Source organism: Cupressus sempervirens, chromosome 5 (genome assembly GCF_028749045.1).
Source record: "Cupressus sempervirens isolate cs-2001-9-10 chromosome 5, ASM2874904v1, whole genome shotgun sequence".
In the NCBI taxonomy this organism is placed as follows: domain Eukaryota; kingdom Viridiplantae; phylum Streptophyta; class Pinopsida; order Cupressales; family Cupressaceae; genus Cupressus; species Cupressus sempervirens.
In genome coordinates, this window is record NC_143122.1 from 732,404,430 (window position 1) to 732,692,787 (window position 288,358).

Here is a 288,358-nt window from a genome sequence, read left to right on the forward strand (position 1 = left end):
TGTGCATTCTACTAGTTTACCAATTTTTGGGTCTGCAAAAAGGTTAACTATATCATCTTTAGTTTTATATAGAGCCACAACCTCATCAAAGTCCAACCCATCATCAAACATGACATTCATTTGGTCAAAGAAGAGCGACATTTTGTTCATTAGTAAGTGTTTGAATATTACCCACTATGGTGTTTAACATGAATAACATAGGAGCCAATGTAGGTATATTGTTATATGTGGCTTGCAAAACCCCCAGTTTGATAAGATTTTCAAATATCAAATCTCTAATTCAAGCAGAGTTTTGAGGGGGTAGGGGATCATTTGGTGGATAGTATTTAGGAGTTACTAGATAGTTTGGTGGAGTGAACATTGTTTCCTTGCTCAGTGTCATCATTTGTGTCAGCCATACTTACTAAATGGTAAATAATAATTTCTATTAAAAAAATATAAATTTCAACAATTTCTATTTAGAAAACCCTAATTTTTAAAAAATTCTATTTAAAGTAACTAATTTTTATTAAAATTCATTCTAATAAAAAAAAATATTAAAAAAAAGATTACCTGTATCTGATACCTGTTCCTATACCCAATACCGAAAATGGAGCAGCTCAAACAAATAAACAAACCCAGAACTGAAGTGCCAAAAATTGCTCTTGGTTTTTTTTGTTTTAAATTCTATGTTGCAGGTGTTGGTTATCCAATTTCATATCGGATACCCAATAAATGACGAGATACCCAAAAAGGGTTGGCCCAAATTTTTTTGCCTTGTTATAAGGATGGGTGGAAAAAAGTCAGAGCGAATTTTGAAATTGTTTTAAATGTTTTCAAAATCCACTTTTTTTATGTCTCAAATTTTTGGCACACCATGATCCTACACATACATATTTGAGTATTTGTAAGAATGGACAACCTTTCAAGTAGGTAGAGAAATTGGGGTAAGTCCCTTTAATTCTTTGTATAGTATAGGACCTCGGATTTCAGGCAAGATTGGAGGTTTTATTTCTCCATTCTTTAATTTTATAATCTACAGGGCTTCGGCCTTTTACTAATCAAAAAAATAGATTGCTAAAAAATGAGTAACCATTTTTTTTTCTATCCATACGTATAGAGAAGTGAACTTACCTTTATGTATTCTTACCTAAATTTTAATTTCAAATCATCAAAATTGTTCTTTAAAATTTACTATTCAAGTTTCACAATTTTTATATTATATATATTCATTTTACTTTTCATATGTCAAATTTTAAAATAATTAAAAATGTTGATGTGTAAATATCAAATAAATATCTTTTTAAGAATGAGATAGGTGGTGCAATCATGCACCAAAAGTTATTACATTTAGTAGAACAAATAGGTAACTTCTAATTTTATTTAATAACACAAAAGTTTATCAAATTCTTTTCTATATATTTAGTTTTATAGTGGATTTATATTAATATATTTAGCTAAACATTGAAAATTTTAAAGCATCATCAACCTATTCTTAATTATACCAAAATAACCATCAAATAAATCAAATCAAAAAATCTTTATTATTTCATCTCTTACAAAAATAACCAAAGCTGAATACAATTTCAAATTATAGTTCTTTAAATCCAAATTCAATACCAATACATTTAATTATTTTTTTAGTCTTTTAAATTGAATATTAGAATTTTTATGTTATAGTTTCATCTAAAATAGAATTCATCAAATTATGATAAATATTACCATTACTACCAAATCAATTAGATCTCTTATCAATTATATTTTAATATTATAAAGAGTATCTTTTCCCAAATATAAATTATGTATTTTTGTACAAAATGAAGTAAAAAAGCTAAATTATACTTTTCCTTAATTGACCAATATAGTTTCATCCAATCACTTTTTTGACCTTGGCCATGAGGTTAGCGGAAATTAATAAAAACCATTAGATCACAATGTTACCAAATCTTTGATAATTGAAGCTTTTGATTTATTTGGAGCAAATATTTTTATAATATTGAATTTCATGTTTCTAAAAAGGCATAGATTAAGTAGAAAATTATTAAAAAAACTCTTGAAACTATTGGTTTGTCTAAAAGTTAAAGTAACATTTCTCTTATCTACTTTCCTTAAGCATGGGATCACTTATTTGATCTAAGGCTTATGTTTACCAATTGAAAAATCTTCACTATCACCTATGTAAAACATTGAATCTTGAGATATTTGACAACTCTTATAAAATTTAAACTAACAATTTCTTACCTTTGTTTCCTATGAGATACCTTATTGGAGAGTTTATGTCTAGTGCAAGATTATAGAAACAACATGGAAATCTTAACTATCATGTATATGTAAACAACATTAGAGGGTGAGATATAATCAAGTCCTTTAGAATTGAGACTAAAAATCTCTTATTTGATTGAAGAGTTGTATTTAGTGAGAGATTATAGAAATAAAATGAAAATTATAACTATCATGTATGTAAACATTGGGACTTCTCAAGTCATAAGTTTAGTAAAAGTTATGTAACATTGGATAATGAAATATGGCAAGTCAATAACAAAAATATTTCTCTTATCTATCATTTTGAACTATTAAAGTTACTCACCTACCCACTATCTATACTGATGATTTTCATTTATGGGGCACCTTAGAAAAAGTAAGTCAACTTTGACTATTTTACACTTTTGAGGAATCAAACTGTTAACCTAGGAATCAATCATCGCACCTGGGAATAAAACTTATAAATATGCAATGTTTAAGCTATTCACATTCGACTATTTATTTTATTCCATCCCTACATTTTTCCTATCATCTATCCCTTATCTTATCGTACTTTTATTTCCTTTCATGACATAGGTGCAGGTTAACCAACCAAAGAGAAGCTGCTCATAAGCCTTATATTGCAAAATTGGAAGTTCTCAGTAGGAGCGAAGAATACATGTGAGTGAAAAAGTCATAATTTTAGATTCATCTTTTTCTTTCTTTCTTTTCCATATCAGGATAGTATTTTGTATTTTGTGCTCTTTTGTTTCTTCCCTATAGTGCCTAAGTTAGGTCATTCTTTATGTGCAACATAATACATGTGACTGAAGAATACTTAATTTTACATTAATTAATTTCGTTCTTTTGACGTGATATTTTTCACTTTTTTTTTTTTGGTATAGTACCGAGGTTGGTTCATTCTTTGTGCGTATGGGAGGGCATCAGCAACAAGGTGGTAAAGTGGTATGCAGGAAAAAAAGATGAGTAAGATGTTGCAAGATGACTCTAATGAGGTACCTCCTTGCTAGAGGTAGTGCATGAAAATGAATGAAAAGGGTACTATAGTTGTTTAATGGAGGAAACTGTCCGAACTAGGATCTCAATAGAGCAAAGATGTCAGAGGCTCAGGAAGCAAGAAGCTGCGCAGTGATGAAAAAGATTGATGTCATTCATTGGACCAATGCATGTGATTCTGACAATGAGAAAGAATCTCGTGGGTTTAAAATAAAAATGAGACATAATAAATAGGACACATCTGAGTGCCTTATTGTCCAGCGAATAAGCATTATTAAGGTTTATTGTAGACAAAGAAGATCCTTTGAATTATTCATTTTTGTCATGCCAATCAAAGACTCACTTTATTATGATGGTTGGAAAAGTTTGATTAACCTAAGTAGAAAATATTTTTATTTCTAATGGAGCGTGAAACAAAAACATCCACCATTTTTAAAATTGTCTTTGAGTTCTGCTTATGAATTAATTTTATTTAAGATAAGAGTTTCACACTTTTGTTTCGTTTGATGGAAAGTCTGACTTTACTGTGATCAATGGTCTATATTGATATTTATGTATTCTTTTGATAAAATGAAATTAAAGGTTTTGACATACACAAACTTTATTAGTTTTTGTTTTTATTTATTTATTTATACAGAACGATAATATCAATGATTCAGTGATAAAGATTTATGGGAGGGAAGAGAGTTATTTGAGAGAAGAAAATGATTTAACATCAACCAAAGCTATTAGGTTTTCAAAATTTATGTAAATATTTATTAGATTGTGTGAATATATATATAAATATGATTAGACTACATGATCTATCATCTATCTATTTGTAGGTAGTAATTTGTCATAGAACAAATTCTCAATAAAACCTTCCAAGCTTTTCCATTCCACACTGTCCTTACACTGACATAGAACTTTACCCTAACAAGTTTTGGAGGAGTCTTTGGCCTTCTATAAAAAAGAAAATTGATTTGGTTCTTGGACAACAAATATCAGAGTTCAGGCTGAGGATATCCTGATCAACATTGCATCACTGGACGGAGGAAGATCATTTTTTCTGCTGTAGCATTGCCTCCAAATGTGATTGACCCAAGCACAAATAAAGGGACATTCTTACTGCTAGGAATGAGCTATTAAGCCAAAAATTTGAATTCCCTCGACACTACTTAGAATGAATGAGTTAATTAATTACCAGTAGGAGTCATCATTTTATATCTAGGTAAAAGTGAAGAAATCTTTTGAATAAATAAATATACATAAAATTATTAATTATTGTTTTGAATAAATAAATATACATAAAACTCTTAATTATTGTTAGTTGGACAGTTGTTATTTCTGACTCAAAAATAGCAGTAGTATTTATGGATAGCTTGGACATCTGTTCATCCTTATCTATGTATAGCAACATTAGTTATGGGTAGTTTGGACAACTATTTGTCCACTTGCCAAGAATTAGTAAATGGTTATTGCAAGGATAATTATTTACTAATTTTAGTGATTATCTTTTGGAAACCTTGCAACCAATTCTATTATTGGCTATCGAGTTGTCTTAATCTCAGTCGTTAGTTTTTCCAATAGGGTAGTATAAAAAGGGGTCATTGGGTCATTTGGAGATACAAGTTTTGGAGAAGCATTTTGCAGTGATAGCAAATTGGCTTGTAGTGTTAGCAAGGGCGTAGTGTTAGCATGGAGATAGCAGTGGGGAATATCAATGAGAGAAATTAGGAGGTTGTCGAAGTTCTACCAGTTAGAGGCAAGGAATTTTGTATCTCTTGATTTGCTGAAGTTTAATATAATTCTTCATCTGTAGAACTAGTTTTCCCTTACGAGTTTTTCCATGGACAACTTGTTCGAAAATATTGTGTTCATTGTATTGTTCATTTTTTTCCATATTACATAAGTGAAGTTGTAGTTGTGTTATTTTTTGATATTAGTTGGGAATTTGTTTTCAATAGTTTAATAATCATTTACGATAGGAGATTAATAATCAGTGACTGCAATAGTTGATTTTTCACATGATATCAGAGAATTGTTAAGGGTAGAAGAGTTTTTCCCTAGGAAGGAAATTTTGATCTCTTTAGATTTATTATTGCTTTAAACCCTTGAGATGGCTTCAGCTAGTTTGAGAGATTAGGATAGATTGGATGGTGCATCAAATTTTGGTGTCTAAAAGGCCAGAATTTCTTTATTGTTGGAAGAGAATGGTATCAAGGATTATGCTACCAGTGTTGTACCTATACCAATGGATGCAAAATAGCTTGCAACATATAGGAAGGATGATGCCAAGGCGAGGATAATATTCCTTGATGGTGTCAAGGATCATATTGTTCCGCATATCTTAGAGCTAGATACAAGAAAGAAGATGTGGGATGCCATTCTAAATCTGTACCAGAATGCTACCACCAACAGGAAGTTGATTCTCAGAGAGAAACTAAAGAATACTTGGATGAATCAGGGAGAAGACATCACAAGTTACCTCACCAGGCTCAAACTTGTCAAGGATGAGTTAGCTGTTGTTGGAGATAGCCCTAGTGATGACAAGCTAGTGAGAATAGCCCTAAATGGGTTTACTAAATAATGGAGTGTCTTTGTTCAAGTTGTCAGTGGACGAGATACTTTACCGATTTGGGATTGACTATGGACTGATTTCATTCCAGAGGAGTTTAGACTAAGTCTTGTCAATGGGGCCAACAAGAGTTAGAAAACTAAGGTGGAACAAGAGAACGTTGCCCTAGCGGGTAAAGGGAAACAATAGAAGGGATCTAGCAAAGGATCAAATTCACAAAGTGAGAAGAAGAAGAAGGACCTTTCTAAGGTCAAGGGCTTTGGATGTCACAAGTTTGGACACTATGTTAGTGATTTCCCAGAGAGGAAGAAGGGTAAGAAGTAGGTGGTAGCTTCAGCAAGTGCGAAAGAACTCTCCATTAGAATGGAAGATGTGTTTGCACTCATAGCTTGTATGGTTAGCTCAACCTCATAGTGTGTTCGGTATATAGATAGTGGGGCGTCATTTCATATGACAGGAGTTAGAGAGTAATTCTCTAATTACAAGGAGGAAGACACTAGCATCCAAATTTCTATGGGAAACTTGTCCAAACTCAACCTTGTTGGGAAAGGGACTATTCAATTTTAGAGGGAGAATGGAAAGATAATCCCACTTCATGATGTGTTATATGTGCTAGGCTTAGGTATGAATTTGATTTTTGTATTTGTTCTTCAGGACAGGAGGTATAATGTACTCTTTAGAGGGAAAAATGTGTTGATTAAGCACAAGGATTGGAAATCACCCATAACTATTTGAGTTAGGAGTGATCTCCTTTATAGATTAGAATTTGATACTCCTATGGCACTTTTGAGAAACAATAATCCTAGAGATCTTGGAGAGCTATGGCATAGGAGGATGGGCCATATTCATCATGGAGCACTTAGATTGCTTCGTGAGACGGTGATAGGTGTTCCAGAGGTGAGCACAAAGCATGCCAATGTATGTAAGGGATGTGTGTTGGGGAAGTTTGTGAAAGCATCTTTTCCAAGGAGCGACACCAAATCTAAGGGTGTTCTTGATCTAGTACATTCAGATGTTTGTGCACCGATGTCAATGAAATCTCTCAAAGGATATGAGTACTATGTTACTTTTATTGATGATTTCTCTAGAAAGACCTAGATATACTTCTTGAAGACTAAGAATGAGGTTTTTAGTTGATTCCAAGAGTTCAAGGCTCTTGTGGAGAACTCGACAGGAAAGAAGATAAAGGTTCTTTGGTCAGACAATGGAGGCGAGTACAAAGGAAATGTCTTTCAAGAGTTCTGCACCAAAGAAGGAATCAAGAGAGAATGGACTATTCCTTACAATCCATAGTAGAATGGAGTTTCTAAGAGGAAGAATCGTTCTATATCGGAGGTAGCAAGAGCTATGCTACATGAACAGGACATGCCCCATTACTTATGGGCAGAGGTGTGTAATACAACAGTCTACATTCAGAATAGAGTTCCACACAAGGTGTTAGGGAAGATGACACCAGAGGAGGCTTTCACAGGGAAGAAGCCAGATGTTAGTCACTTCAAGATATTTCAAAGTTTGGAATATTTCCATCTTCCTGGTGATACACATACAAAGTTAGATCAGATTGTAGAGAGGGGGTACTTTGTTGGGTATAGTGAGACCTCAAAGGCATACACAATTTTCATTCCAAGGACTAAAAAAATTATTGTCTGAGGGGATGTCAAGTTCATGGAGGACAAGGCATTCAAGAGATCCAAAGATTTTCCAGTAGATGATTAGAGTGAGCAACTAAGTGAAGCTCCAAGACCAAGTCAAGAGCAACAAAGCTCAAGTATAGTTACCAGTATGAGTGTAGACTCAGTTAGTGAAGATTCATAGAGTATGAAGTGATAGGTGCAACAGGAAATGCATCTAGAAGACTTAGAGGTTGATATTTCATCCTCTACAATTGGTAGTGGGAACCATGTGGTTCCAAATACACAAAGGGATACTCAAGAGTTTGTGGGAGCTCCTAGGAAGAGTACTAGACAACGAAGACAACCAGCCAAGTTCAATGACTATGTGGCATTAGATAGTCAGTTGGTAGATAGTGAGCCTTCTAGCAATCATGAAGCTACAGAACATCAGGTATGGCGAGATGCTATGGTTGAGGAATATTCTTCAATAATGCAGAATGATGTGTGGGAGGTAGTACCTAGACCAACAAATAGGGCTATAGTTGGATCACATTGGATCTATAAGTTAAAGCATGGTGCAGATGGTAGCATCAAGAAATAAAAGGCGAGGTTCATGGCAAAGGGGTTCTCTTAGAAGGGGGGAATAGACTATGAGGAGACATTTTCTCCAGTTGCTAGGTATACTTCTATACGAGCTATAATCTCACTTGCATCACAAATGGGGTGGCAAATCCATCAAATGGATGTCAAGACAGCATTCCTTAATGGTGAGTTGAAGGAGGAGGTATACATAGAACAACCAGAAGGCTTTGTAGCACACAAAAAAGAGATCCACATGTGCAGATTGAAGAAAGCATTGTACAGACTCAAGTAGGCTCCGAGAGCGTGGTATGAGCACATTGATACATACTTGCAGAAAATGGGCTTTGTAAAGAGTGAAGCAGATGCTAACCTCTACTACTTGATGGTTGGGGGTGAGATTCTCATTCTTGTTCTTTATGTGGATGATCTATTTCTTACAGGTTCACTAGGGCTCATACTGGATTGCAAGAGGAACCTTGCAGAAGAGTTCGAGATGAAGGATTTAGGACTTATGCACTACTTTCTAGGCATGGAAGTGTGGTAGATAGATGGGGAGATTTTCCTTGGTCAAGGGAAATATTGAATTGAAATCTTAAAAAATTTAGGATGGAGGATTGCAAAGCCATGTTTACACCCATGATCACAAATTGGAGGAAGGTAGATACAACTAAGGAGAAAGATGTAGATCCCACTTTATATAGATAGTTGATTGGTTCGCTTATGTATTTGGTCAACACTAGACCAGATATAGCATTTGTAGTAAACTCTCTTAGTCAATTCATGGTTGAACCAAAGAGAATGCATTGGATAGCGGCTAAGCATGTGCTTCGTTACTTGCATGGTACAGTCGAGTATGGGATTAGATATGTTCGAGGTGAAGGTATCAAGTTGATAGGCTATACTGACGCAAATTGGGCAGGAAGTACAACAGACAAAAGGAGCACTTCAAGGTGTTGTTTCAGCTTGGGATCAGGAGTTGTATCTTGGTTCAGCAAGAAGCAGAAGTCTATGGCTCTAAGTTCCACAGAAGCAGAATACATAGTAGCTAGCATGGTAACATGTGAAGCTATATGGCTTTGGAAGTTGTTAGTAGCCTTGTTTGGTCAGAAGGTTGAGACTACTGTGATACATTGTGACAATCAGAGTTGCATCAAGTTGTCTGAGAATCCAATGTTTCATGATAGGTCTAAACATATAGATATTAGATATCGCTTCATCAAAGATTGTGTACAAAGGGGAGTTGTTCAGCTACAGTACATACCTACAGAGGAGCAGGTAACAGACATTCTGACTAAGGCATTGGGGAAGGAAAATTTTATCTTCTTCAGAGATAAGTTAGGTGTCTTGCAGAACAGCTTCCTTGCTAAGAGGGAATGTTAATTATTATTAGTTGGACAGTTGTTATTTCTGACCCGAAAATAGTAGTAGTATTTATGGGTAGCTTGGATAGTTGTTCATCCTTATCTATATATAGCAACATTAGTTATGGGTAGTTTGGACAGCTATTTGTCCACTTGCCAAGAATTAGTAAATGGTTATTGCAAGGATAATTATTTACTAATTTTAGCGATTCCCTTTTGGAAACCTTGCAACCAATTCTATTATTGGCTGTCGAGTTGTCTTAATCTCAGCCGTTGGTTTGATTTAATCTTGGTCGTTGGTTTTTCCAATAGGGTAGTATAAAAAGGGGTCATTGGATCATTTGGAGATACAAGTTTTGGAGAAGCATTTTGCAGTGATTGCAAATTGTCTTGCAGTGTTAGCAAGGGTGCAGTGTTAGCATGGGGATAGCAGTGGGGAATATCAGCGAGAGAAATTAGGAGGTTGTTATTTCTGACTCGAAAATAGTAGTAGTATTTATGGATAGCTTGGACATTTGTTCATCCTTATCTATGTATAGCAACATTAGTTATGGGTAGTTTGGACAACTGTTTGTACACTTGCCAAGAATTAGTAAATGGTTATTGCAAGGATAATTATTTACTAACTTTAGTGATTATCTTTTGGACACCTTGCAACCAATTCTATTATTGGCTGTCGAGTTGTCTTAATCTCAGTCGTTAGTTTTTCCAATAGGGTAGTATAAAAAGGGGTCATTGGGTCATTTGGAGATACAAGTTTTGGAGAAGCATTTTTTAGTGATAGCAAATTGTCTTGTAGTGTTAGCAAGGGCGTAGTGTTAGCATGGAGATAGCAGTGGGGAATATCAACGAGAGAAATTAGGAGGTTGTCGGAGTTCTACCAGTGAGAGGCAAGGAATTTTGTATCTCTTGATTTGCTGAAGTTTAATATAATTCTTCATCTGTAGAACTAGTTTTCCCTTAGGGGTTTTTCCATGGACAACTTGTCCGAAAATATTGTGTTCATTGTGTTGTTCATTTCTTTTCGTATTACATAAGTGAAGTTGCAATTGTGTTATTTTTCAATATTAGTTGGGAATTTGTTTTCAGCAGTTTAATAATCATTTACGATAGAAGATTAATAATCAGTGACTACAATAGTTGATTTTTCACAAAAAAAAGTCTTTGAGAATTATTTTGTAAGTGTAATGTTTGATAAGAAAGCATTTCTGGTAAGAATGGATTGATGATTTTGTTATGAGGAATGCTTTCTAGCCACTTGGAATGCTAAACTAAAACCCCTACAAGATAGATGGGCTTTCTCCTCTTTCCTAGGTGATTATGGTCAAAGAGCTGTGCTAAACGAAGGAGGCTTCAAAATTCTTTAAATGGTCTAAGGTCACTCTCTTCTTGCAGCCAACCTCCATGATCTTTCTCTTCAACAATTTGTATAGGTAAACGGGCACAGATCCATAAACACAAAAAAGATCAAACTACTGTTATCGAATCTGCTCATGGAACTCCACTTTCTAATCAATTGGGCATCATGCAAACCTTTTTCAATTATTATAAACAACTTTTTATAGATGAATCAGAAAATGATCCTTTAATTATCTTTGTTGACGAAAGTGTGGCAGGTTGTATTCTTTGCAAAATTGATGAAGAGTATGGTAACTTTCTTGATAGGTCTCTTTCTATTAAAGAAATTGATGAAGCCCTTTTTAGTATGGCTGTTGACAAGAGCATCAGGATGGATGGCCTTCTTGTTGAATTCTATTGTCCTTTGTGGTCCTACATTTCTAAAGATTTTTATTATGTTTATCTCCAAAGAGTTGAAACCAGAACTTTAAGTCCAATTATTAATTACCAAAGGAAAAGAGCAAGATTCAATAGCTTGTTGGAGACCCATTACCTTGCTTAATACCTCTTACAAAATTATAGTCAAAGCCTTGGCTAGAAGAATTAAACCTATTGCCCAAATGATAGTTGCACCAGAGAAAACATGATTTTTAGGTGGAAAGTTTATCTGTGACGATCTTGTGCCAACTTAGGAAATTATTGAGTCATCCCAACAAACTACTCAAGCTACACCTATTGTTCAGTTGGACTTTGACAAAGCATATGATCATATTTGTTGACCTTTCATCCTCAACATGATGCAATGGCTGGGATTTGGTCCTAAAATCCTCCACTCATATCAAAATGCTTTTCTTTGATGCTAATGCTAGATTAACTGTCAATGGTTCTCTTTCTCCTCAAATCCTTCCTCAAAGATGTATCTGCGAATGCTTTCCTATTGCTACATTCCTAAATGTCATGTTGGCATATGCTCTTTGCTATTTTCTCCACCATGCTAAGGCTAATGAACTTAGCCATGCCATCTCTTTATCTAATAATGCCAATGCCCTCAACTCCCACTTCACTAATGATAGTATGTTTTTTTATTCAAAATACGGTTGAAAAGGTGGCTAATACTTTAGATACCTTAGATGTTTTCTATACCAATTATGGATCTAAATTATCTTTTCATAAAAAAGAATATTTTATGTCTCATCTAAACTCCCATTTAAATTGGATTCCTAGAGACCAGGAAAAAATTAAACATGGCATGACTACCATATATCCCTCAAAGATATGTGGAACTAGTTTTGAAATAAAATCAAGGGAAAACTTCTCAATTGGACAAATAGATTCTTATCTATGGATGATCACATACAAGTGTCTAACAAAATCTTGCTAGCTAGTCATGTATATATATCTTCATGTTGGCTACCTTCTAAAGGTTGCTACAACCATCTTACCCAACTCATTAGCAGTTTCCTATGGGCTAAATGGGAAAATCAAAAGGGAATGCCCGCTACTTCTTAGGAGCATTGCATTCAACCTAAGCACAAAGGAGGATTGGAAATCAATGATCTATACACACAAGGTGTTTTTCTATCATCTAAATAGATAATTAGAGACTTGGAGGATGATGCCCCTTGGAAGGAATTAATTAGATTTCACATTCAAACAACTTGTGTCAGTAGTTCTTGGGGAACAAATGGAAAGATAAGATCCTCTTAGATCCCTTTTTAAAACTCAAGGATCTGCACCCTTACTCCATCTAGCTCTACAAACTTAATTTAGTTTGACAATTCCCATAGCCATGGGATAAGTTTCCTATATTCTTCTATAAGGTGGGACAAGTTAGTTCAAGAAGATCACAAACTGTTAGGGAATAATGGGAGGTTCAGAGGAAAATGAATTCATAAAAAAAAAATTAAATCCTTCTACAATTTATGGGACCATTCCACCTTTAACTAGAAATGATGGCCTCTCTTGAATTCACACTTCTAGCTTATAGCATCAAAAAATCAACTAATTCTTGATATTTGGAGCTCATGATGCATGAACTTTACAACTTGCTATCTTTTAATTGTCATGCTAACTTTTTAAATGAATAGGGATGGACTAATGCACATGGCATCCACTACTTCGCTCATTGAACCATTTACAAACAACTCCTTCCTCCTATTTTCATCTCATCTCAATCTTAAGAACAAGAGGAGGTGCTCCTTCTTGCAATCCAAATGGAATAAACTTATCCTCCAAATTTGGAACTCTAAAGTTGATGCAAAGTATCAACTCCTAACATGGAAATTTCTTTATGTTAAAATGCCTAGTTGTAACTACCCTAAGATTGTTTATCCTTTTCCCACTTGTCTCTTTTATGCTAAAATAGAAACCAAAAAGACATGTTTTTTGGTTTTGTATCCATGTTTGTAGTTCATGGCACTCTTTTTTCACTGTCCCATCTATTGGAGTTAATGTTCCAATGGTAGTCAATAGTAATTGTTGCACATGTGGCAAGCCTTGTTGAGTTGCTGACAACACAAATTTAATTTAGGATTGAGTCAAAAAAATTTAGTTTGAATGAAGTTCTTGTTGTAGATGTGTTGAGTTAGGTGTCCATAAGTTTCAGTTAGTGTCAAGTTTATGTGTGTGTTGTCAATCATGAATTAGTTTTTTGTCAATCTAATTTGTAGTCATTTAAGAATGTTGTTGAGTCAACCTATTGCATAAATTGACATTTATAATTCAATAAAAAACAAGTTAGAAGTTCCTTCTCTCTATTTAAAATCTATTGTTCTATTTTTGCAATACCATCTATACTGTTCCCTCAACCTTGGTCTTAGAAATCAGATCTTCTTAGTGCTTCTTTAACTATGTATCCCATACTTATAGATAGGTTATTATCAAATGAATTTGAAAACTTTATTGCAATGTTGTGTTTTCTAACACCATTCTTTCACTACAAATAGAAGTCACACAGTCAAACTTCAAAAATTAAAAAAGATGCATCAATTTTTTAATATTTCTGATAGCTACACTTTTAACATACATCTAGATTGTTTTCTATTGTGTCATGGAAGTTACGTTGCAAGAGTCTTCTATGGCCAAAAACAAGCCCTGGATGCTATATGCATGCACAATCAAGGCATAACTCTTCATATGCAAGATTGCCTTGACTATTTTGGCATTTCCTATTCAAGAAACAACAGTCCCTGCAATTGACATAGCTAATAAGAATTTTCATATGTTAATATTGTTCAAAGAGGACAACATGGTGTTCGCTACCAGCCCTACCTAGAAGTTGAGAAATGTTAAGGCCATTGTGTACAAATTTGAGTATAGTGTACTTGATTACAAAGGCCAGTGGAATTGTATGTTTGAGCACAACACTGTCTCCTTCAGGAAAGTTGTGATGACGGAAGGTTTCCTTTAGAGCTAAGTCGATTGTTAAGGTCTGACAAGGATGTAGGTATTGATGTTTGGGATCTCCTCGCCAAAATGGGCAATGGATTCAATCAAGTTGATGTTTTTGTATTGGGAATGGCTAAGAGCATTGAACTTTTAGGTGTTCGTATTATAATTGCATGGAATGGGAGCACAGGACAATGGGACCTTGTGAGCAGTGTTGGAGAAACATGTCTGCAATCTCCAAAAAATAACATTTATGATAATATGCTGATGGGACTACATTTATCGATCTGATTTGGAGAAGACTCGTTAAGAGTGTGCTAGAATAGAGTCTGACAAAGTTGAGGTCTTCTCAAGGTCTCATTGTTTTCTGAATTTAGGAATAGGAAGCATGGGATGTCACAAGTTGTGTTTGTTGGACTTCATGTGGTAGATGTTGGGATATAAAGTCTAATGGTCATATGATATTTTGATTCAACTCAAATTCCTTTATATTCAAAGAGTAAGTTGTATAAATGATTGTGTGTAATCATGTGTTGTATTAAATATTGTTTAATATAGTAGTTTCCCACTTTGGAAATAGTGCCACGAACTATGGTGAAGTACAATAAATACCTTTTGTACTTGTATTTTATTTTCTTCAAAATGTTTATGAAATTGAATCTGCACATTTAATAAGTTTCTTGTCCACACTATTGCTACTCCATCCCTAAGCTCTCTAAGAAATTTTATGGTACTCAGTGTGATAAGGATGTTAAGGAGAGTTTCCTCCTACCTATGTGTTAGATATCCTTGTTTCTAACTCTATTATTAATAATTGAGAAACTTGGTTGGGAAAATCTCTTTTAGAAGATTTTGTGGATATCATTACAATATCCATAATGTGCCTAAATTGAATCTTCAAACTTGGGCAGTAGTGGAAATCTTGGGGAAAAATTGATGTTATATGGTTTCTTTGTCAGTTTACTTTTCAATCGGAAGCACTCCACTAAAGGTGCCATAACTGAGTAGAAAAAGAGTAATGGAAGAACAGATAGGAGATAGACTCCTCCACATTACCACATAAAACACAAAATGAGGGGCTCTGAAATCCATGTTTACAAAGATTATCCCACATAAGACAGCTGTTGTGAGCCACTAACTACATGAAAAAATTGCACTTAGACCAAGAAAATTTACTCCAAACTTGTTTCCACCAAAGGACCTCAGCATCCCCTAACAGTTTTCTAGTTATCTCTTGATACCCAGCAGAGACAGAATATTTACCAGACAATGTACCTCCCCAAGCGAAAATATCTGGTCCTAGCAGAGAGTAACACCACCTTGAAAAAGCTCTGGACAGTCCACCTCTCTGCTTCTAAGAGGTCAATATGAAGAGCGCTTCCATCTATAATGAACAAGAGGTAAATATGAAGAGCGCTTCCATATATAATGAACAACAGATTTCCATCTATACATAGATGCATTTCATATTTTTGAACTTGATGGGCATGCTAAATATTTTTCTGCCAATCTAAAGCTTTGACTGGGTATGGAATAGCTTTTGGATATCAGAATATGGAAGAACTGCCAATTATAAATGAAAGAGAGAAACAGTCGGCTACTTTGATGAAGAGCCACGAAGGCAAGACGGAAGGAGACATTGCGAGAGATACCCGTGAGGAAAGTAGTCAATTTTCTTACCAGGAGGAAATGGCAAAGACAAACTCGCCAAGCGCCAGGACAACTATTATTGTTAAAATACTCCGAATTGATTTTGCGGCTGTGAAGGCTTATTTTTGGAAATTTTAATAAAATGTAATTAGTAAATATGTAATAAGTACAGTTACGTTGCCATTTAATCTAGTGTGATTCTGCTATATATGTCCTCCAGTCGAGAAGTTCTTCTTGAATTCTTAGACAGACATTGCAAGGAATGTAATGAGAAGAGATGAGATGCAGAAGACCCACAATCGGCATATGACTTTATTTAACTACCAATGGATTTTAAGTACGATATTGAACATCTGTCAATGTACTGATGTCTCATACATTTAATTAGGATTTCCATGAAATTATCGTTGTTATAAATCTTCAATCAGTCTGTACTTAACAGTCGGTTTAGGCTTTGGAGATTTAGAGGTGTGTTTGCAAATTATGCGATGTGATTTTTCATTATAAATATCTATCGACCTTCTTGCCAGATTGACAATTGCAGACTTGGAGAGAATTCTGAGCACAACTTAGAAGTATGGTTTTCCTATCTATGTCCAAAAAACAAGCATTGCTCTTGTATTCTAAATACATAACTCATTGATCTTAAAAGTATACCGGTAACCACAAAGTTTATTACAGACTATTTAAAGTACTGGTAGAGGTGATTTGGAGTAGAGAAAGAAAATAAAATTTGAATCCGCTTCTTCTAGTTCTTTATGCACTCTGGGTTTGATTATTATTTTAATTTTATTATTATTATGGAAGGAAAATTAAAATTGTCTATTTATCAAAAAAAAAATGTGCTGGAAGGGTTAACTATTTTTAACTTCTATCTATAACAGAGAAAATAAGTTTTAGATACAGTTTTCTAAATACTTTTTATTGTTTTGGAAAATGGGAAAAATATAGATTAGGAATCTAAGAGTGTGCTCGCCTCTTCTATTTCTGCTCTTGCCTATTCATCAAAAAAAGAAAAAAGAAAATTGAGTTTTTTTTAAAACATGAAATACTATGAAAGATTTTTTTAGGAGATGATAACATTAATATTTTAAGTTTCTGTTAATGTTAATGCATAACTATTATAGTGAGAATTATTGTTTTAAAGTATCCTATTTTAGAAAAAAGTTTCAAAATTTTATTTTAAATGATAAATTATGTTTAGTGATTTTTTCATGTGCTTTTGAAATAAGTGTCATTGATCAAGTTTATTTTTAGAATATAGGAAAAAATATCATTCATCTATTAATTTATTGATAAAGCCTTTCAAAAGAAAAATAAATAAAATATAGTTTTTGTTCATACACAAACTAGCTAGATTATAAAGGTGGAGGAATTTATAATAGAAACAATCACCTTATCATATGAAATAACACAATTCTTCTTATAACAAGATGTTTTTCTTTTCCTCATATTTTTCTCCCTATTTTAGTAATCTCAGAAGTTTGAATGAATTTTATTAAAATCAAAACAAAAATGCAAAAAAGAATTAAAAATTATCATCGTAAACAAAGATAATTTCAAAAAGAAATGAGGCACTTAACATTATTTATGTAAGAATTTGGTATAGCTCTGATACCATGTAAGAATTTGTCGTAGGGAAATATTCACCCAGGAACTAAGAATTCAAACACAACCACAACTGTAGACCAAAAAATGGATATGATCAATTAATTAGAGTATTTCCCAATACATTGTTCTATTCAGTATATGATGAATGTACACACTAGGAGTGTTTGTATATAAAAGCCTCTCAGGAAGCACCTCGAATGTCTCTAGAAAGAACTAAGAGATAATATAATTATCATGAAAACTAAGCACATGCCTTATCCATCATTCTAGATGAGTGGATAAGAATGATAAGGTTGTAGACACCATGTGCATAAAAAAGGTGTAGAATCATGTGTTGTCAACATGACAACTCACAAGAGTATGCATAGTCCTAGGTGGCTAATAAATAAATAATAAAAAATATGTATTAACCTAAGTAAACTTAAATAAGTATAAATAGTAAATACTTATTTACACCAACAACCCCCCTTATGTGCAACTTAGGGGAATATCTTTACGCTTATGAAAACTAAGATGAAATGGACAATGGGTTCCAGCTACTAGGTCATGTTAGGTACCCATGTACATAATGAAGATGCAATCTCTCATAAAGCAGAGAAAGAGGGAAAACCTCATGGGAAAAAGTCTCCCTCAAAAAGAGAGATGAATAGAGATGCATGGATGGATGGAGTAATCAAGACCCCACATTATGACATACATTCAATATATACAAGAGAAAAATGGAGAAGGACAAAACCCCATAAGAGGAAGAAGTCCCCCCCAAAAAAGAGAAGAAGCAGATGAGGTAGTCCCCCCCCTAGGTAGTTTGCCGATTAGTGAGAAATTATCTAACATAGAAGTTGATCAATGACCTTTGAATGATGTTCCTTCCCTTTGAATGAAACAAATGCAAGGGTACAAAGGAGATGCATCCCCTATATGGAGAAGGAATCTCTAAGATGAATGGTGTCTCTAAAACCCATTCAAGTGTCCCTGATTCAATGCTGATGATGGCTTCATCCGAAACTATTGAGAAGAAGTGCAGATGGAACATGGAGTGATGTAAAACTTGTTTCAAAAAACTAACAGTCTTCTCAAATGACAAAGAGACCTCATGTAGATATTGTACATTAGTATCCACAATCACATCAACCTAAAAAGACTAATCATGTAGAGAATGGACATGAGGGTCAGAGTGGGCCCTCGTAACAACTGTAGAAGGATCATCCTCAACAAAGAGATGTGGTAGATCATCAAAGATGTCTTGCAAATTGGCTATGTGTGACTCTATGATCAAACCTAAAATGTTAGTCAAGAAGTCATCACCTGAGGCTAGAAGACAAAGTGTACCCTATTGTGCTAAAGTACATGAATTTGTCACTATGGTAAAGGATGAAGTATTCACCTCAAAGAAAAGATGAATATCATCAATAGTGTCTCCCACCTCTTCAATGTGAGACTCCATGAATAGGCCTGCAAAGATAAGAACGAAGGCATCGCATGAAGTTCGAGTAGGAAGATATAAATGGTCCTGCTGCAATGAATCAGAAGCATTTGTGTCTAGAATAGGATTAGTAGGAGCAATAGCAGTATCTATAGGAGTAATCTCATTTGAAGAGGAGTCGGCTACAACTAAAGGTATGAGATCTTTTGGGAATGGAGGAATGTGTAGGTCTCTGATGCAGGAGCATCCTGGGTTGCCTTGATATCCTACTCAATTTTGTTCATTTTGCAGTTGGTGTCGAGTTACTGTAGCACTCTTCAAGTGCCAAGCTCCTATCGCACTCTTCAAGTGTCGAATTACTCTTCAGGTGCCGAGCTCCTATCACACTCTTCAAGTGTTGAGTCCCTCTTCAGGTGTTGAGCTCCTATTGCACTCTTTAGGTGCCGAGTTACTATAGCACTCTTCAGGTGCCGAGCTCCTACCACACTCTTCAAGTGTCGAGTTGCTCTGCAGGTGCCGAGCTCCTATCATACTCTTCAGGTGTCGAGTTAGTGTAGCACTCTTCAGATGCCGAGTTCCTGTCACACTCTTCAAGTGTCGAGTTACTCTTTAGGTGCCGAGCTCCTATAGCACTCTTCAAATGCTGAGCTCTCATTACTCTCTTTAGGTGCTGAGTTACCCAGTATATGCCGAGTGCCAGTATTTGGACGTGATTTCTGTGAGCCAAATTGCAGAAATTATTTCATTTGCAACATTTAATTTAAGATCTTTTCTTGGGATGAGTCGAGACCATTGTCGGGTCGGCCCTTTCCTTATGTAATGTTCTAGAATGTTCTGTAAGCCATTTTGGCAAGTATAAATGGAGAGTTTAAGCTTAGAGCTAGGTAAGTTTTACAAGAAGAAATTTTTTAGAAAAAGAAAGTTTTGAGGGAGCAGAACTGAAAGTGCGAATTTGCTGTTGGATCTTTGAATGTGAATGTATTGTAATTGGCCATAACCCAGAAGGTCTCACAATTGGGGATGTATGAAGATATTTTGATGAATCAATAAAAGTATTTCCCTCTTCTCCTCCTTTGGTTGCTGTCCACTTGTGTTTTCTTCTATTGTGTTAACTCTTGCAGGGTGGTTTGGATAGCTAGGTGAGCCTTTGGCCCTAGTTATTCACCTTTGCCTACGTCAGATGGTATCAGAGCTTGAGGTTCATCCTTGTGGAGACTGGATCATGTAGAAAGCTGATTTGGATTTGGTTGTAGGGTAGAAAATATGTGGATTTGACCTATAACTTGCAGAGGGTTACGATCTTGTAGGAACCTAATTTGTAAAGATGGTTTGTGGTAGAGGAAATAATGTTGATAATGCTATATTGGAATAGTTGAGACAAATTGCAGCTAGATTAGATGCTATGGAGATAGCTCAGAGGAGAGGAGCACATCTTGATGATGTAAGTGATGATGAAGTAGTAGCACCAAACCATAATCCAAAACCTAAAGAAGACCAAGATGAAGCAAGATTATTGAGAGTATTGTCTAGAGCGAATTCAAAGCCTGTTGTAGAAGTTGTTCCTTATGATGGAAAATTGCACACCAATGCTGTGCTAGATTGGATCTCTGATATGGAGAAGTTCTTTGAGTATGAAAACACTCCTGATAATAGAAAGGTGAAGATTACAGTCACTAGGTTGAAAGGTCATGCATCATTATGGTGGGAACACTTGCAAACTGATAGACAAAGGAGAGGAATGGAGAAGATTAGAACTTGGCCAAAGATGGTGAACAAGGTAAAGAACAAATTCCTTCCTACTGATTACCAAGTTAGCTTGTTGAGAAAGATGCAAAATTTGAAACAAAAAGACATGACTGTGAAAGAGTATACTGAAGAATTCTATAGACTGGACATCAGATCTGGACATGTGGATGATGATGTTGAGAAAATTGCAAGGTACATTAATGGATTAAGATCTAGAATACAAGATGAAATAAGTTTTGTGAAGCTGAAAAGTGTAGAAGAAGCATATCAATATGCCTTGAAAGCTGAGGAGATCTTGACAAAGAAGCATGAACAAAGACAGAGAGGTAGAGGTGGTAGATTTCAGAGAGGCAGAGGTAGATCTTATGGAGAAAGTGACAGATCTAAAAGTTCTGTGCAGGATAAAGCCAGATCTAAATGGAAGAATGATGACAAAGGCAAGACTAAATGGAAAAGTGGTAATTCTTACCAAGGAGGCACTAATTTTTATCGAGGAAGAGGTAATTCTTATTCTAGAGGTGGATTTCATGGTAATTTTTTTAGATGTCGCAAAGAAGGGCATCGATCCTTTGAATGTAGATCTTTTGAAGGTGGGCAAAATGATAGAAATGTTGTGATTCAAGAAGATAATGAGGGTTCACCAAGTGAACCTGAGGCTAGAGAAAATTTGATGGTGAGAAGAACCTTATACAATAAGAGAAGTGATGAGGAACTTATTTTAAGGAGAAGTCTTTTAAGACAAGATGTAAGATGGCTGGAAAATGCTGTAAAGTGATCATTGATAGTGGAAGCTCTATAAATATAGAATTGGAAGAGCTGGTTAGAAAGTTGCAGTTAGAGAGGCTGAAACATCCCAAACTTTATCATGTTTGATGGATCAAAGATGAGCATAAGATATTGGTAAGTGAGCAATGCCTTGTGAAATTCAAAATTGGACATTACTTTGATGAAGTTTTGTGTGATATTATGCCCATGGATTGTTGTCATATTTTGTTGGGTAGACCTTTGAAATATGCTAGATATGTTGTACATGATGAAAGATTGAATCAATATACTTTTTGGGTAAATGGGAAGAAACAAACATTGTTGCCTTTGATTGAAGTTCCAGATGAGGTTAATTGTACTGCTATAAAAATTTGCATGGTTAATGAGAAACAATTTGAAAAGAAAGTAAAGAAGAATCAGGTTTGTTTTGCTATAATTCCAAGAAAACCAAGTTTTGTCAATGGAGACCAAGTGCCAGAAAATAATGTTAACTGAGTGTCAGTCAGTAGTGACCAAGTGATAGATGGTAGTATTGACCAAGTGCCAAGAGAAATTGTAGAGTTTATGAATGAGTATAAAGACATTATTGCTAAAGATATTCTTGATGGTTTACCTCTAGTAAGAAGTATAAGTCATTGTGTGAATTTGATTCCTGGAGCTAGTTTGCCAAACAAAGCACCATATAGATTGACACCTGCAGAGAATGAAGAACTTAACAGACAAGTGCACGAACTATTACAGAAAGGTTTGATCAGAGAAAGCTTGAGTCCATGTGTTGTACCTACTATATTAGCACCTAAAAAGAATGGAGAATGGAGAATGTGTGCAGATTCTAGAGCCATTAACAAGATAACAGTGAAATATAGGTTTCCTAAGCCAAGAATGGATGACATAATGGATTGTTTGAGTGGAGCAAAGTATTTTACCAAGATTGATTTGAAGAGTGGCTATCATCAGATTAGAATCAGAGAAGGCGATGAATGGAAGACTACTTTCAAGACAAAAGATGGTTTGTATGAGTGGTTGGTTATGCCTTTTCGTCTGACTAATGCACCTAGTACTTTCATGAGGTTGATGAATGAAGTTCTGAAAAGATTTTTGGGTAAGTTTGTGATTGTTTATTTGGATGATATTCTAATATTTAGCAAGACTAAGGAAGAACATATTGAGCACATTAGGCAAGTATTGCAGAGGTTGAAAGAGGAAAAGTTATTGATTAATATGAAAAAGTGTTCTTTTATGCAAGAAGAGATTGTGTATTTGGGGTTTGTGATTTCAGCTGATGGTTTGAAGATGGATCCTAAAAAGGTTAAAGCAATTTTGGAATGGCCTACACTTGAGAATGTGAGTGAGGTAAGATCATTTCATGGTTTGGCTAGTTTTTACAAGAAGTTTATAAAAAAAATTCAGTGCTCTTTGTAATTCTATGACTGAAACAATGACGGGAGACAAAAAGGAATTCAAGTGGACGCATGGAGCTGATAAGAGTTTTGAGACTTTGAAACAAAAGGTTGCTGAATTACCTTTATTGGCTTTACCTAATTTCAAAAATGTATTTCAAGTTGAATGTCATGCAAGCGGTAATGCAATAGGAGATGTATTAAGTCAAGAAGGTAAGCCTTTTGCTTTCTTTAGTGAAAAGTTGAATGATGCTAAAAGTAAATATTCTGTGTATGATCAAGAATTCTATGCCATTGTTCAAGCATTGAAGAAATGGAGACATTATTTGATGCTTAAGGAGTTTGTGTTGTACACTGATCATAAAGCTTTACAATACTTGGGAAGTCAACATAAACTGAATCAAAGACATATGAAGTGGGTTGAGTATTTGCAGAGTTTTACATTTGTGATCAAGCATAAGACTGGAGTTACTAACAAAGTTGCTGAAGCATTGAGTAGAAGACGTTCTTTTTTGACTGAAATGAAGGTTGAAGTTCTTGGTTTTGATGAGATGAAAGAGTTATATGATGTTGATCCTAATTTTTCTGAGGCGTAGAGAGTGCAGAGCACCAAATCTGATAGATCACATAAGTAAGTATGATGAGTATTTCATTCAAGAAGGTATGTTGTTAAAGGTATTTAGTTGTGTATTCCTAGAAGTCCTATGATGTTGAATTTTATTAAGGAAAAGCATAGTGGTGGATTAGCTGAACATTTAGGAATTGATAAGATATTGAGTTTGCTAAAAGAGAAATATTATTGGCCACAAATGTATAAGGATGTTCAGAAATTTGTAAAGAGCTATTGAGTTTGTCAAGTTGCAAATGGAGTGAGTCAAAATACGGGTTTGTATACACCTATTACTATTCTTGAGAAACCATGGACTGATATAAGTATGGATTTTGTTCTTGGATTGCCTAAAACAGTGAAAGGGTATGATTCCATATTTGTTGTAGTGGATAGATTTTCTAAGATCGCTCATTTCATACCATGTAAGAAGACATCATATGCAGAGCATGTTGCTGAACTTTTCTTTAAAGAGATTGTGAGATTGCATGGATTACCAAGAAGCATTATTTTAGATAGAGACATTAACTTTGTTGGTTATTTCTAGAAGACTTTGTGGAAGAAGATGGGTACTAAGTTGAAGTTTAGTTCTACATTCCATCCACAAACAGATGGACAGACAGAGGTTGTGAATAGAAGCTTAGGTAATTTGCTGAGATGTTTAGTTGGGAATAAGACAAGTAACTGGGAGATGGTATTGGCACAAGCTGAATTTGCATATAATAATTTTGTGAATAGGAGTATAGGGAAGACACCTTTTGAGATTGTTACTGGAATCCATCCTAGAGGTATATCAGATTTGAGAGATGTTGTTTGTGAAGAAATGAAAAGCTCTGCAAGAGAAGAATTTGCTAACTTTATGGAGTCCTTGTATAAAGAATTGAAGTTGAGGTTGGAACAAAGTAATCAAAAGTATAAGGATAATGTTGATCAGTCTAGAAGACACTATGATTTTCAGGTTGGTGATGAGGTGATGGTTCATCTAAAGAAAGGAAGATTCCCAGTTGGAACATATAGCAAGCTAAAGATGAAGAAATTTGGACCTTGTAAGATTGTGAAGAAGTTTAACAGTGGTAATGCTTATGAAGTTGAGTTACCTGATGACATGGATATATCTCCTATATTTAATATTGCTGATTTGTATAAGTATCATGATTTAGAGGATGAATTTGTTATACTAGATGATTATTATAAGAAATAGATTGAGGAAGTTGAATAGATGTTGGATCAAAGAGTTGGCAAGAGTACAAGAGGAAAAGATTACTATGAATATTTGGTGAAGTGGAAGGACAGACCTATTGAAGATGCTTCATGGATCTCTCAATTTGAGTTAGATTCAGCTCAGGTTGGGACACCTCAATGATTTAGGAGAATCATTTCTTCCAACCCCAGTTGTCTGATGTAGGAGCATCCTAGGTTGCCTTGATATCCTGCTCAATTTTGTTCATTTTGCAGTTGGTGTTGAGTTACTGTAGCACTCTTCAAGTGCCGAGCTCCTATCACACTCTTCAAGTGCCAAATTACTCTTTAGGTGCCAAGCTCCTGTCACACTCTTCAAGTGCCAAGTCACTCTTTAGGTGCCAAGCTCCTGTCACCCTCTTTAGGTGCCGAGTTACTATAGCACTCTTCAGGTGTCGAGCTCCTGTCGCACTCTTCAAGTGTCAAGTTACTCTTTAGGTGTTGAGCTCCTGTCGTACTCTTCAGGTGTCGAGTTATTGTAGCACTCTTCAAATGTTGAGTTCCTGTCACACTCTTCAGGTGCCAAGTTACTCTTTAGGTGTTGAGCTCCTATAGCACTCTTCAGGTGTCGAGCTCTTATCGCACTCTTCAGGTGCTAAGTTACTGTAGCATTCCTTCAGGTGCCGAGTTACCCAACGTATGCCGAGTGCTAGTATTTGGACGTGATTTCTATGAGCCAACTTGCAAGAATTATTTTATTTGTGACATTTAATTTAAGATCTTTTCCTGGGTTGAGTCCAGACCATTGTTGGGTTAGCCCTTTCCTTATCTAATGTTCTAGAATGTTCTGTAAGACGTTTTGGCAAGTATAAATGGAGAGTTTAAGCTTAGAGATAGGTAAGTTTTAGAAGAAAGAAGTTTTTAGAAAAAGAAAGTTTTGAGGGAGCAAAACTGAAAATGTTAATTTGTTGTTGGATCTTTGAATGTGAATGTATTGTAATTGGCCGTAACCTAGAAGGTCTTACAGCTGGGCATGTATGAAGATATTTTGATGAATCAATAGAAGTATTTCCCTCTTCTCCTCCTTTGGTTGTTGTCCACTTGTGTTTGCTTTCGTTGTGTTAACTCTTGCAGGGTGGTTTGGATAGCTGGGTGAGCCTTTGGCCCTAGTTATTCACCTTTGCCTGTGTTAGTCTCCATACATCTCCCAAAGATAGATCCAAATATCACATGGATACCATAACTTGGCAACCACCTTATAAAAATTAGATGAAGAGAGACTATAATAAATGACTTTCAAAATTCTATTAACAGATGGTTGTTCTTCAATGTCAGTGATCAATTCATTGGAACATAAATAAGGAAATACTTCCTTATGCTCTCTCCTTAGATGATCAAGGAGTGTATCACTTTATTTGTGATAGTTTCTTTTTTGTCAACCTGGGTCTAACTCCATGCTAACATGTGAAAATAAAACTTCATAAGATCAATAAATCTACCTCCAAAGAATCAAAGAACCCCCCCAATGTATGATTTAGGCACTTGGTAGCCACTTGCCAATTTAGAACCTATTTTTGGAACTAGTATTTCCATCCATAGAACCTATAATATGATTGCAGATCTAGAATGTAGACAAAAAAAATGCACTTTAAAAAAATGGAACCTAATTTGGAGTCTAGATGAGCTCTTACTAAGAATTTTAAGTGGCCAAAATTGGGATTTGGGAGTTGTATAAAAATTCAATTGCAGAGATCTCAAACCACTTACACCGATATGTAGATCACGATATCCTACCCCAAGATTAAAAAAATTACTTGCTAAAAGGAGTTCGTATGAAGGAGATATCGCTATTTGAAAATTGTTGTTGCTATTATTTTTTCTGAATCACCGCTGCGCCTCCAAATATCAAATGGCTTTAGGTTTTGCCTCAAATGTTTGATTTGGATGAAACAAAATTTGATTTGGGCATTTTTAGACCTTTTGAATGTGATGCAAATATCTAAGTTGCACCAAAAAGCTTCAATATTCACTTGAAATAGTTCTCTCCTATGGCTTGATGACCAAAAAAATTTCAAAAAATAATGTAGATCCAAAAAAAATAGTAGAGATGCAAATGAAAAAAATGCAAATCTAAAAATTAAATGTACAGATTTGAAATGATCATACCAATTTTGAAAATTGGTCCTTTGGGTACTAGTTTGCAAAAAAAAAATTGCCTCACAATTGACTTTGGCCTAGGGTAGGCAACTTTATAGCCGATTTTCACCGAATCAACATTTTAGATGCAAAGGCAAGGTTAGATCTAGTTCTAGACACTCCCAATTTCTGTGATACTCTAAATTTAAGTCAAGGTACTTAAGCAAGAAGATGGTCTCAAATGGCTATGTGAAGAGAAAATCTTCAAGAGCTCTGATGCCATGTAAGAATTTGGTATAGCTCTGATACCATGTAAGAATTTGCCTAGGGAAATATTCACCCAGGAACTAAGAACTCAAACACAAGTACAATTGTAGACCAAAAATAGATATGATCAATTAATTAGAGTATGTCCTAATACATTGCTTTGTTTAGTATATGATGAATGTACAAACTAGGAGTGCCTGTATATAAAGGCCTTTCAAAAAGCACCTAGAATGTCTCTAGAAAGAACTAGAGGATAAGATAAGCATCATGACAACTAAGCACATGCCTTATTCATCATTCTTGATAAGTGGATAAAAATGAAAAGTTTGTAGACACCATGGGCTTAATTAGTGTGCCAACTCTTGTGTTGTAGGCACCATGTACATAAAAGAGGTACGGACTCTTGTGTTGTCAACATGACAACTCACAAGAGTACACATACTCCTAGGTGGCTAATAAATAAATAATAATAAATATGCATTAACCTAAGTAAACTTAAGTGTTAATAGTAAATACTTATTTACACCAACAATTTGTAAAAGTCATCTTACTAATAATTTTATGGAGCCTCTTGCTATTTTATATGCTTCTTGTGATCTTGGACACACCAAGATCATTTGTGACTCAAATTTGCAAACAATGGTGCATCTGAGGCTACAAAACAATAGAGAATATTTTTCATTAAAAATAAAGCGAGTAGAATCTTCTAAAACCTTTTATAGTTAGAATATCCCTAGTACAAAAAGACATCAAACAAATAAACTTATCTAAGGAGAAAAGCCCCCAAAGTCAATTCCATAATTTTTTTGAAAGGAACCCAAAATCTTGTAGAGTTTAAAGAAAGAACTCTAACCTTCAAGGATTTTCCTATGTATCCTAAACCTTCAAAGCCTAGAAAAACCACTTTGTCTTCTAATCAATCACAAGTATGGTCTATAAGTATCCTTTACAATTGATAAAAATGCCTTACTAATACTAGGAAAAAAAAAAAAAACTCACCCAAAAACTAAAGACATGATGTCTTGCAAAGGGAGATACAAGCCCCTAAATAGAACAACCATAAGAGAACAATAAATATTAAAAGTATTTATTGATTCAGTGTTGAGAGCCACTAACCCTATCACCACAAGTTTTTCAAAAATAAAAGAAATTTGTAATCCCTCAAAAGACAACCCCAAAGTAGAGGCACCCATCCCAAATTTGGATGTGAAGAAATAGATGGCTCTCATTGAGAAACACTAACACTAAAATTGTTCTTCACTTGGAATCTTCACAAATAGTAACAAGCATCCTTAGTTTGAAACATAGATAAAAAACAATATTAGGGTTTTGTTTCAACAAATCTATCCCATTAGAGATCCTAAAGAGAAAATTCCCCTTATCAACCTCAATTCTTTGACTATAAAAAATTCTACATCATTTTCCAAAGGTGCATTTTGCAAAAGGGAATGGTCCCCATGCAAAAACTATGTCCAACCATAAATTGAAAAACACGTCTTAGATTTTTTATCAACATCAAATATAAAATGGGTGAAAATGAGAGGATTAGATAATTGTTAGAGTAATAAAGTATTTTCTTATTAATTAAATCATATTGATTTAATTATTAAGTCAATTATTATCTCTAGTTTAATTAAGCTAAACATTGGGCATATAATAATAAATTATTTTATTAATTAGTACCATGGCACTAGTGAATTTTCACATATTTTTTGATGAGGGTTGGTCGATATTTCAATGGACAATGGTCAAAAAAATTTGTTGAAATTTTGGTGAAATCCAGGGCTATCTATATATCAATGGAAAATTGCATAATATATTATCCCAATCTTTGTCATGCTGTGCCATGAGACAATTACTAGGAAACGTCAAAACTTTGATGATTAGGAGATTGGTATTGAAAAGCTTGTAAAGGCATTGATGATAGGCCTCATCAACACATTGACAAAATGTCATCAGAATCTTATGAGATTCTGACAACATTTTTCATCTCATCAATGATAATGATCATTGATAGATCGACTAATGGTCATCGAAACTTTGATGACAACCCTAGTTTAAAATAAATAAATTATAAGAATCCTATTTTTTTGGTCCCCTTTCTCCTTATAGTATCCCCTTTCTCCTTATAGAACTCACCACAAACTTGAAACACTCAACTATGTTCCTCAATCCAATTATGCACTCATGGACTCAACTTAACCACTATGCTCCCAAACTGATCTTGGGACTATAAATAGGTGTCTTAGCTATCCCATGTTTAGTCTAAATCCATTTTGATCCACTTTTATAGTTTCTTCTTTTGATTTTCCGTCAAGTTCTTACTTTTCAAGTTTTAGGCTTTGTATCCCTTTTAGCCCAATTATGCTGCCTAAAATCAGTGTTCTTGGAATAACTCCTAACTTCTTAAAAAAAATCCCCAAATAATTTAGGAACTATTTCTAAGGACTTCATAGGCTTCAAAATTTCCTAGGTTTTAGATCTCCAAGGTGTTCGTACATAGGTTTGTCACCAAATTCCTATCTTCTTAGGTTTTATTAGGGCACGTGAACCAGTCCAGGTTATTGTCTTCCATTAGGTGCTTTATTCAACTTGACCAATCCTCTCCTTTTAGTAACTTATCAAGGAAACATGCCCTTACTTAATCCAACCATTGTGTTGCACAAACCAATCAATCTTGTAAGCTTTCTTTTTACTGTTCTATGCAAACTCTTAGCCAACATGCCTCTGCACTCACATAGGGCTTGATGGAAGAAATAGATCCTAGAGAAACAAGAACATCAAAAAAAATATTTGCACTCTTTATAGTGTCCCTTACTTAATTCCAAGTGTCCATTGAATTTCAACCATGGGAATTATAGTAAGGCTTATATTTAGATAACTAGCACTATTCAAGACAATGAACAAGAGGAAATTAAATATTTTGTAAAATGACAAAGACCAATTAAAAATCTTCAAATTAACTCCATAAAAATTAACTACATAACAAGAATCAACACCTCAATGCCTCACATTAATCAATTCAATCCATTTAGAGTGTGGATGAAATTAAAAGTCTCTCTATCATATAAAATTCAGTGTCTATTCCAATGCAAAGCATAGAAATCCAAAAAATAACTCCTAGATTAGTGTTAATCTAACCTTAAATATTTCAACCCTTCATATTTAGACCCTAGGGCTAGGGTTAAAACTCGTTTAGAGATATTTTTTAGATTTTAGGAAATGTTTTCATGAGCAACTTTACATCTTTTTGCAATTTTACATTTCTAATATCCTCCCATGCACAATTCAAACAAAATCACATCATATGGTCATAAAAAGCTTAAAAACATCAAATGTATGATTTCCACTCCATTTTGGATACTTGGTCAACCTTTGACCAATCTTGACTTTTCCAGGACTTAGCATTAGACTTGTTGTAAATAGACCACAAGGATGAATCTAAGAACACCTATCTACAAATACACATCACACCTCACTTAGGACCATATCAATAGTCCTTATTACCTTAGTGGTTGGCTAGAACCACCTACAAGCCAAACTGAACTAGAATCTAAATAGGACCCTAGGGTGCTCCTGCACCACATTAGTAAGGGTAGATGTGTAAGAAAGAAAAAGGTGTGTGGAATCACTTCCTACGCTAATCTTTGATAGGACGATTATGCAAATCAAAGTAACTATTGCAAAGATCTCAAAAAATGCATAATAACATAATCAAAATAAAAAAGAACACACAACGTAGTGATTACCATGGGGAAACCCTTCTGGGAGAAAAACTCCACCCTCCAAAACTCGCACAATGTATTATCAAACCAAGATGATTACAATACACTTGCAATGCAAGTTCTTACAAGAGCGCATCACCACAACTCGAACTTGGAGAGACTCCTTCTAGCACCAGTCTTGCAAACTAAACTCAATTACACAAACACCTCCCCAAGCCCTCCTTTTATAGTGATTTTACAACCTAGAAACCACTTATGGTTTTAGAAAACCATGAGAAAAACTACCATGCCACATGTTACCCATTTTTGACATTTACATTTCCAATATGGAAAAATAACTAGGTTAAAAATAGTAATCCCGTCCACAATTTTGTCTCTTAGTCTAGACCCCCATAAAAGTCACAAAATGAGTCATCAAGGCTCTAAAAATAGCCTACCTATATTCTACTAAGGACAAGACTCATTTAACAACTCACTAACCACTTTCCAATGCATAAACAAGTGGAAAACTTCCACAAACAAATTCTAGAGTTTTCCAAGAAAGGATTGCAAGGTTGAGACACATGTTTCTCAACATTCTCCCACTTTTTGAACACCTTTCAAGAGTCAGGGGATCTGAAATATCATGGATTAAATTGCTAGGGGCTGAGAGGCCCATAGACTCTGAACACCATCTGAATTTCTTTGTGCTCACGGGCTTAGTTAATGCATCAACAACATTCGCCAAAGTCTCTACCTTTTCCAGCTTCACCTTGCCATCCTTGACCATATCTCTCACAAAATGATATTGTACATCAATGTGCTTGGTCCTCGCATGAAAAGTTAGGTTCTTCGCTAGGCAAATTGCACTCTTGCTGTTACTATGAATTGTAACTGCACCCTGTTTGAACTCTATATCTAAACACAATCTCCTTAGCAAGATGGCTTCTTTGCAAGCATGAGTAGCTGCCATATACTCTTCCTCAGTAGTGGACAAAGTGACCACAACTTGTCACTTACTCATCCAATTGATTGCACCACCATATAATGTAAACACATATGCACTAATGGATCTTCTTCTATCAACATCACTAGCCTAGTCTAAATCCACATAGCCTTGAATATCCAAGGACTGCTCACTTCCTGTTCCATGAAAACATATTGAGTACTCTGAGGTACCCCACAAGTATCTAAAAACTCTTTTTACTACATCTCAATGTGCTCTTCCTAGATTAGACATATAACGGGAAAGTACACCCACTGCTTGTGCAATGTCTGGTCTTGTACAAACCATAGCATACATCAAAATTTCAATAGCACTCTGATATGGTACTCGAATCATCTCTTCCATCTCTAATGGGGATGTAGGACATAATGAGCTAGAAAGATTTGTTCCCATAGTAACCGAAATACTCAATGGTCTTGAATCCTGCATATTGAATCATTTCAAAATAGTACCAACATACTTACTTTGGCCTAGCCAAAGCTTTCTGTTCCATCTATCTCTTATAATCTCCATTCCCAGAACGTGCCTAGCTACACCAAGATCTTTCATTTCAAACTTTATTGAGAGTTGATATTTTAACTCTACAATCAAACCTTTTCCTTTGCCAATAAACAACATGCCATCGACATATAAGGCAATAACTAGAAAACCATCACCATCAGATTTAAAATATATACAATGATCAAATTTAGATCGCACAAATCCCAAACTCAACACATATGTATCAAACTTTTGGTACCACATCCTAGGACTTTGTTTTAAACCATACAAGGATTTCTTCAATTTACAGACCAAATGACTTTTACCTTTCACCACATAGTGCTCTGGCTGTGACATGTAAATTTCTTCCTCCAAATCTCCATGAAGGAAAGCAGTTTTCACATCCATTTGCTCAGTCTCTAGATCATAAGCTATTGCAATAGAAAGCAAAAATCTAATGGATGTCATTTTGGGTACTGGAGAAAAAATCTCACCATAATCTACTCCCTCAACCTAAGAGTAACTTTTTGCAACCAAACATGCTTTATACTTCTCAATGCTTCCATCTAAACCCATCTTCTTTTTGAACACCCATTTACAACCAATAGGCTTTCATCCTTTAGGCAATGGTACAAGGTCCCACATTTGAATCCTCTTAAAAGCTTCCATTTCTTCATCCATGGTTATTTTCCAAGACTCTAAATCATTCATACCAAGATCCTCTTCTACAGATCTAGGTTCATCAATGTTAGCATTCAGTGCAAATATGCACCTCCAATCATTAGGAGAATACCCATACCTTTCAAGTGGTTTCCTTTGTCTAGTAGATCTTCAAATAAGATTTGGTTCAAGTTCAGGAGGTTTAGGTTCATGATTAGGTTCTCCCTCTTCCTCTAATGATTTGAAACTCGTAGAGCTCTCTTCAACATCTTGTCTTTCTAAAGACCTTGATTCAACTTTCTCAGGTGTAGCAGGAATTTGAATCACATCTTTCTTTTCTTTAATTTGTTCTGGCTGCACTGTAACAAAAGAAGGCTTAGTTTCTCTAAAAATAAAACTTCTGGAATAAAATACCTTTTGTGCAACAGGATCCCAAAGCTTGTATCCTTTTACACCATAACTATATCTGATGAAGATACATTTGACAACTTTGTTGTCTAATTTTGTTCGCTTCTCCTTTCGCACATGAGAATATGCCTCACAAACAAACACTCTTAGATGTCTAAGTGAAGGGTTGTGGCTCGACCATGCTTCCATTGGCATCCTATCAACAAGACCTGATGTAGGAGACCTGTTTATCAAGTAGCAGGCAGTGGCTATAGCTTCAGCCCATAACTTTTGTTCTAGTCCAACACCACTCAGCATACTCCTAGGCTTCTCAATCAAGGTCCTATTCATTCTTTCTGCAACTCCATTCTTCTATGGAGAATATGGATTTTTCTTCTCTCTTTTAATACCTCAATCTTTAAAAAATGTGTCAAAAATATTGGAGCAAAATTCACCACCATTATCAGTTCTCAAGCATTTTATTTTCTTTCCAGTCTGCAATTCAACCATTGCTTTAAATTCTTTGAAATGACTGAAAACTTCAGCTTTACTCCTAAGGAAATATACCCATGTTCTTCTACTAAAATCATCAATGAAAGAAACATAATAAACTGATGTACCAATAGAAGGAACATCAACTGGACCAAATACATCTGAATGAATTAGATCCAAAATACATGAAGACCTATGAGAACTCAAGTAAAACTGAATGCAGTTTTGTTTACCATAGATACAATGGTCACAAAAATCAAACTCAATATTGCAGTCATTTAACCCATTAACAAGGTTCTTATTTTTCAAGGTTCGTAGACCCTTCTCACCTATGTGGCTGTGTGTCTGGTGCCATAACATAGTCTTCTCTATAGGAAACTTTGATTCAGTAGACAGAGTACCCTTGGGTACCCAAAAACCATGACCACCTGTTGAAAGAGAAACTCTCTCCTTCTCCAACTGAGTAGTCTTTTTCACAATCTTATTAGAAGTACTATTGCACTTGACTGTGCATGCATCAAGTTGGTACAATGTACCCAATCTACTTCCTCTTTCTATTACCATAGTGCCCCTCACCATTTTTACACTTGCTTTAGAAAATTGTACATGCACACTCGCATCTATTAGCTTACTAATAGATAACAAATTCCTTGCTAGTCCAGGGATATGCAAGACACCATCAAATCTTCTAATTCTACCATCAGAAAATTTCACAAAAATACTTCCACGACCAACAATATGAAGTACTGAATTATCACCCAAATAAACCTTACCACCATCAAAATTTTCATAGTTACTAAACCAGTTCCTATTAGGAGTCATGTGGAAAGATGCACCTGAATCTATTAACCATGGAAAGATCCACCATCTCCACCAAAAGTAGTCATAGATGTACTTCAAGTGCTGAGTGTAGCAGTAGGGGAAGACAAAGAAAAATTAGTATAGTTAGTAGGTACACCTCCATCCATTGATAGTGAAAAAGTGAGACAAACATAAGAGGAGGAACAAAAAAGACATTAGGAGGAATCTATAATAAAAACTTTGGTTCAACTACCCAAAATAGGTACTCCCACTCAAGCTCTTCTGAAGCCGAGCACTGACATGCTAGCATTACAAGTTAGAACACTAGCCTTAAGCTCAACAAGGGTATCCAGGACACTTCATTATGGAATTCCTGAGCTAGATGAAGAAATTAAAATATGCTACTATGAATCTAGAACCCTCACTAAGGTAAATATTAATGAGATACAGAGTGCATTGGATAGAAGAAGGAGACAAGAGGTATTGAGAAAAGAATATAAATATAGGCAAGCATTGAATGAGATAAAGGACATCTTTATGGATGCCTTTAGCTTGCAGACACCTAATGAGTCAAGGCCAATAGTAGAGTAACTATCTAACATAGTTCACCAGGTGAAAAATGAAGACCATGCCAAATTAACGGAATGATCAGAGAGGAAGTTCCAAGGTAAAGTTAATGAGAAAATATTTGATGATATAGCACTATCTCAAGTTGAGCTGGCTAAGAAATTGGAAAGATTTAAGATTGTACTTGGGAATATATTCTCCCTATACAACAAGTTGTGTGATTTTTCCAATTTCACACAGGAGACTAGCTAGAGAATAATGAGCTTGGAATGAAATCTAAAGATTTCTAGTATGAAACTCCCCACCAATCTAGCTCAAAGTGAGAAGCATTTTTGTCAAATGCTTCACACTCAAAGAGAATTAGTTGTATTAATAGTAGAGGAGGCTAATAGAACAGCTAATTTGATGAAAATTCAGTCCTTTATAACCCCTCACTTGGAGGTACTCCATAAGGAGAAAATGTATGCAGAAATAGTCCTCAAGAAAGATTCAAATCTTTCTACCTCAGATAGACTTGTACATCTAGCAGCAAAGATTCCCATCTAGCATAAGTCATTGGACATTGCACTAGCAAATTGGGATGCAACTCTGAAGATACTCCAGGAGGTAAATAACACATTTTTGGCTAAACATGGTATTAATCTATAGAAACCTTTGACATCAATGTCAAAAAGCGGGAGAAATATGTATAGGGGAAGAAATAAGGAGATATGTATATAGAAATATAGGAGAATACCAAATTTTTGAAAATTCTTCTCATTTTTAATTAAATTCTTTAATTCATTTTGAGAATGGAGTGGAAAGTTTTTAAATAGCCAAAAAGGGGGAGTCAAGTAACAAGGAGAAAGGGGGAGATGCAAAATTTTGAACTACACATAGATCAGATACAACATATAGGATCAAAATGTAGAAACTAGACAAAGGATAGAGAGGATCAGGCACTTCAGCACAAAATTTCAGTTTCAAGATTGGAGAAGGCATAACCAACTCAAGGGGAGTCATAAGGTATATTGTTACTTACAATATTTTTGAAATGTTGCATGAATTCCAAGAAAATAAAGAATGTACTCAATAAGGTTAAGTTCATAAATGCTTAGTTATGTTTTTTTGACACTTATGTGAAAGGGGAAGATTATTGGTCAAAAGAATAGTCTTGATAATTAAGTGTCAACACACTTAACCATTTTCACTATATATGCCAAGTACATAATGTATGCTAAGTGATCCTGAATTGTTCAGATGCTGAGTGATCTAGGAACACTCATGTGCTAAGCAATATAGATATAATAGTTGCAGAGAAAACTAGGATATAATAGGTGCCAAGCAAACCTGAATATAACAGGTGCCGAGCAAACTAGGAATATAGTAGATGTCAAGAAATCCAGAAACAATATGTACCAAGCATTAGGAATACAATATGTGTTGAGTAACTCAGGATCAAGATAAGAGTTTGTGCCATCACAAACTAAGATATAAAACAATTTTTTCATGACTCAAAAAAGGATAAGAAGATAAGATCGAATCCTTGCAATTACCTATGAAATCAACATGCAACCAATCAAAAAATTGGAGATAACATGCAACCAATAGGTGAAAACAAAGGATTTGAGTAGGAATTTCAAGTTCATGAATGCATAGAAAACCCTATGCCTACAATATCTTATTAAGGAGACCACAACAACATATTGAAGTTGTTGAAGAAGTTGTTGAGAACGCTAAGATAAGAGTTGAGAAGGTTATTGATGGAGTTATCAAATTACATAATAGAGCAATCAACAAAGGTTTCAAGGACTTAGTAAAATTGATTACAAATATACATCTAGTTGATCAGAATAGAGCAAGGGATACATTCAGAGATAAGATCAAGCAGGGATCAAAACAAGAAGAGCAGATCTAGTACCTAAATCCAGAAATTTGAGATTGCATTCAATTAGGTCAAATGTTCTAATACTCTCTCACAATTGTATTAGAGGTTGAAATCTTATGTTGATAGGTTAGCTTAACAGCTACATAGGAGAACCTTTGGAGAAGGTCATGAAAGTCCTATTAAATTAGGTGGATTTAACAAACTATTGTAAATCATTTAATAGGGTGGCACTTCATGTAAGTGTTTTTAAATCCTATAACCAAGTCACTATTGACAGTGTAAAGCCTTTAACAGGGTAGGCTTTTCACAAGGTAGAGCATCAGAAGTGGTTGAACATTGATTATTGTAGTGATTTTTGTGGGTATCATCCCCACCCCACTTTTACCTTCTTATTCATTGACGGTTTTTGGGTTATCAATTTTGGTGTTATGTGTTATTTCATGTGATTGATTTTATGTTCTTTTATATCTTTACATGCAGGAAATTTTTTTGGTTTTTTTTAGTTATATGATTAAAGGATAAAAAAAGGTTAGAAAGGTGTGGTACTTCAGATTAACCCCCCATTTGAATATTCAAACATTTTTAACCTTTAAAAGGGTTGACTCCTAATAGGGCTCACTTTAGAAAAGTGAAAAGTTGTACAACTTGTTGCATTGGTGGTTTTCTCAAATTTGGTTGACATGTAAAATCTTGGTGTGTCATGTGTTCATGTTATTTTACTACTGCTTTATCTTTTTGAAACTAAGTTACTAAAGGTTAATATCCATTAATATCTCAAAATATCTTTGTTAATTGTGTTGCAATGAATTTCTAGTCCTAACCGGGCTATGCAAGGATTTTACCAAGAAGTTTGTATTGACATTTAAGGGATTTGGAATTATTTCAGTGGTAAATTATTCACCCTCCCCTCTCAGTTACTCCTATTATATTTTCAACATAAACAACAAGAAGGAAATTAATTTTATGGAGATATGGTAGGTGGGATTAATTTTAACACTCCCCCTCAATGAAAACTATTTCTGTGATTCCCAATCGATCTCTTTGATGCATAGAACATTCCTTTCCCACTAGTTTGGTTAAAGTTTCAGTATATTGATCCTTTGATTTGCAATGTTCAAAAATAATTTTTCTATTTGTGATGAGCTCCCTGATGAAATGATACCTTTTGGCTACTATGTAATTTGCTTCAACTAATGAAAGAGTGACAATTGATTGTTTCTTTGAAGCCCATGATACTACACCTGATCCAAAATGGAAGACATAATTTGAAGTTCTCTTCCTATCATCAATGCATTGTACACAATCTCTATAAGTGTATTATATTAGCTTGAAATCCTTTCACCTTGAATAGAGTATTCCATAATTTCGTATTTGAATAATATATTTAAAAATTATTTTTCTTTCTTGCCAATGAGAAAATTTTGGAGAACTCATGAATCTTGAAATGAGACTAACTCTAAACATTATATCTAGTCTTATGGTTGTCAGATACATGAGACTCCCAACAAGTTTCTTATACAAAGTTAAATTTACATTAGATCCCTTGTCATCTTGTCTTAGCTTCAAACCTATGATAGTTGGTGTTGGTGTTGATTCGTATTTTAACTTATTAAACCTCTTCAAAATATAATTAGCATACTTTTTTTGAGAGATGAATATGCCATTTTTATTTTGATTCACTTTAATAACAAGAACATACTTCATCAAACCCAAATTTGTCATCTCAAATTCATTTTTCATAGTTGATTCAGACATATAACTTGATAAATCACTCGTGAAAATCAAGTCATCAACATATAAAAAAAAATTAAGATCTCATCTTTTTCATTCAACTTAGTATATAAGGTAGGTTCACTATTGTACCTATTGAAGTTATTTTGTAAAAGATAAGAATCAATTCTTCTATACCATGCTCTTGGGGCTTTTTGGAGTCCATAGAATGCCTTCTTGAGCTTATAAACCTTATTTTGATTACCAATAATCTCATACCTAGGTGGTTGTTCTACATTAACCTCTTCTTCCAAGAAGCCAAATAAAATTGTTCATTTTACATCCATTTGGTAAGATCTTCCCACTTATTTTGAGAAGTAGAAGAGTGGACTTTGAGAAGTGCCAGTAGTCAAGGCTTAGGAAATAAGGATATTGCTTGGTGGGATTGCAAGCACAAGTTAAATCTTCCTCAAACATTTCTACTAGAGTGTGTGATTTTGGACTAGCTAAGGGATTTTGAGTTGGATCTTGAGGGATCTATCAAAACACTAATTGTAATTGCTATTGTATTTGGTAATAACCCAAAAGGTTTTATAGTCAAGCATATTGTATGTACAATTATTTTATGAATAAAGTGTTGTGAATTGGTATCATATCCTGCACTATTATTGTGTTCTTTCTATGTGGTTGTTTGCCAGGGGCTAGGACATCTCCTCTAGGGATTCTCTTGCTTTGCATTGCATCACATATATCCCTCCCCCTCCAACCATCTCTCCCCCACTAGTTACTATCGATTGCTAACTCTTTTCTTTCACCGTCTCCCCCTTCTCACCCATCCTAATTAATCATGTCCAATCAATCATATCGATAATCCACCATACCTCCTAGGCCTTAATTATCTCCTTTTTGAAGCTCTATACCATCAATCTTCTCCCCCCCTTCTCTCCTTACTTCATCTCCCCACTTTGCTTATCTCTTTCTCGATTTCTCCTCCCTCTCACCATCATTCTCCCATCATTAATATCTATATATACCTCATTCCTCTCTCCCTCTCCCTTTTCTCTCACTCTTTCCTATATGTGATCCCCCCATTACTAAATCCTCTGCTTCTTACTTTCTCTCATTGTCCCCTTCTCACGATCTCTTCCACTCTCTTTCACTCCTCCTAAATACCTCTCTCTCATTTTCCTTTCTCAATCACCATAAAAATACATTGCATTCCATAAGAATCATCTTTCTCTCTCTATGCCATATATATCTTACTTATCCTCTATCATTATACATAACCTCTTCCCTCGCCCTCAAATCATCTCTTCTCTCTAGTTTTTATATATTAATATCTCTCTCTCTCTCTCTCTCTCTCTCTCTCTCTCTCTCTCTCTCTCTCTCTCTCTCTCTCTCTCTCTCTCTCTCTCTCTCTCTCTCTCTCTAAACATATCGATATATTTTATGCCCTAGCTATGGTCTTTCTTTGCACCTCATATATTTCTCCATCATTCCTCTCACTCTCTACTTCATCTCTCCCCTTTCCCTTCTTGTATATCCCCCCCTCCAATCATATCTTCCCACTAATTACTAGTCTATCACTACCTCTTTTCTTTCCCCTTCTCCCCCTTTATCACTCTCACCTCCTTATTATTCTCTTTCACTCTATCTCATCACTCCTCCACCATACCTTTGAGGCTTTAATTATCCCCTTTCTCAAGCTATATATCAACTATGTTCCCCTTTTCCTTTACTCCTTGCCTCATATCCTGACTCCCCCTTCTCTCTTTCACCATTTATCCCCCCTCTAACCATTATTATTCCCATTTCACTATTTAACTCTACCTCATGCCTATATCCCTATGTATTTTCTCTCACTCTCTCTTTTTGTGTTCCCTCCAATTACACAATCGCCTTTCTTACCATCTCTTGCCCCTATGTACTATCTCTGCTAATAAATGAACCTAATGATTTAGTTATATATATATATATATATATATATATATGATTGATGTATAAAATTTTAATTTAAATGTAAAGATAAATATAATTATATAAACTTTTGATTACATAATTCTTCAAAATAAAATTTCGCAAATAAAACACATAACCTTTTACAAAGTTTCATTAATTTTCTAAGAGATATATTTATTATATAAATAAACATTTTTGCATTTTGTAAGGTCATGTAAGATAAGTTGTAATGAGCTTACTAAAGTAAATGTAGATTGTAATATTTCTAATAACTATAAGCATAATTCTAACTATAACCCTTATTAAGCATTATCACAATTATAATTCAACTATGATATAAAGCATAACCCCTTAATATTAAAAATATCTCAGTATTAGTTTTAAAATTTTAAGATTTGTTAGATCAATTAGCAAATAAGGGTGTTGATGGTAAAAATATCTTAATCTATAATTATAAATTAATTAGTCCAAAATTGAATAGCCATCTTAATCAAAATTGGATAATGTAACTCTTACTCTTATTAGCTAAATTAGCCCTAATGGATAATTTAGATAATAAGGATATAAACAAAAATAATATCTTCAAATTTTTAAATATATATGATATATGTATATAATACATAAAATGCTAATATATATAGGTATATCAACATGTATAAACTTGAAAGCATTTGCTTCTCATAACAAACAAAGCAGCTAGATGGAGGAAATTTGTAGGGGTGAATGAAGACTTTGACAGATTTAAAATATAATTTTAAAAAATAATAATAATATAAGGTTTTTGAGTTTGAAATTAAAAGAGTTAAGACAATGGTACTTTAAAAAATGAAAGGAATTTAGTAAGGCTATATGGGATCAAATTTTTGAATCCTATAAGTTTTTGTTTACCTAGATCTAGTCCTTGAAAATTTATTCTTTTAGTTTTTGCAATATCTTTATGATGATTTTAGGCTCTGCAACCTGGTCTTATTATAAATATATGAATAATGTTAGAATCTTGGTAGTAACTTTAGACATTGGTAATATCAATTTGCAAGTTTACATTCTATGCACTAAAATTCATTAAGAACACTCAAATTTAAATTAAGTTCAAAATGTGATGGAAACATATAAAGAAATAAATCAACCATCTATAGTAAGCAATAGTAAAAAAGCAAAAAAATAATTTAATGGAAAATATATGTTACTCCTAATCTTTCCCAATATAGTACATTATAACATGCATGGATTATTCACTAATCTGGACACTACAAGCATGTATAAACATTATAAGGATACAGACATTAAAATTTTGATAAATCAGATGGTAGTCTACCAATTCATAATAAACTACATATAGCTAAGGAGAAAAGTGTTAAATTTGTTATAGAAAATGTTCTATCAGATCTTGTTGAATATCTTCATTTATTCTTCTTGGTCTAATACTACTAATACTTGTGAAAAGAAAGGCATCTTTCATATGCAGGTTAGTAGAAAGATTATCTAAGGAGGTATAAGCAGTTGCCAATAGCATTATAAGTTTGAATTTGGAAGACAAGCTAAATAATGCAAAGGAAATTATTACTATAATTATTAGATCTAATAATTGGTCACTGTAGGATCTCATTAATTAGGAATATACTTGGAAATGTCCCTTTTAAACTATGTATAATTTAAGATCTCGGTCCTAGGAAAGACTGGAGGTTTTCTTACTTTGTTCTTTCCTACTAGTGCCTATTTGAACCGAGAACATTATAACTGTCCTTTTAAAATCTAAATTAATGATTATATATATATTTTTTAAAATTCTTTAAACATTTTAATATACAATTATATTTTAAAATTAAATTAAACATTGCCAGAAAGTTAATTGCACTTTTTAAATTGGATATTATAAGAATAAAATCTATTAATACAATATCCAAGATAGATAAAAGAAATTTTCATTTTAGCACAATTAATACATGGTTGTTTGAATAATATGACCTTTGTTAAAGTTAATTCCAATGTCTAAACTGAACAATATATGATTAAAATATATCACCCAAATGTCCAATTCAAATAAAAGAATAAACTTTTAATATGATACGTTCGATAGAGTTAGATATGTATTTTAAATTAATACCACTACATCTAATTTGAAAAATATCTCATTTTTCACTTAATAGTTTTTTTGTTAAAATAAATAATTAACTTTAGTAGAGGCAATATAATATAATAATATAATTTTAATATATTTTTATTAAAAGAATATAAACAAAATACAATATAATTTTTTTAATCTAAATATCTTTACCATATAAATTTGAACACTTCAATGGAAAAGTGTTAATTTTAAGACAAAATAATGACAAACTATCAAAAGTGATAGTTTATGCAAGTTAGACTTAGAAACGACCCTTTACACATAATGCAATATTTTTGTATTATAATAAAAATTTCTATTATGTCTAGAAACAAAGCATCTTTTTAAAATGAAAATCCTATAGCTTCATTGGTGACAAATAGTTGACCTACCTTCCTTCAAAAAAAAAAATAGTTTCGTTGATGACAAATAGTTGACCAACTTCCTCAATCAAATTCTAAAATCTTGCACATAGAAAACTGTTAAGTTCAAATAGTATTTATTAACTAAAAAATTTACAAAAAGTAAATAAATCTTACACAATTGAATTGAGAAATTAATAATATGAATCCCGCAAAATAATTGTTTATTTGAGTATGAGATGAAAATTGTATATGACAATGCTACCATATTTAGGACATTGCAGATGGCCTCTGATTCCATAATGATTGCTAGACAAATAGCTAATGAAGTTAGGAACTATTGGAATCTCATCTCATTAAAAGTAAGAAGCTTCCACAGAAGGGACCTCCTTAGAAGTTCCATTCAAAATTATAATTGATTTTTTACCAAAACCATTGTACACCTGGAGTGAGAGAAAGGATTGAACTAACAAAAATATAAATATTGGTAATGGTGCTAATCAAGAACAAACTATGAACAACTCTAATTCATGGGGGAGCTACTAGAGAAGACTTTATACTTGAATACATTTGTTCCTCTATTATGTGATATAATCCTCTATGCATCTGATTATTCAAGAGATTTCAAAATGGAAGTTATTGTGGATATGCAGAGTGCTAATTATGGACAAGGAAATAATGAAGTCTCTCAACATTACATTTAAACTAAAAGAGGGGTAAAAAATTTATTGAATACCAAAGATAACTACAGAGCTTTATCCTAGTCCACAAGTTGAACCAACATCTAAGATAAATCAAGAGGAACTATTCTATTTAAATTTAAATATAAATATTAAATTATATAAGAATAATATAGCATGTAAAATGTGAATATAGAATAAAAATTAAAAAAAATGTAAAATTCAAGTACACATTTTAAAAAAATATAGATAACATAAATACTAATATTAAAAAACAATTAACTACTTTTATTGTTTAGACTAAAAATATGTTTACATCAAATGAATGGTTCAATAAACATAGTTGCTTAGTACATGCATTTAGTTTGATAAAAATATAGTTTTAATCTAATAAATTTATTATAGTCTATAAAATATTTTAATTAATAAAAATATTAGATAATTATAGTTTTCTATAATGATATTAATTATAAATATAATTTTATTTATAAATATAATTATTAATATATATGTTTGTTTGTATATATAATATTATATTAGAAATATATTAAAATATGAAAATAATAATATTTTTATAATAATAATATATAATAGTATTTCTGTATTTTTAATAGAATGAAAAATATTATATTATAAAAAAATATAAACCAAATCATTTACATTAAACATTAATGAATCATATTCACCTTAATAAAAAATAACTCTTTAAAAAATAAATTCAACCAATCAAATCTTAGAAAAATAATTTCTTAAAATTATAATGTTAACAATCAGGTTCATCTTTGGTTTTTTTGGTCTCTTAGGTTTCTTTCTTTTGTTTTTTTGCCTATTTTTCATTCTAGCCTTTCTATTGGCCATAGTACTATTGTTGAGCTTGTTTTGATTATTTTGCAGCCCTTTGTTACGTAAGATTTTTGAGTTTCATATCCCTGTAAAAAGTATCACAATAGTACTAATAACGAATTCTATAAATGTGGCATGTTGACATTAGAATTTCATTGGAAAAATTTAGATAATAGAATTATTGCAATTGTAATTGATGGATGTAATATTTTTTAATAACAAATTAAAAAGAAAATTGCTAACATTAGCCTATGGGAAAATACTAAAATTTATTGAGGCTGAAATCAAAATTCATTATTATTATCATGTATTGTAATTAATAATAGCTTCCAATCTAAGACCTTCCAAATAAACTCACAATTTACTCTTGTATTATAGACTCTATGAAAATGTGAGTGCAAGTCATTAACATAATAAATATTATCAATAAATACAATAAAATAGAAAATAAAATAAGAAAATTTCATTAAATAAATGATAGAAATATTTCAAATTTGTACGTTTAAACTTATTCATAGTCATCATTAATTAATTATAACATATTTTCTTTTAATGATAAGAGTACTGAAATAAAATCTATTTTTATTATTTGTGAGAGGAAGATATACATTTATATCAACAAAATAACTTTAAATTCAAAGGTGAATTAATAAGAGTCTTTTATGATTCATTTTTGCCCTCTTTCATTCACCAAAATTCCAACCATCCAGTAAACTGCAAAATGTACAGTAATAAATAGTTAAGATCTTGTGTTAAAATATACAGAGGAAGATGGCTTTTGTAACAGCAGAAAATTCAAATTATTCTAAAAAAATCCATATACTACCTCTCTGGGATTCTAGTTATCTATTTCGCTCGTATCTCTTTGGCATTCTAAATGAGGGAAAGAGTTGGAGTTATGAAATCGTTGTGTCATATCATGAAGACACTCCAATTCAACTTCATCTTCTACTTCATGAGAAACTCTCTGATTTTCGGTTTGATGCCAACCTTCAACTTCTCCTTCGTTTTTACACCAAATTCCATTTTCAATGTATGAGATTATATGAACCCTCCCATTGCAATTCCTCTTTTTTATCTCTGATATTTATGCCATTATAATAACAAAGATAGGCGGAGGAAGCAAGAAAAATCATCCCACTATGCACACAAACAACAACAGAACACTAAGAAATGGTAAGCATGAAGTTAACATCTCCTGCAACAAACTTGTCCTCACAAATTTGTCCAGCCAAACTCTCACATACATTTGAAATGTTTTGGCAGACAACAAGATATCAAAGAAATGTGGGTTCATGTTACTCCTGCACCATGTAAGAGGACACACGATGACACTATACATACTCATATCACGTGAGATGACATTGGGTATATATGACATGCCATGTTGGTATTAGGCTTCAAAATTGTTTCGATATCCGCCAAGCCTCTTTATTGAGCTATACAAGGTAAAGAACGACTATTGAAATACAAATTGAGCATTGGACTGAGAAGACAAGGTTAAGCTATGATTCATTATTTCTATTTTAAATACATCTACATTAATTTATCAATAAAATTACTTTAAATTATGTCAAATCTTTTAAAAGCTATTCGTTAAGAGATATTAAGCTTGTGTAGCAAAGGAAACATTTTAACAAATAAATAATATTTTCATTTTGATATGTGGGTAAACTTTGAGATTTTTTGAAACACGAAACAAATATTGTCTATACCTTAATAATGGATATTCTAGGACTGTAAGTGAGACTCTATTAAGGGCCATTACAAGTGGTACATATAAGTGGATGTTGGGATAAGGTGACTTAGCCTTCCCATAATTTATTATTTTATTTATGCTTTCATGGAAAGTTGCTAAATAAAATTGGATTCTTCAACAAGAAAAGTGGAGTAGAAAAACATAAATTTTCTGTTTTTTAGTGTTTTATTCTATTATGCTTTGTTTTTATGCAAGGGTGTGCATAAGGAAGTTTCTAAAATAAGTTATAGATGCATTGAATGTAGATGCTTTAGAAATTGTTTCCTCTTGTATGAAAACTCTATAAGTACAAGGCATTGTTGTAGGAAATGAAGGGAGTGTGAGCATTGTTTGAAGAGCATTATTATGTTGCCAGAATTGTTTTGGATTTGATATCATAGCTGAATACTCTTGGAGAGTTGTGGCTCTGTAGATTGTATTGTAACTATTGTTTCTCTTAATACAATTGAGTTTGGCTTTGGAGTGGTGGGTTTTTTTTCTGAGAAGGGTTTCCCATGTATATCTTGTGTTCTGTGTTTATGAGTTGAATCTTTCCATATGTGTTTATTTAGCTTGCAGTAGTTTAAGGTTTTGTGAGAGAAATTTTAGCATCATCTCTCCTATTAGATTTAGCATTTGGAAGCATTTCTACACTTAAACTTCCTTTCAATTGGTATCAGAGCCTGGCCACTTTGTTATTGTTGTTGGGTAGATAGGTTTTTTATGCTGATCTAGTTTCACTGGGAGTTTTCTAGAGGTTTTTCATAATCTTATTGCATGTTAAATATGGCAAGAATGTCCAATAGAGTAGAGATGGATAAGTTCAATTGCAGCAATTTTAAGTTGTGGAAACTGAAAATGGAGGACATGCTTGTAGATAGAGATCTATGGGATATGGTTTCTTCAAAAAAACCTCAAACTAAATTGCAGGAAGAGTGGGATAAGGCAGATCAAAAAGCCAAGGGTTTGATAAGACTTTGTTTGGTTGATTTTTTGCTTCTAAATATTCATGAAGAGAAGACTATAGCTAATCTTTGGAAAAAGCTTGGTGATATTTATCAAGAAAAATCCTTGGTAAATAAGTTATTTCTAAGAAAGTAGTTGGTAACTTTGAGAATGGATGAAGGAGGTTCTATTGCTAATCACTTGAATGCATTTAATATGCTAATTGCTCAGTTGAATTTTGTTGGTTATAAGATTGATGATCAAGATAATTGCATTCTTATGTTATGTTCTTTGCTAGATTCATGGAATCACCTTGTTATGGCTATTGGAAGCACAACAACCACTTTCAAATTGGAGGATGTGGTTGGTTAACTGTTATCTGAAGAGATGTGAAGAAATTCTTCTGAGATGGCTAAGGAGGCCCTTGTTACTCATGGTATAACAACAGAGAAAGGCAAGAAAAAAGACAAGAAGGGAAAATCCAAGTCTCCTGGTAAAAAATCCAAGGCAAAATGTTGGAACTGTGGAAAAATTGGTCATTTTTGAAGAGACTACAAAGAGGAGAAGAAAAAGAAAGGCAAAAGGGATTTCTCTAATTCTAATATTGATAAAATCTTCTCAAGATGATGTAGATGCTTTTGTTGCAACCTTGGCAACACATACATCAAAAGATGTTTAGTTGATAGATTCAGATGCTTCTTTCCACATGAAATCTCACAAAGATTGGTTCTCAAAGTATAAAGAGTTTGATGGTGGAAAGGTGTATCTAGGTGATGACTCTCACTTGAATATTGTTGGTTGTGGTAGAGTCAAGATCAGATTCCCTGATGGTAGAATGAAAGGGATTGATGGTGTACTACATATCCCTGGTTTAGCAAGAGACCTACTTTCAGTCAGCAAGCTTGGTGATGTGGGTGTGCAGATTGTTTTCTCAAGTGATGGATGCAAGATAACAAGAGGTTGTATGGTCCTTGCTAAGGGTGTTAGCATTGGCACCTTGTATAGGTTGGATGAATGCACGATTTAGTGCAATAACGCTTCTGTGAAGTCCAAGAAAAGGGCTTTAGATTCTTCATCATCACCAGCAAATCAAGAAGAGAAGAAGACCATTGTTTCTAAATCTAATGGTCATGCTTTTTGGGTACCTAAGGGTGCTAATATTTTGGAGATGAAGTTCCCTACTGAGAAGACAATGTTATGAAAAACAAAAGCCTTGTTGAAGGCCTTGATGATTGTAATATGGAGTTTAACTTCTATGAACATTGTATTTATGGTGAACAACATTGTGTTTCCTTTTATTCTAGTTCTCACAAGTCTTCTTGGGTTTTGGATTATATTCATTTAGAGGTGTTTGGTCCAGCTAATGTTCCTTCGATATCTAGATCTTTGTATTTTGTCTCATTCATAGATGATTATAGTAGAAGGACATTTGTGTATTTCCTCAAAAGTAAATCTAAATTTTTTAGTAAGTTTAAGGAACTTAAATCCTTAGTTGAAAATTAGATTGGTAGAAAAATTAAGCATTTGAGGACTGATAATGGTGGTGATTTTTGTTTAACAGAATTTTACAGGTTCTATAAGCATCATGGAATTGAGAGACATAAGACAACTCCATACACTCCACAACAAAATGGAGTTGTAGAGAAGATGAATAGAACATTGATGGAGAGGGCTAGTAGTATGTTGAGTGGTGCTGGTCTTAAGAAAATGTTTTGGGCTGAAGCAGTAGCTAGTACATGTTATTTAATCAGTAGGTCTCCTACTTCAGCACTTGTTGAGAAGACACCTATGGAAGCGTGGTCTAATAAGAAGCCCTTTTTGAGACATCTCAGAGTCTTTGGTTGTGAGGCATATGCTCATGTGCCAAGTGTAAAAAGATCAAAGTTGAAGAACAAGGAAGTTAAGAGATCTTCATTGGCTATGGTGTCAGTGTGAAAGGTTACAAGCTTTGGGATCCAGTTGTAGAGAAGGTGCCCTATAGTAGAAGTGTTCTATTTTTTGAGCTGAAACCTTCCATAGTTCTTTTGCAGCCAGAGAAGGAAGAGATGCAAAATAAGGAAGTAGTTCATTTTCCTACTACCTCTAAGGGAGAAGAACTGCGAGCTCCTAATAGACTTGAGAATGAGGAGAGCTTAAGCATCTCTAGAAGTTTTGAAGAAGAGCAAAAACCTGAACCTCAAAATTTGTGGAGAGCTACTCATGATAGACAATGACCTAATAGATTTGGTTATTGACGGCAGAGGTTTGGATATTCTTTGTTGGATTTTAGTTGTATATTTGATTTGATTTCCAACACTAACAAGCCTAGGACTGTTAGAGCGGCTATGGGTATGAATGATGTAGATTCCTAGATAGAAGGCATGAATGAAGAGATGGCAGCATTGAAGAAGAATGCTACATGGGATTTGCTACCTTTTCCTAAAGAACAAAAAAACTTATTGGATGTAAATGGGTGTTCAAGAAGAAATTGGGTCTAGATGGTTGTGTTGAGAAGTATAAGGCATGGTTGGTTGCGAAGGGCTTTTCATAGGTGGAAGGAATTGATAATGGTGAAATATTCTCTCTTGTAGCAAAGCTGACATCCATTTGAATATTGTTATCACTTGCAGCAACTTATGATTTTGAAGTTGAGCAAATGGATGTGTAGAAAACTTTTCTTCATGGTGATTTGAAGGAGGAAATTTATATGTCACAACTAGAGCATTTTGTTGAAAAAGGTAAATAAAATCTTCTTTATAAGTTGAAGAAATCTCTATATGGTTTTAAATAGTCTCCTAGAATGTGTTATCTAAAATTTAACACCTATGTGTTGTCTTTGGGATTTTTGAGATCTAAATCTTACCCTTGCATGTATTATAAACCTAAAAATGGTCACATTCTTATCATAGTCTTGTATGTGGATGATATGTTATTTATTGGGAATGGTAAAAGAATGATTTCAGATTTGAAGTCTTAGTTAGCAGCATAGTTTGAGATTAAAGATCTAGGTGTAGCTAGATATATTCTTGGGATTGAGATCATTAGAGATAGAGCTAGCAGAAAGCTTTGGATGAGCCAAATGAAGTATGTAAACTTTGTATTGGAGAAATCCAGCATGACAACTTACAAGCAGTTAGTTGTTCCAATATTACGTGGAACAAAGTTATCTAAGGAGGATTGTCCAAAATCTCCTACAAAGATCAAGGACTTGTCTTGAGTAAATTATGCGAGTGTTGTTGGTAGTTTGATGTATGCTATGGTCTGTACAAGACCAGACATTACCTAAGCAGTGGGAGTCCTTAGTTGATATATGGCTAATCCTAGAAGGGTGCGCTAGGATGAAGTTAAGAGAGTGTTCAGATATTTGAGAGGCACAATTGAGTATTGCTTATGTTTTCAAGGTAACTCTTCTCTATCTCATCATTCTATTTTAATTTGTGGATATGTGGATTCATATTGGGTAGGGGACATTGATAGCAGAAGATCCACCAGTGGATATGCTTTTATTATGTCTGGTGGTTCTATTAATTGGATGAGTAAGCGACAAGCTATAGCTACTTTGTCTACTATAGAAGCTGAGTACATGGTAGCTACTCATGCTTCTAAAGAGGCCATTTGGCTTAAGAGATTGTGTTCTAATATTGGTTTTGATGCAAGATAGATTACTATCTATTGTGATAGCCAAAGGGATATCTGTTTAGTAAAGAACGCTATTTTCTATGCCAAAACAAAGCATATTGATGTATAGTATCATTTTGTTCATGATATGGTGGAAGATGGAAAGGTGATGTTAGAAAAGGTTGCAACTTTGGAGAATATTGTGGATGCACTGAAAAAGCCAGTGAACACTAAGAAGTTCAGATCGTGTGTTGGTTCTATGAGCCTTGCGGCCTATGTTGTGATACAGTAACTCCTGTAAGGTCTTCATCAAGTGGGAGATTGTTGGGATAAGGTGACTCAGTTATTCTTTTATTTATGCTTTCATGGAAAGATGCTAAATAAAATTGGATTCTTACACAAGAAAAAACTTGAAGTAGAAAAATAGAAATCTTCTATTTTTTGGTGATTTATTCTATTATGCTTTGTTTTTATACAAGGGTGTGCATAAGGAAGTTTCTAAAATAAGTTATAGATGGGTTGCATGTAGATGCCTTAGAAACTATTTCCTCTGTACAAAAACTCTATAAGTACAAGGCATTGTTGTAGAAAATGGAGTGTGAGCATTGTTTGAAGAGTGTTGTTATGCTGCCGGAATTGTTCTGGATTTGATATCATAGCTGAATACTCTTGGAGATTTGTGGCTCTATAGATTATATTGTAACTATTGTTGTTGATAATACAATTGAGTCTGGCTTTGGAGTGGTGGGTTTTTTTTCGAGAAGGTTTTCCGCGTATATCTTGTGTTCTATGTTTATGAGTTGAATCTTTCTATATATATTTATTTAGCTTACAGTAGTTTAAGGTTTTGTGAGATAAAATTCAGCATCATCTCTCCTATTAGATTTAGCATTTGGAAGCATTTCCACACTTAGGCTTCCTTTCAGTAGATTTAAATTAATAAAAGTTATTATTGATAGGCATATTCCAAACTCTAATTAAGAATTTCGGAGGAGAATAAACAAGATCTCAAATAAGATCATTAACTTATAATTCTAATACATATGTTTTGAAAATATTATAACTGGTAATATGAAATTTCAAACGTGATCTCCTGCAACCCATAATGCTATGAAACAATGGCTTTTGTATTCCTTATATGATTCTGTTTTGGTATTCTGGTGAATTAAAAAGGAGAGCTGCTCTCTCTTATAAATTTCAAAATTGGCAACATCAAGGACACTGGTTTGGAGGTGCAACAGCTAAATTAGAGGTGCGGCTGATGATTTCATGGTTTAATATTTTGACTGCTAATTTGAATTTTGAATCTGAACGGTTTGGAGCTTTTGGCAACATCTTTGCATTCGTCACAGTAAACCTCATTTTCTCTGACTATTTTTGCCATATTTGGATGACGGGGTTCTAAATTTTGTTCAGACATAATTTTAGTTCTCACCTTGAAAGCTGGAAAATGAGTAGTCTACGGCAACGTTTCTAAATTAGGTTTAATTTTGGAGCGTAACGTAGGGCGCAACGTCAGCTTCTATTCACCTACCCATTAATACCGCCAAAATTTCCCTCAACTTAGCTTCCATCATGAATGAATCAGTTCAACAATACGAATATGTTTCCAAATCGGAAATAGTTAATATATACTTCCACGCGTTCAATTCCAACTTCCATAAGGTGCATGATGAATTTTATTTATTTATTCTTTTTAATGCATTTTGGTGATATATTGGCTACCAGCAATCATAACTCTAGCCGCTTTAATTAATTAATTTGACTAACATTAGTATTTTGTATTATAATTTATATCATTAGAGTTAGTATTAAGATTAGATTTTGGTTTCTATTTATTGTTATAATTAAAGTTAGGTTTCCGTGTTAAGGTTGAATTTAAGTCATTGTTACCAAGGTAAATATAGAGAAAGAAGGTTAGGGTTGATGTTAAGGTAAGGGTTTCAAATATAATTATAATAAGTTTTAGGTTAGGAATATTAAGATATTGGTTTGGGTTAAGGGAAGTTATTGAATTGCTATTCTAGGTTCAAGTGATTAGAATTATAGATTTTAAGTGCACATGGCGAAGGCTATGTTTTGGGTAAAGATTAAGGTTAATATATGCATTACAATTAGAATATGGTTTAGGTTTGTAATTATTGTTAGGGTTCATATTAGAAATATGATTTAGTTCTAAGGTGTAGTATTATAAGTTAAATAAATTAATATAATTATGGTTAGACATAGTATTTATATCACAATAGTTATTACACTTATGGCTTACCATTTACAATTATATTTCATTCATGACTAAGGTCTTGCTATAATGAGTATGATTATGGCTAGGGTAAGGGATAATGACTTATGGCTATGGTAATATTTTCTATTTTGATTCTCCAAGTTCAATATAGAATAAGGATTAAGATTTAAAATTATGATTAACGAAAAAATATGATCACATTTTTTATTATTAGGGTTGGAATTAGGATATAAAATATTATGCCCACTATTATGGATTAGGTTTAGAGTTCTTGTTTGGATCAAGGTTTAGTATTTGGATTTGAGTTTTAGCTTAGATATATTGTCATGGGTAAGATTAGCGTTTATAGTTTAAAATTAGGATTATGGTTATGGTAATGGTTTACATTATCATTGGTTTATAGTGTTTCTTTTAGTCAAGGTTTAGAGTTAGGGATAAGGATTAGGGTTAGGTTTTAAGATAATAGCTAGGGTAAGGGTTCATATCATTGTTATCATTATGGTGAGTGCTTCAGATTTGATTAATGTTAGGATTAGTTCTTTAGGTTTAAGATTATGATTCTCATTAGTGTCAAAATACACATCAAGAAGTACCATAGTTTGACCTTGTATTTTGATTTTTACTAGAGTGAGAAAAATAATTGAAGTTCATATCAATGTCATGGCATGGATTAACACTATGATTAGGATTAGGATTTTCTTAGGGTTGGGACTATGGTTAGCCTTAAGGGTTACATCATGATTGATATTATGGCTATTGTTAAGGTTTGCATTAGAGATATGATATATGGTAAGGTTTAGCATTGGGATATGAATTAGATTTTTGTCATTAGGATTATGGTTAGGGAAAGAGTTTACATTGTGATTACTTTTATGGTTAGGTTTCAAATTTTGATTTAGGATTTGATTGGGGTCTAGGGAATGTTATAATGATAATTGTTTAGCTAGAGACTTAATATTTTGTTTATGGTATTATTTTATAGTGTTAATCATAGCTAGGATAATGTTTAAGCATTTATATTACAGTTAAATATTAGGGTTTTTTATTTAGCACTATGCTTTTGGTGAGGATGATGATTAGAATTTGGTTTTTGGATGGAGGTAAAGTTATGATTATGGTTTAGGGTAATGATTGTAATTTGGGTTAGTGTTAAGAATATGGTGAAAAAAATAAGTTAGACTTTGGATTAAAGTTATGGTTAGGATTACTGCTAGAAATAATGTTTAAATAGATTTAGGATTATGGGTAGGGACATAATTTATAATTATGGCTCAAATTTTGGTCTTGGATTAACATCATGGTTAGTATAGATATTAGGGTAATAGTAAAGGTTAGGATTACAATTAGACTTTTTTATTATGGTTATGGCTAGATTTCAAACATGAGTATGATTACGATTTTTCTTATACACTAGGTTAGAGTAAAAATGATCATTAGGTTTAGGGATTTGAAATAGGTTTATTTTTGAAATTAGGGTTGACAAATGGTTAGGACTAAATTGAGTATTTAGTTTAGAATTAGGATTTAGGTTCACATTAAGATTAAAATACAAATTATAGGGAACACATAATGTTCAAGGTCAGGGGTTGTGGTATGAATTCTTCAATACTTTAATTTATTAATAGATATATATTAGGTAAAATTTAGAAATAGAAGTAGAATTATAATTATGATATAGTTAGGGTTTAGGGTTATTATTTGTTTATGAAAAACCTAGGTTTTTTTTTATTTCAGGAAAGCTCAACTTCAAGGTCCCAAAAATCACTTGTATACAAACACCTATCATAGAAAGAGATAAGAAAAGTTATGGAAACTTGAATTCAAAGATCCATAAAAGATGATAGACACATTCTTGATGTGAAAGAGATAAATTTTAGTGTATTGAATGAATGTTTCACAAATAGAGATAAATCCTTATAAAAGGAGATCAAAATGCTAAAGGTAACTAACCTAGATTATGTTGTAATGATTAATAAAAGAATTAATTATTATATGCCTAAATTTTAGCTTGATTAAAATAGAGTTAATAAGTGACTTAATCATTAAATCAAAATGACTTAATCAACAATAAAATACCTTATTAATTTAACACCCCCCTTAAGATAAACTTAAGGAGTAGGTAAAAACCTAAAAACTACTACTAAAAGTAAATTTGGTTCCCATCAATAAGGCCTGATAAGGTAACCAGTCACAAAAAAATCTTTGTAAAGAGGAGAAATAGAGAAAATTACTTGGAAAAAATACTACTCCAAGAAGAGATAAAAAGCATGATGAAAAAATAGTGAAGGAATATAGAATCTTCAAAACTAGAGAATGTCCTAGAAAATAGGAACAAAATGATGACCAAGAAGAATACAAGTAAAGAATAAGTTACAAACACTATTGAATTGCTGATCTGAAGAACCTCCATAGAATAGAACATGGATAAGTAGAGAATATTGAGTCTAAAGAGTTTATAGATTAAATATGGGAGATATATTAATGGCCTCCAAAAATATGAATGAAATAGTGTCCATATGGTAAATTATCCATCTCACAAAAATGTATACATATGCAATCAATGTAATTGCCCAATGCAAAGGAATAAGTTTTAAATACATAGCTCACTCTATCAAACTAATAAATAATTATAACCATCACAACCCATCTATAATGTTAAGACATAAGACATGTAGGCTAAAATTAAAGGGATAAACTCCTATAGAATAAAGAACTAGGAACATTGAGAGTGGGAAAGAAGTACAAATACCAATAAAGGAACATGTCATTGATAAATCATGATGATAATGTCATAGAAGGAGAATTCACTTGATAAAGGAAGATGCAAAGAATGGTAGATATGAAACCCTACATGGAACTTTAAATGTACTACAAGTACAAGAAGACACAAATATGTTGAAAATCTAAAATGCAATAGAGTGGCACTTTTTCTCAGTAAATTTGCAAACAATTGCTATAATAACTATTGAAAAATACAAGAAGATAGATAAGGTTGGTAAAAAACACTTCAACCCAAGACAAGTCATCCCTTGTAACAATAATGATCCCCAGACATGAAACGACACAGATATCCATTAGAGTTCAAGAAAGAAAAAAGAAATAGAATATGCATAACTAAGAATGTAGAATAAAAATTAGAATCACTAGAAAGAGCACATAATAATATTTCTAACAATATATTTTTTCTTTCTTCCAAAAAATAGAGTCCATATGCTCAAGACATGTCTCCTAGAGTGCTAAAATAGAACTCCTAGCTTTGACTACATAAACTAGAAAAAAATATTTATACCAAAGTGTAAAATAACTACCCCATCATAATATGTTTAGAAATATCTTCCAAACAATATATTATTTATCAACAAATAGCTTGGTATGCCCAAGATTTGGCCGAAGAAACATCAACTATTTTTTAGGACAAAACAAATCAAATACATTGCAGTTTAGCAACCATTAATGGTTTGCTCAAATATGATGATGCCATGGCCTATATAGATTTACCTTCCTATGTACCACCGATGTAAGAAATTGTACTACTAATCCAAGATCTTTAGAGAACTTTTTGACTTTACTTGCATTCCCTTTTTAATAAAATTTTATAGAAAGAAAATATGCATGCTTCTTTATACAAAACAAATGCAATTTATAGGCAAGAGGCTATAACACAATAGTAACTTGTGCCTCTCATATGGGAGGTCTTGGGTTGAATCTACTCAAAATTAACACATTCTAATAATTAATTTAAATAAATGATAATAAGGCTTATATTCTTCAACCCATTATCAATAAAAAAAACATGTGATTTAAATATTAAAAAGAAAATTGTTTAATTTTTTTTTATAAATGTTTTAAAATCATGTTGCCTCATTTTTTGTGCCTAGGTGTTGTGGCCTTTAGCCAATTTTTTTTTCCATAGGTTGCAAATGCATCCAAATTGAATGTATTTTCTATGAAAATGGGAGTTTTTAGGTTCTATGAGCTCAACAATAATATTTTTTGGGTTCAAATTGATCTAAAATAAGGGTCTCCTCTAGGTCCAATACAAAATCTTATGTATAAAACATAGATCTATAAACTAATCTAGAAATTCTCATGAAGAGAATAGGTGCATGAAACCTAAAAGCTTGGATACCATATTAAAGTAAAGAGAAGTGTAAGGAAACTTGGCAACAAAGAATATAACCACCATTTCCACATAACCCATAATAGATCTGAAATAAATACAGAATTAAAATCCACATGCAAGAGAATAGAAAACATACCCACAAAATTGTGACACAAGATATACCATGGGAAACCCTCATTGAGGGAAAAAAAACCCAGCCTCCAAAAGCATCCATCGTCATGTATTATTCAGCAAAAAAATACTATTGCCATACAACCATGGAAGCCTTCATGGCCATAGCCACAACCGAGCAAACTATGTGAACAAGCATGAATCCACACATCCCATGCCATGCTTTCAACCTTCACAAATGCTCCCTTGGCTAACCTGTCAAGCCTTGTCCCGCTCGACTCTTGCCTTTTGTCTTCTCCTTGTCACTCTCTATCACTCTACAACAACTACCCTTGTGGCTGCTTATATAGTAGCAAGTCCCACAAAACCACCAAGTGGTATTACATAAACCATGTGCTAAAACCATGTGCTACCTAACCCACTGACCCCACATTTAATATTGGGCATTTAATTCTTTTCCCCAATATTAAATAATTACATAAAATATTTTCACAATGTTACAATACAACTCATCAAGAATATTCCATGGGAATCTTTACATGTTGCACGTCCATCTAGGTACAACATTACATAATAAAAATAAAATAATAAAATAACAATACTATGCAATGTGTGCAACACCCATTATCTCAACAATCTCCCACTTGTTGTATACATTGCATAGGGTCAATCTGTAGCCACATAAATGAACAAGGGAAAAATCCCTCCTAGCACATCCACCATCATGGATCAAAATACACCAAGTGCTCCATCCTGGTACCTGCAACAAAATCAAAGTATCCAGCATCTCAAACATGAATGATCTCACCTCCTATTATGCCACTCCCACTGGACATACATAGAAGCCATCCAAAGAGAAAACCACCTAACCTGTTGCATTAGAAGATCATAAAATCCTATACCAACTGAAATTCCAAGCACAAAAACCTAATCCAAAGGTAATCACATGTATCCGTAGTTGTCAAAATATCCATAGCTGAAATAGCACCCACAGCAAAGTGCCAAACCCATCCAACTATCCATACCTCAAAGGTATAACAAGTGAATCTCATATCACTGACATATCCAATCTATAACCTGCAATCACAAGCCTCAAGAGCAATACCTGCCACATATATACCAAGAAGCTCCCACTGCAAAAGATAATGTCAAATCTATAACCAATCCACTCAACACATCTCAAAGAAGTGAATCCATGTAGTATCAAGGACATCCACAATACATAAACTAATATCCTGCAAGAACAACTCTCATAACAAGTCTCCAATAGTCTCTCAATTTCTCCACAACCAACAAAGGAAAGAGATAAAGAAATAACCATGTCATCTCTCACATGACATACATGAGCACAAACCAGTGATCACAATCTCTAACTAATCTCAAATCCAATGTAAGCAAAACTGAACATCCAAGAAGATAACCAAGACCAGAGAAACCATGCAAATCATAACCTGTATCATGTCCTTCTACACACACCTCTAGATGTAAACTGTGCAAGTATGATCTCCTCCATAAAACCCCAACAAGAAGCTTCAACAACACCCAAACCATACCATATAACTAATCATGGATGTAAGCCTCTCACAAGAAGATCAAACTCAATAAAACCATTCCTAAACCAAGGAATAACCATTCCTAATCCAAGGAAAATGCCCAATATAAAACCATCTCCCAAACTCAACCAGCATAACAATATATGCACATGGAGATAACCAATGCTAAACCATCTCTCAAATGAACCCTCCAGAACTAACTCATGTACCATAGCTCAAGATCCATATCCATGAAAGACAAGCATAAATATAATGTACTTGAGAAAAAAACAATGGGCTATACCTCTCAAGTAGCAAACTGCCGAGTAGACCAAGAGTGGGGAATGAGAATGCTCATCAAGATACCCAAGTCTCCAACCAAGACTCATCTAAGAACAATCTCCTCTCAAGTCCATATCAGGTGACTGCCCCTCGGACTTCCTGTTGAAACTATCAACTGTCCCAACAAATACTTCTCTAATCCAAGTGAAATCAGCATCACCACCGTCTCTAAGTATCCATGAGCACCTGTAACCAATCAATCTATGCCAACTCCAAATGCAACATAGCAATATCATGAAGTATCCAGCTTATGATCAGTGTACTCAATACCAAGAAACTAAACAAAGATCAATGTCAAAGTTCCAACCATGGCCTCAGGAACATAAACATGACAACATGATCTTACCATCTCAACTAAAAGAGATAACATGCTCCATATGAACACACCATAACATGTCACAACTCTAAACGCGTATCAAGAGTATACCATGACATAATAATGAAACCATCCTCATACCAAGGATAACATGTCAAATAAAAGCATAAACCACACCTTTGCCAAGAACCTTGTGAGTCCTCAAGATGCAACCATCTCCACACACCATGAAGAAAACCATCTCCACATACCAAGAAGAACCATCTCCACATACCATGAAGATAACCAAGAACTCCATGAGTCCTCAAGATCTAACCATCTTCAAACACCATGAAGATAACAAGTGCACCATGCAAATGTCAAAGACGCTTCTGCAGCAACAGGATCTAAGACAAACCTCCAACATCTGCAAACACTCAATAAATATATCAATGCCAACAAAACTCCCACTCAACCGTGGTACCAAGTCACCTATGGCATCATAAAATCCATCCTCTCCAAACCAAGAAGATATAAACCAAACCAGGAACTAATCCTGCACTGTCACCCCATCACTGTCACAAGCTCCCACTAAACCATGTATCCAAGCTATCCATGACATATGATGAACAAATCATCTTCTAACCATGAGAATCAACCAAGGCATTAAACCATCAAAGAACTCAAAGGGCACATCATGAGCTCCTCAAAAGAAACCAAATAACCATGATCCTCAACCAAGAAGATATACCACCATAACTGAATTAGAAATCCAAGCTAATGAACATCAAGGATGTACCTGTATATCCAATCATGTCATGCCAAAATCCATGGCACCATGATCACATCCATGAATCAAGCATCTGGCTCTCAATATGTCCAACCTGTCAGCATAGTCAACCACAATCCTCTGCCATGACTGTACCTGGTAACAACATCTCATCCCTTCTACATGAAGAAAATAGTAAATCATGTGACTTAGGGCATAGACAACCCAAATCCAAGTCACCAATTTAAATATGCATCAATAATGAAAGATCAATGGGCAAAGACAACCCATAACCAAGCTATAAATGCACCCTGTAAGTATAGACCGCTTACAACACTGCACAACTTGTAGATCCAACAAGTCATCATGCATATCCAAATCAAACACTGATAACCATATCATCATGAGACCAATCTGAAATATGAACTGAGTATACAATGACATCAAATCTTAAATCTCCAATGCCATAAACTCACAATGTTACCATAGTCAAAATATATCTATAAACTGTTCAGATCAATATATCAATAAATAAATCATGCCAAACCTGCACCAAATCTGAACCAATGTGTAGAGCTCTCCAAGAGCTTTCCGTTGACTACTCGAAGTCCAAAATCCGACTCCGTATGCCCAAGTTATGCCCTAATCCGTGCTCAAAATAAATAACATCTGACTTTAGGGCTCTCAAAACCTGACAAAATTTTAGAATCATAGAACCAAACCTATACCATCTTGTAGTGCTCTAAATTAGCTTTCCAACGCTTGTAAGAACTCTGAAATTTGATATTCTGAGAGAAAGTTATGGCCGTTTTACTAAGACAGTCTTTTTACCATTTTCAGTACGATTTTTCATTTTTAATTTTTTTTTTTTTCAGTGACGAAAATTCCGACGGGATTAAATTTGACGGCCATCATGGGCTGAAACCAAAAAACTCTTTCATTTTCTCTGAACATGGCCAAACTAGGGCATATTATATATCAAAATTTATGGAAATGTCAACCCGGATCCAATGGTGAGGTCTGTTTTTACCCAGGAGGTCATTTCTGCAAGCTACCCCCCAAAACTCTCATTTAAATGAAGACATCCGAAAAACCTTTTTATCCAACAATTTCCCATGCCCAAATCTTTAACATCCCATCATAACAGCAAATCCAAAGTCTTCAGATCTGCAATAAATTATTCATATATCTTGCCCTTTCTTTTATCCTCTCATGCATTCCCATGGATTCAATCTAGGGTTACAATAATAAAACCATAGCTCTGATACCACTTGTAAGGAAACTTGGCAACAAAGAATATAACCACCGTTTCCACATAACCCATAATAGATCTGAAATAAATACAGAATTAAAATCCACATGCAAGAGAATAGAAAACATACCCACAAAATTGTGACACAAGATATACCCTGGGAAACCCTCATTGAGGGAAAAAAAACCCAGCCTCCAAAAGCATCCATCATCATGTATTATTCAGCAAAAAAATACTATTACCATACAACCATGGAAGCCTTCATGGCCATAGCCACAACCGAGCAAACTATGTGAACAAGCATGAATCCACACATCCCATGCCATGCTTTCAACCTTCACAAATGCTCCCTTGGCTAACCTGTCAAGCCTTGTCCCGCTCGACTCTTGCCTTTTGTCTTCTCCTTGTCACTCTCTATCACTCTACAACAACTACCCTTGTGGCTGCTTATATAGTAGCAAGTCCCACAAAACCACCAAGTGGTATTACATAAACCATGTGCTAAAACCATGTGCTACCTAACCCACTGACCCCACATTTAATATTGGGCATTTAATTCTTTTCCCCAATATTAAATAATTACATAAAATATTTTCACAATGTTACAATACAACTCATCAAGAATATTCCATGGGAATCTTTACATGTTGCACGTCCATCTAGGTACAACATTACATAATAAAAATAAAATAATAAAATAACAATATTATGCAATGTGTGCAACACCCATTATCTCAACAAGAAGCTCATCCCATAGCTCTCAAGAATCACTTGCATGCAAACACCTATCATAGAAAGGGAGAAGAAAAGATATGGAGACTTTCATTTAGAGATCCATAAAAAATGACACATTCTTGATGTGCAAAAGATAATTTGTAATTGTATTGAATGAATATTTGATAAAGATAGATCCATCCTTATAAAATTAGATCAAAACCCTAAAGGAAACTAACCTAAGTTGCATTACCTATTTATTTTATCAAAAACTAACCTAAGTTGCATTGTAGTAATTAATAAAAGAATTAATTATTACATTTCTAATGTTAAGCTTAAGTAAAAAAGAGTTAGAAAGTAACTTAATAATTAAATAAAAATGATTTATCTAGTAAGAAACAACCTTATTAGTCTAATAGTTTTAAGGTCTAGGTTTGAGTTAGGGTTAGAGTTAGGATGATGAAAAGGGTTTAAACTTATAGTTTTTAGATAATTGGGCCAACACAGGGTGAATCAATTATCTACTGGCCTCTTCAAACAATTTATTAGACGTATTTCAACATTAACATATTAATTAATGAAATTCTCATGCATCAAAATTTTTTGCCTCCTATATCGAATATTAGTTTTATCAACTAACTAACATAAATGGTAAAAATTTGAACATCAAAAAGAAAATAACATAGAAAAATACTATAGACATATATGAGCACCATGATTTTTGACATAAAAACATGATTAGGTTAAAAACTATCTAGGACTATTCAACCAAAATAATTTTAGTTTTCTCAAGGTATCTCAATTAAGAGCCACCCCTTTTAAAGGTTACAAACACACTTGTTAGGAGTGACCTTGTCGTGGATTTTTACCAAAGATCATCTAGACCTTTTCACCCTTCAATGGGTGGCCTCACTATAGGAATTAAAAACATTCAATGGAATGTTACCTTATAATAAGGATTCAAAAACAAAAAGGCAGTTAAGTCCACTTGGTTAAGATATTTTTAACTACAATAGTTAGAGAGTAACAATTAAATGATTGGATAAAATAGAACTTAGTTTACTTATTTAGATCTTCATTCTACTCAATACATTTTATAGAGGAAGAAAGCATTGAGCCCTCCCAAAATCTCAATAGGCTAGGAAAAGAGATCATCACCAAGGTTAATTTCCAAAGAAGTAGGGATTTCCAAGCCTAGTTACAGTGCAATCAAGGCTCTAGAATTCATGTGGGAACCAACCTTGTCATGTCGTCCATTCTAATGAGATTTCTTAATGGTTCAAGGAGATGGGGTAGGAATCTCCAAAGAAAGGGAGGGACATTTTTAACAATAATCTAGCCAAGGATTGAAAGAGAAAGAATTTCATCATGAATGTCTTCCAGAGTCCTAGCTAGGGCACAAAAGGAAGAAGAACCAACCCTCAAAAATTACTTCTTAAGAACAACTTTCTGAGCCTTAGAATTATTGAAAAATATGACAAATAAACTAGATTAAATTTTTCTACAAAAAGAAATGTGATAGCCAAGTTTCATGTTCCAATAGTTATAAAACTAGTCATCCAAAAATTTGCAAGGATGGCATTTCTCAATGTCAACAACTACAAAGAAAGTGGTAGAATTCTTTAGCCTATTCTTTTCCCTAACTATTTCATTAACCATATTTGATTTAAGAAAGATGGAAAGGGGCATCAAAGCTTCCCTAGAAGCCTTACCAGGTTTTTGCGCTCCATTTCTGATGTGGAATTTAGCACCAACATCTATGGACAAAGCAGTGATGGCCTCTAAAAATGTCTTTGGTTTGAAGGTCCAAGCCAAAGAGTTAGGATCATGAAGTATGCTGGGATCTAGCTCCAAATGAGTCCTAGTAGCCTGTGAGGCCATCAAATGGCCTCTACCAAGGGGTAGGGATTAAGCATGAACATTAAAAGAAAGAAAAAGGAGATATTGCACTTACACAAAAACTACAAGTGGAAATCAAGAGAGGAAAAAGTCACATTAATGCCAAAAAAATAGACTATTGAAAAAGTGTAGAACAAGTAGACTGTTGAAAACACCAATCTAATATTTTTGGGACATTTATTTCAATATCATTAAAAAAAGAAATTGGATTTTGGAAAGCAAAAATAAAAAATGAAATTTCAAAATAAAAATATTGATATCTAATTGGTTGAAATGTGGAAGTTTAATAGCTAGTTAAGTTGAAGTGATTGAGTATATTGCCTAGTACAAATATAATAAGTGCCACATAGTGGCATGTACTTGTCGTTATAGTAAATTGTAATCCAAATAGAGATGAAAGATTCGTAATAGAAATTAATTAACTATCATGCCTAATTATTTCAAGCAATAGTAATAAGAAATGAATAGAAACTTTATATTAGAAGAGGCACAACTAAGTTTATAAGTGTATAAATAAAAGTATATAGTAATATAATTTCTTTTAACTAAATAATTAACAAAAAAAAAAAAAAAATTACACTCCACTTTTACTTATAATAATTTTGATACACTTCCAATTTTAATAACTTCAATGTAAACAACATTAAAATAAATATATTAATTAAAAAATTATAAATTTTCAAATAAAGTCTAGATGTTGAAATTTGTATTTAATTTTGTATATTTATATTTATATTATAAGCATTCAAATTTTACATAGCAAAACTTTTCTAAAATTCTTTTAATCATGTTAAATTAATAAAAAATAGAGAAAAAATTTGAAGTACACAATTTATGTGAGTTGTTTAAATGTCATAAATATTTTCAACAAACCAAAGCAATCATTAAAATATAAATAATTATAAATCTTAAAATGCACTAATATTCAAGTGAGAAAAATGCATTATGGAGAAAAGTGTCCCGATAACAAAAATTTGTGTGAACCAATCACATTTGAAACAAATAATATTTTTATATAATAAAATTAAAATAATATAAATTATAACTTATAAAGAACTACGCTCATTTTTAAAATGAAAAAATAATGCATTTTGATTGGTTCACCTTTAATTGAATAGTTCACACAACTGAATGCAATAACATTTGCCTATGAAAAGTACAATAAAGTTATAAAACTAGAGACAAGATTCTAACCTTAGGCACTTTAATATTTCACAATTATAGAATATTGTATTGAACCTAGTTTTCATTTGGGCGAAGAAATAGTAAAAGAACTTGTTATTCTCTTTCCTTGTAATTTTCTCTTAGATAGTTATAATTAAAATATAAAATCTTTAACAAAGAGCTTAAATATTATGTAAAGACTTAATATTTTTTTAATTTATTTTTTAATGAATAGTTCTTTTCTATTAATAATTAATATACTAAGATTAAAAATCACAAAAAAGGGTTGGGGATACAAGATCACCCTGCAAAAGTTCACACGGTTGAAGCCAGAATCAAACAATATTTATAAAAAAAAACATAAATAGCAACCTCAAGCAGCCAATCCAGTGCCTTCTGAGGGAGGTTGCTTGACATGGTCATGGAAACCTCAATCATCTTTGGGATTGTGGGGTAAGTTGAGGACAGTCCAACCATCATCGTCAACAATAGTAGTAGGTTAAGTGGTAGCATCTACATCTTTTATCTCTTGCCACAGAGGACAAATGGCCAGATCTAGGCGAGGCCATTTTCCAAAAAGTGCATGCCAAGCCCCAAAGGGAGGAGTTGGGGACCAGCTAGTACCCCTATGGGGTAGGGAAGTTGATCAGTACCTCAATCCACCATTGCCACCACTGGGAGAGTAGTGGTGAGAAGCCTGGGAGCATGGGGTGTGCAAGTGGCAACTTGAGCAGTAGCATCATGGACGGTGGCCTCGAGGCATTGAGGTATTAGCCGAGGCATCTAGAAGAACTCTAGAAATAGTGCAAGGGGCATTGCCCTAGTGGTTTAGTAGCTCCTATAGGTGAGCCAACTCCAAGGCCACTTTGTTAGCTTGAACTTAAATTTGCATAGTTACATTATTACAAATGCACGCCTTAGTGTACATAGCAATATTAATATCAAGAAAAATGTGAGTGAAAAGGACAATATTTCTATCTTTCAACAAAGTGAACAAAATCTTCATCCTAAAGATATGCCAAATATAGGTAAATTTTGAGGAATTTTGGGGGAATCACCCAAGATAACCATGTGCCAAGAAAAGGATTTGGGACTGAACAACTTAAAGAAGTCATGAATCTAATGCTAGTAATTTTGAGCACATCTATAAAAAAAAAAAAAAAATGCAAGAAAGACTCTGGTTGTCCACAAAAAGAGCATCTAGGACCTGGAACCCTAATATGCTTGAGCTAAGGCCCAAGGAGAAGACCTTGAAAAGCTAAACACCAAGAAAAATGGGCAATCTTGGGCTCTGTAATAGCACTCCAAATAGTGCCAAAGCACTTTCTTCATTAAGAAAGAGAAGATTGCAAATTCCATATTTGATTGAGCATATCCACCATCAAAAGATGGGGAGAAATCCATCTATAACCCAGACTTGGTCTGTAATTGGTAAAAGGAGTGGAAAGATACCACTTCCAATCATGCCACCAAGGTCTAATAGACTAAATACCCACTTTATGAGTTAAGTGTACTAGAATTGAAGAGAGTAATAAGTCAAAAGTTTTTCAATCTAAATGGAAAAGACAGTATTGGACCTGGATATCTTTACAGGATCTAAAACTCATGAAAATCGTAGAGAAAATATCTTTAGAACTTCTAATGCCTCATTTGAAAAAATACAAAATGCTAACATCTTGAGTCCTGGCAAGGGGAGTACCCTGAATGGCAAATAGGGGAGACCACCAAATATTTTGATGATTTAAAGAGAGGCCATTACGGAACTCATCACCAAACTAGTAAAGCGAAGGCTTGATAGCTTCCCAAGCTTTCCATATGCTCTTGATAACAAAAGAGCCCTATATGATCATTGGCTCTCACATGATTAGAAGGGTGTGGAAACCACTCGCTTTCCAAGCTGGTCTATTGATGGGAGAGCCAAAAATGATGCAACACCAAACCAAAATCTTCTAGGATTCATCTCTAGTGATGGCACAAATAATCCATTTAGCACATAGAGCAAGGTCTTTTTCTATGTGGCAAGAAGGCCAAGGCCACCAAATTCTTTTGGGAGACAAAAAAAACCCAAGCAACTCTATGAAAGCCATGATGATCGGAACTAAAAGCCCAGAGAAATCCTTGAGTATTTTTTACAATTTCTGATAGGTGGCTTTAGAGGGAGCCGAACGAGAAGAATAATAGACATGAGTGGCCACAAGAACTTTTGAACAAATTCAGAATTTTCTCTCAAGGGAGAGCAGTTTTGTAAGCTAATAATCTAGTTTCTTAGTGATCTTGGAAAGCACAACATTCCATAGTTCAACAGATGGAGCCTAGAAAGTGAATGGAATGCCAAGAAAGCTGAATATATCCCCATGAGTGGCCCATTTCCATTCAAATTAGCTAAGCCAAGGTGGTTTTGGCAAGAATTACTATTGGTAGTAGAGCATTTTATGCCATTAAATAGAAAATCTAGAGGCTTGACAAAAAGTGTCTAGGAAATTTAAGGCATTTTTGATATTTTCTTCATCCTCCAAAAGAGTGAGGAAGGAATCACCAGAAAAATGACCATTAACCAACTGGGAAGATGATTCTAGAAAAGAAATGACACAAACTAGTCCTAAGGACATAGAGTGAGCTAGCAAATAGCCAAACCCTTCAGTAGTAAGGACATAAAGTACCGATGCTAGAAGGCAACCTTGCCTAATGGAACAAAAAACACCAAAGGCATCAAATTCAGAATTATTGATGGTAATGCAAGCATTAGCATCGTGAAAGAGCATTTCCATAGACTATAGGAAATTGGGACTAAAACCAAGAGCCTAGAGCATAGCCAAGATAAAAGGTCATTCAATGTGATCATAGGCTTTAGCAAAACCAATCTTCAAAAAAATAGTCAGTTGTTTCGATTTGCAAGCCCACTCCATTCCTTCCCAAACATCAATAATGTTGTCAAGAATATATCTAGACTTAGTAAAGCTAGTTTACTCAAGTCGCACAATTAAAAGTAGAAGGTGTTGGATTTTGAGCCTTGTCAATAGTCTTATAAGACATATTCAGAAGGGTAATAGGCCTCCAGTTGAAAATATTGATGGAATCTCCAACTCAGGGATAACTTTAAGAAACCCCTCCTAAGAAAAATATTAAAAATGTTGGCGAATTCAACATTTTATATGCATGCAAAATATCTGATTGATGGTGATTTTTTCATTCAAGGCAAGGGAGAAATTTATTTTCTATTGGCGAAATTTTCCTTTCCATATCAAAATTTAATAATAACTGTGGCGAATTAACTTTTATTTTTTTGGTATGCAAATAAATGTAGGTGAAAATTTTTGTTGGTCATAAATATTTTAATAATTTAAGAGGCAAATTAATTATTTCATATAACACAAAATATTAATATAATTGGATAATATGTCAGTTTCCAAAGAGAGAATTTTTTTTTTGGTGAATTTATAGTCACAAGTGGTCCATGGCCCACATGGCAAGTGTACATTATATAGTGTACCTGTAGTATGCTAATCCATTAAGATTCAACTAATAATGTGCCCTTTTGTATTGCCAACTTGGTATTTATCACTTTTAATGTTGTCATTTTATGGTGAAAGGAATTAATTTGGACCATTGATGCAATATCGATCAATGGCTTTAGCTCTATTTCGGGCCCAATTTTAAATGACATACCATAAAATATGAACCTTCCCAGAATTAAGACACATGTCCCAAAGACCAAAACATAAAATAGTTGGCTAAACGGGGATAGTTAGAGACATATGTCAAAAAAATGGTAGGCTATGCTCAACCTGAGGGAAAATATTATCTTATTTTAAGGGCAAAATAATATTGTCCAATAAGAAAACATTACGGAAACATTGGCAAAAATTTTAAAATATTTGTATTTTAAATGTAGATTACATTGGTGATTGGACCTGGATTTGGGACCAATTATGTGTAAACTAATCAGTGATTAGCCTTAGATTTTGACCCAAATCATTTAATATATCAACGACATGGTTAACCCCATATGTAGGTTTTATTAGCCAAATTGCAATTTCCCAAAGAGATGGAATAGCCAATTGGCAAAGATTTTCCACTAAAAAAATCACTGCTCCAACTTTAGGTATGAATTTAATATTTCCTTTATTGATAATGGCTCCTAAGATTTTAGTATGATAGGCTTCAAGATAAACTTTTTGCAGATTAGGACCAATATGCTCCCAGAGTTGTTTGTAAAATTAACAGTGAAACCCATCACACCTAGGGGATTTATCATCATCCATGGAGTAAACTGCCTCCTTAAGGTCTCAGAGGGCAAGAAGTTTCACACAGAAAGCACATTGCTCAACTGCTAGGTGGTTTAGAGTAATAGAGATACACTTTCTAAGAGCTTCCTCTTGAGCAACCAAATTTCCCTAAGAAGAAAAAATGTTCTCATTGTGATGAATAAATGCTTGCAGGATGTCAGGGAGACTAAAGAGAACATAAGTGCCTAGTTTGATTTTCTTAATCCCAATATTGGTATGACGAGCTCAAATAGCTTGGAAGAATTCCTTCAAAGCCTTATCACCATCCTCCAACCAGTGGAGATGAAGCTTTGATTTGGGCTCCTTAAGCAACATAATTATCAACAACTTTTTTATCATGGAAAATTTTGGTAAGCTAGATTATAAATCCACATCAAATGGATTAAGTGTGAGAGCCTTAGAAGCTTTTTTGAGCATAGAAGTAGTGGATTCATAAGACTACTTTCTAAAAATTGCCAATAGCCACACATAGATGTGTAGAAAGAAGATAGATCTAGTAATGGCATCATTCCACCATTAGATCCACCCTGTCCAAGAATGCAGATGTGGCTCCAGATTCCAAACATGTAGGATATGAGGAACAGTGGAAGCATGCATCAACATAGATGTGTTGATGAAGAATTGCAGCTTGTCAACTTTTTGGACAATTTTTTGCTAGGAAATGAAAAAATAAATGGGATAGTGGCTAGATAAGATTACATGTGGTAGGGGAATGATAGGTAAATCATGATCCTCAGAAAAGGAGAAAAATGATTGTGTAGTAATCATGGCACAATCAAGATGCTTTAAAATGCAGTCGGAGCCAACTTGAAAGTTGGACCAAGTGTGCCAAACCTCACTATGATGGCAGTAGTTAGTATTGGGATAAAAAAGGCCTAATTTATTTTCCATGTAGTACCTAGCTTCCCTTTCCCTAGCTATCTAGTGAAAAGGAAAAATGTCATCTTTGTCAAAGGCCACTTTAACCATATTGAAGTCACCACACGTAACCCAAGTAGCTAGAGGTAAGTTGTTAGCCATCCAACCCCACATTTGATATCTATTCACAACATCATTGGAAGAATAAACATTAACAAATCTAGAAGAATTATTGTTAATAGAAACCAACAACAAAATAATTAGATATGCATGGGGTTAGAACCATGTGAAATAATAGCAGAATGAAGATGAGGTGACAATAGAGTAACTACACCACCTCTACCAGCTTTGTGTTGAGAGGAAAACATAATACCATCCGACCAAATAACATGACCCGTAGAGGAAAGATTGAAACTAGATATCTTAACTTCTTGCATACAGAGAAAATCTAAATTTCCATGTCTATGGCAGTTGTCTTGGACATAGTACTTTTTGGAGAGGTCTGTAAGACCTTGTACATTCCATGATAAAAAATTCATGAAAATTCCTCCATATCTTCATCATCCTCAAGAGAGGAGTAGCTATTCTGCAAGAAGGTAGAAACCTAGTTAAAGTTAGAAGGAAAATCTTCTAGTTTGATGGCTTGTCATTTCACCTCTAGTTTCTCAACATGTCCATGAGGACTGTGAGAAAGTTGTGCCACCTATGATGTTATGGAAGAAGTAGCAAGACATGTACAAACCACAGTTGAGGTAGTAGCCCTAGTAGCCACCTTAATCACTTGCAAGCTAGAAGGGTCTGAAACCTATGAGACACTCAATTTAGGCTCTGAGGAAACTTCTTACATCCCTAAGTTGGCTAGGGTTTGCACTCCTGTTGAAATAGGAGAAACTACGATGACTACTACGTAAGACTATTTAGGAGCCAAGGGCACCAGTGGAACCTTACCCTTGCACCCAACAGTAATCCATTCTTCTTTTTTTCCCTTCGCCTAGCTTGGCAGGAGCTTCTTTAGGTGGGGCTTAACCCTAGGCATAGCCAAAGGGAAATCCCTGATCTTGTGTTCCACTAAATGGCACTTATAGTATGTATTGGGAAGGTTCAAATAGAGCACCTTCTAAGAGAAGGTTTGAGCCCCAATCTGGATTTCCACGGAATACTTAAGATCCTTGGAGAGATCAACCTCATTGCAAATGCATCTCTGAGGGAAAGCGTTGAAAATTTTCTGATGTTCCTTTATGATAACTTTGCCAAGAATATTGGAAATGGACTCAATAAAAGGCCAACATGGCAAGGGTAAACCTGGGAACTTGACCCACACAAGGAACCCTAAGATTTTTGTCACTAGAGACTGAAGTCTCATGACCATTTTTTAAAAATAAGCATGGACAAATGCACAAACTAGGGATAATTGTTTAAAATTTTGTCTTCTTGCGACAGGTTAGCAAAGAGAAATATAAAAATCCTTTGGTAATGTTTTGCAGAGTGTCAAGGTAGACTTCATGAGGAGTCTAGCTCTTGTTAACCCATTCATGGAGCATAGCTTCAGGAGGATTCTTACTCACAAAATACCCTATTAAGGTATGTTGTTCTAACCAATCACATGCAGCATCAAATTCTTGTAAAGGAAGGATAATATATGGATTACCTCATGAAAAACCTTCAGGATCAATTTGCAAGGGTATTTTTTCTATGGAGGCACCATGGCAATCCAAAGTAACAGCATGAACACTAGTAACAATAGGGTCACCACTGACCGGGGCCATTATAACCTAGCCTAAAACCTCCCATAGTAAATGTAGTGTGATAAGTGGAAACAATAGAAGGAAGGCTTAGACAAAGAGTCATATGCAAGAAAATTGAAAGTTTTCATGAAATCCTGGCAAAGCTGAACATTCAATACCAATCACCTTCCAAAATTTCTCAATCTAATCTCTCTTTAGATTCTTTCTAAAATCTAAAAACACACAAATATTTTGCCACCAAGACAAAAAATTAAAATCCCAAAACTAGGGCAAAGCATTTAGAACTTGCAAACTTGTGTTTGCAATCAAGGATAATAAATGCCTACAATAAATAAATGGAGACAAAATATCACAAAATTGTAGATATGAAAGTTTGATTTGTTATAGTTTAGAAATTATTTACATTATTATTTTAATTTTGGAAGAGATAAGAAATTATTAAATTGTTGTGAAGGGAAAATTAAGAACACCACATTAATTATTATTATTATTTGTCATATACTTGATATTAATAGATTGGTAATTTGAATTTTATTAAGTGAGAAATAGAGTATTCATTTAAATTGATTTTTAAATTGGTCTATTATAATAGTTAAAATTATAATAAATCTTGTATACTCTATGCAAACCATATCTAACTAATTCTACTATCAAACAATATTAGAATTGTTAACATTTCTCATAAATACTCATCCATCACTTTCATAATATTATTAAATCCAATAATACTAAAACATACACTAATCCAAGAAAATTCACATTGGACCTTTGCCCTCAAACACAACAACTAGATTTTCAAGCCTCCTCGCAATAGAAGAGAATCCATAGAGTAGTACTATATCACATCATTTCTAGTACATGTAAGCGAAAGTGCACAAAGTCTAATATTTTACTCATTCCTCATTAGATCTATATTTTAAATTTTAAATTATAAAGATCTATTAGCCTCCATGCAAATTGGCAATTGCAAAATTGGACTAATTCTTGAGCACAACTTTTAAGTATGATTTTCCTATTTATGCCAAAAAAAAGCATTACTCTTCTTTTCTAAATGTATAACTCATTGATCTTTAAAGTATACTAGGAACCACAAACTTTATTGGTGACTATTTGCATTACTGATGAGCTATTTGTAGTATTGATAGAGGTGGTGGTGAAAATTAACACTATTCCAGTCATTGATCATTAATCTCCTATCATAAATGATTATTAAACTGCTGAAAACAAATTTACAACTAATATCAAGAAATAACACAAATGCAACTTCACCAGTAAAATACTGAAAGAAATTCACAACACAAAGAACACAATATTTTTGGACAAATCATCCTTGGAAAACCCCCCAAGGGAAAACCAGTTTTGCAGATGAAAAATATATTAACTTTAGCAAATCAAGAGGTACAAAATTCCTTGCCTCTCACTGGTAGAGTTCAGACAATCTCTTAATTTCTCCTACTGATATTCCCCACTGCTTTGCCAACATTATTATTGTGCCCCTGCTAATACTACAAGACTATTTGCTATCACTGTAAATTCATTTCTTAACACTGCAAATACTTCTACAACTTCTTGTTGTTCTTTGTTCTTTTCTATTCTCCAAATTCCTCCCTTGACCCCTTTTATACTACTTAACCAAGAGGTTTCTAGTTGCTTCTTGATCAAGACAACTCAACGAAGAAGTTTCTAGTTGCTTCTTGACTAAAACAACCCAAGCAATAGGTTTCTAGTGGCTTCTAGAAGGAATCAATTAATTAAAAAATAATTATTTTTCATAACTCTAATAATTATTTGCCAATTAATCACATGAGGACAAATAGCTATCCAAGCTACCTAAAGCTAATAGCAGTTTGGTTTAGAAGAAGAAAAGAAAAATTGAATGTGTTTCTATGCACTCTAGGTTTGATTTCTAAGGGGTTAATAGTATTATATTTACTTTCATTATTATTATTGAATAAAAATTAAAATTGGGAATATTTTAAATATTTTTTAAAATGTGAAATAATATTTAATATTTGTAGAAATATACATTAAACGATATTTTTAGGAGATTGTAAGATTAATATATTATTTTTTGCAAATGTGTAATAAATATATTGTAGAATTCTTGTATTAAAGTGTTTTATTTTAGAACAAGTTTAATAATTTTATGTTGAATGATAAATTGTGTTTTTTTTTTAATGTTTAGTGACTTTTTTGTGTGTTTGTTGATTAAAAATATTATTAGAATCTTGTTAGACTAGAAGCAATATCATTCATCTGTTGAACTATTGATAAAGTCTTTTAATAGAAAAGTAAAATAAATTATGATTTTTATTTATACACAAACTAGCTAGATTATAAAAGTCAAAGAATTAATAATAAAAATCCTCACCTTATCACATGAAATAATACTAATATTTTTATAACAATTTTTTTTCTTATTCCTCATTTTTTCTTCTTCTTAATATAATAGTCTAATAACTTTGAATGAAATTTATTAAAATGAAAACAATTGAGTACAAAGCAATTCAAAAAGTCACATAGTTGAAACATGAGCAAGATGAGAAAGGACTAGAACACACATCTTTAAGCTATAGATAGAGATATATCTTTAAACAAACTAATTGTAGAAAGAAATGAGGCACTTACTATCATTTGCAAATTTAATGAAGAGATCCAAAACCGACCTCATAGACTTTAGTGGTTTATAACTAGTATTTGGCGGTCTATGTAGTCATGAAAAAGGGATAAATTTAGAGATATATTTAAGCTATAGATAGATATATATATTAAAAAAAAGTAGTTTTAGAAATAAATGAGGCACTTACTATTCTCTACAAATTTAATTAAGAGACCCAAAATCAACCTCATAGAATTTATGGTTTATAACTAGTATCTAGTGGTGTATTTAGTCCTAAAAAAGAGATAAAATTTAGAGATATTCTATGGGCTATTTAGTTTATCTTTTTTTTTTTTATAAAGGTCATCTTACTAATAATTTGATGGAGGTTCTTGTTATTTTATAAGCTAGTTGTGATCTTGGACACACCTAGTCATTTGTGATTCAATTTTATAAGAAATGGTGCATCTTTTGATTGAGAAACATTTGAGAATGTTTTTTTATTAAAAAGGAAGGAATTGGAAGCCCCTCATACCTCTTATAGTGATAATATATCAAGTACAAAAACAAAATGAACAATAAACTTGGCTAAGGGGACAAGCCTCCAAGTCTAAGTCCATAGAATTTTTGAAAGGAACCCAAAACCTTGTAGGGCTTTCAGAAAAATTGCAAACCTTTAAGGATTTTTGTAAGGATTCTAAACCTTCTAAACTTGCTAAAACTATCTTTTTTTCCTAACAAGACACAATTAATATGAGTAACTTCTATTTAAAATTGATAAAAAGACACTTCTCTAACACTACAGAAAAACCAAAAATAAAAAAACTCCACCAAAAAGTAACAACATGCTTGCTAAAGTGAGACCAGGACTTTGTGTTCCCTCAAGTTCTCCTTACTGGATTAGCTCAAGGAGCTACAAAGGTGATGGGTTGGGTCATCTTTTCTTTCCTTTGGCTGGTTTGTGTTAAGTTCTTGTTGTGTGTTGGTCACCAATTTAATTCGATGTAATTTTTTTAGTTGTTGGGTTTGGTGGAACAAGTGGTTTCTATTTTATTGATATGATTTTCATTGTCACTCTTTTGAATATTTCTAGTCTCCCTGCATTAAAATATGGTATTCTAGTTGAGCAATCAATTATTTATTTTATGTGAGCTTCTATTCAATCATGTGCTTGTTCTTCCTCTTAATACTTGCTATATCATCTTGAAAACCGCTTTTTCACTTTATGAAACTGGTTGATCTATATTGCAAACATTTTGAAGCTTGCTACTAGCTTTTAGATGATTGTTCTTATCTGATGATGATTATTTTTTCTTAATTACAATTTTTTTTTGTTTCTGTCATAAGAAATCTATCTTTGTTTCATGGGAACTGCTCTTTCTGAGTATGAACTATCATAATTTGCTTTATTAGGTGCTTTATCACAGGAAATGTCATTCCATTTAATAGAATTGCTAAGACAATTAAAAGCTTGACTAAAACAGATGCCCTTTCTTGTCAACCTACACTAGTTTAAATGATTTTGAGCAGACCATAAGCGATCTACAATGGATAAAGATTCAACAAATAACTACATCATTACTTCATAAATATGAAAAAACCTACTTTTCTTTGTTGTTGATGCACACTACTATTTTGAAGTAAGACAATAAGTTGGCTTTAGTCATCTACTACTGTAATCACATGCTCCACCTTAATGTATTTAGGATCTTCATGCTTAGGTGCAAGAAATATTTTTGGTGCTTTGCTACCCTCTATCCTATTAAGGTGTCTTATAGGACATCCTCTTGTATCAAAAAAAGTTGAGACTCTATTACTAATTTCTCTTATTGATTGAAATGAGTTTTCTCATGTTATTCAAATGGGAAAATACAACTTTCCATTTAGTTGTTATGCTCATGAACTTCTAATTTAGGAAGTGTCAACCTATCATCAAGTTTAAAAAAAAATCTTATATAATGCTGGACAAATGACCTTTGTCAACTCTTCATTGATCTTCTAATGCATAATATAATCTATCTCAACATCATGTCTTTCTTTCTTGAAGATTAGAAAGAAATATCTAGTTCCATACTTTTGAAAATTAGCTCTTGTTTCAGATTTTATTCTACCAGATTAATTTCTTTACCCATATCACCTTTCTCAACTCATAAGACAAGGATGTTTTGATTATGATCCTAAAAGAGCAACACCCTATCCAAATAATTTATATTTTCTTTTTGTTCAATTTTTTTATTTGGGTTAGCATGTGCATATTCACTTCATTTTCATCAACAAAATTAGGAAATTCATGAAACTAATCAGTGACCACTTCATCATTGTTCACAACATAACTAGGTAACTCATTAATTTGACTCTTCCTTTTTTATATTTATTTGACCTTCAATATTCTGTTCTAATTGAGCATGTTTATCATTTTCTTGGAGAAAATCTGAATTTTCTTTTTGAACCTTATAGATAAGTATATTACTACCAGAAGCATTTTCTCCAAATTTACAAAACTTCTTATTCTACTTGCTATTCCAGCTCTTTTGATAAGACTTATTTGGTATAGAATTTTGGGGGATTTGTGGGATTTCTTGAAAGGAAAAGGGATTTTGTATAGGTTACTCTTGAAGTACTATAGGGTGAACTTGTTTATGTATAAGGCTCTTGCGATATGAAGGATAGATCCTAAAATTTGGGATTTCAAATGTGGAAGAGTCAATTGGTTCATCTTGAATGAAGCATATCATTCTGAACATGGGAAATTTAGGAAAATCATTAAAAAAATAAGTTGGCAAGATATCCATTAGGAAGAAAAAAGAGTATATCCCTAAAGAGAAATGTCAAATTTGATTATAAAAGGAACTAAATATCTAAGCATCTATCTTGAAATATGCGTAGTCAAGAAATCCTTTTTCTTTAGATTAGGTTCTATCCTTCCTTCCATTGATTCTCCTATGATTTCAAATAGGGGGATCTTCTATTTTTTCAAAAGAAGAGTTATTTCTAATAACAATTTCTCATCAACTATTGGATACTTTCTTCTTCCTTAGTGATATAATTGTACAATACAAAAAATGCATTCCAACTGAAGACTTTGATTCTCAGTGCTCTCTATTTTTCTAGCCAGATACAAGATAGTTCCCTCCAATTTAATGTTTGATCTCTTATGCTTTAAAATTTGAAGTTAGTTGTCTTAACTTAAATATGAGTAAAGAAGGCCATATTTTCTTTAATCTCGTATAGTTTCAATATGCAAGTCATTATTGATATTCCTATCCTTTTGAACTTTTATGGTTCTATCATATACAATCTCTCAATATAATAGTATGTTTCCAAATAAAATATATCAAGCCAGTAATATCTCTCTTAGTTGCACTTAATTGATTTTTTTTATGTTTCAACTGATTTAGCCAAGTAATGTTTTCTAAGAAAAGTTAAGGAGCCATTACTGGGATGAGCATTAAATCATGATAAACACTAAAAATATAAAAAGATTGAATGTCCAAGGAACAATAAATTACCTATTTAGTAATATCCATTCCCATATAATTGACTCCAATCATCTCTCCAGTTTTGTTGAAAAATAGGCTCTACATAGATTAAGAAAGTCTTTAATCCAAACAACTCTATCTCAAATGTAATTTCCCACTTCACTTGTAATCCACATTGTAAAACTTTTTCCTTAAAATATTGAGATTCTTTTACACCAGCCCTCATAAATATCTCAACATCTATTCTCCCTATAATGTCACGCGAACGAAGAATCCTCTCCCAAAAAATAGCTTGAATGTCAAATTGTTTTCCAACAAGTGAAAAAGAAAAAAACTTGGTGCCAAATACTCCTTTACATAAAGCTGAAGTAGAAAATTTGAAATGCAAAGAAAAAGTTGTCAGTCAAGCATTGCAAGCTAAGTATTTTAAATAGCTTTTAGGTTCAACAGTTCTAAGTTGGGACCTTTATGTATGTGTGTGTGTGTCAAAAATTTAGTGTATTTTTTTATTTTGTCTTCATTTCATAACAAATAAAGTCTATAATATATTGGCACGAAAATCTAACAAAAACCAGCATGATCTTTTCTTCTTGAATAATTTCAATGTAAGAACAACATCACACCCACAAATGTTTTTAGCTGAGATTTAGGGAGCACCTTCACTTGGAGGTTGGAATTAAAGATTTAAAAGGTCATTAAAGAGGAAGTTCTAAATATTGGATTTGCAAGGCTTCTTAGAAATGTTAGACAACAAATAGTTTAAGAAGAAACTATGTGAAAAAAATGAGATTAACATGAAGATGGATCACAAGGTTTAGCCCAAAACATTGAATTTAACATTGTCAAAAAATGTTGTTAGTGTTTCTTAATATAAGTGTTAAAGTGTAAGTGTTCATAAACATTCATGAGAGTAGGAAGACAAAATGGAAATGGACTCAAGAGTCATCTTATATTGCAAGTGATGATGATTTTAAATAAACTTATGACAAGATTAATAATGGAAAGGGTTTTATATAATGGCCTTTCAAAGTTTGAAACTTCATTAATTTTTATTCTTTTAAATCCTATTTCTTATGTTTCTATTGGAAATGTTTGACAAATTTTAGTTTCCATTGCAAATGTTTGATAAGTTTCAAGTTGCCATTGTAGACGATTGAAATGTTTTGACTTCTCATCACTAAGTTATAGAAATGTACAACTTTTCTTATCACGTAATGTATTTGAAAGGGTTTCATCAAATAAATAAGTAATTTTTTTCAAAGTGTGCATTTCGTAAGGGTTTCATCAAAATGATATTATGCCATTTATAATTGGTTGTCTTGTTAATAATTACACAATAACTATACAAAATCCAACTAAATGTAACATATGAAGGTTGTGTCATATCACTATCCACTCACTTCAAAGATATTCAAGTTACACATTGTTGAATGTATTCATTGTTGGATGTTCTTTCATCGATAGTAATATAGTAATGATCAACTATATATTCTCTATATAGATAGAGAATACATTTTGGTAGTTATATAATGTTCTTCTTTTGGTAGTTATTATAATAATGATCATGATAGAGAATACATTTTAATATTAATATAATGTTCTTTCATTGGTAGTAATATAAATGCATTCAGTTATATATTTTTTTTGGTGCATATAAGGACATGTGACATCTATTTTTGAGGTGTTGTTAAAGACATATTTTTCTAGTTACCTAGAATTGAGTGATAGATCTTCCTGACCTTGACGAGAATCATCCACCAGTGCTAGTTTCAAATCATGGATCAACCATCCATTGTGTCTATATATACTAACCATAGGGACCTAAAAAGATGCATCTATCTTGAGTAGGGTTAATGTTACACTTGCCTCAAACAACTAATTTATTCCAAGGTGCTAGACTTAGATTTATTACTCAAGTCTAACAAGAGATCATCATGAGGCATTAGATCTTCATTTCTATCTTTATTTGATATCAAAATAATTCATTCCATGGAGTTATTCTTAGATTAAACACTCAAGTTTGACAAAAGCTCATCATGAAGCATTAAATCTTCAATTCTATCTTTATGTGACATCTTTCTAAGTGCAAAAAATTCTTTTTTATCTTGATAGTGGACCTTTTCAACTGACTTAGCTTCCTCATGATCATCATCATTTTCAACATAGAAACTCATAATTCTCATCCTTATGGTCACCTTATATGGGTTTGACTGAATTGTTTAGACAATCGTATAAACTATAATCATAGTCCTAGAAGTTTATATTAAACTTTTCATTTTCTTAGATCATTGGTCACTTTCCTTACTTCACTATCACATGTTGTAAAGCATGTTAACTATCCTTCAACTAACCTCTTGATAAAAAAAATCATTCTCGTTAGTAAGTACCTAAGCTTGTAAATCTCTTCTCTGCACAAGTTACCAATTTCAAATATTAGAGTCACTACCACTGGCTACACACCTTTTGGCTTGTTAATCCATTATTTTATATTTGGCTATCATCCTTTAGACTTGTATCTAGGCTCTTTTGTAGCAATAGTAACATTCTTTTTCCTAAATATGCCTTTTAAAATTGCTTCCCTTCAATTGGTTCCTTTAATTATTTTTCATTCTTTAGACTAGCAGATAAGCTCTCTTGTAGTGGCTAAAACATGTATTTAGGATCAAAAGTTACCAATTTCAGCATTATCATCTTTCTTGAAAGATGATAAATGTAGGTTTTGGTCTTGTCTCTAACTGTATTCTATATCCATATAGCTCCTAAAGTTGGTCTATACTATTCTTCCCATCTCTCAGTGTTCCTCCTATCCTGCTCCATAAGTTCATCCAACTTCCTCATTTTTTCCTCAAGTTCTTTTCTTATTCTTCTCAATTCCTCTTGCCTCATTTTCTCATCTCTTTTCTCTTCTTGTTTCCTTCTCTCTTCTCTTCTTGTTTCCTTCTCTCTTCTTCCTCTATTTTCTTCTTCCCATTACTCAAGAAGTTTATCATTTCCCTCTCTAACCTTGTCAGACCCATTAGACAAATTCTTTAGAGTCTTAGTGTGATACAACTTCTCACATCATTAGTCTTCATCAAAGACACTATCCCAATTCTTGGATCAATACAAGGATTATTTCAATTGATCACATACTCTCAAGAACTATTAATGGTGAAAGCCTAATCATTGGCTATCTCTCCCTTCCACTATACTCCACATACTAATCACACTCAATCTCTAATCACAGTCATTTTCTGATTACATCTCATTCACTAATTGTATCCTCAACACTTGTTGATTACCCTCACAACATTTAATGATTCCATTCATTCTCTTCAGGACTTTTTTTGCATAGCACTTCCCTTGTACCCTATGACCACATCCCATCCTCTTCTACAAAACCTAGGATCATATTGCATTCCTATTGATCCCACAATTATATCCCACTCTTTTCAAACCCAAACTCTACTAACATAGCAGTGTCATTGTCCTATTCCATCAACACTAGAAATAAGACTTAACCCTGAACCAAATCCCTTAATCCCTTGGGACTCTAGACCTTACAAAACATTGGACTTTTCCTACTCTATCCTCAATGCCTACTAATATAGTCAATCTTAAATCCCAATCAATTACATTTTTTACATCTTTTATTTTCATTACAGGACAATCACCCACTCCACTAAACTATCATTGAACAGATCATTCCTTAGGTACTCAACCACTAAAAGATCAATTAGACTCCCCAATCTTCTTTTCCTAACTCTCATAGCATTCTCCAACTCTTTGAGGGTCCATGGTTTCTTCATCAACTCCTAGACAATAGACGCCAGATGTCCTGATATGCACCAAAAATATATATATAACTGAATTCATTTATATTACTACCAATGAAAGAATATTATATTACTACCAAAATATATTCTCTATCATGATCATTATGAGGTTTCTTTTGTCTCGATGTTCTTTCATCAGTAGTAAGACAAAGTGCATCAATAATAGATGAACTAGACAGTCTACGAAGATCTTAGACATTATAACAGAGTGGGATTGAAATATTCCCCTCCAAAGTAAACACAACACCTAGATTCTAGTCATTTATTAGCATGACTTGGGCTCTCCACATCTTCAACAAGATACCATTGCAACCCTCTCTAGAGCTATACAAAAGTAATGTTTCTTTTAGATTTTCAATCATAGAATCCCACACTCTAACATCTTAAATTAAAGAAGTGAGCAAAGATTTTTTCAATCTTTCCATGGAGGAAAAGGAATTGTATATAAAAGAACAAGCTAGGAGCCCTATTGAATATGGAAGAAAATTAGGATACATCCTAGATGCTAAATTGGACTAGGGAGATTATTATTAGAAATGATTGAAATTGGGTTCACGTTCAAAGTATCCCAGGTGTCATCACTATTAACAAACCTTATATTAATTATTATCATTTGTTAAGTTTGAATATATTCAAACTTAAGAATTCTTAGATAAGAAGCTCACAACTTTGAACACAACTTATCATTGTTGAAAGTGCAGTTTATAAGCAATTCATAAGGTATTGGCTTATGTTGAAGAAATTGAATCATACCAATATACAATGGTTATTTTGGTTGAAAGGATATGTAATAAGAAATGGTATATGTATCAAACTTATACTACTCTATAACCTTCAATGGCCATTGTTTTCAATTCATAATATTCTCACCGAGATAAGTTTATCAATATTGATCTATTGTGACTTTAATGTTGCTGAGACATAATTAGTTGAATGGTTGTATACTTGTTTCACTCTACACTTAAAATAATTTCTATGCTTTTATAAGTATTAGAATGACTTCAGTAAATAAGGTAACATGGAGCCGCATATCACATAGAAACATGTCTCTATGTGAGACATGTCATTTATGAAATTATCATTTGTTACCACTAACAACTATTTGATTACCCTTACTCAGTGATATCATTATCACAATCATGATTGATTATATATGATGCAATACACCATAATATACTGATATTAATTACTGATGCACTTCAGAAATAATGTGATTATTATTAATTTCAATATAATTGTTCATGTATATGTATTTAATAATATGATTGTTATTAAATACACATACACAATTGGTGATTATTAGTCATATATATCATAGAGATATATTATTATAAGGTAAAGGATGGATATCAAATTTCCAAGGTCAACATGCCACATATACATTTGATTGCATTTGTTAGAGTAATTTGACTAAAGTTGCATATCTCTAACAAATTTAATAACCCACCTACTTCTTTAATACAATAACTACTGCATAATTGAGTCACCTCTCTTCACTTCACAAAATTCTACACAACCACCAAAACTATTTATAGAATCTCATAGAAGGTATCAAACTATATCTAAATCTCTAATATTGGTTTAAGATCACAAGTTTTCAGCTCTTTTCTACCAAGCCCTAGTTCCTAGGACTTTTAGGCTTTAAAATGTTGTTTGGCCTTATAGGCTCATTCCCACAAAACCCATTAAGAAAATTCTTCCACAAGCATTGTTGGCATGGTATTTCCATCCTTTCCACTAAAGATTTTTCCTTCACTAGTTCTAAAACACCTTATGCACTATGATTCTTAGACAACAACATGTTAAATTTGCAGTCATAGTCATGAAATTTAGTGTTGCATCTCCATCTTATGCAAACTCCCAATGTCCTTACCCTACATACTATCTCCACCTTCCAATAAAGCTATCCATTAGGTGACAAGAAGTTTGGGTTGAAAGAATGAAAGAAAATAAAAATTTACATCTAAACCCTCAATCCAAAATTAGGGTAAGCATCAAGTATAACATAGAGGAGGTTTATGGTGCTATTTATGGATGGATAAAAGTTCTTAGTCCAAGAATAAATTTTAGTCCAAAAGATTTATGTTGCCAACTACATCATGTAGAGGGAAAGGGTTAAATTTTAATGTGAGTGCCAATCTATCAAAACAAATGAGTAAAAAGTTTACAATTTTTTGACAAGTATGAATAAACTAGGACTTTAATAGAACAATTCAACTCTTGATGACACCAAAGTTTTCTTTCAAAACCATATGTAAGATATAAACATTAAGTACAACATGTCCAATTTTTTTGCAGATATACATAGTAGTTCTACTACATTTTTCTTTTAGAACCATATGTGGGTCAGTGCAAGAAGTTAGGTCTCACTTTTGGCCAAAAAGTGAAAAAAATAAAAATTTGGTTTTGAAATATTTTGTCAATTGATGCCAAAATTTGAGCCATTAAGAGATTAAATATTTAAAAACTTCAAAAAAAAAAAATTTAGTACCTAGGATCTTCTTTTTGAATATGTAATTTATTTGTATACCCATATGATAGATTTTTTTTGGTATGGATCTTTAAAAACCAATTTTTTAAAATACCTATTTTAGAACCATACCACACTTGCATATGGACACCATAATTTGATAGAACTAAATTATTTTTTGCAAATCGTTTTAAATGGAGTTACCTAACACACCAAAGATTGATGAGAATATTTTTCATGAATTTTTTAATGAATATTTTTTCAAAATTTCTAATTGTCTATCAAGGTAAATTTTAAAACGTCTCGTATATGGACACCATAATTTGATCAAAATTTCACTTTTTTTCAGTTTTTTTAACTTCAAAAAATTGAATGTAGATTGATGGCATATAAATTAATTTAAGAAGAACCCTAAAATAAAAAATTTATTAAAGTTTTGATGAAAATTTCAATTTTACATTTAGGTACCACCTTTGATTAAAAAATAATATAAAAATAGAAAATAAAATTATAACACTATAAACTTTATATTTCTGAAATCAAGATAGTGAGAGCTCTAATGGGTTTTTGTTTTCTAAAAAAAACTGATCTAGAAGACCCTCTAAAAATTATTGCAACGAATGAATTTTTTAGTTCAATACCTTAGCCAAATCTTGAGAGGCCAAGGCATGGGTTTGGTTTCACCAAGCCTGTCTCAAACCAAAATTTGAGGTAGAAAAAAACCCGCCTCATGTTGTAAGAAATGGGCACCGATTATTTTAAATTCAAAAAATGAGTACCCATTTTGAAAAACTAAAAGTGTCATGTAAAATCTCCCAAAAACTAAAAAAAATAATTTTTTTTAGAAATGAGTACCTACTTAACACTTTTAAAAAATGGGTACCTATTTATTAAAAAATCAAATTTTTAATCTTTTGAGAAACAGGTACCCATTTTTTGAAAATAAAAAATGGGTACCCAATTTTAAAAAAATGGGTGTCCATTTTTCAAATTTAGGGTTGGGTACATAAGCCAAAAATGGGTGCCTATTTTTTAAAATTGAGTACCCATTTCTAAGAGATCTCATTCTATGAATTTGACTTCCATGGAATTGCAACTCAATTTTGTGCATTCACCCATCTATAGATATAAACATTAAGTACAACATGTCCAATTTTTTTTATAGATAATATACACATTAGTTAGGTCAAAGTTTTCTTTCAAAACCATATATGCATATATAAACATTAAGTACAACATGTCCATTTTTTTACAGATATATTTTCTTGTGAAGAAAGACAACGCTTGACAATATGAACCCAGAACAAAATAATGAGAAATGGCTACAATGTGGTCTTAATTCTAGAAACAAATTGATAAATTTAATTGTCCTTGCAAAAAGTTCAAGGGCTTAAAGAACTGAAGAATTCTAATCACAACAGCCTAGAGTCATTGTAGGCAACATGGTCACATTGAAGGGGGCCACAATTTTTGTCCATTGCTAAAAGTGGATTTCCTACTAGAGGAACATGGAGGTGTGAATATCCAAGCTGAGGATAACACTCCCATAGAAGAAGATGATAATGTGCCAGAGGAAATGATTGAAGAAGATGGTATTGGAGTAGGTGATGAAGAGGGTCATGATGATGAACTTAAAGGTTATGAATTATTTATCAAATGTAACAATGTCATGTATGCTAAGGTATGTCATTTTTGTCATCTTCAATGTTTGTATACAATTACTATTCATTATATTAACAATGCATATTTTTTGTTATAGGTTGATAGGTGAGTTTTTCTTACCACCATCAAATATTTTGCCTAGTTTGTACTAAGAATTATCTACCATTATGAATCAGATTAGAATAAAGTATCAAACAATGCATACATGTCCCAATGATCACATTCTATATTATAAGAAACATGAATTTACAATAGAATTTCTTGATTTTCATATTAGTAGATATTAGTTAGATAAAATAACAAAAAAGGTGTCTCACAAGGTTCTTTAGTACATTCTCATTATTCCACATCTTCAATGATTATTTAGGTGTACTAGTTTGGCACAATTCATGGATTACCATGCATGCAATAGAAGTTAAGATGACATTATGCGAATACCTATATATGGTTCTAAATTTAAAGAGATAGAAGAAACATGGTCACATTTTAAAGAAGAACCTCATATTCTAAAGCTTTCATTAGTAGTGGACAATGTCAATCTATTTGGAGATATGGGATCCGCTTATTCAGTGTGGCCTACTTTTGTTATTGACAATAAGATTTCTCTTTGGATGTCCATAAAGAGGGAGCACATAATGTTTTCAATGATTATGCCAGGTTTTTTTTCATTTAATAGTTATCATAATTAATTTATAAACAATGCATGAAAATTGTCATAATAATTATGTAATGTTTATATTCATTCAATTACTAGGCATGTACCAAGTTAAAGATATGAACATGTATATTAAGTCCCTAATTGATGAGTTGTTGAAGTTATGGATGACATCACTATGTATGAAATCTCTAGACCAATAGGACATCAACAATTTCAATTCCATACAATTTTTGTATGGACAATACATGATGGCCCTAGGCTAACTCATTTTTGCAATATGTTATATTGTTAAGATCAAATATTTTTCATCTATTATAGTGTTTACAAATGATTTTTTTATGCTTAAGTTGTGAATGATAATTGTACATGATCTTTTAGGTCTTAAGACAAGGGGAAAATTTTCATGTCCAGTTTGTGGTTCAATGATGAAATCTCATCATTCAAGAAGTTTAGGAAAATAGGTGTTTGATAAGTTTAGGCACTTTCTCCACAATAATCATAAGTATTAAGTTACCAAAAAACATCTTTTTAATGGAAAATAAGAGATATCATCAAGGCCACAAAGAATGACACCTCATCTATGGAAGTTGGAATACAATTGACTAAATCATCGAGGTAATGTCCTGTTTGTGTTCTAAAGTTTGAAATTTATATTTTGATATTTTCTTATATTTAGTAATGATGTAATTGATGCTCATGAAGGTCATAAAGGGATCAATGGCCAACTACCTAGAGGAATGAAAATTTATCCTACTCAATTTAGTAGGTTACTGTACTACAAGGATCTCACAATCGTACATTTGTTTGATACTATGCATATTGGAAAGAATGTAATAGAAACACTATGAAAAATATTGGATGAAAGGCATGATAGAGAAAAAATTGCCAAATTTGTACTAACACTTATGAATCCAATCATGAACTAAAATATTTCATTGAATCAAATAGCAATGGAGACCACATAAATATGAGTGCCCTTCCTTAGTTATTAACGGAGCAACAAAGTGATGATTATAAGAAGTCATTAAAAAAATAAAAAATTTCACAAGATTTTATGCAAATATAAGCACTCTTGTATCAAATAAAGGTGATTTTGGGCTAGGGTTGAAAACACATGATTGATGTATCTTAGTCAAGGTAAGTCATGTTCTCTATTTACAATATATTTTTAAAATTAAATTTATTACCTATTACATTATTTAATAATATATTGAAATGATCATTTTTAAATGATTGTAATATGTCCTACCTCTATCCCTACCAAACCAGTTTGACAATAGTATTAAATAAATTATATATAATCTTGGAAAATACATAAGGTTAGAAGTGTTAGATTTGTATAATTTTATCTAAAATATCATTTATATGTTCTTGTATATTGAATCTATTTTAGGTGGTTATCATCTAAAGAAATTGATAAAAAAAGATATAAAATATTGAAAGAGAAAAATTCTAGCACTTATGTATGAAATGCAAAAGTGTCTATATTCAACCTTTTTCAATGCTCAAGAATACTACCTCATACATCAAGTTGAGGAGATTGAATTGTGTGGACCTATACAAACTAGGTCAATGTGGATGGTTGAGAGGCACTTAAAATTTATGAAGGGCTTGGTTTCACAAAGAGCACATTATAAGGGTTCTATGGTAGAGGGATATATGGTATAGTAGAAAATGGTGTACATTAGTGAATATCTTCCAAAGTTTGCGACAAATATCCATGTAGGTTACACTTGAGAACCCAACTCTATTAAAAAATTTGAAGAGGAGTACCTTATAGGGAAAGGTAGAATGAGGAGAGTGAGAGGTAATTATAAGTTGTTATTTTTTAGTTAATTAATTATTTTCCATCATCAATATATTTTTCTTCTAACTAGTCTAATTATTTTCTTTATATTTGGTTGTAAGTGTGATGCACTACATTTGTATGTTGCAAACAATCTTTGATTAGATGATAGTATGGATTGAATAGTCTAAAGAAAATGGTTGCTCATTACCATGGGAAGGTGTTGCATCGTTCATTAAAGAAGCTCAACATAATAGAGATCCTAATGTTACACCAATGTTACTTGATCTAGTATATGTCTTAAGAGATATAAAGGTACGTAGAAGATTACTAATCATGAGCCTTAAGTTTAATATCAATTTCACAGATTGATACAAATAATCTTGACATGTTTGAATAATTGTAGGTCAAACACCACAGAGCTATGTACTACCATGGTCATAAATTTTGCATTAAAAAGTCAGATGAAACAAAGAAAACATATGATTCTGGGCTAAGTGTAGTCTTTGCAGTCACCAATATTTTGTCTAGAACTAACATACATCCTCAAAAATCTAAAAATTGATACTATGGCATTTTGGATGATATACTTGAATGCAACTTTAACTCATTCGAATTATTTCTATTTGTGATCAAGTGGTATAGGCTATGACTAAATCAAAATGATCCTGATAGGACTATTATTAAACATGATAGTGGATTTACAATCATTAATACAAGCTCATTTGATCTAGTTGGAGATGAGCCCTATTTTCTTCTAAGTGAATGCGAGAAAGTGTTTTACTTTAGCATTGCGCACAAACTAGGCTATTCATTTGTTGTTAGACATGATCTAAGAGGAAGATCGCTAAAGTATAATGTGATGGAAGAAGAAGATAAGAAAGTATCACAATATGAAGTAAATGATGATCATGAATTATTGTTACCCAATGATGAAGAAGAAGATGATAATGATTTTGGTCATGTTGACAATAATGGTGATGATGATGATGATGATGATGTTCATGATCATGCTGATGAAGATAATGATGATCATGGTGATGATGGTCATGCTAATGGTGGTGAAGATGATGATGATGGCAAAAAAGATGGTAGTGGTGAAGATGATGATCAAAGTGACAAGTGTGATGATGGTGATGATGAAGACATGGATGAAGATGATGATCAATGACATGATCAATGAAATGTCTATCAAGGTACTATCAATGTCAAGTATGATGGGTCATTATTTTTATTTATAGAAATTTATTTTATTTTGATGAATGCATCATGTACAATTTTTGTCTTCTACATAATTTGTAGTTTATAGAGAATTGTAAGCACACAACTTTTCATTCATTACAATTTGAGTGAATTTGATAAGCGAGGTGACCAACTTTTTCTTTCAAAACCATATGTGCAGATATAAACATTAAGTAGAACATGTAAATTTTTTTCATAGATACACACATTAGTTATACCAAATTTTTGGCCAACTTAAGAAAAATGATTTACATATGCAGGCTATTCAATGACTTTGACTAGGATCTTACACAGTCACATGGATCGATAGGTATATGTCAATAGACACTATAGATACAATTTTTCATTTGCATATCTTTTCTTTACCATCAACATCAACTTTTTTCCTAGTGTGTCTCTCATTTTATGGATTGAAGGTATCACCAAATAGTTATTTTTCTCATTTTTCTTCCTCAAGTGAGGAAAATGTGGCAATAGAAGACAAAAGTGAGACATCTAGTAGGTCTAAAATAGGGAGATCAACTAGAGGTCAAAAGATTAGGAGAAAATTCAACAAATGAATGCAATTTTTTCTTGTTGAGGGGGGGTCATCTCCTTATGAGAATGAGAGCAAAGGTGATAGAGAGGTTCCCTTAAGGTACACACATCTTCAAAAAGAATGGGTACCCCAACCTATGACAACTAATAAGTTGGCAAATTGTATATTCGAGGCACACGAGGGACATCATGTTTTTGTATTTGCAATAAAATCAATAAGTGTAGGGGAAGAGCTTCTAATAGATTACAATTTGAATCATGTAGATACAAAAAATTCCCTATCATGAGACTAGTAAGTATAACATTTAAATCAATTGCCTCCAATTAATATTGACACTAATATACAATCTACTTTATTATTAATATTTTTTTTGGGAAGTTTATTACTTTTATTTTGTTGTTGATTGCTAAGAATTACTAATCTTTTTGAGAAGGCAACAAGGGTAGACCACCACACACAAGAAGGGATGCACCATCTCACACACCTTTAATGGAGGTAAACCTTGATTATTCTAATTGTTCAAATTATATAGAAACAAATTTCATAAATTATTATGTTCTTGTCTTTATGGCTTTGGAGTTATTTTGATGGAATTTTACTGAAATTGAATTTTATAGATATACAGCTTAGTTTCACCAGATTTTTCTTTGAAAACAATATTTGTAGATATAAACATCAGGTACTGCAACATGTCAAATACTTTTGTTTCACTATTGATTGGTAATAATTACTAATCTATTTCATAGGGCAACATGAATAGACCACTACATTGCATAGGTGCAGATGTACCATCTCATACACCTTCTTCAGCGGAGGTAAACATTAGTTATTGTAATTGTTCAAATTATATATAAACAAATATTATATTATTATGTTCTTCTTGTTATGGATTTGGAGTTATTGATGAAATTTTACTGATATTTGGGTATGTGCAGGATCATGGTGTGCCAAAAAGTGGCGATCTGAAAAATATGTAGTTCTGAAATGCCTCAAAGAATTTCAAAATCTATTTCAACTTTTTTCCCACCCATCCTGATAATAAATGAAAACAATTAATACCTTTATAATTCCTACTATATCTTTCAATACCAACCTTATATGGTCATCTTTAAAACATCCTGAAAATGTGTTTTTGGCATGTTCCTATGTATTTTTTACTTCAAGCGTATAGCTGACGACTTTTTTTTAACCAAAATTTGATGTAATGAAAAGGTTTTCTTAAGAATGTTCTTAGCTTTTCATAAATGTAAGTTTTGTCAAATTATGAATTCAATAAGTAATTATTACTTATTTTCTAATGGAGTTAGCTACAAAGTGCTGATTGACATACTGGTTGAAAAATAGCTATAACTTTCAAACCATATAAGATTTGTGAAATCCAAAAGATGCATCACATTCTGTGCTTTGACTAGTATAAGAAAAAAAAAAAAAAAAACTTAATTTTGATTTTTTTTGAACTAGTTAAGGTGGTCAGACACAGGAGTTTTTTAATTCTGAAAATAGTATAGTAGAAAATTCATAATTAATTATTTATTTGGAATAAAAATTGCCACAAATATGTGTCACATCCAGGCATGAGTCTACTTTTTATATCTAAAATTATATTTAAAAATATTATCATTTGATTATGATTAAGGTGGTCAGACATACACCTAATTTTTATTTTTGCCCTGAAATTTTTGTAGCACTGCATTAAAATCCAAAATTTTGATTTATCAAATAATTTTTTCTCCAGATAAGGCCTTGTAGTTTAGAAACTAGATTCAATTTCCTACAGATTATTTTCTTACAACTTTTTGATATAGAGTACAGAACCACTTTAAAACTATGTGTCAAGTTGACATAACCCTGATTTGTTGGTTTTTCACTGCCACTTAAGGCCATAGTTTGGTACACCATGATCTTGCACATACCCATTTAATTTTGTAGATATATACATTATTTACACCAATTTTTTCTTTGAAAATCATATGTTTAGATATAAACATTAAGTACAACATGTCAAATGCTTTCGTTTTGCTACTAATTTCTAATAATTACTAATCTTTTTCATAGGGAAACATGGGTAGACCACCACACATAGGCGAGGATGCACCATCTCACAAACCATTAGAAATGGTAAACCTTAATTATTGTAATTGGTTAAATTATATAGAAACAAATGTCATATTATTATGTTCTTTTCTTTATGGCTTTGGAGTTATTTTGATGAAATTTTACTAATATTGATGTCACAAATGATAGTCCAAAAAGATAAAATGGCAGTAGATCATATGTGATCTAAAATATGGGCATCATTTCTGCATGAAGTCACCCTTAGTGTTGACTCTATATCCGTGGCCCAACAAATCAAACAAAGATATGGTGATGAAATTGTTAACACCATCATCAAGTGTGACACAAGTGAGGAGAAAGAGGCACTAAGGAAAGAATTAGGTCTTAGGGTCAAATCTTTGAAGGTAAGAAATAATTAATATAAAGCAATAATAGAAGTCCAATAGATGTTTATATTTTATAGTATCTTATATATCACAATCTAAAATATTATGTGTTCTTCTATAGAAATATGTGACAGTTGTGACACTACGTGGTGAACATGGTGAGGGTTATAGCACACAACCTTCATGTAAGTAACACATTCTTTGTTTTTTTTCATCAACACTATAACACTTAACTTTTATTTTTGGACATTTCTAGCCAGTATCCGACTTGATCTTTATCCATTGCAAATGTCTATGCTAACAATATTGTATTCTTCAACTCATGATGAAGTGCAAATGCCTCCTTTGGTCAAAAATATGATATTGCCTTCTGCATTGTTGGCAACAAGGAGCATGCAAACATCCTCTTATATACCCACTACAACTAGTAAAACCTTATTTTGCTATATTTTGTAATGTGCTAATCATGCATTGTTTTTTTTTGTTGGGTGGATTTTGTATTCACGTACCTATTTTTTGCACTACTAGATAGAATTTTAGTTGATAGAGCAACAAAGACTAGTACTACTAAAGCTGATTGATTTCTTGGAGTAGTCCGTGTGACTAGTACTAGTTCATTTGTAGGGACATTGTTGCTAAACAAGAAAACTATGTTTCTATTAAAATTATGAAAGATTCTAGGTGATTTAAAATTGTTACTATTTAAAGTGTAATTTTAGTTTACTTTTACATAAATCATTTTGGATCAAGATAATCCCTTTATGTATTTGAAGGTAATAATGTTTTCTTTGATCATCTTTTTAATATGACATTGAGGCTATTTGGACCCACCATACATAAAAGGTATGTAGTTTCATATCATTGCTATGAAAAAATTCTTTTCTTCCATTTATTGTACTATATTAAAGTTATTGATCTAACAATTTAATTTTCTTTTAAAGTTGGAATGAACAGGGTTCTATATTAAAATATTAGCTAATTACATCTTTTGAGGACCTTTTGGAAAAAAACATTTTTGGCACCGCCCTACTTTTTAAAAGAGCATCAAGGAATATAAATACTATGAGGGATCGATATAGAAGGGGTCTAAAGGAGAACCCAAAGTATGATTATCCTCCTATGATTCCATTGATGGGGTGGAAAGAAATAATAGAAGATGCAAAGGAGAAAAGGCTACACGAAAATAAATGAAATAAACCAATGCAAGGAAAAAGAAGGTATGTCATGATAGTATTAAGTACAATGTAATCACGCACTAATTAGTGATCTTTGTATATAAATAATATAACATGTTTGAAACTATTCATAGACTATAGGACATATCCATGGCTACAAAAGTGAGACTATAAAAGGTTGGCCAACACAAACTTAGCTTTGGTGGCTATATGAATCTTCGTTCTTGGCTTGTATGTAGTAGTAATGAAATTTCATTTTTTTTTTTAATATAATGTTGCAAAAAAATTGGTTTAATGAAACTATACATGCAAAACTAATGATATTAAGAAAAAAATACATGGCATAAAATTCAATGTGGAGCTCATGGATGAAGATAAAAAAATTGCCTTGAAGGAAGGCTATAAATTCATGGTTGCATGCATACGTGAAGAATCCAAAATCCTTGCCCAAGAATCCGGTGCACCAAATGAGACAAAGGTAAATTGGTCAGATGTTCAAAGTAAATTAAATTGAACAATTGAGAAATTTCTTTTTTGGTGCTAGTTCTGAACATAAATTGACTACATAACAATGCACATAACATTTCACTACAGCCTTCATATCCTATCATAGAACCTTCTCATGATGAAGGCCATGATGTGCATTATAGTGATGGAGGCATTAATTTTCTATTTGAAATTAATTATGCAATTATGAATACAATTTAACATGTTAAATTTCAATTTGATGTGTATCCTTTTTTTGAATATTTTAGAGCATGTTGAACATCATGTTTAAGGAGTGAAGCATGTTCCAAGTGCTCAATATGTTGACATGGTGGTAGATCGAAATGTTAATGTACATTATGTGGCATTGTCAAGTAAAAAAAATTAATGTTATGTTGTACTACTTGATAAAATACTTGGCACAGTTAAAAAAGAGAAAAAAAAAAATGCCAATTTAACTCATTTACTTTTTCTTACAATAGAGCCTCCTTTAGTTCAACACCTCTTGCTCCTCCAAATAGGAGGAGGCATCATAATTTGACATTACATATGACACAAGAGGAGGATAATGAGGAAGATATTGATGTTCCTATGACCCTTTTTCTTAACAGAGCTAAGAAAAACAAAAGGAAGAAATAAGTTTTAAAAATCCTCTTTAATCAACCTTTTTTGATAAACTTTGGATCATGAGAGAACTTTGTTTTAAGTAATTATCTATGAATGTTGCATATTAATATAGATTTTTATTTCATGTCAATGAATATTGTTATATGTTAATGAAGTATTGATTAGTATTATGGATTAATGAGTTTTATATCATATTAATGAATGTTATGTGACTATATTGATTGAGTGTTATAGTTCATAAATGGATGGTTGAACGCATGAATGAAGTATGTGATTAGATAATAATGGGTAATTTAGATTGATGTTAGGGGTAGAGGGTGAAGATAAATGATCTTCCACCTTCATGTGGTTGGCCTTGTTAAGTAGATAATATTAAAGTATTCTCGAAAACAAGTGAAGCTCAAACTAACATACCAAGGAATCTTAAACCCAATCCATCTACCTCTCATCTTCTGATCCCAATAAGTCATGTTTTCTACTATTTTTTGTATATTCAATATTCTATTATTCACAATCTTGATAATGATAGCCTCCATCTTGTCAGTGATTTGTTCTTATGCTATTATTCTTTTTTCTAAATGTGTCTATTTCTCTCCTACCATAACTCCCATATGACAATAGATGGTGTTGCAGTCCACAAGCTACCATACACATAGTCCTTATTTTGAATAGATGTTTGTCTTTGGTCTTAGTTATTTTCTAATTAGGTAATTATATTTTTCCTTAGTGTTCTAGTTTCTAGTAGTCATTTGACAATTGCTCTGAACAACCACGACCCCATAAGAAATCCACAAAACATAGTCAATGAGGACTACTATAGCAACCTTCATTACTACATCCAAACAAAGGTAACCCATTTAGATTGTATTTATATACAGTGGAAAGACTTGTAAACTTATATCCATATTCCAACTTTAGTAAACTAATTTCTCCTCTTTCTCTTTTGGTGCTTAGAATTGGTATTGCCATTAAAAGACGGTAGCAGAGAAAGCAACATGTGAATGTGCAATGTTTAAAGGTAGCCTTCATTTGATAAAATTTTAAGTTGCTTTTAATTTTAATAATGATCATATTAACCCATAATTTGATGACAAAAATGTTTAATAATGTTGTTCTTAAAACTAGATTTACAAGAGGCCATAATACTCATCAAATTTTCATCATCTCTTAAATGGAGGCCCTACTTTTTTGCAAACAAAATAGGGCTCCATCACTACTAGTTCTTTAATATCCTTCTAAGAGAGGTGACATGATATAATTAGTCAACAAAAATTCTAGTCCAAAAAACCATTATTTGTTGCATTAGCCATTCAATGTGTTTGTAAAATAAATGAAAATAAAGATCACATTTCATTTTAGGGGTTTATTCACCTTTTACATGTTATATCTAGGGATGGTTTAAATTTAGATCATAATCAAACTTAAGATGAAACAATATACATTCGTGTTTCATTGTGTCTAACATGGAAATGAATTAGTGTAGTGGAAAAATATATTCTAATCACACAAGAAAGATCCAACATAGAAGTTCAACAAGTTTAATGGTATTTGGTATAAATGTTCATATATTTATATTCTCTAAAAAGTCTTCAATTCTCTGAAAACTATATCAATTCATCATAAGCTGATATGATTTTACACCTTTTTCTTTTACAAAAATGGCATTTGACAGAAAATATGAATACTTATTTGCTGTAATCATTGGAATGACAATGGTCATACTGGCTAGAACTAGCATTGTCATTGGTGGAGATCAAATAGATGGTATGAACCCTACTTATTTTGGTTTTTACATTTCTTATTATTATATTTCACATGTTACCAACACTTTACCTTTGTTCTGAATTTCTACTAATTAATCTATTTGCATGTTCGATAATGTTGAGCTGCTTCTCACACAAAATTTATATTGCTCCCTGATTATTTCAAGCTTCATTTAAATGTTGAAATCTATGAAGCTCTCACTATATTATGATAAAATAGAGGTTTTCAGAATCTACATCTTTTCTATTCTCACTCTGCATATGTAAAGCAAGGCAATCCAGATGAATTAGAAGTAGGTCATCGACAATTCAAACAAATTAACAATAGAATTCATCCTCCTATTTCTCTTCACACCATCCTCCACCAGTAAGCTATATTTTGTTTCAATTCCACCATTCAAAATTAAATACATATTGGACAACTTTTGAATACCATCACATAACAGTATATTGATGAAATATGAACTAGATAACTCATAACGAGTAGAAGATTGCATGAAATATGAACTAGGCCACTTATAACTACTCATAAGTTTAAGTTGAGGTTCTAAATTTGAGATCATTTTGATGCCTCCCCATAATTGAGTGAGATCAATCTATAGTCACATAGAAGTGTTTTGGAGGAGTAAGTAAACAACATAACATGAAGTATAAACCATACCATATAATACAAATGAATTTAAGATAAATAAATGACCATTTGTATATGGCATCAAACAAATTCTAGAGCCATGTGTCATAGGAAAATACATTGCATCAATCTAACATGACAACTATATGAGGACGACTAATGTTATATAATTCCATCTTCAAAGTTCAAAACATCCAAAATTCAGGATTTGAGAGTCAATCATTCCTTGAATTGTACACTTATCCAAACTTGAAATATGCTAGAAAATTTTGCAACTAAACTCAAACTTTGAAGAATTGCTTGCAAATGGGATATGAAGAGAATTTTAAGAGTAGTTAAATGTAACTAAAATCATTGTAGGATATAACTTGCCCAATCTGTCAAAATTAGATTTTTTACATTACTCTCGCCCAATTTGTCAAAATGACTTGCTTGGAAACCTTTGAGAATTTTTTATTTTTTCTTCCCTTATCTCATAGCTTTAGACTTGGTACCAAGCATTACAAGTATAAGCTTTCTCCTACTAATTCCCCACAATAATATTCTCATTTTCCCCTATAGTAATAGAAGCAACCTCTAGGCATTGCTCTATGTGGTTCAACATATTAATTTGATTCATATGTCATGTATGCTTTCAATTTGGACCAAAAGCTACATCTTTTTGCATTTTTTTCATGGTCTTCATAATACCAATAAAAAGTTAAATGACAAAATTCCAATTGAGGGACTCAACTAGAGATTGCCTCTTCAAACCTTCCCTACCTTTCTCAGGTAGACCATGCAAATTTAGTGAAGATAATTTGGATGACCTCTTAATAGCCTTACAATGCATGAAGTATATACGCTCTACCTTATAGCTAAAAGCCAAACAACAACCAAAAAAAAATAGTTTATAAGAACTTCTTATTTTGCTTGAATTGGGGATCTCTCAATGCATAGAAGTGTGTCATTTTAATTTTATTTTCTGCTCACTTATACAAAGAACTATTGGTTTTTAAAGGAATAGTAAACTAGCCAATTCATCCCATTGTCACAACACATGAAACATACATGTTTAAAATTAGAAACTCATAATAGCTCATAAATGTACAGAGCTTCAAATCATATTCATGTAGACTACTGTCAAACACTACACAATTTGTTGAATGCCAAACAAAAACTACTTAAGCAATGAGCTACTTAAATATAACTCCACGGAATCCTCTTTTAGGAGATTCACTATAGAAGAATACCATTTTTCCTACCAAAACAAAAAGATCATAAATTCCAAAAAAAAAATACTAAAATTCTAACTAGAATACACTCATTAGAATAGGTAGCATAACTATTGGTATTGTATCTATCATTCCATTCTCTTTTGCTACATGTTTTCTCTTCACTTCCACAACAAAAATAATAATCATTGATATCACAACCAATACAAGTCCAAATCCTATTCTTTGCAAGTGTACTATCCTTGCTTCATGCTTAGTGAATCTTCTTGTAATGGGAACAAATATTCTATTGTAGATTGGAGTAAGAATGACTAGAAATAGGAAAGGAATTATTGATAAAGAAGCTACTGGGATTTTGAAATGTTTTCCCATGCATCAATCCATTGTCAAACCCTCACACACAAAAAATGTTTGGAGTTGTGCTAGACCTATACTCAATAGTATTGTACTATTAAAAATGGGGGCCATTTGAATAAGAATTTTGGCTTCTACTACTTGGGTCACCATGCATATTCTCCACCCAATAGGCTCCACCCCATTTTAAAATTGAGAAAAATCCTCCCTTAATATTATTTATTTTTCAAGGAATCTATTAAATAAATTTAGAAAAATAAACATAATTAGCATTTTTATTCTCTATTACACAATTTATGTAAGATGTTTAATAATAGTCCTAAAAAATGTCGAAGATTATGTATATGAACTAGTTTGTATGTACAAGTCTCTTGATAAGGATGATTTCTTCCTTATCATGTACTTCATATAAACCATTCAGATTCTATGCAGTTCTCAGCTTATTGCTTAATTGATATTATGAAATAACTAAACTATCCTCTCAATTTATCTAAGTGACAAGACAACACAAGTAATGTATGCATATGTTGCTTGGACTGTATTTTCTTTTTATCATTTGCTTCTTAAATTTATAAAGATTTTGATTTTTTTCTTGCTATAGAAAGAGATATGGTGTTACTATTGTATTTTAAATGGGAAATACAAGAAGCTTGGGGCAGTCTAAGCAAAGTGTAAGGTTGTTAAAGGCAGTGTGAAAGATGGATCCAAAATCATGATCATCATGGGACCTGAAGTCAAAATGAACATAATTATGTGGCTATGGTAGAGCATATGCTCAATTATTAGTATCGATGTCTTTTATTTTCTTTTGATTATTGTGTCTATGTGTTTCTTTTATGTCTATGTGTATAAAAAACATTATCTATAGAAGTTTCTGTATAGGTCTAATGTTATTTGTAGGGAATACTTATTTAATCATTTGGTTTTATAGGCCATGGTGGTAGTGATGAGTTGTAAGGATATGTACCATCACTGGATCAGGTTGTTGAAGGCACAATATTCATAAACAAGTTTCCATATATTTAACAAATATAGAAAGACATTATTATAATTGTACAATAATATATTACACCACATTATCCTACAGAAAATGTTTCTACAAAAAGTAAGATTAGAGAACCTAAGAGTGCCATTCTTTTTTGTTTGGCCACTCAATAGGAGAGGCAATTATCTTGAAGGTAGTATTCTTTCCTTCTTGATTTAATGGTTCTAAATTACTAAGATATTGCTTGGAGAATTCCTTGACTGACATGATTTTGATAAATATGTTGGATTTACTAATTCTAGTTTTCAATCTTGAAGTAATTAAACACATTAATTTTCTACCTCTTATCATTTATTTACTGTGAATATGATTATTAAATGTTTCTAGCACCTACTAACCTTGACTTTCATATAACATATGTTTGAATGAAATATTAGTTCCTAATGTTAAGAAAATGGTATGAGGAATTGTCACAACTTCTCCAGCACTATGTGTGTGGACTGCACATCTAGTTTTTGTGGTAAGACACTAAATGTTGAATTGGATTTGTTTTTAAGAGCATTTGCCCTATATTACACTAGTCAAAGATGATTTAAGAAGTATGGAACTCATAACTAAGTACTATGGTGTTAGGGGCATCTATCAATATAGGTTGGGGGATAAATACATTAATCATGAAACTTATATATAAATTAATTTCTTTAAAAAATAATTAAGAGGTTTCTAACATGACAAAATAAAAATAAAAGGTTCAAGCCAACTTTAAGAAAGAGCAAATTTGAAAAATATTTTAGTATTTTAGTAAATGCAACATATATGGCATCTGGATATGATGGTTTAACTTTTAACTAAACAATTATTGGACACTTCAAATTGAACAATTAGATACAAAAGCTTTCTTGCCTACAAGGTGATTATCTCTCTATAATTTTTTTTTGATGAGTGACTCATAGTTTATGGTTGACACCAATGGAAAGAGAAGTTCTTTATCAATGTTGGTATAGATTGTGGCCTCACTATGGTAGGTTCTATTATGTGTTTTTTCTCGTTGTGATGGCTTGGTTAATGGTTTCTCTTATGATTCTTACAATAGGTACATAACTCTTTGATAGCTTCAGTTATGATTGAATCATTGCTTGGCTACCATTTAGTCAAAATTAATAATCTGTCTTTTGAGGAATATTGAGCTAGAATGTTGACTAGTAAAATTTCAATCCATTCTAGAAGTTGGAGCTAATGGCAACAAATGAAGGTTGAGCTGGTTACAGTATTACCTCATACGAGTTTCAATAAAAGATGTGTAACTTATTCGGTGTTTTTAATGTATACAATAATAATTGTGTTTTTAGTATGTTGGTGACATCTTGGTATCTTGGTAGTAGATGGTGATGCCATAGCCCATGAAGATAGTGGCCACTACTAGATTGGGATCATTAAAGAAAAACATCTAATATGTATATATCTTATATTTCACATTTAATCACACCTTTCCTTCATTAACTACTATTTAAGATTATCAATGTATGCTAATCTTTGCCTTATATGCAATGATTTCTTTCTTTAAGCTAATCATGGCTCTTCCTTAAATAACTTATCAATGGATTAGATGACCATAACCACTCCTTGGGTGATATTTCTCCTTCAATGTAAAAGGTAATTGACATGTGTTCCTAACTATTACTTTCTTCTAATATATAAAGTAGGATCCCATCATAACATATGAAGAAAAGATTCCTCCACCCCTTACACCCTCTTTGTTTACAAGAGCTATTATTCTGATGATTAAATGCTGATTATAACAAGTTTGAATCAGATTAGTGAGAGACTAATCCTAAATATGTGTCTACTGCTTATGGCTCCATTTTTTCCGATCACTCTTCTTGCCTTTGATGCCCTATGACAATTGACAATCTATCAATATAAATCCTCTCAGATAGGCAAAGAGACATCCTTTTCTATGATTGAGACTTTCCTAAAGAGAGGTATCTATTTATATATTTATGTTTTCAAGTAATTTCCCACTGAGAACAAGTTTAATTGAAGTTATCTAAATGGTTGATTACAATTCTTAGTAAACAACAACTACCATCCAAAGTGCTTTGTCTTTAACAATTTCCATAACCATTATATTCCATATCTTCTAGTTTAAAGATGTAATTGCTCTCATTCTCCATTATTAGATACGATATAACCTCCCCCATAATATATCCATGAAATAGAAAACATGTGTCAAACTAACATTTCTAGATATCTTAACCTTTATCACCGAATTGTTACCTAAGAATTAGCAATGATAATGAAGATTTATTCCCATATGGAGATGGCTTAGGAATTGATTGGGCTTCATATGCTAACTTGTCCTTCTCACTTTTCACCATTTCCATCCCTAGTTTGGTACATTAATCGATCTTTCCATGTTTTAAATGTATTTTATTTGGGATATCATTTAGATACTATTTGACATATATTATCATCAATATTTGTTGATTATTAATAATTTTTAATATTCCTATTTGACATAGAAGGATCACTAGTTTTCTAGTGTAGCTTTAAATTGCAACATGAAACTCTTATGCTGATATAGAAGCTATCATAGAATTTCTAGAATGAAAAAGGTTTAAATCATCAATTTTTTTTAACATGGATAGTTGCACTATGATAGGTGCTCTCCTGAAACCCAAAATTCATTAACATTAGTGGAATAAATGGCATAATGATAGAGATTCAAATCTAGCAAAATCTTTCTCAAGGGTGGTGCAACACTACATTCATAGGTTTGAAAATGTTCTACAGTCAATCTCGTCAAGAGACAATGATGATGTTTGAAACTCCCTAGTTTGGCAAAAATGAAGGGAAGAGAATGAAAAGACCAAAGCATGATTGGGATTATAAAAGGGTACAACTCCCTTATTGCTTCTGTGGTCATGTTTTTGGCACAAAACTTCTTCAAGTCTAGCTCAATTCTCTTGGTGGATCTATGCCATTTCAACATTCTTGTGGGCTTATTTTTGGACTCTGAATGGCTTCTATGATTTTCTTCTTATACGTCACTACTTCTTTCTGTTGGTTCATAAGATCACGCTCCTTATTTCACTATGTAATTAATTATTGGAAAGCACCCTTGGTGCATTTAATGTATATGGGGTTTTGGGAATATAAATTTTGGCTCTTCTTATGTATGATAGGCTACTTTATGCATGAGCCCTTTATGTATTTGGGTTTGGGGATTTCTATACAAGACTCAATTATGAGTTTTTAGATGCTTAGCACAAATATGTACCTATGATTTTTTCTGGCTAGTATATAGGCTTTGATGTAGATAGTACTTTATTTTGCACTTTGTATTATGATGGTTATAATGAACAGAGTTTTTCTTTGCTGGTTCTTTTCTCTGGAAGCCCTTTTTGAACTAGTTCTTTTGTGTTTTTAGTATGTTGGTGACATCTCAGTATCTTGGACTACTTGCAAAAACTTGTGGAAAATAAAGGATAGCTAAAAGTCCCAAGGGTAAAGAAAAGGGCTAGGGATTGTGTCTGATTATTGTGCACTGAACCAATTAGAGTGTGAACAGGCCGTGAAGTACTTCAAATCTACTGGTTGGCCACCAATAGCTAATGTTTTCACCTTGAGAATGAAAACTTCAATAACTATTAAAATCATGTTAATCCTTCATTTTCTAGAAATTATGTGTGGTTTTCTGATCTTGATAGTTCTCATTAGCTTGTGAAGTTATGCTCTTTAATTGGTCGATTATTCAATAAAATTTGCAAGAATGCACTCGTGATCGAACAAAATAAAGTTACTAAAATACATTAGGTGGTTCAAAATTTTCCAAGACAAAGTTTGTCTAAATCTCTAGCAATAATTATCAATTAATTTCATGAAGCATTTTCGATTATATAATGTCCTCAATTATTCAATAAATGTCCTTGATTCTTCTTACTTTTAATAAGAAAATTGGAAAATGGAAGGCTACTGCCAAAGAGGACAAATCTAGTAAAAATTGGGATAAGAAAAAGACAATCAAGGACCTAAACAAGCCAAAGAGGCCTCCTAGTGCTTTTTTTTTTGTTTTCATATATGTAAAATTATTACACCTTTGTCAACAAGGTGTGCTCTTATTACAATTAGGTGAGAGCCTATAACCTATGAGCGCAATATTCCAATGAAGACACATATCTTGTAGATACGTTAGCCAAATGAAGACACCTGACCTATGGATGCAGTGATCCAATGAGAGTTAGAATTTTGGTGATTGTCACAAAAATGATTCCATTTATGTTAAAACCTTGCTATCATGGAATATCTTCTTGTGAATCCTTGTGGTGGTTGATTCTTTGAAGGGAATCCTTGAGAATATCAAACTTGACACCCCTAATGATTCATGGATTTAGACTCTACTCTTAACAATTGATCTATGGCTGGTGATGGTCCCATGCTTTGCTCCATATGACTAGGCTTAAACAATAGAAGCTCCCCTACTCACTTGCATAAACATCCCAAGAGCTAGATGCATGGTCCAGCCTTCTAGATCACCATAATGACACACTGGAACAAAAACCATTATTGAACCACATTTCCAAATTTGTACCAATGGAGTGAGAAAGAATAGTGTCTTTAGGGAGCCATGCAGAGAAAATAGGCTATTGCTTCATTCCGCTCTTATAGATATGATGTCACTGATTTCATTTTGAATATGGTACTACATTGATCCTTTGCTCATTCTTGGAAATGACTCCCTGTCACTCGTGATAAGCATCCCAATTGCTAGATGATGGCTTGCTTTTCATATCTCTTTCCAAGAAACCACAACAATAACTACTACCAAACCATTCCATAAATTGTGTCAAAGAAGTTTCATAGAGATGACTTTGGGGATGCTTCATGACCCTCCAATGGAAAGGATGCTAATGCCAATATTCAAAATCTAGAAAACGTGTCTTTCTTGAACACTAGCACTGATTCTATTAGAAGGTCGTTGGGAGATTTTGTTATCAAATCTCCCATTAGCCATGATACATTCATAACAAATTGCTAGAGAACTAAACAAGAACCTAATGCTAGATGAGGGCTCACCATTATCTCAAATTCAAAATCATTGAACAAATGCATTATAGAATGGCAACCATTGCCGAGCCTCCTTTAAAATTGTGCTAGTCGAGTGAGCAAAGAAGATGATCTAAGAGAGAGTCCATAGGCAGGCATTTGTTGTGGGATTCATCCACTCTATTTTTTTTTAAAACAACTTAGTTTCGTCAAAATTTTGACCATTTCCTCATGGTTTTCCACCAATAATTAGTTAACATTTTGACCAATTCTTGAAAGTTTTCCACCAAGAACAAGTCAAAATTTTGACCAACCCTTTGGTCATGACCATGGCATCCTAGTTGTGGGATGGGCCAAAATTGGAAATTTTGACCAAGTCTTGAAAGTTTTCCACCAAGAATTGGTGGAAATTTTGAACAATTCTCAAAATTTTTCCACCAAAAATTGGTGGAAATTTTGACCAATTCTTGAAAGTTTTCCACCAAGAATTGATTGAAAATTTTCCCAATTCTTGAAAGTGTTCGACAAAAAATTGGTGGAACTTTCCACTAACTCTTGAAATTTTTCCATCAAGAATTGGTCAAAATTTTGACCAATTCTTGAAAGTTTTTGACCAATATTTTGTCAAAATTTCAACCAAAAATGACAAATCGGTGTCAGAAAAAATAAAGACATTTTGATGAATGTATTTGCTGAATTTTTTTACCAACTAAAAGTTTGGACAAAATTTTAACCAACCTGGGTCAAAATTTCAACCAAATTTCATCAAAAAATGTGTCCAAATTTACAAGTGCTAGGACCCCTAGGGACCTATTTGGTTTGTTTGAATGGGTCAAAAGGGGTCATAGGATAACCTATGACCCCGTTCATTGCATTTCATGACAACATATGTCCCTAGGGGTCCTACGACCCCTAGGGATGTATTTGGTTTGTTTGAATGGGTTGAAAGGGGTCATAGATTATCCTATGACCCCTTTCAATGCATTTCATGACAACATATGTCCCTAGGGGTCCTACGACCCCTAGGGAACTATTTGGCTTGTTTCAATGGGTCAAAAGGAATCCTAGGACAACCTATGAACCCTTTCAACACATTTCATGACAACATATGTCCCTTGAGGTCCTAAGACCCCTAGGGACCTATTTGGCTTGTTCAAATGGGTTGAAATTCATGATAACATATGTTCCTAGGGGTCCTAGGACCCCTAGGGTGCTATTGGGTTTGTTTGAATGGGTCAAAAGGGAACATAGGATAACCTATGACCTCTTTCAACAATTTTAGGATAACAAATTATTACTATTATTATTATATAATCTAGTAATATATTACTATTATATTTAATATATAGTCATATATTATAATATAATATAGTAATGTATTATTAATATTATTATTATATTATTATAATAATATTATTATATTATTATTATATTATTATAATAATATTATTATATTATTATTATTATTACATAGTAATGAGGTCTTAGGCTAGGGCAATCGATGTAATGGGTCAAATGGTGTTGTTGGCTTGCCTACAACCCCACTCAATCCATACCATCAATAAGCCTTTGTAACTACGAGTGTAGGATCCCTAGGGACACATGTTGCAATGCAATGGGTCCATTGGGGTCCTGGGCCAACCCAAGACCCTATTGGACCTAATCCATCAATTAGGGTCCTAGGAACCATATGGAGCTATTTGATTTTTTTTACTGAGTTGTTTCAATGTATTTCATGACAACACATGTCTGTAGGGGTCCTAGGACCCCTAGGGATCTATTTGGTATGTTTTAATGGGTCAAAAGGGGTCTTAGATTATCCTATGACCCCTTTCAAGGCATTTCATGACAACATATGTCCCTAGGGGTTCTAGGACCCCTAGGGACCTATTTGGTTTTTTTTGAATGAGTTGAAAAGGGTCGTAGGATAACCTATGACCCCTTTCAACACATTTCATGACAACATATGTGGACCAATTTGGTTTGTTCAAATGGGTTAAAAGGGGTCATAGGATAATGTATGATCCCTTTCCACACATTTCATGAGAACATAATGGGTTATAGGATAACCTATAACCCCTTTCAATGCATTTCATGACAACACATGTCCTTAGGGGTCCTACGACCCCTAAAAGCCTATTTGATTTTTTTGAATGGGTCGAAAGGGGTCATAGCATAACCTATGGCCCCTTTCGATGTATTTCATGACAACATATGTCTCTAGGGGTCCCTAGGGACCTATTTAGTTTCTTTGAATGGGCTGAAAGTGGTCATAGGATAAGCTATGACCCCTTTTGATGCATTTCATGACAACATATGTTCACCCTGAGGGAACTATTTAGTTTGTTTGAATCTGTTGAAAGGGTTCGTAGGAGAACTTATGACCCCTTTTGATGCATTTCATGACAACATATGTCCTTAGGGGTCCTAGGACCCTTAGGGATCTATTGAATTTGTTTAAATGGGTCAAATAGGATTATAGGATAATGTATGACCTCTTTTGATTCATTTCATTACAACATATGTCCTAGGGGTCCTATGACCCCTAGGGACCTATTTGTTTTGTTTGAATGGGTCAAAAGTGACCATTAACGCTGGATGGGTAGGTGAACCATAGTGATACTATTGTTTCGATATTGGAGAGCCTCCAATGTTCATGACCACCCCATATTGAAGAGCCTCCAAGGTGCTATAAGTGTGTTTGTGCAAGTGAACCATAGTAACATCTTCAGGGATTACAAAGATCATTTCAAATTAAAAATCTATGATATAAATTTAAATTAAAAATTTCATCAACATTTGATAATAAATGTTGTCAAAATGTTCTTCATAGATTATTTTATTTGAATTGAATATTAAAAAATATGATCAAAATGATGGATATTCCATAAACATGAACAATGCACATGACCCACGATAAAGTTAACAATACTATACCAAATTAATATGTATATCATTGTGCACATAAATCACACACACACACACACACACACACACACACACACACACACACACACACACATATATCAAAGTTCATGCATCTATAGACAAGTTATGAAAATATATATCAAAATACATAGATCCATATACATAATGTGGCTGATCATGCCATTGAAATGTTTACAATATCAATGTTTTTGTAAACAATGTGGCATATGTCATCTCAAAATGTCTCATGGTGCATCCTATGAGAGCTATATTATCCTATGCTATTGTTGGTTGATTAGAATGGAGCCTCTTCATTGCACTAGGTGGATCATATGCCTTGTACATGAAAAAAGAAGAAGGAAAACCCAAAGTTAGACTACTAAATTTATATGGTTCCATGTATCTAACATTGAATTACTCAAATGCATAATGATCCTTTTTTTAATGAAGATTTATAGTATTAAAATTTCATCATAAATACTTCTCTTTTCAACCTCTTGTACTGATTAGGAATCATCTTATATGTCCTTGACAATGCTTGAACCTCTTTGATTATGGCTTGTATATGTTCAAGTATGTTTTTCAAATGGATCTAAAAATTAAACTATAACATTATAATTCATAGCATACTAAATTTATAACATATAGGCAAGAATTCAAACTACAACTTTACTTTGTTGACTCCTCCTCTAGATATAATGGTTGCATGAGCAAAGATACAAAACGTTGATGTCTAGCCTGCTATGCACTAGGTGTTCCCTATGAGATATAAAACCTTAGTTGTTAATATCATGGAAATAAAATTTTAATTTGTTTATGAAAATAAAAAATAAATGACACTTTTACTTAGGATGGGGCTTTTGCTATGAATGGAAATGCCAGAGGATTCGTGATATTGAATCTTCATGGTGTCATCACTAGTAGCCAAACCATGTACAATAAAGAATGTAATTAAATTTTATTACCAAAAATATTTTACAAGTATGCATCAGTATCTAATCATTTTAAAAGAAAGTAATTACTTTTCCCTTCTCAATGGGTTGTGCCTTACCCCTACACTTTGGCCCCCATTGACCGATGATACATGCAAGAGAAAAGAAAGATTAGAAACCATATATGCTCCAATATCAAATAGAAAAATAATGACAAAAAAACATAATGTACCATAGATGTCTCAAGGACAAATGAAATAGCCAAGAGCATGACATTATCAACCTATTTTAGCTCCTCCTCAGTCATCAACTAAACATGAATGAAAATCACATACATTTATAAGTTAGTATTGGTTAAAATTAATCTATTATAAAGATTAACTTTAAATCACATATGACGTATAAAAATAATTTATACATGTACTGATATCATAGGATCTCATTCCTTTGCATGCCCCTTCTCTCTCATGTTAGGGTGTGTAGTCTCTGTATGTGCATCTAGTGTATCCTCCTCCTCAAATACAAATCGATGCTTAAAAATTTCACCTTTGGGACCTACACAAATATTCTTTCATGTTATGCAAGTATAGGGAACACAAACATGTGACGAGTTCACCAATGATGGACTTGTGCCAACATCATCAACATGGGGAGACACCATTGACCTAGCCTAGGATATCAATAAGCTACTCAATCTATGGATGGCTCTAATAGTATAAGATCTAGCCTCTACAATGATATTAGGATGTTGCACTTGAGGAGGGGGATGATGTTAGTAGGGGCAACAAAATTAGTAGCTTTCTTTTATTGGACAAAGGGTTTATCCTAAGGAGCTCCTCCTCCTACACCCATGTTGGGCCTTAAATGCTCTAATAGTTCACCTTGAGGTTCAACACAAATTTGGCATACAAATTTTTAATGAAATAAAATGACTCCTCTAAATTGTTGTGTCGAGGTTTGTCAAAAACCATCCACTAACCCGAAAAGTTTGCACTTGTAGCCTCATTTGTGTACCATTTAATTGATAATTTAGGCTTTGTTGTTCTACTAGTTCACCAATTTTTAGGTCTGCAAAAAGGTTAACTATATCATCTTTAGTTATATTTAAGGTTGCAACCTCATCAAAGTCCAGTCCATCATCAAACATGGCATGGATTTGGTAATGCCATAGAAGAGAAAAATTTTGTTCATTAGTAACTATTTGAATATTATCTACTATGGTTTTTAACATGGATAACATGGGAGCCAATGCAGGTATATTGTTATATGTGGTTTACAAAATCCCCAGTTTGATGAGATTTTCAAATATCAAATCTTTAATTTGAGGAAAGTTTTGAGGGAGTAGGGGATCATTTGGTGGATGGTATTTAGGGGGTACTAGATATTTTGCTAGAGTGAACATTGTTTCTTGGCTCAGTGTCATCATTTAGGTCAGCCATACCTATTAAATGGCAAATCATAGTTTCTATTAAAAAAATCTAAATTTCAACAATTTCTATTTTAAAAACCATAATTTTTAACATTCTATTTAAAGTAACTAATTTATATTAAACTTCATTCAAACCATTAAAAAATACAAAAAATATATTACCCATATCCGATACTCGTTCCTATATCCAATACCCATTCTTATACTCAATACCCGAAATGGAGCAACTCAAACAAACAAACAAACCTAAAATTGAAGTGCCAAAAATTGCTCTTGGTTTTTTTGTCTTTAAACTCTATGTTGCAGGTTTTGGGTATCTGATTTCATATTAGATACCCAATAATAGATCAAATACCCAAAAAGGCTTGGCCCAAAATGTTTTGCCTTGGTATCAAAATGGGTGGAAAAAAGTCTGAGCGGATTTTGAAATAGTTTTAGACATTTTCAAACTCCACTTTTTTCAGATCTCCACTTTTTGACACACCATGATCCTATACATACTCATTTGACTATTTGTAAGAATGGACAACCTCTCAAGTAGGTAGAGAAATTGGGGTATGTCCCTTTTATTCTTTGTATAGTATAGGACCTTGGGTCTTAGGAAAGACTAAAGATTTTCTTTGTATGTCCCTTTTATTCTTTGTATAGTATAGGACCTTGGGTCTTAGGAAAGACTGAAGGTTTTCTTCCTTCATTCTTTAATTTTATAATCTAAAGGCTTCAGCCTTTAATGATAAAGAAAAAAAAGATTGCTAAAAAATGAGTAACGATTTTTTTTCTATCCATATGTATAGAGAAGTGAACTTACCTTTATGTATTCTTACATGAATTTGGATTTCAAATGATCAAAATTGTTCTTTAAAATTTACTATTCAAGTTTAACAATTTTTATATTATATATATTCATTTTACTTTTCATATTTCTAACTTTAAAATAATTAAAAATGTTAATGTGTAACTAACAAATACATATCTTTTTAAGAATGAAATAGGTAGTGCAATCATGCGGCAAAAGTTATTACATTTAGCAGAACAAATATGTAACTTCTAATTTCATTTAATAACACAAAAGTTTATCATATTATTTTCTATATATTTAGGTTTATAAAGGAGTTATATTAATTGATTTAGCTAAACATTGGAATTTTTAAAACATCATCAACCTATTCCTAATTATACCAACATAACCATCAAATAAATCATAAATACATAAAATTAATCAAACCAAAAAGAAATCATTATTTCATCTCTTACAAAAAGAACCAAAGTTGAATGCAATTTTAAATTATACTTCTTTGAATCCAAATTCAATACCATTACATTTAATTAATTTTCTTAGTCTTATAAATTGAATATTAGAATTTTTATGTTATAGTTTCATCTAAAATAGTATTAATCAAATTATAATAAATATTACCATTACTACCAAATCAATTAGATATGTTATCAATTATATTATAATATTATAAAAATATCTTTTTCCAAACATAAATTATGTATTTTTGTACAAAATGAAGTCAAAAAGGTAAATTATACTTTTCCTTAATTGACCAATATAGTTTCATCCAAATGCTTTTTTGGCCTTGACCATGAGGTTAGTGGAAACTAATAAAAACCATTAGATCATGAGGTAAGAAAATCTTTGATAGTTGAAGCTTTTGATTTATTTGGAGAAAATATTTTTATTATATTGAATTCTATGTTTTCAAAAAGACATTAATTTAGTAGAAAATTATAAAAAAAACTCTTGAAACTACTGGTTTGTCTAAAAGATAAAGTAACATTTCTATTATCTACTTTCCTTAAGTGTTGGATCACTTATTTGATCTAAAGCTTATGTTTACCAATTGAAAAATTTTCACTATCGTGTATGTAAAACATTAGATCTTGAGATATTTGACAACTCTTATAGAATTGAAACTAACAATTTCTTACCTTTGTTTCCTATGAGATACCTTATTGGAGAGTTTATGTCTAGTGCAAGATTATAGAAACAACATGGAAATCTTAACTATCATGTATATGTAAACAACATTAGAGGGTGAGATATAATCAACTCCTTTAGAATTGAGACTAAAAATCTCTTATTTGATTGAAGAGTTGTATTTAAAGAGAGATTATAGAAACAAAATAAAAATTATAGCTATCATGTATGTAAACATTGGGACTTCTCAAGTCATAAGTTTAGTAAAAGGTTATAGAAACACCTCGACCTAAATCTTAACTAGAAGATCTTTAAACATTGGATAATGAAATATGGTAACTCAATAAGAAAAATATTTCTCTTACCTATCATTTTGAAGTATTAAATGTTATGTAAGTCACCTACCCACTATCTATATTGATGATTTTCATTTATGGGGCACCCTTAGAAAAAGTAAGTCAAATTTGACTATTTTACACTTTTGAGGAATCAAACTATTAACCTAGGAATCAAACCTCGCACCTAGGAATCAAACTTCTAAGTATGTAATGTTTAAGCTATTCACATTGGACTATTTATTTTGTTCCATCCGTACATTTTTCCTATCATCTGTCCCTTATCTTATCACACTTTATTTTCTTCCATGACCTAGGTGCAGGTTAACTAGAGAGAAGGTGCTTAGAAACCTTATATTGCAGAATTGGAAGTTCTTAGTAGGAGCAAAGAATACATGTGAGTGAAAATGTCATATTTTTAGATTCATCTTTTTCTTTCTTTCTTTTCCACATCAGGATAGTATTTTTGTATTTTGTGCTCTTTTGTTTCTTCCCTATAGTGGCTAAGTAAGTTCATTCTTTGTGTGCAACAGAATACATGTGAGTGAAGAATACTTACTTTTAGGTTAATAAATTTCTTTCTTTGATGTGGTATTTTTCTCTCTTTTGTTTTTTTTTGGTATAGTGCCGAGGTTGGTTCATTCTTTGTATGTACGGGAGAGCATTAGCAACAAGTTGGTAAAGTGGTGTGGGGGACAAGAAGATGAGTAAAATGTTGGAAGATGACTCTAATGAGGTATCTCCTTGCCAGAGGTTCTGCGTGAAAATGAATGAAAAGGGTACTACAGTTGTTTCATGGAGGAAACTCTCCGAATTAGGATCTCAACAGAGCAAAGATGTCGGAGGCTCAGGAAGCAGGAAGCCGCACAGCGATGAAAAAGAGACTAATGTCATTCATTGGACCGATGCATGTGATTCTGACGATGAGAAAGAATCCCGCAGGTTTAAAATAAAAATGAGAGATAATAAATAGGACACATCTGCGTGTCTTATTGTCCAGTGAATAAGCATTATTAAGGTTTATTGTAAAGAAAGAAGATCCTTCGAATTATTTATTTTCGTCATGCCAATCAAAGACTCACTTTATTATGATGGCTGGAAAAATTTGATTAACCTAAGTAAAAAATATTTTTATTTCTGATGGAGCGTGAAACAAAAACATCCATCATTTTTAAAATTCCCTTTGAGTTCTGTTTATGAATTAATTTTATTTAAGATAAGAGTTTCACACATTTGTTTCGGTTGATGGAAAGTCTAAATTTACTGTGAACAATGGTCTATATTGATATTTAGGTATTCTTTTGATAATATACAATTGAGGGTTTCGACATACACAAACTTTATTAGTTTTTTTCTTCTTTTTTTTAATACAGAACGAGAATATCACTGATTCAGTGTTAAAAATTTATGGGAGGGAAGATAATTATTTGAGAGGAAAATGCTTGCACATCTACCAAAGCTATTAGGTTTTCAAAATTTACGTAAATATTTATTAGATTGTGTGAATATATATATATATATATATATATATATATATATATATCTATATATATATATATATATATATCTATATATATATATATATATATATATATATATATATATATATATATATATATATATATATATATATATATATATATGATCAGACTATATGATCTATCATCTATCTATTTTTAGATAGTAATTTGTCATAGAACAAATTCTCAATAAAACATTAAATTGGGATAGGAACCTTCGAAGCTTTTCCATTCCACACTGGCATAGAATTTTACTCCAACAAGTTTTTGAGAAGTCTTAGGTTTTCTATAAACAAACAAATGGATTTGGTTCTTGGAAAATGAATATTGATTGTACTCATAATATCAGAGTTCAGGCTGAGGAGATCCTGATCAACATTGCATCACCGGAGGGAGGAAGATAATTTTTTTTGTTGTAGCATTGCTTCCAAATGTCATTGACCCAAGCACAAAGAAAGGGACATTCTTACTGCTACAAATGAGCTATTAAGCCAAAATTTTGAATTCCCTCGACACTACTTAGAACGAATGAGTTAATTAATTACCAACAGGAGTCATCATTTTATATCTAGGGAAAGGTGAAGAAATCTTTTGATTAAATAAATATACATAAAACAAGTCTTGCAGAATTATTTTGTACTTGTAATGTTTGATAAGAAAGCATTTCTTGTAAGAACAGATTGATGATTTTGTTATGAGGAATCAGGGTTTTCTTATTACTAGTTTTCTAGCCACTTGGAATGCTGAACCAAAACCCGTACAAGATAGATGGGCTTTCTCCTCTTTCTTAGGTGATTATGGTCAAAGAGCTGCTGCTAAATGAAGGAGGCCTGAAAAGTCTTTAAATGGTCTAAGGTCACTCTCTTCTTGCAGCCAACCTCCACGATCTTTCTCTTCAACAATCTGTACAGGTAAAGGTGCAGAGATCCATAAACACAAAAAATAACAAAATGCTGTTATGAAATCTGCTGATGCAACTCCACTTTCTAATCAATTAGACAACATGCAAAGCTTTTTCAATTATTATAAACAACTTTTTACATATGAATCAGCAGATGACCCTTTAATTATCTTTGTCAAGCAAAGTGCGGCAAGCTGTAATCTTTGCAAAATTAATGAAGAGTACAGTAACTTTCTTGATAGGTCTCTTTCTATTAAAGAAATCTATGAAGCCCCTTTTAGTATGGTTGTTGACAAAAGCCTTGGGATGGATGGCTTTCCTGTTCAATTCTATCATCCTCTGTGGTTCTACATTTGTGAAGATTTTTATTATGTTAATCTCCAAAGAGTTGAAACCGAAACTTTAAGTCCAGCTATTAATTACCAAAGGAAAATAAGAAGATTCAATTACTGCTTGAAGACCCATTACCTTGCTTAATACCTCTTCCACAATTATAGTCAAAGCCTTGGCTAGAAGAAATAATCCCATTACGCAAATGATAGTTCCACCAAAGAAAACATGATTTTTAGGTGAAAAGTTTATCCATGACGATCTTGTGCCAACCTAGGAAACTATTGAGTCATCCCAACAAACTGGTCAGATGCACCTATTGTTCAGTTGGACTTTGACAAACCATATGATCATATTCGTTGGCCTTTCATCCTCAACATGATGTAATTGCTTGGATTTGGTCCTAACATCCTCCACTCATATCAAAATGCTTTTCTTTGATGCTAATGTTAGATTAATTGTCAATGGTTCTCTTTCTCCTCAAATCCCTCTTCAAAGATGTATCTGCCAGTGCTTTCCTCTTACTACATTTCTATATGTCATGGAGGCATATGGTCTGGTTATTTTCTCCACCATGCTAAGGCTAATGAGCTTATCCATGCCATCTCTTTACCTAATAATGCCACTGCCCTCAACTCCCACTTCCCTGATGATAGTATGTTTTTTATTCAAAATACAGCTGAAAAGGTGGCCAATACTTTAGATACCTTAGATGTTTTCTATACCGATTATGGATCTATATTAGCTTTGCATAAAAAAGAATATTTTATGTCTCCTTCAAACTCCCATCTAAATTGGATTCCTAGAGAGTGGAAATAAATTAAACATGGTACGACTATCAGATATTCCTCAAAGGTATGTGGAACTTGTTTTCTAATAAAATCAAAAGAAAACTTTAGAATTGGACAAATAGATTCTTATCTATGGATGATCACATACAAGTGGCTAAAAATTTCTCGCTAGCTAGTCATGTATATATATCTTCATGTTGACTACCTTCTACAAGTTTCTATAGCCATCTTACCTAACTCATCAACAATTTCCTATGGGCTAGATAGGGAAATCAAAAGGGAATGTCTGCTACTTCTTGGGAGCATTGCATTCAACCTAAGCACAAAAGAGGATTGGAAATCAATTATCCATACACACAAGGTGTTTTCCTATCATCTAAATGGATAATTAGAGGCTTGGAGGGTGATATCCCTTGGAAGGAATTAATTAGATTTCATATTAAAACAACTTGTGTTGGTAATTTTTGGGGGGCCATTAGTTGGAAAGATAAGATCCTCTTAGATCCTTTTTTAAAACTTAAGGATCTACACCCTTACTCCATCTTGCTTTACAAAATTAATTTAGTTTGACCAATGTCTTAGCCATGGGATAAGTTTCCTATATTCTTCTATATCGTGGAACAAGTTAGTTCAAGAAGATCACAAACCTATTGGGAGGTTCAGAGGAAAATGAATTCATAAAAAAAGAATTAAAACCTTATGCAATTTATGGAACCGTTCCATCTTTAACTAGAAATGATGGCCTCTCTTGAAATCACACTTCTAGCTCATAGCATCTAAAAGTAACCAATTCTTGATATCCAGGAGCTCATGATACCTGAACTTTACAACTTGTTATCTTTTAATTGCCATGCTAAATTTTTTAATGAATAGGGAAAGCCTAATGCACATGTAATCCACTACTTCTCCCTTTGAACCATTTACAAACAAATCCTTCATCCTATTTTTATCTCATCTCATCTTAATTCCAAGTGGAGGTGCTCCTTCTTGCAATGCAAATGGAATAAACTTACCCTCCAAATTTGGAACTCTAAAGTTGATGCATAGTGTCAACTCCTAACATGGAGATTCCTTCATGTCAAAATGCCTATTGGTAATTGCCTTAAGTTTGTTTATCCTCTGCCCAATTGTCTCATTTGTGCTAAAATAGAAACTTTGGTTTTGTAGTCATTATTGCAATTCATGGCACTCTTTTTTCGTTGCCCCATTTATTGGAGTTAATTTTCTGATAGTAGTCAATAATAATTGTTGCACATGTGGCAAGCCTTGTTGAGTTGCTGACAACACAAATTTAGTTTAGGATTGAGTCAAAGAGCTTTAGTTTGAATCAAGTTCTTACTGTAGATGTGTTGAGTTAGGTGTCCATAAGTTTCATAAGTTTCAGTTAGATGTGTGTGTTGTCAATCTAATTCATAGTCATTTAGGTATGTTGTTGAGTCAAGCTATTGTATAAATTGGCATCTAATATTCAATAAAAACAACCTGGAAGTTTGTTCTCTATGTTTAAAATGTACTGTTCTATTATTCCAATACCATCTATACTATTCCGTCAACCTTGGTCTTAGAAATCAAATCTCCTTGGTCCAGATAGGTTATTATCAAATGAATTTGAAAACTTTGTTGCAATGTTGTATTTGCTAATATTTCAAAAGATGTTTCGATTCATATTCTCCTTTATCACTTATGCACAATCATTGAAAGAAATCAAGATACAAAAAAATAATTTTCATCCTTTTAGATATTGCAAAACATGGAACCCATGATCAAATGGTTTTCAATTATTGTAGTATATGTTGCAACTACCTGAACTAACTCTTGATGCTTGTATATAATTGTACTATATACTACAACTAAAAGAAGTTGCTCAATTCATTGTGACCTAATGGATAAGTAATTGAAAGAAGTTGCTTGGTTCTTTGTTGCTAAATCACATTTTTATAGACTTTCAACTTCATATGGATAAGTAATTGTAACAATTTTTTTCTTGAAATGTTTCATCTTTATATAAATCTGTTATTAAAAAAAATTGGCTACTTTCACTAAGAAAGAAGTTTGATATCTATGTATGATTTGCTTGAAGCTATTTGAATATTTGATATAGAAACATACAAAGTTTCTAAAAGAAGGACAAGGTGAGTTAAATTACTTATTAGAATGGGAGAACAAAGTAAAAGAGTGTTAAAAGAAAATGTAAAGTTGATTTGTGAGTTGGATTATTCAAAAGAAAAATAAATGAAACTAGAGAACTTAGAAAAGTTTGCAACAATGAATGAGAAGTCACTAGAAGATGTAAACTTTTAAATTAAATTAATGATATAAAGAGCAAATTGAAGCAAAATTTGTGGAATAAGTACATAAATTGAAAGGTGAAAGAATGACCCAGATTTATAGAGCCAAATAAAGAGCTAGAAGAAACGTTAAAATTATTTGATAAGATTAATATAAGAAATGGAGAGTTAGGAGAAAAAGTAAGGTTGCTTGATAATCTAGAGGAAAAGGAAATAATGAAGAAGTTTAAAGAAGAGAATAATTTATACAAGAAGGAAATGTCAAATATGTGATGCTTCATGTAGTACAGATGATATGGATTTATTACTAAAGAGTGATTTTTTTGAAGCTCTTGATAAAAAAGGTGTATTGACAAACATTTAAATTACAATGACAATGCAAAAGTACTTGGTCATTTTGATAGTTTATTGGTTTAAAAATAATGAAAAAAGAGTGGGATAGAGCGGTAAATGGCCAAGAAAGAATGGACAAGGAATTAAATGTCCAATTGATCCAATAATAAGAAAAATGAATGAATGATTAGGATAAACAATAGATAAAGAAAATATTGCAGTATTTAAATTGTAACAATGCATTATGATCAAAAAAGTTTCAAACAAAAATGTTCAAGTTTGAACAATGACATAAATCTAGCAAATATAGATTGTTTAAGGAGGGTGAAAAATGGTTTGAGTAAATGAGTTTGCAACAAGCTCAAATTTCTTGTTTTGATAACTTGAAAATCAAGATTTCAAGGATTGCAGCAAAAGACATTATAAAATATGAAGGTTGTTGAAGAATGACATTTTGGCAAAAGTAAACTAGAAATTCCTTGGATAGTAAAGAATTGATATTAGAAAGAAGATGGAAGGCAAGGGACAAAGGAATTTGAATGCCTCACTATTCATTGTAAAAATTAATGAGAAACATCTCAATGTAGTACTAAATATTTTGATGCAATTCTTGATAGAAATTATAGGGAATGTTGGTATGTAGAAATTTCTACCACAAAACAAATTGTCAATGGATCATTAAATATGGAACCTTCTAGTCCCTCCATTCTAGAGTCCTCTTCCACCACATAGAATTAAATATGCATGTGATTTTTACTATATCAATTTCTAAAAAGTTCATAAATCCTCTATAAAGATGTATTTGGTTATTGGACAAAGGCATAAAATATAGATTTATAATTTATATTTGTGTGTTTATTTCCAATTTATTTGATCATGCTTTGATATGAAGTGTTGGTCCACTCCATCCTATCGTTTCCCTATATTTTCCTCACAGACCCTCTTGCATCTTGATGCTAGATCATGTAGTGTGATCTCAAGCATTAATGATAAAAATATCACACAATCAAACCTCCAAAATTAAAAAAGATGCATCAATTTTTTAAATTTTTTGATAACTATACTTTTATCATACATCTCAATTGTTTTCTATTGTGTCGTAGAAGTTACATTGCTAGAGTCTTCTATGGCCAAACACGAGCACTGGATGCTATGTGTGTGCACAATCAAGGCATAAGTCTTCATATGCAAAATTGGCTTGAGTATTTGGCCATTCCCCATTCAAGGAACAACAATCCCTTCTTGCAATTGACATAGCTTTTCATATGTTAATTTTTTTTGGAGAGGACAACATGGTGTTCGCTACCAGCCCTTCTAGAAGTTGAGAAATGGTAAGGCCATTGTGTAGAAATTTGAGTACAGTGTACTTGATTCTAGAAGCAAGTGGAATTGTACATTTGAGCACAAAACTGTCTCCTTTAGGTGAGTTCATTGAATATGATTCAAATCCTAATCAATACATGAGTTAGCATGCTGGTGATGACGAAAGCTTATCTTTAGAGGTAAGTCGATTGTTGAGGTCTAACAAAGATGTAGATATTGATGTTTGGGATCTCCTCGCCAAAATGGGCAATGGATTTAATGAAGTAGATGTTTTTATATTTGAAATGGCTAAGAGCATTGAAATTTTAGGTGTCCTTATTATAATTGCATGGAATAGGAGCGCAGGACAATGGGACCTTGTGACCAGTGTCAGAGAAGCATGTCTTCAATCTCCAAAAAATAACACTTCTGATAATAGGCTGATGGGACCACATTTATCGATCTGATTTGGAGAAGAATCAGTAAGAGTGTGCTGGTGGAACAGATTCTGACAAAGTTGAGGTCTTATCAAGGTCTCATTTTTTTCTAAATTTAGGAATAGGAAGCATGGGATGTCACAGGCTGTGTCTATTGGACTTCATGTGGTAGATGTTGGGCTATGAAATCTAATGTTCATATGATTTTTTGATTCAAATCAAGTCCCTTTGTATTTAAAGAATAAGTTGTATAAATGATCCTATGTTGTTTAATATAATAGTTCCACACTCTTGACATAGGCACTACAAGTTGTGGTGAAGTATGATAAATACCTTTGTACTTGTATTTTATTTTCTTCAAAATATTTATGAAATTGGATTTGCACATTTAATAAGTTTCTTGTCCACACTATTGCTATTCCATTTGTAAGCTCTCTAAGAAACCTTGTGGTACTTGGCCTAATGAGGATGTTAAGGAGAGTTTCCTTCTATGGTAAGGTAGGAACATTTGTTAGAAATCCTTGTTCCTAACCCCATCATTAACACATGAGAAACTTGGTTGGGAAAATCTCTTTTATAAGATTTTGTGGAAGTCATTCCAATATCCGGAATGTGCCTAAATTGAATCTTCAACCTTGGGCAGGAGTGGAAGTCTTGGGGAAAAAATGATTTTATATGATTTCTTTGTCATTTTACTTTTCAACCCCAAGCACTCCACCCAAGGTGCCATAACTGAGTAGAAAATGAATAATGGAAGAACAGATGGGAGATAGACTCCTCCCCATTATCACATAAAACATAAAATGAAGGGTCCTAAAATCCATGTTTACAAAGATTATCTCCTAATAGTTATCTAGTTATTTCTTGATACCCAACACAGACTCTTCCCCATTACCACATAATACACAAAATGAGAGACCCTGAAATCCACATTTACAACTCCTTCCCATTACCACATAAAACACAAAATGAGGGGTCCTAAAATCCATGTTTACAAAGATTATCTCCTAACAATTGTCTAGTTATCTCTTGATACCTAACATAGATTGAATATTTACCAAAGAAGGTATTGTTGTGTAGTTTTCACATCATCGCCCCATTGTAGATGGGGCCCCCCTTTTGTCTCCTGCTCTTGTCCTTTTAAGTTTAATTCTTGGTAATATTGGGATCAATCTTTTAAGGTCCCCTCTTTCAAATGAGAATTGGTAAAATCAGCCAAAGCTAGAAAGTGTTGTCCATTTGGCTCTAAGAATGGAAATTGTTTGCTTGTTTGAGAATTGAATGTTTCAACTTACTATTTTAGATATAAGTCTACTTTTAGTAAGTCTCACTACCTCTAAATTGACCTTGTTTTGACTTTTGAACAACCTACTAGTTTTGGAAAATCTATTTTTAGTAAGTCTATTTTTATTAAATTTTACTGTCTTTCAAATTGATCCTATTTTGACTTTGGAACAACTTACTATTTTTTGAAAATCTATTTTTAGTAAATTTCACTCTCTCCAATTGACCTTGTTTTGACTTTGGGACAACTTACTATTTTAGAAAATCTAATTTTGGTAGGTCTATTTCAAAAACTAGTGAGCTTTGGTCAATAAAGAGCCAAAAGGGTACTTGTTTCTATATCCAAAAGAATGAGCAAGCATGACAGTCAATTAAAAAAAATGGCCAAGTCTAGAATCACCCTTGAAATATCCAAAAGTGGAAAGACATGGAAACATTATGAAAAATGTGTGTTGCATAATTCTTCCATCATGGACAAAATCCATGATCACGCAAAAAAGCCCGCCTTTGAGAAAAATGGTTGTTGCAAAATTCTTCCATCATGGAAAAAATCCATGACCACTCAAAAATCCACCCATGGAGAAAACTAATTTTTGCAAAATTCTTCCTTCATGGACAAAATCCATGATCACTCAAAAATTCCTGCCTTGGAGAAAAATAGTTTTTTTTGTAGAATTCTTCCATCATGGACAAAATCCATGATCTCTCCTAAAATCCCGCTTTGGAGAAAAATGGTTGCTATGGAATTCTTCCATCATGGACAAAATCCATGACCACTCAAAATTTCCACCTGCAAGAAAATTAGAAATCTTGGAAAAAAAAGGCTAAGTGTTGGAAATCCCTCCTTCATGGTTAAAAAAATGCCAAGAGTTGAAAATTTATCCTTCATAGAAGAAAAAATTTGAAGTGTTAGAAACTTTCTCCTTCAAGGAAGAAAAATAACAAGTGGTTGAAGTTAATCATTCATGGAAGAAAAAATGGATAAGTGTTGGAAACTTTCTCCTCCATGGAAGAATAAATGGCCAAGTTTCGGAAAATTTTGCCTTCATGGAAGAGAAATGGCTAAATGTTTGAAATTTCTCCTTCATGAAAAATGAAAAAAATTAAATGTGTTGGAAATTCCTCCTCTAGATCTCTAAATTCACCCCCTTCAAGTGTGCACCCAAGACTGGAAAAATGATTGATGATGATAAACAAAAGGGAAAATTCTTCAAAAATATAAGAAAAGACATAATAGTGAACTTAAAGCATTCGAAGAGAAAAGAGGAGAAAGGCTTTAGTTTTAGGAATTCAAGAAAGACGCTCAAATCCAAAATTCTAGTACCAAGATTAAAGTACTAAGTGATCTAGTCCTAGACATTCAAGGTTGAAAGATGAATGTTCAAATCCAAGAATCCAAGAACATGGTGAAGCAAGTTCAATATGAAGAAATTCTAGAGTAACATAATCATTAGCAAGGGATTCCAATCCATTTCAGGGAGATAAATTTCCAAGAAAGTAAAGGGAAGATGAGAATGTTTGAGGAGAGATTTTCAAAAAAGTCAGTCAAAGTTGGACCTTAGTTAAAATCATGCAGTTGAAAAAGACTCAAGCTTATATGGCCTCTATCATCATTTCATGGCATCCAATTATCTTTGGTGAAGAACTAAGGTCTCCAAGTCAAACTTCTATGCATTTAGAGAATGGAATCAAGAATAATTTATTCAAGGAAGACTGACTATTTATTGAGTAATGGACGTGCATAGTGGATATTTATTGCACTCCCCTCTCTTTTATTGTAAGCATGCAATGTGGAAATTCATTACCCACTATGGTAGTGGATTTCTTATTGCATTAATGTAGATTCCTTTTCTTTTCCCTAACCCTAATTAGGGATGATGTGACACGATCTTGGTCATTTGTTGTGATCATCTAGGCAACCTATTATAATCAAGGACCTATATAAAGGCCTCATTTCTCATCTGTAAGAAGGGGATTTTTATGAGGTTGTTGCTATGAGCTACTAAGATAATAAAGGTTTCATTAGAGCTTGGTGAATACTTGATGTGTCTTAGTGGTTTCTTGTTCTCTTAAATTTCTTCAATTAGATTAAGTTTAGCCTAGTTAATGTGTGGTAATTACAATGAAGAATATGATGGTGTATTGATAAATTCCTTTGGTTTATACTTTTGATGTTTTAGTGATTATAACTTGTTGTGTAAAGTTAACCTAACCCCCTTTCATACATATGCTTAACTTCTATCATTTGTATACATTGTTCTTTATGATGGGGTATGTAGTGGTATGAAAATCTTTTACATAACCCTTGAAGATTGAAATAGTTCACAAGTAGTTGTAGTATAACTTGGAGAAGCGAAGCTCGATAAATTGAGGAATTTTTCCACTAGAGTACTATTTGTTGTCATCACTACCCCTAGGATTAGAATAGAATTCTTGAACCCTATCCTATTAATGTTCTTCATATTTTGTCAAAACTCCAAAAAGTACAAACCTTGAGATAGCTCCCACATCCAGTATGGCTTGAAATGAATCTAAATAAACACATAAGACCCCTTTTGATCATAGGCAAATCACATCAACTATTGATCTTATCTAGTCAAGGCCTACTAGGAACCTTGAAGTCATGGTATGATCTTCTAGCAATCTTAGAATACATGAGACTTTATTCAAGAGATGATAAGATATTTCGGTATTTTCTTCTACTGTTTGGTGGGTCATAAAATACACATCAACAAGTACCTCCTCAAGCCAAAACATCTGGTCCTAACAAAGAGCAACATGCCTTAGAGGCCAAAATCTGAGAAAGCTCTTGACTGTCCACCTCTTCGCCTCTAGGAGGCCAATGTGAAGAGTGCTTCCATCTATAACCAACAACAGATTTCAATTGATAAAGAGTCTTGTAATGAACATCATTTGCATAGATGCATTTCAGATTTTTGAATTTGGTGGGCATGCTAAATATTTTTTTTCTAATCTAAAGCTTTGACTGGGTATGGAATAGCTTTTGGATATCAGAATATGGAAGAACTGCCAATTATAAATAAAAGAGGGAGACATTTGGCTACTTTGATGAAGAGCCACGAGGGCAAGATGGAAGGAGACAATGCTAGAGTTACCCGTGAGGAAAGTAGTCAATTTTCTTACCAGGAGGAACTGGCAAAGACAAACTCACCAAGCGCCAGGACAACTATTATCGTTAAAAATATTTCAAATTGATTTTGCGGCTGTGAAGTCTTATTTTTGGAAATTTTAATAAAACGTAAAATATTTCTCCAGGACGATATTTTAAGTAAATATGTAATAAGTACAGTTACATTGCCATTTAATCTAGTGTGATAGTCAAGAAGTTGTTCTTCAATTCTTAAGCAGACATTGCAAGGAATGTAATGAGAAGAGATGAGATGCAGGAGATCCACAATCGGCATATGACTTTATTTATGATATTGAACATCTCTCAATGTTCTGGTCTCATATATTTAATTAGGGTTTCTATGAAATTATTATTGTTATCAATCTTCAATTAGTCTGTTCCTAACAGTCGGTTTAGGCATTGGAGGTTTAGAGGTGTGTTTGCAAATTATGAGATCTAGTTTTTCATTATAAAGACCTGTCGACCTTCATGCCAGATTGACAATTGCAGACTTGGACAGAATTTTGAGCACAACTTTTAAGTATAATTTTCCTAACTATGTCCAAAAAACAAGCACTGCTCTTGTATTCTGGATGCATAACTCATTGATCTTAAAAGTATATAGGAACCACAAAGTTTACTGCAGACTATTTGCATTACTGATGGACTATTTGTAGTACTGGTAGAGCTGATTTGGAGTAGAGAGAGATTTTTATTTGTATTTTGAATCTGCTTCTTGTAGTTCTTCATGCACTCTGGGTTTGATTATTATATTAATTTTATTATTATTATTGAAGAAAAAATAAAATTGAGTTTTTTTTAAAGCATGAAATCATATTTAATATTTGTAAAAATGTATATCAAAAGATATTTTAGAAAAAGTTTGGAAAAATTATTTTAAAGGATAAATTATTGTGTTTATTAAAAGAGGGGTAAAAATTTTATCCTAGTCCACAAGTTGAACTAGCATCTGAGACAAGGGGAAGCATTCTATGATAAAAAAATGTTCCAAGCCAGCCCATTCTCAGAGACCCATTTAGCTAGAGAATCAGCCACATCATTCCACTCACGAGGGATATGCATAAAAGACATAGAATCCAAAGAATTGCATAATTTAATGATTTCCTAACCAGAGCCAAATGATAATCCACATGTGCAAGGTTCCTTCTATTCAATAAATTCACAACCACCTACGAGTTAGTCAATACTTCTTTTCCAGCTAGGTTGACAGCATTGATCCATTGCAACCAAGATAGCAAAGGCTTCCATGATGTTATTAGTATGGTAACCATTGTATATAGAAAACAAAAGCTGAATATCACCAGAACTATCATGCCCAACTCCCCCAATACCAGCCAGACCAAGATTTCCCTGAGAAGAACCATAAATGTTGATTTTAAGAATGCTCACATCAGGAGGAGACCAATTCCCCTCACAATTAACACGTGACAGTGTTGCCTAGCTCTATTTCGAAAGCGGCTGTTATGTACCGATAAGTGTCATTGATCAAGAAAATTATTAGAATCTTGGTAGACTAGAAAAATAAATCATTGATCTCTTGATTTATTGATAAAGCCTTTCAAAAGAAAAAGAACATAAAATATAGTTTCCATTCATACACAAACTAGCTAGATTAGAAAGGTGAAAGAATTAATAATAGGAATATCCATCTTATCACATGAAAAAACACAATTCTTCTTATAACAAGATGTTTTCCATTGCCTCATATTTTTCTCCCCATTTTAGTGATCTCAAAATTTTGAATGAATTTTATTAAAATCAAATCACAAAAGTAAAAAGGAATTCAAAAATTTCTTTTTAAATAAATATAATTTCAAAAAGAAATGAGACACTTACTATCCTCTCAAAATGCAAAGCAAATTGATGAAGAGACAAAAACCTAACCTCATAGACTTTAATATTTTACAACTAGTATATGGAGGTATATCTAGTCCTCAAAAAGGATAAAATGCTATTTTATATGCTTCTTCTAGTCTTGGACACAACAAGTTCATTTGTGACTCAAATTTGTAGCCAATGGGGCATCTATGGGCTACTAAACATTACAGAATGTTTTAAATTAAAAAGGAAGGCATTGGAATCTCCTAAAACCTTTTACACTTAGAATATCACTTTTTTATGCACTTTGAGCTCAAATAGACCTCACCATTGAATTTGTAGCACTCAAAAAACCCCTATTTCCATATAAAATTTATCCAATTTGGACACAGTTGCAATTTGAGGTAAAATAATTTTCCCCCATATATTACATGCTTCTTAAGGTGGAGATTTTATTATTATTAAAACATAAATGAAAAAAAATGAGAAATCCCTTTTTGAAGCCTTGATAAATTTTTTACTTAAAAAGTTAAAAAGGCCCATGAAAAAATAATGTTACAAAAACAAAAAAACTTTTTGGAAAAGGATGATCACATCAATGTAGTACTGAGAGGTTTGAAGCATGTCAACATAGTACTAACAAATGTCAACACTGATGTCATCACAATTTAGGCAAAATTTGACTGTCTTTCCACCATCGTGTATGATTTTTTTTGTCCTTAAAATATATTGATGGTTTTTTTCTCATATATTGGGCATACAAAGGTATTTTTGGACAAATCATATACTGTAGGAAATCTCTTTTTGAGCTCTTCATGATGGTGCAAGTCATTAATATTTTTAATAATGTTTGGTTGCCTATTGATGCAGTCAAATTTAGGGGGTTTAGTTTTTCACTCTGACAGACATCTTCAACATCCGATCTCTAATTTAGGAATTCTTTATAGCATTGAAAAGGTCTTTCAGAGCTTTTTCTAGTGATGCTGGTTGTTTTTTAGATTCTACTTCAAGAACATTCTATTTAATCATTTGCATTTTTGCATTATGGTGGATATCTTGGTTGTTCTAGGTCTGCGGATCAATTTTGTTGCTTCCAATGATTTGTTATGTGTTGTACTATCTATTATATCATCCTTATGTTTGTTCTAGTCTATTTAGATATCATTTGTATGCATTCTTGCAAGCACACTAAGATAAAGTTTCATATTTCATTTGTATTTTTATTTGAGTTGTTTTTCTTTATTTTGCCTTCTGATTCAAGCACTATCATCTGAGGACACTCATGAAAATTATTGTAATCTTGGGATTTATCATATCTTATGCCTTATTATACATGAATTACTCTAATTAAAATGTCATGGGCGCTTGACCTATTTTTCCTTTTTTTGCCATCTTTCTTTGTCCATTGGGTGTCCCTTCTATGAAACTAACCTCATGACGTGTCTAACATTGATCACCTAAGTACATGCATATGTATTCTTTTGTGCATCTTGATCATATAGTTCTTTTGGCTCACTTTTCCAGTTGCCTCTCACCTAAGAATTGCTTGCATTAGTGGGGTTCTTCTATTGGGTCTTATGCTTCCTTGGTTTGATGGAGTGAGCTATTTATTCAATTTTTGTTCCTATGTACTATGTGTATGTAGTGGCTAGGTACCTATGAATTTTTGTGAGATGGATAGTTTACCATATTGAAACTCTTCATTTCATTCCTATTTTTTTTCTAGTCTTCCATGTTTGATTGATGAAATCTTTAGGCTTTGGTTTTTATGGCATATGTATCTTTGAGTTTAGTTGTTTTCCTTTATGTGCATTCTAATTTGAGTAGTGTCTTTTGAGAACATTCATGTAGATTATAGTCTTCTCTACCTGATCAGGTTCTATTTTAGTGGAGGTTCTTTGGATCAGCAATTACTTTTGAAAGAGTTTTGCAACTTCTACATGCTCTAGTGGTATTCTTCATGTGATTATCTTTTATTCCTATCTTTTTGAGACATTCCCTAGTTTGGAGTCTTCTTCACTCCTTCACTAGTTATTTTCAACATTATTTCCTCTCTTTTTTGGAGTAGAGTTTTTTCCATGTGAGTTTCTCTATTTTTCATATTTTCAAAGATTTGGTTGTGCTTGGGTATGTCATTCTAGGCTAGCTTGTTGTTGAAACTCAAATTTACTTGCTATAGTAGTTTTTAGGTATTTAGCCACTCCCTATGTTTATCTTAAGGTTGGGTGTTAGAATAATAAATTGTTTTTTTATTCATTAAATCATATTGATTTAATTATTAAGTCACTTATTATCTCTAGTTTACTTAAGATAAACTTTGGACATATAATAATTAATTATTTTATTTATTATTATCATTCAACCTAGGTTAATTACTTTTTAGGGTGTTGATCTTCTTTTATAAGAATTGATCGCTCATTATAACATTCATTCATTCAATACAATTTGCAATTCTTGTTTGCACACCAACAGTGTCTCATCTTCTGTGGATCTCTGAATTTGAGCCTCCATAGATTTTTGCTCCTCTATTGCTATAGGTGTTTGCATGTAGTGATTCTTTGGAGTTGTGGGATTGATCTTTCATCAACTTCAACAATAAAAGTAAGGGAATCCTATAATAAAAACTATATGTAATAGGACCCCCATCCACCACTTTGCCCAAGATACTCAAGAGAGAAACCAAGATAACATCACATAAACCAAAAGCCACAATAGAGGGGAGTAGAGGTTGCTTGCTAGTATCATTCTCACAAAAAACATGAAATACTATTTAATATGTGTAAAAATATTTTAAAAAAAGATACTTTGAGGAGATGATGGAATTAATATATTAATTTTCTATTAAAATATGAAAATTATATTGTAGAATTCTTGTATTAAAGTATCTTATTTTAGAAAATGTTTTTAAAAATTATTTTAAATGATAAATTATGTTTTTAATTATGTTCAATATTTTTTTTTGTGCTTCTCAAATAAGTATCATTGATCATAATTATTATTAAAATCTTGGTACGCTAGAAAACAATATCATTCATCTATTTATAAAGCCTTTCAAAAGAAAAATAAAATCAAATATTGTTTTTGTTCATACACAAACTACCTAAATTATAAAGGTGAAAGAATTAATAATAGAAATATCAACCTTATCACATGAAATAAGACAATTATTCTTATAACAAGATGTTTTTCTTTTCCTCACTTTTTTCTCCCTATTTAGTGATCTCAGAAGTTTGAATGAAATTTATGAAAATCAAAACAAAAAAGTAAAAGGGAATTCAAAAATTTCATCTTAAACAAAGATAATTTCAAAAAGAAATAATGCTCTTACTATCCTCCCAAAAGTCAAAGCAAAATTGATGAAGAGTCCCAAAACTAACCTCAAACTTTAATGTTTTACAATATTTTGAGGCATATGTAGTCCTCAAAAAGGGATAAAATGTATCATATCTTATGGACTATTTAGTTTATCCTTTTTTATTGTTTATAAAATTCATCTTACTAATAATCTTATGGAGCCTCTTGCTATTTTATATGCTACTTGTGATCTTGGACCCACCAAGTTCATTTTTGAGTCAGATTTGTGGGCAATGGTGCATCTGTGGGCTTGAAACATTAGAGAATATTTTTAATTAAAGAGGAAGGGATTGGAATCTCCTAAAAAAAATTATAGTTATAATATCCTTAGTACAAAAACACATCCAACAATAAACTTAGCTAAGGAGAAAAGCCTCCAAACTCAATTCCATAGGATTTTTGAAAGGAACCTTTTAAACCTTCCAAGCTTGGAAAAACCACCTTGTCTTCTAACTAGTCACAACTACATGATCCATAAATATCCTATAAAATTTATAAAAAATGCCTCACTAACACTAGGGAGAAAATGAAAATAATAAAACTTGCCCAAAAAGTAAAGACATGTTAAAATTATTTAATGCTCCAAAACTAAGAGCCATTAACCCTATCACCACAAGTATTTCAAAAATAAATAAATTTGTAATCCCACAAAATATAGCCCCAAACTAGAGGCAACCCCATCCCTAAATCTAGATTTGAAGAAATCTGTGCCTCTCATTGAGAAAAACTAATACCACAATTGTTCTCCACTCTAAATCTTCAAAGATGGTAACAAGCCTCCTCATGTAATATGCTATAAAACTACAAATATTGCTATTTGAAACAAAGATGAACAAATTTATTAGCATTTTGTTTCAACAACTTTATCCCTTTAGAGATCCTAAAGAGAGAATTCCCCCTATCAACCTCAATTATTTAGCTATAAAAATATCTACATCATTTTCCAAAGCTGTATCTATTAGCATTATAGTCAAGTTTGTTTATTAGTGACACACACTTAATGGTTAGCAACTACTAGGCTTGTCTTGTAGTTTATAGTGTTAGCCAAATAATTCAAGTTCTATGAAGTTTTACAGTTGCTACCAAGTTCTAGAAATAGTATTTAGTGCGCACTAGGAAGTATCTACCAAGTTGATGATTATCAGTGTAAATTAGGCTTCATAGTGTTTACAGAGTTACTCAGTGCAAACTACATTCTCCAATTTTTACCAAGTTCAGAACATCAGTAATGTGAGTCTAGTGTTGACCAAGCCAGGATGTGTCAAACAAGTAATTCAGTTTATACCGAGCTCATAGTGATAGTGTTGACCGAGCTATGCAGTGTCAACCAAGTGATTTAGTTTATATGTTGAGTTTTGCACTATTCACCGAGTCACTAGTGTTGATCAAGTTTAGACTTCTTGGAAGTGATTAGTACAAATTCAGCTTCTATGTCTACTAAGAGCATAACAATGCTGAGTGTTTATAATATTTTTTGAGTATCAGAACCTTACCAATTTTGTCTTTAGTAGATGAGTACCAACAGTTGGGCCAACTTTGTGTATTTTGGTGAAACTTGTATTGTAGCCTACTTTGATGAATTTTAATTTGAATTGGTGTATATGTAATGTATTGTATTATATCCAAAAGAAGTTACATGTAATAATATATATGTGTGTGTGTGAGAGAGAGAGAGAGAGAAAGAGAGAGAGAGAGAGAGAGAGAGAGAGAGAGAGAGAGAGAGAGAGAGAGAGAGAGAGAGAGAGTAGAAGTGCAAATTAAGAAGGCTATAAGTAGCAGAAGGAGTAGTAAATATTTATCTATCACAACAAGGTAATCATGTTACACTCCAAAGGAATCTTAACTAGAAAATTAGAGTTATAGATCAAAGATTAGCAACTAGTTAATCCTATTAGGTGGAATAGTTGAATTGTTTCACAAGGTAGACTTAACAGTCTTTTGTAAATCTCTTTACCAAGTGCATACTTCACTATATGTTTTGTAAATCCTTTTACAAGGTGGTCCTAGTAGTTCTTATTACTCCTAATAGGATAGATCATCAGAAGTGATCATTGTAAGCCTTCACCAATCACATTTATACATGTAGTACTAAAGCTTGTGGGTATCATCCCCACCCCAATTTTACTTCCTATTTGAAAGATTTTTTAGTCACCATATATTATACCAAAGTGTTATAAATGTTTTAATTCTTTCAATTTTTCATGCATGCAATTAGATCAAAATACATATGAATGATTAATTGGTGAATTATGAATAAATTTTATTGGTTCTTGATTCACACCTCCCCTCTTAGTAACCTAGCCTCTCTTATATTTCCAACAACTGGTATCAGAGAATTTTGGTTCTCAATGAATAAGTTTAACAACTTGAGCAAAGATCAATGGTAATGGAGGTAATCAAGCTTGATAAGGCTATTGACAATGAAAATTTTGATTTGGAATTGGCTATTGGACAACTTAAGAAAGCAAAGGAGCACCTCTCTCAATCCTTGAAAAGAAAAAAAAATCTTACAGTACAGATGAATGAATAACTCTACACTAAAGAAAGAATTGAAGATATCTATTCAAAAAGTAATTCATATGAAGCTAATGAGGAAATTAGAAACCTATTAGAAAAGAATGGTAACCTTAAAGAAGAAGTTAGAAAGCTGAAAAGAGAACAAGAAATTTAGTCAGTAAGATTTTGTGAAGTCATGGAAGAAAAAGAAGAGATAGAGGAAAATAATGATAAAATTTAGCATCTATCTCTAGAATAGACAGACCTCATTGATCATCTTACTAATGCAAATAAAGAAACCATGAATCTAAGATCAGAGAATGAAATATTATAAAATGATCTAAACATTGAAAAGAAATGAATGAAAGGATGATGAAATCTCAAGCAGAGAATGAGAAAATTCAATATAGATAAAAAGGTGAAAAAATGATACATAGAAGAAGGTGAATCATCCAAGCAAGGAGCTCAAAAGAATCAAAGGCAATCACTAGAGTAAGATAAATCATACATCAAACAAATTTTGAAGGAATGATAAAGATAAATTCAATGAAAAATGTTACAATTCCAATAAGCATGGTCATAGAGCTAATGAATGAAAAGAAAAACCAAAATTCGAAGGTAACTGTCACAAATGCAAGAAGCATGGGCACAAGTCTTCTAAATGCAAAACCAAGATATTGAACCTAGCAGAAAAATTTGTGAAAGCTATATTTGGTTGGGACTACAACAAATGGTGTAGTAGTCACTATTGTAGAGAATTTGGACACATTGGAGCAAACTGTGTGAATTATATATAGTTTATATTTTAGCTTGATAATTTGAATTTTATTAAGGGAGAAATATAGCATTAATTTAAATTGATTTAAAAATTGATCTATCATAATAGTTAAAATTATAATAAAACTCATATATTTTATGCAAACCATCTCTAATTAATCCTACTATTGAACAACATTAGGGTTATTGACATTGCTCATAAATACTCATCCATCACTTTAGTAATATTATTAAATCCAATAATGCTAAAACATACACTAATCCAAGAGAATTCACATTGGATCTTTTCCCTCAAACACAAGAACTAGATTTTCCACTATTTTATGCAATTAAAGAGACATTACTCCATACATACATAAATAAACATGTGCCAGAGTTACACATGATTACCTTATTAAGATTAAGAGAATGATAATTATCATAGTTAATCAAGTTGACGTTTTAACAAAAGGATTTTATTTGGCCAAGACTATTATGATAAAAAAAAAAAATCATAATATATACATGTATACTTGAATTGATTTTGTGGATATGAAAATATTTAATTAATAGGAAATGTCTATTCATTAAAAATAAATGTAAAAGGTTTTATGAGGATGGTATTTTAAGTAAATCTATACTAAGTACAATAGTTGTGATTCTTCTATATATGTCCTTCCGTCAAGAAGTTTCTCTTCAATTCTTAGACATCCATTGCAAGGAATGTAATAAGAAGAGCAGAGATGTAGAAGATCCACAATTGACATATGACTCTATTTACCTACCAATGGATTTTAAGTACAATATTAAACATCTCTCAATGTACTGGTCTAGTACATTTAATTAGCATTTCCATGAAACTATTGTTATTATCAATCTTCAATTAGTTTCTTCCTTGTCAATGGGTCCTTGGATCAAGTCACGTTGTGCGTATGGCTCTGACCATGAAAAGGAATGAGGCAAGAATTATGTCTCTCACCATTGTTCTATTTTAGAAAAAGTTTTATAATTTTATGTTGAATAATAAATTGTGTTACTTTTATGTTCAGTGATTTATTAATGTATTTGTTAAATAAATATGATTGCTTAAGAATATTATTAAAATTTTGATAGACTATAAACAATATAATTCATCTATTGAATTATTGATAAAGCCTTTCAACAGAAAATAAAATAATATATGATTTTTATTTTTACACAAACTAGCTAGATTATAAAAGTCAAAGAATTAATAATAGAAATGCTCACCTTATCACAAGAAATAACACAATTATATTTATAAAAATATATTTTACTTTTTCCTCATTTTTTCTTCCTAATATAATAGTCTCATAATTTTGAATGAACTTTATTAAAATGAAAAGAAAGGAGTACAAAGGAATTCAACAGTTTACATAGTTGAAACATAAGAAAGAAGAGAAAGGACTGGAACACACATCTTTAAGCTATAGATAGAGATATATCTTAAATAAAACTAATTTTGGATAGAAATGAGGCATTTACTATCCTCTTCAAATTTAATGGAGGGATCCAAATCCAAACTCATAGACTTTAATAGTTTATAACTTGTATCTAGTGGTGTATATAGTCCTGAAAAAGAGATAACATAGAAATATCCTATAGAATATTTAGTTTATCTTTTTTGTTTATAAAGGTCATCTTACTAATATTTGATAAAGGATTTTGTTATTTTATAAGCTTCTTGTGATCTTGGACACACCAAGGCATTGGCTATTCAAATTTGTAAGAAATGGTGCATCTATTGATTGGGAAATATTTGAGAATGATTTTAATTAAAATGGAAGGGATTGGAAACCCCTAAGACCTTTTCTAGTGATAAGATCCTATGTACAACAACACAATGAACAATGAACTTCAATAAGAAGACAAGTCTCCAAGTGCAAGTCCATTGGGTTTTTGAAAGGAACCCAAAACCTTGTAGGGTTTTTCAAAAAAATTTCAAACCTTTAAGAATTTTTGTAAGGATTCTAAACCCTCTAAGTGTACTAAGCTAGCTTTTCTTCCTAATGAGACACAACTAAGATGAGTAAGTTCTCTTTAAAATTGATAACAAATGCTTCTCTAACACTAGGGAAAAAACCAAAAATAGTAAAACTCCCCCAAAAAGTATAAACATGTTGCCTTGAGTGAGACCAAGCCTTTGCATTCCCTCAAGTTCTCCTTACTGGATCAGCTCAAGGAGCTACAACGGTGATGGGTTGGGTCATGTTCTATTTACTTTGAGTGGTGTATGTTAAGTTCTTGATATGTGTGTTGGAAATGAGAATAGAGTAACTAAGAGGGGAAGGGGGTGAATTAGTTATTCCAAAAATGTTCCACAGTCCCTAAGATGTCTTAATATACCATTGATCTGATTAGTAAAATGCTGAAACTTGATAATGCAGCGAATGACAAATATTAAGAACTGATATATTATCATGCACAAAGCAATTTAGCAATTAAGAATGTAGGAGACACAAAATTTAACGTGGAAACCCAATATGGGAAAAACCACCAATGTAACTAGGTACTATTTTTCACTCTTCTGAAGTGAGCCCTGTTAGGAGCTAACCCTGTTAAAGGTTACAAAAACACACTGTTAGGTGTGACCCTATTAAAGGATTTAATCACCCTGTTAGGAGTGGCCTTGCTAGAGGTCTTTAGAACAATTCAACTAAACCGTCACCTTGTTAGAGGATTTATTGAATGGTTGTTAAACCAACTCAGTTAAGAGATTTTGAATACACTGTTACAATGGTTAGAAAGAAACAATGAAGTGACCTGACATAAGGTACAACTTATCTTTGCTGATTGTAGATCTCTATTATGCTTGACTAAATCCTTATTGATCAAATACAACTTTGTAGCTCCTTCAACACATCTGATCCTTCATCAGACTTTTCTCAACATTCACCTCTTCATACTATAATTCACATCCATAACTTCCCTTTTTTTTTTAATCACACACTTTAATTCATAACTTGAATGACCATATATACCTTTCAGATTATCTTAGTCGACTCAAATCACTGACTAAAAAAAACAATTACAACAGTCGGCTAAAAGTAATTAATTAGCAAATCCCTATACTGGATGACCCTGCACAGTGAACATTGTTCAAAAAATAATTCCTATGTTAACTAACTAAGCTCGGTTGATACAGTGAACTTCATGACAATCCTTCAATCGTTGGGAGAATTCGATAAGTACTTAGTTTCCTGAGATAACCGAGTGAGCTTGGTTGGAAACTAACCTTTGGAGACCAAGTGAAGCTCGGTTAACACTAACTTTTCCACGATTCATTTGATGACTGAGTGAGCTCGGTGGAAACTAACCTTTGGAGACTGAGTGAAGCTTAGTTAACACTGGCTTTTCCATGATTCATTTGATGACTAAGTGAGCCTGGTGGAAACTAACCTTTGGAGACCGAGTGAAGTTTGGTTAACACTGACTTTTTGCATTTCCTTCGTTGACAAAGTTAGCTCGGTTAACACTATTTTTTCACATTTCCTTTGATGACTGAGTGGGCTCGGTTGGCACTATAAATTTTTTTGTAGATTGTTTGAGCTCGATGAACTTAAAACTAATCACATTTGTGTGACATCAAGGACAACATTATTCAACAATCTCCCTCTTTGGCATTGATGGCAACACAACATGTCATAACGGAAATGAGATTTTGAAAACAATTTCAAAAAGATAACAAACTTCTCCCTCTTTCAATATTCTCCATTTGTAAAGGGACTTCATGGCAAACTTTTCAAAACTTCACAAATTTTAGAAGGATATGATAGTAAAATCTCTCACTTTTTGACAACACATGCAAAAGACAATAGAAGTTAAGTGATTTATAATGTACCTTTAGTACTGATTCATATGCAATGATTTTTGATGAAACTACATCAACAGATAGATCTTCAATCCCGTATGCATTGATGCATTACTAGAACTTATTTCTAGTGTACTTCAGATAGGGGAATGACCCCCAACTTACCTCTAAGATACAAAAATACATCCTTAGGTAAAGGCTTTGTGAATATGTCAGCAATTTGTTCTTTCATATGGACATATTCCAATCTAATCTCCTTGTCTTGTACCAACTCTCTGACAAAATGATATTTTATTGCAATATTCTTGGTCTTTCAATGCATCACTGGATTCTTAGATATGTTGATTGCACTAGTATTGTCATAGAACATGACGATTGGTTCATTGATTTCCATCTTCATTCCTTGCAATAACTGCTTAAACCAAACAATATTTGAACAATTTACTAATGAAGCAACATACTCTGCCTCTGCTATAGATTAGGATGTACAATTCTGCTTTTTGCCTGTCCAGGAAACCAATCCTTTTCCAAGAAAGAATGCTCCTCCACTTGTGCTTTTTCTGTCATCAAGGTTTCCTGCCCAATTAGCATCAGTAAACACTTTCAAATCCAAATTACCTCCAAATTTGTACCATAATCCATAATCTTCAGTTCCTTTCAAATATCTCATTATTCTTTTGATTGCCATCAAGTGAGTTTCTCTTGGCTTTGCTAAAAATCTTGCAACAATACCAACTACAAGGGCAATATCTGACCTGGTATGAACTATGTATTACAATTTTCCAATCATAGATCTATACAATGTTTGATCTACCTCTTTGGATTCATCATTTTTGGTAAGTTTCAATCCAGTACACATTGGAGTTCCAACAGGTTTACAGTCCTCCATACCAAACTTTTTCAATATCTCCTTGATGTATTTTGATTGAGTGATGTAGATGCCATTCTTATTTTGTTAAATTTGAAGACCAACAAAGAATTTTATTTCACCAAATATAGACATTTCAAATTCCTTGTTCATTTGTTCTGAAAATTCTTTGCAAAGATCATCATGTCCTGTGAAAACAGTATCATCTACAAATATTTCTGCCAGGACAATCTTATTATCTGGTCCTTCCTTTATATACAAGCTATTGTTATCATTAGTTCTTTGAAAACCAATCTGAATAAGATAGTTATGCAATCTTTCATACCATGCTCTAGGGGCTTGTTTCAGACCATACAGTGCCTTGTGTAATTTGTAGACCATGTTCCTTTTATCTGGATCAACAAAGCCTTCGGGTTGTTCAATGTAAACCTCTTCATCCAATATTCCATTGAGGAATGCTGACTTGACATCAATCTAATAAACTTTGAATCCTTTGTGAGTAGCATATACAAGTAAGGTTCTGACTCCTTCCAATCTTGCAACAGGAGCAAAGGTTTCTCCATAATCTATGCCTTCTTCTTGAGAGTATACTTTACATACTAATCTGGCTTTATTTCTAGATACCTTACCATCTTCAGTCAACTTGTTTTTGAATTCCCACTTGGTTCCAATTACATTCTTATTTTTAGGCCTGGGTACAAGAGTCCATGTCTTTTTCTTCTCTATCTATTCTATTTCCTCGTTCAATTCCTGAATCCAACTATCATTTGCCAATGCATCTTTAATGCTTCTAGGTTCAAAATCAGCAAGTAAACAAGTATTTTTTTGCTTCTTGTCAAGGTTCCCTCAGATTTGTCTCCATTGATTTGATCTGGTGCATTATGTCTTCTAACATATTTAGCTAATATAGGTTCTTTGCCTCTTGAATGAGTTTCATTGCTATCTCCTTGTGTTTCAATTTCATGTTCAGGCTGTTCTGGCTCGGTAAGAATTGGCTTGGGTGCTTTAGACTCAGTAGACACTTGCTCGGTAGTGTCTGAATGTTGCTATGGCTCGCTTTGAACTTTTTGCAACTCAGTTACTGATGACTCGAGAGTTGAGAAGTCTTGAGTGAACTGTATGCTTGGTATAATATTTGGTTCAATGTAAACAAATCTTCTGTAATCTTCAGGTACCTTTTTTCTTTCTTCCTCAGATTTGTCTGCAAACTCATCAACTCTCACATGTGCACTTTCTATGACTTTGTGAGTGGATAGATTTAAACATCTATATGCTTTGCTTTTGCATGAATATCCTAAAAATATTCCTTTATCACCTTTTACATCAAATTTTCCTTTTCTAGATTCTTTCAAAATATAACATTTGCTTCCAAATACTTTCAGATAATTTACATTGGGTTTGTAGCCATACCATAATTCATAGGGAGTTTTGAATGAGTCCTTCTTCAACTATACTCGGTTTAAGGTATGAAATGCTGTGCTAATGGCTTCCTTCCAGTATTTGATAGCAATGTTCTTTTCTATCATCAGGGATCTTGCACAATCCATGATGCATCTATTTCTTCTTTTAGCTATTTCATTTTGTTCAGGAGTTCCTAGTGCTGAGACTTGTCTTTTAATACCTTTTTCAATGTAGAAGTTGTTGAATTCATGTGAGATGAATTCACCACCTCTATCTGACCTTAAGCATTTTAGTCTTTTTCCTATTTCTTTTTCTACTCTTGCCAAATACCATTTGAATTTCTCAAATACTTTTGATTTGTTCCTTAGATACATGACAGTCATCATTCTTGAGTAGTCATCAACAAAAAGAATAAAAAACTTTTCTCCGATATAGCTTTCTATTCCAATGGGTCCACATAAATCAGTATGCACAATTTCTAATATATCTTCAGACTGATAGTTTTTACTTTTAAAACTAGTCTTACTCATCTTACCAATCTGACAATTCTTGCATAGACCATCCTCAGGTTTCTTAATGTTAGGAATGCCTCTTACTTTATTGAATTTGCTTATTTTTACTAGGTTATCAAAATTGACATGACACAACCTTTTATGCCATAACCAACTTTCTTCAATTTGAGCAATAAAACATAAGCATTCACCAAGTTCTAGATAAAACAAGTTACCTTTCCAGACCCTATCAGCTTTCCTTGCTCATTCAACAGTCTTGACTTTCCATGCATGAATTCCACCTTGAATCCAATATTAAGTAACTATGCCACACTTAGCAAATTATGTTTAAGACCTTCAACCCAATAGGCATTATTACATACAAGTTCTTTGGTTAGACAGATTCTTCCTCTTCCTTTTATGAAACAAGGTTAATTATTATCAAACCTTACACTACCACCATCATAGTGTTCAAACTGATCAAACTTAGTTTTATCACCAGTCATATGATGTGAGCAACCACTGTCTATAATCCATGTATCATTCTTACTTATATGAGAGACAAGTGCCATTTTATCTTCCTCATCACTATCAGAATCATCTTTAATGGCAATATAAACAATTTCATCCTCACTATTATCAAAATCTTTAGAATTTTCAGCCATGAAGCATGATTTCTTACCTTTTTTCTTGGATGATTTGAAGTCTTTCTTGCCATTCCATTTGTAATATTTCTTTTCATCATTGTTTTGCTTGTTTGGACACCTTGTTGTAATATGACCAATTTCTTCACAAGAAAAATAGATTAGAGGAACTTTACCTTTGTATTTTCCTCTAGCTCTAGAGTATTTCCTTGCTAGTAGAGCTTCAATCACTTCGAGGTCACTGTCTGAACTTTGGCTTGATTCATCTTCACTTTTTGACTGAGATTCCTTCTCCCTTTTGTTTTTTTCTTTGAGTGAGAGCTTGGCTTGAAATGCTGATTCAATGTTTTTGGAGGCTGGAACATAGTTATCAAAGTTATCTAGTTCAAATGCAATTAGTCTTCCAACTATGGCCTCAAGATTTATCTGATGATTTGCTTCACACCTTCTTTCCTGAATTACAGAAACTCTGATTGCATAAATAGGAAGCAAGGTTCTGAGAACTTTTCTTATAACTATTTCTCCTTTGATATCACCTCCAGATGCTCTGATTGCACTCACACATGCTTTAACTCTTTCAACATACTTTGCAATATTTTCATCCTCTTTCATCCTCATTTGATCAAATTGTCCTCTTAGACTTTCTGCTTTTGCTCTTCTTACATTATCATCTCCTCCATAGATCTCTTTTAGCTTGTTCCACATCTCAAAGGCAGTTGTGTAGTCCTTAATGTCATCAAATTCTTCATAACTGAGAGCAGATGCTATGTCTATCATCATATTGTTGTGAGTCTCCTTTTCAGCAATGTCATTGACAAACAATGTGCCAGGAGGTTCTTCATATTTTTCTTCAAGGTATTTTAGTCCACTATCACCAACAGTAGCCAGATGAAGTCTCATCAATCCTTTCCATGCGGAGAAGTTATCTTTGTTGAGTTTTGGAATTTTTCTTTTGTAAGACATCTTGATCTTTGACTTAGATCCTTGAAATCTTTTCTTGCAAGCACCAAAAGCTCTAATACCAATTGTTGGAAATGAGAATAGAGTAACTAAGAAGGGGAGGGGGTGAATCAGTTATTCCAAAAACTTTCCACAGTCCCTAAGATGTCTAAATATACCCTTGATCTAATTAGTAAAATGCTGAAACTTGATAGTGCAGTAAATGAAAAATATTAAGAACTGATATGTTATCATGCACAAAGCAATTTAGCAATTAAGAACGCAGGAGACACCATATTTAACGTGGAAACCCAATATGGGAAAAACCACCAATGTAACTAGGTACTATTTTTCACTCTTCTAAAGTGAGCCCTGTTAGGAGCCAACCATTTTAAAGGTTACAAAAACACACTGTTAGGTGTGACCCTGTTAAAGGACTTAATCACCCTATTAGGAGTGGCCTTGCTAGAGGTCTTTAGAACAATTCAACTGAACTGTCACCTTGTTAGAGGATTTATTGAATGGCTATTAAATTAACTCAGTTAAGAGATTTTGAATACACTGTTACAATGGTTAGAAAGGAACAATGAAGTGACCTGACATAAGGTACAACTTATCTTTGCTGATTGCAGATCTCTGTTCTGCTTGATTGAATCCTTACTAATCAAATACAACTTTGCAGCTCATTCAACACATCTGATCCTTCGTCAGACTTTTCTCAACATTCACCTCTTCATACTATAATTCGCATTCATAACTTCCCTTTTTTTTTTAATCACACACTTTAATTCATAACTTGAATGACCATATATACCTTTCAGATTATCTTAGTCGACTCAAAGCACTGACTAAAACAAACAATTACAATAGTCAGCTAAAAGTAACTAATAAGAAAATGCCTATACTGGCTGACCCTACATAGTGAACTTTGTTCAAAAAATAATTCCTATGTTTACCGACTGAGCTTCATTTATACAGCGAACTTCGTGACAATCCTTCAATCGCCGGGAGAATTTGGTAAGTACTGAGTTTCCTGAGATAACTGAGTGAGCTCGGTGGAAACTAACCTTTAGAGACCGAGTGAAGTTCGATTAACACTGACTTTTTACATTTCCTTTGTTGACCGAGTTAGCTCGGTTAACATTATTTTTCTACATTTTCTTCGATGATCGAGTGAGCTCGGTTGGCACTGTAAATTGTATTGCAGACTGTCTGAGCTCAGTGAACTTGAGACTAATGACTGATATGATATTTGTGTGACATCAATGACAAAATTATTCAACAATGTGATGGTTCATGATGGTGCTGGTTGCTGGTTTAATTTAGTGCAATTATTTTAGTTGTTGGGTTTGGTGCAATAGGTGGTTTCTATTTTTCATCTTTTGGTTTCTATTGGTAACAAGTCTAGTTTTTGGGCTTTTTTTGTGGCTATTTTTCTCTCTAGAACCAGGTTAGTTTGTTTTTAGTTTTATATTTTTTTCTTGGTTGTAGATGTTTTTTTTGGTTTGGGTTTTGTTTGTTAGGTGTGACTTCTTGTGACCTTATTGATAGTATCCAAGGACTTGATGTTATTTTAGTATAATGTGTTCAGGCACTTCCCATTTTACTTAATTAGAAAAATATGCTTCTATACAAAGGGAGATGCAAGCCCCTAAATAGAACAACCATAAGATAGAAAAAAATAAAGAAAACTCTAATGGTCCAAAACAAAGAGCTAATAACCCTATCTCCACAAGTCTTTCAAACATAAAAGGGATTTGTAATCCCTCCAAATACAACCCCCAACTAAAGGCACCATGATCACCCATTAGAAATTCTCAAGAGAAAATTCTCTTTATCAAACCCAACTTATTTAACTTTAAATAGAGTCACATCATTTTACAAAGGTCTATGTTGCAAAGGGGAATGGTCCGCATGCAACAACCATGTCCAATCATAAACTGAATCTAAAATAAGCACAACAGTAAACCTGAAATGGACACAAAGAGAAGATTAGATAACAATATGGGAATCCTAAGGGAAAAAAACCATATGTAATAGGACCCCTATCCATCACTTTTCCCAAAATTCTCAAAAAAAAGGTATCACATGAACCAAAAGCCCCAATAGAAGGTTTAACTTTAAAAACATAGGGTTAAAATTATCACCAAGGTAGAGGAACCCAAAAACCTCTTCCCATAGTCCAAATTGAAGAAAATCTACCATAAATAATAATAAAACCTAAATGGGCACAAAGAGAAGCTAACATAATAATAAAAGTACCCTTCACAATATGAAGAGAAAAAGAGAAGAAATCTCCCTCCCTCATCTGCCACTTGAAAAGCGCATGAGAGAACCAAAATGAATCAAGTGGATAGGAACCGAAGACTCCAAAAAAATGACTACAAAATCTATTAATAAAATAAAGGCTTGAACTCTTTGGCAAAAACCAACATTGCTCAGAAAGAGCCAAGGAATGAGCCAAGCCCCAAAAAGGAGTAGAGTGAAGAAATTCATAAGTTGTTGTAGCATCGCTCTCCTTCTTACAAGGCATGATCCAAAAATGTAACATAAAAGCTCCTAAACCACAAGGGTATAGGATAAAAATGCTTAAGACACATAGCCTACAAAAGAGAGGTGTTACACAAAAGACAATAAATTTCTCCCCTATAATTTGCACAGCCTCCAAACTCTTGTAAGAAAACCATGATAGCAGAAAATGATCCCTATACAACCTCGAGTAGCTAAGGGAAGAGGCCAACACAATCATAAAAGGGTTACCATCATCATTATTGTTAGCCTTGTTAGTAATCTAGTGAATTAGGGGAGACAGACAGAAACAAAGAATACATAATAAAACACTAAATACCCAAAAATAAATAAAAAATTATAGAGTCGTACTTCAGAAGCATAATAATCTAATTCTTCATTGATTTCTTCTTGCTATAGAATAAGTGTGTAAAAATTTTTCTTGAGTATTTTGTGTTTTATTGTGTATTCTCTGTCTCTGCCCAATCTCCCCTATTTCACCAGATTACTAACAAAGTGGTATCAAAGATAGATGTAGATGAAGATCGCTATTTATTAAATAAAGGAGAAGTTGTTTCACTAGATTTGTATCAGATCTATCAAGCTTTTCAACTCTTAGTGCCTTTAGAAAACTTATATCTGACCTCCTAGCCTTTGCTCCTCATGTGCTCCAATCCTTTCTCCATAAAATAAATATAACAACATTTGAGAATGTTAGTGGGCAGTTAGCTTTGGTACTCAACTAAACTCTTAATTTTTCTACTCCTTTGAATCCTAATACTTTCAAAAATATTCCTAGAGAATGAAATTAAATTGAAAACTATCTATTGAATGTTCAGAGGTATCTCTTAGTAGAGAGTGACCAATTTTTATTTTCACTATTAGTTGATCTATGTAAAAAAGATTACTCCTATACAATTTTGAACTTCCTTGAAGTAATAGTCTATTCTCTAAGATTCCAAATTGCGAGCATTTATCTTCTTATTTTTATGGGAATTCCCTTGGATTCAAACATAGGTCATTTCTTAGGATTAACTACATACATAAATCACAATTACATGCAAATATAACCAATATTAGAAAATAATAAATTACGTAGAGAAAAACACAAAACACAAAAATTTAATGTGATTTACCCAATCCCATGACTACGCTCACAAACAACAAGTCCAATATTATTATTATTTAGTAATTAGAATCCACAATCCCTTACATTTCAATACTACAGAAAGAAGCTACAATCTCATCACTCATTATGAAATCCCTAACCTTGCCCTCGATCCCACCTTGTACTATGATGGGGAGCACACCTTGGGCTCTACCCCAAGACACCACAAGGGGCACTATCGCTTGACCCTATCTTGGGGGTGCTACCCCCAAACCTCTTTAGTAAAATCTTGGGGGAAACCATGCCAAATAAAGTGGGAAAAAATTAACATATTAGTCTGATTAGGTTCCACATTATAACATCATTCTTGAACGATTGGTTAAAAATTGGCATAGCCTACAAAGATTAAGAAAAATGGTTTGATTCAACAATTTTGTTTACAATATTTCAATTCTAGGTAACACAAATTTGAAAATTGATGAGTTCATTTACCTGAAGATATAGTAAATTAATTAGATTTTAATAGATGATGTAACTTATTTCATCCAAATGTTCTGATGGTTTTCAAGGTAAGTATGGGGAGCTTCTATTGATGAATCTTGTGAAAAATATTTATAACAAATGGATAACAACAAGGAGTGGAGGAGATAAAATATTTCTCAAAGGAACGAGTGAATGGGTTATAGGTAAAATATACAAAAGTACCAAGTTATCGTTTGGTTTGAGAGTGGGGAGAATCTAAGAAGAGTCTAGACTCATTAATGACAGGTATAAAAGAGTCTTTCCAAGAAAGGGTAGAAGTGAATATTCACAACATATATAGATTGTCTCTTTTTATTCAAACATTTTTCATCTATTATTGAATATTGAAGAGAAAAATAACAAGAAATACTAAAAATTATTACAGATATAAACTACAAAAAATATTTCTAATGACAACACTGAAAGAAAATGCTGATTGGTTATTTATTCACTAATTCCAATTGATGAAAAAGCCTCTATTCATAGAAGACTTTGAGAACCTATATACTTGGGTGAAGTCTATAGGTTTTTAATATTTGGACAGTTGCATGAAAGGTAAAGACTCAATCCACATGAAGACATGTTAAAATGCTACATAATTTATTGGGAGATGTAAGGATTATAGATAACTTTGTAGTTTAGTTAAATTTGACTACATAAGTAGAGAGATTAGTTTTTATCCAACAAATATAAATAAAAATCCTTTTGAACTAGACAATATCTCAACCACAAGAATTACAATATCTCATTAAGAAGGGGCCATGAGAGATGGAGTGTAGCAACAAACATTAATCATATGCCCATCTTGTCGACAGGAGATGGCTTGGTCTACTACTCTCTAGAATATTATGAACTCAAGAAATGAGATACTAAACGGTACTAAAAGAGATGATGGAAAGAGATAGAGGAAAATAGACATAGAAAAAATAACAGAGTTGAAGACAACTTTTCAATACTTATTGCATATATTCAATAGATACAAATTTACTCCACAAAAAAAGGTTGCTTCTCTATACATAAAATGCAAAAAGAAAGAAAACCTCTATTTTCTTTGAGTATTTTTGTTACTATAGCAACACACAAATTCCTCTTTTTTCTAATTTTTGTAACTATTCTCCCCTTCAACAACAAAGCCCTTGTTTAATTTTTTTCTTGACACCTCATTCTTAGCTCCCTGTACATTGAATGTAAGCAAGAAAAAGAGTATTGGAAGAGAGATATTTGAAGCACATTTTATAAATGTTTGATGTCCACTATAAAAGTCTCTAAAGAGTATCATAATAATATATTAAATACAAAAACTTTCCAAACAAAATAATGAGATAGAAAACAACAAGAAGGAAATGAAGTCTATGGAGATAGGGCAGGTGGGATTAATTTCAACACTCTCTTTTAATCACAACTATTGTCTATGATTCTCAATCGATCTCTTTGATGCACAAAACATTCCTTTCCCAATGGTTTGATGAAAGTTTCCACATATTGAGCTTTCGATCTGTAATGTTCCAAAATAATTTTGTCATTTGTGATGACCTCCCTAATGAGATAATACCCCGTGTCAATTTGTTTGCTTCTTTTGTAAAATATTGATTCTTTGATAATGTTATGGCTGAATTATTATCATAATATATTTTTGTTGCATCCTTTTTTTCTTTTCTCAACTCTTTCAACATTCTTCTCAACCAAATTGCTTGACATGCTACACTTGTGGATACTTCATACTTTTCTTCAATTGATGAAAGAGTCACAATTAGTTATTTTTTTAAAGCCCATGATACTACACATAATCCAAAATGGAAGACATAACCTGAAGTTCTCTTCCTATCATCAATGGATCTTGCACAATCACTATTAGTGTATTCTATTACCTTGAAATCATTTCATCTTGAATATAGTATTCCACAATTTTCTGTTCCACTAATATATTTCAAAATTATTTTTCTTGCTTGTCAATGAGAAACTTTTGTAGAACTCATGAATCTTGAAATGAGTCTAACTCCAAACATTATATTTTGCCATATGGTTGTTAGATACATGAGACTCACAAAATTTTTCTTATACAACATTTAATTTACATTAGATCCCTTGTCATCCTTTTTTAGCTTCAAACCTATGAAAATTGGTGTTTGCATTGATTTCTATTTCAACATATTAAACCTCTTCAAAATATCATTTGCATACATTTCTTGAGAGATGAATATACTATTTTGATTTTGATTCACTTCAATACCAAGAAATTGCATCATTAAAACCAAATCTATCATCTGAAATTCATTTTTCATAGTTGATTTAAACATATAAATTAATAAATTACTCATGAAAATCAACTCATCAACATATAAACAACCAATTAAGATCCCATCTCATTCATTCAGCTTAGCATATAAGGTAGGCTCACTATTGAGCCTGTTGAAGTCATTTTGTAAAAGATAAGAATCAATTCTTTTATACCATCTTCTTGGGGGCTTGCTTGAGTCCATAGAGTGCCTTCTTGAGCTTATAAATATTATTTCCATGACCAATAATCTCATACCCAGGTGGTTGTTCCTATTAGTGTAGTTTTTAATTTTTCCTATTTTGCTAGGTTTTTCCTACACTTTTAATAATCTCACTTAGGTTAATAAAACATGTCTTATTAGGTGAATGGTTGTGAGGTGTCACCTTCCTACATGTGAGCATCCATTAGCTATATTGGGAAGATACTTTTCTATCTTTAGTCCGATAGATGGTTGCTCCTCATTGGTTGGTGTTACCACCTCCTCCCTCTTCCTAGCCTATATAAGCATGCTACCTAGCTTGTATTTGGTTCTCTTATTTTTAGCATCCTCTTAATGCTATTTTTCTTCTAGCATTTGCATTACTCTCTTGGAGACTAACTCTATGTTGCTATTTTGATTTTGTATCATTTGCATTCATAGTTTAGATATTTATTCTTTGCACTAGTTTTCTAGGTTATCAATCTTTTCAAATTCTAATAGTTCCACATTAACCTCTTCTTCCAAGAAGCCAAATAGAAATGTTGATTTTACATCCATTTGATTAATCTTCCCACTTATTTTGAGAATCATAGGAGCAAATTTTGAAAACTACTAGTAGGAAAGGCTTGGGAAACAAGGAGATTTCTTATGGGCTTGCAAGCACAAGTTTAAATCTTCCTTGGATGTTTCTACTAGAGTGTGGTACTAGACCAGCTAAGGGGTTTGGGGTTGGATCTTGAGGGATTTTGCAAAACTCTTATTATAATTGCTATTGTATTTGGTCATAACTAGGAAGGCCTTACAGTTAGGCACATTGCATATAGTTATTTTATGAATAAAGTGTTGTGAATTGGTATCATATCTTGCACCATTGTTGTGTTTCTGCTATGTGGTTTTTTTCTAAGGGCTAGGACATCTCCTCTGGGGATTCTCATGCCTTGCACTATGTCACATATATCCCTCCCCCTCCAATCATCTCTCCCCACTAATTATTATATATTGCTAACTCTTTTCTTTCACCCTCTCTCCCTTCTCACTCATCCTAATTATTCTTTCTTACTCAAGCATATACATCCTCCACCATATCTCCTAGGCCTTAATTATCTCCTTTATGAAGCTCTATAACATTAGTCTTCTCCTCCCCCTTCTCTCCTTGCCTCATCTCCCCACTCCTCTTTCTACCTTATCTGTCCTGTCCCCCTCAAATAATTGTCTCTCTCTAGTTTTTATATAATAATGCTTCTCTCTCTCTCTCTCTCTCTCTCTCTCTCTCTCTCTCTCTCTCTCTCTCTCTCTCTCTCTCTCTCTCTCTCTCTCTCTCAAAACATATCTATTTATTTTATGCCATAGTTAACCTCTTTATCTTCACCTCATATATTTCCCCATGATCCCTCTCAGTCTATACCTCATCTCTCCCCTTCCCCTTCTTGTATATCCCTCCCCCTCCAATCATGTCCTTCTTACTATTCTCTTTCACTTTGTCTCATCCATCCTCCATCCGAGACCTTAATTATCTCATTTCTCAAGCTATATATCAGCTATGTTCCCCTTTCGCTTCTCTCCTTGCCTCATCTCCCCGTTCCCCATTCTCTCATTCACCATTTATCCCCATTCTCACCATTATTATTCCATTTTCACTATTTAACTCTACCTCATGCATCTATCTCTATCTCTTTTCTCCCACTCTCTCTTGTGTGTCCCTTCCAATTACACACTCTCCTTACCATCTCTACCCCCTATGTACTATCTCTACTATTAAATGAACCTAACGATATGTGTGTGTGTGTGTGTGTGTGTGTGTGTGTGTGTGTGTGTGTGTGTGTGTGTGTGTGTGTGTGTGTGTGTGTGTGTGTGTGTGTTTGTAAAGATAGATATAATTATATATAAAAAATTAAACTTTTCATTACATAAGTTGACAAAATAATTTTTTACAAATAAAACTTATAACCTTTTAGAAAGTTTTATTAATTTTCTAAGAGATATATTTATTATATAAATAAACATTTTAACATTTTTTAAGGTTACAGAAGATGAGTTGTAATGACATTAAAATTTACTAAATGTAGATTATAATATTTCTAATAACTATAAGCATAATTTCAACTATAAACCTTATTAACGATTATCAAAACTATAATTTTATTCTAATATAAAGCATGACCCCTTAATATTAAAAATATCTTATATTAGTTTTAAAAATTCCAACTATAAACCTTATTAACCATTATCAGAACTATAATTTGATCATAAAATAAAGCATGACCCCTTAATATTAAAAATATCTTATATTAGTTTCAAAAATTTAATATTTGTGTTAAATATTTTTAATACACAATTATAGTACAATATTAAATTAAATCTTGTCAAAAAGATAATTCCGCTTTCTAAATCAGACATTATAAGAATGAAATCTATTGATCCAATATTAAGAGAAGTAAAAGAATGTTCATTTTTACAAATTAAAACATAATTGTTTGAATAATATGACATTTGTCAACGTTAATTTCACTTTCTAAATTGAACATTATATGACTGACATATATTAATCAAATGTCCAATTCAAATAAAAGAATAAACTTTTAATATAATACATTTTATAAAGATAGATATTTGTTTTAACATAAGATCACTACATCTAAATTGGAAAATATCTCATTTTTCACTTACTAAATTTTTTAGTAAAATAAAAAATTAACTTTAGTAGATAAAATATAATATAATTTTAATATTTTCTTATTAAATGCATATAAACATAATACAGTATAATTTTTTATCTAAATATTTTCACCATATAAATTTGAACACTTCAATGAAAAGGTGTTATTTTTAAGACTAACAAATGATAAAGTATCAAAAGTGATAATTATGCAAGTGAGACTTAGAAAGGACCCTTTTCACTTAATGAATTTTTTGTACTGTAACAAAAATTCTTATTATGTCTAAAAACAAAGCATCCGTTTTAAAATGAAAAATCCTATGGCAAATAGACCAACCTTCCTCTAAAAAAAAACTATAGCTTTATTGGTGTCAAATAGTTGACCTACCTTCCTTCAAAAAAAATTATAGTTTCATTGATGACAAATAGTTGACCTACATCCTAGAAAAAAGGTGCTCAATCAAACCCTAGAATTTTGCACACTTAAATTTAGAAAATTGTTAAGCTCAAATAGTATAACCCCCAAATTTCTGAAATGTAAATAAACAAATAGAAACAAGTGATCATTGAACCAAGTATTGAGAAAATATAAATCTTACAAAACTGAATTGAGAATGAAATAATTGTTTATTTGGAAATGGGATGAAAATTGTATCTGACAATGGTGCCATATTTATGTCATTGCAGATGGCCTCTAATTCCATAATGATTGCTAGACGAATAGATAATGAAGTAAAGAGCTATTGGAATATCATCTCATTAAAAGTAAGTAGCTTCCACAGAAGGGAGCTCCTCAAAGGTTCCATTGAAAATCATAACTGATTTTTAACCAAAACCATTGTACACCTGCTGTGAGAGAGGACTAAACTAACAAAACTATAAATAGTGGCAACTGTGCTAATCAAGAACAAACTATGAATAGTTCCAATTCATTGTGGAGCTACTAGAGGAGCCTTTATACTTAAATATAGTGGCTCCTCTATAATGTGATCACATCTTCTATCCATCTAATTACTTGAGAGATTTCAAAATGGAAGATATTGTGGATATGCAGAGCATTGATTATGGACAACGCAAGAATGAAGTCTCAACATTCTACTTTCACAATCGGAGGAGGACTGGGAAAGAGAAAATAATGTTGAAAAAATGAAGTCTCAACATTCTTCATACGATATAGGTTTAGTTATGTAGCACTTCTTATTAACATTTAACAAATCATAAATCACGTGCAATGTAGGAAGTGGGTATTTTATTAACAATTGAAATGAGGGATAATTTTTCTTTGTTTTCTTTAACTTTTTAATAACAATAGAAATCTCTAAAAGAAAAAATATCAGTGTTTCATCTAAATAAAAATCTATATAATGTATGATAAAATAATAATAATAATTTATTGATAAGAAACTGAAGTCAAAATTCATTATTATTATCGTGTATTGTAATTAACAATTATTATTTATTAAGTAAATTCTAATCCAAACCCTTTCAAATAAACTCACAATTTACTGTTGTATTATAGACTCTATAACTAGCTTATATATATATATATATATATATATATATATATATATATAATAATAAGTTCAGAGATATCCTTCTCGAGGCATTTATTTTCATAATCCTATAATTTTCATGATTGCATATTTATGTGAGTCTAAGAGGTGGGAGGAAATGATTTGAGACTCTTGATCTAGCTCATTTTTACTTTCATTTCCCTCTGTAATTTTCACAATTATAATTATAATTATGTTTAGTCTATTTCTATTTTGTTTTTCTGACGTGTAAATGAATGTCATTTTTTTTTCAAAATAGAAAAAGTTTACATTGAAGATTGTTGCCACTATAGAAAGCCTCTCAGCTTAAAAATGTGAGTGCAAGTCATTAACATAATAAATATTATCAATAAATACAATAAAATAGAAAATAAAATAAGATATTTTCATTAAGCAAATGATAAATATATTTTAAATTTGTACATTTAAACTTATCCATAGTCATCATTAATTAATTATAACTTATTTTTCCTCATAATAAGAGTATTGAAATAAGTTCTATTTTATAATTTACGAAGGGAATATATCAACAAAATAACCTTTAATTCAAAGGTGAATTAATAAGAAGTCTTTGATGATGCCTTTTTTTCTTCTTTCACCAAAATTCCAACTGTTTAGTAAACTGCAAAATGTATAGTAATAAAGAGTTAAGATCTTATGTTAAAATATATAGAGGAAGATGGCTCTTCTAACACCAGAAAATTTAAATTATTCCAAAAAAATACATATATTACCTGTCTGGATTCTAATTATCCATTTTGCCTGTATCTCATGTTGGATGTGAAGTCTAACTGTCATGTTTGTTCGTTTCACATTCTTCTTATTTGTCTCTTCATCTTCTCTTGAAGAACTAAAGTATGAATATAAGTGCTCTAGACACTCAAAAATTGTTCGCATCTACGATTTAATCACTTCTTCATACTAATTTGACCCATTTTCTCATTCTACTAACTCTGATCTTTTGGCCAAAATTGACCATATTTCATCATTTGTACCCCCTTTCACATCAATTTCATATCAACTCAAAATCATATCAAATCAACTCAAAATCATTTCATATCAACTCAGAATCATTTCATATCAACTCGAAATCATATCAAATCAACTAGAAATCATTTCATATCAACTCGAAATCATTTCATATCAACTCAGAATCATATCAAATCAACTCGGAATCATTTCATACCAACTCAAAATCATATCAAATCAACTTAGAATCATATCAAATCAACTTGAAACCATTTCAAATCAACTCAAAGTCACCCCAAATCAACCCAGAATCACTCAAAATTAGTCCTAATCAACCCAAAACATATCAAACATCCCAAATATATCATCATTTATCTACTCCAGGTATTGTTGTGGCTTTCAGTGCCTTCGAAGCTGATCAACCTATTAATCTTATCAATCTGACCTTAGTACTATCGTGGCTCTCAATGCTAGGTCAAACTATCATTGATGTAATTCAATCTTTGATGTTTTTGAGGCTTTCAATGTCATATCATGGCATCGTCAACCATTTTAATAATATTGACACTATCTGTCAATGTTATTATGATCAACATTTCCAATCAACCTCGATCTTGTAGCATTTGCAATGTCAGTTAAATTTTACGTATCAATCAATTCATGTCATGTGTCCTTGGCATGTTATTAGCTCTAATCAATCAATCTAACCATGGCTTTGGTCTACTTGTCATCATCTTATTCGATATCCATCATCATCACATTTTCATCAAAGGGTACGGTTGCATTCATTTAATCAATTTGGCCAATCATTTACTAATTTTCTCTAGAGGATTAAATAACCCATAATTTAATCCTATTATTCTTTCTAATTATTCTTCCTAATTATCATCCTCAATTAATTAATTTTTTTAATTAATTGATTCATTATCTACAAACCATTGAAAACTAAAATTTCCTAAGTTCCATTTTCCATCATTTATTCCATTTTCTACTAATTCTTATTTTGTGGAATAAGAGGATTTTTAATTTGAATATTCCACAAAATATTGCATCATGGGACTTGTCATTATTAAATATTCTTACCTCTTATGCATGTCCCTACTTGCCTTACTTGTCATAGAATCTTGGCTTTAAGTGTGTTATGATGCGTCATAGATGCTCTTTCACATTTAGCCAAGTTTGACTTGCATGCATCATAGAATCTTACATATTGACATATTCTGTCATATGCGTCATAGATTCTCAAAGGAATCTCTTGCCGCATCACATTTCTATGGGTGGAAAATCCAATACTCTCATCCTCCATAAAATGGACACTCTTTCTCTCATTTTGGGTCTTCTTGAATTTTGCAGTCTTCTTTTTGAATCTTGCTCTTCTTCTTGAATCCTTGAATTCTTGAATCTTTGAGTCCGAACTTCTTTGCATTTTCACACCATTTTCTCTCAAGCTTAAAATCACACTACTAGTATTCTCATGGCATTATCCATATCATAGACTTTTGCTTCAATCTTGTGTGCGCTATAGGCAGGTTGGAGCTACAATCATTCGGAGAAGAAAGAAGTACATGGGAGCTACAAATGAAAGAGGGGGTTTCTATTCCTTTCTTTATTAGTTTGGATTTCATGGTAGACTAGTGGGTGCTAAGGCATGATTACTAAGTTTTTTTATTTTCTCATAGTGTGTTATGCATCTAAACCATTTTCTGGTCCTACATTTGGTGAACCTGATGTGAAGATGCATATCTAACTTTGGTTTTCCTGTTTTGTGCTTGTAGGTGCAAGGAAGGAGCTCACTTGGAAGGGTATAATGACTATCTGCTCTTCTTTTTCACACCTAGATTAATCAAGGGGTCTAGTAAAATTCTCATATGCTCTTTTTTCATGCATTCTGTTAGCTTGCTATCCTAGGGTGCACTTTTTTATGTTAGGGCGCACTTGGGACCCCTAGGAGCAGTTTGAGGAGCCCAAAAGCCACGAAAACCTCTTTCTTCTATTCCTGACTTCCCAACTGTGCCCAAAAACTACCAACTGCACCCAACTAGGCCCCAACTATGTCATTGATGTAGTCTACACTATTTGGGTGCAGTTGGGAGTGTAGCTTTGAAAATTTTAGTTTTTGAGTCTTGTCTAGGCACCCATTTCTCCACACTTTGCACTTGACTTCCCAACTGTGCCCAAAAACAACCAACTATGCTCAAATGGGCCCCAACTATGTCATTGATTTGGTCTACACTTTTTGGGTGCACTTGGGAGTGTTCTGAGCCATTTTGGCCTTCTGGGGTGCCATCTTCTCTGTTAGAGCACACCTGGGTTCACAGAAAGTACATGCATCAATCAGAATATACATCTAAGGTTTCTATCACTCTCTAGGACATAGATTAGATTATTTTTTGTTACTAATGGTCTATTTGCAGTGTGTGGAAATTGTGGTATGAAGACATGATCATAAACTACTAATTCTTTGTTTGTAGGATGTTGTCGAAGACCTTGTGTGTCTTTCAAAACTATGTGTGTTGATTTCCTAGATTAGATAACACTACGTTTGGTGCTTAAAAATGAACCTTTTTCTTTTGTACTTGGCATGTCTACAGTGCTAAATCCCTAGGAGTTGCATTGGACGTATCCTTTCCCCTCACCATTCATGGATCTTGGGTGTAAGAGAAATCCATGTAACTTCTATAGGAGGCCTGCCTTGGACCAAGATACTCGATATTGGGTATGCTAGGTGACAACCTCAGAGTGGTAACGGGTCAACAGCTAGGTCAACATTCTAGAAACTATATAAAACTTGATTATAGTGAAAGCTGTATCGGTGGTATTGCTGCATGATAGCTTTCCTCCAGTACCCTTGTGGTGCGTCAAACCCTAGTTCTCGGGGCTGGGAGACCTTCTGAGGAAGTTTATCATTCACTTGCTGAACAAAATGCCCTTACTAAAAACCATATTTTAGTGGCCAAAATCCTTTCTATCCATTGGCTCAAGTGGTCACCCATGCCTGTGAAGACATCCTACATTCTCACGGTCCTTAGTTGAGGCAACAGTCCCTTGGGAAGTCATGCCCCTTGGGAAGCAGATCTTGGTAGCCCTGAGAAGTGAGTGCACTGTAAGGGGGAGCCTGTGGTGCCAAGATCCTAGGTTATTTGCTCTGGATAAGTGTGGCTAAACTTTGGTTCAAGTAGGAATTCAGTGGATATAGTCCTAAAATCCTAGTCTGTGATGTGTTTGTTCACTTTTAACAACAGTTATTCTTGTCTTAATGTGTTTTACGTGTGTGTAAAACATAGTCAAGATAAAAGCCAAAATTTTAAATCTACACCTTGGATATCATTTGAACTTGTCAAAACATCACACATTGCCAAAATATTTCAACCTTTATCAAACTTTGCAAACTTTGGTTCAACACACTCAAACCTTGGAAAACATGGCAACTTGTGCTCTTAAACATGCTTGGCAAAACGCAGATCTTACACTTGCATTCACCCTAGTATAGGCCTCATTAATGCATCATATAGACTTCATATTGCACCTTTTAGTCCTCATTTAGCATCCATTACCTTTCATATTGCATCCATTTAGGTTCAATTGACCTCCCTTATTTTTTGCATTCCCATCTCAAAATTAGCACGTTGCATTCACCATCTTGCATCTTTGCATACCTATTCATCATCTTGATCACTTTATCCATCATTTCAAGTGTTCTAACCATCATTTTGAGCATTTATACTGGCCTTAACTTTATCTATGTCTTGATAGATTTGATCTTGTCATCTTTTATCAATTTGATCTTTTCATCTTTTATCAATTTTTGGTCAAGATCCAAAGTCCTTTATCACAAGGTTAAACTCCTAGACAAAATACTTTCTAAAATTTTTTACCTAAAACTTTCCATATACCCTTGTCATAGCATAATCATATCCCTAGCATTCCCAAACATCATTTTGACTTACCTTAGTGGTATATCCCCTTCATCTTGCATGGTCCAAACCGTAGCATCATTCTTACTACCAAACCCTATTAGACTATCCATCAACCAAATTGCCTTCTTGATCATTTACCCTCATTTTTCATATCCTAAAATGTCATTATCAACCCTTGGAAATCATCCTTTGCATAGTCTACCTTGCATACGTCTACCTTTAGTGTCATTACCAAGTTCAAAACATAACTGTAACATTCATTTTGCATACCTTGATTTTGCCTACCCTCAAAACATCACCTTGCATTTGCATTTTCATAACATCCATAAACACTTAAAAATCCAAAAAAAATAACACTCATATCTTGCATATCCACCACTCTAAATCACTCAAAATACTTGAAATTTCCATTATATCTGCATTCTTAGGTATCATGCCAACACGTACTAGGACACAATTAGCTCAGAGACCCGAGGAACTTTATCAACCTTTGTTTTCTGAGGCACAAGAACAATCAAAACCTCATCCAAGATAGAGAAAGAGCAAGAAAACCCAACAAACCTTTGACGAAGACCAAATAAAGGCATCACAACCAATACTAGTAGACCCCTTGAACATGTATCCGCAAGATCCTCATAATCAAGCTATGGCACAAAAAACCTTGAACAATGCACCTACCATGAGATTTTCCCCAAATTCTTTCCCCACACATGGGATGTTTAAATGAAGTCTTGACTTTGAACCTATATTCATGCCAATGCCACCAGGAGGAGGAAGTGTACCAAGCACACCTGAAGATGAACAATCACACTCCTTGGAATCTAGTCAACCTAACACAAGTACCTTCAACTATAACACATCAAACATACAACAAACAAGGTATTGTACACCTCACTGATGACTCTGACACTGATTATGGCATCACTAATGAAGAAATGGCTAGGGCATGTCAAGAAAAAAAAATTCACAAGAACTTCAAACATTTGGCAGCCCAAGAAATTGTCAAATTTATCCCAAACTTGGAAGGTCCTAAGTCCAAAAATCAAACCAACACAACTATTGAAAACATACAACCCATGATCAATTTGGACTTAGATAAATGAAAACAACCTTTGGAGTTTTCAAACATGATAGTGGTACCTATAAGGTCCAATCAAGAATCAACCATCAAAATCCTCCAAAGTACATTTGAACACATCAATGTCAACCCCTTGTTTGATGAAATACCACCAATTCCTAAACACCCCAAAAGGAAATTAAGACTTGATTTTAGTCACATGATTCAAAAATGAGAAGCACCTAAAGGGGCTTGTGCTCTAGGGATGCCAGACATACCTCCTCTAGAGGCAAATCAACAAAGTACACCTTTGCTCCTAACTTTACCAAGTGCTATAATGCTATGGAGCCTCTCATAAGTACAACATGTGAAACATCAAGTGCAACCATCCCTATAGACACACAAAGGAAAAGTCTTATTGAAATTACGCCCATTCCTAATAAGGACATGTCACATAGTCAAGTCAATATGATGTCACAAGAAGGAACATCTAACACACAAAGGTACCAAAACAACAATCCAAACATGACATTCAATTCTTAAGGACTTAGTCAACCCCCATGACAACAAAAACCTATAGTGGTACAAGGACTCAACACTTCCAAGGCACAACCAAGTCTATATCCACTTAACACACATCACACATATCAACAACAACATCAACCACAATGAAAACAACCTCAAGTGGGGAAAACATCCAACATTCCTAATATGCAGTCTCATGTGAACCCACTTGACTTACACACAATTTATCAACAACAATTTCAGCAACAATTCCAACAACAGCAAACCATGTTTGCTAAACAAAAAGAGCAACTCAAGCAACAGTCAGAATACCAAAGGCACCTTGAGCAAAAAATCACATACCAGAACCATTTGTTACAATAACAAGATGTGCCACAACAACCTCAATAAATATCTCTACAACAACAAGCACATACATGGTCTCACATACAACCAATAGAGGTATCTCAACAACAACCACAACACATGGCACAACAACAACACATGGTACAACAATCATAGTCAATCCCACAACAAGTGCCACATCAAATACCACAACAAGTCACTCAACAATAGGGACCCTTCTATATTCAAGGTACAAACATAACTCCACCCCCTAGTGACACCTCATCAGACTCATCAGACACAAAAATGTCAAAACCCAGTAGACATAGTTCTTGCCATAGCAAACAGTCTACTCACAGACACAAAAGACTTGAAGGAAAGACCATCATCAAAAACCCTAAATGAATAACTCTTACAACAATTCAAAAAACTTTCCAAATAAGTCGAGGCATTGGGATTCTAGAAGAAACAAGCTCTATACATAGAAAGGGACCTATGTCCTAATCCATTCAATAAAGTTCTGTATATGGCTCCATTCCTAAAACACTTTGAGGCTCCAACGTTTGAAAAATACCAAGGAAAAGGAAACCCTATTGATCATATCATAGAATTTTGTGCTTCATGTACTGAACTTAGTGATGAACCCAATTACTTACAAGATTGTTCCCTCATTCTCTAGGTGGGCCCACACTTGAATGGTACTCCAAACTTGCTGGTAATATCAAATCTTGGTCAGAGCTAGCAAACATGTTCATCTCCCACTTTTCCTTCAACATTACAAATGAGGTGACACTTTCTGATTTGTGCTCAACTAAACAGAAGATGGGAGAATCATTCATCACATTCTTATTGCGTTGGAGAAGCTTAGTTAGTCAATGCTCACTTGACATTCCTAAAGAACAACAAGTAAACTTGTGTATTGAAAACATAGTCCTAGAATTAAGGTATGAACTCAAAATCAAGAGACCAAGCACCATTTCTAAACTGATGAAAAAAGGGGCTAGTATTGAAGATGCTCTTATCCTTAAGGAAATCCTCAAGATAAACAAAGAAACCACAAACACCAACTCATCTAATGAAAAGGAAAAAAATTTCTCCAAATAAAAGAATGTGACTAATGATAGCATTGTGGATGCCTACACAATTAGTACATCACAACCTCAACTAACTTTGAAAGGTTTAAACCCTACAAATTCATAAACGTCTAATCAAACATCAGCTCCACAATAGAAAACTAATACTTCCATGCAAGACAAACCTCGAAGACATCCTAGAACCAAAGGCAGGAAATTCACACCATTGGGAACACCACTTGAGACTACATTACAATAGTTGCTGAGCAATAACTTCCTACAGCAAAGATGAAACATTAAGTAAAGCAGATTGGTGGGATGACAAAAAGTATTGTGATTACCATCGCACCAAAGGACACAAGACTTCATCGTGCTTCCACTTAAAACATGAAATACAAGACCTTATTGATGATGGTGTAATCATGGTTAATCCATCACTATTAGCATCCAACTCTGATCATACTATTTTCAAAGATACTTTGGGTAACCATGACAAAGAGAAACCCTCAAGTTCAAACTCAAACTCACAAGGTAATGTGAATTACACACACACCAGCTATGACTACACCATCAATTGCTTTAATGAGTCTGACTTCTGAATATCCACATTCACATTGAAGGTTGAAGACCCTCGTTGTGTTGTCACTATAGATCATACCAAGATTACTCTACCTGGAGCCACATCTACACCTACTGCTTCTACTAGACCTGCACCCCCAAGTAAACCTACTGCTCCTACTTCATCTAATTATAGCCTTGTTGAACAACTCAGAAAAATCCCTGCACAAATATCCATTTTGGACCTTCTACGTGCATCTCCCCAACATCAGAAGATCTTAGATCGAGCCCTTAAAGAGTCAATCATCCTAGATAACATTGATGTTGCCCAGTTCCAAGCCATGGTTGGGAACCTATCTATATCACAACATATAACCTTTTCCCCTCAAGATATTCCTAAGGACAAACCTAACCATAATGATCCCCTTTATCTCAAAGTCTTCATCCATAATGCCAAATTCAAACATGTCTTAATAGATGGAGGAGCAGGACTAAACATTTGTACTCTTAAGGTTGTCAACAATTTGGGTTATTCTGAAGATGATGTAGATCCCTCTCGAAGAATCACAATAAAAGCTTATGATGACAGTGAACGCTTCTCCAAGGGCATTATCACGTTACTTGTCAGAGTTGGTCTAGCTACTAAAGATACATTGTTCCATGTCCTAGATATAGAAATGAGTTGCAACATGATACTAGGATGTCCTTGGCTTCATGCTATGAAAGTAGTCCCTTCTACATATCATCAATGTCTAAATTTTTCCTATCACAACATAGAGGTTACCATCCCCAATGATCTAGATCCTTTCTAGTTTTGTGGTAATTTAAGAGATGCTACTGCATTCCAAATCCCAACAAATAATGAAGCACAACCCACAAATTCCACTAAGTATGTGGATGCTGATATGCTACTCAGTAAAGCCAAGGAAAAGATGACGATTGAAGAAAATGAGTGTGGAGAGTACTTTATGTCTCAAGTCTCTCAGATTAGGGAGTCACTTGTTTCTCCCCAATCTCATGGTAAATCACAACCACTTCAAGCACAACATTTAGAGATTAGTAAAAAGAATGACACTTCTATCAATGAGAATACTTTTATTTGTATGGAGAAAGTAAAAGCAAAGTGAGAACCCACTTTGATATCTCCTAGTAGGTATGGACATGGGTTTGCTATCATGCAGAAATAAGGTTATGAGTGCTATAGTGGTCTTGGATCTTAGAAACAAGGAATCATTGAACCTATCACTACAAAAGGATGACCTCCTAGTTTGGGGCTTGGATTTAAACCATTATGAATAGGTCCTCCTAGTACTATGGTACCTATCTGTAAGACTATGGATGTTTTGAATGATGAAAAGGCATCTAAGGATATCTCACGTGAAACCAACAATCCTTTGACTTTTGAGAATAACCCCAATGATACAATGGAACCTAATGCCCATATCCGTAGCTTTAACCAAAGCCCATTCAACACTAGTGATGACACCCCGTCAAGTTATCCTGAACCTTTGGATTGGGACCAACATGGACCACCAATTTTTGATTGATTCAAGAATGATGACGCTCTCATAATAGACTTTGAAATATATGGAGGCATTATGATTGACAAACATAAAGAGGCAATTTCTCCTGAAGTGAACACATTGGCATATTGTTGGGAGTCAACTCCATTTAACAACAAAGAAAATAATAATAATGAGCATAGGTCTCTTGGTGAAAACTAAAAGGCACCATTAGACCATAAAAAATCAAAAGCTAAGTAGCTCCCAAGGATACAAGATGAAAAATATGATGCCATGAATATCAATGTTCTAGCATTCAACATGCCACAAAGTCTTTTGGAGCTCTCTCGATCAACATTCATATGGAAGGTCATTGGTCTCTACTATGCCAACCCTCCCTTATATCCATTTGTTTATCCCCCAATCTAGCTACCTAATTTGTCCAATAACCAAAATCAATCCTTTATCCAACAAACCTTTGAATATGTCATCATCAGTTACATCCCACATGACATTTTCTTTGACCCAATTATCCTTAGATGCCTCGATTTGTGAGAGATAGACATTGTCTTACATATGGTACATGATGGTATATCTTGAGGCCTTTCTAGTGGTTTGATTTTAGCTATAGACTCAGAACAAATCCTGCATAGTTATGGTCAGTCATGGATCTAGAGTTCATCAACTAGCAGCACCAACAACATATATCTTCTCAGCATTTGTCAATGATATTCTTGATTCCATAAAAGTCCTAAAAAATATCAAAAAAAAAGCAAAAAGTCCTGAAAAAAAAATGTCATGAAAAAATGGATGCCTTGGTGAAAACTTGGCAAACAGGTGTCTTGGCACGAAGATTTGAGTCAACAGAAAAATTCTGTCCAAAAGTGAAAACCTGGCAAACAGGCGCTTTGGGCAAGTACCATGGTGAAAACTTGGAACACAAGTACCATGTGTAATCAGTGTTACTCCTCCATCTATCAAGATTCCATCTAGTCTTTTTTCCCCCTATCATTCCTTGATCATATTCTTCCTATTGCAAGACATCCTTGGCTCCCTGACCATGGCTCAAAAACTAATTAATGTCCTTTGTTATCTTACCAAGCATTACCAATCTGTACCCACTCTGTCATTGGCCCTTGTACATAGTTTGCGTCTTGTCTGGGGGCATATTACCTACACCATGCACGAATTTGAATTTGAACTGGGGGCATATCCCTAAGTGCTTTTTATCCATTGGACCTATGACATAATAGATTGGAGCTAACACATGTATATGCTTTTATGATCCTGAAAAAATCCTACACATTCAAATACAATTCTGAAAAAAGCATTAAAAATCACATAATGTCCTGAAAAAATCCTAAACATTCAAATATGATCCTGAAAAAAGCACTAAAATTCACATAATGTCCTGAAAAAATCTATAAAAATCACATAATGTCCTGAAAAAATCCTTAAAATCACATAATATCCTTAAAAAATCTATAAAAATCACATAACGTCCTAAAAAAATTCTAAAAATCACATAATGTCCTAAAAAAATCCTTAAAATCACATAATGTCCTGAAAAAATATATAAAAATCACATAGTGTCTTGGAAAAATCTCTAAAAATCGTAAATTTTTTTGAAGAAATCAATCACACAAAAAATCCGAATATCCCCAAAAAAACCTAAAAACCACAAAACCCATCAAAAGTTTGCAATAAAATTTTTACATATCCATTATGCATAACCATCCCTTTTGCGTACAAACTTGCACTTTGTAGACTAAAACTCAAAGCATTACACTTCATTGACAATCACACTATCTAGGCAACATGAACCAACAACCAATCCAACAGGTCACTATGAACTTATCAACTGAATCCACAACCAAAACTATCACATTATCAACATGACAAACACTATCTACACACCTAAAAAATTAACAAGAATGTAATAATGGAGAAGAATAGCTATTGGCTCACACTATTTAGTGAGTGATTTATTTTTGCTTTGTTTTCCTTTGATCATGTTCCTATGCCACTAAATGATATAAAACTGATCTATGAGAGTGCCTGGGATGGTTCATGGTCGTCTTTTTCTATTTTTGTCTATTATAATTTACCTTTAAGATTTTGGGGCATGTACATATGCCTCAGGAAGGACAAGGTAAGTCTCTATCTGCATCGTGCTTGTTTATGCAAAAGGTTTACATTTGCGCTCTAGCCCTTTATGCGATGATGCATTGCATTCCATTTGCCATATCAAAATAAAGCTCCATTTGACATATAGTGCACTTTCTAGAAGAAAAAGTCTTTCCATCATACTAACATCTCCTCATATCATCTTTCCTTTTCATCTCATTCTCCATCATCATAATCATGCCTTATGATTCTCCAAATCATCTTCATCTTGCATTCATGCATTCCAACATCATCTTGCACTGTCAATCAACTTTTTGTGGCTTTCCACCTAGTTCAACCTTAGTCTGACTTTTTTCTCTTCATCTTTGACCAAATATGACTATTTTTGATGATTTCACTCATGCTTTGATATCTTTCCATCATTTTGGGCATGCACACACAGTTTTGGGTCATTCCGAGTTCAATCAGGCTGATTTTGGCCCCTGGAGCCTCCTCGAGCACATTTTTCATTTTTTGAGACCACTTGGGCTTCCCAAGTGCATCATTGACACACTAGGTACTGTCATGGCACACTTGGTCTTACCAAGTACGTCAATAATGCACTTGGTTGAGTTTTGGACGTAGTTGGGGACCCAGGATACCCAAAACTACTCCCAAAGCCTCTAGGTTGCACTTTGGAGCCCATAACTTTTGCGTTTTAACTCGAATTTGCAATCCGTCAGTTGTATTGGATTTTTATCTTCATTGAAAATACATGAACTATAATTTTAATCATTTTTTTTCATTCTTGAGTGATAACCCATACAATTACTCTTGGGCTCCCGATTGACCCTATTTTGCACTCCAGAGCCCATAACTTTTGCATTTTAACTCAAATTTGCAATATGTTAGTTGTGTTGGATTTGTCTCTTCATTGTGGAAAAAATGAAATATAATTTTCATCATTTTTTTTCATTCTTGAGTGGTAACCCATGAAATTACTTTTAAGCTCTTGATTGACCTTGTTCTGCACTCTGGCCCTCATAACTTTCACATTTTTGCTTTGATTTTCATTCTGTCAGTTGCTATGGTTTAATCTTCTTGTTGTTAAAAAATTGACTTATCATATGCTTATCTTTTTTAATTTCTTAAGGGGGCACCCATATATATCATCCCTACTGGGGCATGTTGTGGCTTTCTCATCAATTATTCTTTGATACAACACTCTAAACCACATTGTATCAAAGAGGGGAAAAATGTAGACACTCCAAAATGGTTTGCATCTAAAATTTCATCACTTATTCATACTAATTTGACCCATTTTATTATTCTACTAACTCTAATCTTCTGGCCAAAATTGACCATATTTCATCATTTGCACCCCCTTTCACATCAATTTCACATCAACTCGAAATCATATCAAATCAACTCGGAATCATTTCATATCAACTCAAAATCATTTAATATAAACTTGAAATCATATCAAATCAACTCAAAATCATTTAATATCAACTCAAAATCATTTCATATCAACTCATAATCATATCAAATCAACTTGGAATCATTTCATATCAACTCAAAATCATACCAAATCAACTTGAAATCATATCAAATCAGCTTGAAACCATTTCAAATCAACTCAAAATCACCACAAATCAACCTAAAATAACTCAAAATCAGTCCTAATCAACCCAAAACATATCAAACATCCCAAAACAATCATCATTTATCTACTCTTAGGTATTGTTGTGGCTTTTAGTGCCTTGGAAATCGATCAACCTATCAATCTTATCAATCTGACCTTAGTATTGTCGTGGCTCTCAGTGCTAGGTAAAACTATCATTCATTTCATTCAATCTTTGAATTTTTTGAGGCTTTCAATGTTAGATCATGCCATTATCAACCATTTTAATAATATTGACAGTATCCATCAATGCTATTATGATCAACATTTCCAATCAACCTCGATCCTGTAGCATTTGCAATGTCAGTTAAATGTTAAGTACCAATCAATTCGTGTCATGTGTCCTTGGCACATTATCAGCTTCAATCAATCAATCTGAACATGGCTTTGGTCTACTTTTCATCATCTTATTCGATATCCATCATCACCACATTTTCATCGAAGGGTACGGTTGCATTCATTTAATCAATTTGGCCAATCATTTACTAATTTTCTCTAGAGGATTAAATAACCCATAATTTATTCCTATTATTCCTTCTAATTATTCTTCCCAATTATCATCCTCAATTAATTAATTTTATTAATTAATTGATTCATTATCTACAAACCATGGAAATTTACAATTTCCTAAGTTCCATTTTCCATCATTTATTCCATTTTCTACTAATTCTTATTTTGTGGAATAAGAGGATTTTTAATTCGAATATTCGAAAAAATATTGCATCATGGAATTTTTCATAACTAAATATTCTTACCTCTTATGCATGTCCCTATTTGTCTTACTCATCATAGATTCTTGGCTTTAAGTGGGTTATGACGCGTCATAGATTCTCTTCTGCATTTAGCCAAGTTTGGCTTGCAAGCATCATAGAATCTTACATATTGGCATATTCTATCATATGCGTCATAGATTCTCAAAGGAATCTCTTGCCACATCGCATTTCTATGGGTGGTAAATCCAATACTCTCATCCTCCATAAAATGGACACTCTTTCTCTCATTTTTGGTATTCTTGAATTTTGGAGTCTTCTTTCTGGATCCTAGTCTTCTTCTTGAATCCTTGAATTCTTGAATCTTTGAGTTCGAAAATCTTTTCATTTTCACACCATTTTCTCTCAAGCTTAAAATCACACTTCTTGTATTCTCATGGTATTGTCCATATCATAGACTTTTGCTTCAATCTTGTGTGCGCTATAAGCAGGTTGGAGCTACAATCATTCGGAGAAGAAAGAAGGACATGGTAGCTACAAACAAAAGAGGGGGTTTTTGTTGCTTTCTTTATTAGTTTGGCTTTCATGGTAGACTAGTGGGTGCTAACACATGATTACTGAGTTTTGTGATTTTCTCATAGTGTATTTTGCATTTAACCCATTTTTCTGATCCTACAAGTGCAAAGCCCTGTGTATGTAAGCTTCTATGATTGAATGATATATTTTCTTTGCTCTTGGTGTGGACATAGTCATAGTTGTGGTGAACCACGATATATCCTATCTCTTGTTCTATTTTGTGTTTCTTATTTTATATCTTATATTAACAATTGATTTTTTTTTTTTTAAATTGTTAATCTAAGATATAAAATAAGAATACACGAAATAGAATAAGAGACATGATATATCATGGTTCACTACAATTGTGGCTACGTCCAAACTAAGAGCACAGGAAATATATTATTTAGTCATAGCAGCTTACATACATAGGGCTTTACCTTATATTTATACATTAGTTCTTCAAGAGAAGACAAAGAGAAAAATAAGAAGAATGTGAAATGAACAGACATGATAGTTGGACTTCACATCCAACAATCTCCCACTTGAAGTTCAACTCAAGCTACAACCTCATATCTAAATATCCTCCCACTTAAACTTTTCTTTCCCTTACCAAATCTCATGGTAAGAAATTGCCAAAAGAGAATCTTTTTAGCTAGAATAGAAACCACAAATAATCACTAATCACATCCAATTATCAATGCAACATCAGTAGATTTATAACCACATAACCAACCCACACAATAACTCGTCAAATATACCATCTTCCAACTAAACACTCCAAAAGGTTATTGATATGAAAAAAACTAGAAGATCATTATAAGGATATTTAAATTCCATGAGCAATGTCAACTATAAGCTGACTCAATCTACCAATGAACACATAAAAGGCATTGCATTAACTTGAGATGATCTAGGAACCACAAACAACATACTACAAAAATTACATCTTCCAAGTCCTCATGAAAAGACCACATCTTTTTGTTAAAAAAAGAAGAAGTACAACAACAATAGATGACCTCAAAAAACTCTTTGAAGGAACACTAACACAAATCATAACTCATCCTTTTACCAACACCATCAAGTGCCTAGCTTTGTCAAGTATGATCTCCTTTACCTCCATATGAGAGCATTTACAACACCAAAAAACAATGAATGAACACCCCTATAAACAAGAAGATCAAACTCCAAACATTCCAAAAATTAGGAACAATATCAGCCATCACCTAAATGCATAAGGAGATAAATCTGCCAAATAGACCAAGCATGGGGAGTGAAAATGCTCCTCCAAGATACACCAAGTCCCAATGAGTCTTCTCCAAGAACAATCTCCACTAGGTCTATAACGAACTTCAACCCATCCACAGTTGTAGGCTATTCAAACTTCATGCTGAAACCTCAAAAGAGAAACTGTCTCAACAAATGTTCTCTAAACCAAGAGAACTGTAGCCTCACCCAAGCCTCTTAGTTTTCAAGAGCACCTCCATGGTCAACATGCCAAAGTACCTAATACCAAGAGCACTAACCAAGATCAATTTTCAAAACTCCCATTGCATGCCTACATAACCTATTAACACAACATGACACCTTGATAACCATATTTTAGAACCTCATGCTTTAAAGAGCATAACCTATCATGAGAACCTATATCTTGCCAACACTCTAATCTAGAATCAAGAGCTCACCATGAAACAATAACATACATCTCCAATCACATGGAGGAAAACATCTAATGAAAAAAAAATTAATATTTTTTTCTAAAACTTCCATTGTACCATGATAGTGAAATTTTTATTGTATAAAAAAAAACTAAAAATGATACCAATCATCACATTAACCAGTGATACTTGAAGCTACAACGGTTCCATAATACCCTTTAGTATTAGAGCCAAATTCATTTAGCAACCAAAATGGTCTTTCCCTTGGCCTTCACAAAGTGCATCTTATGCGGATAGGCCACCTTATTCTACTTGAAGACATTGTGTGAGGTGAAAGTAATGTTGTACTCATGGTCCTTAGTTCTGATTGGGAAGTGCAACTACATTGCACAGAGTTTTACAATAGTATTTTTTTGGGTAAAAAAAATTTGATTTCCCTCAATGCCTTTTCCACCATGTTCCACAACTCTTTTGCACTTTCCAGATTCTCTTGTGCCTCTCACCTTTAAGTAGTGCATTTTTACATACTTCCCAACTAACCTATACAGATTGAATAACCTCGGCTTCTTTTCATGTCCTTTTTGCTCTAGTCTATTTATGCCCATTATAATGAAGGTTTTAATTCTCATCTTGGCCTGCTCTACATTTTTTCTTAGATTTGATAGACTACTTTTCTCTCTATGATCTTACATGCTCTGATACCAATTGTTAATCTAAGATATAAATTAACAATACAAAAATAAGAACAAGAGATAGGATATATCATGGTTCACCACAACTGTGGCTATGTCCACACTGAGAGTAGAGAAGATATATTATTTAGTCATAGTTGCTTACATAAATAGGGCTTTTCCCTTACATTTATGCATTAGTTCTTCAAGAAAAGATGAAAAAACAAATAAGAAGAATGTGAAATGAATAGACATGATAGTTGGACTTCACATCCAACAACTCTTTGGCATTCTAAATGAGGGAGAGAGTTGGAGTTATGAAATTGCTGTGTCATATCATGAAGACACTCCAATTTAACCTCATCTTCTACATCATGAGAAATCATTTGATTTTTTATTTTATCTGAACGTTCAACTTCTCCTTCATTTTCAAAGAAAAATCAATTTTGGATGTATGAGTTATCAGCCCTCCCATTGCAAATCCTCTTTTGTATCTCTGATACATATGCCATAATTATAAAAAAGATAGGTCGAAGAAGCAAGAAAAGCCCTCCAATCATGCAAATAGAAAACAACAATAAAACACCAAGAGATGGTAAGCATATTGAAGTTAACATTTCCTACAACAAATTTGTCCTCACAAATCTGTGAAAAATAAAATCACAACTTAATAAATTTCACTCGGCACTAACTATTGTTGAGTGCCAATTTTTCTCGGCATGTTAAGGAGTTGAGTGGAAGGAGAGTGCCAAGTGAGCTTGGCACATAAAGGAGCTGAGTCAATTTGAAATGTGAAGGGCAACTTGACACTAATGGATGCTAAGTGAGCTTGGTAGTGTGGATGCCCAGTGAGCTTGATCACTACTATAGGGTGGAGCTCAGTAGAGAAAGATGGTGATTGAGCTTGGCTTAAACTACAAATAGAAAACTCAACCAAAGACAAGACTAAGTGACAGATTTATAACATGAATATTTTCACCATTAAAACTAGAGAGCCAAAGCTTGAAGAATACAACAATATACTTCTCAAATGCAACAAATGGAGGAATCACAATGAATTCAAGTATGCCTTCTTGCTTTCTATTCAACTTTGATTGAAAAAATTAAAAAATTTGGGAGCATTTGGCTACAACCAGAAAACCCTAAAATTATCCTAAAACTTCAAACTAGTGAAAACTTTAAACTTTAAACTTGTAGCTCTAATGGATGCATACAATAGTCCCTAGAGTAATCATTTCTTCACATGACGAATTCAAAAAACAATGAACTTATAGAAAGACACAAAGAAACACATGCAACTATAGACACAAAATGAAATTCCTTCTATATTCTGCATGACTGATCTGCTAATCACTTTCTTTCTTCTTTCTTCTTTACTCTTCTTTTTCTTTGATCTGTTGAACTAAATGAATGAGACTGTTTCATTCCTTTTATCTCTTGCCACAAAAAATTTCCCCCTCTTTTCCAAATTTGAAAACTCACCTACCCGTATTAAATTTTCTAAACATTGTGTAGGTTGTCAGGGGTGGTAGGTGGGCATTTGGCTCCAGGGATAAACTAGCTATGCATTAAATATTTCAACACTCCCCCTTTGTCTCGAGCCAAACAAACAAGGATCACATCTAATCCAAATCAACTACACCAAGACTCTATCTAAGGTGTACAAATGTTCCAACGCCTAAAGGCTTTGTAAAAATGTCTACTAGTTATTGCTCAAACTTGCAAAATTCTGTTTTGATATCCCCATTCTCCACCAACTCTCTAATGAAGTGATATCTAATCTCTATATATTTACTTCTCCCATGGAAGACTAGATACTTGGATAGTGCAATTGAGGAGATGTTGTCACAATAAATTGTGGTTCCATCCTCTTGCCTTTCATTCAAATTTATCAAGATCCTCCTTAACCAAATAGCTTGACATGCTCATACATTTTCTACTATATATTCATCCTTTGTTGTAGATTGAGCAACAATAGGTTGCTTTTTGGATGCCCATGAAATTACATTCGATCCCATATGAAACATGTATCCAAAAGTGCTCTTCCTATCATCTAGACTTCCAACCCAACCACTATCCATGTAACCAACCAATTTCAAAACACTTGCTATAGTATACAAAATCCTAAATCTCTTGGTACCATTCACATACCTTAGGATCCTCTTTCTCGCTTGCCAATGGGAATCCTTTGATGTTTCCATAAATCTAGAAATCAGACATACTGCATGCATTAGGTCTAGTCGAGTTGTAGTCAAATACATCAAAATTCCAACTATGCTCTTGTATAATGTTGGATTCACATTTTTGCTAGTATCTTCCTTGCTCAACTTCTGACCTACTACTGTTGGTGTTGGGCTTTCCTTACTATTCTACATTTTGAATCTCTCCAAGATTTGCCTTGCATATGTTTCTTTATAGAAAAAAATGTCATCATGCATTTGTTTTACTTCTATGCCTAGAAAGTACTTCAAGAGACCTAGGTCTGTCATTTCAAATTCATTTTTCATGGCCCCTTTGAACTCACCAATAAGGAAATTATCATTTCTAGTAGAAATTAAATCATCAACATACAAGACAACAATCAACACATTACTATTTTTTGCCTTAATATAAAGTGTGAGCTCACCATCACTTTTACTAAAGCCCTTGCTCATCAAATATGAGTCAATCCTACTGTACCATGCCCATGGAGCTTTCTTGAGCCCATATAGAGCTCTTTTCAATTTATACACCTTGTTTTCTTCACCTACAACTTCATAACTAGATGGCTACTCCACATACACTACTTCCTTCAATACACCATTTAGGAAGGCGAACTTCACATCCATTTGATATACCTTCCATTTGTACTTGGCTAAAATTGCTATGACAGCACACATAGTTTCCATTTTTGCAATCGAGGCATATGTCTCATCATAGTCTCTGCCATACTACTACTTGTACCTGTTGACCACTAAATGTGCCTTATCTCTATCTATTTTTCCTTTAGCATTGCACTTGGTCTTATAAACCCATTTCACTCCAATTACTTGTTTCTTGTGAGGAAATGTAATTAACTCCCATGTCTTATTCCTTCCAATAGCATCTATTTCCTCATCCATGGCATTACACTATTTCTCTTCATTCACAGTTTTCTCAAAATATATTGGATCACTATGAGAAAATAATGCAAAATTTACACTCTCATCATAAGCTTCATCATACCTTTCTTCTTGGTATATCTTCCTTAGACTCTTGGTCTTTCTTGGCAATAGGCAGGTGAGAGTGGGGACTGAATTTTTAGTATTGCTGGTACTACTATTTTGCATACTAGCTTGGGGTTGTCTTGATGTGCTTGGAGTTGTTGCTCGGCATGTTAAGGGTTGCTTACCTTTTTGCCTTTGTTTGCAATCCATGTTTTCTGCTCCATCTACTTGTTGATCATCAATGTCCTCTTCTTCCTCTTCAATAGTGGACACTTTACTTGAAGTGCTTGAGGATTGATCTACTGAGCCATCCCATGATTGATTTTCAAGAAACTCCACATGTCTTGAAATGATGAGCTTCTTGTTAATTAGATCATACAACCTATATGCCTTTGATTCTGAGATGTACCCTGTAAAGATGCTCTTCACACTTTTGTCATCCAACTTTTTCCTTTATTCCTTAGGCACATGTGCATATGCTACACATTCGAACACTCTCAAGTGCTCAACTATCCATCTGCCCCTTGACCAAGCCTCAAGAGGTATCTTGTCATGAATGAAATTTATAGGACACTTATTGATCAAGTATACTACTTTTGCTATAGCCTCTCCCCAATATTCAGTTGTGAGTCCTTTTTCTTTCATCATGCTCCTTGCCATTTCAATAATGGTTCTATTCTTTCTCTCAGCCACTCCATTTTTCTATGGAGTATAACTGGCTGTCAACTCTTTCTTGATACCATTTTTCCTACAAAAATTTACAAATATATTAGAGGTATAATCCCCTCATCAATCTGATCTAAGGACCTTAATATAGTGTCCACATTCTTTTTCAGCTAGGGCTTTAAATTCTAGAAATTTATCAAATGCTTCTGATTTTTTTTTTCAAGAAATACACCCATGTCCTATGACTGAAATCATCTACAAATGTCATAAAATAAGGACTCCCCCTAATAGAAGTAGTTTTCATAGGGCCTACCAAATGAGAATGCACCAATTCTAATGGTGCTCTAGCCCTTCTAGAATTTATAGAATTAAAGGGAAGCCTATGTTGCTTACTCAATATGCAAGCCTCACACTTGTGATATGAATTTACAATGCTTGACAAACCATCTACCATTCTTTTTTCGGACAACAAATTTAAACTAGCAAAGCCAAGATGTTCATACCTGAAATGCCAAAGCCTAGAGGGGTCTTCAATCATGCTCCTAAGAGCTAATTTTTGGTGTACTACTATACATGCATGTTTGGGAGGTGTAGCAGTGACTTGAGAAGAGATAAATGTCTCTATTCTCAAAGAGAACATCCAGTTCTTTGTCATTTGGACTACTGCAAGTAATCTATTACTCCCATCATTCTCATGAATGACACACTTGTCATTTTTCATCAACACCTTGTATCCATTTTGAATGATTTGTCCAACACTCATTAAGTTGTGCTTCATACTGGGGGGAAAATACACATTTTGTATTTCCTTCTTCTCACCTTGCTTGGTGAGAACCATAACAGATCTTTTTCCGACTATGGGAATGGTTCCATTATTTCCCATCTTAATTTCAGACTTAAAAGTCTTATCAATGAAATAGATTAAACTTTCATTACCACTCATGTGGTTGCTACATTCACTATGTAGGTACCATACCTTGAGGCTTCCTTCTTCACCAATGTTACACATGATGAAAGCTATGGGATTGTTTGCATTTCCCATGTTCACATTAGCCACATTAGCATTATGTTTTGAATGAACACCCTATTTCTTCCAGCATTCACTTGCATAATGCCCATACTTATGATAGTAGTAATATTCAATATTACTCTTATTGGAGTTGTAATTATTCTTACCTCCTCTAGAGTTTTTTTGAGAGGTGTTTGCTCCCTCTTGGTTGCTTGGTCCTCCTAAGTTTTTTGTACCAGCATTCCTTTGACCATTCCTTCCATGACCCCTACTTCTTGAGCCTCTACTAGAGCCATTTCTACCTCTCGCCCTATCTCTTGAATTCTCTTGAGCCTTGAAAGATTTCTGTTGGGAAGAAGTAGGTAACTTGTTTATTTGGTGCTCATGGGTTTGAAGAGTTCCCATCAACACATCCATGGTCAATGTGGTGAGGTGCTTTGCTTCCTCTATGGTCATGACAAGATTGTCATATTTCTAAGGTAAACTCATCAATATTTTCTCTACAATTCTCTACTCATCATATTCTTCTCCATTTGATTTGAGTTGGTTTATCAAAGTGGAGATTCATGAGCTAAACTCTATAATAGGTTCATTATCCCTCATCCAAAGGTTCTCAAACTCTCTTTTGATCATCTGTAGCTTCACTACTCTGACCTTATCGATTCCCTTGAAGTTTTTCTCAAGGATATCCCATTTTTCCTTTGCATAATTCGTTGCTACAATCTTGGGAAAAACTCTCTCTGTCATAGTTACCCCAATCAGACTTAGTGCCTTAGCATCTTTTCTCCTTGACTCTTTCAATTGAGTTTTTTGTGGATTTGTGAGAGCAACATACTGAGTTGGGTCTATCACATCATTGAACCCATTAATCACAAAATCCCATAAATCATTTGCAACCATTATGGTTTTCATTTCCTTTGCCCATGTATCATAATTATGTCCATTAAAGGATGGCGGTTTCTGCCATATCTTTCCTGCATCTCCTACCATGTTGAATATCCCAGAAAATAAATGCCCTGAATCACTATGGATGTGAGGCCTCAAAGCTCTGATACCATGTGAAAAATAAAATCACAACTTAGAATATTTCACTCAGCACTAACTATTTCTGAGTGCCTATTTTTCTTGGCATATTAAGGAGCTGAGTGGTAGGAGGGTTCCAAGTGAGCTTGGCACATGAAGGAGCCGAGTGAACTTGGAACATGAAGGGAAACTTGACACCAATGGATGTCGAGTGAGCTCAATAGTGTGGATGCTGAGTGAGCTTGGTCACAACTGTAGGGTGGAGCTTGGTAGAGAAAGATGTTGACTGAGCTTGGCTTAAACTACAGATAGAAAAATCAACCAAAGACAAGATTGAGTGATAGATTTATAACATGAATATTTTCACCATTAAAACTAGAGAGCCAAAGCTTGAAGCATACAACAATATACTTCTCAAATGCAACAAATGGAGGAATAGCAATGGATTCAAGTATGCTTTCTTGCTTTCTATTCAACTTTGATTGAAAACATTACAAAATCTGGGAACATTCAGCTACAATTAGAAAACCCTAAAATAACCCTAAAATTTCAAAATGGTGAAAACTTTAAACTTAAAACTTGTAGCTCTAATGGCTGCATACAATAGTGCCTGGAGCAATCACTACTTCACAAGAAAAAGCCAACAAACAATGAACTTATAGAAAGACACGAAGAAACACATTCAACTACAAGCATGAAATGAACTTCCTTCTATCTTTTACATGACTGATCTGCTGATCACTTTCTTCTTCCTTCTCTACTCTTCTTTTTCTCTAATCTACTAAATTGAATGAATGAGACCATTTCATTCCTTTTGTCTCTTGCCACAAAAAATTTACCCCTCTTTTCCAAATTTGAAAACTCACCTAGCTATATTAATTTTCTAAACATTGTGGAGGTTGTCAGGGGTGGTAGGTAGGCCTTTAGCTCTAAGGAAAAACCAGCTACACATTAAATATTTCAACAAAATCTATCCAACCAAACTCACACATACATACTCGAAAAACTCTTGAAACCCATTTTTCTATGAAACAACTTCTTTTGCATTCCTTATAATATGATTCTCTTTTAGTAGTTTTGTCAATAAAAAAGGAGAGTTGCTCCATCTTATAAATTTCAAAATTGGCCACTAATATGGAGGTGCAACAACTAAATTAGAGCTATGGTTGATGATTTTGTGGTTTAATGTTTTGACTGCTAATTTGAATTTTGAATCTAAATGGTTTGGATTATTTTGGCAACATCTTTGCATTTGTCACAGTAAACCTCATTTTCTCTAACCATTTTTGTCATGTTTGGATTATGGGGTTCTAAATTTTGTTTAGACATAATTTTAGTTCTCACCTTCAAAGCTAGGAAACCAAGGAGTCTATTGCAACATTTCTAAATTAGGTTTAATTTTGGAGTGTAAAGTAGGCTGCAACATTAGCTTCTATCGACATACCCATTGATACCACCAAGATTACCCACACTTAGCTTCCATCATGAATGAATCAGTTGAACAATACGAATGTGTTTCCAATGATTTGAAAATATTGAATATATACTTCCATGCCTTCAATTTCAACTTCCATAAGGTAACTAATGATTTTTTAAAAAAAAAATTTAATGCATTTTCATGTATTTAAAATATAGAGTATATATTGGCTACTAGCAATCATAACTGTTAATTAATTTGATTAGAACCCAATTTTGTATTATAATTTATACGATGATTAGAGTTATTATTAAGATTAGAATTTGGTTTCAATTTTAATTTTTTTAATTGCTAAACACTTGAATTCATGATTTTATTAATTTAATAAAAATAAAATACATCAGAGTGTCTTTGTTCAAATGGGTATTGGTAGGAAAGAATGAAAAGAACTCAGAAGAAAACCTCCAATCTTTCCCAGGACCTTAGTCTTATTTTATTACATAATTAAAAAGGGCATACCCCAATCATTATTTTAAAGAGTCTTTATTATTAGGAGAAGAATGGCAAGAATTCCCATCAAAAATTTTAAATCTTTTGCTTCTCCTTTTATTATTTGAACTAAACCCAATACCCTAGATGATTGGTACACTCAGACCTTAAAGTCTTCATATGTGACTCTTCTTCTCCATTTTTTTGAGATTTTCTTTCTCCTAACAATCCTACTACTCAGTTATGCAACTTAAAATAGATGTCAATAATCTTAGATAAAAATTAAGATAACAGGAGATCTTGGTGAGATATAGTAGAAGAGCTATAGCTATCCAAGAGGGACACAATATTGGAGTAAATTAATAAAATTGGAAGTCTAAATTACTTTAATTAGAGCCCATCATTATATAAACAAGACAAGGGACATTTTCAATAGCACCGTATCTTATCAAAACAAGAAAATCATATTAATCTAGAAGTAACTTGATTTATGATTAGATCTTTTATGAATGCCAAGAGTCTAATATTATTCTTAGATCACTTACAAAGATAGTAAACAAAATAAAAAATTTAACCTTATCAAAGCCTTCTTGGAACTAACATTTTTAAATTTGAATATAATTAAAATTGTGAGTCAGAATCCTACTTATTAAGTCCATAGCTAATTTATCTAAGATTTTCGATTAGTAATTTACAGTATAATTGAAATCTTTACCCTCATCATTACTTTATTATCGTTTTGAATATCATATTTTGATTTGGACTTGTTGATGGAGATTCTATAATTTTCATTATGCCTTGTTCTACTAGAGTGAGTAGGGAGGACCTCTAATTAATTTATTTCCATTTTTGGTTTATGATTAGAACCCCCCCTTGTTATAGCTTTGGTTAGATAGATTATATCAGTGTAATATAATTGATCCAACAAACAAAATCATTCCAGGAATCTAAAATACAACAGATACTTTCATCTAAATGATTTGTAAGATATTTATTTATATTTTTTATAATAATATTTACAAAGCAATCTCTTTGGATCACATAAGATATTTTAATATAAGTAGTTAAGTTACAAATGACCTTCTAAATATAGACTAGGATATACTACATGCCATCCTCAATAAGCTGAACTAGCCTAAATCTACCAAATTCCCCAGCAAAGAAAACTAAAAGGATTTAGAGCCTAACATAAACACTAAGAGACAAGAAGGAAGACAATAATAAATAAAGCTAACTGAAGAAACAAAAAGAAAAACCTACCAAGAAAAGAAGGGCTAAGATAGACCAAGAATAGAGGAGTGGTGAGACAAAATAGGGGAGCCCCCATACATACTACAAAATCCTGACGGAAGGAGATTAGGCACCCCCAAATTGAAAAGACCTTCTATGCCCTATTTCCAAAAAACCATGATGAATTGGGAGATGTCCTTGAGATTTTCTATATGGCAATTTGGAAAGAATTCAAAAGAACTCTTTTCTCAACTTGACTTCTCCATGTTTGAGGTGCAAAATTCTAGATCCTCCAAGTTTTCAAGATCCACACTTGGGTGTATGTATACTTTGAAGAGGTCGAGATAAATTTTAAGCCATTCCTTGTTATTGTCATCGATAATCCCTCTCCATCGAAGGAGGAATTGAATACTTGCCTCCATTTTTGGTCATTCTTTTAGGAAAGCCACATTTTCTCAAATTACCAAGGTGGGGCACCTAATAACAATAGCCAAATCAAAGCTACCTAGTGGGTGTGCCATGTATATCTCAGGAAGTGGAATTCTAATTTTGTCATTGATGCTTTTAATGACTTCTACTAGTTCCACACACCAAATTGGGTTCAAGATGTTGATGTAGAGTCTTATCATTGCCCATTTATCTAACTTAGCTCTAGCCAAACACCCGATAGATGTCCCTATTATGTCAATTTTAGTCTACCATCTAAAATCATAGTTGAAAGTGCCTTCTCCAATGGTGCAAAACACTGCAATCCTGGTCATATTATCTATTGGTTTTAGCAAACAGTTCCACCTTTTCAGTTTCACACTTCCTTGGAATGCCATGTTCTACACCTTCAAAGTATGGAAAGGTATATGTTAGAATACATCATAGGGTTTAAACCATGCACAAACTGGTAAGTATGTGGAGAGACTGAAAAAACAAGGGAAAAGAAAACTTCAAGTAGAGATTCTAGAGAGACCTAGATATCTAACATCATTCATAGAAGTCATCGACATGAGACTTTAAATGATGGAAATAAGAGGGGAAGGATGAAAAGAGAACTAAAATGGTGGCAGGAAATCATCATACCTAGAAAAGATTTGGGCCATCATAAAACTTGGCTAGACAACAACTTAATGTTGCCAATAATAAAATGGAAATCTTGACATCTAGATAGACATATAGTATTTATTAAAAATACCAAATAACTTCTCATTATGTTTAACAATCTATTTGTATAGAGAACCTAACATCTAATACACCAATCCCTTGTGTGATCCTATATCACCCGAGACAAGGCTAGAAAAGAAAATTACTAAAAGCTTCGATAAGATTGGGAAAAGGGGAACATTCTATCAATAGGGGAGGAAGATATTCAAAGCCTAAAACTTGAATATAGTTACCAAGCTAAATTGGAAGAGTACACAAATTGTATAAGGAACTAAATAATACTTTGGTTATAATATTTAAGCTTGAGAGTTAAGAGATAGCTAAATATACTCTATGAACCTATGAACTATTTATCATGACAAACCAAAAATATTTCTCCCTTGGTGCCCTTATTAGGTAATTGATCCATCTTTTGATTACCTTCCCAAAAAAATGTGATAGATCTAAATATTTGGAAAATGTTCCAATATATTAAGGACTTCTACCAGTCTAGAATTTAGGAGCAAATTCAATGTGGCTCTTTTCCTAATGTAATTGAGGACAAGCTGAGAGTCACCTTCAATAATGATCTTTGATAATCCTAAATCTAAGCACATTTGGAGGCCTTCTTGAAGTGCTTCTAGTTCCACAAGGTTGTTAATTGTAGGTTCTAAGGGTTTGGACCTTCTAGAAATCCATTTACCTAGTGAATTATTGATAATACAACTAATTCCAACAATGTAAAGGTTTCCTCTTAAGGCCGCATAAAAATTTAGTTTGGTCCACCCCAATGGTGGAGGAGACCATTTGCAATCCTTCCTAGCTTTTTATTTTTTATTTTTATATGTAAGCAATGGGTTGATTAGGTTTTTCCAAAAAAATTATTAATCCATCCTAACTAAAAAATTTTCCTTCTTCTTTTTGGGTTTTCCTTAGATGAGATTTTAATGTATCAATGATACATGATTCAATTTTTATAAGAATCTCATCTAACTACATATCCTAATTATGGAAGATTCTTCTATTCCTTTCTTTCCATATCTCCCACATAAGGATGGCTAGACAAATGTTCCATAATTTTTCTATATATCCCTTTGCTCCATTCTATAGGCCATTCCTTCAGGAATTCTCTAAGGGATGCTAGCAAGGGGGCAGTCCAGCCTAGGATTTGTTTGAGCCATTGCTAGCAAATTTGAGTATATGAGCATTTATATAGGATGCGATTAGCATCTTCACTATCTTTCTTACAAAGTACACATCTCGATGGGCCCTTAAAACCCAAGTTACATAGTCTATCTGTTGTTAATACCCTATTCTAAGTTGCTAGCCATAAAAAGAATCCTACCTTTGGTAGATAGGCTGGGTCCTAGCATAGCTTAAGAGGAATCTCCACTTCTTCCCATTCTTGGGAATGAGTGATTGCTCTATATCCATCTTTGACATTATACCTACCATCTTGTGATGCAGTCGAAATGAGTTTGTCTTTGCTATTGAGTTGCTTGATTTTCCTCTTTCAGATTAAATTTTTGAATACCTTTTTGTCTGCTGGGTCTATATCTATATTCTCCATTGATTTACATTCCAGTCTTTTGGTACCATCAATACATATTTTGTTTTTATAATCACCAACCTTACTTCCGTAAAGGTTGATTAATTGCACTTTGATCTTCTCTTGGATCCTATTACTATCTATTGGGGGGTACCCATCCTATGAATCTTCCCAAAATAAAGCTTTGTGTCCTGAACCAACATCCCATGTTAGGAATTTACTCAAGATGGCTTGGATTTTAACTATAAAGTTCCATGTTTCATATCCTTTAGGGAGAGACCTTATTCTAAAAATGGAATAGGGGTTAGCTTCATTTAGATAATTGTTATACATGGTTTTGGCCCATTTATATTCTCTTTCTGCAAAAAGATACCGGGTGGGTTTAGCTCTAAGTGCCTCATTCTACCAGCTTAAGTTTTTAATGCCTTAATCTCCTAGATCCTTAGGTTTACAGATACTATCCCATTTTATTAGAGCTAGGTTTTTAGACTCATCTTTATCATTGCCAAGATTTTTTTTTGAATTTAGCCTCAAATTTCTTATTAGTATGTTTATCTAAAGGAAGGTAGGAAAGAGAATAGGTTGGGAAGGTAGGCATCACTACTTTAATCTTAGTAACTTTACCTGCTTTATTTAGCCATTTGTCTTTCCAGCCTCCTATCCGTGCATCCATTTTTTTAAGAGTACTATACTATGCCTGATTAGATTTTGTGCCCTTTGCTAGTTCTATTCCCAAATATTTGCATGGGAATGTGCCTTTTTTGTAGCCCATGATATTATAGATATGTGTTACTTTTCAGGCTTGGTATTGATGAAATAAATTTCCAATTGTGTAGCATTCACTTTTTTACTAGAGGTTACCATAGACTACTAGATGATATCTTTGATATTTAGATCCTCATTTGCTAAGCTCACACTTGGTAGGATGGTATTGTCTACATACTATTGATGGGTAATATTAGGAACCTTTTTAGTTACTGTAATTCCTTTTATTTTCCCTTCTATGTGAACTTTTCTTAATGCTCTTTCGAAAGCTTCTCCCATAATGATATATAAGAATGGTGATAGTGGGTCTCCTTGTCTAATTCCTCTAGAAGTATCAAAGAAACCTTTAGGGGTTCCATTGATAAGGACTAAGATCTTGGTAGTTGATAAACATTGGTAGATGAAATTAATCCATTAGAGAAAGAATTCAAAGGCTTCTAGACTTTGCATAAAATTCTCCAGTGAACCATGTCATAGGCTTTTTGAATTTCCAATTTCATGAACATATTAGCTAGTTTATTCTTGTTGGTTGAGTGTAATATTTCTTGAATTATAAGTAAACCATCTAGGATTGATCTACCAAGAACAAAACTATTTTTTTTTCTAATATAATTTTGGGGAGAACCGATTTAAGACTATTTGATAGAATTTTAGACAAGATTTTATAACTGGTGTTACAATTGGCTATAGGTCTAAAGTCACCTAGGGTTTTAAGGGCTTCTTTTTTAGGGATAGTTGGAAATCCTATATGCTGGGAGTACTTTGGACCTTGGAAATGGATAACTCAGTCAAAGAAGGGCTTATGTTTTGTGATTATGGGTTTTTCCTTGGTATCATGTTGCTCAAGGAACTATACAGTTAAAGGAGGTTGGTAAATCTTGAGCTCATGCTAGATTGAAGTTTCTTAGCCATCTCTTGGTGGTTTTTGGTAGATGTGTTGGCTTAACAATGCTTTTCTTTGTCAATGATGCTTGGGGAGCTTGATAGGTGTGTTAGTTTTCTCAGTGATGCTTGAGGAGCTTGGAAGGTTTACTGGCTTAGTGATGCTTGTATTTCTTTATAGCTTTATCGACGCTTAGTAATGTGTTTTGCTGAATGATATTCTTGAGGATTTGATTTACTAATTTACTATATTTAATGCATGTAGTATATGATCATGGTGTGGATTAATCATAGGGATATGTGTGGCCTATTTGAGTCTTTGTTATTTCCCCTAGGTATATTTAATGATTGTTGTAAACCGACTTGTGGTATATTGGGTTTATTGGGTTTTTTGATGATTCTATTGGTAATAGGTTGAACTATGGCCATGCAAGTATTTAAGGAGGGCTTGGGTAGAGTTTTAGGGGGATAATTCAATCAGAGAGCTAGAGAGAAAAGATTCAAGTTTAGAATCTAGAGTTAGAATTTGTAAGAAGAGCTAGTAGTTGTGGCTTACGAAACAAAGAGATTGCTTGGTGGCTTGCAAGCACAAGTTTAGATCTTACTTGAGATCTCTTTAGATTACTAATTTGTTATAGATCTAGGCTACCTAGGGTTTGGGTTAGATTTTGAGGGATATTACATAAGAGTTAATTTCTTTTTTTGGTCATAAGTGGGAAGGCCTTACATGTTGAAACATCACATGTAATCAATTAATTTATGAATAAAATATTTTTGGCATTAGATATTGCATCTTGTGTAGTATTTATAATGTGTGGTTACTTGCTAGGGTCTATGATATCTACATTAGGGATTATCCTACCTTCCACTATGTTGGGTGATATCAGAGTAGGAGTTTCCTATGTGTGTAAAAAGATCACGAAGTGAGATGCGGTTTGCCCCAGGATCTTAGGTCACTATTGGAGGATGATTGTAGAGAAGTTCATATGATTTCTATTACAAATTCATGTTCCTTGACTTGTCATTTATTCTTGTTCATTCGTGTGAGGTAGCGAGTTAGAATATGACTTGCAAGAAACTCAATTTTGTCACAAGGTGCTCAGGTATAATTTGTTGTAGAGGGTTTACAAAATTCTTTGAAGATGCTTCTAAGAAGATTGGACTCTATGGTGATTAAAAATATCTATAATGCTATGGAAACTAAGATTTCATAAAAGATTTAAATATATTTCATATCTAAGAAAGAATTGATGAAGAATGATATGGTCGTTGAGATCATGATAGATATTTTTTGTGTACCTAAGAATGTGGGTTCTAAAGATGTTTATAAGGAAGCTACTAAGGAATTTGAGTTCATTGGATCTACTGGTGAAGATAGAACTGATCCTATATAAATATCTTTGGATGAAAGAACTAGTCAATTGGATAGTTTTGATGCTTAGTTCAAGCTAAAGCACAAGATGGATATTTCTATTCTATTAGTTTCTTTGAATCCTAAAGATATGATTTATTGGATTAGTGATTTGGAAGACTTATTTGAGTCAGAGGATATTGGTAGTACCCAAAGTGAGGTTCCCACAAACTAAGTTGAAAGGACATGTTGCTCTTTAGTGGAAATAATTGTAAAGAGATAGAGAAGAGGAAGGTGAAATGAAGATCTCTTATTGGAGATTAATGCTGACTAAGTTGAAAGCTAAGCTCACTGATGTTGATTATAAACTTGACTTGTTTAAGAGAGTGTAGAATCTAAAATAGAAGTATATGTCTATAAAATGTTATACCAAGGAATTTTATAAGTTGACAATTTAGTCTGGACATAGAAAACTTTCTAAAGAGAAGGTGGCTTGATATATTAATGGTTTGAGATTCAATATTCAAGATAAGTTCATGTGCTAAAGATTGATTTTAATGAGGATCCTTTGAAGGTAGAGTATAAGTTGAAAAGAGGATATCTAGGTATTTCTCAAGGGAAGGAGAAGTAGGTCACTTGGGAAAAGTTAAACTAAGTGTAGAAGGAGAGCAAAAACCTATTAAGAAAAAAAGGACATAGAGAGGTGATTTTAAGGGTACTTGTTTTCATTGAGTAGAAGAAGGTCATAGATCTTTTTAATGTTCTCAAAAAGCCAATAATAGGAAATTGGTTATAGTAAATGAGAATATAGACCTAGTCAATTAACCCAAACACAGGGAGGATAACTTGTTGGCTCACCAAGTGTTGCTCAGAAAGAAAGTATTCGAACCATGTTAGAGGAGGAGTTTGTTTCATATTCATTGTAAGTCTCCTAGTAAATAATGGGGTCTAATAGTGGATGGTGGTAGTATTGATAATCTTGTTGCCAAGGAGATGGTTCAAAAACTTGGTTTGAAGAGAGTAAAATATCCTTGTTCTTATAGGATTGGTTGGCTGCAAAATGAACATGCTTTGAAAGTGAGGGAGTAGTATCTTGTTAATTTTTAGATTGGACAATTTTTTGATCAAGTGTTGCATGATATTATGGACATGAGTAGTTATCACATGTTACTTAGTACAACTTGGCTGTATGATTGCAAGGCTATGCATGATTGTATCAAGAATGTGTTTATAGTTGAGAAAGGTGGCATGAAGTTTTCACTAATTCCTTTATAGAATGAGGAACTTGGTAGAAGGAACCTAAATTTTAGTAATTGAGTTGAATTTGAAAAAATCTGAAAGGGTTAGAGATCAATGTGGAAAATAGACATGTCATACAACATAGAAGGATGTGAAGAAGCAAAAAATATAGTTGACTATTGTTGGAAGTGGTTGGAAGAAGTGGAATAGAGGAAAGAGTGTACAAGTTGAGGTCTTGGAGGACATGTATGTGAAGAAAAAATTTGAGGATTATGTGTTGAATCCTAGAAGATGTTCTTCCAGTTACTAATAACATCTTTTCCGCACCTGGGGTGTGTAATGAAGAAGCATCCTAGGGTAGTTAGCAATATTGTATGTTGGGAGTTCATTGACCTTGGAGTCGGATAACCCAATCAAAGAAGGGTTGATTCTAAGTTATTATAGCTTATTCTTGGGGTATAATATTATCTAAGGAACTCATTAATCAAAGGAGCTCAATGAATATTGAGATCATGCTCTATTGATGTTTCTTGGTCATCTCTTGGTAGTGCTCTGTAGACATGTAGGGTCAACAATTATTTGATTTCTCAATGATGCTTACTAAGAGAAATAGGCATGTTGGATTGACATTTCTTGTCTTGTTCACCAATTCTTGGGGACCTCAAAAGGCATGTTGGCTTGGTGATGTCTGGGTTGCTTGATAGTTTATCTAATGCTCAGTCATGTGATTTGCCAAATGTTACTCTTACTAATTTGATCAGTCAACTTGGTTTATTTAATGTGTGTAGCATATCAAATCATGACATGGATTGATTATAGGGATGTGTTTAGACCTATTTGAGTCTTGGTTATTTGTTCTAGGTGTATGTAATGATTATTTTAAGTTGACTTGTGGCATATTGGGTTTATTGGGGTTATAGATGGTTCTATTGGCAACTGGATGACTTGTGTCCATGCAAGTCTTTAAGGAGGCCTTGGATAGAGTTGTAGGAGGATAATTTAGTTAGAGGGTTGGATAGAAAAGATTTAAAATGGGAATCTAGAGTTAGTATTTGTAAGAAGAGCTAGTAGTTGTGACTTAAGAAATAAGGAGATTGCTTGGTGGATTGCAAGAACAAGTTTAGATCTTGCTTAACGTTTCTACAGATTGTTTTTGTGTTATAGATCTAAGCTAGCTAGAGTTTGGGTTAGATCTTAAGGAATCTTATAGAGCTATTACTTTTTTTTGTAATTGGGAAGGCCTTATAGCCCAACACATTGCATGTAATTAGTTCATTTATAAATAAGAGTATTTGGCGTCAAATCTTGCATCTTGTGTGGTGTTTCCACTATATTGTTACTTGCTGGAGGCTACGACATCTCCATTAGAGATTATACTACCTTTCACTATGTTATACACCCCCTTAAAATAAACTTAAGGAGTAGCTAAAATCCTAAAAAATACTACTGAAGGTAGATTTGGGTCCTAATAAGGCTTGATAAGATACCTAATACAACCAAATATTAGTAAAGATGAAAAATAGAGAAGACCACATAGAAAAAGTACTACTTCAAGAGAAGATGGAAAGAATGATAAAAAACTAGTGAACGACTATAGAATCCTCAAAAATAGGAAAAAATAGATGATCATGAAGCATACCATTAAAGAATGAAGGGAGGTAAAAATACAAAGAAGTGTCACCTTTTAGGCTAACTTATTAGAATGACTAAATTTGAGTATTTCTATCTAAATTTTTTCTTCAAATATATGATCTAGATAAATTTATTCTAGCTAAGTTATATATGGTCTCACACCTTTCCAATTGGAAATGTCTATCAAATGCATCTTTTATACTAGTTTGTATCTAATTAATAAAGAAATAAAATTATTTATAAAAATTATGTCCCAATAACTCTTACCAATTTTTTATGATATTTTTTTAATAACATATAAAAACCATTTTATACAGCTGAAAGTCAATAATATTTTCATATAGAGTTTATAGTTTTTCAATTAGATATTGTATATTGTAATTAAAAAATTCTACAAGTATGTATTTTAATAGTCAAGAAGATGTTAATTTTGAGAAAGAAAAAAATTATTAAATCATATTAAAAAAATAAAAAATCATATGACTAGATTTGTTTTGTAAAACATGGTGGGAGATGAAAACTATCAATTTGAGGTGAGTTGAAATTTGAATCATTATAAAAGATAAAATATAGGTCCAAAGAAATTTTTTATTTTTTATTTTTCTAGCTATATATGTTACCTATAACATAGTGTAATATTAAAGGGAAATAAGTTTATTTCTATATTGTTTTATGGTGGGAACTAGACCCCTAATTTTTAGCATTTTTTCAAAATTGAAAAATTGACTTTAATAATTAGGAAAATATATCAATTTTTATTCCAAATAATTATGAAAAATTATAATCCTAAACTTCATCTATTTATATGCATTTCATTAGTTTACTTCATTTTCAAATTTTAAATATTACTACTAGTTTTATGTCATCGAAGGTGAACAATTATACTTTTGTTAGCCTTGTCCTTTGTAAATGGGTGACACAGGTTTGTACTTTACCCAAATACAAAATATTAGAATTATTTTAGAATAAGTGAGAGTGGGGTGAATAATTTATTCAAGCTCCAATAATGTCCAATACAAATTTTCAAATCTTTAATGGCATATAATTGAAATTATCATGCATGCAATTAAACATTAAACAATCATGAAAAGTAAACATGCATCACCACATAACACTAAGAATTTTAGAGGAATAAGAAGGTAAAACTAGGGTGGCGATGATACCCATAAAATTACTATGCAATAGATTTCAGCCACTTCTGATGGTTTTCCCTATTAAAGGCCTGCTCGATTAAAGGCTTTACAAATTGGTAGATGTGACCCTGTTAAAGGATTTCTACACCCTGTTAGGAGTGTGCCCTATTAGAGGACTTAAGAATATTCAACTTAGAATGTCACCTTTTTAAAGGATTTACATAGAGCTGTTAGGCCTACCCAAATCCATGGGATTTAACGTCACCTTCTCAAAAGAATCTTTTATCCCTCCCTAAAGATCTCCTATCCTTCTCCTGAGGATCTCTTATCCTTCTCCTGTGGATCTTCTATCATTTTCCTAAAGCTTATCCACCTAGCTATTAAGCTAACCTAACAATGTAGGATTTCAATGTCTAATACAATGGTAAGAGAGTATTAGAAAGGTTTTGACCTGATAAAGATTCCAACTCTAACCTTGCAGATTTCAGATGACTCTTCAGTTCTTTTCTTTGCTTGGCTTTTCTTTCTTGTAGTGCTAACAGGTTGTTCACCCTTCAAAATCTATCTCCTTGAGTTCTTCCACTCATTATGCCAATGCACTCTATGGTCACTTGATCAACTTAGAGTCTTGATGCTTTGTGCTTACTCCTCACTATGTTCTCTTCTTGATACTTCACACTAGTCTTCTCTTGGCTTCTTCGCATGACCACACTTATGACCAACTCCCTCACTCTCTTGATCTTTGACCTATAACTTCTTATAAAGAAATTATGTTCTCCATTTCCTGTTCAAGTCTTCCTGCTCATCAATTTTATTTGATCTGAGAGAACGATATTGTTTTCCCTCCAAATTGTTTCTTCCAAAAATGTCATGATAAGTCCATCAGTATTCACCTAGAATTAGTTTGCATGGTTTACATAAAATTCTATGACATCTACTCATCGTAACTTATCATTACTAATCTGGAAAATCTTTTGAATTAACAAATAATGCAAAAACTCAACATCATTGGTTTACTAATGCTCAGCATTAACTGAGTTACTCGGCTTCCACTACTATTTACTAATGCTCCGCACCATCTAGCTCTAGATTTCTTGGCATCCTCTATAGTTTCTACTTTACTTGACACCTGAAGCTTTCCTATATTTTTTAACTTCTATTGTTTTCTTGAATCACTTGGCACCTGAAGGCTTGCTCGACATTTGAAGAAATTTTCTTGGCATCCACTACCTTTTCTAATGCTCAACATCTGAAGGATTGCTCAGCAAAAACTGGAGATGAACTTGCTCGGCTTTAACTAGCTTGCTCGGTACTCATAAATGAACTTAGTTAAACCTTACATATTTGATGTGTCTTAGTGTGTCCATTCCATATGTCTTAGAGTATGTCATCAATACACTATTTCATCAATGGCAGGGCTGATCTTTATACTTTATTACAACATCATAACTTCAAGCTTTCTCTAGGTGCTCTAGTTACATCTAATTGATTGCCTCCTCCTTGTCAATCAACCAATTGATAGTATTTGGACCACTTAAGCAATTGCCATTCCTACAAGTAGCAAGTTTGACATCAATGACAAAACAATGATTGAAAACATTCATTACCAGTTCCATTATTCTTCATTTATGATCTTTTCAATCATTTCCAACACAAAAAATGTGGAACTGCTAATATGAAGAACCTCCACTCAATAAAACATGACTACATAGAGAATAATAAGTCTAAAGAGTTGATCAATTAAATATGGAAGATACCTTTTTGAGCTCCAAAAATAGGAATTAAAGAGTTGTAAGAATTTTCCATAGGGAAAAATCACCCAAGACCAAGAAGCACAACAACTATCACATAATAGAGCAATAGAGTATGATCAGAATAATAATATGATATTCAATTGATGTACAAGTACACTAGGAGTGCCGGTATGTCAAAGCCTCTAGAATGCTTCTAGAATGTCTAGGAGTTAGCAATATGATAAGCCTCATGACTAAGCACACATCCACCAAGAGTGGATTATCCTCCATCATTCACATGAGTTAGTACGATGATGAGAGGATAAGCCTACAAGGCTATGCCACACAAAATTATGTTGTAGACATCATGTGCTTAATTAAGAGTGTGAACAACTGTGTTGTCAACATGACAACTCGTATGAGTAAACAAACTCCTAGGTGTCTAAGCTAATAAATAATGAAATAATGCATTTATCCTAAGTAAACTTAAGTAAACTATAAATAATTATTATTTACACTAACATCCCCCTTTAAGTAAAGATGTGGGAGACATCATAAATGACATTGTAGGGCTGCTCGTGGGGCCTTTGCAATGAGTGAAAAAGTCTCCTCAATAAAGAGAAGATTGATGTCATTGATGATGTCTCCCACATCTTTAATCTGAGACCCCACGAGCAGCCCTACAATGTCTAGAAGGAAGTCATCAAATGAAGCTAAAGTAGAAAGACATCGTAATTCTTACTACACTAAATTAGAAGCATCTATGGCTAGAAATGGATTAGTTGAAGCAATAGGAGCATCAAGAGGTAAGATCTCATTTGGAGTTGAAGGTACCATAACTAGAGTGACTAGAGGTAGAATGTCCTCTAAAAATGGAGGAACTGTGGGGTCTCCATATGCTTTCGAAAGAGCCATCCAAATGTCATAAGGATCATTGAACTTGTCAATAATATCAAAGCAATATTTATTGACACTGAAATAAATGACATCCATAATTATTTTAGTGGGTGTCCAATCATTAGACGGTCATTCTTTGGAACATAAATAAGTAAATACTTCCTTATGCTCTCTTGTTAGATGATCAGTTATCAAAGCACTCCATTTCTGATAGTTCCTTTTTGTCAACATTGGTCTAACACCAAACCTACATGTGAAAGAAAATTCCATGAGATTAACATATGTATGCACCCACCAAAATGCATAAATAATCAATTAACCCCTCCAATCTATGATTTTGCACTTTATAGGTAATGTGTTTACAATAGACCACTTTGTCAAAATTGACTTAGTCGACTTCTAAATTTTTTTGTTTACAACCTACTCTTCCAGTTCAAATCTGGAACTTTACAATGTAGCTCAAAAATATAACAATTTTGAAGCAATACAACACAAATAAAGGACATATTTCTAAAAGTGATATTTCTATCCATACAAGCCTATAATCTAATTGTAGATCTCGAAAGTAGATAAAAATTTACACACTTACAAAAAAATGGAACCTAATTTGGAGTCCATATGAGATTGTATGAAGCATTTGAAGTTGTAAAATGCATGATTAGGCAGGTCCAATCACCAAAAAATGCAGTTTCTAACAAATCTATGCACCAAAACTAAAAAATAATAGCACCATTGAAAAGTTCAGGAAATTCTAGCCAAAATAAAAAAAATAGCAGCTAATTTGAAGCCTGGATGACTAACATATGGCCTCCCAATGTTGGACTATCAAAACAAAACTGAATCTAGAGAGGGGTCTAAGCAGCAAAATGCAAGGTTAAATTTGAAATCCAAATAGCCATTGTAGCAATGTAATTTGGCCTATAGATGATGGTCAAATGACCATCAATTTTAACATATTGATTGACTGATGCCAGCGAAAAATGGGTTCTCCTGGGTGATGTGGCAATGTTGTATTGTATGATCTGACATGTTAGATGATGTCAATAGTACAAAATGTGACATGGTGGTAGACTTGGAGCTAGTCACTAATTTGGATTGTGAGCTAGCCTTATACAAACATGATCATGTCAGAGTCTTAGTTGGTGTCAAGGCACTACTACAAAGGTGTTGGGTGTCATTGACTGTATATTAGGGGCTTGACATGGTGAGGTCGACCCATGAAAGGGTGCCAGAAAGCATAGTCTTTTCCTTCGCTAAAGAGGAGTTTTAAATAGCTACAAGAAGGTGCTATGGATGGCTAGTGAACAGGTTGGAGGAGGGGTTCTGACAAACAAAAATCGTGCCGGCAGGTGGGGACTTTATTCCCACATCCATTGTGTTGTGAATGTAAAGGTGTTTAAAAAATGCAAAGTGCAAAGAGGAAATAAACTTGAAGCCATCAGTTGTTGATATGTGTTTGTCAAAATGTTGTCATCAGACTCATTTTTGTGTGGTGCTTGCCAAAAAAATGATGCCAATGGAATATTTTGCCAAAATTTGTGGGATTGAACTGCCAGTATCCAGTATGTTGCGGTCGGTTGGAGTATGCCAATATTACAAAGAATATTCTACCTGCGGGGGTCAAGATTTCACCACCTGGTTCTTGCAAAAAAAAGCCTTTGCAAGCATGATGGCCAAAAAAATTTGAAAATACAAATTTGAAAAATTGTAGAATAATGGAAGAGAAAATTAATATAGATCTAAAACAAAATAAATGTACAGATCTAATAGATCATATCAAATTTCCAAATTGGGCCTTCAAGTGTTGGTTTGCAAAAAAATTTGCCCTAAATTTGACTATGGCCCAACAAAGGAAAATTTATAGTCAATTTCACTGAATCGATGCTCTAGATGCAATGATGAGGTCCGCTTTGGCTCTAGATTCTCCCAATAACTGCGGATCCTCTAGATTTGAATTGAGGTGTCCTCAAAGAGGTCAAGCAAGAATGGTTTCTAATGGCTAAGAAATGACACTTCTATGGCTTTAATATCATGTTAGAATTTGGCTTAGGGAAAAATCATCCAAGACCAAGAAGCTTGACAACTAGCGCACAATAGACCAAAAAAGTATGATTAGAATAAAAATATGATAGTCAATTGATGTACAAGTACATTAGGAGTGCCTATATATAAAAGCCTCTAGAATGCTTAGCAATATGATAAGCTTCACAACTCTACACATGTTCACCAATTGTGGATTATCCTCCATTACACATAGGAGTTAGTGTGATGATCAGAGGATAAGCCTACAAAGGTGTGTCACATAGAATCATGTTATAGACATCATGTGCTAAATTAGAGTTGCTTACTCTTATGTTGCCAACATGACAACTCATATGAGTACAAAAACTCCTAGGTGTCTAACCACATAAATAATAAAATAATGTATCTATTCTAAGTAAACTTAAGTAAAGTGTAAGTAATAATTATGTACACTAACAAGAGTGTTTATATGGTAAATGATCTATCTCATCAAAATGCATATGTATCCAATCACTATAATTGGCTAATAGATGGAATAAGTTTTTGTGATGTGGAGACTAATCAAACTCAAAGGTTCCCCCAAATTATTTCTACGAGGGTTCAAGGGAGTGCCTCTAAGACAAGGTCAAGGGGTAGCACACCTTGCAGGGTCCTAGGGCTTCATTTCATGCTATACCCCATAGAGGTTATTGTATTGATTATATCCAAGGGGATTTTGGGCTTGTTTATTTGGGGAATAATGAACCTTGCTAGATTTTTGGAAAGTGAAAAGTTAAGATTAAGTTGTAGAATGGAAATAATTAGCTACTACATGAGGTAAGACATGTTCCAAGGTTTAGTAGGAATTTAATTTCAGTAGGGGAACTCAGTGATGAGGGTTGTGTATTTACTTTTTATGATAAAAATTGGAAGGTTTCAAACAGTTCCCTTGTAGTAGCAAAAGGTGTGAAGTTAGACACCTTATATCTTTGTATATGTCATATTGTTCCTCCTACTTTAATTATTTTAGAGAAAAATGAATTTTCATGAACAATTAATATAATTGAGTAAGGAGAACAAACAATTGTTGTAGATTCTGATATGTCACTATGGCACAATAGACTTGGTTGGGTACATGTGAGAAAGATATGAAATTAGTTCATTCAAAGAAAGTTTTACCAAATCTAAAATGTGTCAATATGGAATTCTCTGAAAGTTCTGTATATGGAAAAAAAAAGAGAAAAATTTTTGTGAAGAGTGGGAAGGAAAAGAAAAATGAGAAAGTAGAGCTTGTGCATACAAATGTATAAAGACTAGCTAAGGTATCTTCCCTTGGCAGCTCTTAGTATTATGTTATATTTATTGATGATTTAACTAGAAAAGTATGGGTTTATTTCCTTAGACATAAGTATAATGTATTTATAACTTTTAGGAAATGGAAATCCTTGATTGAGAATGGGATTGGTAAAAACCTAAAATGTCTTAGATCTGATAATGGTGGTGAGTATTGTAGAAAATAATTTGAATATTATTGTTCCTCTAATGGTATTCATAGACATAAAATTGTTCCAAGGACTCCATAGGAAAATGGAGTCACTGAACGTGTGAATAAGACAATAATGGAGCCTACAAGGAGTGTGAGGTTGCATGCTGGGCTACCCTTAAACATATGGGCTAAGGTTATCAATAGTTTTGTATATTTGATCAATATAGGTCCCTCTACCCCTTCAATGGTTGTGGTATTCTAGAGGAAGCATGAACTAGTAAGAAGATGAGTTATTCTTTTCATAGATCCTTTAGCTGTGAAGCATTTACACAAGTTGATTCAGAAAATAGAACCAAGCTCGAAGCTAAGTCAAAGAAATATATATTTGTTTGATAAGGAATTGATAAACTTCATTATAGGCTTTGGGATTTTGAAAAACACAAAATTCTAAGAAGCATGGATGTCATATTTAATGCAAAATTATTGTACAAAGATCTATTCCAACAACATGAGAAGAAAGAAAATGATTATGTAGTGTTGGGTGATACTCAAAAGGAAGATGTTCTAGTAGTCCCTCATGCTCTATGACAAAAAATACCACACACCCTAGTGAATGTTAGATGGTTAACAAGGATAAGTAGACCTCTACAAAGATTTTCTCCCTCTTTGTATTCTATTTTTTAACCAATGTTGGTGAACTTGAATTTTATGATGAAGCTGTGTAGGTGAGTACAAAGATTTAGTGGGAGTCTGCAATGAAAGAAGAAATGGACTCCTTATTGAAAAATTAGATATGAGATTTATGAAAGTTGCATGTAGGTAAAAGGAATTTATAGAATAAATGGGTTTATAGATCAAAAGAACATGATGGAGGTAAGAAATGATTTAAAGCCAAGTTATTTGTAAAAGGATTTACACCAAAAAAGGGGATTGATTTTGATGATATATTTTCTCATGTTGTTAAAATGACTTCTATTCATACTATTTTAAATAGTATGGCTAGTAAAGATTTATATTTGGAGAAGCTTGATGTTAAAATAAATTTTCTTCATGTTGATTTGGATGAATAAAGATATATGGAACAACCACAGGGATTCAATGTCAAAGGTAAGGAAAACTTAGTATGCAAATCAAGGAAAAGTTTATATGGCTTGAAGTAAGCACCTTGGCAATGGTATCTTAATTTTGATAATTTTATGCATGAGCTTGGTTACATTCGGTGTCATTTTGACCATTGTATTTTTTTTAAGAGGTTAGATGATGATAACTACACTATTTTATCTTTATATGTTGATGATATGCTTAAATTTGGGTCTAACATAGATCACATTAAGTGGTTAAAGGCATAGTTAGCACATTCACTTTCTGTGAACGATTTGGGTGCAGAAAAAAAATCTTTGGTATGAAGATTTGTAGAGATAGAAAAAATATAAAATCGAGATTATATTGCAAAGGTGTTGCAACATTTATCTATAGAGAATACTAAAACTATCAGCACACCTTTACTTGCTCAATTAAAATTGACTAAGATGATGTCTTCCAAGACATAGGAAGAGAGGGCTAAAATGTCTAAGGTACCTTATGTTGTAGTTGTAGGGAGTTTAATGTATGCCACAATATGTACAAGACAAGATATTAGACATGCATTGGGAGTCATTAGTAGGTATATGAGTCATCTAGGACTTGAACATTTGAATGCAATCAAATGGATTATCAAATATTTGAGAGGAACATCTAGTAAGTGTTTACATTTGGAGGGCTCTACTACTGATTTATAGGGCTATTTTGACTCATGTTTGGCAAGGGATATTAATACTAGATGAAGTACTATAGGTTATGTATTTACTATTGGTGTGGTAGTAATGAGCTAGGTTTATTGAATACATAAGGTGAATGCTTTATCCACTATAGAGGTAACCAAGGAGATGATACAACTTCAATTCTTCATCTAAAATAATTGAGACACCCATAAATGGATTATTATTTGTATATAGATAGCTAGAGTGTCATTCATCTTGTGAAGAATTCTTCTCTACATTCAAAGACAAAATACATATAGTTGTCCTACCATTTCATTTAGTCAGTTTTGGATGATGGATAGTTAAAGATGGAGAAGATACATACAAATGATAATCTAGTAGATATGATTACCAAGGCAATAACAAGGGGAGCTCTTCAGCTTCATTTGGTCTTCTAGACAAAAAAAAATAAAAAAATAGAAAAATCCATAGTGGTTTGATATTCTAGTAAGAGCTATAGGTTTAGGGGTACTATAATCAGTGTCCAAGTGGGAGATTATTGTTTTGGAATCTAACCAGTCTCCAAGTGGGAGATTATTGTGATGTGGAGCCTAATTAGAATCAGAGGTTTATTCGGTGTAACTTCTCCCCCCCCTCCGCCCCACAAGTTATTTCTATGGGGATTTGGGGGTAGTGTCCCTTGTGGGGTCTTTGGGCAGTGTCCCAAGTGTGCTCCCTATCGCAATACATGGTGGGGTCAAGGGGCAATGCCCCCATAGGGGTTTTCAAGAGTGTAACCTCCAAAGCCAAAAATGACTCACTATTGTAAAAAGTGTTGGCTATTATTCTTCTATTGGATGACTTATTTTATCCCTAACTTGTAAGTGGCAAAATTTTGTATAAAATGGTTTAGTGTTAGGGATTTCATAATGTATGGTGATCTTGTCACTTCTTGTAGTGGTATTGAGTTGTAAAAGATTAAAAATTGTAATAACTAGATAATGATAATATTGGACTTGTTGTTAGTGGATGTAGCTTAGGGATTGGATGAACCACATTGAATCGCTATCTTTTTTTCTCTTTTATGTAATTTATTATTTTGCGATATTGGTTATATTTACATGTAATTTTTATTTTAGTATGTGGTTAATTCTAATACAAGTATTGAATGCATTGCTCAATCTATAAAAGAAAGAAAGCATTAGAACCAACACAACCCCACTATAATACTAAGAGCTAAGGCAAGTAGACTAAAATTGAAGGCATAAACTCCTACAGAATAAAGAACAAGGAACATAAAGAGAAGATATGAAGTACAAACACCTATAAAGGCACATGACATTGACACAACATGATGCCAATTTTATAGAAGGAACACTCACTTGGAAAAGGAAGAAGCCCCCATGGGAATTTTAATGTTGTGCAAGTAAAACAAGAAAAAAAGATGTTCAAAATTTTAAATGCAATAGAGTGGCAATTTTTCTAAATGTATTTGCAAAAAAATGCTATAAAATATGTCAACAAAGATTAGAATAAACATTAGGTTAGTACAAAAATAACTACAACCCAAGAAGATTCATCCCATGTAATAAAAAATGATCCCTAAATCTGAAAAAATTGAGATATCCACTAGAGTGCAAAAATTCAATTTACCAAACAGCATGTACCTAGAGAAGAATGTAGAAAAAAACTAAAATCACTAGAAAGAGAACACAATAAGATCTCCACCAATATAAAGTTATGAAAAAATAGAATCTAGAAGCTCAAGATATGTCTCTTAGAGTCCAAAAATACAACCCCTAGCTTTGACTGCAAAAATGGGCAATAAACCAATACCAAAATCTAAAATAATTGTGCCATCATAATGGGCTCAACAAGATTTGCTAACAATATAAGATTTGTCAAAAAATACCTCTATATGCACAAGATATGATACAAAATCCATCAACTAGTTTTTAGGAAAAAAAAAATCAAATACATGACGATTTAGCAACCATTAAAGTTATGCTCAAATATGATAATGTCACAATCTACATATTTGTACCTATGTACTACTAATCTGTCAGTAATTGTATTACTAATGCAAGATCTTTAAAGCACCTTTTCACTTTATTTGTACACCCCTTTTAATAAATTTTGTAAAAAAAAACATGCACATTTCTTTATAGAACAAAACATGCAATTTATAGGCAAGAGCCCATTAAAAAACTATAACTTGTGCCTCTCATGTTGAAGATCTTTGGTTCAAATCCACTGAAGCTTAACACATACTAATAATTAATTGTAATAAATAATAATCATAATAATTAATCTAGACTTCAATCCATCATCAATGAACAGAAAAAGAAAACCATGCAATATAAGTAAAAAAAGTTGTTTAATTTTTTCGATATATTTTTTTTTAAACATGCAGCCACAATTTTATTGCCTAAGGCCTTATGGCCTTTGGCCAATTTTTTTCCCATAAGTTTCAATGATGTCCAAATTGAATGTATTTTCTATAGAAATGGGGGGTTTTTGGGTGCCTTGAGATCAATGATAGTGTCTATTTGAGCTAGAATTTCCCTAAAATAAAGGTCTCCCATTGATCCAATACAAAATCTTCTATAGAAAATATAGTTCTAAAAACTAATGCCAAAATTCTTGTTGAGAGAATAGGATCATGGAATCCTAAAGCTCTAATACCATGTTGAAGTTGAGGAAAGCTCAACCCATAAGTCTTAACAATCAATTTCATACAAACACCTATCACAGAATGAGAGAATAAAAGCTATGGAGGCTTTCATTTAGAGATCCATATAAGATTACACATTCTTGATGTGAAAAAGATAAATTTCATTTGTATTTAATGAATATCTTACAAAGAGAGATCAATCCTTATAAAATAAGATCAAAACCCTAAAAGAAACAAACCTAAGTTGTATTTAAATAATTAATAAAAGAATTAATTGTTGTATTGCTAATGTTTAGCTTAAGTAAAAAAGAGTTGATGAGTTACTTAATAATTAAATCAAAATAATTTATCTAATAATAAAAAACCTAATTACTCTAATAGGTTGAAGGTCTAGGTTTGAGTTATGGTTAGGGTTTTAGGTTATAGTTCTTAGATTATAACTAAGGGGTGAGGTGGGAATCAATTATCTTTTGGATGTTTAAAAAAATTCATCACACTTATTATAAATTTAACTTGTCAATTAATGAACTTGATAATAAAAGTAAACTTAATCTTTCTCATACTTCAAATAGATTTTCTTCTTATACAAAATATTAGATTCATTATCTAACTAAGATAAATGATAATAATCTCAACATGTAAAAGAAAATAACATTCAAAATTACCATACACATATGAACACCATAATTTTTAACGCAAAAAAAATGATTAGGGTAAAAAATATCTAGGACTAGTCACCCAAAATAATTTCACTCTTCTAAAGTGAACTCAATTAAGAGACAACCTTGTTAAAGGTCGCAAACACACTTGTTAGGATTAACCCCATTAGGGGATTTTCACCAAATATTTTCTAGACCTTTTTACCCTTAAATGAGTGGCCTCTTTATAAGATGTACAAACATTCAATGGAATGTTACCTTATGATAAGGATTTACAAGTAAGAATAGTGTTAAGTGCACTTCATTAAGATATATTTCTACTACAATGGTTAAAGAGTAACAATCAACTAATCTGATAAAATGAAACTTACTTATTTAGAATTCAAATTTTCCCAATATCTCTACTCATTGAAAGTCTGTCACATCAACACTTTCCTTCTTCTCAAATTTTTACTCATATATTCTTAGAAGGATCTCTTTTAGTAACTTTGCATCCAATTTATTATCAATCTGACTAGAAACATTTACCTTCTTGTCTATTCCTTATATAGGTAGATTTTTGCCACTTCATCTCATGAATTAGGGTTTCAATGAAATCTTCTCAACCACACAATCTCAAGTTCATTGGATTTTTCTTTAGATACAATTATTTTTGAATCTTGATAGATGTAGCTCCATGTTTGAATTTGTACCTTTTCTTGGATGTCAAAGTACATATCATATCTTCACTATTAGATCTTTTCTTAATCATTCCAGCTGTTGATCGTGCTAAAAAATTTTGTCCTTACATTAGAATCTTCTATAATAGTCTTGATATTTTCTTTATGAGTTCCCTTATTCAATCTATCACAAACTAGTCTTCATTTACCAAATGATGTTCTTCTTTCATCAACATCTTCAAACTCAATTAATACTAAACTCGATTAACATTGGAAAAACTCATTTAAAACCCAACTTACTTGGTCAATACTATCTTTACTTATTTCACCTTTCATCCTCTTCATTTACCAACCACTATCTCTAGCTTGGTGTATAGTCTCTTTTCACTTTCCAACTTCATTGCTTCTTTTACTAACAAAACTATCTTATTTCTACATCATCTAAATACTTCATCAAATCATGTAAAACAATAAAATCAACATTATGCTATCATAGAATGATTCATCAATTACCCTACTAGGTTCTAATACTTGACATCACTTCTCCATCTTATCTTCATACTTTTTCTTGAGATTCTTAATCCAAAATCACAACCTTGAGATGATATACAACTTACACAAACTAGTATAGTCAAATAGTTTGATATCAATAATAATATAACACCTAATCTATCTCTTCCATATATACTTTATAGCTCAGTTGTGATGTAGTTATTCATTGACAATATTTATGTCCATTAGTTTTAGTCATGTCTAACTATTTCCCCCTTTGAAATTGATGGAAAAATATTATAAAACATACCATCCAACTCCAAACATCATAAAATTCATAACAACACATTCTTTTTGTCTTGATCTTCCATTTTAGCATTGTTCTACATCAATCTCTTATTTTATCTATTCATCTAGACCTTACGTAGTCATTTAACATGTCCTAAAGGAAGTCTTTTTGAATTCTCTCAATATCCTCTGTCACCATCAAGAGCATAATTTTTAGAGACATAAGATAAACTACAATGCTCTAAAGATCAACCCTACAAAGTTGAAACCCACCCACCAAACTAAGAAGTTTCCCTTTTCACTCAATGAGCTTTCTTTAAACCTTTCCACCAAAATATTTAACAAGAAGGAATGAGAAAAAGAAGAGAAGGGGCAAACAAATTAAGTGTTTATAATGGAAGCACTTTTGCAAGTGAAAATGGAGGATATCTTATAATGGGTATCTTTATTAGTGTTAAAGGAGAACAACTTTCTTTTATGCTTTTTGTTAAAAAATGGAAACACTTTGATAGGACTATAGACTTCCACTTTATGGGGACACTAAGCCATTCAAATATGTGTGTGAGGGAAAGAGGGGAATTTCTAAATATGATTCCACTTATGGTATCAATTAGATTATATAGGACCCAAAGGAAGAGGGGTGCTAATACTAAATCCAAGATTTAAAGAATAATGCAATATTGAGAAATACACTCTCTTAGGCCTTTAATAGGATAATGTGCATGTAAAATTGTACTAATTTCTCAAGAAATATAAATATAGATGCTATATGAATACAATCAACCCAATTAGGATGAAAATATAAGGTAAATATAAGAAAGGAAATAAAATATTGGAAGAATCACCTTTAAATTCATAGAGGAACATGCATTTATGCTCAAAAAGTTTTGGATCTGAAACTTTTATGAACTTCCATCTACAAATCTTGGAATGATATGACAGAAGGAACAAAACCCAAAAATCTTGTCGAAATCCAAGACTAAAGGAGTAAGTTGACATGGAAGGATGTCCTACAACTAGGTTGATGTATTCCATGGCTCCAAAACTGATGACTCCAAAAATATTGCAAATATAGGTTCCATATCTTCAATTATTTTTGCTCCTAATTTGCAAATCAACACATAAGATAAAGGTTTGGGGGTTGGGTTTTGATGAGGAATTACCTTGGTCAAGCCCTAGATCAAGGAATTAGTCATAAATTAAAAATGTAAATGCAAATGACTATAAAAGAAAAAGATAAATATTTCACCTTTCTCATGTCTCTGTAATGTGTATGTAATGTAGATCTTGAATTAGGAATGTAGGATATCTCCACACTTTGCAATGGATCTATCATAACTTTATTATGGTGCCATGGATATCAATCAAGAATGGGTACACCTATGGTTACTAGACACAAACTATCTAAGAATGATGATTTTGCTAATCTAAACAAGACACAATACAAATCAATGATTGGTAAACTACAATATATTGTTCATAGCAAACCAGATATTACATTAGCTATTGGGATAATTGCTATAGTTTTAGAAATTCCTAAGGACAATCATATCATGGCAGTGAAGAGAATACTAAGATACATGAAAGAAACATAAGACTATGGATTGTACTATAAGAAGAATGATGGATTTGAACTAAAGGTATTCACTGACTTTGATTGCAAAGGAAATGTTGATGATAGGAAGAGCACAAGTAGTGGTGCATTTTTTTATAGGAAAGAGATTAATTTTATGGACAAGAAACAAGTAAAACTACATTTCCAAATCAACAGGTGAAGCAGATTATGCAACAACAATTGTAAATTGTTCAAATATTATATGGATCAAAATTTTGTTGAAAGGTATGAAGCAAGATATTATTAATCTTATAGTTATCTATTGTGATAATATAACTTCAATTAACATATCAAAGAAGTATGTTATGCACACAAAGACAAAGCACATTTCTATCAAGTATCATTACTTGAAAGAGCTAGTTCAAGACAAAGAAGTGAAATTGGAATATGTGAACACAAAGAAAAAATTGCTGACATATTCACTAAAGCTTTACCTAAGAAGTCTAATGAATATCATAGAGGTAAACTAGAGGTGATTCCCCTACATAAAGATAAGTTTAAGCTAGATTGAAGCTTTGCATCAAATGTACTAAAAAAGTATCTTACAGATTGATGTAGATAGTTCTACGTTAGCATATTGCCTAAGGTACTAGAGAGGAAGAAGGATAGAAAGATGCTATAATTTAGAACTAAAATGAAAGTATGTACATGATAAAGATTCATGAGATAGAGATAATTTCTTTGGCATCATTGTCAATGATCTGTAAACTCCTTGTTATGAATCACTTACAATTTTATGATTCACTACGATATAGATTTAACAAAGATCATAACTAACATTTCTTGTGAACTAAGAAAATAATACTTAGACATGTGGAAAATAACTAAGTATAAAGAAACATCCATCAAAAAGAACAAGAGATAAAGGATTTGATTTTAGAGTTCACTAGAACCTGACTTAGTCTTTAGATCTAAAAACTTGCAAGATCGATGCCATTATTATGATGCAAAACTCATACATTACCATGGTCTTCCATGGAGTTATAATTTCCTTCCTGCTTCCACACTATAATGATAGGAAGTTGCTTGTTGGCATTATGATACATTTTTGTCATTAGTTACAACACTTATTAGATTCTGAATGCTTACCGAGCTCACACCGGAAACCAAGCTTTACCTAGTTCTCAGTGTTTACCGAGTAATCAAGGTGAACAAAGAAGTCAGTGTTTACCGAGTAATCAAGGTGAACAAAGAAGTCAGTGTTTACCGAGTAATCAAGGTGAACAAAGAAGTTAGTGTTTACCGAGTGATCAAGGTGAATAAAGAAGTCAGTGTTTACCGAGTGATCAAGGTGAACAAAGCAATCAGTGTTTACCGAGTGTTCAAGATAAAGAAAGGAATCAGTTTTGACCGAGTAAAGATGTACTAAGATGTAACCGAGAACTTCATGATAACCGAGCTCCTGAGGTTATCAAGGAAATTAATTTTTACCGAGCTCAGACGGATATCAAGGAAACTAACTATCACCGAGTCACAACGTTCTATCAAGTATTTCCTTTGATCACCGAGCAATAGTTCAGATAGAAGTATTCACCGAGTGACATCTCTTCTACCGAGTCTCCAGTGGTTACCGAATTCAGAACTATTCGAAGTGTTTAGTATGAACCGTGCCTTCACTTCTACCGAGTGCATGACGATGCCAAGTAACGCAGTGGATGTTGAGTATCAGAAGGACACCGAGTCAGTTCAGTGAACCCGAGTTTTTACCTTGGGCCGACTTTGTATAGAGATTTGCACTTGTTGTTTTAGCCGACCTTGCATGTATTGTTTAGCCGACCTTGCCTATATTATTTATATGGATAGTATATATATACAATGTATTGTATCATTCAAACAATAGTTATGGCAATGGTATTGAGTGGAAATGTGAAAGTGTGAATGTGTGAAAGTGCGAAAGAAATACATGCGTGCGAAAGTATGTGGGCTGAATTGTGAAGATATTTAGCAGGTCTAGTTTTGAAGCAGAAAAGTTTTATCTATCACATCAAGGTGAATCAGAGCATAGCGGATCTTATCAGCAATCAGTTGTAATCAGATCCACTATTTCATTCTAACAGGTGAATCAGTTTTTGCAAATCTTTTAACAAGGTAGACTTAACTGTCTTTTCTAAATCTCCTAACAGAGTGCATACTTTATTGTATGTTTGGAAATCCTCTAACAAGGTGGATCTAGCAATCCTTTGTGCTCCTAACAGGGCAGATCACCAGAAGTGGTCATTGTAAGCCTTAACTGGCCAACTTCATACTGTAGTAACGAAGCTTGTGGGTTTCATCCCCACCCCAGTTTTACTTTCTATTTGGAAGGTTTTTGGGTCACCAAATCTGTGTGTTCAAGTGTTGCAAATGATTTTGTTTCATGCTTACAATAGGTTACTTGGATGAATGATGAATATATCAGTATACAATTTTATTGTTTGAAATTTTAGAAGTTACCGATTCACCCCTCCCCTCTCGGTAACTTGTCATATCTTGAACAATTGGTATCAGAGCTATAAGGTTCTCAAGATAAAAGCTTCACAGCTTGAGCAAAGATCAAGGAAAATGGAGATATTCAAACTTGACAAAACTATTGAGAATGAAAAGCTAGATCTGAAAATGGCCATGGCTCAACTCAATGAAGCAAAAGAGCATCTTTTACAATCCTTGAAAAGAAGAAAAGAACTTGCAAAGCAAATGAATGACCATCAGCATGTTGAAGAAAAGATTGAAGATCTCTCACCATCAAATAGTTTAGATGAAGTTGACAAAGCAATCAAAGAACTCTTAGAAAAGAATGGATCTCTGCAGGAAGAAGTAAGAAATCTCAAAAGGGAACAAGGAATCTAGTCCATCAGGCTATGCAAAATCTTGGAGCAAAGGAACAAGGCAGCTGAAGACTTAGGGGTAAGGAATAATCAATCCTCTCAGCTTGAAAATCTTGTAACTCAGTTATCTAATGCAAATGAAGAAATTATGAATCTAAGATCTGAGAATGAGATTTTGAGAAATGACTTAATTACTGAAAGACAAATCAATGCAAGCTTACAAAGTGATCTAATATCTGAAAAACAAGTCAATGAGAGAATGGTAAAATCTCAAAAAGACATGGATCAATTAAATTTGCAAAATGAAGAAAACTTTCATAAAAAAAATGGTAAAGCAGGCCTTGGATACAAGGAAGAAGGTGAATCCTCCAAACAGGGTACTCAAAAGAATCAAAAACCTACTTGCAGCCACTGTGGTAAGTTAGGTCATACATCTAACAGATGTTGGAGCAATGGAAAAGGCAAATTTAATGGAAAATGCTACAATTGCAATCAGCATGGACACAAAGCCAATGAATGCAAAAGGAAACCGAAATTTGAAGGTAAATGTCACAAATGCCAAAAGCAAGGTCACAAGGCATCACAATGCAAATTCAAATCTTTTAATCCAGCTGAACAACTTGTCAAAGCAATATTTGCTTGGGACTACAACACTTGGTGCAGATGTCATTATTTTGGAGAATATGGTCATACTGGCATAAACTGTGCAAGGCATCACCTAAGAAAAAGGGATACCACTGTAAGATGTTATACATGTACAGAACTTGGTCATATATCTAAAAACTGCATGAACATAAAGAAAGTCGAGGATGAGAAGAAAATCAAAGTAGACAACATTCAAAAACAAATGAAGCAGCAATGGATTCCAAAGTCTACCGAGCCAGATAATTCAAGTAATGGAATGATCACTCAAGAGGTGAGTGACTCTCCCATTTCCAATTAAGACTCATTAGGATAAGACCAGGACTGTATCCACAAGCAATATCCTAAGCAGTCCTAGAATGAAAATATGATCAAATTAGTATTTTAGATACATAAGGATCATGGTCGGTACATGACCTTACCTTGCTCAGTCAGGTGCAATAAGGCTTCTTTCACCAAGTTGCACTTACCGAGCATGGTTGGTTCTTCTCTTACCGAGTTAAGGGCGGATAAACCTATTTTCTTTTGGTCATCGAGTTGCGAAGTTTAAGCCGAGCTAGTGGATGACAGCCTGTCAATCGTAGCTACCTCCGCGCTAAACATTAATGACAAATTTTTCATCAAAAGGGCAGATTTCAACCTCATTTTTTCGCCGCGAATTCGAGATTTACAAAAGAGAGCTTTCAAGCGAATTCAAGTGAGTTGAAGAAATTTTCCAGCGAAGTATTCTTATGAAATCTTCTTACTCACTGAGTAGAAATGGCTTCCGCAAGCACCAGCAGCAGCAAGGCGAAGAAAGGATCTGAAATGCTTGTGAAGGGAATGGAATGGAAGGCACCGACGTTCAAGCTTGTTCCTGCCATCGCTGAATCACTCGACCCGCATGGAGCTCAATCACAGATTCCTCCAAAAGTACTTCTAATCAATGATATTCGTACTCATTTCAAGTGTACTGTGCAAGAAATAGGGACACTAGATATGGATAGCACCCTAGCCGAGTTATGCATGGATGGAACCCTAAAACCTGAGTTCAAACATTTGGAAACCAAAGGCTTAACCCATATCCCGCATCTGCCAAGAAGTTTCCAAGTGAAATGGGTGATGTATATCTTCAACCGAGTACATAATGGTCAGTTGTGGTTGGAACAACTAGTTTTGATAACCAAGAAGATGATTCACAAAATCATGGGTCTCCCAATGCTCAGCAAAGCCAAAACCACCAAAACCCTAGGACGGGATGAGTTACAGAAGAAAACCCAAGCCGAATGGGATGGCAAAGGTTTAAAACTCAACAATGTTTCAGATATAGAACTGAAATTTGGTATTTATGTTATTGCATACAAACTTTATAGTTCCAGCAGGCTGAATAGTGTACCTTGCGAGGCTGTAGATTTGGCACAAAAAATTGTAAAGAAAAATATGGAGTTTGACCTAGTTGATGTATTATTAAAACAATTCAATAAAAACATGGAAAGCATAAGGACTGCAAAGACAAACCCTTGTAAATTTGGTTCTTTTCTAGTTTGTTTATTCTTCTATGTATAGAAATTCTTTCCATCCAAAGGTACAGTTGTATGGAGGAAAGATACTCCAATTTTGTATCAAATAAATGAATTCATAGTAGATATGGGTATGAATTTTGACAAAGTAATGGACAATTATTTTGAAGATTTCAAGGAAAGGATGAACAACAGATTCAGAATACCTCCAAAACTTGTTGAAGAGTATAAGGATGATGTCTGTTTCATGGTTGACTGTGACAAGGTATACATACAGGCAGTTACACCCCGAGTTGCATGGGTGAAACCTCTTCCATATGAGGTAAATATTGATGAAACCAGGGATATCATTGAAGCACTGGTAAATGAGCCAGTAGACCCAAGGCAATGAATTTTTGGTACTTATGATGAAGCAAAGGCCAGAATTGAACTAGAAATCAAAATTCCACAGGCCATCAGCAAAGGTAAAAGGAAAATGGCCAAACTAAAAACTGAAATGAGTTCTCTTATGGTCACCGAGGGAAAAGGTGAAGATAAAGAAAGTGAAGAAGAAAAAGAAGGAGAAAAAGAATCAGAAAAAGAGCAACCGGCAAAGAAGAAAGGCAAGGTAATCATTACCAAGCCCAAGAAGCAGCCTACTGCAGTATTCACTCGAAGAACGAGAAAAGGTATTCAGGAACCTGTATTGGTCAAACCTGCACCTACATTCGAGCAGAGGCTCAAAACATTGGAAGAAGGAGCTGGCATTGTAAATTTCAAGGCATTGAGATTTGAGACAAGGACTGATGCAGAGAAAATGCAAATTGAGGAACTGGTACTTAACAAAATGGGAAAATGGAAATACTCCCCAGACCAGATTGCTCCTCATATCTCTAAAGAACTACTGGAGAGAGTACAGCCAAGATGGGAGTTAGCCACCAAGACGGTAAAAGATATATATGAGCAATCCCTGAAGAATCTTTGATCTAGTCTCACTAGAGCAGAGGTAAAATCTGAATTGAAAACCTATGAAGGTAAAATGATGATCAGATTCCACACTTGTTTAGTTTTGATCAAAGATATAGAGCATGTTGTAAATGATGCTAGAAACATGTGGAAAAACATCTGTCATCTACATAAGCCCAGTGTAGACCCAGTAGAAATAAAGGATGATGACAGCAGCAATAGCAGTGATGAATCAGATAGCACTCCATCCATCACAGTTACACCAGGAGAGTTGCATGCAATGATGGAAGAAAAGGAGGAAGAAGACAAAGAGGAAGAAGCTGAAGAGGAAGATAAGGAGGATGATATGGTAAAAATTGCAGCAGCAGTTATTGCATCCCTTCCTCACTCCCCAGACAAACCTATGACATCATCAAGGTTGGAGTCAGCTTCAGCAGGTTCATCTACACCAGTTTTACCATCTACACCTGCCATATCTCAGCTCCAGGTATCATCAGTGGAAGTGACTACCACTTCATCTATTGAGCTGCATCCCTCTTCGTCTACCGAGCTGCACCCCTTTTTATCTACCGAGTTAGCCTCCTCGACTCCATCATCATCAATTGGCATTGCTGTAAGTTCTCAAATTTTGACAACTCAAATTTGTTCTACAATTTTGTTGCCATCTACTTCAGGCACAATGAGCTCAGATACTATATTACTGAGTGTATCACCATTTTTGGCCAACACTCAAATTTTTGACCCTGTACATACTTCTATTGGCACTCAAACCTCAAACATCCCAGTTTTTACTGCTAGTCCTTCTATCTCTACTGTTGTGTCTATTCCAAAGGTCAAACCAGTCATCCCAGAAGTCAAACAAAAGCAACCATTAAGACTTATGATCACTAGAAAGGAAATTCCTGAAGATATTGACTTGGACACAGAGATAGTAATTCCAAAGATTGACTTTGATAATGCTACCATTGAAGAAATGAGGTATGCTAGTCAACTTATTGAGAAAAAGGCTACTCATATGCAGTTAAGATCAGAAAGGGATAAGGAATATAGGATAATTGAGGAAGCCTGGAACATAATTACTGAGGCTATAGGTATTGATGTTGATACTTCTCAACACATTTTGATTCAACTAGAAGAGGCAGTTAATAAATTCAATGAAGATGCCTCCGGACAAGAAAAGCTAATTGAGCGTGTAGAAAAGAAATTTGATAATAAGGTATTAGGGCACATTGCCCAGAACATTGCAATAAATCAGGTTGCATTAACCTCAGTTTTGGCAGATATGGAAAATTCTTTTAATAATGTAACATCTCTTTTTGCTAAACTTTGTGATGTTACCGAATACACTAAAGGAATAAGAGAAAAACTAAATAAAATTGATGAAGATCTAAAGGTAAGCGCACAGAACTTGAAGCTTGACCCCAGTTCAAGCTCATCTCATCACCTCAGAATCAAATTTTTGTCAGAGAAGCAGGCAGAGCTATTGAGGGAAGAGGCAAGGATCCGATCTACATTGATAGATATCCAAAACATGATCCTTCCCATCATGGATTCAATGCAGAAGCATATTGCACATTCAAAGACATTAATCCATGATAATAACTTCTCCATTGCAGATCATGTGATTGAACTTTTGGCTGAAATTCAAATAGCTCTTTCTACCTGCAAAATTTTGCAAGAGAATTGGGATAAGACTCTCCAGCTTATTCTCCAGGTACATTTAGAGTTCATCTCTCATTTTGGTGTTTCCATATAAGTATATATATTCTTTATTCTTTGGCATTATTGTCAAAAAGGGGGAGATTATTGTTGGATATGTATACTATGGGTGAATAAGTGTTTTCAAAAATTTTTACAAAGGAAGAGATATACAGCTCATGTAAATAATGTATGTACATTCTATGGGGGAGTTGTATATAACAAAGCTATTCTATGGGGGAGTTGTATATAACGAAGCTATGTATATTCAGAATCAGTCATCAGCATGTCAGATAAATTTTGTCTCATATGTGTTTTTGTCACTAATGCCAAAGGGGGAGATTGTTGGCATTATGATACATTTTTGTCATTAGTTACAACACTTATTGGATTCTGAATGCTTACTGAGCTCACACCGAAAACCAAGCTTTACCTAGTTCTCAGTGTTTACCGAGTAATCAAGGTGAACAAAGAAGTCAGTGTTTACCGAGTAATCAAGGTGAACAAAGAAGTCAGTGTTTATCGAGTAATCAAGGTGAACAAAGAAGTCAGTGTTTACTGAGTGATCAAGGTGAACAAAGAAGTCAGTGTTTACCGAGTGATCAAGGTGAACAAAGCAATCAGTGTTTACCGAGTGTTCAAGATAAAGAAAGGAATCAATTTTGACCGAGTAAAGATGTACTAAGATGTAACTGAGAACTTCATGATAACCGAGCTCTTGAGGTTATCAAGGAAACTAATTTTTACTGAGCTCAGACGGATATCAAGGAAACTAACTATCACCGAGTCACAAGGTTCTATCAAGTATTTCCTTTGATCACCGAGCAACAGTTCAGATAGAAGTATTCACCGAGTGACATCTCTTCTACCGAGTCTCTAGTGGTTACCGAGTTCAGAACTATTCGAAGTGTTTAGTATGAACCGTGCCTTCACTTCTACCGAGTGCATGACAATGCCGAGTAACGCAGTGGATGCCGAGTATCAGAAGGACACCGAGTCAGTTCAGTGAAACCGAGTTTTTACCTTGGGCCAACTTTGTATAGAGATTTGCACTTGTTGTTTTAGCCGACCTTGCATGTATTGTTTAGCCGACCTTGCATGTATTATTTATATGGATAGTATATATATACAATGTATTGTATCATTCAAACAACAGTTATGGCAATGGTAATGAGTGGAAATGTGAAAGTGTGAATGTGTGAAAGTGCGAAAGAAATGCATGCGTGTGAAAGTATGTGGGCTGAATTGTGAAGATATTCAGTAGGTCTAGTTTTGAAGCAGAAAAGTTTTATCTATCACATCAAGGTGAATCAGAGCATAGCGGATCTTATCAGCAATCAGTTGCAATCAGATCCACTGTTTCATTCTAACAGGTGAATCAATTTTTGCAAATCCTTTAACAAGGTAGACTTAACAGTCTTTTGTAAATCTCCTAATAGAGTGCATACTTTATTGTATGTTTGGAAATCCTCTAACAAGGTGGATCTAGCAATCCTTTGTGCTCCTAACAGGGCAGATCACCAGAAGTGGTCATTGTAAGCCTTAACTGGCCAACTTCATACTGCAGTAACGAAGCTTGTGGGTTTCATCCCCACCCCAGTTTTACTTTCTATTTGGAAGGTTTCTGGGTCACCAAATCTGTGTGTTCAAGTGTTGCAAATGATTTTGTTTCATGCTTACAATAGGTTACTTGGATGAATGATGAATATATCAGTATACAGTTTTATTGTTTGAAATTTTAGAAGTTACTGATTCACCCCTCCCCTCTCAGTAACTTGTCATATCTTGAATATTTCCAACAGTTGCTAGCAACATGTTTGTGCCTAGCTCCTTCACCACTTTTTACAATGCTAAGCAATAAAACTACAACTCTTTCTCAATGGGCTTTAAGCCTTTACAAAAATGACTTTAAAAGTCATGAAAACTCTCTCAAGGAACTCACCAAGTTTTTCTCTCAAGAGACCACTTAGCTTACTTACAAGAAAACTCTCACTTCCCTAAAACTCTTTATCAAGAGTAAAATAAATCTCCAAGAATTTAAGAAATAAAAATTTTCTCCTTAGATTTTTCTCCTCTCCAAGATTGTCTTTCAAAGGAAAATAATTCCTCTTTTATACTTGACATTGGCTATATTTGGCTTAAAAGCATATAACCAATATAATTACTATTTTCCTTATTTAAAATAAGCTAATTACCCAAATATGCCAATTTTACTACTATCCTTGAAAACAATGGGCCTTATAATTTTGGGCTTATATTATAACCTCCAACAAATATGGGAGCTCATTCAAAATTATATCCAAACAAATAACCTCCCTTTTTGGCTTTTATAATTTTAAGTCATACAAAATAAACCAACCCCTTAACAAATAACAGTATAGATCCCCTTTTTTTATAAAATAATAATCATAATAATATATGGTTCATATTAACCGCATATTATATTTATATGATACTTTAAAACTTGTTATATTAATAAGATAATAAAATAAGGCTGATGATATCATGATGACATCATCAAAATTTGCATTTTTCCTCCAATTTCAAATCACCCTAACTTTCACATATGGACTCCATTTTTCACAAAATGAATGCCCTTGGAAAGCTCTTGATGGGCTCTTTAATTTGAAACCCATTGTTGACCACTTTTGAGATGATCAAATTTCACCTTTTTTGTCAATGCTTGGTTCACCAGTTTGACCTAAACTTTGACCAAGCACATCTCAAGCAAACAAACTCCTTTTGACACTTCAAATTGTGTCAAGAATGCTTTGCCATGCTCTATGCATTGATGTCAATTTTGGGAGATTTTGAGTGGGCTAAATTTTTCAAGTCTTCAAGATCCATTTGGATCATTCCTCCACACTAAAGAAACTTTTGGACCTCCCAAAGCTTTTTAATTAGACGCTAAGTGAGAGAAACACTTTTGCACTTGTCTGGTATCTATCCACCTTATTTGTGCACTTGCTTCACCAAAATGTTGTACAATAACTATGAAAATTGCAATCACATTGCTACCCATTTGTATTTTCCCACATCTTTGTGTATTCATTACCTCAACTACTATCCATATATAACACATTATTAGCACTAAAAAATATGAAGATGATAATTACAATGACCTCACAATACTCTTAATCCTCATAATAGGTTTCCACGATAAATCCTCATGTTGTGTGATTGATGATCCCTTAAGCACATGATGGTTAGGCATACTGGAAACTACATCATTTTCATGCTTCAAATCACCTTATTTTCCCACCTTTACAGACATGAGTGAAGAATTTTTTCTAACATAAATGAGCCTCTTCATTCTCCAAGTGTTCACCAATGGAGAATCAACTGCAATCTTGTTCTTGTCCTTTTTTGGACAAATCTCTGGATGAAGCTTCCAACAATAAGATTTTTGATGTCCACCTTTTTTGCAATAAGAGAAAGATGTTTTCAACATCCAACCTTTCTTTCCCTTCTCTTTCTTTTGATTTGGCGATGGTTCTTGATGCATTGTCTCTTTACTAGTTGACCTGACCTTCCTGTACAAAGCCATTCTTTTCCAACACTTGGAAACATTATGGTTATTCAACCTATAAAATGTGCATGGTTTTATAAACCATAAAATTTTTACATTTTCAACTTTCTTAAAATCAAAAGAAACATTGGATTTACTAGGCTTTCTATACCTTTCATGATTACCCTTGGTGCATGCATGCTGAAAAGAATCTATGTTTGCTCTTCTCTTGGACATCTTGCATTTATCACCACTACCTAAAGATGATGTACCATTTCCCCACTCAGATTGTTCTTGAGATTTTTCTTCATCTAGAGAATTATTTGCATCCGCTACATAGGAGCATTCTCCTTCACCAACCTCTAATCTTGCTTCAAGAGGTCTACCTTCCACCTTCATAGGTTCAACCATACCTTGTTCATAAATTCCAAGGCCCTTTCTTTTTTTACCCATCCTGGTTAACAACCTCAATCCATCATTTGAGATTGCTTATGGGAATCACCAAGAGAACAAGGCAAACAATATGAAGAATGAGAAAATTCTACTAAGTTTGCATCTTTATCTTCCTTCAAGAATCCTTCTTTTTTAGACTTCCATTCCTCATACATCTCATCAACCTTGGCTTTCATCACCATGAATGCTTCATTAAATTGTACATCAAAGACAAAAGGAAACTGATATTACTCCTTTGAAGCCATCATACCTCACTTTGCTTTAATTTTCTCCAAGAATATCACAACCTACAACTTGTCAAACTAGCTTTGATACCAAACTTGATTTGTAAACTCCTTGTTATGAATCACTTACAATTTTACAATTCACTAGGATACACATTTAATGAAGATTGTAACTGACATTGCTTGTGAACTAAGCATATAATACGTAGACATGTGGAAAATAACTAAGTAGAAAGAAACATGCATTAGAAAGAACAAGAGACAAAGGATTTGATTTCGGAGTTCACGAGATCCTGGCTAGGTCTCCAAATCTGCAAACTTGCAAGATCAATGCCATTATTATGATGCAAAACTCATACATTACCATGATCTGCCATGGAGTTACATTTTGCTTCCTCCTTCCCCATTGTAATGATAGGAACTTGCTAGCAACATTTTTGTGCCTAGCTCCTTCACCCTTTTTATAATGCTAAGCAATAAAATTGCAACTCTCTCTCAATGGGTTTTAAGCCTTTACAAAAATGACTTAAAAAGTCATGAAAACTCTCTCAAGGAACTCACCAAGTTTTAATCTCTCAAGAGACCACTTAGCTTACTTACAAGAAAAACTCTCACTTCCCCAAAACTCTTTATCAAGAGTAAAATAACTCTTGAAGAATTTAAGAAACGACAATACTCTCTCTTCTTACAAGAATTTTCTCCTTACATTTTTCTCCTGCCTAGGCTTGTCTCTCAAAGGAAAATAATTCTCATTTTATACTTGATATTGGCTATATTTTTCTTAAAACCATATAACCAATATAAATACTATTTTCCTTATTTGAAATAACCAAATAACCGAAATCTCCCAATTTTAATACTATCCTTGAAAATAATGGGCCTTATAATTTAGGGCTTACATTATAACCTCTAACAAATATGGGAGCCCATTCAAAATTGTATCCAAATAAATAGCCTCCCTTTTTTGATTTTATAATTTTTAAGTCATACAAAATAAACCAACCCCTTAACCAATAACAATATGCATCCCCTTTTTTTAATAAAATAATAATCATAATAATATATGGTTCATCTTAACCACATATTATATTTATCCATTATTTTAAAACTTGTTATATTATTAAGAGCATAAAATGAGGATGATGATATCATGATGACATCATCAAAATTTGCATTTTCCCTCCAATTTCAAATCATCATAACTTTCACATATGAACTCCATTTTTGATGAAACAAATAACATTAGAAAGCTCTTGATGGGCTCTTTAATTTGAAACCCATTGTTGACCACTTTTGAGATGATCAAATTTCACCTTTAGGTCAACCCTTAGTTCACCAACCTAAACTTTGACCAAGCACATCTCAAGAAAAAAAACTCCTTTTGACACACTTCAAATTGTGTTAGGAATGTTTTGTAGTGCTCTATGCATTCATGTCAATTTTGGGAGATTTTGAGTGGGCTGAATTTTTTAGGTCTTCAAGATCCACTTGGATCAATCAAAGATGGAGATATTGCATGAAACATAAAGAGGGAGAGAAAATCTAATAAGAAAAGAGAGTAAGAGTATAAATCCCATGGAATAGAATATCCTAGAGGGAGAAAGTGAAAGCTGGTAGAGATACGCTAAGAGAGAGTGCTTACTTAGAAGGAGTTCATAAGATTTATTTTAGAGATGTTTATAGATATGAGTTAAAATGAAACTTAGGATATTAATAAAGATTTGATACATTGAGAGTGTTAATCGAGATAGTACAAGATTTGGATTTTTGGTAACCTGTAGTATTCCTAAAAATATTTTAAGAAGCAGTGTCATCAATACTAAAGAGGGAGATTTTTGGAAACTAAAATTGGAATGTAATTGTTATGTTCTCCTTGATGTCAGATATATTGATGAGACAAGTTTCTATCTGATCTAAATGTCATATCTATTTGAGCAATGAACATTATTTGAGAAGTTGTTCATTACAAAATCATCTACAAGATAGGTTGTGTTATGAAGAGAAAACTACAAATGGACATTTGATTAGTTGGACTTTGAAAAGATAAAGTGATTGTTTAAATTATGTTGCAAGTGGAGAAGATAGTAATGTACAATACTTGAAAGTATGAGAAATGATATATCAAATATGTAGGATTGACTTAGTAATAGAATAAAAGACTAAAGAATTTTAATGAACATATCAAGATGCTAGTGTAAATTGAATAAGAGTAAGTGTTGAAAAACTTTAAGTGTTGACCAAGAATTAGTATCAATTGAGTGATAGTGTTGATGTCAAATGAGAATTTCTATAACAACTAAGTAACCTAGTAATGATTGAGTGTCAGAACGTAGTCTTGTTCAAGGAATGACATTTTGATTCATTGTGAGAAATTGTAATTTTTAGCTGACTAAGTTGATTTCTTGGGATATGGAAAGCATATTGAAGATAAGGATCAATGATTTGGATCATTCAATTCTACGAGAGGATTAGGTAATTGACCTAAGAGATGAATCCAAATAGGTGTCTCTAGAATAGAAGAGATAAAAAATGACAATTAGATACAATGTATCTAATGGATTAAATTGTGAACCCTAAGGTCTATAGTGGTGTTTAAGTGACAAAAGATCAAAACTACCTATTTAAGGAGACACATAGGAAAAGTTTAAAGAGAGCTTGTGTAGAGAGAAGAAAGGATATGTGTGTATGAAGATATTGCATAATATTGGAGTTGTTGCTAACATTGTTAACTGGTGAATCTTAGATGAATGCTTAATTGATTTGAGAATAAGTTAATGGTGATTTTTTTAAGGGTTGCTAAGTGAATATGATATTGAGATGACAACGTAGGGTAGAAAGTGAATTAGTACATGGGAGTTGAATAGAGATTTGTACATACATAGTGAGTTGTACTTAATAGATCAAACCTATTGTTACTTTCTAACCATTGCAAATAGTATTTGAAATCCTTTAATCAAGGTTGACCTAACAGTCATAAGGACTTAATAGTTTGTGTAGATCCTTTAACCAAGTGATATTCTAATGGGTTATTCTAAAGTCCTATACCAAGAACATCCCTAATAGGGTGATTAAATCCTTTAATAAGGTCACATTTAATAGTGTGTATTGCAACATTTAATATGGTTTTCTCCTAATAGGGCTCACTTTAGAAGAGTGAAAATTGGTGACTATGTTGCTCGTGGTTTTTCCTAAACTTTGTTCCACATTAAATCCCAGTGTCAAACTTGTGTGGATTTTATTATGATGTTTTACTGATTAAAATTTTATATTCTGCAAGTCTATTATTTTATAACAATGGACAACTAACTAATGTTTCTAATAGTTTACATTAGAGACTGAGCAATGGAATGATGAGACTTCAAATAATTTAAGTGTTTTTTTGTTCAATTAGTACATTTGGACCTTGGATAACTAATTCACCCCACCTCTTAGTTATTCTAAATATTATATCAAGTTTGATCTATAAAGTACAAATCACTTTACAAATTTAGATCTCTATTCACTCATCTAATGATTCATTGACTGACCTCCATTGGCATATCCATCACTAATATTCTTAGCATCTATTCAAGAAATCACTTCTTCACCCTTCTCTTTACAACTTCTTGTTAAAACCACCAATAAAAATAAAAAAAACCCTAAAAAATATCTCTTATCCATCCTTAAATAGGTAATTTTGATATTTAGCCACTTGAATGTCATTGTTGATCTTAGGGTGAGGTCATCTTCATCGAATCCTTCCATCTTTTTTTCTCCTCCTTCTACTAGAAACTTCTGATCAAATCCTTTGCTTCAATCACTTAAGAAACTCTATTCATACCTTAAATATGCTAGCTCATCAATCTTTATCATCCATGCACTTTGACTAACTCAAAATTCCAGCTATTTCAGCCTCAAATTCAAATATTTTTCAAACTGAAACTTTTTGTGTTCCTCAAAAATCACTATGCTCTTTTTCTTAGTAGCTATTGTGTAACTCAAAAAACACTATACTCTCTCACTTGGCATCAATAGGCTCGCTTAACCATTACTATACTTGGTCACTACTAATACTTCTTCATACATTTTTTCAGCAATAACTAATGCTCAACTTAAACTATTTTATTCTACATGTATAGAATTTCCTGAATCTTCTACTTCAATTCCTTGATTGAACAACTGGTGATGATACTCGGTCAAGGTTATCCTTTTGACCTATTTTGACTCTAAGATTCATCCAACTATATTCTTCACTTAATGTATTGATTGAATAACACATTATCTCATCAAGGACTAATTTATCAAGTGATCATTGTATTTCCATTATACTTAGCACATCTCAACTCAAATTTTCCCTAGGTCATCTCATGATCTCTTCTTTTCAAATCCTCTTCATCAATTAAATGATATGACACTCTACACTATTAGTGAAATGTCTCTCTAGTAGCTTTGACACTCTATCTTACCAATAGATTTAACATTATTGACAACATAATAGTCTCTCCAAATTTAGTTTTGAACACAAACCATTAATAAGAGCATTCATTCTCACATTCTCTTTTAGGGCCCAATGAGATGCAACCAATTTTACCACTTGGCCAATAGAAGGTCTAAAGAAAAGGAACCTTCCCACAAGGGTTAGTTCCATTTCATTGACAATCTCATCCATTTCATCATCAAGAAAATAATAATAATACATTTTATGAAGCAAGAAATATAAGATTTAACTATTATCTTATTCAATGAGGAGGTTTCATTGTTCAACTCCTCTACAAATAATACTCCTTTTCTATTGGATAGAAGTGAGGAATCATTACTATCAATAGAGGTAACATATCAAAAGATGATTGTAACTAAAATCAAGCTAACATAAGGCTAGGAATCCATCTTGGCAACATAGGTGGTTTTGAGACAAGTCATTAAGAGGATAGGAAAAGTGAGAAAGAACCCCAACCAACCTCCAAAAGAGGAGGCATGATAGGAAGGAACGAAACATAGAAAAGGAACCCCAAAAGAGGATAGTTGTAGAGCTAGGCTGGTATACTTTTCTTATGTTACCAAGCATTAACTTGATGAAAAAAAATTTGTAGTGAGTTTCATAGGTATTGATCATTAGAAAAGAATTGAGGATGTCTCTGATAGTCCATGACACAACTAGTAATAATAAAGTCAAGAAAGGTATGCTCAAGTTAATTTACAATGTGGTTGTTGCAAAACTAGTAACAAACAATACATGATTTAGTTGGTTTGTCAAATCTACAATGAGTGCAATGTCATGTTTCCTACTCAATCTAGTGATTGTGTGATTAGTCCATCATACAACTAATGTTGGCTAGTTATTTTGGTAGAGGGAACATTCATTCACTATTACCTATGATTTTGGGTTTTCTCTAGAGTGCATAATGGTTTCTAGCTAGTTTTAGACACATTGTTTTTTTTGGTATAGTTTGAGGGACTTACCATCTATAATATATCATTTATCTTTGTATATACTATATTTGGAAATGGATACTAGAGATAGTCATGATAGAGTACATGTTGTCACCAATTATAGTTTCCTACTAACTTTTTTTGGAGAATTTCTAAGGACTTGAAATTTATAGTAAATCAATTAAGAGGGTAGGTAAATGTACAAGGGTATTTCATGATGAGTCAAATCACCATTCATAGTGGTGATTAATGATTAACTTGGGAGTTATTGAAAATAATAAAATTAATGAAATTAAATAACATATAATAATCACCTAGATCCAATTAGTGCTAAGTGTTCCATTTATTAATGTGAGAGATGGATTCATGTTCAATCACTACTCATGAAATATGGGTTAATTAGTTTGACTCAAAAATCACATAATTAAATCCTGATAGCAATATCACAACATATAATAATTCCATCTTAATAATCATTTGAAATGGCAATGGAACCATGACCAATCAATCAGTTATTTAAGTGATTTAATTTTATTTTCAATGGTGTCTAAGTTAAAACTATGGAAAAGAAAAAAAAGATTATATAAGTTATTAATCATCAAGGTTACAATGAATAAAAGTACATACATTTTGGTCTTGCCACTAAAGCTATCTACTTTGTGGACATTAATGAGAAGTTTTGATTAGGTTTTGAGAGGAAATCTTAGTGATACCAATAGTTTTTTAATTACAAATTTTTGCTAAAGTTGGCTTTACGAAATTTAGTGAAGTTACTTTTTACATGTTCATCATTAAATTTTGGTGTACATATATATGATGTCTAAACTTATGATAAATAAATTGATATTATTTCCAAAGAAAATAAAATCTCAATGAATCATTTGAAGTACACCCTCTATTTGTGGGATTGGGAATATGGCATAAAGTGTAATAATGACTCCTTCCATTTCAAGGGCACAAAAGTTTCCAATTTTAATGCTGAAGGTTTCTTGAGAAAAGTGGAAGATTTTATGATAAGTATTGTCTTTATTATAATTCTTGGAAAGATATTCATAACAACATTATTCAAGTGCCTCTTGGGCTCTCTGAAATTTTGTTCATAATTAGTGAGGGTTCTTTCAAAGGTTTGAGGTGGGAGTTTAAAATGAAAATATATATTGTTGATTAGGGTATTGTGATTTTTAATATTAATCTTCTTGAAGAAGTCCAGACATTTGATAAGGTTTACATTATGGGAGGACCTCCAAAGTGGTAGAGTCAAGAAGTTATAAGGAATTATTGTAGAATAGGGAAATATGGAAATACTTTGTGAGGATAGGTATGAACAAATGCATTGAGGCTATCAAAATCCATAATTTGATACTCTTGGAAAAATTTCTCAACTCTTGGTACAAAGGTATGGTCACCATTGGTGTTAGCCCTTAGCTGATTGGCGAGGTGACATGACTACATTGTCAAGGGCAGAAGGTTGAGAGGAAGGGGACATTGAATGACAAAAGATTCAAGCATAAATTATTTTAAGGCATGAGGAAGTCAATCAAGATTAAATTTGGTAATGAGTATGATCATTTATCCCTCTGTAGCCACTTTTCCATTGTTTTCTTGTGGGTTATATTCAATATTTTACTCTAGAAGGGAGGTTAACAACTTAGCATGGTAACCACTTCCTACTTCTTAATATGTTAAGACATGGGGAAAATATTGATATGCCCTTTTTTCTTTACTCATCCATTGTCAATAGTATTAAAAATGATGATAATTTGCCCATTCATCAGTGTTTGATTTTTGTTTTTTACCACGATGTGTTCTCCCACCACCTAGATTTTGGAAGATGTTTTACATGTAAGGAAATCCCTATCCCTTGACCTCCTAGGAACTCTATTTTTATTGAAGAAATAAAATGTTAGAGTAACCTAGATAAGCCCTCAGCTATGACTCATGAAGCTTGTAATCCCAAGCATAATCCTAAAAAACCCTAAAGGTAAAACCCAAACCCTGGGAGAATATTTGTTGTTTTAAACTTTGTGTAAACACAAAAATGCATTAGCCAACACTAGTTCAACTGGCACTCCAAAGAAAAATAAAATCCTTAAGGAGATAATTGAGGTAGACACATATGATTTGGAAGGGTCTAAAGGTCAAGATGAAGACAAGAAAGCTAGGGTCAGGTTTAGAAAATTGATTATAGATCTAGGGAGAGAAGGATTTCTAGGATGAGGGTTAAAAAGGTGGAAAATTATGAGGAAAGTAGAGATGGCATACAAGATAAATAAGATGAGGAGATTTATGAGATCGAGGTTGAAGAATCATTAGAGAAATATGATAATAGTGCCACTGACAAGGAATTTGAAATGAAAGTGAACATGGAAGATTTCAAGGAGGTCAAGAAGGATACTTAGAAGGCTCATATTGAGGTTATTATAGAGCCAAATGTTGATATCCCCATTGCTAATAATCTTATGGCTGAGGAAATTAAGGTTCTATTTAATTGCATGCCTTATGTGGATATTATTATTGAAAATTTTAAAAAAGTCTTGGAAGAAAAAATCAAGGACCTCAATGACAAAGTGTTATTGCTTTAAAAAATCCTTACTAATGCCATTGCTATAAACGAGCTTGTTGTGCCTATTTTGATAATAGCACAGTCTAGAAAGAAATGACAAGGAAGGTTATCTTTGGCAATATTGGGTCAAAGAAAACCCAAGAATGCTAGAATGTAGAAGGAAAATGTGTGTGTGTAGATGAAGAGTGCGGAGGATGTTTAGAAATGGATGGAAGATCTTAAGTACCTAGTTGAGGATTAGGAGAATATCAATCAGACCTAGTGTTTGTGAGCCTTTGTTTTCCTATTTTACTTATGTTTTAATGATGAGTAGTTTTAGTTTCTTACTTTTGTGATTATTTTGATCCTACTTGTAATTTTGAGACATGATTTGAAAATTGTTATGTTAAATTTAGATATTGTTCATGACTAGTACGCTAAGACTTAGTTATCCTTTTAGTTTATCAACAACATTTTGCTTGATATGTTAGACTATGATACTCACAATGCTTTACCTATTTTTCTATTAAGTTTTTCTCTTTGGTAGGTCCCTAGTAGTTTGTGTGAGAGAAGGTATTCTCCACTACTTGGCTATAATGGCCCAAAGTAGAAAAATTATGTTGTTTATTTGTTGTTACTTAGGTTCGGGACCCTTATCCTACCTCCTTTAATAAAACCATCAAATGAAATCAAAGAAAATGAAGTGATTCATTAAAGTGAGTAAAGAAAAATGGTGGAAATATTATTAAAAAGTGAATGAGAGAAATTGGACTATTATTCTATTGTGCATTTTATTCTGTCGATTTGGATGAAGAGAAGAAACAAAGGTTTCAATATTTTAGACTTACAAATTTGTGGGTTGATCAAAGTTTTACATGCATTTGAGGTGTTGAACTAAACACTGGAAATCACTATAGTGTGGACTTTATTCATTAATTCAATTTCCCCTTATAGATAAATAATCAATACAAGATTTGAATGAGTTTTAAAAAAATTTGATAGTGATATAAAAATTATACTCTATGCTATTATAGTTTATTATATTGAAGCTTAGGTGATTGTTGTAAAGAGATTTTGTGGCACTAACACTTAGCTACTAACCCACACAAGTCATTACATGCTAGACTATTGGGTCTCAAATAGAATAATCTCATCTTTGGCATTAAATTTCATATCAAAGTTGCTTATTGAAAAATTAAGATATTTTTAGAGGCTTTTGAAAAATCTTAGGCTCAAAAGTTCAAGAAATTGTTTATTTAAAAATTGAGTTCTATATATAAATTTCATAGAAAATTAGTAATCTAAAGAGTGAAACAAAAAAATCCTCTCAAAATTGAATGAACTGATGAGAAAAACTATGAGCTTCAAAGAATTTAGTTAAAATCATCTCCAAGACAACATCTTCTCATGAACTTATCGTGTGAATTGACCTTTCCCTAGCAATAGCCTAGACAAAGATTTTATGTTGTGTCATAGAATACCTGTAATAAAGTTCTTGGTTACAATTAATTATCCTATGAAACTACACTTTTTTATTTGTGAGAGGATAAATGTTATACTAGCAACCCTTCTCCCATTTTTTATTTTTTAAGATAAGAATTAGTTGTCCATGCTTATTTTTAAATTTTGGGAATTATGTTAGAGTTTCTAATTTTGATGCTATCTTTACATTTTAAAATTCTTAATCTTTTGATTTAGAAACAAGTTATTTCATTAAATATGGAATTAATTCTTTATCATGTAGACTTTCTATTTTTTACGACTATTTTTTTAACTCTTAATCTTATGACTTTATTTTCTTCTATTATAGAAACCAATTTTTTCATTAAATCTAGAATAATCTTATTCTAAGATTTCTCTTTAGATAATTTCTAAAAATAGAAGAACTTAGGTATTGGTTGCCCATTTATTATATTGAATGTGCTTTAAAAAATTTTATGATCATTGTAATTCAATTTTTCTTTAGTTATTAGTTCATATCATAGGAGGTAAACTTATAGAATTATTCACTTTAATAAACGTTAATATGTAGATTAGTTAAAAAATAAATTAAATCTTGAAATTATTTATTTTATTGACATATGTGTCTTAGATATTAAAATATAATCATATATATAATATTATATATAATCTTGATAACATATGTAAAAGCAATGATAATCAACCTATCTATCAGCCTAATGACTAATTGTATGCATTAACAAATGTATTACATATTACCTACCACTACTTTGAGAAGGTTATTTTGAAGGGCATCAGGGTGACATTGAGTCATGCTTGATAGAGGTGACTCCAGCGCGAGTCATGACTATCGGTCATGACTCATTGTCCTTCCCTTCTGTTATACTTATACAAAGAAATATAATGAACACAGAATTAAAAATAGTCTTCTATTTCCTTGGTCAGCGTATTAAAATCTCTTGTGTTTCCTTCATTACTCATTTCAAATAATTATATCAATATTAAACGTCAAACTTTTAGAATATTATTAAAATCACAGTTGGATACATTAACATGGTATTAAACGACCTTTAAAAAAATGTTTGATCCTAATATTAGATTGAAAGTAGATTTTTAAAAATATTTTTTAATAAAATAAAAATGAAATGGTGAATGGTATGAGGCTAGCAGAAAGATTAGAAGGTGATTCAAGTCTTGCAGGTTAGAAATTATGACTAAAGCTTATACTAAAAGAACATGGTCTAAATAAGTTTATTGAAAATTCATATCCACCATCTAAAGGAATCAATGAATTTGAAAAATGGGAGAGTGACAACAATAAAGCCATGAAACTTATTAAGGATGGTGTTAAAACTCATCTTCTACCTATAATTTAATAACGGGACACTGCACATGAAATGTACAATGCTATTGGAAACATGTTTCAGGTAAATAATGCTATTTGAATCATCACATTAAAGGATAGAATCTCAAATATTAGAATTAATAAATGAGAGAAAGTTTCCTCTTACTTTATGTGAATAACTGATCTTCAAAATCAACTTTCTTCCATAGGAAACATCTATGATGGAAAGGAGTTAACTTTAATGGCTCTAAAAGGTCTTCCAAAATCATGGGATACCTTCAAATAAGGGGTATGCTCAATGTCAAAATTACTTAAATTTGAAAGACTTAAAGCTTACTGTATTCAAGAAGAGTGTATGCAAGTAGCTCGAGGTCAAAAATTTTCCTCCTCAAAAGAAGAGTTTAAGTGCTCTTCACTCAAATAAATAAAAAGAAAAGAAAATTCAAAGCAAAGAAAAAGTGTACTAATTTCTCCAAAATTCAATGTTATGGGTGTGATAAATTTGGACATCTAGAATATAAATGTCTTGATAGAATTAAGTCACAAGCTTCATTTGCAACCACTCAAAAATATAATAGAAATTTTGAACACGGTGCTTTCTATTCAACACTCTCCAGTGAAGCATCATTCAGATCTAGTAGCTGGGCAATTAATAGCGAAGCCTCTCGACATATCATAGGATTTAAAGGATAGTTAAACTCTATTCAAGAAGACTATGTTGATGAAGTAATCATTGGAGATGATACAAGATACCCCATAATGGGAATAAGATCATGTACTATTCATATAAAATAAGGGAAAACAATTGAACTTACTAAGGTACTATATGTACTTGGCATAAAAAGAAACTTGCTTTCTATCTCTGCTCTTGATAATGAAGGACCTACAATTATATTTATGGAAGGAAAGGTCTTAGCTTGGCCTAAGAATTCTAACATAAAAAATGCATACAAAATTTTCTATAGACATGGATGTCTTTATTAGATTAACTCTCACTCTCATTCTGCTCTGATTCATGATTCTTTCAAAGAAAATGAAATCTGGCATAGGAGACTAGTTCATTTTGATTTTTGACGATTACCTTCCATAGGAAAATGGTAATAGGTATAACTAAACTTAATCCTTACCATGAAGGAACTTATAAAGGTTGTGCTCTAGGGAAGAATATTAAAACTACATTCCAAAATAGTCAAACCAAATCCAAAGAAATTCTAGAACTTATTCATTCAGACTTATGTGGTCATATGTCAGTTCCCTCTCTAGGAAGTTCCCTATACTATATCATATTTGTGGATGATTTCTTTAGGAAGACCTAGATATATTTTCTTAAAAGTAAAGAATCTGAAGAAATCTTGACTAAATTTAAAGAGTTTAAAGTCCTTGTAGAAAACCTTTCTAGAAAGAAAATAAAAGTATTAAGAACTGACAATGGAAAAGAGTATATTTCTAATATATTTATAAATTATTGTAAAACTATTTGGATCAAGAGGGAGTGTTCTATTCCTTATAATCCCCAACAAAATGGAGTAGCCAAGAGAAAGAATAGATACATAGTTCAATCTACTAAAGCAATGCTTCATGATCAAAATCTTGAAACTTTTCTTTGGGGTGAAGCTTCAAATACTATTGTTTTCCTTCAAAATAGGTGTCCTCACTCTTATATTGAATTCAAGACCCCTAAAGAGGTATTTACTAGGAAGAAACCTGACCTTAGCTTTTTGAATTTTTTTGGCTACCCTGTCTATGTAAATATTCCCAAAGAAAAAAGAACCAAACTAGAGCCTTCTAGAAAGAAAGGAATCTTTACAAGTTATAGTGAAACTCCGAGGCTTATCATATCTATATCCCTGGACAAAGAAATATTGAACTAAGTCGAGATGTAATATTTGATGAAGATATAGCCTACAAAAGATCTAAAGAAGAATATGAATCAAATTTAGAAGAAACCCTAGAAGAAGAAAAATATGATAATGAGATGGAGTCTATAATGGAGGAAGATAAATAAATTGAACCCATGGACATTCCTCACACCTCTAAGGAAAATAAAATATCACTATGGGCTAGAAAGCTAATCAAAGAAAACACTTCCATTCTCTTTGACTTCATTAGGGAAACAAAATGTCCTAATATATACTCAAGTTACATTGCATTAATGAGTAAATCTCCAAATTTAAACCATTTGATGTAAAAGAAGCTATAAAACATCAACATTCGTTGAAAGATGCCATGACAGAAGAATATAACTCCATACTTTAAAATGATGTTTGGGATATTGTTCCTAGACCCAAAAATAAATCAGTTGTCTCCTCAAAATGGCTATTTAAAATTAAACATGCTACAATTGGAAGTATTGACAAGTACAAATAAAGTTTTGTAGAAAAAGGATTTTCCCAAAAGGAAGCAATAGACTATGAGGAAACTTTTTCTCTAGTAGTTAGATATACCTCAATCAAAACTATTTTTGCCATTGTTGCATCCAAGGGATGGAAAATTCATCAAATGGATGTAAAGACTACATTTTTGAATGGTGTTATAGACAAAGAATTTTACCTTGAACAACCTAAAGGATTTGAAGTTCATAATAAACAAACTCATGTATGCAAATTGAAAAAGGCATAATATGGATTGAAACAAGCTCCCCATGCTTGGTATGAGCAAATAGATCAGTATCTAACCAAACTTGATTTTTCTAAAAACATTGTAGATACAAATCTATATTACAAGGTAATACAAGGGATATGTTAATCATGGTTCTATATGTTGATGATCTTTTGATTACAGGAGAAGACCATCTAATTGAAAAATGTAAACAAGATCTCATATCTAAATTTGAAATGAAAGATCTAGGAATACTACACTGCTACTTTTGACTAGAAGTATGGAAACATTCTAATGGAATATTCTTGAATCGAGGGAAGTATACTCTAGATCTTCTCAAAAGATTTGGCATGTTGGAGTGCAAGGCTATGAAAACTCCTATGGAAAGAAACCTCCGAAAACTAAAAGAAGCAACTAAAGATTCTAAAAGTATTGATCCTACTCTATATCAATAGATAATTAGTTCTTTAATGTATTTGGTAAACACAAAACCTGACATTTTTTATGTTATAAATGTCCTCAGTCAATTCATGTGCAAACCTAAAAAAACTAATTTAGTAGCAACAAAACACATTCTCAATTATCTCAGTGGTATAATTGGATATGGTCTCAAATACACCAAAACTAAACTAAATCTAAGACAATATATAGATTTTGATTGGGTAGGAAACTCAAAGAATCATAAAATCACTTCAAGATGTTGTTTTACCTTGGGTTCAAAAATGATATCCCAATTTAGTCAAAAGTAGACTTCAATAATATATAGTTCTAAAAAAGCTGAGTACATAGCTACATCTATGGGTGCAAGAGAAGTTGTATGGTTGAGGAAATTTCTATTTGGATTATTTGGGAAGCCACTTCCACTTACTACTACTTATTGTGATAACTAGAGTTGTATCAAGCTTTTTCTTAAGCCAGTGTTTCATAACAGATCAAAACATATTGAGATACCATACCACTATTTTTGAGACATGGTTGAGAAGGATGTAATCAAGTTGGAATGTATTAGTATAGAGGACCAAATTAGCAAACACTCTTACCAAACCACTTGCTAAAACAAAAGTGAAGTATATTCTTAAAGAACTTGGTATGATTGTAAAATCTAAGGAAATGTCTCAGAAAAATTGATTATTGTACAATTTTATATTACAAATTTATAAAACCTATGTTAATCATTAAGAAGTCACAACTTCAAAATGATTTCACTTGTATCAGGGGAAGTTGTTGTAAAGTGACATCCTTACAATAACTTGTAGCATGACTCATTTTTGCAAAATTATTTCATGTAAAGGCTTTATCTTATAAATCAAACAACTAGGCAGTTGATATCATTAATTTGATTATCTACAAGATGCTTGTATAGATATATTTTTGGTACTTGGTGAATATCTTGCCCTAATGTTCTGATAGGCCAATACCACACTAAGTACTTGGTGATCATCATTCAATTGATGTTTCTGATAGGCCACTACTCTCAAGAGCTTGGTGAATATTTTTTTTTATAGATATTCTGATAGGCCAACTCTCAAGAATTATAATGTCAAATAAAAGTTGATGAAGATCATTTCATTGATGAATTAATTCTTATCTGACATTAAGAAGTCTTCTGATCAAAGACTTCTTCTCTGTAATTTTTCTCTTACTAATCTAAGAGTGAGTGTTAATGTTTGTATATATATATATATATGTATACATATATATATATATATATATATATATATATATATATGTATACATATATATATATGTATACATATATATATATATATACATATATACATATATATATGTATACATATATATATATATGTATACATATATATATATGTATACATATATATATATGTATACATATATATATATATACATATATGTATACATATATATATATATACATATATGTATACATATATATATATATATATATATTCTTGATAACATATGTAAAAGCAATAATAATCAACCTATCTATCGGCATTATGACTAATTGTATGCGTTAAAAAATGTGTTACGTATTACCTGCTGCCACTTTGAGAAGGTTATTTTGAAGGGTATCAAGGTGACATTGAACATGCCCAACAGACATGACTCTAGCATGAGCCATGACTATTAGTTGTTACTCGTCGTCCCCCCCTTCCCTTATACAACCTTATATCGCTGCCAAAGAAATATAACAAACATAGAATTAAAAAAAGTCTTCTATTTCCTTAGTCAACATATTACAGTCTGCTGCATTTTTTCATTACCCATTTCAATTAATTATATCAATATTAAACCTAAAAATTTCAGAATACTATCAAAATCACAATATGATACATTAACAATAAACAAGAATTAAAACTTTTGATTAGTTAATAAATTTAAGATTGTTTTAAAGTTTTTAAGTCTTGTGAAGTTTAAATTTTTTAATGTGTTTATTAAAAGGAAAAATGATTTTAAAATCTTATTGGTTGAATTAAAATTAACACGAAGAATTTTTATTTATTTTTCAATCTAAAATTAAAAATAATTTAAAAGTGAAATTTCTTAAAATTTGTCAATTACATTTTTTTCTTGTCTTTTTGCCTATATTTTTAATAAACTTTTTTTAAACATCCATACTTTATTTGGATAGACTATGTATTTCTGTATTGTACACCATAATTATCCCACTATTGTTGTAGAGTTTCTAAAACAAAATTTCTAGTTTTATTGCTTGTGATTTAGTGTTTCATTTTTAGAAATATTTGATTTTGGGACTTTTGTTTTTTCATTAGATTTTAATTTTTATAGATTTTTTATTTATAGACATTATTATCGAGGGATTTTTCTTTGGTAGACAATTCTTGAAGAGAATTGGATCTTATAAAGTAGTGTTTTATTTATATGTTTTATAATTTTAGGGATCCTTCTTAATGGAGTAATGGGTGTTTTATTTTAGAATATTTTAAATTTTGAAACTTATACAAGTCTTATTTTGAAAAATGTTATTAAAGGCTTTTATTATAGATACTTATGAATTAGAGTTACATTTTTAGAGTTGGATTTGGATACTATTTTTCAAGAGAATTTTTATGGTGCCCTTTGACTAAAGGCTTTGACATTATAGATTTTTTATTTGGAAACACATACAAATAATATTCTTGTTGACTCATATTATAGAATTTCAATTTTGGGAGTTTTATTTATATAGATCATGCTTGTGCTTTTTGGCTAATTTTGAAACTTCATTACAAAATTTCATGAGTTAGAATTTATTAATTACATATTTTAGACTTGAAGGTTATATTTAAATATTTTAGTATGGTTCCTTATATGATTTAATATTTCTTTTTAACAAATTGTAAGTAATTCTGAGGTCCCATGGATCTAGCTTCACACTGGTGGCATAGGGGCTTGATACAATAGTGGTTGTCACACGTACAAAGGTCATGGTCATCATAGATCTGATCATAGATGTGATACTATATAATTATAATTTGGAGTTTAGAACATTTATTTGTATTTTAGTTCTTCATGTATGTAATTCTCCAAATGAAACTAGACAGTGTTGGGATTTAATGTTGTACATTGTATTCATTATTTTGTATATTTTTCTTTCTATCTTTTGTATATTCTTGCTGATTTCTATATTTAAAAATATTTTAATTTGTTGATTTATATATAATTTTATATTGAATAAAAAAATCTTAGTAATACACTCAGATAATAATGTCTTAAAATCAAAGAACTAAATAGAATTTGAATATTGTTCCATAGAATAATATCACCACTTTACCAATAAAGTATGTGATAAACTTCTTTATAATGTAAATAACTTGGAGCTCTATAATAAAATTAAGTTTAAATTCTAAAGAAAGATTTAAATACATATTTTGAGTTGTGGTTGCAAACTATTATCCATCAATTTTTTCATAGTACAAAATATATTTTAATATATAAAATTATATTTATCTAAGTCAATTTATTAATTTAATATGTTATTATTTTCTTTTAAAATCTTATTATCAAAATGTAAATGTTGGGATTATTAATTTTGTGTTATTAAAGTCTACAAGAAATGGTCACTTTTACATAAACTCCTAAATTTTTTGATTATGTTTCATAATTTACTTCTATATTAGAATTATTTAACTTATTTTGCACTACTCATATCAATGATATTAGCATTTCTCTTTGATATAAGTTAAATATTGAAGGCATCAAGTTCTTTAAATTAAGTTAAATATAGAAAGTATCAAATTCTTTGATTAAGTTTCATACTTTGTTTCTATAAGTTACTACAAACTTGATATGCATATTGATTTTTTTATTGATTATGAGTTACGAGTTAAGTAGTATAAGACTTTTGACTTCATTCCTAATGACAAATCCATGTATTAGGGCTTCACATTTAGAAGTTGGCTACCCAACCAACCCATTCCCCTTTCCCATTGCACCCCATCCATCATCCCATCTTTATATGTGTTACCCGAACAAGTTAGAGGGAGGATTAATTAAATTAATTCTAGAAAGAGAGATTAGTTCTCAGCTAAACCAACTTTCTCTCTCCTCATACTTTTCTCTCTCCCTGTACCCAAACTTATAGAGAGAAGTTTGGGGTTTGAGTTTGACTTTCATCCTCTCCTCAACATTTTATCTCTCCCTGTACTACCTCTCACTACGTACTCCAACTTCTAGACAGAAGTCCAGGGTTTGAGTTTGAGTTGCCCTCTCTCATTCACAATCTTCTCTTTCCACATACTAAAGTACTCTCTCTCTCTCCATATACTCCAACTTTTTAACCTAATCCTAACCTGAACCTCCCAACCCAAACTTCAACTTGAAAGCAACTACCAGTAGGAAATCAAGTTCACTGATAAAATTTGAAAGATTGGTTATATTTGTACAGAAGGCACTCGCAGGTCAGCCATGCTAAATTTAAAAGTGAAGACTGTGTTTTCAAAGGCGCCAACTTTTGATAGAATTTCTTAAAGTACTAGTTTTTTTCTCCATTTTTATTACATACTATGACACTATCTGCTCACGGTACACAAATTTTATTGGAATAAACTTTCATAACTAGTTCATCATCTTTCTATCTAATGTTTTGCTTTGTATTTTTCTATATTCGCTCCTGAAATAGCATTATGAGTTGCAAACAAACATTTGACTAGGCACATGAGTTGCTTGAAGAAATGATGAACATGAGAAATATGGGAAGTTTTCAAATATAAATGGGTGCACTATTTTAAATACATATTGTTCACCCATCCATGCAAGTCAAGACCTACAGTTCAACAAGTAAACTAGCATGGGATTTATTTGAAGGAATGAAAAACATGGGAGACGTCAAGAAACTTAAATGATAATGGTGCATTGTTTAAGATACTTTTTATTCAACCATCCCATGCAAGTCCAAGAATATGAACTATTTTATTAAATTTTCTCAAGTTCACAAAAACCACAAGCATCAACCAAGGCACATGAACAGTTTTACAAAAATCCTGAAAGCTAATGCAGATTCGGGCAAATGGAAACACAAAAATTAAATGTAGGGTGTCCATGATATGTTTGGTGAAATGTCTCTTGATGTGTCACCTTGTGGATTATAATAATTTTTAGATGTTAAGCACCATTGAACATAGGGACTTCTCTAATGAATAAGCACGATGGCATTTGAGTTGTTTGCAGTGATCATAATAAATGTAGGAACAATATGTTTGATGAACTACCTCATTTGGTGTCATTTGAACACTCTAAATTCAACTACTATGGGAACATTGGTCACTTTTAAGATTTCAGAAATCTCTGAGCCACGCAATGGGTTGTGTGAGGAATCTAAAATTATCTGAGATTTTATCTTCCTTCCTCTGACATTGTACATGAATCTCATCGAATTCAAAGTAAGACAAGTACAAGAGGAAGTCTTCTAAGTCTTACTAGATACAAATATATGCCAACTATTTGATAGAATTCTAAATTTGAAAGTGTCCACATTTATCTAACAAAGCACTTGTTTGATTAAATGCTTCAACAACAGGTCATTACCAGATTAGTTCTGTTATAATGTGAATGCTTAATAAGGAAACAAGAAAATCAATAGATCAAAGGCCTACATATTCTTGGGAACATTAAAAAGAGGACAACATAAATTGAAAAGGCTTTTCAAATCAAGTAGTGGGCTTGAGCCAGAGAAGGAAAGCCAAGTGAGCTTATTGGTATGAAACTTTAAGTGAATCTGTGTGCTTTGAAATTTGAAATTAGATTGAAGGAGCATTGATCAAAGTACTTGATAAGTGATACTATGAGGTATAAATTTAAAGGTAAAGAACAACTTGTGATATTAAAAAGCATGCTTCCTGAAATATCCCACACAAAGATGAGATATATAGAAGTTGTGGACTTCTATAAAATGATGAGAAAAGATTATAAATCACCCCTAGCACATCAAAAATTGGAAAGTGGTCTAGCCCATTTAGGAGGACACCCACTTGTAGTTCAATGTGTGGAATTGGTTTTAGAATGTATCAAGGCATATGATCAAAATTCCAGAGACATCAAGACTATAGGAGGTATTGTCATGGTGAGGCTAGATCTAGTATCTATATCCATCACATTCAAATTTCCAGTAACAAAAGAGCTCACAGGAATCTCTAAAGAAGGTGCCTAAGGATACTTCTGTTCGAATAAGAAAACATGTCTAAATGTCATTGGTAGGAGTTGGCTTGATCAACCTAGACAAGGGTAGTCATAGTTGCCAAGAGTATTACATATATATATATATTTAATGAAGACATTTTTGACATGATAATTATTCTCAATAGAGTGGTGGGAAATCAGATGGCTTAGGATCTTTAGGATTGGATATTTTTGTACATTAGTACCATCACCACTGGAAAAACATTTATAGATTGGGGAGAAATCAATTTATATATTGGGGAGAAATGATTAGCAATGCCCATCATCATTAGTTAACAAGCTTCAATGCAACTCAAGGGTTTTACATGTCTTCATACCTAATGTACAAAATTGCTAGTATGAAATCATGGCCCAATCTAAATCCTTATGGGGAGCATATCTTAATTACAAAAAATTATAATTATTAACCCCCCTGGCAATTAAAATAGAGAAATGCACACTTCCATAGGGTGACCGATGCTTTTTCTATGCTCACAGCCAGGGAGCTACAAGGAGATATAGCACTCTAAATTTCTCCTAAAGTAGCTTGTCTCAACAACACCTATAGTAGCTTCTTCATACAGTACCCAAGATTCACTTACATCTACATTGGAGGCTTTCAAGATTGTCCTCTCATGTTGCATCACTTTGTAGATGATAGGTTGGTGCTTTAAGAAGTTTGCAAGAAAATTGGTTAGGTAAACAAAAAGTGTAGGAACAAAACATCAATCCCTTTCCCAATTAGAATTGGACATTGCAGTTTTATTTCTTCCTTAGACTCTTTCCATAGTCACTTCCCATTTGATAGCAACGGGTATGTTAAAAATAACATGGCACTTGGACCTGGCTATCTTCATTTCCCTATAATGAAAGATTATTGGGCGAACCATGAAAGTGACTTTGAAGTGAAAAAATTGGACTAGATGAGATTCATAGTACACAAAATTACTAATTACAAAATGGGATGGGATGTGACAAGCACAAAAGAAGACGGTTCAGATTTGATTGATCCTTTCTTCTTTGAGCAGATGCAATTATTAGAATTTCCATATATTAATTCATCTCTGCCAAAATTGAAAGACTTGAAAGAAAGGACCTTCTTTGTGATTCACCAAACTAAAAACTCTTTAAAGAATAAAGTTAAAGAAATCACTACTACTAAATCAATAGGAAGAGGCAATAAAAAGAATATTAATAATTCTTAAGAAGGTAAATTAGTTTTAGCCATTTTGCATTCTATCACTACTTCTTCGAGCTCTTTACATAGCATAGAAGGGGCAGGTGAAGGTGAAGATCTAGGTAAAGGACTTAATCTAGTTTCAACATGTGAACTGAATACAGTCACTAGGAAGAAGAGATCAAAACCCAAGGAGAAGACTTTAAAACCAATTCAATAGATGATAGATGAAGCTACCAAAATGAAAACTTTACCATCATTTGTAGATGAGATGAGTCAATCCATAGCATCTCCTGCATGCTCATTGTCTTCTAAAAGCATAGAAGCAATTCAAGAGGAGCTAGTTGTAGAAAATGTGCATAACTTGGATTTATAATCTATAGTCTTATAGGTTCCTTGAATAATTAGCCCATCTGCCAGTATTTCAACTTCTTGGTTACAACAAAGTTTGGAGAGAAAGAAGGAAAGGATGATTCAATTGGAAGCACCAAATTTGGATGTCATAGCTAAATTAATGCATAAAGGTGCAAAGATAAAGAAGACTAGAATGGATTCTAGACTGGTAGTGAATCCTACCCAAGGAAACTTATTTGTTGAAATTGCACAACCAGTTATAGAAAAGAACATAAATGAAGCAAAAGAATCTAATTTCAGCATCACTAAAGTGGACCTACGCCAGACTACCCTTGAGTAAAGAGAACACAATTTTTGAGTGTCAGTTGTTGTCCTAATAGAATAGTCAAGGAGAGATAAGGAAGATAAGAATCAACTCAAGTGTTAAATTCAAGAACTTTCTTTGTGCATCTAATTGATGGTTGGTGATTCCTTCTCGGATCCTAGCTCATCTACAAAAATCACAAGAGATCCCAAGAAGATGTTTGATGAAGAATCCATTCAAGACATAGGAGAATGTCAAAATTATAGCAAGATGGTGAAAGCATGGATGAAAAGCATGAAAAAATGAGCATCAAGCTTATTTCAGGATGTTAAGGTTGCATTTTCCAAAGTAGGTCAGATACAACAAAGCATTCAAAAAGAGCTAACAACTCTCAAGGAAAAACAAACATTCTTGAGAGAAATTGATGCTTGTTTAGAAGAGATTAAGGAATGGACAAAAATATAGTCAAATCACTAAAGTTAATCAGCACTAGAGAAGAAGAGAAAATTGATAAATGGCTAGAAAATATCAGATGGAAGAACAATAGTATGAATCAACAATTGGGTGAAGGAGAGCAATTCTTGAACTCCTATGAGTTACTGAAAATGAAAGCCTTAGGGGATATACTGATGATTGTAGAAGGTATTCCTATTAGTGAACACACACAAAATCTAGCCATATCTTCCATTTTGAAATACATAGAGGCAAAAATCAGCACCGAACTTGGTAGTAAATAAAGTTTGGATGCTAGTATTATGACAAGATTGAGTAGTCTCTCAGTGGCATTGGACTCATGTGTTCAAAACTTACCAGGTTACATCATAGAGTTGGATGAAGTTAGAAAGAGAAACAAGCTTTGCAAGCTGAAGATGTAGAGTTTAATCATCATTAGAAACAAAACTTTGGCTCAGGGCATCAAAACATTTAGAGTGTACAAGGAAAACTTGACTCATCTGCTCACAACACCTACAGATCAAAGAGCAAGTTTAGAAAATATCAGTGATCGCAGTTAAAAGTTAGAAGTGCATTTTTCTAAAGTTTTCCTAGGATTTTATTTATATATTTTGTAAAAAGGTCAAGTTTAGAATTAATTTTTTTTTTGGCCAATGTCTTAACATTTTCTAATTGTTGTTAAGCATTAAAAGTTAGAGTTGGTTACAAACTATCTTCAAAGTAGTCCAAACTCTAACTTTTTGAGTAGTTACAAACCTGAAAGGTTAGTTATTCTATAATAGCTATAAATTCCTGAAAATAAATGTAATAAGGGACTTTTTGGACTTGGAGACAAGGAACACTTATGCTTTGATAACAAAACAATTTTTGGATACTGTGTACAATTATTATTCTTGTAATCAGTCATTCCTTACTTTCTTGGTGCAAACAAATAAAGGAAGAACATTTGGCATTCTCTTTCTAATGAATCTAAATTGTTGAAGTGTTGATTCATCATATGAGTATTTTCATGGTATGGTGTGAGTATTCTTGAACCATTGAATTAGCATTGTGTTAGTGATAGTTCTCAAGCATAGTTCTTGATTGCTTTCATTAATATTTTACATTGTTTTTATGGAAATATTTAAGTCATGTGGTGCATAAAATCTCAATGATTTCTTTTTTATTTTCTAAGTTCAATCCATCTTTATTGAAAAATAAAAAAATTCATCCTACAAGGGAGTTGCCCCTCCAAACGTAGAGGAAGGCTGGATATCAAGGGCCTATCCAACTATTGTGAATGGTTTGCCACATATACTCTATTGGGAAATTTCTACAGTGACAAATCTATTTACCAATAGATTTTTGTTGACTCTATTGGGGAGACTGAAGAAGGAAAGATTGAAAGTTTCTTGTAATTAAGCACAATGGTTCTACCACATGAGAAAAGTTTTCCTATTCTCCAAAAAAATGTTGGTTTTTAGGACACCTAGGAAGATATTATTTCTAACTTGAACACCCTAGCATGGAAGTGTAGATGAAGTGCATAGCAATAACATCAAGTAAATCAAGTTCTTAAAGAAGAAGAAGAGTTCAAGGTAATCTTGGAAAGAGCTCCTATTGGTCAGGATGTTGTAGTCATTGAAAGAATAGTAGTTATCCCATGGATAAATAGGAAAAATCTTGGTCATATCCAAGGGCAAATAAATAATAACCACTAAGCTAGTTGACAAACCATACACTTGGGTAGACAGAAAAAATGATCTGATAGACAAGGATTTTGAAGCCCTTCAGAAGTTAGATTTCAAGCCAGTTACTCCTAAAAAGAAGAAGAAGGTTAAGTCTACTAGTAGGTCTTCTTCACCACCCAAGGCTAATATTTCTCTTGCGGCCTTTCAAGCTTTGATCCTACCAAGTACCCTTGTACCTCTAGCCATAAATTTGCATCCTTTGAACATCATTCTCCTGACTATGGTACAACAAGCACCACAACCACCAGTCCCATGGGGCACTACTATTGGTCCATTAGCTTTAGGCAACCAATTACAAGACATGTCCATTGGCTCATGAAAAATTCTTCCTAAGTTTTCTAGGGACAGGAAAGTCACTACTGATCAACACATTAGTGCATTTTTACAGCAAGTAGGGTTCTTGCAATTCAACATGAAGATTTTTTTGTTCGTCTTTTTGTTGAAACACTCATAGAAGCTACGGAAGAATGGTTTGGTTAGCCACTAGCTAGATCAATTACTTCATGGATAACCTTGATTCAAGCTTTCAAGAGGAGATTTAAAACTACTGAAGATGAACATTTGCTCCTTTCTTAGTTGACTCAAATGAGGAAGGAAATTCATGAGCTAATGCGAGAATTCATTGATCATTTTAATCAAATGATAAGTCCAATTCCTATCAACAAAAGACCCATTGAAGAAAATCAAATGACTCTCTTCATCAGTGCTCAACCCTCTTATGTAGGCTTTCAAATATGAAGAGTGAGACCTCCTAATCTAGCATTTGTGCAAACTTTGGCCATCGAGGTGGAAGATGACTTGCTTAGTTTAGGAAAATGGAGTCATGATCTACAAAAGGGATAAGGTCAAAAAACTGCTATCACTACCACCTATCCTTTATATCAAATATTGGCTAATGATGTGTTATAGATTAAGAAGTAGTTGCCCCATAATCCTCTACCTCTATATCAAGATATCCGAAAGAGGAATTATATGCCATATTAGAAAAAAAACTAAATGGCTACCCCAGTCAACACCAAGATTAGCCATCGAACATCCTACATCATCTAGTAAACAAACTGCTATGTGTGATTTTCACCTAACGATAGATCATGATGGTGCAAGCTGTCCAAAGATGGCCAAATTCATGCAAATGCATTTAACAGTGGAAAAAATAGAAGAATATGTGGCTCCAAAAGATGTAATAGAACCTACTATTGGGACTTCTTCCATAAATTTTTTAGAATATGAAACTAATGATGAGAAAGATGAAGATATCAACAATCATTCTTGCAATGTGGCTACACCAAATTGGAGATAGAGATTAGAAGAGAAGTGGGCAAAAGAAGCAAAGGATAAAGCTTCTGATGAGACTACTAAGAGAATTCTATCTTGTAAGCATACTTTGGAAGAGCCTTCACAAGCCGAAGAGACAAATAAAGGTAAAATGTCTACAATTATTGAAGACTCTTGATTTTATTGATCATTGTAAGAAGACCAAAGTACAAATTTCTTAGTTGGACTACCTAAAAGCTGACCCACATCAATTGGAAAAGTTGATTCAATGTGTTGGTAAAGGCAAAGGTTCACCTAATGTCACTATCAACCATTAGTCAGGAGTTTCTCCAGAAGAGGAAGATAATTTGTAAGGGCTCATGACTGAGCAAGAATCATTTGTCGTAGCTTCTTTATTAGATAAACCCGATCCCTTCTATGTTTCCCTCTATATAGCCAGATGCAAGTTAAGGAATTGCATCATTGATTTGGGTGCATATGATAATGTAATGCCTTCAAAGGTGGCCCATGCCCTAGGTCTCTCATTAAACAAACAATTAGGAAAGGTGTATTTTATGGAGGTGAAACAAGTTCCACTAGTTGGCCAATTAAAAGATGCTCAAGTAGCACTTGCAACACATCTTGAGAAGAAGTTAAAATTGAATATCTTGGTCATTGATATCCTAGCTAGTTATGGGATGCTATTGAGAAAAAGTTTTTGTAAAGATCTTGGTGGTGAAATGAAGATGGACATGTCTCATGCCCTTATCTTGATTGGAGATGAAAAGGTCAAACTCAATCCTAAACCTAAACCTAAATATAGAGTCTTGAAATCAGATGATCCAAGGGCTAAAATACTATATGTTGATATCAGACATGGAACATATATGATGACATCCAATGAAGAAGATGTAGCTAAGCTTCTTATGTTTGATATAACTAATGAATTATGGTCAATGTAGTTTGATGGAAGTTCTTCTTCTTCTGGTTCAGGTGTTGGGATAGTGTTGATATCACCAAAAGGAGAGAAATTCCTAAAAGCTTATAAGTTTGTTTTTGAAACCACTAATAATACTATAGAATATGAAGCTCTACTACTTGGCCTTGAGTATGCAAGAGAAAAAGGAATAGAAAAACTCAAGTTATCTGAAGATACAAAAATACTTGTTAACTAGGTGTGGAGGCAATATCAAACTAAGAATGAAACACTAAAGGCAATATCAATTCTTTGTCTTTTTCTGTTATTCCTTGTGAATAGATTTCCAAAGTAGATTATATTGCAGTTTTTGCCTCTCTCCTTATTCCTCATCTCGAGTTCAATAGAGATGTTTACATAGTAGAGATGATTCATAGACCTAGTGTGCTTGATAATGATCAACATTGGCAAGTTTTTGATGATGATGTGAAAATCATTGCATTTCTCGAATGAATACCTCCATTTTTAGATTTGAATTTTGAAGGATCACAACATTGTGATGGAATACAAGATGGTAATCCTAAGATTATTCAACTACAAAGAAATGTTATTCCTAGAGGATTAGTCACCCTTGAGATTGATAAAGAAGATAAAAGGAAAGAGAAAGTTGAAGATACTAAATCTTCTAATTCTTTGGGTTATGAGAAGATAAACATTAGTTCTGAAGAAACTCCCAAGATGGTCCTAATAGGGAAAAAATTATCATTAGAAGAAAAAGAGAAATTCATGAATTTTCTAAAGGCTTACCAAGATGTTTTTTGCATGGGGTAATGAGGATTCGAAGGAATTTATGAATGGAAAATTTAAACATCAGACTCCACTAAAACCTAGTTCAACTCCCTTTTGACAAAAATAGAGGCAATTCAATCCCAAGGAAGCTGATGCTATATTCAATGAAGTTGATAAAATGCTTAAAGTGAGGATTATCTATCCTATACACCATTCAACATGGGTAGCCAATATCATGCCAGTCAGGAAGAAGAATGGTGAGATAAGAATATGTGTTGATTTCCAAAATTTGAATCAGGAATCACTTAAGGATAATTATGGGCTCCTTGTCATGGATCATATTTTCCAATTAGTATCTAGTTCTGAGCTCATGTCAATGCTAGATGGTTTCTCTAGTTATAATCAGATTAGTGTTGCGTCAAAAGACCAACATAAAATAGCTTTTACCACTCCATGAGGTAAATTTTCCTACAATCATATGCCTTTTGGTTTGATAAATTCCAAAGCCACTTTTCAATGGGCAGTGGATCATTCATTTATAGATCTCAAAAATAAGATCATTTTCATGTACCTTGATGATCTTACAAGGTTTTCCAAACATAGAGGAGACCATGTACGTCATCTAGAAGCTATCTTGCATAGATGTCAAACCCATGGCATCTCATTGAATCCTAAGACGTCCATATTTGGAGCGATAGAAGGAAAACTACTTGGACACTTAGCTTCGAAGAAGGGTGTTCGAGTAGAACCTGAAAGGGTGAAAGCTATCCAATATTTATCAATTCCCATGAGTAAAATAGGGGTTAGGTCTTTCTTTGGGCAAACAAACTTCACTACAAGACTTCTCCGAGATTACAAAGTCAATTGTGGATATGATGAAAAAGATTAAAAAAATTTAATGGATGAAGGAATGTAAAGCTTCTTTTGAACAAATCAAGGATTTGATTGCTGATGCCCCTACCCTTTCTTATCTAGATTTTTCTAAAGATTTTCATATATATTGTTATGCATCTGAGAACACTTTATCTACTATACTTACTAAACCTAACAAAGAAAATGTTGAGGCCCCAATAGTGTTCATGAGTATCCCTCTTAAGAAACATGAATTAAAATATTATTTGATCAAGAAGAATGCATATGCTCTAGTTAGAGCAGTGAAACAAGTCAGGTTTTACATCCCGAATTCCTAGTCCAAGGCGTTTGTTCCCAATTCGGCAGTGAAGACTATTCTAACACAATAGGAGATTAGTGTGAACAAAAGCATCTCTTGGATAGCTAAAGTACAATAATATGATCTTGATATCAAACCTACAAAGCTTGTTAGAGGAAAAAGTTTGTGTAAAGCTATCATAGAAGGATCTTCCTCAAATGAAGAAGAAATAGAGAAAGAAATGCCATTAGTTTTATTCATTGGTAATGTTGATGATTGATATTCCAATATCACCTATTTTCTAACTTATGGAGAATGCCCAACTCATCTTTCACCCAAAGAAAAGAGGACCTTAAGATTGAAATTTGTGAATTATGTTATCTAGGGTGACACTTGTACAAGAAAGGGATAGATGGTACCTTTTTGAGATGTGTAGATTCTAAGAAAAGAAAAGAGTTGCTTCAATTTTTTCATAATGAAGCATGTGGAGGTCATTACTTAGCATCGGTAATAGCTTATAAAATCCTAAGAAACTATTTCTATTGGCTTGGAATGTTCAAAGATGCAAAGGAATGGGTCAAGAGTTGTGACTCTTAAAAGGAAGAGTCCAATTAGCAGCACTTCCCTTGAAACTAGTAGTGATTAGAGAACCCTTTCAAAAATAAGGTCTAGACTTTATTTGTCCCATCCATCCTTCATCCATTGTTTTACATACTCACATTTTAATGGCAAATGACTATTTCACCAAGTGGGTAGAAGCCATTCTAGTCAAACAAATAACTTCAAAAGTGATATGTAGTTTCATCAAGCAAAACATTTTGGTTAAGTTTGGGATCCCTGAAAAGATTGTTATTGATAATGCTACAAACTTCTCCTCATTAGATATCAGCCTTCTACTATCAATATGGGATCATTCTCTCTCACTTCTCAGATTATTCCACACAAGGAAATGGTCAGGCAAAATCGAGCAATAAAAATATTATGACCATTATGCAAAAATTGATAGATGTTAATTAGAGGCCCTGGCATAAAAATTTATATGATGCACTTTGGGTAGATCATACTACCAAGAAGACAGTAATAGGGTTATCTCCCTTTGAAATCCTATATGGCACTGAAGCAATTTTCCCACTTCCTCTAGAATTATCTGCTTCGGAGTTACATAATTCTATTCAAAATCATGAATTTAGATATGCTCTTGAAAAGAGAATATTATATTTGACCAAGCTAGAAGAGGAAAGAGAAGTAGTTGTGGATAGGATATGAGAACATTGGTCCCAAGTAAAAAAGTTGTTTGATAAGAAAGCTAAACAAAGGGTCTTCCAAGAAGGTGATCTTGTTTTACTTTGGGACAAGTGTAGAGAGCCAAAAGTTCTACATGGAAATTTTGATTCCTTATGGTGAGGTCCATTCTAGATTAAAGAGGTATGCAAAAAAAATTCCTTCACTTATCATATCTCAATGGTATTCAGTTGCCCTTGCCTTACAATGGGAAACATTTGAAGCATTATCATTAGTAAGGCATGTAGTCTCTAGCATTCTACATATCTTAGTTAGGAGTTTTTGTTTTTCTTTCCTTTCTTTTCTGTTTGGTTTTGTTCACATTTTTTTTTTACTTAGTCCCTTTTTCTTAGATTTATCTCCTTTTGGGTTGACTCTATAGCTCTTCTAATAAAGCACTATTATTTCTTAACTCTGGGTTCATCTAGCATCTTGCATAGTCTTTCCCCCTAGATAGAGCCAGTTGTTACCTAGACATTTTAGAGGGAGGATTAATTACATTAATTTTGGAAATAGAGAGATTAGTTCTCAGCTAAACTAAATTTCTCTCTCCCTGTACCCCAACTTGTAGAGAAAAATTTGGGGTTTAAGTTTCCATTTTATTCTCTCCTCAACATTTTATCTCTCCCTGTACTACCTCTCACTACATACTCCAACTTCTAGAGAGAAGTTCAAGGTTTGAGTTTGAGTTTGAGTTTCCCTCTCTCATTCACAATCTTGTCTCTCCATGTACTAAAGTACTCTCTCTCCATGTACACTAACTTTTTAACCTAATCCTAACTCGAACCCCCAACCCAAACTTCAACTTGAAAGGAACTGTCGGCTGGAAATAAAGTTCACCAATAAAATTTGAAAGATTGATTATATTTGTAGAGAAGGCACTTGCAGGTCAGCCATCGTGAATTCAAAAGTGAAGACTTTATTTTCAAAGGCACCAACTTTTGATAGAATTCCTCAAAGTACCAGTTTTTTTCTCCATTTTAATTGCATAGTGTGACACTATCCACTCATGGGACACAAATTCTATTGGAATATGCTTTCATAATTAGTTCATCATCTTTATATCTAATGTTTTACTCTGTATTTCTCTATATCCACTCCTAAAATAGCATTGTGAGTTGCAAATAGACATTTGATCAAGAACGTGGGTTGCTTGAAGAAATGATGAGCATGAGAAATATGGGAAGTTTTCAAATATAAATAGGTGCACTATTTGAAATACATATTGTTCATCCATCCATGCAAGTCAAGATCTATGGTTTGAAAAGTAAGCCAGCACATGATTTGTTTGAAGGAATGACAAACATTGGAGATGTCAAGAAACTTACATGATAATGGTGCATTGTTTGAGATACTTGTTATTCAACTATCCTATGCAAGTCCAAGCATAGGAATTGTTTTATTAAATTTTGTCAAGTTCATAAAAATTGTAGGCATGAACCAAGGCAGATAAATGATTTGACAAAAATCCTCAAAGCTAACGCAGATTCAAGAAAATGAAAATACACAAATTATATGTAGGGTGTTTATAATATGTATGATGAAATATCTCTGGATGTGTCACCTTGTGGATTATAATAATTTTTAGATGTGAAGAACTGTTCAACACAGGGACTTCTCTAATGAATAAGCATGATGGCATTTGAGTTGTTTGTAGTGATCATAAGAAACATAGGAACAATATGTTTGATGAACTACCTAATTTGGTGTCATTTGAACACTTTAAATTTAATTACTATGGGAACATTAATCACTCTTAAGAATTCAAAAATCTCTGAACCATGCAATGGCTTGTGTGAGGAATCTAAAATTATCTAAGATTTTATCTTCCTTCCTCTGAAATTGTACATGAATCTCACCAAAGTCAAAGTAAGACAAATTCCAAAGGAAGTCTTCTAAGTCTTACTGGATAGAAATATATTAGAGAAGCCTACCAACTCAATGTCAAATATGAAAGTTCCCACATTCATCTAATAGAGCTCCTGACTTGTTTGATTAAATGCTTCAACAATAGGTCATTAACGGATTAGTTCTATTATAATGTGAATGCTTAATAAGGAAGGAAGAAAATCAATTGATCAAAGGCTTGCATATGCTTAGGAACTTTGAAAAGAAGACAACATCAATTGAAAAGGCTTTTCAAATCAAGTAGTGGACTTGACCCAGAGAAGGAAAGGCAAGTAAGCTTATTGGCATGACACTTTAAGTGAATTTGTCTACTTCAAAATCTGAAATTAGACTGAAGGAGTGTTCATCAAAGTACTTGATAAGTGATATTACAAGGTATAAATTTCAAGGTAAAGAGCCTCCTATTATACTAAAAAGCACACTTCCTGAAATATCATACACAAAAATTAGATATATAGAAGTTGTAGACTTCTGGAAAATAATGGGCAAAGAAGATAAATCACCCCTGGCACATCAAACATTGGAAAGTGGTCTAGTCCATGCAGGAGAACACCCACTTGTAGTTCAATGTGTGAAATTGGTTTTAGAATGTATCAAGGAATATGATCAAAATTCCAGAGACATCAAGACTGTAGGAGGTAATGTTGTGATGAGGCTAGATCCAGTATCTATATCCATCACATTTATATTACTGATAAGAGAAGAATTCATAGAAATATCTAGAGAAGGTGCCCAAGGATACTTCCATCAGAATAAGAAAACATGTCTGAATGTCATTGTTAGGAGTTGGCTTGATCAACCCAAATGAGGACAGTCATAGTTTCCAAGAGTGTTATGCAAAAATATCTTTAAAGAAGACATTTCAGATATGATAATTCTTCTCAATAGAGTGGTGGGAAATCAAACGATTAAGGATTTTTAGGATTGGATGATTTTTTACATTAGTACCATCACCACTGGAAAACAATTTATAGATTGGGGAGAAATGATTAGTGATTCCCTTCATCACCAGTTAACAAGCTTTAATGCAACTCAAGGGATTTACATGTCCTTGTACCTAATGTACACAATTGCTAGCATGAAATCATGGCTCAATCTAAATCCTTATGGGAAGTATAGCTTAACCACAAAAATTTATAATTATTACCTTTAGTTGCAATCAAAATAGGGAAATACACACTTCTACAGGGTGAATGATGCTTTTTCTATGCTCATCGCTAGGGAGCTATAGGGAGATACAAGTTCAAATTTCTCCCGAAGTAGCTAGTCTCATCAACACCTATGGTAGCTTCTTCATATAGTATCCTTGATTCACTTACATCCACATTAAAGGCTTTCAATATTGTCCTCTCATGTTGCCTTGCTTTGTAGATGACAGGTTGGTGCTTTCAGAAGTTTGTAGGCAAATTGGTCAAGTAAACAAAAAGTGCAAGAACAAAAGATCAATCCCTATCCTTTTCCCAATTGGCATTGGACATTATAGTTGACTTTATTTTTCGGATGCTCAAAATATTGAGAGATCCATGGTGAACATGACTTTACACTATTTCCACAATCACTTCCCATTTGATGGCAAGGGGTATGTTAAAATTAACTTGGTACTTGGACTTGACTATCTTCATTTCCCTACAATGGAAGATTTTTGGGAAAACTATGAAAATGACTTTGAACTAAGAAAAATGGACTGGATGAGATTCACAGTACAACAAATTATTGATTAAAAAATGGGATGGGATGTGATAGGCATAACAGAAGACAGTTCATATTTGATTGATCCTTTCTTCTTTGAGCAGATACAATTATTAGAATTGCCATATATTAATTGGTCTCTGCTGGAATTGAAAGACCTGAAAGAAAGGACCTTCTTTGTGATTCAACAAACTAAACACTGGTTAAAGAATAAAGTCAAATAAATCACTGCTACTAAATCAATAGGAAGAGGTAGTTCAAAGAATAATAATAATTTTCAGGAAGGTACATCAATTTCAGCCATTCCATCTTCTATCCCTATTTATTTAGGCTCTTTACATAGCATGCAAGGGGGAGGTGATGGTGAAGATCTGGATAAAGGAATTAATCTAGTTTTAGCATGTGAACTCAATGCAATCACTAGGAAGAAGAGATCAAAACCCAAGGAGAAGACTTTAAAACCAATTCAACAGATGATAGATGAAGCTCTTGAAATGAACACTTTACCATCATTTGTAGATGAGATGATTCAATCCATAGCATCTCTTGTACACTCATTGTCTCCCAAAAGCATAGAAGCAATTCAAGAGGAGCCAGCTATAGAAAATATGCATAACTTGGATTTATCATCTATATTCTTAGAGGTTCCTTCAGTAATTAGCCCATCTACCAGTATTTCAACTTCTTGGTTACAAAAAAGTTTGGAGAGAAAGAAGAAAAGGATGATTCAATTGGAAGCACCAAATATCAATGACATAGCTGATATAATGCATAAAGGTGCAAAGATAAACAAGACTAGAATGGATTCTAGACTTGCAATGAATCGTACCTCAAGAAACTTATTTTTTGAAATTGCACAACCAATTACAAAGAAGAACATAAATGAAGCAAATGAATTTGATTTTAGCATCACTAACATAGACCTAGGCCAGATTACCCATGAGGGAAGAGAACAAAATTCGCAAGTGTTAGCTACTGTCCTCATATAACAGTCAAGGAGAGATAAGCAAGCTAAGAATCAACTCAAGTGTCAAGTTTGAGCACTTTCTTCATGCATCAGATTGATGGTCGGTGATTCCTTCCCAGATCCTAGCTCATCTATAGAAATCACAGGATATCCCAAGAAGATGTTTGATAGAAACCATTCAAGACATAGGAGAATGTCAAACTTATGGCAAGATGGTGTAAACAAGGGTAAAAAGAATAAAAGAATGAGTGTCAACCTTATTTTAGGATGTTAAGGTTGCATTTTTCCAAAGTGGATCATATACAACAAAGCATTCAAAAAGAGCTAACAACTCTCAAGGAACAACAAGCATTCTGGAGAGAAATTGATGCTAATTTAGTAGAAATTAAAGGAATGGATAGCAATATAGTCAAATCACTAAAGTTAATCAACACTTGAGAAGAAGAGAAAATTGATATATGGCTGGAAAATATAAGATGGAAGAATAATACCATGAATCAACAATTGGGTGAAGGAGAGAAATTCTTGAACTCCTGCAAGTTACTAGAAAAAAAAGTCTTGGGGGATATACTAATGATTGTAGAAGGTATTCCTATTAGTGAACACACTCAAAATCTAGATATATTTTCCATTTTGGAATACATAGAGGAAAAAAATAGTACCGAAGTTGGCAGTAAACAATGTTTAGATGCTAGCATTATGACAAGATTGAGTAGTCTCTCAGCAATATTGGACTCCTATACTCAAAACTCGTTGAGTTATGTCATAGAGTTGGATTAAGTTAGAAAGAGACATGAGGTATGAAATTTAAATATGTAGAGTTTAATCATCATAAAAAATGAAACTTTACCTCAAGTCATCAAATCATTTAGAGAATACAAGGAAAACTTGACTCAGCTACTCACAGTACCTACAAATCAAAGAGCAATTTTAGGAAATATTAGTGATTGTAGTTAAAAGATAGAAGTGTATTTTTCTAAAGTTGTCCTAGGATTTTATTTATGTATTTTGTAAAAAGGTCAAATTTAGAATTAACTTTGGTTTTTGTCAATGTCTTAACATTTTCTAACTATAGTTAAGCATTAAAAGTTAGAGTTGGTTACGAACTATCTTCGAAGCAATCCAAACTCTAACTTTTTGAGTAGTTACGAACCCAAAAGGTTAGTTATTCTAAAATAGCTATAAACTCCTAAAAATCAATGTAATAAGGGACTTCTTGAACTCGGAGATAGGGAACACTTATGCTCTGATAAAAAAACAATTTTTGGAAAGTTTGTACAATTGTTGTTCTTGTAATTAGTCATTTCTTACTTTCTTGGTGCAAAGAAACAAAGGAAGTACATTTGGCATTCTCTTTCTAATCAATTAGAATTGTTGAAGTTTTGATTCATCATATGAGTATTTTCATGGTATGGTGTAAGTATTCGTGAATAGTTGAACTAGCATTGTGTCAGTGATAGTTCTCAAGCATAGTTCTTGATTGCTTTCAGTGATAGTTCTCAAGTGTAGTTCAATTCATCTTTATTGAAAAATAAAAAATTTCATCTTATGAGGGAGCTGCCCCTCTAAATGTAGAGGAAGGCCAGATATCAAGGGCCTATCCAACTATTGTGAATAGTTTGCCACATACACTCCGTTGGGCAATTTCTATAGTGACAAATCTGTTTACAAACAATATGCCATTTCCAATCCCATTCAACTTGTTGTTTTCCTTATGTTAAGTTGAAATTAATTACATACTACCCAGTCTACTCGTGGTTAAATCATCATAAATTTAGTATTATTTTTGTGAATTGATTTTTATTAAAATTAAATCACTATGTGATAAATTTAGTTTTGTGAATTATAATCCTCAAAAGATAATAATCAAGTTATTTTAGGCTCATAACCAAAATAAAATATTAAATAGAATAACCAAATTAAGTAAAGAGATATTAGTCAAGAAAATTTAATTTTACCGTCTATTAAATTTTTAATAATATTAACATGTGTATATTTTAAATTGAAATATATACATTTTTTCCATACATTTATAAAATTTTAATAAAATAATAATGTCATATTCATAATGTTAGATTTTAGTTAAAATAAATAGAAATAATTTTAAAATATTCAAAAAATAATTTAAAAAGTTATTTACATACTTTTTTTTTTCAAATATTGGTAAATTAAATAAAGGTATCTATAAAATAGATTGTATTTTAAATTTGTTTTAAAATTTATTATATAATTTTTGATAAATAAGATAATAAATAAACATTTTTTTAAACATTATGTTTTTCTTGTTTTGACATATATCAAATCAAAACAAAAGATATTTATGTTAATATGGTATTTAGAACATTATTTTATTAATGCAATTACTTTGAATTCAATTTACAAAACTATTATAATAAATTATTTCACTAAGAATTTAATATACAATTTAGTATATTCTTACAAAAATATTTTACTAAAAAATAAATAAAATAATTTTTCTGTTATACGTTGGAATATTTGTAAACCTAGTTCATTGAGTCATTTTTTATTTTATTTTTACCAAAAGTAATAAGTGACTATCATTTTCAAAATTTAGAAATAAATATATTAGTTTTCTAATCACTTAATAGTATAACTCTCTTTACCTTAGTGTTAAAACTTACTTGTGACTTCAAACAAAATAAGAACCAATTTAACAGTAACTCTATACAAATTATCGAGATATATTTAGAAAATGAAAGATGGAAAAGTTAGAAAATGTTTAACTATGAATTTTAAGTGAAACCTTAAGGTGATAGAAGACTAGGAACATTCACTATTCTAGATTTGTTTAGAAGACTAACATTAGGTAAAGCCTTAATTATAGATTTGTTTAATTTTTAGGTAATCTAATTTATACTTTATTTCATGATGGATAGATGACTAACACTATTCATGTGGGATTTCTCAAATAACATAGATACATTCTCTTAATTTTTAATTTACAAATTATCTCCTCCCTTCCATTCTAATTATATGCATCATAAAATAAATTAATGTGCACACAAAAGTAAGCACTTTCTATTATATGTATTGGATTATTTAATAAATTTATATGAAATATTTCTTAAGTAACAATCATTTTCATTCAAACTTTGTTTGTTTGTAATGATTTGAGATCTTAACCAATTTCTGGGACAAAATTATTCAATATAATTCACAATATAATATATAATAATTTAGAAATTATTCCAAAGAAATTATTAAGGAATATAGTAGAATAATATTAGAAAATGAGTTCTAAATGTATAAGAGAATAATAAAAAAATGATTAAAGATGAATGATTTTACAGTTATTCAACAAATTTTTATTTAATTCATATAATATTTAATGATTGGTGGTCTACACTTCACCTCAAATCCAGTTTACATATAGATTTTTATAATTAATATATTTAGATCTTTTGATATGAAATTGTAAAAAATACTAAACATACACAAATAAAAATAAAGATTACAATTTACCAACCTGGTCTATCCTTTCTTTTTTACTTGAATAACTTCCAACTAAGGAATCAATTAAAATCCTGAAATTTAATAGATTTTATTTTAATCATTTGTAAAAAAAATAGTCATTCATTTTTAAATGTAATAAAACTTCAAAATATCAAGCCTATATATTACTTTTATCATTATAATTTCTATATTCATTTCTTCTATCTAACATAAAAACTCTTAACATTTCTCATTGATTAAAAATCTTTTTTTTAGATAACATCATCTCTTTAACTATGAAAATAGTTCAACCTTAAAACAAAATAAATCATCTATCAATTACATACATGAATTTACAACTTACTACCGAGATCCACTACTAAAGAAATTAAACTTTGTTGAGATGATAAATTTCAATACCTTATGTTTCAATGTATTAAGATCAATTAGTAAAATTTGGCACCAAAACTACTTACTAAATGCTATGGAATATATTTATGGTGAGTTAATTTAAGTTTTTCAATAATAAAAAAATAACAAATTGAATTAGATGGGGGATGTCATATGGAGATGGAACGACTAGGTAACCGACTCCTCACATTTATATCTCTATGTTGTTTATGAAAGCAAACTAAAGTTTAAATATAGCAAGACAAATTTCTCTCTTGGATTTTTTATTTAATTCCTACATGTAATCCTTGTTTGGATCCTAGAACATATATTCTTCTTAGATTAATCATGTTTCATCTGTTGTAGAAAACTCTTATAGTTTAAATAATTTTTCAATGTTTAGTCTCCAATATTCATCACAAGAATTGTGTTTTTTATTGCTTGAACATAAATCAACTTAAAACAAGTGCCACATAGTGGCTAAATACTTGCTGTTGTAATTTTCTAGCAAGAATATTACTGAAAACTAATATTGTACTATTTTAAAATCATTTAAATAAGTTTTACAAGTATGTTGGATATTTTACTTTCTAAGATATTATAAATATTCCAATCGAGACAATTGAAAAGGAAAGATAAGAACCAACCCCATAAACATACTTGTTGTTGTAATTTTGTAGCAAGAATATTATTGAAAACTAATATTGTACTATTTTAAAATCATTTAAATAAGTTTTTCAAGTATGTTGGATATTTTACTTTGTAAGATATTAGAAATATTCCAATCAACACAATTGAAAAGGAAAGATAAGAACCAACCCCATAAACATCATTGCTTTGTTTATATCCATTACAACTACCCACTTAGCTTTTGACATAACCAATTTTCCATATTATAGGCATATCTACTTAAATTTTAATTTAGTTCTAATGCCTTTTTTCCAATACATCATCATTGTTTTTAGATTTAGTTTATAATAATTTTCTTATTATATATTCTATATTTACAATTTTTATTCTTTAAAAGTCAATCAGAGTAATTCTTATTATTTAAATAATTAATATTTTTTATTTAATAAGATTAATTTTTAGATAAAGAAATGTAAACAATTTTTTAAAAAAATAATATATGAAAAAAATAGAACTAAAATTACAATTGAACAAATTATTATTTTCTAATGGATTAATTTAGTATAATATATAAAGACAATGAAAAAAAAATGGCAAATCAAAGAAGATTTGTGAACAAAAGTAGACAAGCGAGAAATTTCAGGGCAACAAGTAAAAACTACTTGGCAAATTCAAGCATCACAGTAGCCCTAGGAAATTTCATTGCTTGAACTCTGAGAAAGGATACAAATCAGGTAACACTCAATATGCTCAAGAAAACTAAAACACATTCTCCATTCTTGTTGAACAAAGCATTCATAGGGATTGGAATCATGAACTGCAAATTGATGGGTTTGTCAGGACATGTTTGGAGATTGGGATTTGCCAAACAAACAAACCACATAGTGCAAAATCCTTTGGTTTGTTTCAATCAAATATAATTTTCACCATAGAAAGTCTAAACCATCAAATAAGGGTTTTTAACATGACTAAGTACACATTTCCAAACAACTGCAATGCATTATCTACTCCATCTAAAGTGTCTAGGGTACTAGTAAATTGTTCATTTTTGGATGCACTAGATGCACCCAGTAATGCAATCCCTAAACCCTACATTCCCCCATACCAAAGATTGAATAAGAAAACTAATAAGAGTATGGAAAACTCCTCAAAGAATTAACCCCATTTTGCAGATCCAATATATACAATCTTGATTCAAAATGAAGAATGTGAAGACGCATGGATGGAATGCAAAAACCTTGGAATCTTCACAATTTTGACTAGATCTAGAGAAGAAATGTTCTTCAAGTCCAATTGGCTGGAAGAAAATTGCCAAGGTCAGGTAAGTACTACCCACTTTGGTGATAATGTTCTCTATTTGAATTGCTATGTTGTCAACTTTATTGAATGGTCTCCTAATTTTAAATTAATAGATTTAGATATTAAGTGTCCCATTTGGTTTAATATTTGATCCCTTCCTCCAAAATTAAATCAAATTGAAACACTTAAACTATTTGGGTTTGTGTTAGGATAATTTATAGGAATTGATGCATCATTCTAGTCTAACAATAATGTGATTTTACTAATAAATACCAAACTAAATCTTGAATCTACAATACATAAAAATGGTAATACTAATAGGGTAGTATATGAATTAAATCTACACTAATCCAAAGGTGTAATCTTAGAGATCATCAAAATAAAGGATCATAATGGCATGGGACTCCAAAATCTCCCTCTTACTTTAGATTTTTGAACTATATTCCCTATGATCTTCCAACTGAGAAATAAGATTGGTACTAAATTTGCAAATTTTTAATCCTATTCTCAGCCTATAGTAAAAGATTTGGTTCAGATGGATATGCGGAACTTAGCAGTAGGAATCATAGCATGTAATGATAGAGTAAAATCCATTATAGTTAATTAAGATTCTCTAGTATTATGCCAAGGGCAAGAGAGGCCAAAGAAGCATAAGGCTAAGAAAAATAAGAAATCAATTAAACTTGATAAACAATGGATTGAGGCGAAGAATATGGTAGAGATGGCTAGCGAAAATAATTTGGAAGAAGTAAATTAATATTAGATAGCAAGCAAGGACAAGGGAGTTTTAATATCTCCTTCACCAATCATGGCTCAAACAAAAGATAAGGATCTTGATAAGGAAGACCTATGCAATACCAGGAAGACAGTTATAGGCGAAGTAGATTTAGGAAAATCTCAAGTCAAGGCATCAAGAGGCTTAGAGGATATTGATTTAGTTGAGGTAGAAAATTCTTTACCTTTTTCTTCTCCTAAGGATGTGGATGAGGATAATGTAATAAAAATGAATAGACGGGAATCACAATAGCAGGTTCAAGATATGGATATTGAGGGTGAGGAAACTACTCCCAATTATAAAGGATTCAGAGTTTCTTCTAAATTCTGCCAGACTCCAGATGATCACATTACCTCATCATTTACTCCAGAGATTAAGTAGACAAAGATGTTGAATAAGGGTGATAAAATGGAAGGCTCCATTGTTATGGAAGTTTAGAGTTTCTTAAAAAAAGAAGCAATAGAAGATGATAAAGATTTGGAGAAACTTTTTGAAAAACTATTTCAAGTCTTTGGTTTTGACAATATCAACAACAGTGCAGCCTCCCGAAAGGAAAACTTGATACAAAAAGTCATCAAACTAGGTGGAAATGGTTACATAGTTGAGGATCTTAGAAAGGATATTTTTAGGATTGAGATGGAGGATACTTTATTGAAACAATATGAGAATTGTGAAACCAAATCCAAGGTAAATCAGGAAAGGAACAGAGTAAGCATTGGTAATGTGATAGAGCTTAACCTTGTGGATGTAGCTAGGAATGGTATTGGATGTAAGATTCTTAGTGAATTAGATAAGGAGTTTGAAGGATTAGGGGATATCAAAACCCATTGAGCATATAGCCCAATTGATTATCAGCAAGAGCTAAGATTAGATATGAATTAGGAAGGATTGAGTTCTCCAATTTATGGCAGATCAAAAGGAAAAAGAGGAAGGAAATCATTGAAGGAATTAGGAGAGGTTGATGGACTATGTAGAGAACAGATAAAAATTGATGATTTTATCAATATAGGTAAGGGGAAGTGTCTTCCCAAGTTGCCATGAGGATAACTACTTGGAATGCTAGGGGCTTAAATGCCCCTAGCAAAAAAGGGTTAATTAAACAATATCTAAAAAATTTTAATTCAAAGATAATCATAATTAAGGAAACCAAATTAAACTAGACTGAAGGTTTTTAACTAAATAAGATGTTAGAGAATGGGAATCTACATTCTAGAGGCAATAGGTACATCTGGTGGTTTATGTATAATTTGTAACCCTAAGAAAGTAGATTTCCATTACTTAAAAGGCAGTAGCAATTGGATGTGTGCTAGTGTACAAAGCCTAAAATCTAACTTGAAATTTACTTTAATCAATGTCTATAGTCCAAATAGTTGTATAAGGAAAAAATCTATTTGGGATGAATTAAGTTTGGTTTTTCTTAATTATAATGATAGCCCTATTGTAATGGGTGGTGACTTTAATACCATTTTAAGTTTAGATGAGAAAATAGGAGGTATGCAATACCTAGCTCTATTTTCTTTAGAATGGAAAGCATGGACTGATAAACATAATATGATAGATATCCCTTTAAATAATGGTTCTTTCATGTGGAATAATAGAAGAAAGGATCACACTTATATCACAAAAAAACTAGATAGGCTTTTTATTTTAGGTAATTTAATAGATTATAATAAAAAATTTCAATCCTTCATCCTTTCATATGCAAGATCAGATCATTTCCTAGTTTGTGCTGAGTTCACAAAACCCTTGAAACCAGTCAGAAATTCATTTAAATGTGAAAAGATATGGTTTCGAGATCTGAAATTTATTGAGCTTATTAGGACTTGGTGGACACGGGCAAGTTTTGAAGGTTCTAAAATCTTTATCTTTATCTCTAAGTTAAAATTAGTTAAATAAAATATATTAAGGTGGAATAGAGAACATTTCAATAATATCTTCAAAGAAAAGCTAGAAATTGTAGAAAAGTTTTAAAAAAATGAATCAAGATATCATAAAGTATGGTATGAATAATGAGAGTTATTTTTTAGAAAAAGAGCTTCTTTTGAAATAGGAAGAGATCCTCTCCAAAGAGGAAATTTATTGGAGGTAGAAATCTAGGGATAAATGGTTGGATGAGGGAGATAGCAATACCAAAAAAAAATCATAATTCAACCATTTACAACATAGCTCAAAATAAAATCACTAGCATCATTAACCATCAAGGTATTCATATGGAGAATCCTCAAGAAATAATAGATACATTTGTTTCTCACTTTAAGGGATTATCAAATAATTATGAGGGATCAAATAGGGAGGCTCAATCTAAAATGCTCAAATTTATACCTAAATTAATTACTTTGGAGGCTAAAAAAAATCTAAATAAACCAATTTCTTTGAATGAGGTATGATCCACTATTTTTAATATGAATCTCAACAAATCTCTAAGGCCTAATGGTTTTTCAGGCCTTTTTCTTCCAAAAGTGTTGGGATATTTTAGGGGAAGACCTTTCGAAAGTAATTGAAGCATCAAGGAATGGAGGATCTCTATTAGCTAAGATAAATTATTCCCTTTCTATTCTAACTCCAAAGAAGAATGGGTTGGAACATCCAAGAGACTTCCATCCTATTGCCCTATGCAATATGATATACAAAGTTTTTTCTAAAATTATGGCTAATAGGCTCAAAGGTCTATTGCCAAAGTTGATCTCTGAAGAACAGATAGGTTTTGTCCTAAGAAGATCTATTTTAGATGGTATTCTCACAATCCAAGAAACTATCCACTCAGCTTCAAAATAAAAAGAAGTATGTATGTTTATTAAGTTAGATATAGAGAAGGCTTATGATATGGTTGATTGGAATTTTCTTTGCAAGGTCCTCAAAGCTTTTGGTTTTTTGCATCAATGGATCAACCTAATATTCAAACTCATTTCCATTCCTAAGATTTCTATTCTTATCAGTGGAACGCTTGAAGGCCTTTTCAAAATTTCTAGGGGTATTAGGAAAGAAGATCCACTATCTCCATCCCTCTTCATTATTATGGCTGAAGCCTTTGGTAGAGCAGTCTCATATGCATATCTTAATCAGAAGATTTTTGGCATCACTATAACTAGAAATCTTCCCAATATTACCCACCAAAAATATGCAAATGACACAATTTTACTTGGTAAGAGTACTATTCATGAGGCTCTGGGTTTTAAAAATATCATTCATTCATAAATGGATGCCTCAGGATAGAAAGTTGATAAAGAAAAATCAGAAATATTCTTTTTGAATACTAATCCAGATATGTAGGATCATGGGTTATAAAAAGGGGCCATTTCCATGCAAATATTTGGGTATTTCCCTAGAAAAGGGATTGACATATAGTAAATGATAGGCAAATACACTTGAGAAAGTAGATAAGACGATAAAGAGTTTGAAAGATAAGTGGCTCACCAAGGCCAGTAAAATTACTAAGATCAAATTGATACTTTTAGTCGTTCCAATCTTTCCTATGGCTTTTCTTCCTCTCACTAATTGGATGTCTTCAAAATTTGAATCCAAACTTAGGAACTTCCTGTGGAAAGATAACAAAGATGATAAGAAATTATCTCTCATTAAATGGGATAATTTATGTAAACCTAAATAGTTTGGGGGTTTAGGGATTAAAAAGATATAGTGGCAAAATGAAGCTTTAAGAGAAAAACTTATTTTGAGATTATACTCAAAATGTGAGCACAAATGGGCAAAGATTTTCTATAACAAATATCTTGATCTAATTGATCCTACGTCACTCTTCAAGATGAGAAGTCTTCCTAAAGGATCAGAATGCTGGAACTTTATGTCTAAGTGTCAAAAATTAATATGTAAGTTTTTGACCTAGGATGTGGGTTTGGGGGATAATGCCTTGTTTTGGCAAGACTCCTGGGACGGGAATCCCTCAATCTCTTCCTCACCTTGTCTTGAAAATCTTAAGCATTACCTAACATCTTTATGGGGTGATAAAGTCAATGACTATAAAATTAAGGATTCCTTAGATGGGGACTTGTACTGGAGGTGGCGATCAATTGATAATCTAGATTTAGATCCTGACTCAATTAAGGCATATGAAAAGATAGTTTCAACTAGAAATATCAAACAATCTAAAAGGTTAGACAATCTCATTTGGGAAAGTTCTAAAGATGGTATGTATAATATGAAACAAGGATATAAGGCTATAGCCCATTCACAAAATTAGAATCTTGTTGAGATGCTACTCAAACTTTGTTGGGATACTATCTGCCTTCCTAAGGATGGATTCTTTTTGTGGCTTGCCTTGCTAAAAAGAGTTCTGACTACTGATAGACTTGCTAAATTTGGCATCATCGAACCTTCTTGGTGTGTTCTCTATAAAAAAATTAATGAATATGTAGATCACCTATTTTATAACTGTCAATTTGCACAAAGCTTCTTGGAGTGGCTCAGAGCTAGACTTATGTAGTCTACTCCTTTACCAAACTCTTTTTAGGTACTCCTATTATCATGGCCTACAAATTTTGACCATGGGGTCTATAATAAGCTTTGGAATATATGCCCCTTGGTTACTGTATGGGAGATGTGGAAGGAATGAAATCATCATATTTTTTGGGATAAAGAAATGAGTGTGGATAGATTTCTTTTAAAACTAGAGGCTTCCATCATAGAGGTGTTGAATTCCCACCTTAGAAAATCAATGAAAGAAGAGGGTTCCTTTTCCCACTAGGATGGGCTCATAAAAAAGAATTGTTCCAACATCATCAATCTACATCTAGTTTACTTGAAAAGGAATAAGGAGGCAAGGGCTCCTCCTCCATGTGGATGGTATAAACTTAACTTCAATGGCATAGCCAGAGGTAACCCAGGGGTGGTTTTTATTGGTTGCATAATTAATGATGATTCTATGAAGTGGATTGCAAAGCTAGTAGTACCCCTACCTCCCACTACCAATAACTTGGTAGAAATAGAAGCATTAGATAAAGTTTTGCAACTATGTAATAATCTAAGCTTATCTAAGGTATTCATCAAGGGAGATTCTTAGATTATTCTAAATGAAATTAAGGAAGAGATATATGCCTAATTGGGTTCTAAACTCAAAGCTTAAAGAAGTTCTTGTGCGTCTAGATCATTTTGAAGATTACCAAATTGGTCATATATTTTGAGAAGGCAATAAACTAGCAGATTGGTTAGCTAATAAAGGAGCTAATGGTGAATCAATATTAATTTACAACAAAGGGTAGAATATTTTTTATTCTTATTCGATGGGCTATTATTATAGGCTATTTTTTGATATAGAAGAATTAGATTTATATGTTATAAAGGTTAGATAAGATATGTTAAGTATATTATTTGGTTTAGTTTAATTTACCTATCTACTTTTTAGTTTTATCCAATTTATTTGGCTTGCCTTCGATTTTAGATGGCTTCTAATTATCCTTATTTCCTTGTTTAGAAGTAGTATATTAGTTTGCTTGGACTTTCTAACTTTTGTAGAGACACTGGTGAGATTTTCTCAATTAGATTAGGCAATTTTATTAATCATTTATTTTGTAAACATTACAATCTATGCAAGTATTGATGAGCTCATACTATGCTTCCATCAGTCATCATGATTGAGTTAGGTCATTCCAAATTGATGGCATTTAATTTTATTTATTTCAATCCATACTAGGGTCAGGGTTAGAGTATGTTGTAAACAACTGATAATTTATTTCCAAATTTTGCACAGGGTTTCTAGATAGTAGTTTTTAGATCTTCCCCCAATTGGGTCATTTTCCTTCACTATCAATGGAGACTAACATTCATGTCTTCCATATGACTAAGAATCAAACAATGGCCCTTTTGGGGAAAGTTAAACCTAAAAGATGGAGTTGCTTGCTTAATCCTGTAGATGACATGACCCCTTTTGCTATGAGTAGAGCCATAGGTGAGAGTGTTTTTTATTACAGGGCTACTTGGCAAACCAATAGTAGCATTAGTGGTTCATTCATAGGCATTGCAATAAGAGTTGAGATTGGAAGAGAGGACATTGTCAAGCTCTGCAATGATATTTTTAGCCCAGTATGGTGCAAAGGGCTCAAAAAGGTCGTATATAGCATTGAAAATAAATTCTAGATTCCCCTCCCAAAAAAATATATAAGCCTCCCTCTGGGTGTTGTTGAGCTAGAAACTGCACCATGTCGACAATCTCTCATAGTGAGGGAAAGTTTGGCTTTTTACACGGAATGGCCTCTAATGGAGGCAAGTATCAACTTCCTTCTCTATTGGTAGAAGATCATAGTGGATGAAAGTAAGGAATGGATCATCAACTACCTTCAAATGTTCAATGCTTATGTTAAACTAGGTGTGGTTTTTAATGACCACAATGCAATGGAATTTTCCACCCTTAATTCTAAAAAGATGAGCAGAGCTAAGAGTAGCTTTGAATTCCCTCCCAATTTTATCACAAATAGTTCAAATGATTTTCCAAAGGTGATTATGGTCTCTTGGAAGAAATAGGTTAAGTTGTGGGACTGCAAATTTTGATTCTTATAGTAAGGTTTGGGTAACTTTGTATTTAGGTTATAGGGCTTTGCCATATCAGCTTAGTTGTGCTTATTATCAAAATGTTTTGGAGAATTTGTTTATTTGTGGAGAGCTCCTTACTGTTGTAATTTTAGACTCTTATAATATTAATAATGTATATTTTGGGTAATTGTTGTTTTATGCTCTTTTGGTGTTTCATATTCATGATTTGAGAGTTATCAATTGTAGGATGCCTTGTTTAGTATCCACTTAAGGAACAAGACTTTTAAATGAAGTTGTGTCTCTTTGATTATTTTGATATGTTTAGCTTAGCTTAAGGTTATAATTCTTATTTTAATGGTGGTTTGGATGGTCTAGTCTATTTTCTTAGGTTAGCCTTTTATTTTTTGTTGAGATATCTATTGATAACATAAATTTCAGCTCTATATTGAACCAGAGTGCTCTATTTTCCTAAGGAAAATGACTGGAATTGGGGATAATCATGGCTGGGGTTTTCAAGCTTGTTATTAGTTTGGTTTTTTATTAGATGGTTTCTTTATTTATGACAAACTTATTCGGAGATATGCTCCTTGAATTTGAGCCTAGTCGAGGACGTTTGTCTTCAAGGTGTATTAGATTTTCCTCTTTTGTGTGCAATTATTTGTGGTAAATTCTATCCTAGCATTTTAGAGTATGGTATTTTGTATTTAGAAATCCATGATTTAATTTGTGAAGGCTTATTGCATATGACTAGACTATTCGTAGCTTTATTCTAGGTTTGTATCCTATGAAGGATTATGCACTTTGCTATCTAGCTATAGACTTAGGTTTAAATTTAATTTATTTCACATCTTATTCTCTTCTTGAGGTTTAGTTTTAGTTTTGAATTTTAAATGGGTATGATCAAACAGTATTGTAACTCATGTATCTCTATTCGCTTCCCTCTTAGATCTAGGACAGTGCATGAAGTTTTAGGTTGGTTTTTATTTTGTAGATGGATATGAGATAGACTAGCTTTTAATTTTTGATATCTTTATTATTAATAGATTTTGTTTTGAACACTCTAACTATGTAAGTGTTATACGTTGTATTGGAGATAGAATGTGTGAAACAGGTAAATCAGAGCAATTTTGGACTCGACATGGGCGTATGAGACTAAGAATTGGCGACTAATTTATATTTTCTAGCCTTTTCATAATAGGAAAAGCTCTTCTATTTCTATTAAATATTTATATGTAATTCTGAATGGATTGGGGTATGCCCCTTTAAATTTGTAATAATATAGGACAAAAGCCATGGGCAAGACTAGAGGTTTTCTTCTCCGTTCTTTCCTACCAATGCCCATTTGAATGGAGTAATGCTATGTAATCTTAATTTGATTTAATAAAATTATTCATGGCCTCGGCCATTTAGCAATTATATATATATATATATATATATATGAAAAAAATATGATTAAAAATCATTAATAATTAAATCCTGTATTATTTTTTTAGATAGGTATATTCTTATAGTTAATTTATTTAGAAAGAAAAATTAATCCTTTAAATAGGCATAAATATAATAATAAAATTTCATGAGAATGTATAAGGATTTTGATATTTCCAATTGTTCTTAGTTGTACATTGTAATCTTATTTAATTGTTAAGTGCCTAAAATTATGCCACATAGCTGAAAAAGCTCAGTTTCAAAGATTAAGTACTTGCCATTGTAATTTTGTAGTCCTAATAGTGATAAAAGATAATATTGTAATATTTTGAAATTATTTAAATAGGTCATTACAAAAATGTTGGATATTTTACTTTGTAAGATATTAGAAATAGCCCCAATCTTACAAAACACTAAAAAAAATGAAAAAAAAATTAAAAATACAAACAATTCAAATGGAAAGATAAGAACCAACCCCCAAAGCATTATATACATAAAACAAATTAAAATAATAATAATAAATTGAACTTTATCTATTTATAAAAAATGATTAAAATTATTTAAATAGGTTATTAAAAGCATGTTGAATATTTTACTTTAAACTTTACTTGTGCGAAGCCACATAATTTTTGATATCATCAATTTTCCATATTACATGTTTACATAAATAAATTTAAACAAAAAAGTCAAAAATAATATATGTATAAATGTGTTTAAAAATCATTAATAATTAAATATTATATAATTTTTTTAGATAGATATATTCTTATGGCTAATTTATTTTAAAATAAAAATTAATCTTTTAAATAGAGATAAGATGAAGATTAATGCTCACCAAATTCAAAAATAAATAATAAAATAATAAAATTTAAAATATAAAGGATTTTAAGATTTCCAATTCTTCTTAGTTGAATGTTAAAATCTTATTTAATTGTTAAGTGCCTAAAATTATGCCACATAGTTGAAAAAACTCCAAAAAAAATTACAAAGATTTGCTATATAAGAGTCTAACAAGTTTATCCAATCAAATGATAAATAAATTATTTAGAAAAATTACAAACTTAAAAATATTGCATTTAAAATTAACAACTATAGTAATTCAAAAGTGATGCAATAGTACAATATTACATTTAACTTTAGAAAATATAAACTCAGTAACATAATTAACAACTATAATAATTGAAAAGTGATGCAATAGTACTTAGCTTACTAGGAAGTACTAATAACATGCATCTATATTCAGACACAAAATTGTCAACATGAAACATTTTAAATAAATTTCTGATTTCTATTTTATTTTTTATTAGATAAATTTGTAGAACATAATAAAGTTTATATCCTTATTGTATTAATATGAAAGGTTGTAATACTTGCATATGTCATATCAAATGGATAGGGCACCAAAGAAAGTTGATGGTACTACTTTAATTACTTTATTTTTTAAGAATTATAGTATGTAAGAGATTTCTTACATCTTTTCTGTATAACTAGTATATTACTCCAATGTCTATTTCTACAGTTTTACATTTTATTTATTGAATATATATTACAATTTTAACTGAATTGGACAACTTAACCATATTTCTCGCTGGATCAACTGAAAAGTATTGGAAAACTCTTTATGTTTCTTTTAACAAAAGCTCGGAACTGTTAGTTTTATGCAATTTCCATTGTCATGGTTGAATGCTTTGTTTTGTATATATAAAGGAAATCAATGATTTTACTTATAATGAGGAAATGCAGCATTCGAAGAGAGATAATGAATCTTATCTTTTCTTTTGGCAAATGCAATAAACCAGCGACCGCTTTAGATAACTGTGTCTAAACTAGTTCAGACATAATTTGAACATTTTTGACATCGTATATTAGATGCTAACGTGACAGCTGCCATTCTAGAGTACTGGAAGTTTAGAATACTGGCAGCTTACTATTTATTTGAACTTTCAATTATAATAGTTGCAATTTGTGTCTTAATGATAACGGTTACAAATTTGAATTTCAAATTTAAAGAGTTATTTGTTAGTGTATTTGCCAAACTAGTGGGAAGAAAGATAAATAAAATATTTATAATAACTATATTTGGAAAAAAATATTATAGTATAGTAATTATATTAATATCATTATATATTTGTTTAGTATGTCTTATGTTTATGTTTCTTCTAAATCATTCATAAGATTTAATTATTACCAAAGAAATTATACATATACAAAATAATAAAACTATTATCTTTCACGTGTAGAATCACAAATGCATTTTTAGTGATCATAAAAAATCACATTTAAAAAAAAAATTATTTAAATAAAACTTTCAAAACTAAAATCACAGATATATTGTAATTCAAAACTAAAAAACTCTAATCACAAGTACAATTTTATTGATTAATATTTTAGATTGTGTACAAAAATATTTATATTAATTAATTTTTAAATATTATTAAATATTAAATATCATATAAAAACTAATTCATATATTTAAAAATAAATTTTATTTTATAGAATTATTTTATTTTATAAAATTATTTTATTTTACTTATATCATTTATTTGTAATGTAAGTATTATTGATGTAAGGGGAATTTTTTTTAATTTATAATGAAATTTATTTCTGCTTTATATTTTATTTCTATAAAAAAAAACATAGAGCTACAATAATAAAATAGAGTATACTTCTACATACATTATAAAGATTTGGCGATGCCATTTGCTATTAATGAAAGGTGAAGATTTTTTTAAAAAAAAACTTTAAAACTCTAATAGAAAAAATTGTCAACAAATAAAATAAAATAGATAAACTTTTGATTAAACTTTAAAATAAAGATCATAATATAACTCCTGTAACATAAATTGAAAATTTGATTTGTTTTATTTACTTATTGTAATTTTATGTTAATAATATATCAATATATACTATACTATTACTTCTATTAAAAAATATTATACTACAAGACATACATTCTGGTTCTACTAATACATAAATAGATATTAATTACTATTAAAGATGTGTGAATAATCATAATCACCTCATGTAATATTTAACTTTTCATCACAACAATTCTTAAATAAGATTTATTTCCTGAAAATCTAAATATATACATTACAAGAGAGATGCTTAATCCAAAAATGAATCAAGAAATAGTGGATAATGCATAATTCCTCTCTTTCTTTCGCCAGAATTCCAGCAACACCGAAAACTGCACAACATAATGGGAAAAAATGTTGAAGATTTAAGTGATGGATATAGAATAAGGAAGGCCTTTGTAACAGTAGTGGTTGCTATAATAATAATAATAAACATTACCCGTGTGCATTGCCAATCATCATCCTTGCTCGGCCTGTGTTTGTATTGTGAAAAAGGTATGTGATTCAAATAAGAAGAGGAATGTCGACCCTCGACTTCAACTGCCTCTTCATTTTCTTCCTCTTCTCAAGCGTTGTCTCTTACATTTTCATTGGCATTCTGGTCATGCAACTCAGAGACAATAGCAATGATGAAAACTAAGACAGGGAGAGGAAGAGAGATAAACCCAGCCAGTATGCATACCACCAACGAAAAATAACTGAGGAATTCAAGGAATGAAGTTAAAATCTCCTTCAAGAGACTTGTGCTCACAAATTTCTCAAGGCAATTAAAAGGTCTCGCATACTCGCTCAAACATCTCTTGCAATCCATTATGATATAAAAGTAGAGCGTCTCGATTCCTAATACAGTTTCCTTTTAGTTTTGTTGTGAAGCAGGAAGTAGAGATTGTGGGTCTTATAAATTTCGAATTGCCAACATCAGGGCCGCTGATTTGGAGGTGCCACCGCCAAATTAGAGCTGCAGCTGATTTTATGCCCGCGCTGATTTTAAGTTTTGGTAAATTTAACTGGTTTTATAGTGCAAAATCACAACCAGCTTTAGTGAAATATACTCTCTTTTAGGTCATTGATTTTGCCATATTTGAATTAGAGAATTCTAAATTTTGCTCGTACATAAATGTATTTCCGTCTTTGAAATGCTGCAACATTTCTAAAATTAGGTTGAGGTTAGGGCCGTGAAGAAGGGCGCAACGTTAGGCTATACCAGCATCCTCCCCAAAATTAGCCTCCATCATGAATGAGTTCAACAATTTGAATATATCAAGTGAGTAAATACAAAATATCTATGTATGTATTATTAATTAATCATATTTATATTTATTTGATGTGAAATATCTTTAGAAAAAATAATGTAAAAGATAAAGAAATATCTTTTTAAAGTGTGTTTTCAAATTTTAAAAAATTATAATAAAGACAATGAAATAAGATTTATATGTTTCCATTATTTATATAAAAAAATTAATGTAGAAAAAAATAGAACAACTTTTTACTATTATATAGAAAGAGTGGTTTGGATTTTATCTATAAAGACTAGAGTGTCTACAAACAAGGCAAACATCAAGTAACACATTATTAGTTTAACATACTTTGCTATTTAGAATTTAAATACAAGATCTTTTAGCTACCACTTTTTAAAAATCTCTTTATCCTTCTAATTTCCAAAAACAATTTGTTCTGAGAGAGTGTTACATGTGCACAATCTTGTTCTAGCAGCCCCTTTGTGTGAATTATGATGTCCATGATTTTTCTATAGAAATCTTCAAGTATGAATGCTATAAAGAACTAGGACTTTTTGCTACTAACGTGGTTATTATTTATCATCCTCCATAGTTCTTCTCAAATTAGATGTATATACTAGCACTTGCACCTAAATGAGGTGCATTGGATATTATGATAGAAGGTATACCTTGTTCTTTGAATTCTACTTCACCTTTTTCCTTTTCTCTTTTTCCTACTAATTTGAATTCTACTTTAGCTTTTTCCTTTTCTCTTTTTCCTTCTACTTATTCTTCTGATTCTTTCCCTTATTCTCCTCCTTTTCTTCTTCTCTTCTCTTTTCTCGTTCTTCCTTTTACTCTCCTTTTCTTTTTCTTTTTTCTCTTTCTTCTCCTCCATCTTCTAGTTCCCGGTTTCCTTATTATCTTTCTTTCCCCTCTTCTCTTCCTCATTTTCTTTTTCTTCTTAATATATTCTCCTTCTCAATATTTTCTGCATGATCACCTTCTACTTCTTAATCATCTTCCTATTCTTCTTAGTCCTCTTCCTTCTCTTCCTTATTCTTTCATACTGCCTCCTAACCATTATGTAATAATAACTTCTAATTATTAATTTTTAGATAACTTGTACTTCACTAAAAATATCTCTCTTTCACAACTTTCTACTAAATTTTTCCTATTAATAATACTTTCATTATAGCTATTCAATATGAAGTATTTCACATTCACATGTTTGTCTTCTTATCTTATTACCTATTCACTTAACTACCATAATTCCACAAAAGAAGCATGATAACATACCAATCCCCGTGAAAACAAACAAATGTTACCTATACTGCGATTACAAAAAAATAAAATTAGAAAATGTTTTATAACATTGTAGAAATGAGGTCAATTATCTAATCACACATTATTTGATTTTTTTATTTTGAGTTTCTATGTGCGATATCTTTATTTTAAGATTGAATTTTAATAATAATTAGATAATACAATGTTGCTAAATAAATAATGATAATAAAGTCATATTAAAAATAATACTAAAATCTAAAATTAGGAAATAATAATTATTTAATCCATATTGTCAATTAAATAATATTTAGTATGATATTTGAAATAAATAAATTAAATTAAATTTCAATGAGTAGATAAGGAAATAAAATAAAATAAAAGAGACAATATTGTAGAAAGTATGTTAACTTTCTTAATAGAATTTAATAAAAAATAATAATAAACACAAATAAGTAAGTAAATAAATAATATAACATAGAGCAATATAAATTAACTAAATCTAATGAAAAGTTGAGATGTTTTTAAAAATAGACACGACCCCTTCAAATTAAGATATAAAAGGGAGAAGAGTTTATTTTAGAGAGAGGGAAAAAAGAGGAGGAGAAGATAAGAGTTAAAAAAGGAAAAATAGAAAAGGAAAGTAATATGAAGAAAATAGGAAGTGACTTTTTGAAAAGGTATCAATTATATTCAAAGGATGTGAACCTTCAAAATGGTCATCATTATGAATAGTTGTGACTCTTCCAAAATATTGTGATTACAAAGTATTGAAACTTTTATAAATGATTTTAATTATGAAGTGTTGTGACTTTTCAAAAGATTTGTATTATGAAAGGTTGTGACTCTTGGTAAAGAAGGTAAGAAAGGTATGTTTATGGATTATATATTTTTAATTATGTTTATGAATTTATTTATATTAATGAATCATACTTGTGGATAATATTGTATTATCTCATGGGTTAACAACATGGATTTTAATGAGACTCAAAGGATAGAGCATGTGAGACACTAAAATCTCCATTGTCTGCCATGGCTAAGAATAAATATGGACTCGAAGCACAGAGCATGTGAAATATTAAGATCTCCTTTATCCGCCATTGCCGAGAATAAATGTGCTAAAATATTTTGATGATGTCAACATATGCATATGTGATTGGCCTTGGATAGATGATGCATATCCAAGAAGAATCTTAAGATGTACGCTACTAGGAAGATGACAAGGTTCTATGAGCTAGGAAACAGAAGCTGGAGATGTCCTTAAGTTTGGGGTTAAATTAGAGGGTAAAATAATATAGTTAGTTTTGTTATTTTTGTGATTCTAACCTTTATTTTTTAGGTATTTCTTATCCCAAACTAACCCTAATAGTGGGGATATTACACCAAGTATTATTTCAAAATTATCTCATTTTTATTTTGTTCTCTCCACTTCTTCTTTTTCATCTTCTCCTCGACGTCCTTTTCCTTACCCTTCCTCTCCACCTTCTCCTTCCACTTTTTATCCCCCTTTCCCTTTGTATTCTCCTCTTTCTTCTTCTCCTCCCACTCAATCAAAATGCTAGTATAATTTAGATGTATATTTGTATATATTTAATACTCACGTGTCTATATTCATATGTGATATGGTGTATGCTTTCACCTTTGACATTTAAATTTATCATATCATTCGCCACTATAATATTTGACCAAAAATTATTTCCGCTATAATTTGAGAAATATTACTACCTTGTTCTATATAGAATATAAGTAGCTGAAAAGAATGAGATCTCTACTCAATGTCACACAATCCAATAATTTAGAAACTTAGATAGGTCAAAAACATAGTCATAATCAGCGAATCGCTATGACTATTGAGCATTATATATATATATATATATATATATATATATACTTCCATATTAATAAAATTATAATATTTTGACCAAAATATCAAATAACATCAAAATGAACCAAAGTTATAATAAAAGGAAATCATCCATAATACCAAATGTATATGTTTAATCCATTAGAGTACACATGAAATAATATTCATCATTGATGTTGACCAAAGAATCACATAACATACACCATGAGTAAAGAAAAAAAGTCAAGTAGATGACTTGTAGGTTGCAATAAAATAAGATATTAAGATGCCATTAAATTTCCCATCATCCATTTGCATGCTTAGGTCTTCTAATCCATAATATACTTAATCATCCATGAATCTTAATATGGGAGTGTGATCTAGTTTCTTAATATATACAACCATGGAGTGGTTATCTTTTTTTGGGCTCATCTTAAAATGAGACTGCACTTACCCTGCTTGAGAAACCTAGATGCTCAGGACTAGTAGATCAAAAAGAATTTGGTGCAAGCTATGAACCTACCTACTTTTCTCATAAGTCCAAATAGAACTAACAAACATATGGAAATATAAATATAAATAACCAACACATTTGGGAAAGAAAAAATGTGATTTTCACATCACAGGCATGAAGATTTAAATTCTACATTTTTACTAGAGGTAGATGAAAGAATATGTCTACTCTTCTTTCTATACTCATTTTCAACACCCTCTTTTTGTTGTTATGTGGAGCCTAATCAGACTCGAAGGTTTACTCATCAGATTTTCTGAACAAATTATTTCTATGAGGATTTGGGGTCAGCACCCCTTGCAGACTTCTAAGGAGGAAAATGTTGTAAGTAACAAAACTAAAGAGGATGTTTTGCTTCTTTCTTTAGAAAGTGTTGATGATTCTTGGGTTTTAGATTATGGGGCTTAATTTTATTCTACAAGCCATAGAGGTTATTTTATTGATTATGTCTAAGGTGATTTTGGGATTGTTTAGTTGGGGGATAATGAACCTTACCAGATTGTTGGTAAGGGGAAGGTTCAAATTAAGTTTGAATGTGAATCATTGGCTACTACATTAGGCAATACATGTTCCAAGGTTGAGAAGGAATTTAATTTTTGCAGGGAAACTCTATGATGAGGGTTGTGTAGTTAGTTTTAATTATAAAATTGGAAGGTTTCAAAAGGTTCCCTTGTAGTAGAATAAGGTGTGAAAGTAGGCACCTTATATCTTTGTACAAGTCATACTATTCCTTCTACTTTAATTATTTCAAAGAAAAATGAATGTCTAGGAACATTTGCTATAATTGAGTAGGGAGAACAAATAGTTGTTGTAAATTTTGATACAACACTACAATATAATAGACTTGAGAACATGAGTGCGAAATATATGAAATTAATTCATTCAAACAAATTCTTGCTAGATCTGAAATGCGTCAGTATGGATTTATGTGGAATTTATGTGTATGGAAAACAAAAGAGAATGAGTTTTGTGAAGAGCAAGAAGGAAAAGAAAAATGAGAAATTATAGCTTGTGCATGTATAGATGTATGCGGACCAACTCAGGTATCTTCCCTTGGTGGCTCTCATTATTATGTCACATTTATTGATAATGCAACTAGAAAAGTATATGTTTTTTTCCTTAGAAATAAATCATACGTATTTAAAAATTTTAAGAAATAGAAATGCTTGGTTGAAAATGAGATTGGTAAGAGATTAAAATGTCTTAGATCTAATATTGGTGGTGAGTATTGCACTTATGAATTTGAATATTATTGGTCCACTAAAGGTATTCATAGACCAAAAATTGTTCCAAGTACTTCACATGAAAATGGAGTAGCTGAAAGTATGACTAGGATAACAATGGAGTGTGCAAGGAGCATGAGGTTGCATGTTAGGCTGCCCTTAAACATGTGGGTGAAAGTTTTCAACACTACTATATATTTTATTAATAGAGATCCCTATACTCCTTTGGGTTATGGTATTCTAGAGGAAGCATGGATTGGTAAGAAGGTGAGCTATTCTCTTCTCAAAACCTTTAGTTGTGAAGCATTTGCACATATAGATTCTAAAAATAGAACCAAGATGGAAGCTAAGTCAAAGAAATCTATATTTGTTAGATATGAAATTGATGAATTTGGTTATAGGCTTTAGGATTTTGAAACCATAAAATTATAAGAAGTAGGGATGTCATGTCTAATGAGAAACCATTGTACAAAGATCTATTGTAGTAACATGAGAAGAAATAAAATGATTATGTAGTATTAGACGATACTCAAAAGGAAGATGTTCTAGCAACTCCTCATGCTCTGTAACAACCGCAACAACATTTACACACACCCCAATAATGTTAGAAGGTCAACAAGTCCAAGTAGAGCTCTTGAAATATTTTCTCCCTCTTTGTATTCTATTTTATTAATAGATGTTGGTGAATCTAAATGTTATGATGAAGTTGTGTAGGTGGATACAAAGATTTAGTGGAAGTCTACAATGAAAGAAGAAATGGACTCTTTACTAAAAAATAAAACTTGGGATTTTTTCTAGTTGCTTGGAGGTAAAAAGGTTTTACATAACAAATGGTTTATATATTGAAAAAGAAGGATGGAGGAATGAAAACATTTAAATCCAGGTTAGTTGTAAAATAATTTGCATAGAAAAAGGGAATTGATTTTAATGGGATATTTTCTCCTGTTGTTAAAATGACTTCTATTCATACTATATTAAATATTATGGCTACTAAATATTTTCATTTGAAGCAGCTTGATGTTAAGACAAATTTTCTTCTTGGTGATTCAGATAAAGGCATATGTATATAGCACAACAAAAAATATTTGAGGTCAAAGGTAAGGAGAACTTACTGAGCAAATTGTATAAAATTTTATATGGATTGAAGCAAGAACCTCAGCAATGTTATCTTAAATTTGATAGTTTTATGCATGAGCATGGTTATAGTTGGTGTAATTCTGACCATTATGTTTATTTTATGAGGTTAGATGATGATAGCTACATTCTTTTATGTTTATATGTTGATGATATGCTTGTAGTTGGGTCTAACATGGATCACATTAAGGGGTTGAAATGACAATTAGAACGTTCATTTGCTATGAAGGGTTTGGGGGTAAAAAAGAAAATTCTTGGTATGAAAATTTATGTAGATAGAAAGAACAAAAAATTGACAGTATTTTATGCTGATTATATTGCAAAGGTGTTGCAATGTTTCTCTATGGAGAATGCTAAAGCTATCGGCACATTGTTACCTGATCATTTGATGTGGACTAAGGAGATGTGTCCACAGACATAGGAAGAGGAGGATAAGATGTTCAAGGTACCTCATGCTTTAGCTATAGGAAGCTTGGTGTATTCTATGGTATGTATGAGGCTAGATATTGTAGATGTAGTGGGAATTGTTAGCAAGTATATGAGTCATCCAAGGATTGAGCATTAGAATGAAGTTAAATGGACTCTCAGGCATTTGAGAGGAACATACAGTAAGTGTTTAAATTTTGGGATCTCTACTATGTATTTATAAGGCTATGCTAACTCACATTTGATAGGAGATAATTATACCAGATGAAGTACTACAGGTTATGTATTTATTGTTAGTGGAGTAGTAGTGAGAAATGTTTCTTAGTTATAGAAGGTGAATGATTTATCCACTATAGAGGAAAAGTATGTTGCTACTACAAAGGAAACTAAGGAGATGATATGGCTTTACTTCTTCATGGAAGAATTGGGACACCCACAAAGAGAATTATTTGTTCATAGATAGCTAGAGTATCATTCATCTTGAAAAGAATTCTATTCTATATTTAGAGAAAAAATACATATAGTTGTTGTAACATTTTATTCAGTCAGCTTTGGATAATGGATAGTTAAAGATAGAGAAGATACATATAGATAATAATCAAGTAGATATGTTTACCAAGGAAGTAGAAAGGGAGACGTTTAACTCCTCTTTAGCTTTAGCTGGCCTTCTATACTGAATAGGATAAACAAACAATAAAGTCTAGGGTGGTTTGATATTGTAGTGGGAGCTACAAGTTTAGCAGTGCTATGCTCAATCTCCAAGTGGGAGGCTATTGTTGTGGAGTCTAATAAGTCTCTAAGTGGGAGATTATTGTGATGTGGAGCCTAATTAGACTTTGAGGTTTATTTGGCATAGTTTCCCCCCATATCATTTCTATGGGGGTTAAAGGGAATCTCCTCCAAGACAGAGTCAAGGGGTAGCACCCCTTGTGGGGCCCTAGGGTAGTGCCTTAGGTGTGCTCCTTATTGCATTACAAGCTGGTGTTGAGTGGCATTGCCCACACAGGGGATTTCAGGGGCAGTGTCCCCAAAGCCAAAAATGACTCTACTATTGTAAAAGGTGTCAGATACTATTTTCTATGAGATGACATATTTTGTCCCTAATTTTTGTAAGTGGAAAAAGTTTGTATAAAATGGCTTAGGGTTAGGGATTTCATACCAGGTAGAAATAAGAAGTAGGGTCTTAGATCCATGAATGTCTGAAAATTGAGATGATACTCTTTTAGGAATGGGTTCCCATTTTTAAAAAAATGGACACATGTGTTATGCTGAGATGCCCGATCCAAATTTCAAAAAATGGGCACCCATTTTCTATTTTCACATAATGGATGCCCATTTTTGAAAAAATGAAAAATATAATTTTTTTAAAAATGGGCACCCATTTTTTTTATAAAAACTTGTACCAATTTTCCAAAAATTGCGTGCCCATTTTTAAAATAGGGTACCATTTTTTAATTTATTTTTAAACATATGCCTTTTAAAAATATATATATTTTTGATTTTTTTGAGATTTAAAATGCATTTTAAACATTGATTTTACTTTTTAAAAATGGGCACCCATTTTTAGAATTTCAAATTAGGGGCTCTCATTTCTTGTTAGTGTAGATAATTAATCATTATTAGACTTTACTTAAGTTTACTTAGGATAATGCACTTTTATATTAGTTGTCATGTAGACACTCAGGAATATGCATAGACATATGAGTTAACTTGTTGAAAACGCAGGAGTTAGAAACTTATTTGAGCACATGGTGTCTACAACATCTCTTTATGAGATACACCTATGTAAACTTATCCTCTCATCATCGCACAAACTCCTGTGCTCAATGGAGGATAATCCACTCTTGGTGGACATGTGCTTAGTTTTGATGTTTATCTCTTTTCTAACTCCTAGTCATTCTAGTTGCCTTTATATACAAGGAAGTTTTAATGTGTATTCATATCATATCCAATTATCTCATATCCAATCATCTGATATGCATTCTCATTTAATCACTATTTGTCTCTCTTGTGCTATCTATTGAACTTCTTGGTCTTGGCATTGAATTATTGTCTTATGAAAATTCCTATACCAAATTCGTACATGGTATTAGAGTCATAGGAGTTTCATTGCATATTCATTGGAGAGATTGAGATTTTTTAGGTAAATATTGGAGCTTGGTGGTGTAAATCAGATGTTGGCATCACATTCATAAGGTCAAAATACCCCCCAAATTGACTTTTATTTCATCAAAGTCGGACATCTGAGGTGAAATCTAGATTCATTTGATTTTTGGAGGTACGACCACAATGAATTAAAAAAAACTTATAGAGGTGATTTTCAAATAGCAATATATCCCTCATACGGACTCCTTTTTTCGAGCAATTTTTTTGTTTTGGGGTAGAATCTCATGATCTACATATTGATGTAGGATGTTTGAGATCTTTGTTCCTAAATTTTTCTACAAATCACAAATATGAATTTTTGCAACTTCAAAGGCTTAGTTTAGGCTCATCTAGATACATATTTAAGTGCTATTTTTCTTCTAAAAGTGCATGATTTTTTTGTCGACTTTCCAGATCTGGTATCAGTTTGAAGTAATTTTGAGTAGACATAGTACTTTCAAATTTTGGTCTCATTTTGGCCTATTGGTACTTGTAATTAATTAGATCCTTGAGAGATCTTGTGTGTTATATTTTTGAGTCTAATATAACTTAATATTTTTTGTTGTGACCATCAAAATTGATAGTCCACTTAAGCCCTAAATTGGCAAGTGGCCATTGTAATCACACTAAATATAAAGTGTCAAATCATGCATTAAGGGGGGGTTTCTTTCATTTCTTTTTTACATTTTGAGGCTATATACATTATTTGATCTCACGGAGTCATGTCAAAAGTGTCACTTTAGTTTAAGATTCAAATTGACAAAAAGGAACTATTAGAAATGGAGTGCTTTGATGATTGACCATCTAATAGAACATAAAGAAGTGTTTCCGTATCAATATTCGAAGATATTTCTACCTAATACTAATCGGGGACATCTTTTTCTTTTGCTTCACTTTATGTATAATAGTATGAGTAAGGAATGTTTTTCTCCTCTTAGTAAGGCAAGTAGTCCTCATGACATTTGGATTTGTCTTTGGGAATAATATAGAGATCCGTGAGTCTATCCATTACTAGAGGAAATTCTACCTCTAGTCATTCTAATTGTGGTACCTACAACTCCAGTTGAGATCATACCTCCTAATGCTCCTATTGCTTCTACTAATCTAGTTCCAGCCATAGATGCTCCTAATTTAATGCAGCAGGAAACACCATGTTTTCCTATTTTAGCTTGACTTCCTTCTAGACATTATAGTTTTATTTATCAAGTCTTGCATTCAAGATGTCGTAGATGTTATTGATGACATCCATCTTTTTTTTTTTAAGGAGAATTCTTCTTGTGAGGGAATACTTTGACCCTCAACCACTTGATCTTTCTTTTGAGACTAACATTATTGTGCACATTTCTTTTCAGCAATTAGAGGACAACTCTTTTACTTCAAATGAGACATATAAATCTTTGTAGATTGCATTCTAGTTCCCTTGGACATCATATTTTTTGATGATTCTTCCTACTAGTTGGGGAGCATTCTCTACTACACCTATGGCACCACTTCTTCCTTCAAGGAGGAACATCATTTAGTTTTCATGGTGCAGCTTCTTCAGTCATCAAGGAGCTTCTCTCATGGGTGTACATTCATCATTGAGTGGAGGCTATATTGCTTCTCTTCCCATATCTTCCTATAAGGATGACTCTTTGTCTTTGATGTTTGATTCACTTTCATACATGGACATGCTACCTTGTTTGCCACCTTCTTTTGGGCATCCACCGGATTGGCTTGTGGCATCTACATTTATCAAGGACTTGTCAACATATGATCAGACCTTAGAGGCAACATCCATAGAATACTACATATGGATTTCTCATCCATCTTCCTATCCACAATAGGTTTTATACTTGCACCTTTACTTGTTGTATCTTCTTCCTAAATGGAGAAATGTCATTTCTAGGCATTGGATACTTTTTTGTCTTCATGATATCCTTGTAGGAGATCATTTAATATGGGGGGATACCATCATTTAGTTTTTCTTATGGGGGATATATGCTTGTAGATGCATATTGTATGTCATACTAGGGGGGTCTTGATTACTTCATCCTTGCATGCATCTTGTATTTCTTCATCTCTCTTTTTGGAAGAAGTTTTTCCCATGAGGTTTTCCCTCTTTCTCTTTTTTTAGAGAGATTGCATTGCATTGTATGTAGAGCATTGCATTTGTACATGGGTACCTCACATGGCCTAGTAGCCGGAATAGCTTTGTGAGCTTAAGTGCATTCCCCTCAGTTGCACTTAAGGGGGAGTGTTAGTGCAAATAATTAATTATTATTACACTTTACTTAAGTTTACTTAGGATAATGCATTTTTATATTAGTTTTTATGTAGATACTTAAGAATATGCAGAGACATATGAGTTGTTTTGTTGACAACATAGGAGGTAGAAATGTATTTTAGCACATGGTGTCTACAACATCTCTTTATGAGATACACTTATGTAAACATATCCTTTCATCATCGTACAAATTCCTATACTCAATGGAGGATAATCCACTCTTGGTGGACATGTTCTTAGTTGTGATGTTTATCTCTTTGTTGACTCCTAGTCATTCTAGTTGCCTTTATATACAAGACACTTCTAGTGTGTATTCATATCATTTCCAATTATCTCATATCCAATCATCTAATATCCATTCTCATTTGATCACTATTTGTCTCTCTTGTGCTATCTATTGAGCTTCTTGATCTTGGCATTTAATTATTGCCTTAGGAAAATTCTTCCATGGTATCAAAGCTATATCAAATTCTTACATTTCTTACAACATTGGGTAGAATATTTTTTCTCTCGCATCGAATTTCAGTTCAGGATAGGCTTGGTCAGACCAAACCTATCCCTTGACCTCTCAAAATTTGGCTAAGGTATTACGCTAAAAAATTCATACCTTGCCATAATTTTTAGAGGGTCTTCCCAACTAATTTTTTTCATGAAACAAAAATCCATTAGAGTTCTCAATATCCTAATTTCATAAATATAAATTTTAAAGTGTTATGATTTTATTTACTATTTTTGCATTATTTTTTAATCAAAGGTGGTACATAAATGTAAAATAGAAAGGTTAACTAAACCTTTAATAAATTTTTTATTTTATGATTTTTGTGAAATTAATTTATTTTTCATCAATCTACATACAATTATTTTGAAGTTTAAAAATGAATTTAAAAAAAAATTATTTTTATAGCCAATTAATAACTTAATAATAAATAGATTATTTAATAAAAAATTAAGAAAAAAATATTTTCATCAATCTTTGGTTGGTAACTTCCTTTAGAAGGATTTACAAAAAATTATTTATTTGTGTCAAATTATGGTGTTCATACATGAGGGTGGTATGGTTCTAAAATAGGCATTTTGGAAAATTGCTTTTTAGATATCCATACCAAGAAATAAAATCTATCATATAGCTATAGAAATCAATTACATATTCAAAAAGTAGATTCCAAGCACTACAATTTTTATTTTTGAAATTTTTTTTTATATTCAATCTCTAAATGCCTCAAATTTTGACATCAATTGACAATATATTTCAAAAATAGGAAAAACACTTCCACCTTTTTTCGAAAAGTGTGACCCAACTTCTTGGACTTACCCTACTTAATGATGAGATTGTAGCTTCTTCTAACAATATTGAGTTGTAAGAGATTACAGATTGTAATCGCTGTATAATAATAAAATTGGACTTCTCGTTGGTGGACATAGCCTAGGGATTGGGTGAACCATGTTAAATCCAAGTGTGTCTTGTGTTCTCTTATGTGCGATTTATTATTTTTTGATATTGGTTATTTTTTCATTTAATTGTTATTTCTATTTGTGGTTGATCCTAACACTTTTAATGGTAAATCACATAATAATTTATTTATTGGAAAAAAATATTTCATAAATTTTGTATTATTCATCAACATTTTTTTGTCTTCCATGGTGACTTATAAAATTCTAAAAACATAGAGTTCAAAAAAGAGTCTAACAATAGCATATCTATATTTTCTCTCAAATAATATAAAAAATATGTCTATATAAATATTTTTATAAAATTTTGTTTGATGAAGCCGAAAACATGAGCTTCACTTTTCTATTTCTTGTTCATATCATTAGACTATGTAGTTCCCTTTAAATGGATGTTAGAGAGTCATAAAATTAACATGCCCAATTATGTATATAGATGAATACTGCAGCTAGATCTATAAGTCATATTGCTTTTGCAATGGTAATCTAAATGTTATTGGATAGATGGAATCATGAAATATATCTATCTATATAGGAAAATAAATATGCATGTTAAATACTACATTCACAATTTTTTTATCATTAAACAAAATTAACAAATTACATGTGAGAAAATAGATTTATTATGTTACATTCACTTTTAATGCACATGAAATTTTTTCTTCTTGAGAATTTACATAAGTCCATGCCATTAAGGTAGGAGACTAAAGCTTTTGGTTTCAATTTTAGCATTAGTTTGTGTCTAGAAAATTGTCTAACATTCCTTAAAGCTATTTATGTATTAAAGTGATATTTACATTTTCAATTTCTTTTTTTCCCATTAGCTAGTGGCATTTTTCCCTTAGTCTTTTTTTTCCATCCAAATATTATGAAAATATAGAAAATCATAAATCTTATAATAGTAAAGTTTTTGAGTGAGTTTGAAGCTGCAAATAATATAGCTAAGAAGTATAGGATCACTTTTAAGGAAGTTATAAGTTGGCACCCTAGGTTGAAAGAGACAATTTCATATCTTGGTTCCTCATTGATTCACTAGTTTTTTTATTCTTCCTTTGTAATTTTATAATTGTATAGTAAGGAATGTAGGCTCCTAAGGCCCCAACTATATAAGGGGAACCTATAAATTCACTCCTTAAAGATATATCCAAAAATTTAACTGGGGTATGCCCCTTTTAATTTTGTAATCTATAGAGGACCTTGGTCCTGGGAAAAATTGGAGGTTTTCTTCCTTTGTTCTTTCCTACTAGTGCCCATTTGAATAGAGACTTTGTAACTTTGTATTTATTCATTAATATAATATATAGGGCTTCAATCTTTTACCGAGCAAGAAAAATAAAATAGAGAAAATTGTTACAATTTGGAAAAACTTTTTTTTTCTTTTCCAAACAAATCAATTTTAGGGATATTAATGAAAACCATTGATGTTGTATGCAATTGAAAAATATAATACTTTAAGGTGGAGTAGTTCTTTTTAATGGCTCTTCTCCGAGTTTTTTAAGCCTTGTAGGGGATCAAGAAAGGGAGATCTCATTTCTCCTATTCTCTTTACTTTAATGGTATAATATCTTGGCCATTTATAGAAATCTAGTGTTTCTTTAGTTTTGTTAAACTATTTGAAACCTTCCTTTGAGGATGTGATTGACTCTCACAAAGAGTTTGTTGACAATACTATTATAATGGGAGAGGCTTTAGTAAAGGGAGCTTGAGGGTGTAAAAATCTCCTTCACTCTTATACCTCAGCCACTAGACAACTCATTAATTGATAGAAAGTCATTTTTTTCATTAACACTCTTGTTAAAAGGTAAACAAAAATGTCTAGAATTTTGGATTGTCAAATTGGTTCTTTCCAGAAACCTACCTCAGTCTTCCTCTAGATATAACTCACCCTAAATGTTTTTGGGTTTCTCTGGTTGATAGATTCCATAAGAAACTCTCAGGATGGAAATGATCACTTCTCAGTCAATTTGGTAAACTTTAATTGATTAAGTCTTCTTTCCAAAGAATCCATGAGTATGCTTTGAGTTTTTTTTAAATTTTGGGTAAATTCTAAAATTCCAAATTCAAAATAAATTTCTTTGGTTTGGAGTGGAAGAAAAGAAACATCTATCCCTCATAGCCTAGGACAAGGTTTGTAGACCTAAAAGGAGTGGTGGTCTTGGTCTTAGATCTTTGAAATCTATGAACTTCTCCCTTATGGATAAAAAGTTTGGAAGATTTATGGAGAGAAGAAAGATTGTAATAGTGTAATGTAGATAAAATACTTAAAATACCTCCCCTCTCTATCGAAACTCCTTTCTAATGAAAATTTGATATTGGGTTCTATCTTCTAGAAGGGCATCCAAAATAATAAAGCCTTTGTTAGCCTAAAAGCTAGATGGAAATTGTGATATGGCTTAACCATTGACTTTTGGAAAGACTAGTGGCTAATGAAAAAGCCTTATCATTGATTATGAATAATAATCTTCTTATAGAAATATGTCTTCACCACTTTGGATAAAAAGTGGCTAACTATTAGAAAGAAGGTCGGTAGGTTTGTATGTTAGACAATGATCCTATTCTAAATTCTATCCAAATCTATCTTAATGCTTCTATCATTTGTCTTTTATACGAGGATTCTTTAATGTTGGATGGAGACCCTTAAGGGGTTTTCTCTATTTCTTCAGTTGTTGGGGCTATTAGGCCTCAATTTGGAACAAAAACCTTATTCCTAAGATAAACATATTTTAATGGCTTGCCCTCCAAGATAAAATCATACCTTTGGATAACCTCACTAAAAGAGGTATGTGATTTCCTAATAGGTACTTTTTTGTGTAGCTTGGCTTGAGTTGGTTGATCAAATCTTTATTGATTTCTTTTATCCATGGAACACTTGGATGGATATTTCGAATTCTTTGAACCTCTATTTGATTATGGCACAAAACTTGGTCGATATATGGAGGTTGTGGAATGATTACAAAGGAATCATAGATAAAGATCTTTGGATGCTCTTGTTTACCCATGTTTTATGGTCCCTCTAGAAAGAACATAACAATAGGGTGTTCAAGGATAAAAAATGACATTTCCAAATGTTGGTTTATCATATCTACAAAAATGTCTCTAAAATTTTTAACTCTATGTATATTAAAAAGTTGGATTTCAATGTAGGAGGAAACAATCACTCAAGGAACAGATAGGAGGATGGGATCAAAGAAAAGAAGGATAATGCCAGATGGGACCATCCCCTACCTATTTGGATGAAAATAAATTTTGATGGAGCAACTTAGGGTAATCTAAGCTTAGATTTGGTGCAATATTAAGGGATGAAGAAGGTAATTTGATTGAAGTTATGGCTATTCCATTAGGATCCCCACCACATGGCTGAAATGATGGGTTTTCTTAATGGGGTTAAGTTGGCATTAAATTTAAAACCTAAAGGAATATGGATTAAAGGTGCTTCCCTTAATATTCTTAATTATATATCAAATTTTGTTTCTCCTTTGGGGACAATACAAAATACGGTAAAGGAAGTTAAAGCCCTTCTAAGAATTTTTGAAAAAATCTATATATCCCATTTATATATAGTGGCAAACAAAGTTTCTTGCTCACTTGCTAACGTGGGGTGATGAACGGAATCTCTTCCTTTTGGAGCCATGAGGATTAAATTAATCATGAATCTAAGGAACTTATTAACTATGAAAAGACATTTATAAAAAGTGGAAATATTCTATGTAATATTGAATAGGATGAAAGATTTTTAGGAAATGAAGAGTAATTATTGTGAGTTAATATAAAGTGTGGAACGGTGTGGTTATTTTTAATGCACACACTTTATTGGTGTTGTTGAAGCATTCTCATTTTTTTGAGGCTTTGAATTTTTTCTTCTTTTCTATAAATTTTCTAAGTGTTTGGCTTTGCATATTGTGAGAATGGACAGAAAAGTAAGGAAGAGGGAATCTAGTAATTGTATCAAGTGGAGAAAAGAAAAAGATGTGTGGGATAAAATAGACGAGGCAGGGATCATGTAGCATATGAAATACCTGAAACCTATGAAACTTGATATGATGGATTTCTTTCATTAATTGATAGATAAATGGAGAGTTTAACGTAGGGGGGAAGAAGTTGAAGCTCAATGTTGCAGTAATGGCTAAATTATAGGGTTGAGTGCTCAAGGTAAGTGTTTCTTCCAAGACCTAAAGTATTCTAAATTGGCAGTTAGTAAATTCCCTAAGGGATCCAATGGCCAACTTATCATAGGGGAGGGGATATTTTTTTGACTTCTTCTATTAAGTTTCTTTGGCATCAGGTGATCACTATGATTATAGTATATTACTCTAGATGGGAGGTGTGAAGGGTCCATGCTTACCATTTTTTCTTACTCAACCACTTTCGTTCTAAGAAAAATATATTTTTCACTTTTTATTTTCTTTGTTTGTTGTCATGAGAATAAATTCCCTAAGGTCTAACCCTAATAAACCCATAATTCATGAGGGTTTGATAATTCATTCCTATGTCAAAAAAATTGTCTTGGATCCAATCCTAAAGAAAATAAACAAAAAAAGTGTTAAAAATTTGGAGTCAAGGGAAAGGGTAACAGAAGTTTTTGGGATATCATGGTTGACATAAATGATGTCAAGAAAAAGAAAATATCTAAGTTGAAAGTAGATATTTTATTGGCCAATCAGGAGGGAAGTGATAATGAAGGGGAGGAAGAGGAGAAGGTGAGGAAAGGAAACGTGGAGATAGAAACACACATTTTTTAGGAGGAAGAAGAAAATTTTGAATGGAAGAAAAATTTGTTGGAGGAGGTTTGGAGACTCCATCTTCATCAATTTCTAGGCAATATGTTCTCCCCTACTTAGCTTAAAAAGGTAAAGATTCTCAAATTAATTTTGGTGAGATGAGTACCCTGGTTTCCCCTATGAACAAGAAAAATAGAACTATATCCTTAGAATAAAAATAGTGAGAAGCATGATGAACCAAACTAAGCTATAAGATTGGTTAACTATGATGAATCTATCAACCATGATGTGCTCATTTCCCTTCCTACATATGATAACAAGGACTTTGAGTACCACTCTAATAAAATTGATAGAGACTTTTGGGAGAAAGAAATGAGGAAGAAAAAAATACCTATGTTCCATGTTATGGATGATGATAAGTTCAATGAAAAAATCACAAAAAATGACATTAAAACTTTTCTATTGACCCTCCCTATGGAGTCTTGGAGACTAGAAAAGTCATCTCTGTATGTTCCCTTAGACTAGAGAAATGATCCTTCCACTTTATTAAATGTTGAATCTCAAATGCACTTGTAGGGATTTAGGGGGAAAATTGAATAATTTGAGATCAAGAGTGCTCAAAAGGATAACACAAAATAGAAGCAAGGGAATTAGGAGGCCGTATATGATGTGGGAAAAAGATTTCCTAGATGGAGAAGAGTGCGGAGGAAGTTCTTGTAAAGTATTATGGGTTAATCAACTCTTTAATTAAATGTTTGAATAGGATTCTAAAATTCATTAATAAGGGGAAGGAAATTAACATGATGGTAGATTTGAAGGAACTAGAAAATGATGAAAAAATGATAGGGTCCAACACAAATAAGAACTAGAAGAAGGATTTTTTAGGGTGACCAAAATGAGATAAAGAAAGTTGTAGAGGAGATTAAAGTGATAGAAGAACAATTCAAAGATCTAGCCTAAGGTTCTTTCATTTGTGTTGGTATTTTTGTTCTTTTTATCTATGTTTATTTAGCTAGGTCAATAGCTAGTTTTTTTCATCTAGTTTTTAGTGTTAGTTTAGTTTCTAGGGTCTATTGGTTGTGGTTTTGAGTGTGTCTACTAGTCAAAACACTATTCCATTTCAAGGCTTAATGAGTTTATTTTATTGTAAATATTTTAGGGCTTTGCGTCCACTGTAAGAAGCTTGTTTTATCCTTAATCGAAAACATTCCAAATGTCACTAATACATATTCTATTATATTTATTACATGCAAAAAGGTGGTTACATCACTTTTTTTCTTCCAAATACTCTAAGATAGCAAACATTAGCATCTAGCTTTCCTTACATATTTTGATATATAACATTTTCTTCCAAATACTCTGAGATAACAAACATTAGGCTTGTACCCATACCATAATTCATAAGGTGTTTTATTTGTACCATTTTTTAGTTCAACTTGATTAAGTGTATGAACTATTGTGCTAATTGCTTCTCTCCAATATTTTGGTGCAATATTCTTCTCAAGTATTAGTGATCTTACACACTCCATGATGGATCTATTCCTTCTTTCTACTATACCATTTTTCTCTGGAGTTCTAGCTGTTGATACCTATATTTTGATTCCTTTTTCTTTGTAGAACTCATTGAATTCATTTGAGATAAACTCTCCTCCTCTATTTGATCTCAAGCATTTCAAATTCTTCCCTAATTCTTTCTCAACACTGGCCAAATACCATTTGAACTTTTGAAAATCATCATATTTTTATTTTAAAAATATTACAATCACCATCCTAGAGAAATCATCAATAAATAGAATGAAATATATTTCCCTAGATGGCCCATAAATATTTGTATGTACTAATTCCAAAATTTCTTTAGAATTGTAGGACTTACTTCTGAAACTTCTTTTACTCATCTTTTCAATCAGACATTGTTTGCACATGCCCATCTCAAGTTTCTTCAGATAAGGTGTGCCTCTTACTCTTTTGTTCTTTCTTATAGTAACTAGGTCATCACAATTAACATGACACATTATTTTATGCCATAGCCAAATCTCTATTATTTGTGGTAAAAGAACATGTACTTTTAGTGAGATCTAGGTATAAAACAAGTTACCTTTTGTCTAATTGCTAGTTCCAACAAGGTTTCCTTTTCCATCTAATATTTTAGCTTTTCCATTCATGAATTCTATTTTATATCCTATATTTTTAATCTGAGCTACAGTGAGTAGATTATGTCTTAGTCATTCAACCCAGTAGGCATTTTCACATTTGATTCATTCTATTAATGCTATGATTCATTTTCCTTTAACATAACATACTTCATTGTTTCCAAATCTAACACTTCCACCATCATACTGTTTTAAATGTTCAAACTCAGTTTTTTCACCAGTCGTGTGAGGGGAACAAAAATTATCTATGATCCATGTATCATATTTTATAACATGAGATATAAGTGCTATCTTTTATTTTTTCTCATTATCAGATTCATCTTTAACAAAAATGTAAACTACTTCTTCTTCATTAGCATCACTCTCAGAATCTTTAGCAATGTAACAAGATATATTATCTTTCTCGTTGTCACCCTTATAAGCTTTGACTTCCTTCTTTCCTTTCAACTTATGATTCATTTTCTCATTTTTATCTTCTTTATTTGGATAGCTTCCAAAAATATGACTAACCTCTTCACACGAGAAATAGATCAATGGGATTTTGCCTCTGAATTTTCCTTTCCCTTTTGATACTTTTTTTTGCAAGTAGGGCTTCAACGACTACAAGGTATTCATCCAAATCATATTCTTCATCACTTTCAACTTAATTTCCTTTTGAGTTTTCTCTTTTCTACCAAGGGTTAGTTTGGATTTGAATGCATATTCAAGATTGCTAGAAGTAGGAGCATAGTTAACAATGTTATCCAACTCAAAAGTAGTTAATCTTCCCACAACTACATCCAAGGTTATATCATTTTTAGGATTGCATCTTGAATCTCTTGAATTGCTAAAACTCTAATTGCATAAGTAGGAAGAAGTGTTCTTAGTACCTTGTCAACTATTGTTTCATCATCAATTCTCCCTCCCATAACTCTAATTGCACTCACACTTTCTTAGATTATTTCACTGTATTGGATAATTTTCTCACCTTATTTCATTCTCATTTGATCGAACTTTCATCTCAAGATTTATGCATTGGGTCTCTACACAATTTTTTCACCTCCATACACTCTCTACATATTTTTCCACATGTCAAATGCACTAGGATAGTCTTTCACCTCATCAAATTCAAAATAGTCCAAAGAGGAAGCTACATAAATCATCATTACATTGTGATCCTTTGGCTCTTTCATCTATTCCACAATAATAGGTTTAGGTTGTGGTATATATATATTTTCCAAGTATAACAGATCAATATCACTGATGCTTGATAGATGCAACTTCATCAATTCTTGCCATGCTAAAAACTTGTCTCTGTTAAGCTTAGGAATCTCCCTTCTAAAAGACATCTTGATCTTTAGTTTAGGTCCTTAAAAAATTTCTTGCAACCACTAAATTCTCTAATATCAATTGTTGAAAATTTAAGATTAATACTAAATGTAGGATTTTCTATTTTTGAGCTCTGGTCATTTTACTGGACATTTATTTAAAAATCTTTTCATGATTAATGATTTTTTATTTTACATCTACCAAAATATTACTTATATTTAAGATTAAATGAAACATTTGTGACTGGTACTGTCTTTTATATCTTATCAGTGATTTTGTCTTATTTGTGATGGACTAAAATGTTTGTGATGGGAATGTTTTATGTTTTTTTGTTGATGATTTTCTAATCATAATTCATGGTACCAATGAAATCAACAATACCTAATATTTCATGTTGGATGACATGCATTAACCAATTGTTCTTAATCTAAGGAGATATTTTTACTCTTAATATTAGTCTTTTCCCTAACATTATTAGAATTGTTTATAATTGCACTCTAATATTTTTTAAAAAGTTATTCAAGGGGGGGGTAGATATCTCTTAAAAAACATATTTGTACATTATTTCCAAAGTACCCATTCCATATGAGGAAAATATGAAATACCAAAGTGTCAAGTAAAAGATTAATTCGTTGTAGAAGATTTTTGTTGCCCAAAAAAATCAAAAATTAAAGAAGGAAAGACCTAACATAGATTCCACAACAACAAAAAGAAGAAACTAGATTGAAAAACCTCTCTAGAAAAAGCATAATGAAGAATATGTCAAAATTCCTTGATATCAACAAACCAAAGATAAAATCTATTGGGAAATTAGAAAAAACTATTGCAAATATTATAAAGATTTAGCAAAATATCCATGCAAAGATATAAACCTTAGGGAAAAAATTATTTACTCAAGTAGAAGCCAAAAGGGCATGAGGTGGATGAGAAAGAGAAAGAATTAAAAGGAGATTATCAATTTTGCATAGAAGACCCCAAAATAAGACTCTAGCCGAACAAGTATATCCTTTTCCAAA